Genomic DNA, 288,358 nt, shown 5'->3' with positions numbered 1-288,358 from the left:
CTCAAAGGATACACAACCTACAGAGATATATATACCCATACCAACATACCCGTGCACCCGCACACACATGAAAATATTGGACAAGAACACCCTATCAAATCTCTACCTCTTCCCTGTACCCTGTAAAAACCATATCCTTAAACTGCTTTTTAAACTGTGCCATGCTCGGACATTGCTTCATGAAACAGTGCTACTCATTGATTATTGACCTCTCTTCCTATCTTAGGTTTATCAACTCTTTCTTATATCTTCATGCTATGGCTCATCAGTTTTATCCCTCTGTAGTTGCTACAGCTCTTTACATAAACCCTCTTGAAAAACAGTACTGGTACACTTCTCCATTCCTCAGTCTCACTCTCTGAGATGAGTGTTAAGCATACCATACCAGCACTGACTCCCTATTTCTAACCTGTACTACCTGTTACCATACCCACATATATGATAAAAGTATTCTTACTATAATTTAATTATTAACCCCAAGTGGATCTTTCTTCCTAAGAGGTAAAACTCCCAACAGCATCAGTTACTATAAAGGAACACACACACACACACACACACACACACACACACACACACACACACACACACACACACACACACACACACACACACACACACAAACAGTTTGTAGGTTATTTTGCATGTTGAAAGGGAGCAAATAGCAAATTTACCTCACTTATATAAAGTGAGGTAAATAGAGACGAGTAAAAGATGGCCCAAGGACATCAAGGTTTCTGACTTTTAACCTGAACTTTACTGAGAATTTTACAACAGCATATCAAATCTAAAAACAAGTATTTGAACAGCTTTACACTGGGTTTCAGTCGATGTTTAGCTGTCAGCTGTTAGCTGTTATTGTTTGCTTTGATATTCGCAAAATACTGTTTTCAGCCACATCATGCAGCTGTTTCTAGTTAAAAGAGAAGAAAACTCTACACCTGCTATGCGCAACATGCAGACAAACACAGCAGTTATCTGTTAAATCAAGTCGTGCGTTTAACCCTGAAAGAAGCAGAATATTCTTTCTGCAAACAGTAAAATCTAAAAGAAGTTTGATTGTGAAAAAGATATGGGTGCCGTTTCTGTGTACACCCATCTGAGTGGATACATCTAATCTTTATTGCTTACTGCTATGCACACACACACGACATCACATTTATTATTAGACTTTTTTTAATACTGCCATTGGATTTGCCATCTCTCTCTCTGTCTCTGTGATTGAATGTGGTAATAATGCACATTCATGTATTTACTGCTTCAATCTGAGTTTGTCTCATGACTGGCATTCTGCATTCAATCAAAACATTGTCTGTTTAAGTATTATATAATAAAGACTAAATAAAACAAGTAATATTCAGAAGGAGAAATTCAGTGTTGATCCAATCCAGATTATGATATAATTTCCCCATGGTCTAAATGAGAGTCCTGTGAGACTACTTTGATGGACAGCCACACTGCTGGGTTGTTTATACTCCAATGAAATGCATCTCATTGTCAGTGAGCAGACCTGTCACAGTGCTCCACTCTGCTTTGCTCTGAATGCGAGGACATGTTCCAAAACACTATGAATATTCACAAGCATGGCATGGCCATTAATGGCAGGCCAGGACTCTGCTTTGCAGTCAGTGTTGCTGACAGTCAACGTCTCACTCCATCATCATTACAAATGTATCATTGCTTATCAGTTTAGCATTAAAGGAAAAGGTGTTTTTCTCAGTGACTAGCAGAAGATGACTGACTAAATAATAATGTATATATTTTTTTATATCTGTATTTTCATGTATTGTATAAAGGGTCTTTTGTGGTATGTAGGACACAAATGTTTGTAAAGCCCAGAAAGGCTTTTTGTGGCTGTGGGTGTGAATAGAGATGAAAGATAATGGGCTCAGTTTTCACTGAGTCTAGCCCTGCACCACAGCCACGGTGCCATAAAAAGCAAAGCAGCTTCATTATGTGACAGTATGTACAGCTACACCATCACATACGGGAGCATATTCCCCAATTTATTCTGTTTTACAAACACACATATGAAACGCATTTCATTTATTTGTCGTTCAGTGTGGGTGTTCTGCGCAGGCTTTGGCCTAACACAATAAACAGGGCAGTGAAGGGGGGCAAATTCAATTTCACCTCTCTCTTATACCGATACACCTATACACAGTGAAATGAGGACACACATACCAAAAAGAGGAAAGAAATAACCCTTCTTTTTATTACATTTCCCTTTGGGCTTGCATGTGCATGTGTAGACTCCCATACATGTAGAGACATGGTTACACACACACACACACACACACACACACACACACGCACACACTCTCAAAAGAAGTGCACTTTTTAGGCTGAGAACTAAGAATATGATGACTGATGCTGCTTTAGGGATGCAGCATAGATATCGTTTTCAAAAATGATAACAAAAACATTTTGAGGCTTTACCCACAGTGAAGCCCTGATAAATGAAATATTTTGCAGGATATGACACATGGCAGTGATGCAGTAAAGACTGGCTTTACAACAAGGATCACTGTCTTTACTTTTACATGACTAAGCCTTTTTACACCATAGTCACTTTGATTTTTTTCCCACCATAATAATATAATAGTAATATAAAGTATATTTTGGCAAAGTAGTCGGGGGAGCTTGTTGGTCAACAAAACATTTGATTTTAACACAAAAAATGTATTTTCTTTTCATGTCACTTTTAGAGATGACCTGGATCATTCTATCAACACAAAAATATGTAAAGCTTAAAATTAAGCATATAGTTAGTATAAAACATGTACATGCTATTTACATTCTAAAGTTTTGTGCATCAGGACATCATTAAAAAAATTCCTTCTAAAATTATTCAAAAACAACCTCATTTTTACCCAGTATCTTTATTTATTTAACAAAATACCCAATCAGTACATGACAAACTAAACACCGAACAAAACAAAGTGCACCCTTGTTGTTTTCATAGGCATTAAAAGGGTCAGTCGCAGCCAGGTGCTGCTAATCAAATGCACTTGTTGTGAGCAGTTGGGCTACAGTGTCCATCATTCTCCATCATTCTATAGTGAAAAAGATTATTTACAAGTGGAAAACACTCAAGGCATTTGTCAGGAGTGGACGTCTCATCAGATTTACCCCAAGGTCACCCATTCAGTGTTTTTAAAAAAAGAAAAAAGAAATCACCATCACCAATCTGTTTAAACAATGGAGTAAAATGCAAATAAAATACAGTAAAAGGATTCAGACAGGCAAGTCCTGCAGCAGCAGCTTTGCACAGAACAGATAAAAGAGAAATCATGAGCTTGCAGATATGCATTTCATTCCCGACAGATGATACAACCTCATATGTTAAGGAGGCAGAAGTGCCAAATGACCAACTGAAAGTGACAGTATTTGTGGATGGCAAGACAAACTGACACTTTACCTGATCCTGAGTGCTTCATTTCGAGCATTTAGCTTCCGGACACACTTTCCAAAGTTTACTAAACACACAAGAATGATTTAGGGCTAACTAAATTGGCTCATGAATCATGTTTTGCAGGCCGGAAACGAATTTACCGAGACCCAGGGATATCACTGGAAACTTTATGAGTAAATTATTATAAGAGACTTATTGTAGTTTTCTTGTCTGTAGTTAGGGTTAGACACAATCATTCACAATGTGTCAGATCGCCAAATTATAATTACATACTGCTGAATACACTACTTCCCTCTAGCACCCGAAGGAATATCTGCTGCTTTATCACTGCAAACACACACTGCAGTAATCAGAAATGCTTGGATAGTCAGGAAGAGTGGAACACTTATTCTCTGTCTATTTCTCTGTGTGTACACTAACTACGTTATTTAACGTTTGAAAGAGCAACTGCCCAGATGCTGAGACCCACAAAGCATCTCTGTCATTTATCCAATGTTAGACTGAGCCACTATGAAGCTGTATTCAGAGAATGAATGGGGTATAATGACAACATCCTTAAACAGCAACCATCATCTATAAATGGACTAATGGAGATTCTCAACATTTTGATAACTGTGGCAGAACTGGCGCATCATTCACATCAAGTGCTGTAATTTTTCCCCCTGGTATTTTCTCTGTCATTACCAAAGGCCCTCTCGACTATCGTGATGAGTGCAGTGAGAATAAGTTTCTCCTGGCACTCAGCTCCGTATTCCTAACTGGTCTTTTCACTTTAATATTCACCAAACATTTTGAATATACCATGAGACTTGTGCTGCAGCGCGACTGTTGTAATTGCAGAGATATAATGTTCCTCATAAGATTTATGAGCTATTAATCTGTTCATGCAGAACGATTCATGAGTCTCAGAGTTGGGAGACATATGATTAGAGTTAATCATTTGTCATGGCTGCTGCAGACATAAGGCTTTAAGCTACAGATATTTCATCCAAACTGCAGTGATGGTGGATCCCGCAAAACTCCCCAAAATCTCATTTTTCGGGCTATGTCAAATCTTCTAAGTGTTACAGCTGTATAATAGGTGCATGCTCATTGTACCACGTTTACTTGATATTTTACCCCTATTATATTTAATGAGGCCTTTGCACTTTAGTCAAATGAGGCCATTAGTACACTTTGGGCCACATTTACTAAGCAGGGCAAATTAGCGTGAGGCTAGGCACCAATGTGAGTGGAAAGTTCTGAGAACAGTCTACTAACAATGTGCAAATTTATGAACACACACACAGCCTCTTCACTTTGATAATAACCAATGGAATCTACCAAGAGCCCCACAAATTAGTGTACGGCTGCAGACAAGGAGAACTGAATAGGGGGGTGAGGAGTCTACTAGCAACACAGGCTTATTAGATGTTTTCTGATGAACAGAGTATAAGCATAGATTTGGTCTTTCTGTTAGGAATCAGCAGTGCAGTGAAGACCAAGGAAAAGCACAAAAGATAAAAAAAAAAGCCTTCTTTAAAATTGGAGGCATTAGCGGAGGAATTTAACAATTTCAAACTGTCTGAGCTACATAAAAGAGACGTCTGAAATACTGCTGGATGAGGTCTGTGCAGCAGGAGGGGCGCAGAGAAAATAAAAATGTCAGACCTCTCTGGTGCAGAGAGTGGAAGTAACATTTGAAGACCATATCACTGAATTTTGTCAGGTAGCCAATTTATTCTACTTATATCTATAGGCAGACTAATGTCAACAAGGGAAACACTGGGCACTGTCCATGGTCCTGAAATGTGAAGCTCCATGGGATGCTGAATATCTGTCTTTCTTGTTGGTTTATCTTCAAATTAAAGATAAAGTAATTTTTAATAGTAACATTCTTATTTTATTTCCAATAATTTATATGTTCAGATAAAAGCTTCTTGTGGCTTTTACTTTTTTCTGCCACATAGTGTCTGTATTGAGTGGTGCCTGCTCACAGGAGCCCTAGTTTATCAAGTACAAAGTAGATAACGTCTTGTTTTTTTTATTTATTTGGCACTAATTAATTGCTCAATAAGCCAAGCTGTAAATTGACTACTGCAAACATTAGCCAATCACCTTACATGATTCATTTAAATACCCTCCTCCACAAATGGTTCATTCTGAAAAGGAATCACCCGTCAATGCACATGCGATAAGCGCAGCAAAATAACTTTGTCCATTTTTAAATTTTCACTGGTCTTGACAAGAGGTGTTTTAGTGGCAAAAGAGGTGCAAAATATAAGTAAATCTGCTCCTTAATGCTGTAATACCACACACACAGCACTCATGACACCCCACTCACTTGAAAATATATTCTACTACACCCTGCTGAGTGGAATGAAATTACATTCAGTGGATGGAGGGAAGTCTGCAAGCTAGCTGAGGCAGATAATTTAACAAAGGAAGTGAAGCCTGCAAGCTAGTTTACACAGTCAATTTGAGTCTACCACTATATTCAGATGGCATATATTTCACAGCAGAGAGAAATGTATATCACATTGTTTGTTGTTGCCAAGCAGAGGGTAAATAAACAATTTCTGATCTTGTCAATCAGAGCAAAATGACTATATGATTAGTGGCAAATACTGTAGTCTGAGTAACTATTACAACAATGTCCAACTTAAAAGACCTTTCTGCTATTGTTATTATTTGGATAATGTTCAGAGTCATAGTCCAGCATTTTTGTGACCCATCTGGCCCATTCTCTTTGTTTACTCTGTGGGTCTATATCAGTATCACACCACAAAATCCTGGGCTCCCCGAAGACAAGTCACATAATTCCTACAGCTTTCTATGTTGGTGGGATTTGTCACCGGGCATTTGGGGAAATAACACATCTTGCTGTTTTCTTGGGAGGAGACTCTGCTTTTGCTACAGCCCTGTCGCCACACCACCCATTATTCTCTCTTATTCTGCTCTTTTTAAATATATATTTTTAAGCTTTTAAACTGAGCTAGTAAGTTATTCTTACACCAGATTCCATGCTGTAATGCATTTAGTGTTTCCTTGTGATGAAGTGAGAGCTTGGAAACCAAAAATCCTATTTTACTATCACGTAATAATCTATGTGTTTGCTGACTGATCTTTATGTACTCAACTGTCTGCAACACAAGCAATCAATTTAAGCTAACAATGCCATGCCCACTGTTCTGTTTGTCTGCTGCTGTCTGCTAGATTTTCATCAGTCCTATCTACACCACAGAGCCCACCTGTAGTTTCTCATTTCACTAGGAGGGAAGTTGATTATCTTCGCTCTCCCCCACCCTTTTTTTCTTTGGCTTGAGCTTGCATGGATTGCGTGCATGAATCTAGACCACAGACTAGATTCTAAGTATAATCTGACATGATTTGAAATTCAAAAGGCTCAGAGGAAATGCCTATGGGATTTTATTTTCATTTAAGGCTGTGGCATTGGAATATTGGGTTGACTGGGTTGTAACCATACTAACACTTATTCATGCTGTAAAAAACCAGAAAAACAAACAGGATCTCAAAACACATTTGCAAACTGGAGGAAAGAAAGAGCCATTATTGCTTTTGAATGTACTGCAGAGCATGCTGCTATAGCTATTATGTTAAAGAAGTAACTCAAACTTAGAAATTCAGCCTCCTGTATTGGAGTCCCAGAGCAGATCTAGTACATTCACAAAGAAAATATCGCGCCTGTGAAAATGTCAGTAGTTTGGTTGAGCTCTCCTCTGAGAGGCGATACAGCTGAAGAAGCTCTGTCTTTGACTTTGACCTGAGCTGACCAAAACAGAAACCTCTGCTGCTTTCATTCCTCCTTCTGTAAGTCAGGAAGAGGTTTTATCACACTCTGCTAAACCCCTTTATCTTACACTCTAATCCCCAACACACAGGGGCTTACATACACATAGACTGTGATGTTTTATATTATATTTTTCATTACACCCCCTTCAAGGAGGATTCTTTTCCCCCACTGGCCAGTTTAAATTTTGCTGTTTTTTTTTTTCAATCATGGACAATCATGCAAAATAGTTTTCTGTCTGCTTCCAACCTGTTTGAAAGCTGATGTGTTAATGGTGCTTCACTCAAGTACATTGTTGGTGATAGGTAGCAGCATTCATTACTTAGCATACACTGTACTATTTTACCAACATTTGGCCTTGTGTTTAGCATGTGCTTGTCTCTGTTTAATCAGTGTTTATTCAGCTGGAGTGTGTTGACGATCGTCCCCAGGCATTTACCAATTTACTCACAGATAAACTCTATATGGATCACAGTTACTGAAATGCACTAGCAATCAGATAGCAAAATTAAACAATTGCCTCGCGTTTAGAACTCTGTAATTTTTCCTTCTCGTCAGGTGTTGCACAGGAAAAAGTCAGGAAACAGACACAAACAAGTCAATAGGATCTGACATAATTCCACTTGCTGAGATGAAGACTGCTCATTTAGTTTGCAAAAGAACACACAAAGCAATCGATACTCCATCTCCTGCTTTATTTCCATTTTCCTCTAATGAGAAAAGAGAGATTCACTTTATCAGGATCACTCAATGCTGCAATGTCTTAAAATCAAGAGATTTGAATGCATTGAGTCTGCCTTGTTTGAATAGTATGAAAACTAATCTATGCATACCCAGTGTTTGGTTTGTGGTTAATACTGGGCTTAAGGAAGGGTTTGGATAGGAGATGAGATGAGAGGAGCTGAAAGGGAAGTCAGAACTGGAACACACTGTCAGAGACTGCATGCGATCTGCTGGGTAAAACTGAGATCTCCACTTAATTTTTGGGCCCAAAGCTTATAATTAGCATGAGATTTCAAAACAAGCTATGCTTTCATGCTGCAGCAGAACCTTCCAGACTGATCTCTAAAGCTGCTTTCCCTCATCACCATCACCAAAATGCTACACTTGATTATCTTTCAACAGTTGATCTTGCATCCCAAACCCAGAGAATTCCTGAGTGAATATAAATCTAATATGGCGCAGTTGTTTTAAATGCACAGGCAAAAAGGAAACGTCCTGTCAATATTCATGTCTTCAGCTTTTCCGCTGGCAGCTTGCTAACTACCCCTGACTGCGCAAGGTCGGTGTGAGTGCTGGTTCTCTCGTGGTTACAGTGCACTATAAAAACAATCGTGATATAAAAGTATTTTACAGTTTTGTACTGTTCTTCTAGAATATCATTAAATTTACATAAATTGACTGTGATTTTACATTTCAAATGTAAAATAACGTAAAATCACTGTAAATGTAATAAAACATAATTTTCTTGTTTTTTAAATGTATCTGTCTGTACATATGCATATTTACATTGTTAAAATACATTCACAAATGCATCATAGTTTCACAAATATTTGTCCGTTATTTGAAAGATTGAACTGTTAAATTCAAATGTAATGCTATAGAAAAATATATAAAATGATTTGTATAAACTTTTTTACATCAAATAATAATAATAGTTATTATTATCGGCATTTAGGGCGATCGTGGCTCAAGAGTTGGGAGTTCGTCTTGTAATCGGAAGGTTGCCGGTTCGAGCCCCGGCTTGGACAGTCTCGGTCGTTGTGTCCTTGGGCAAGACACTCCACCTACTGGTGATGGTCAGAGGGCCCGGTGGTGCCAGTGTCCGGCAGCCTCGCCTCTGTCAGTGCGCCCCAGGGTGGCTGTGGCTGCAATGTAGCTGCCATCACCAGTGTGTGAATGTGTGGATGACTGGATATGTAAAGTGCTTTGGGGTCCTTAGGGCCAAGTAAAGTGCTATACAAATACAGGCCATTTACCATTTAAACCAACTGTTAACTGTATATTTCTGTACATTTAAGTATTATTATTCATAGTGCTGCATTCATTGACCTTGTTTATAGGTAATTTTATTGTTTAATCACGTTAAATTGTTCCTAATTTAATGTTTAAAAGCACTTGAAAAAGGCAAAATCCCATGTAAAATTAGGGCAACAAACTGTAGTGTCATTACTGAAAATAACTGTATTTTTATGGGAAAGTTATTTTCTGTTATTTTCTGTTATTATTTTGGCGCCCCAGCTGCTGGAATATTACTGTTTTTTAGGATTTGTTTTTTACGGTGTGGGTTACCTTTGTGTAGACTGAATAGAACATCTGTGATCTAATAATATCCCTTCTATCATGCATATTTTATGTGTTTTCACAGCTATTTCTCAAATCTGCTTTGGTGAGTCATTTAGTCGTACATTTGGATGTCACCACATACCTTGGCAAATCAGGTTCCATTTCCTGCTCAAATTACTGCTCATGTTTAATTCACGTCCGATACATACATTCTAATTTGACCATATTAAATTATTTAACCAACAGATGATAAACGATGAGAGAAACATTCGTTCTGTGACTTAATCATACGAGAGAATTGAATGCAGAATGTAAACTGTACGTTTGGCCACAATAATACCTGTGACATATTCCTCACACACCAGTATAGTTGCCAAGAAAGTGATAAATGAAGGGTTGTCAGTTTAAGTGGTTTTTAATTTGTTTTTTTTTACATTTATGTTGTTTTTGTAACAAATCAGCTGAGTCATCAAACATCCTTTGCACCACAGCAGGCAAATAGCACAGATGGTTATGACTGTGCATGCAAACATCATCTTTAAAATTAGATATAGTAGGTATTTCATATTTGCTTACCTGCACGCTAGATTAACAAGAGCAAAAACAATAAACGTGGCATGATCACAGGAGGAGACTGCTTTTGTTTACTCTGTCTATCAGCTCAAATGTGTAATGTATTAGATTTAAAACTGAATAGTTGCTCCAGTAGAGTTAAATTTGCATTTGTTAGCATTCACTTGTGTTGCATTGCTTTTAAAGTACCTTGTATTCACCGCATCTCCAAAGACCTCGAGGCAACAGGGTTGCTCATTAGCAAGCTCTAACGAACTCTTTCCATTTGTAACAGTTGTAATTATTTCTAGGTGTAAGATGACTCTCTTTGGGACTGAAGCCTGATGACACCACCAGGCCTGCTGCAATAGGAGCATGCTGACAACTTGCCACACACAGATCTGATTACCTGCCACTGTGCATACAAATAAGTCAGGCAGAGTCACTGCCTCCCTCATCCATTAATAGTAGAAAGAGAGGTAACCTCGTGTTGTGCCTGTCAGTACATGGCACTCGGGTTCACAGGTATGACTAAAGCAGCTCTCATTCTCAGTCGCACTGGCAGGACAAGTGTAAAGCATCAGAATCTCACATCTCTGTGTGAGGACTTTAACACACATACGGTCTAATATCTACATATACTCCACTTAAATATGTCAGTGATGGCTGTCTGCCAGTAGCCTCTATAGCTATAATTGCACATGCAGAATTACTTGCCCCAAAGATGCCTCGAGGCTACAGTAAAGCAGTCCCCATGAATACGATAAATTCGTTAGCTAAAACTATTCTGCACATGTTTTGACCTAGAAAAGAAGGGTGGCATGCCTTACGGTTATTTTAAAGTCTTTTTAGTGGTTAACTGTTGGTTTTTTATTTATTAGAAAATTCTTTAATTATAAGGCACTGCATGGCCTTGCACCATTCACAGAGGCTTTTGGTTTATGAGTCAGGTAGGCCATTCAGAGCCTCCTGTTGTTGCCTCTCAAAGTGCAGCTAAAATATTTTGTAATGCTACTTTCAACTTTTTTGCTCAGAGCCACCAAAAGCCTTCAAGAGGACGAGAAAAGTTCAAGAATTTTATATTTTCAAAAGTTAACTAAAAAAATAATTTGATGGTTTTGTAGCATTACATATGTATTTATTTATTCATCTTTCCATTCTCTTTCATTTTATTAATAATCCATCCACCCATCCCATATCCATGTCTTGGATAGGGATGGGTACCGGTATCGGTTCTGATATAAATGGTAGTAACCAGACCGAAAAGCAGCACACATTTCGGTGCTTTATTTCGGTACACTTTGGATTCTAGCCAATCATTTTACCTTTGCAAGCATAGTAGGCGGGCCCAGGTACGTACGTTCTTTTAGAGCAGAGCTACAGATTAAAAATGCCCAAGGCGAAGCGGTCAAAAGTCTGGCTGTACTTCACAGCAAAAGATGCAAACTCAGCAGCCTGCAACAAGTGCTTTAAGGTGATACTGTGCAAAGGAGGTAACACCTCGAATCTGATGAAACACCTCTTATAGCATTTTGTTAAAAGCCAAGAAATGCGTCGTATTTGATAGCTTAATGTGAGACCTCACACCGAGCACATCTACTGCGGGTGTGGTGCCTGTTATCGGACCCGGAGTTAGCAACATCCCCCGAGAACCCGAAGAGGAGAGTCCTGGCCCCTAGCCCTGCCAGTGTAGCAGAAATGATGAGGATGATGATGCAGCAGCAGCCGTTCTTCTCTGCGTGAGTAGCTTAATGTTGTTACATGCGGCTGTCTTCTTGTTTGATGGCAGATACTCCCTTCACCCTGGCCAAAAAGGCTAAAATGACCAAAGAAAAAGTGGAAAACAGCTAAACATGAGAGGTTTTTGGACAAAGTTTGTGTTTTTTCCATTGTTTAAGCACTGCTTCCAGCCAAGAGTGATGCCATATATGCCCCATAGCTGCAGAAAAGGCTAACATTGTTATCTTTTTACAAAAAAACAGCTGAACATGAGAGGTTTTTGGACAAAGTGTGTGTTCTCCATTCTTTAAGCACCGGTTCGAGCACCGTTTAAGCACCGGCACCGTTTCAAAAGTACCGGTTTGGTACTGGTATCGGATAAAACCTAAACGATACCCATCCCTAGTCTTGGATAAGCAGTAGTTGTCTTTGATTATTTGATCTTCGATAGTTCTCGCATTCAGTCCTGCAGCTTTTGTTGTGCATCAGCCTGTTTTTGTGTTTCATTTACGTCTCTGTTTTTGTTGGACACTTGTAAAGCATTTTACAAGTGCTTGACTGATTCCATGGAGCAGGCTTAAACAATGCCATCAACACGTGGAAACACAACTGCTGAGTATCAGGGCATATCGAAGCCAGAACTATGTGATTAGGGGATATGAGTTATCTCCCAGTAATGCCACATTTATAGAGTGGCCCTCTGTAATTACGACTTCCTTTGCAAGTTTAGCTGCAGGGTGCAGTGTAAGGTTGCAAAATTTAACGAAACATAAAAGAAAGAAAAAACAGAAAAAAAGGTTTTGCTCACATGCTAAGACAGAAACATGCCAAACAGCCCCAGGCTGTTAGTTGACTTTGCTGACTGTATTGGCAGATGGTTTAGATTTTCTAACTCCCTGACCGATGAGCCAAGCCAGGGAAAATTGAATAGCTAATTGCTGAAGAGGGGAGTTTTGTGAAAAAGGTGTTTCTTTCTAAACATCCTCAGCAATGGTGGTTATTTGAGCCCTGATCTCCATATTGTCAGCCAAACTCTGATCCCAGCTGGCCTATATAGGCTAGAAGCAAACCCATCAAGTCTAGTTACTGACAGCTGGCCCTGTATTCGACAGCAATAGTCACAGTTTTAGGAAGAAATCAAACCGGTTTTAATGGAACTGGTACCTCAAAGCAGAAAGAGCCCAGCAGACTGTGCATTTCCAGCTGCTCAAACACCCCTCGAGACTCATGCTAAACACTAAGATCCTCTAAGCTACGCTCATGGGAATTCACAACATTGACATCACATCAAATAACGCCAGCCCTAAATATGCTGTCATTGCACACAATGAAGTGTGGGGCAGTGAAACAGAAGTAAGAACTTCCTGCAAGTAGTCTTATCCCATTGGTCCCAGTGAGGCAGATATTCTTCAACACTGACTGATTCCAACCTGGGAATACTTGATTATCAGGCATGTCTTTGTGCACGCTGTACAAATACATCCCAGTGCAGATGTTAAAGGCATGTGTGATGTAATCAGAGCAATTATACAGAAGAATGTATTTGATAAGGGTTTGTTTAATGGCGCTGGATTAATGACGCAAGTACAAAGTTAATTACTGTGTCAAACCTTAATGAGGGGAAATAACAACACTTTGCTTACCCATAGACAGACTGAATTTATTACAGAGTTATTCATTTACTAAGTTAAAATATAGGAAATTTCCTCTTTTATTCCAAGGTTTATTCAATCATTTTGAAGATTTTGAACAAATATTCTGTTGTTACATTAAACTTACAGCTAATGTGATCTCACAAGGAGGTAAAATGAGATTAGACTGCCAACTAGTGCTCTGGTCCCTTGGCTACCCAGAATGCCACCAGCAGTCTAAAGCAGGAGGGGATTGTGTTTTGGTCGCTTATGAATTTTCATTCACTCCTTTAACTCTCCAGTGCCGATCTCATATGATGATGTAACACATAACAGCAGAAAGTAAAGCACATGCAGTCTTATTGCTTTGAGTGAAATTGCACATTAAAGGAACACTTTTTAATCAGAGCATAGCATTTAGTCAGTTAGACTACTAGACTAAGTATCTGGTCAGTTAATTGGTAGAGAGTGTTAGTAATAGGTTTCAACTTCTTTGGTGTTAATTAAATTTACAAAAGGTGCACTAAGAGAAATGGCTTCACAGGTGAAGGCCACTGATATGTTTTTCCTCCTCATCTTTTCTGATGCTTTGTTCACTGGTTTTGCGCTTGGCTAGGGTCAGTGTCACTACTGGTAGCATCATGAGGCAATACCTGGACCCTGCAGAGGGCAAAGGTAGTCCAACTCCTCCAGGATGGCACATCAGTACATGCGATTGCCAGAAATATGTCCAGCAGGCCACCAGTGTGAATGTCTCTGACCAAATAATTTGAAACAGACTTCATGAGAGTGGTCTGAAGGTTCTCTAGCAGGCTCTGTGATTGCTGGAGCCCATTTGGCATTTGGCATAGAAAATCAGAACTGGCAGGTCCACCAGTGGTGTCCTGTGCTTTTTACAGATTAGCACATGTGACAGACATGAACTGCCTGGAGCATCATTCAGCTAGACCGATTTGGCGGTGGGTTATTGAAGGTCTGGGGAGGGATGACCCTATAGGGACGTAAAGTCCTCTTCTGCCTATGCAACGGCGCCATGACTGCCATTAGGTATCAGGATGAAATGATTGGACCTACTGTCAGACCCTACCCTGGTGCCATATGTCCTGGGTTCCCCCTGGTGCATAAATATGTCTGGTTTCATGTGGTGAGAGTATGCAGGCAGTTGCTGGCAGATGAAGGAATTGATACCACTGGTTGGCCTGCACACTCACGTGACTTGAATCCAATAAGAACAGCTCTGGGACAATTCATCCCTCGGTAGGTTTTTATTTTTCATTTCCATCAAACAATGCGGCATCATTTTGTTTCAAACACATTATGTCCATGTCAGTGTAGATCCAGCATTATTTCCCCATTAAAAGCGAATGCCTTTTCTATGTGTTCGGGGTTTTTTTTTATTTTTTGAACAGCATATAATCCCACATCACTTGCTGCAGAGGTGCTAGTAGCAGGCAGTTATATCAACTTCTGCATCCTAAAGAACTTTTTGTTACTGATGCATTTTTGTATATAACTACGCCTTTTTAAAAATACATTGTAGTTACAATATAACGTTATTTCCTCAGTTTAACAGTAATGTATCATAGTGCAGACACTAACCATCTGTTACCCTGTTGCTAAATGGCAGTTGATGAACAGTTGGTACTGACTGGAAGGAGGCCCATTTGTTAGCATGGACTCAGGGAACATGTGGAGAGTCAATGTAACATGTACCTGCAGTCGATCTCTGTGTAATGGAGTCATAATCATTGCTGCTCTGGCCATAAATCTCAATCAGACGACTCAGCCGCTATTGCATATTCTAACTAGTACAGTATGCATAAAGCTGGGTAGATAATGGCATAATGAATCACACAAAAGTGTAATAATGATGATGTGAATTATGATGACAGTAAAGGCTATGATGATGCTGATGATGATGATGACTGTGGTGGTTAGAGTACATGCTTATGGGATGAATCACACACTAACACATTGCAGACAGGGCCCAGCAGAGGCACACTTCCAGTACTTTTAACTGATTGATTACATTTGGTCTGCTTTTGGAGGTAAAAACTAATCAATGCACAGCCGAATGAATGAAAATGGCTCACCACAAAAATCATCGACGTGACCATTTTTCCCATATCCATTTCTAACAAAAAACAGCTGTGAGCTACATGCCAGTTGGTGTGTGTTCTTGTTTGTGTATGTGTTTAATGGGTTGTTGCAGTAATCAAAAGCAGCATATGGGCAGAATTGAAAGCACCGTTAGAAGAAAGTGGACTGGCTGGGAGCAGAGTAAGAATGATTAAGTGAGGGAGAGAGGGACACTTGCTGATTTTTCTTTAGTACTTTGAGGATATGGGCCATTTAATGGGAAATCATTAGTTTTAAAGGCAGTTTGTCAAAATAAGCACATATGAAAATTTAGAGGGGGACCAAAGTCAGCCAAAGAAGCAGATGAGCTGAAAGCCTGACGCAAACAGACTATTTTGATGTGCTGTGGGTGAAAAGGGCTTATGTTTTATGGAAGGCTGCAACAAGTTTGAGTCTAAAGCTAAAGCACACAGTTTGCCATCTGTGTTCATCTATTTTTGCTTTCACCACACTTTCTGATGCAAACAGCCATGTGAATATTTTCTCACTCTTTTGGTTTCAGTCTTTCTTCAGGTCTGCCTCGCCTTTGCCTGTGACCGTGGAAACGAAGGTGTAACTGTGACTGTAACTAACTGTAACTAGCTGGACGGCTTACTGTCACAGAAATAACAGCAATCAGCAATAATGTTGTAATCTAAAGCCTATTTGAAACCAATGGTACATTGATAATATAATTGTAATGATGATCGCTTTTGGTGTTGTTTTGATGTTTATTGTTTAAATTTAGATCATTGAGTTGAATCTTTGGTTTCTATGTTCTAACTGAAATTCAGAAAACACTTTGTTTACCTGAAGTGGAGTAAGTTTCAGGTTTGCTTGTATTTTATTTTCTGTTTTGAGTTCATTTGTGTTCAGTGTTATTTTAACCTCCTCTAGAGCATTGCAGTAGTCAACTCTACAAGAAATAAAGACACGAATAAGCGTCTTTAGATCTTGCTGTGGCACATAATCTCTCAGTTTAGCTATGTGAGATGCTGAAAAAGTGATTCAGTTACAGTCTTTATATGGGCAGTGAACCTGAGGTCACCGTCCATGACATTTTTCACATAGTGTGAGGGCTTTAATTGAATCTCCACTCCAACACTTTGGATATTAAGTCCACATGGACCTATTCTTCCACACTTTTTAATGAGCTGATGCAGTCATTTAGAAAACAGTTTTTAGCCTCGACTTGAATGTTACGGTCACTTCAGCCGATTCCCTGTGATACTTCACATCTAATTCAGTGTGACAAAGGTAACAACATGTTGTATGTTTTATAAAGTCACACCAATGTCACTTGTTAGCCAGTATAACCCATGTTTAAAAAAATCCTCTCACAAGCCAGTTCACTCTTTTGATTTATCCTGCAAGAGCAGCATGATAAGATGGGATGAAAGAGGCAGAGTAAGATTGATGAGATGCAAAAACATCAGTAATTGAATTCTAGATCACTCAGGTAAGTTTGCTTCTTTTTGTTTCATGCCACACATGCAGATACTTTACACGTACTGAAACATGGGGCTTTGGACAAAGAACGCTTTTTGGCTACACATGCAGCCGAGGACGAATTTGAATATCATGACCTGTTTTACTGACACCTGCCCTAAATTATGCTAATATCCAGGAAATAATGACAAGTGCTTCTGGGCTGAGAGTTATCAGTTCATTTCAGTATATCCAGTATATTCTTTTGCATGTCTGTTTCAGCCCAAGGCAACATACTGAAAATGTATAAATGCTTCCACATACATACCATTGTGAATTGTAGGTGAACTTTAAGTTAAATTCAGGCATTAATCCAATCAGGCAGCAGTATTTTCAGGACTTGAATGCATAAAGATTGGCAGTCTAATTGGAATCACTGTAAACGCTTATCATTTTCACACATTAATGAGTATTGCTATGGAGAATAATTGAATTAATCTATACTGCTCAGCTTATCATTCAGAACGTTATTCTTGGTTAGTTAAAGCTGAAGATTAAACTGAAATGAAGGTCACATGAGTCATCTAGTGTTATCAAGAGAATAAAAAGTTTCATATGATTGGTTATGAGTGTATTGACCCCTCTGACCCAAACGACTCTGACTGCCACTTCACTTCAGAGGCACGGTGCCTCCTACAAGATGAACAGCAGCTGGCAGCCCACATATACTTGTGTAAAAATATACAACATGCATGCAGGAACGCATCGAGTAGCAGCATGGGTCCCACCCTGTGGAGAGCATCCAGTTTTTATTGTATTCATTTCTCAATGTTATTTTGACCTACTGTAACATCAGAGCCTGAATGCACGGTCTGCTATTTCACCCTGTGTCTGAGTCCTTAAACATCCTTACCAGGCATCTGTTTATGTGAATGCTTCCTACATGAAGACAACAATGTAAATAGGTTTACATTCATCCACAGTTCATGACAGAACATACCGTATATTCATAATTTATTCCAACCTGGTAAATTCCCAATAAATGCGGCTATTGTGGCTTCGCATATGACACAAACTCTGCCTGTCTAATTTAGAGAGCTCTTGCAAAACAATGTATATGGTACAAGTGACGTGAACTTTTTACAGTTAGCCTCTTCTTTTGTTCTTAAATTCTTGTAAACACTTGGTCCTGTGCTTATATTTGCCCACAGGATAATAACCACCACAGTTAGATATTTAAGCATCTAGGAAAGTCTCTCTGTAAAAGTGTGGGGAACTTCAGTCCCATCGGCAAGACGCGTCTTTGTGAGCTCCCTTGGGCCCACTCCAGAAACTTGTGTATTCCACATCCTGCAGCATAATGTGATTTGTGTAAACTTTTCACCAGCTGACGAATATAAAATTAGACGTAAATTCCTGGCCTCAAAATAATAAGAAATAGGTTACTGCCAAGTAGCTGAGTTTCCATAGCAAATTCCATTGACTGCCATCAAACAGACCACAGACCAGCTATTGATACAACTGCACAAGAAGAGCAGAGTAAAAAGGGAAGAGCTGACAAACAACTAAGGTTTATAGATATATATAGTTTTGTTTTTTAACCCACTTTTTACAGTCTGATCTAGTACACAACCTTGAAATTTAATTTGCAAACAAAGATAATACAGAAAAATTGATGACTGATTGTACTTTGTACATTGAGGGAAAGAGAACATCTTAATTACTAACCTTTTAAAGTGAAACTTATTGATGCCAGACAGAACCAAAAACATTTTGGTAACACTTTATAATAAGTGCACACGATTAAGCATTAGTTAACATTTTTAATACTCTAAGGGAAGAAACCATCACTGTACTTTTGCATCTAACATCCCAAAATCCAATGTGGGCTGGTTTGAGGAAGGTCTTAATAGGAAGGAAAGTCGGTATTAAACTTGTCTTAACAGCCAACCTTCCAACACACAGTTGGTTAAGAACCTTAAAATCTGAACTTGGTTTAAAACAACAGTCATATATAACCAAACAATTAATCAACAGTCACTCTACCAGTGCTGGTGCCTGTTATCTTCTGCTCTGAATTACAGCAGAACAACTGTTCTGATTGCAAGTACAATCAGATTACAAAAAGAAAAGAGGGTTGGATTTCCTCTGCCCCTAGAAACGAAACACTAACATCTCGCCTCTATAAAAGAAACAAAACTATGTACAGATCTTTACACCAGCCATTCAAGATAGTAGAAGGTATAGATTCTGTTCCAAGCTCAGCTCTCTCACTGCAAACTGTCATGTTAAATATTTCATGTTGTTTGCCTGCACTGCTGGGAAAAATGTATCAGACTGAACCTGAAGTCAGATTCATCCCTGTCAAAATCACAATAACTTAACAAACCTGCTTCCTCTTGCACTCAAGTAAAACCCTTTACTGTGTCTGAAGGGGAAAAAAACCTTCAGCAGCTTTCAAGGACACTTTTATTGAAGTGCTACAGTAATTTCACTAGTGAGATTTAACACTATGTACCCTGCTTCCGTATATTCTCAGTGTATAGATTCCTTTTTATACTTCTATTCTTTTTTTTACATTTCTTTGCCTATAGGGACAGGCTGGCAGGAACCAGATGTAATAGTTTTTCTTGATGTTTGGTATCATCTCATTTGAATCTTGTTGCCATATGTTATTTGAAATCAGTCGGCTGCATTGGAAGCTATCTTGAATCTCTCATTGTTCACATAAAAAGCACAGCCGCAGTGAGTCACTTCCAGATTCTTTGAAAATGTGCCCCCTTATTTTCTAATTGTCATCCCTCTCACCCTAACAACAGGCTATCTGTTGTATGTTTGAATGCGACCACTCTGAACAGCTGCACGCTTCTGCATTCTGATGTAGTTAGACAACATGCCTTATGAACCTCTTCTTTTCTGGTATACGCATGCCCTTAGGCTGAACTGAGTTTCAGTCTTGTAAGACTTTTGTTTGGTCTCTTGGCGCCTTTCATGACAACTCTCTTTCTTCCAAAGAAGAAGAAGCCATTTTCTCCATGCTGTATTCCCAATTTCAGACCTCTTCCCCACAATCATTCTTTTTGGGTTAATTTTTTTCTCATGGCTGACAGTACTGGGCCAGCTGAGTGTGGAGAGACCTGGACAGGCTGCATTGTGACAAATAGTCCCGCTTTCCTAATATCCAGCTGTAGGTGACACCAGCTCTGGTCATACTTAATGGAAAACCTGTGTTTTGTCAGCAAGCTGACCCTCATGCCCCTGAAGGAGGATGAGCGCTCCTCACTGTGCTTTGAAGTCACACCCAGATGACATCAATAGTCTGCATGCAGAAGCCCCTTGGGCAATTGTCGGCATAACCTCCTGATTTGCATAAATTTTGTTATACTTCCTGTTCCACATTTGAAATGCTACCAAAATACCACTTAGCACATAACAGGAGAAAATAAATTTAGGTTATACTGGAGACTAATTCAATATTTGCCCAACTCGCTCAGAGTTTATTTAATGAGTCCTTTTATTCACAGCTACATATTAAACAGGCAAATCTTGGGCCAAGAAGCTCTGAATTTAAGTGTCTTTTGATGAGGTGCATCCCAGGAGCATGATTCAAAAGAGTCCTCAATCAAAGCTGCACTGGTTGATCTGGACCCCCAACACATTCATGTATGAGAGTTTCAGCTTTCTTTTTCTGAACTACAGAGCTGAACACACACCACACACAGACTACATTAGAGGGCCTTGCTGGAAATCCAGTTTTCAAAGTGAATCAGGTATTGTGACCCCTGCTGAAACTAGCTGGAACTGATTTCTGCTCCTTGATTCCTGTTTGTGCTTCTCAGCATACAGCTGATTAAAAGGAGCTACACACTCCCTGGACTGGCTGCCTTACTAAAGAGGGATCAAAGAGAAAAGACTGACAAATTGATTTTTGCTTTGAAACCATCACTTGCATTCTTGTATCTGTATTTGTAATCACCTATGCATGTTGTAAGCTATATGCCAACCTCTTGGTTGTGGACATGAGAAGGTTTAGGACACCGCTGACCTCTTATTCCATCCATGGGGACAGTATGGAGACAGTGAATGGTTACAGGAACCTCTATGTCCACACTGATAATAAACAGGACTTCATTAAAACACAGAAGCCCTTCACAAGAAGAGCCAAGTCCCTACTTTTTTTGCTACTGAGGTCTTTAAATATCTGCCAGATGAGGCTTGGAGTGTTTTATGAGTCTGTAGTGGCCGGTACCAACCTCTATGCTGTAGTGCGGTAGGGGACACTAGGGAACAGACTGAGGGTAGTGGGGACTAGTAAACTAAGAAGTTAACCGATCCACAAGGGCAGTAACATTGTAGATGTGGAGCTGGACTCTCTGACGAAGGTGTCCAAGTTATAACCAACCGGGACAATCCTTCACATCTCCCACATGATGTGTTGGGCAGTCGCAGGAAAAGACTCGTTCCACCACGATGCACCACAGAACTCCACAGGAAATCCTTCCTATGTGGCATCAAACTTGGCAATTCCTCCCAATGAAACCTGGGCTATTTTCACTCGCCATATCTTGTTATATTATACATAGTTTTGTTTAACACTGGAATGTTTATTTTAACATACTGCACTTAATTTAATGACATAATTTTTCAGGTGAAGTATGAAAATATTTCATATTTTTATAATCTTTCATATTTCTGTCTTAATTGAGCTTCTGCAACAAAACAATTTCCCCCCTGGGATTAATAAGGTACTCTGATTCTGATGCTGCAGAACAGTGATCTGTGATTTAGGCATCAGTGCTTACATCTGTTCTCATTTAGAAGTTTCCAGACTTTCAGTAGTTGTCATGGTTTTGCGGTGGCCTCCTCTCCCAAGTGGGCATGAGCGGTCCTCCGCCGGGCGGAGCTTTCTCAGTTTTTTCTCCTCACCTGGCATATCAGCTTCTCATCTGGAAGTTCTTTAAACAGCAGCTCAGGCCACAACTCTCTGCCAGACTGTTGGCAATCAGTGTGGCAGTCAGGCTGATCTAAGTCCCAGTCAGTTTAGCTAATATGTGTCTTGTTTGTTTCAGTTTCTTGAATTCACTTTCCTTTTGAACTGGTTTGCATTGTCCAAGCAGGAAACTGAGGAAACCTACCAGCCATACTCACCTGCCTGTCCATGCTTCACTGCTTCAGTTCCTCTGTGGAACCCTGGTCTGTACATTCCCATCCTGTCGCAGTCTTTTCCCAAGAAAACACAGTTCTAACCTCACAATAGCTCTGGTTTCCACGGGTCACTCTCTCCACACCAACAGGAAAGCCACCTGAACTGAGACTCCAAAAAACAAACAAACAAACAAACAAAATCCTGGCGATTTCCCCAGTTTCAAGTCTTTGCTGCTGACTGTGAAACTCTTGCGTCAATAAACTTTATAACACAATGGTTCATTCATCCTTTACAATTCACATTCCTTAATGCCCAAATTATTATATTTTATATCAATGCTTAGTACACAAGTACGGCTTCTGCAATACAATAAAGATGCTTCCCCATCTAAAAAGCTCATTACATTTTTGTAGGATTTTCTTTGATAGCCATGGCAAGACAAAAATCTGGACATCTTGAATTTGAAAATTTTAAAGTATCATCTGCTTGAAAAGGGGCAGCACAGGGAAAAAGAAACAAGTGATCCACATCAGTGTCATTTCATGACAAGCACACGTTTCGATGCGTTGCAGCGTGTCGTAAAGCTCCATTTGATCAGTGTGTGAAATGCTGGGATGTATTGTCGATAAACAATGGTTCGCTGTTCAAAGCAAACACAAAGGCTCACTCACAATGGGAACCCACAGATTAAGCCATTACAGGAGCAGTGCTGCTTGATGTACAGTATTGCTGACAAACCAAAATGAACACAGCCACTTGAATACAAACAAACTTTATAAACTGCACTGAAAACTTTAAACACAAGACAGAGAACTAACATTTTACCATTAAGGCCTTGTCAAAGGAAAAACTGAGTTATACTTCAAAGCTCTTTTACTCTGACCAGTCCCTGTAATTGCCACTTTATCTAAATGGATCTCTCGAGGACTTGGAAAATGCCAGTTAGCCCTACATTTAATTAGTTTTAACAATAATGCTGTAGGGAATCAAGTTTAATTAACTTGGATGAATTATTCCTATGATTAGAGTTAAATTATAGTTAACATCACCATATTATTTAGCTGTTATTATGCTGTTTACTGTATGTATAGGCTTTTCATGAAACGTGTTTATTGCTGTTGCTGTGAAGCTGATTGAAGTTGACATTTGGGTCTTATGCTGTAAATTCCTGTGGATTATCAAATGATTATGAGCAAAGACCACACGCAACACAACCTTAATTAGTAATCACACTGTATAATTGAAATAATCTACTTGTGTATGTGCTGCTATGGTAACACAGACAAGAGGCTGGTTCTGATCCAGATTTCTGAAAACCTGACATCGTTTACACTGTTGTTAAACTCATGAACAGCATCAAACTTCTTGCCCAACTGTTTTTTACTTCATAAGGAACTTCATGTAAAACTTCAGTTACAGAAATCTTAACTCTGTTCTTACTACAGAGTTAAGATTTCACATATAGGCATGCAGATGTGACGGAGCCCTAACTGTTCAGTTTGCAGTGGCATCACTGTAATGACTTGGCTTCTGATATGTCTGTAGAGCTCTGTGTGTGGCCCAGTTCATAGTCAATGTTATGATCCAATGTTGTCATTGTTTGTTTTATGTGTGATTCCTCCCACTAGAGGATGGCTGTGGGTTTTTTCCCCTTTTCTTTCTTAGGGGGTGGACCCCTGGGCATGCCTGCTGAGTAGTTGGGTGGAGTCTCTTCCTGTCCTGGGATTGGATAATTGGTTGATCTCCCCCAGTATTTAACCACCAGATGACAGCCACCTGGCCCCCCTCTCTCCTAGCCTCCACCATCCAATAAAGAGCCTGTGTTTTTGAATTGTGGTTTCGTAGAGTGTTTTTGCCCATTGATTTGCAAGTATAACCAAGTACAACCTTTTTGTGTGTGCGTTGAACCTTAATCTTGTAAATAGCTGTAAATAGATTTGTAAAGTAGCAATTGTGTATCTTTTTCACCTTGTATATATTGCTCACTGCAGCAGCCTAGTAGGCGTGAGAAGCCATTTTTGTTGATTAAGTTTTCTCCTGTTTTTTGTTTAGAAAGTTAGGTAAGTGAATTGTCTTTTGGTTGGTTTTCATTTGTGTAGGAAAGCATAGGGACCATTAGGGAGTTTTGTTTGTTAGTTTTGGCATTGCTCACTGCTGAAGCAAATAAATGGCTGCTTAGCACTTTAAAAGATACGACTGTTTGTGTTCTTTCTTGGGTGGCGCGTGAGTGGGGCCAGTTTCTTGTTGCGTTCAATGCACACCTAAGAACGTAACATCACATTATTCCAATGTCTTTTTTATGGGGGGAAAATGCTGGCTCTAGCCTTTGTGCTTTGTTTTTAAGGAGTTAGGTATTAAGTGTTTGAGAATTTCATGAAGAGCAAAGTTTTTCAAATATCCCTTTAAAAACTTCAGATCCACTTTTTTATACATCCCTGTTTTCATTAATCCATTTTCACTGTCTTCGCCTGCTCTTTGCAGCACATATTCCAGCTGCACTACACACATGTGCATAACAGCAACAAAACAGTGACAACGCTCACAGCCATTTACACACTCCATAACTCTTTAATTCAAAAATGCCACACAAAAGTGCAGTGGTTCGTGACCCTTTCTTGTGTTTCAAGCTGACCACTGATCAAGATTTTAAGGCATGAAAGCTAAATCTGTTTCATATATATTATATTTATATATCGACACAGATGTGAGCAGCAGTCAACAGAAGATTTTAATATAACAGTCACTGAAGGAGGTTATCCACCATGATGTCCTCACCGGCTACTTTTTTAGGCCCATCTGTTCAGCTGGGTTGTCTGCCAATAACATGGCAGAAACTCAATTCATTTAGGGATGTAGACAAGATCATGATATCCTGTTGAAGTTGAAACCGAGCATCAGAAAATTGGATAAGAAAGGTGATTTAAGAGAGTTTGAACATGGCATGGTTATTGGTGCCAGATGGTCTTGACTAAGTGTTTCAGAAGCTGCTGATCTACTCTCTTCAGTTTACAGGAAATGGTATAAAAATATAGAGAAACTATCCAGCAGGTGGCAATTCTCTGGGAGAAAATGCCTTCCAGAGATCAGAAGAAAATCACAAGACTATTTTGAGCTGTTAGGAAGGCTGCAGTAACTCAAATAACCACTTGTTACAACCATGCAGAATACACGCCACATTAATCACCTTAAGGAGATGGACTACACAGCAGAAGACCACAGCAGGTGACACTCCTGTTAGCTAAGAACAGGAAACTTGCACAGGCTCACCAAAAGTGGACAACAGAAGTGTGTTACCTGCTCTGATGATTCTTGATTCTGAGAAAGAAACGGGAGATTTTCATCATGGATGTGCAGCCAGCAAATCTGCACCAACTATGTGATGATTCATGTCAATGGACCAAAATACCTGAGGAGTGTTTCCAGCACCTTGGTGAAGCTTATGCATAAAGAATTAAGACAATTATAAACATTATTGTGTATGGAAGATGTTTCTTAGAGATAGTTTTGTGTCTGAATTTTTAGCCTTTTTATCATTATGTGAAACTGTTGTTTTTAACTTTTCAAAACATTATTTTCCATGTATTGGCATCTGGCTGTCAAGCTCCTCTTTCAGTTTGTGTTAATGACGTTGGACTTCTTCCAGTCTCCTTGTGCGAGCTTCCTCCCTCTTGTGACTACCTCTCATGTTCCCATGTCCTCATGTGACTCCAGTCATTTGCCTTACTGTGTTACTTTCTTTAAGAATAATGAACTTAAGAAAATAAAAAGGAAAAAAAAGCAACCACACTAAATAATAATCTACAGAAAAATTTACCTGGGAAACTAAATACGGACAGCATCGGTTGAGCCAGACTTTTAAACCCTGAGAGGAAATTAACACTTGCCATTTTAATATAATCCTTAAAATACCACTGACCTAATTTAAATGGACACACTTGTTGGAAACATTGAAGTTTTAAGCTCTTAATCTTTCCTAAATCCCCCCTTTATTACAGTAGTGTATCTATATACACTTTGCAGTGCTTTATCTATAATAATAAAGGACCTTGTCGTGATGTCTTAGAGTGTAAATGCCCCCCCCCCGTAATAGACAAAATCTATTACAGTGTAATTTTTGACCACAGCTTTGCCAGAAAGAAAGCTCTTGGCCTGACAAAGATGGAACCGCCGTCTCGGGAGGGCAAGAGACAGTACAAGGTCTCATCAAAGTGAGCCAAGTGTGGAAGAACCCAGGAGAACCAGGCAGGCAGGATCCTCTCCATAAAAAACGGTGAGAAGAGACGGAAGCAGTTTCTACATGATCAACTGCTGCAGTTTATGGGCCAGTGAAAGTGACATGTTAGGTGCAGGTCCAGTGAAGTGGTAAAACTTTTGACTCTTAGAGCTAAAGTGATAGAGATTCTCTTCCTGTAATGCTGCTGAAGTATATTCGTTGGCTTTTCCTGTTATGACAATTACTGCATCAGATTAGGCATTTATAGAGTCATACAATCTTACTGTTTTTCTGCATGACATGAAAGACTTGACTACACATTTCTCCTCGATCAATCACACCGGCTTTAATGATGCGCCTGATCTCATCTGGAAGGGGCTGCTAGCTAGTGATTTACAGGAGAAGAATGCGAACGTGCTGGCAACAAAACCAGAGTAGGTGACGCTGCTTTGCTTTTTCATGTTTACAGCTAAGTGATAGAAAAAGAAAAAACAGTACCATGACCATCTTAACTTAATTAAAATTGGATTTGCATTCAACAGGTCAAATATTATACATAGTGGGCTTGACTGCTGTAAGCTTTCAGTTGTAAACACCTTTTTTTCTTTTTTCTTACAAAAATGCTGTATAACATTTGGAAGCCAACTTTAGCTTTTGAAGGAAATAAACATATAAAAAATACTTGGAGCATGTCTAACATTGGTGTTCACTCTATATGCTTACCATAGCCATTGCTGTAGTGACATATTTAATGGAAATATATGACCATGGTACTGACAATTTTTTAGTTTGGGGCAAAAAAACCCTTTTCCATGACAGACGCGAGCAGAAACGTCCCAGACGCCCCTAATTTGACGCGTGCACATTCGCACCTCGACGCGTGTCCAACGCAAATTCATCGTGTGTCAAAATATGCAATTTTGACGCGCGTGAACCGGAAATGTGGGAGGAAGTTGTGCCGGACGGTATCTTTGCTAGATGGCAGCTGTCGAGCTAGCACTTGAAGAGAGAGTCTCCCTTCTCTATTTACTGTGGAGAGCAGAGCAGCGGCGTAAAAGACGCCCTCGCCGTACCTGGGTCCATCAGGTCCTCCAGACGCGTGAGCAGTTTGGTGAGTTTCACCATTTGCTCCAAGAGCTGCGCCTGGATGACGGCCGATTCCAGCGGTACCACCGTCTTTCACTCGGCCAGTTTGAGGACCTGCTTTCCCGCGTTGGTCCAAGCATCGCCCGCCTAGACACTGTCGCGTGTTCAGAATATTGAGGATGAGAAAAAAACAATGATGGTCCAGAAGAGTTTGGGTCAAACAATGATTTTAATGAACACACGCGTGGGGAGATGAATACTGCACACAATCAGCATCGATCTCCACCCAAAAATACACAAGCAGTTGTTTTTATAACATCAGGGTATTCTTACGCCCCCTCATGCGTCAAAGCAGATACATCACATGCATAAGTTTCAAAACCACAAACGTTCTGTTAACGACTTTTGACACCTTTGAAAAGAACATTCTCTCCGTCTCCACGCCAGGTGCTTCCTGTTGATCTTCTTACTCCCGCTTATCTCTGGAACATCAGACGCACGTCCTGCAACAAACTGTCACTTATGCAGGCACAAAATGCAGATACAAGCAAAATATGTCTGAACTCTTACCTAAAAATGAGTCTACCTACTGTGTGTGTGTGTCTTGACCTCACCTGCACTCTGTCTCACCTCTCACCTCGCCAACTAAAGCTCATAACCTCTTACCAGACAGAAGCCACTCTCATATGTGTAATAACCTAACTGAAACTATATATGTAATATATTGAATAAATGCTTTAATCAAATGCCACTACTCAAAGCTTAATAAAAAGGATATAAACAAATAAAAGATAATAATGAATAACATGGCATATGTGTCTTGTAAGCGTTTCGGCAATCCTTCCATAGCTCTAAGTCACTTGCACAATAGATCGTCTGGACCTAGCGCCGGACGAAGCTTCTGACCTTCAATTAACTGACTGAGCTTATATGGGATTATGATAACACCTGTAATACAAGTTTTAACGTAATGCCAACAGCTTCAATAAATGCTTTGATGAAATGATGATTAATGCAATGGTAATGATAATGGTTATGAATAGTAACAGTAAAATATTTCCCTGATCTCCACAACACCAACTACAGACGCTCAATCCCACCTGCAGAGCGCCTGTCCATCTGCCTGAGGTTAGTGAAAGTGTTTAATACGGTAGTCCTTTATTGATACCTGTGCTAACATGGATGTGCTATGCTATCAATGAATGCTGTCGGTGTTTACTGATAGCAAGCTGTGGTACGGAGACGACTGTGTATAATATTTCTAGTGATACTCGAAAGGTCTCATCAAGTCCCGATTTAATTCGATTTATGCCGTTATCAGTGTTTGAATGATAGCATGGCTGTGGTGTCATATCAGTGTATGCTCTCGGTGTTTGCTGATATCAAACTGTGGTATGAGGACCACTGTGGGTTAATCTTTGTAGTGATTCTCACTCCTTTTTATTTAGACCTGGTTTAATTCTGGTATAGTTGAATATTTGTATATAATCACCGCAGACTGTTTTAGATTATATCTAATATACATTATGTAATTATCCTTATAATTACAAAAGGTTTTATGTAAGATTTATGTTTTGTAATTTAAATCTGACATCACAAAAGTATTTTGGAATTTGAATAATGTATTTTGTAACTGCAGTATTTTGTCCAGGTTCCTTGCCACCGGGGACTCCTTCAGGACCATCGCATTCAGTTTTCGAGTTGGTGTGTCCACGGTGAGCCAGATCATCCCCCAGGTAGCGACGTCCATCTGGGACTGTCTAGTGGACGACTTCATGGCTGTGCCTTCAACTGAAGACTGGCGGTCCATCGCAGAGGGATTCCAGGAGCGCTGGAACTTCCCTCTCTCCCTCACAGTGGAGGTTGTATCTGCGCTCCATGGAGCTCCGTCCTGAAATTGCGGAGAAGTGTGTGAAGGCAACGTGTGTTCTCCAGTTTTCTGCGCTGTTTGGACAACAGAGGGGCACCTGCTGTGAGGGGTGTGGCACCTGCTGTGAGGGGTGTGGCACCTGCGGTGAGGGGTGTGGCACCTGCTGTGGTGGAGCCGTTGCAAGGCCTGGGTCGTGTAGCAGCAAACAAGTCCTCCAGAGAGGCCGTCCTGGTGAGGGAGAAGTTCATGGCCCACTTCTCGGCGGAGGGAGCCGTGTCTTGGCAACCAAAGGAGTAGCCTGTTTGAAGTCTGAGTGACTTCCCCACAACGGCTCTTTTAAGAGCCCCCCACAAACCTCTAAAGAGTGTTCCTGTCTTTTTTTAATTTTTCTTAATAAATGGAGCTCTACTCCAAAATAAACTAACCTCTTTTTACTCTCTTAAATAACTTGTCTTCACTATGTTCCTATATACAGTGTGATGCAAAAGTTTGGGCAACCTTATTAATAGTCATTATTTTCCTGTATGAATCGCTGTTACAGTAAAAAATGTCACTTGCATATATCATATAGGAGACAGTCAGAGCCGGCTCTTTTTAGTGAGCTGAGCCGAAAGAGCCGGTTCTCTAAAAAGAGACGGAAATCCCATCACTATTACATAATTGAAAACATATGTGTATTGTTTGTCCCTCATTAAGAGGCTTTTGGTTTAAAATATTTGACTGGTATTCCAAGGCATATATGAAACCTTTACAGCCTGAACCTGAACTTGTAATTTTTGGATGTTCTCCGACGTCAGAGCCACTTCCGGTTAAATTGCAGGGGCCACTGGAACTAGGCCTGATTGTTGCCAAGAGAATAATACTGAGGGAATGGAAGTCCCCCACTCCTCCTTCCTTTCAGTTGTGGGTAACAGACATGATGTTCATAATACATATGGAAAGGTTCAGTAAATACTCAAAAGACTCTTTTCTGACTGTCTGGAACCCCTTTTTGGAACAGTTTGCAAAAGCCAGACTGGGCTAAACTAGATTTGTAAGCTTTCATTAATTTCAGGTTTTTGTGTATGTGTATGTATATGTATGTGTATATACATACATACATACACATATATATATACATACATACATACATATATATATATATATATATATATATATATATATATATATAAAATTTAAATTTAAATTTAAATGATCAATAAAAGTTCTTTTGCCACCCAGAAAGAGAAATAAGAGTAATATTAAAACTAAGTAGCTGCCGTCATTGTTGGAAACTGGAATTGGCTGGGCCGCGCTCTGAATACTGCGATATGGTTTTTCAATTTTGTTGTCTGATTTTCGGGAGGGGCACTGAAATTCGGGATTCTCCCGGAAAAATCGGGAGGGTTGGCATGTATGGTTGTGGCAACATCACTAACCTCGTCAAACACCTCAGAGTAAATCATATCACAGAATATGACGAGCGTATGTTGAGACAAACTGAAGAGGAGGAGAGGGACAGGTGCTGCTAGGGCGAGACAGACGTCTCTCACGGAGTCCTTTAGTGCTGCAGGCAAGGTGTTCAAATAGCGCACAACTTCAGATTTTTTATTTCTATATGATGAACTCTGCATTATTAAGTGATAAGAACAAGTAATCTGATGTCCTGTAAACATTATGACGCTATAATTTGAGATACAATAAATAAAATAAGTTTTTGTACAAAGTATCGGATCAGTATCGTCGATACCACCCTGAATATTACTTGGTATCGGATCGGAAAGGAAATCAGTGGTATCGCACATCACTACTGACTAGTGATATATCTCTAAATGTTTGTTCTCATGTTGTTTTGAAATAATATATCTCGCTGTTAGTGCAGCTTACTACAACTTACTGCATGTCCATTTCACGCTTAGGAGCAGCAAAGCATGAAAGCTTTGCCTTGATACTGGGTTGAACAATATTCAGCAGAAGGCCTGATGAATTTAACTTAAACATTAAATGAATTTAAATAAGTTGCTTGCCTCAGTTTATAGAAGTCTTTCCGCTGAGCTTATCAAGTATTAAGCATTAAGTAAGGAAGTTAAACACGTTTATGCTTAGGACATGACGATGTAATCTTCAGTAATTATTTACGGTATAAATAAATTAAATGTTTGAATCTTGAAATACAAATGATGTGACTTTTATAGGTGTTTTATAGGTGCATAAACAATTCAAATTTTAGCATGACCTCTCTTGTCACTAGCAAAATATAGTAACAAACAAAAACAACTTAACAATAAAGACACAATGCATTGTGCAGTAATTTGCTATAGTTTGATCAAAGACAAACAGATTGTTTGGCGTTTGTTAGCAACACAGATAACTTAGCTACTAGCTTAGTGTATGACTTATTATTTGTTGAGAGTAATTAATTACTTCATCATACAGTATATATTGTTCATTTTGGGCTGGTAATCATCAGCCCAAATCAAATCAACAAGAGTCTGGATGAAATTGTAGTCTTGCAAAGACATGCAGTTTGTGGAGGTAGGTTAACTGATTAATCTAAATTGCCCATAGGTGTGAATGTGAGTGCGAATGGTTGTCTGTCTCTGTGTGTTAGCCCTGCGACAGACTGGCGACCTGTCCCGGGTGTACCCCGCCTCTCGCCCTATGACAGCTGGGATATGCTCCAGCGCCCCCCACGACCCTGAAAAGGAGAAGCGGAATGGATGGAAGGTTTGATACTAACAGAAATTATGACTTGGCAGTTTCTGATTATAGCTGCGCTGAGGAAAATCTTTCTAGTTTTGTATTCTGAAATGTATACGATCTGAGATGATGCTTCAACGGATTATACGTCTGACTGGGAAAAAGAATTCCTGGCAGCAAAAGCAAATGTAAATGTATGATATTTTCTTTATCAATGAGTGTTCACTTGATATGAAACAGAACATTGCCAAGGGACACCGAAGGAATTTCTGTGTCAAGTCATGAATATTTCATTTTGGTTAGCCATTTAGATTGAATATCTAATTAAATCTCTCTGTCCCTAGGGGAATATACACAATGGTTCTGCAATTAATTTGATACTTAAAGGCAATGTGCTGATAATCTAAGAATGCACCCACTGAAACAGTTTGTGATGCTCACCCTCAGTCTGGTATATTTACATTGCGGGACCAGTGGAGAGTTTATGCTTGAAAGAAAGCACTACAGCTATTGTCGACGCCTTGATAAAACATTCATGTGACAGCTGAGATGAATAAAACATACAGGAATGATCCATGGGTCAAGCAAAGGGTAAATGTGGGTGTAGCTGTGTGTCATAAGATGTAAATATTGTTAAAGCAGATACTTCTCGCTGCATCCCTCAGACAGAGATACTGCTTACAAGAAGAACAGCAGCCCTAGTTCTCTGTAGGAGAAACCAACCTGCACTGTCATTCTTTGTGATAAGAGTCATTCATTATGCATCCATTCAGCTTTGACTATGGCAGGCTTCAGTAAATGACATGGCCATTGCCTGGCACTAAAGAGCTAGAGGCTTAAAGGGAAGGGCAGACAGAAAGGTGGTGGAAGACGATGACGAGGTCAAAACTGGAAATAAAGAAAATGGAAATGAATTTTGAATATACAGTTTGTTATAAGAAGGCACCAGGCACAGCAGAGCACTCTTTAAATTAGTCATGTGTACGCTCAAGAGAAAAGCTAATATAGGGAGACATGACTAAAAGTTTTCCTGCTGCATTTATTTTGAAAGAAGTTTATAGAAGTCATAAATATTGCAACAATAAAAGGAAATCTAACTTCACCAGCATGCAGAATTCCCATAAGAAGTTTCAGACTTGGATCGGTAATTGGCTATACGCTGATCAGCCACAGCATGAAAACCACCTTCTTTATGTATGTAGGTGATTGTTATACTCAGTGTTGGGGAGTAATGGAATACATGTGCCGCCGTTACGTATTTAAAATACAAAATATGAGTAAGTGTATTCCGTTACAGTTACTGTTTAAAAAGGTGGTATTCAGAATACAGTTACTTTGTTGAAATGAATGGATTACACTGCGGTATTTTCCTGTTTCATATTGTGGCGGGTCAGGACTGTTTGGGTTTTGTTTGACAGCTATGTTCTGTTGTTCCAGGCGGCAGCGTTACAGTTGCCATGGTTACAGGGTGTCGCTCTCTCTGCGACTGTGTGTTTCCTGGGTGAGAGAGCGCCTTTTTGTTGTTGTTGTTGTGCTAAGCTAATAGGCAGAATGCTACAGGCATCGCCCTAAAGAATGCAGCCTCATGGGCAGTGTAGTCCGTGCTGCAGGGAGAATGGACTGCCATACCCGTTATGTGTCTGTGAGCGCAAGGAGGGAGAAAAAGGAAAAGTACGAGTTGTCATCAAGCAGAAACGGGAGCTGGAAGCATGTAAATATAATAATAACCACTGCAGCCAAACAGAGAGCCTGACGAGCCCAGCTGTAAGTAAGCTGTTAAGACTCGACTGTACGCTGTGTTCCTGTTTTCCTCTGAAACAATAAGCTCCGTTGCAGCAGCCTTTCAACGCCTCTCTCTGTCTCTTGCTAGCAAACTTGACCCAGACAACAAAGTAAAGCTAGTTTTCGGCTACGAGCCGCGGACCTTCAGTAATAGTAATAAATCACATTCATGTAGTTGTAAACAGCATGATAATATATTAAGTAATCCAAAGTATTCAGAATACGTTACTCTCATTGAGTAACACGGAATACGTTACAAAATACATTTTGGGGCATGTAATCTGTAATCTGTAGTGGAATACATTTTAAAAGTAACCTTCCCAACACTGGTTATACTGCCAAAGTAGCTCTGATCTTTCAGGGCAAAGACTGGATCTCCTTCATCCTTCATCCTTTGGGTGCTGTGGACAGGCTGGGAGGCAATACCGAGTAAAAAAACAATTTTCAAGTTTGAATTTAAAATTCAAAAAGGTTTTGTATGCTTCTGTGAATACTGTGGAATACTTACTTTGGTTAGTTTTGTTTATTCATAACAATGCTTCTGTAATCTTGCAGTATGTGCGTTTTTGATTTGATGGAACACATTCCCAATAACAAACAACCGTACTTCAACCTCAGTTTGTCCTAAAATACACACATAGCCTAAGTCCATACTGATTAGATTTTTACTAGTTGCCCTGAATGAATATATAAAAACCCCTGACCTGATTTTAATAATTTAAAGTTCTATTTAATTTGTTATTGACTTTTTTTGAAGAAAAAAATAAGGCAAAGATGGAGAGAGGATATGTTTCTGTTAATGACCAGATGTTAATCAGATGTTGCCATCACGACTTATTGTCATGACGTTATCAGCTGTGCTATGACATCTGCTATACTGGCATTTTAAATTAGTGATTAGAGAGCAATTTGTAGGCACAGAGGGCTGATAAAAACAATAACAACAACAGAACACATAACAGTGAAACGGGTTAGAAATATCCAATTTACACTAAAACAGCAAAAGAGGCACAGCTGAGCCGGATCCATGCACTCACATCCCGAGGGTGCAGCTCTGGTTTGAGTTGACTGTGAGTATACGGTTTACCTTGCTTAATGTGCTGCACTCTTTATCTGACACATTCTATTACTATACTGCTTAAAAGTGATAAAGAATAATGCACGATGTTGCTCTGCAAACTCACAATCATCACTTTGCTCTTAAGAGCAATAGTTTTATCGAATTACTGTCTTTAAACCTATCAGCTGAGTCCTTGCCCTACTATTGTACTCGGAGGACATCCACAAGTCTATTATAGCATTATTCCAGAGCATTCGGCCTCCTTGTTTATGAATCGTGACTAACGCTCAATAATCATGTGAAAAGGAGAACAGAGTGATCAATGTGGCTCAAGGTTGTGAAGGGAGCAAAGCTTCTCTCTCTTTTGCTCTCTGTTGCTTCTTTTACTCCTCCAGTTATCCTTTGTAAGTAAAGGCCACACAAGCATGAACACGAGTTTGGATGTTTTCAAGTGTGTACGATCTAAATGCAATAACAAACATAACTGTGAATCACAACTTTCTCAAGTTGACAAACCATGCTTCACGCTAACGAGCGAATCTGAATTGGATACCAAGGATTGCTGGAGAGGTGGCCATTTGTGGCGAGTCTGCAATGACACCCATCTCTCTATTATTGTAACTGGTGCACTGAAGTCAAAGGATACCTTGCACATATCTCTGAGACAGCCGCGACTTTGGCAAAATAGCAGTATTTGATGGCCGGGACGGTCCCAATTTTCTGGAGGTTCCCTCTCAGAGCAGCTGGAAGTGATTTTCTTGTGATTGTGTGTAATTTTCCCAGGAATGGTGCTGGAAAGGAAGACTGCATTTACTATAAGAGCTGTCAGAATAATGATAACTATCAGCACTGTCAAATGCATAAAAAGGTGAAAAAACAAGCTAGAGAAGGATTTCAACAGCATATATTTTGACACAGGAGAGTACAACTGGCATATATAAATGCTAAATAGTCTATGAATTAATGGCAGTTAATTCCCTGCAACTGACAGCAGATTAAAACATGTATGCCTGCGAAGGCTAGGCGTGCATGTTTAAAGACTGACACTTTTGGAAACACTGCTGACCCAGTTTTAGCTTTAAAACTCTGGGATTTTGTTTCAGTTTGGACAGGTAGGAACAAAAGCTTTTGCTAAACAATGACACAGACACACGTGTTCACTTCCTGATTGAGTCTTATCAGTCATGAAAATACAATCAAAACTTATGGTTCACTTTCAGAAGTAAATCACATCTTTCACATTGTCTTTGGTCCAATCAGAGAAATCTCTGGTCTTGTTTTTTGTTGTTGCTGTTCTTCCTTTGTGAGATTTTCTACAATAAAATTCCACTCAGTACTGTTTACACCATCACACACACGCCCACTGCATTTAAACCACTGAAGTATTTACAGAAGTATTAGTATAAACAGAGATTGTCTGCTCTGAAATAATTTTCATTTTAAAAATCAGTTTTCAGATAAAAGTACACAGTGTGATGTCACCTGAGCAGGTTCCTATTGTGTTTAGGCCTCACCGTACAGGCATTATAATGTCTCTGTCAGCCTCTTGCTGCATTGTGAGAATGATCATATTCTCAGATAGACTGCTGGACCACAGATAAGGTATTCAGTAGTAATTGCTTGCATTACCAAAGTCTATCAAAAAGTTAGAAGGGAAGGTATCGCTGTCTTAAAATAGACTTTGGTGGGAAGAAATACGTGTGAATGAATTCAGCTCACTCATTGAATGGGATCATGTGGTGATCAGAGGAAATGTTATAAGCTGCTTTGAGAAAGAACAAACTGAGAGAACTGTGCTCTGAGGAATGAAAGAAAGTGCTGTCTTTAAAAATGGGTATCATGAGAGTAATGTGTCTCCAAAGGTACACGGACTGGTAGAACGTGATGCAGCCCATGAATAAGGAATCAGGCCCAAATGTCCAGTGGGTAGCTGAATGCCAGGGGTTTCATTGGAATTTCTAATGCTGAGAGCCTTGGTGATTTCTAGGGATGGGTACCGGTATCCGGTGCCATTATGGCACCGGTTCTGACATAAACGGTAGTAACCAGACCGAAAAGCAGCTTTATTTCGGTGCTTTTTTCCCCTGAGATGTCACACACTTTGGATTCTAGCCAATCATTTTACCTTTCCAAGGATAGTAGGCGGGCCCAGGTACGTACGTTCTTTTAGAGCAGAGCTACAGATTAAAAACGCCCAAGGCGAAGCGGTCAAAGTCTGGCTGTACTTCACAGCAAAAGATGCAAACTCAGCAGCCTGCAACAAGTGCTTTAAGCTGATACTGTGCAAAGGAGGTAACACCTCGAATCTGATGAAACACCTGGCGACGCATAGCGTTTTTTAAAAGCCGAGAAATGCACCGTTTCAAAAGTACCGGTTTGGTACTGGTATCGGATAAAACCTAAACGATACCCATCCCTAGTGATTCCAAGGTTGCACTAGATGAACATACATGTGCATATCAGTGACCGTGACAGGCAAAGAATTTCCAAATATAACCCAAGTTCCAATGAAAATAAAAAACAGAATGCCCTGATTTGCAAATCTCGTAAATGAATATTTCATTCACATTAGAACATAGAAAACATATCAAATGTAAACTGAGAGAACATGACTGGAACATGACTAAAAAGAGCATTAACATTTATGCATCTGTTACAAAAGCATTGGTACATAGTAGAAAAGTCCATGCGCTGACTGACTTGTGCCTGCAGTCTAGACCTTTCGCCAAGTGTAAAATTTTAGCACTTCATGAAATGAAAAATTTATACAAGAAGACCCAGGACTGATGAGCTGGACGAATACTATGTTAAAGCCTGGAACAACATTCCTCCCTCAAAAGTCCAGCAGCTGGTTTCCTCAGTTCCCAGATGTTCATGGACTGTTTTTAAAAGAAGAGGGGATGGCACACGGTGGTAAACGTGACCCTGCCCTGACTTGTTTTTTACATTTATTGCTCCCATAAATTCAAAATGATGCATTTTTTCCTTAAAATGATGCATTTTCTCTATGTAAACATTTGATATGTTAATCTTCTAATGTTACCAAAATAAAAGTTTATGAGGTTTACAAATCCTTGCATTCTGTTTTTATTTCCATTTTACATAATGACCAAACTTTTTTTTGCAATTGGGGTCATACAAAGACCTAGATTTGATTTTTTCCAAGTGTTTATTAATCTCAAAGGACTGCTCTGTGCTGCAGATCTTCTGTTCTGAATCTGTCAGTGTGAAAAGCAAGCAGTTTAATGAGAATAAAATGTTTCTGTAAAGTACGTGCGTCAGTATAGGAATGAAGGTGTCAGGCTCTGATAAAGAAGCAATTTTAAAATAAACATGCATGAACCACTCATTTTATGGATGTCAGTTTAGCTCAGTGTGTGTGAAGGCAACCATATATCACATGGGCAGAGTGCAGTGGCCCAGGTTTGAGTCTGACCTGTGGTTCTTTGCTCTGTGTCTTTCCATTCTCGCTCTTTCCACACTTTCCTAGCTTTACTGCTCTACTATTCAATAAAGGCAAAGGTTCCCCAAAACAAGAAAGAAAGAAAGCAAATATTATATGCTATTGCATTAATATTTTCATTAAAAAAGTATCAAACTAGCATCACTTGGTCATCACTTGTGTAATCTGAGTTGGTCTTAAAGTCTGCTAAAGCTAGCCACTTATCATTTAGAGCTATAAGAACTACCTCCTGAAAGATGTACTTTTTTCAATTGAGGCATATGCTATTTTAGCAGATTATCTCCATATTCAGCTGTGTGACAGAATGAGGTCCCCATGTCAGTTTCTGACCCATTTTTCTCCCTACTTTGTCTTCTATCTGTCCAGACAATCTTAGTCATCTATCTGACAAAAGAAGGAGCTGATCTGGAACGTTGCTTTTGGAAACCAGATTTCTACATTTCATATCATCTGCAGCTGTGTTATTATTAACCTTAATGGTACACGATTTTTACTGTATATTATAAAGACAGAATGCTGTGGGAAAAAATGTATACACAGTTGAAAATGGTTGCAGCCATGGTGAGCACCCCCTTGATGACTTTCAGGAGGTCATTGTGCCAGGACTCAGCCCTGTAAGATTCTGGCCCAGTTTAACCCCTGCTGTGCACCATCCCACAGAGCTGCCCGGGCCTGAGCCCAAGGGAGGTTTGTCTCATTCATCATTAACTGCAGCTTAAGGTGAACGAAGACAGAAAGATGAAACACGGATGAGCAGCTGCAGGAGGGGGGAAATGACAGAAGAAGGCAAAACTGAAGATTAATGTGGGGCATGGAAAGCAGATCAAGCTGAGGCAGCATAATAATATGAAGGATAAAAACATCCTGGACTGGAAGAAGACTAGAAACAAATAACTGAATGGGGAATAAGGATGAGAGGGTGGAGGAGGAGAAAAGTAGAAATAATATAGATAATATGATGATAAGGTGGGGCCAGGTTTCACAATGAACACACCCGAAACTCTGGCTGATTGGGACCCACACCCAGTTTCACACCTTGGCTCAGGCGATTAGAGGATCATCAGGGGGTCCTTTTGTCCCTCTGTGGGGGGAAACTCCCACTAGGTTTATATCTGGGACTCTCCACCATTTGACCTTAGAACTGAAGAAGCTTCTCGGATGAGAGGTGAAACGTCTTCAAGTAACTTAAAGAAGTCCAGACGCTTTTCTTTGCAAGCTCCTTTGACTACGATGACCTGGATGACTGAGAACCTTCACAGACATAATATGATGTCAGTTTTTGCAGATGATGATGAGGAGGATGATGGTATATTTAATTCCTATTCAAACCAGTTCTTGAAGAGCGTAGTTTTATAGTTTTGTTCATATCAACAGGAGCTTATAATAATGAAGATCTCACTTTCAAGGCACATGTTGTCTAAATCTATTATTAAACCCAAGGGTTCTGAGTAAAGCACCCTACCATCATCTATCCTATTATGAGAGCCTCCAGCTATGTATTTTACTTTCCCTGAAACTAAGATTGTTGGGCATTTGTAGTTATATTCCAAATATTTAATGTGCAACAATCAAAGTCTAGAAATATTTTTTAGATTTTAATCAAAGTGAGCTGAAAACTCAAAATATCCAATGATTTACTTAAACATGATTTTGTGTCTTATGGGAGAAAAATGAATCTTGCCAAATCCCAAAATGTCTTAATGAAATATTTTTCATCTAAGTTAACTTGAACTGTTCTTGAAACAGTGCTTCAGTTCTTCTTGAAGGGACAAAGCTCATAGAAACTTGGGGATAAAATAGGTTTTCTGGTCCCTTAAAGTACCAAAAGGAATATTGGCAAAATCAACAATTTAAGGAAAATTTTAACAAAATTGTCTTTTGTCCACAACAAAATCTTTCTAAATGGTGGATGAATAAAAAAAATCTATTGTTATTCTTAGTCTAGCAATCTGCAGCAAATTGATGGGTTCATCTGACATGGAATAGCAAGCTGCCAGTAGCCAACAGCTGTGGTCTAACATGCTTGGTCATCCAGTGCTCAGCTGTAGCTGGTGTAGCTTAAACACTTCCTGCGCTTCCCTTCTCTGTGTCTGTCTCTGTTTCAGCACATCACAACAAACTGCAACAGATACAGAAAAACAGCCCTGTGGGTAAACAGCGGTTTCTGCTCAGATGGAGTTCCCATTATTGATTTCCAGTCAAACGGCAATTCAATGCATATACAGTGCATCATTTCTTCTGTCATGGCAGACCGTGTTATTTGTCACAGCACGGCTCAGTTCCATTACGTGTCCCAGTAAGCCAAGACAGTGAACCTGCATTCACAAAAGCAGCACATCATGTATGAGGAAAGCAGCTATCATTAATACATCTGCGCTTTTTCCTGTTGTGATAAGTCAAGACACCTGCTGTAAAAAAGATCTATTAATTCCATCTTTTCCAAAACACTTTTTGATGTGAGTTCCAGAATATAAGTGATCCAGTAAACTCAGCTGGATTCTAACCAGGTTCTAACTTGTAGCCCTGTTCATATACATCAAGGAACTACTGGCCATTAAGGTCACAGCTACAGACATATTTAGGTGTGAAAATGAGTAAGTGCTACCTGTCAAGAATCTTCTAATGACTTGTTAACTACCTAGACAGCTTCACTGCCTGCTTATTACAAAGATTCAATTTAATTCCTCCCTGCATCCTATGGTTTGTGCATCTGATTAGCTGAAGTGGGTAGATGGTGATAGATTGTTCATCCAATCACCCGCCAAGTATTTTTGAAAGTTCCTGCCCTTTTCCAAACTGTTTTTAGAGATGACTTTCCAGATGGCTCCGTGTAGCAAACCATCTGCTGCGTCAGGTTAGAATACAAGGCTGTCTCAGCTGATCACATTTTGCATTTTGACTGCCTCTCTGTGGATTTCCGTGCCCACATGCAAGAGCAGTGCTAGCCAATAGCAAATATATGATGTCATGCTCCTGGCTGGGTCTCTGCAACATTCTCATGTCTGTTGTGGTTCCTGCTTTGTGTTCTCTTTGTTAATGTGTCTGTGCGCCCAGTCTTGGCACTCTAAAAATCTGATTTGCAATCAGCCGGCACACCTGACTGCTACCCAACTGCTGTACTTTGAAGTTTGTCAGCCCCCAGCTACTCATCTACTCCTCACCAGCCACCACCCGTCGTGTCGGCCTATACGCATACCTTGGCCAACTTGCGCATTGTCTGTCTTGTGTCTTCGGTAAACTTTCTTGACTGAGTTATAATCCTGTTCTCCTGTGTTCCAGTACACCAGGCTCTCCGGCTCAGCTCTGCACCACTTAACCAGCTTCGCTCTCAGCCAACTTCAGTCTGCCGTGCTCTCTCTCAGCCAGCTCACATTGCGAATTCACCCTGCCTAGCTCACTCGCTCATGTCTCTGTTCTGTCTCTACCACAGTTAGTCTGCCACTCCCAGTTACTGTCTCCAGTCAGCCTGATCTTACTTATCATTCAGTCGCAAACTTGTAATAAACTCTGCACCTGGATCAAGTTGGCGTTTCAGCTTTTTATTTTGTCTGTCATGCTCTGGAAAGTGTTTTACACAAATCCTGTAAATTACGTACAGCAGGCAAAGGCAGATAGATCAAAACAGTAGAGGTGATAGCACTGCACAATGTGTGAGTTGTTCATGCAGGTGTTCAGTCTTCAACAGAATGCATTCAGTTTGAACATCACCCTGTTTCAAAGAAGAGGTGCAGATGTGTGTATGTGTGTGTGTTCTTGTCTGCCTCAATGCGGTGAAATAACAGTGCTGCATTGTTTGAGAGAACCTTGCCTTTGATGTTCGCAGAGGAGGAGTGTGTGTCTTCTGCGGTTAAAGTCAACTGGTTATTAATTAAGAGTGTTGTAGTGACTCGGACTGAGACGCTAATCACACTCTCCTCATTGACTTTGATGATTCTTTTTTTCACTGCAGCCGGACCCTGAATAGACAATCAGTGAAGCAGACAGGTTTAAGAGGAGCTGATGAAAACCAGATCAAATGTCTCCTTTGCTCTCAGTTTCCTCTAAGCAAACACGGGGCGAGGGTGTTGTGTTGATTTTTTTTTTTAGATTGGGAAGTGGATCAGGTGCATTTTGTAATTACTGTGTGACAGGGCGATAACGCGCGAGCAAACGCAGACAGACACACGCAGGCAAAGATACAGGCGCATAGACAAATACGAAAAACAACACGTGTGTGCTCTTACACAAACGCACAATAAATGTCTCCTGCAGGTTAAGACACAGCTGTTTCATGGTCTGTGGAGCATTTCTGTTGTCAGAATAAAAATACCAAAAATAGATCACGGCTTGCGTCAGGGATTTTGAGCATTTTTCTACAAAACGTCTTAATTTTTAGAGAAAGAGACAGAGATGGATCAGTATTCAGAGCACTCGTCATTACCATCATCAGTTTCCATTCAAGTAGTGAGCATCTCAGGCTCTGTGACACATCTTAATCATCGGAATAATGAACGGAGGATAGCCCCTTGCAAATTCAATCCCTGTTCTGACAGAGGTGATCAATAACTACAAATCGCGGCGTCTCGTTAGGCTCTTGCTACAGGGAAGCCGTCTTCATATAGCGTCTATTGAGCTTGCCGTCGTTCACGTCAACAACATTCATAGACAATCCTGTTACTTGACTTTTGAGGGAGCTAAACTGAAACAAGGGAAACACACTGATCAATGTGTTTACTGAAGGAAACTGTTTTTTGTCATTTTGGCTGTGGATTGTGTTATATGTTAAACGTAAATTCTGTGAAGACTAACAGTAGCTTCAGATCGTACTTTTAAACCTTGCGCTTCATCCTGCTTTGTTTCTCTGGAAACATTTTGGCTGTGTTGCTGCATTTTTGCTAAAGAGCTGATTCTTCTAGTAGCAGACTGTTCTTTAGGAGCGTTACCTTTCGTGTCCTTCCATCGAACAACTAGCATGGTGAAACACTAAATCAGCAAATGGCAAATATTCAAGGATGCTTCTTTGCTTGTCTGACTTTTCTTGATGCCTGTCTCGTTTATGGTAATCCAGCTTTAGAAGAGCTTCCTGGATGCACCACTCTCTTCTCTCCTCAGGTTTTGGACCAGAAGTGCATTTTCAGCAAGAAAACAAAGACAGCTCGGCAAACTAAACCATGTGCCACAGAGAAAATGAGATTTCATTATAAATTAATTCATCTGCCTTGAATACAGTCTCCTCACCTCTGGACTTTCAGTTACCAAGTCACTAGAGGGCAACTGGGTGAGGAGGGCTCGAAATATATAAGGGGCTTTTAAAAATCAATTTCATTTAATGAAAGGCTTTATCTAGAGTTGTAAGATTCATTTCACTTTTCAAATTGGATGTTTAATAAGTTTATAGAAAGTTTTGAATAATACAAAGGATCTAATCAATTATAGAGCAGATGTTAGCTGAGGCTGCCTGTCACTCAGAAAAACAAATGAATGAACTGAATCTCTAATAAGGTCATAGCTAATTGCTCACATGCTGATAAATAATAAAACTGGTCATTTTGCAATGAAGTAGCAGAGATGAATAGATGCCACAAAGAGATGCAATATCCATCCACATGGACTGGGCAAAAATTCTTATCTATAGTTGTGCGTGTTTTACATTTGTTCCATTATACTTTTTTGTATGTCGTTGTAGTTGTATGTCAAGACATAAGATTAAAAAATTGTTTTAAAAAATCCCTTCATATCAAAGTGATTTATATTTTTAAACTTTTTGGCTGCGCTCTAAGATCTAGCTTTCACTCAAAGTCAAGAAACTCTGGATTAATGTGTGAGGAATCAGAGTGGAGCTGGCCTCGACTGAAGGAAGCCTCCCTCTTTTAAATATCACGATAATCAGAACGATGAGGATGGCAAAAAGATAAAACAAAAAAAAAGCTGAGACAGGAGAAAAACGTTGGAGGGTGCTATATGTAATTTCTGATTTTTTAAAATAGTTTTTAACATTTATTTATTATTTTTATTCTTACTATTACTATTATTACTATTTTAGAAAAATGGTATAAAACATCTTTCCCAATGCAGATAAGCACTCACATATAATTGTTCACCTGATTCTCAAGGTTATTATTTCTAACGAAAAGTAAAATAAAAACTAAAGCTAGATGTTAAAAAAAACAACATTTTACTTAAGCAAAATAAGACTTTTGAGAAAAAAAAACCCTAACTAAAATACTTGTAGTCATTTTCCTAAATCTTGCCTCTGATGTATGCCCTCCGTACAATAAGAATAATTTAAAAAGACGAAAACAAATAAAAACTAAACATTTTCAAAATAAAATAAATAATAAAAACTAAAACTGAAATAAGAATTCAAAACAAAAAGTCAAAATGATATAAAAGTTTTAAAAAGTAAATACAAAATTATAATAACTTTGCTGATTAAGACAAATGTTGCTGGTGCTGTTTTTGCTCAGTATAACCATATCTTGGGTTTACACAGAATCTGTCATGTTTTGGCTGTGTGCAGGCAGGAATTGGACCCAAACGCAAACTCACTAGAAACGGGATCGAACGCCTACAAAACCTAAACTGAGAAGAATCTAACAAAACACACACAGGGAGACACAGGGAGCCACAGGGAGACACAGGGAGACACAGGGAGACACAGGGAGACACAGGGAGACACAGGGAGACACAGGGAGACACACACAGCATGAGGGAGATCGCGACACTGACACAGAGAAACACAGGGCTTAAATACACTGGGAAATAACGAGGGGAACGAGACACAGAAGGGGAGCACAGCTGGGAGAAATCGGACATAACGAGACCCAAGGGAAGCAAACTCAATACATTCACGTAGGACACAGACCTTCAAAGTAAAACAGGAAATGTAACATAGACGCAGACTTGACTAGGGGAGACAGAGCAACTAAGAAACACAGAACAACAACAAAGAGACACAGAGGGCAGCTACTAAATACTCAGAAAACTAAACAGAATACAAGAAAGCCAAACTAAGACGCTAGACTATAGAATAAACTGGGGCAACAAAGAGAACTAAGATCATAATACGAAAACTCAGAGACCCAAGAAACTCAAAACACTGGGTCACCGACCCGGGACCGTGACAGAATCATTCAAAAAAGGGTAAACATAGAGCGAGCAGCTCTGGGCTGAAATGCCTCGTTGATGTCAGAGGTCATGTCAATATGGATTCAATTCTCAGATGTTTCCAGCACCTTGTTGAATTAAGGCAGTTTTGAAGACAAAAGGGGTCCAACCCTGTATCAGTAAGGTGTACCTAATAAAATGGCAAGTGAGTATATTTATTTAAAGGTTGAACTGCACAAGAGCCCAAAATTGTTTGGTAGTGAATATGTGCTTGACATACTTTTCATACATACGTGTCATACTTGTAGTTCTCGAGGTAGAAAGTGACTCATCAGTGAGTTACGTTCAACCACTGGCCCTATTCGTGCTATCATCATCCAGTGACACTGGCCATTCTTTAACCGCTGGCTATTAATGATAAGATATTACACTTTGAGAAACCACCTGCCATGGTCCATTGGGAAACTCTTGCTTCATGCCACCAATTTCAAAGTTTTAGTTCAAGTAATAAACATCACCATCAGTCATGTTTGTTTTCCTCACCCCTGAAACTGATTTAAACATATTCGTCTTTTTATCTGTCCGTTGCAACCACTTCCCAGTTTTTGGCCGGCAATTATCTGTACTGAGATTAATGTATTCTATTCACACAGCACCTCTTTATTACCGATAATGAAATAAGGAGGGCTGAGATCGTACACTAGCATGGGCCAGGGGTAGTTTACTCTGTTCTCTTAATTAGGCCCCTCCAAATCCCCAACGCTCCTGTTGGCAAAGTTTGACACAACCTGCTCTAATTGCTAACATGCACAGATGTGATAAAGTATATTTGCTGTAGGATAAGGGGATTAGGGTGCACTCCATGCACAGATCAGAACCTTGGGGATGTGCAGGGAGAACAGCAGGAAATATTTATGTGTATGAGGAAGTTACTACAGAGAATGAGATGAACATGGTGCTTTAAGTAATTCAGCATCAATAGGATATTGAACCAGGTGTCTCTGATGAGATTGGTGAAATGCTCTTAGTGCCTCGAACAGTGAATTCATAAACAGAACTTCCGAATAACAGATTAGCAGAAACTAATTTAAAATAGATAGCTTCGTACTTCAATATCCCTCAATGCCCTTGGATGATGACTCCAACCTCTGATTAAACGTGGTATCAGGTCTAAGGATTGAAATAGTTTAACACCATGTCACTGCAACTGTCTGTAAGTGGTGCAGTATGTATGTTTTCAAATGCTTCTCCAAATCACCATGGCCAGAGAAAGAAGTCACATTTAAACTGAGCCAGTATTCATATTCCCACAGGCCTGTGGGAGAGCTGCAAATAGAACTACTCCCCAATGAACTAGAGTGACCTAGACACACCTGAGACAGCCTACAGCCAATCAACAGACAGGACACATGTCACACATGGCAGTAGAAGGCCAGACACAAAGAAAAATGGGTCATGCAACAAACCCTATCTATCTATCTATCTATCTATCTATCTATCTATCTATCTATCTATCTATCTATCTATCTATCTATCTATCTATCTATCTATCTATCTATCTATCTATCTATCTATCTATCTATCTATCTATCTATCTATCTTCTTTGTCAAGGAAATGACAAGAGTAAGAGACATTGACTTAACATGGTCACACGGGGCACGCTGGGATATGACTGATGGATTTTGACATTGACATTGTCCTATCCACCAAAGTGTAAAAATTACTCAGACTCCTTATACTAAAATAGAACAATTCTCCCTGACCAGTATTCCCACTTGAATTCTCCATATTGGCTGTAATGTGTTCATTAGTCCACATATCACTCATGGCAGCGTTTCTATGTAAAGAAAATAATGAGTAATGCATATTCAGAGGGAAACAAGCCATCTCAAAGCACTGCTTGAAAAAATAGAAACATACTGTGCTCATAAAATCCCACACACGTACAAAAGTCCCTGCCCATATAAATAAAGTAGGAGCCTTTGGCATAATGTAGACGTGCATGTTAGCAATTAGAGCATAATGTAGGTCCACATTATGCCAAATAGTCCTATGTTGCAAACATAGTGAAGAGAAATTTAAGCTTGCCTGCTTCAGTCCCGTTGGCCGGCGTTGCTGTGGATACTGCAGAAGCATCTCACCATTTAAAAGTGACAGTGTGATCGGTGCCAAGTCTCTCACCCACCATCACCTCAGACCATTACTCTGTCTGCTGCTTTCCTTAACAGTCATCAGTATCTCACCTCTACTACAAAAGGACAGCCAGCTCTCCCTGAGTTACATTTGATCTTGTCAAAGTCACTCCCCACATTCCCAAAGCTGGCGAGTAACCCCTGTGGCAGCAGACTGTCTTACACAGAAGTACTTTCATACTTGTCTGTGAAAGGTGTTAGAGGACTGCGTATCTTTGGTCCTATGAACCACCTTAAATGCATGACACAGGTGGTGGCATCAGTGCTATTATACTACTTTTGCTTGTTGCATATTTTTGTTGATATCTGTGGACTCAGGAGTGACAGTGGAAAGAGGAAAAACACAGATGCGACAGAAAATAAGAAGCTTCAGTCTTATTGATGTGAGACTTTGAAACAGCATGAAGTATACAGTAAAAGTGAAAAGCACTCAAAGGGAAAAACTGAAAATGGGATGTTCCCTTTGCCTGATAATAGTCATTTGCTTTCTATAGACTATAAAAGTCTATAAAAGAAAAGTGATTACAGTTTAGTCATATCAGCAGCCTCCAATAATGCTATTCTGCTTAAAAAATTAGCCTGCAAAAGTTGGGTTTTATTCTTCTTTAGTTGATGACTTTGTTAATAAGAAGCCAGGAGGCAGTGAATGTTCTACCAGACAGACTTGCCCTGATTAGTGCTGTACACCCTTATTAACCTTCAGTGATTACTCCTCATCATCACCATTAGGATGCAGTGGAGTTCCAGGTACTTAAGTAATCATCCAAGAAGATTCCCAACTCAATACAAATGAAAAAGAAACAACCACCCTTGAAAAGAGAATGGTTTAATTAGGCAAAACAGCAAGTTCTCATTTCGCAATGCACAGGGCTTAATGACTATTAGGATTGGCGAAAGCGTCAAAGACAGAATTAAAGGACTATGTCTTTGTCTGTCTGTGTGATGGATTTCTTCAGCCCAAAATCTGCAAAGTGATTTGTGTGGACCTTGGTATCTATGGTGTTTGATTGTGCATGTTGCAGATGCACAGGAGCCACTGGGATGGGAGGTGAACTCTATTAATCTTACTTAGAAGCATTAGAGATGAGTCACAAAGACTAGGGAAGGAGAAATGTCATTCTCCGTTCACCTTGGTCTCATAAGAACTTTTGTGTTACTGAAAAGAATGAGTCTGTGACTACCTGGAAACTGCAACAAGCATGGTAATAGCTATTTAGTGCCAAGTTATTTTGTTCCTTCCTAATAGAACAATAGAAACATGTTTAATAGATGGTTATTTGTATATTTATTATTTTCGGTGTTGTTAGTAACATTAAGGGACTAAATCTGTGCATTAACAATATACAGATTTAGTCCCTTAATGCTACTAACAACACCTTGTGTTGTTAGTGGTCTAATAGTAGCCTAATAGTAGCCTAATAACCTTGTGTTGGATAATGGTTTACTTCTTTTGTGCATGTGTGTGAGAGGGGACTAAGTAAGATTTGCAGTCAAGTACTTAACAAATGTTAACAGTGATGTCTACTGTTGAATGTTTCTCTGACTACCATTCTGTGTTAGTGACCAATTTGTAAGGCAGATTGTCTTTGCCATGTTACATACATGTAACACTGAATTTTGTGGCAACTTATATAATATTTGCAGACATATGGACAATGAGTCAAGTCATAATTTTGGTATCCATAGAGTTGCAAAGCTTAAATGGCAGTTTTACTTTATTAGTCCCATTAAAGCGTTTAGAAGACATTGCCCTCTGTATTTCATCCCAGCCCTTGTAAAGTAAAGCATGCCGTCATATGGATATGTGTGTTTGTATTTTGCAGTGAAAGCTGGACCCAGCATGTATGTCACAGACGCCTTGTTCAACACTGACGCTGACTGATGATGGGAAACTTGTGTCTGTTCTATGTGCAGTACAGGTGATCATAGGGCATTTGGTCCTAGCGGTATAATACTCTGTGGAAACCATGATCTTGAACTACATGTAATGTCATAAAGTAAAGAAAGAAGTATCTTCTTTCTCAAATATCAAAACTACTAGAGGTTAGTTCTTGTATTGTGACTCCTGGATGGTTTGGGTTTAATGTCATATAGTTATCCTGCTTTTAAAGTGCTTGCCAAACCCTGGATTTCATGAGATGTACTAAGAGATAAGATTGCCTTTCAAATGTTTTGTGCAGCCTCTTGCTCTCAAGTTTTGAAGTAAACTTTTTGATGTTTGTGTGCACTACCAAACGTCTGATGCTAAAGATTTTATTCTGCACTTAGGGATTTGTTACTGGGGTTGTTGCTGGGATGTTCTTCAAGGTGATGTAAAAGCCAATGGTGCTACGTAACTAAACAGTTACTATGAAATGATGATATAAAGTATTTCTCTCTTTTTGTCAGTCATCAGCTGCACCAGTGGTATGGACATTGCTCAGCAGGCTTGTGTGATTTGTAAAGGTTGAAACAAAATTCAGTACATGCTCCCCACACCTCCTGAGGAAACACCACGACGCCTTCACCATCTATCAGTCTCAACGTAGCTTCGGGGAATCTCATTCAGATCTTGGACATATTACAGGATTCCAAATCTAAATTCCAAGTTGGTGCACCTGCCACAAACTTGACAAGGTTTCTGTGGAGCACAGGAGAGCTTAGCTAGTCTGTTTAGTCTTTTGGCAGTGTGGTTTTGCCCCGGACTATACTGTAAAAAAATGTCTGTGAAGCTACAGCAAAGAACTGGCAGCTTGATTTGCATGAAACTGCTATTTCACAGTGTGCCACCATCAGTTACAACAACAGTTTCTCACTACACAAATATTGCAATACAAGATGTAATTTTTACAATATACCACAATTAATTGGAAATAATGAATTAATAATGAATTAAACTTTAGTCAATTATGTCAATTACTCTTAAACAATGAAAGTTTCTGTTAATGAATAGTAATAACTGTTGTTTCAACAGTGATACAATTTGTCTTATTTACATTATTATTGTCAAGTTTTATAAACATGAGCTACAACTTTAAAATAGCTGTTCAAATAAGTGACAACAAAAAATTATCCAAGGAGTCAGTTCATTATTATATGTCTTTAATTTAGTAATTAGAGATATATTGATAAACTGTTGACTCGTCCAGAGTGTACCCTGCTACCCTGCCTCTATGAAGTCCACAAAACACATATAGACTAACAGGCAAAATACCATTCGCCATCCAGTATCCCCAAGAGCTGATCTATGATCCACAGTGTCATTGTTCCTCCTGAATCTAAGGTTCGGCCAGCAGGAGAACTCTCCTCACCGGTATCCAAATACTGACCTTCTCACCGTGAAGTGTGATCACCCTGAAATTAGAATAAACTCTCTAGTCTTCCTTCTGAAAAAGAACAACTACCACCCGAGTCTGCCAATCCAGAAACTCTGTCCTTGACTTCAGAGAAACATTTTAGAGGCATATCAGCCAAGACAGGAGCAACCAAAGTCTTAAGAAAATTGGGGCGACTCTCGTCCACCCTGCCAGGAGTTGTTTATCTACCCGAGTGACTTCATCCCAGTGATGGGCAGGTCATCCCCTTTGTCTGTTTCCTCTACAGGAGGCAAGTCAGTGTGATATATCCTCAGCTGAAGTCAGCAGCACCCAATTACAGTGCACAGTGCGAAAAGCACCGCTTCCTCCTCCTGAGTCACCTGAGTTTGCCAGAATCATTTAAAGACCGATCAAAAGTCTTGCTCCATGGCCACAACCAGGTGACTGCTTCAGCTACTGCCAGAGCCCTACATGGGCTAAGGCCTGCTCACCAGATGATCTACCCTTCACTTTGCAGGTAATTTAAATAGCTGGTTTAAAATGCCTTCCCTAAACACGGGTTGTTCAATATAAGTGACATTTAAAATGAAAAAAACAAAATGAAATAAGGTGCCAAATCGTAAGTAATTTAAAAAGCCATATTTTGGGTTTTTTGGTATTATTTATGTTGTAATGCGTCTGAGACATACTTAGCTATAATGCTATACAGTCCTTAACATCTGCAACAGTCTGTGATGAAAGCATACTGATGACCTGAAAATTACATCATGCTACTGTGCTGCCGTTCTGTGGGGAGAGTCTGTGTTTCTGCTTGAGTTTCTGTGAAAGTCAGCATATGTCTAGAATATCAACAACCTTTTTACACCTCTGATTGCTCTGCCCTGAGGATTTGAGTGATGAAAGACAAAAGTAGGAGTCAGAGGTGAATTTCAGGGCTTTTCTGTCAGCATGCCCAACCGAGGCTGAAATGATTTTCCAGCCTGCTTGCCTATTGCATACTTAGTGCTCTTACATAACACAGACATGAGCCAAGTGGACTTAACTTAAAAAAAAGTTCAATTTTTGCATCTGCTCATTGTGTAAACCTGTCTTTGTGTAAACTACTTAATCTTTTGTGTATAAAAATATTAGTTTGCAAGCAGTGCATTTCTTTAGTCGTTTTTTGACTGTTTGATCTACTTTAATGCTTCACATGTCTGTTTCTAAGAGTCACAGTTTATTTCTACCTATTTCTAAGGGTCTACCTTAAGTGGCACACCGTGACTACAGTAATATGTGTGTATCCCCACTACTTTTGTGAGTAAAAAACTATAAAAGTGTCAAATTAAATAACTTACATTTAAATGGAAAATTTTCACAATAAGTTTGTATTTCATATTATAACATCAAGCATGAAGACAAAAGTTTTGCTTCAAAGCTGTCACACCTCCGCGTATCAAACATGAAGCCAAATAACAGAAAGCAGATTTCCTTATACATAGAGATTGTGCACAACTTTTTACTTGACATCCATAATATTTTCTTCAGCAAATGGAAAATTTCCCATCCCTCACCCAGGACTTTGTAATATTAATGAGCAACTGCAAATGATAGTAGACGAAAAGGTCTTTTATTGTGTTTTCCACAAGACTTCTGGGAGTTTGTGCCAGTAACATTGTGGTTGTTGTTAAAAATGGGTGAAACAGAGAGAAAATAACCCAGAGCCAGCATTGCCTCCAACTTCACAATTATATTGAAATAGAGTCGATTATAAAATATTCATGATTTTTGTTTGTTTGGTTTTGTACCTAAGAACATTATTTGGGATTAGGTTTAAAAAGATGCAGTGAATATATCATAGTATATTATAATATATTGTGTTATAGTAAATATACTAATATAAGAGTATAGTATTTACTATTATTATAGTAAATATATTTATTGCTAAAATCTCACCTGTAACTGTAAAATGCTTTAGACTACAAGCCACATTTAGCCAGTGGTTCACACTGTGCTTTATTTTCATACATGTTTAAGCACTCCATTCACCTTACAGTTAATAGTAACCACCTAAATTAACCCAACATGCATGTTTTTAGAAGAAGAAGTGGGAAGAAGCCAGAGTACCAGGAGAGACTCCATGAAGGAACAGGAATAACATGCAAACTGCACACAGGAAGATCCCAGCTGACCAGAAGATTCAATCCAGGAACCTTGTAGTTGTGAGGCAACATTGCTGCTCTATAAAACCTTAACACTGAAGCAAATCAAAAGTTCATTTGAAGTAGTAAATGGAGCATGCTCCATAGCAAAACTGTGCCCTGGTTTCAGTTTGGGCATAAGTAGACAAAATGTTGCATTTTACAGGTTTGGGGTGGTGGATGTGCTGTCTTAGTCCCTCTGTGTGCTGGACAGGGGCCAAGAGCACATCTATAACCTCCTTTGTGCCAATGACTGCCTTCCTGAACAGTAGACAGAGAGGTTGCCAAGTCAGTGTTTGGCAGACCAAGGATAAACTCCACCACAGTCGGAGACTTAATCCCCCAAGGAAGATTTCAGATACCTAATGGGGATTAGAGAAACTAAGAAGGCAGGTTGTGGGGAATTTATGAATAGTGAATAAGTGAGTTCAAGGAAGCCAGCAAACAAACAAATGCGCAACAAGGGAAATGTCAAAACAAAAACCTTGGAATTTACTCATGTGAAAAAGGTGCATACAAGGAAAATAGAGGTTGTGCATCTGAATATGCAGCTGTTGTTGTTGTTGTTTGTTTTTTTTGCTGAGTACTGTCTGAATGTGTGTGACAGCACAGCTCTGTCTCTGTCCCTGCCAGTCTGTGTGTGTGTGTGTGTGTGTGTGTGTGTGTGTGTGTGTGTGTGTGTGTGTGTGTGTGTGTGTGTGTGTGTGTGTGTGTGTGCGTTGCTATCACAGCCTTGAGGTGGCCATCAGCAGCCAGGAGTCAGAAGTATTATCAAGGTAACAGCAGTGAGCTGGGCAGAGGAAATCGTCACCTTTACCTTAGATTTTCTATCGAAACCCATCAGATCAGAGATGTTTGCCAAGTCTGTTGTGTGTGTGCGAAAGACCCATTAAGTACTGTCTTTCAATAGGGAGGTCATGATACCAGTCCACACGTGGACGGTTTATAGCAGACATAAAATGACATATGCCCTATGTCTGTATGGTTTATTAACTTATGCTGCTTATCCAGTGTGCAAATGATGCTTCTATGAAAGCTTCTATTCCTCAAAAAATTATTGTTGATTGTTTGTGTAGCCTAGATTCATAATCAATTACTTTCATATATTCTTAAAATGAGAAAGCTAAAAGCAAGCAAGCAAAAATGGGGGGAAATGGAAAAAAAACTCCCTTCCAGCAAATATTAAAGGTCAGTATCTATTAATAATTTAAACCATCTAAATCCATATATCTATCTCCAAGAAAGAAAACAATGTTATTTTCCAAAATGTCAAATCAATGTTTTACCAGTGATCTACTTAAGGGAAACAAAACTTTATGTAGTTACTCTTCATAACTTTTCCAAGGTCATCTAGGTGACTGGTCTGTTGTCTGGTTGGATAATAATTTCTCATAGACTGGGATGACTTTGGACTGATAGCATCCTTTCTTCTGCTACTAAACAAACCTGTTTACTCTTATAACCCACAAAGGTTTGCCACTAAAACACAGCTAGTTTGTTTGTTGAAGCCTTGCAGGGAAGAGAGGATTTAGAATTTTAATGCCCGTGTAGTGTCTTCAGATAATTACAGAGGGCAGTTGACCATGAAATTCAACCCACCTTGTTATTCAGTGACATTTGAATTATTGGAATCGCTCACAGACTCATTGGTTGAAAAGGCCAGCCTCCTGCAGCATGTGTGTTTAGCTGTTCGAGCACTGATGTGTGTGTGTCTGTGTGTGAGCCTGTGTGCATTTTCTTGAACTTGTCTTCTTCTGAGAGCTAGCTTGAGTTTAAGGAGTGGGGATACTTTTCACAAGGTGAGGTCATTTTGGCTGTTCTGTTGTTTTACCAAGGGGGCAGTTTACGGCCAGGGACTTAATTGAGCCAACAAAGGTGCTTCTAAAGATAGCTACACAAGGGCAGAAAGGCATAAAGAAGTGTGTGCTTGCGTGTGTGGGTGTGCAGCTGTACGTCTAAATATTAATCATCAGCGATTTATCATTTTCGAACAAGGGTCTATGGAACTCACAGGGTGACTTCATGGTAAATAATATGATGTAATGTATTTTTTTCATATTTTGCTTACATACTGTACATCCCTGACTGCAACAAGATACCAAGTGTTTTCCAATCTGTGTATGAGCTCTTGCCTCCACTAATATCCGAAGCCCTCTGTATCCAAACAATATTTCTGTTGACACAGTTGGGAATGCATATGCTCAGCAAAGCATTAACTAATGTAGGTACACATGCAATGACACACTGACTCTGAACATAAATAAACATAACATCGTTTTAGCATCAGTTTATGTGCTACAGCCTATTTACGTGGCTGACATGGTTTCTGAAATTATTAAAACGTCAAAGATTCTGACTCATATACATCAGTCAGAATAACAACAAACCCAGAAGAGAAGTCACTGCTATCTGCTTGAAGGAATAAGGCGCACAGAATATCCACTAACTAATGCAGTTTTGGTTCTCACTATTGTTTGCTGTCAACAGCAGGAGATACAGTGAGTTGTCCTGAGAAATAATCTTTGGTATATCCTGCACCTACTTGTTTTCAGGGCAGACATTGATTGCTCTGAGAGCTTTTCCACTGGAGCCCCTTTGTTTGTCTTTTCTTTCATGAGTAAAGTTACATGTAGAGATGATTGCCAGAGTCTGTAGACGCCCAGACCCACAGAAAAGAATGCAAACAGAAAAGGGCCGAGGTGTACGTCACAGTAGCTCAAAGCTTGTAGGTTTAAAATTGTAGCCAAATATTTACCTGTCCTTTTATTTTTTAGGTTTATGATTAATTTTATAAACATTGCCATCTTTGCTGACTTCAAAATATCTGCATTATTGCTGTGAAGTATTTTGTTGAGGTATGTTACTAGATGTGTGTGGGATCCAGTTGGGGTCTGGAGTAGAGGTCCTCTTGGGTCCACTTGGGTCAATAACTTTACAGGTTTATCGTATTCAAAAAGAAGAATAGGACAGGAGAAGGAATGTGCTGATGTTAAGGAATGTTATCTAACACTTCTGGATTAGTTCATATACGATAGAAATACAATACTGTGCAACAGTCTCAAGCTGCCCCTTAGTTATGCTGCAATAGACGTAGGCTGCCGGGGATTCCCATGATGCATTGAGTTTTTCCTTTCCAGTCACCTTTCTCACTCACTATGTGTTAACAGACCTCTCTGCATTGAATCGCATCTGTTATTAATCTCTGTCTCTCTTCCACAGCATGTCTTTATCCTTTCTTTCTTCTCTCACCCCAACCAATCGCAGCAGATGGCCCCGCCCCTCCCTGAGCCTGGTTCTGCTGGAGGTTTCTTCCTGTTAAAAGGGAGTTTTTCCTTCCCACTGTTGCCAAAGTGCTTGCTCATAGGGGGTCATATGATTGTTGGCTTTTTCTCTGTATCCATTATTGTAGGATCTACTGTACAATATAAAGGGCCTTGAGGCGACTGTTGTTGTGATTTGACGTTATATAAATAAAATTGAATTGAATTTCTTTTTATATTTCTTATTGGTTTGGAGGTCTTGCAAAGTTTTAACATTGGCTGTTTTGTGACTCGTTTTCAGTCCAGTCCTTGTACCTGAACACTTCCAGAACAATAGTTTTCTTGTTTGTTAAGCCTCTTAACACTTGACTATGAATCATCCTGGGACAAAAAGGCACCATGCTTTTAACCAGTGTTGTGTCTACACATAACAAACATATTTTTAATTGTGTCTTTAAGGTCTTTGGAAACAGAAGTTTACTAGAAACTCGGATTTTTCTCCATTTCTTAAGCTCAATCTATGAAAAATTCAAAAGACAGCAAAGTTTAATAGACATAAAATAGTATTTCTGCACCAACAAACGGTTTTGCTGATTCTTTTTAAAATATATAAAAAATAAATAAACTGGACAATTAGAGATCAAAATAAATACTTTTTTTGTTTTTAATGATCTACAGCAGATTGTAGACAGTATCTGAAAGTCAAGTCTTTAAGAAATAGGAAAGAAAATCCAGCAAAGAGCTGACACAGGACATGAGAGATGCATCTAGACCTTCAGTTGATCCATCGACTGTTCGCTGAAACCTCATCAGAAATGGTCTCAGTGCAAGGGTAGCTGTCACAAAGCCATTCTTTAGGAAGGGGAAAATGTGCAGAAGCTGAGGTATACAAAATTACACAATAACCTGACTGAAAATCAGTGGCAACAGGTCTTACAGAGTGATGGATTCAAATTTAAAAATTTAATATGTTCGGAAGAGGTCAGGAGAGGTACAACAGTGAGTGGCTAAAGTAAGGGTCTGTCATATTGTAGGGCTCCTTTTCAGCCAGCGATGTCGGGGATCTTGTCAGAACTGATGGATTATGAACACTGAAAGCCCCATCAGACTTTGATCCACCATACAATGCCAACTGCAAAGTATCTGGTTGGCAGTTGCTCCATTTTTCGCATGACAATGCAGCAAAAGCATACCTGGATGGAAAACTCTAAAATGAAAAACTATCATTCATGGATGAACCACAACCTGTGAGTTCAATATTACTGAAGCAGGACGGGATCACCTTGACAGAGAACAAAACCAAAGGCAGCCAACATCCAAAAAGGAGCTCTGAATGTCCCTCAACAAAAGAGAAAAGAAACACGAAGAACAGTGTTGAAGAATAAACACGATCAAACTCGTTTTTCTCACTTGCAAAATGTGAAGAAATGAAGGGTGACTCGAGACTTTTGCACAGTACTATATGTGACGTAATAAGGCAACTATTTACCAGCTGGTTTTCCACTTAAACGGTGACATCGTGTCGATGTTTCCAGCTTGTTTGTGCAAAAATAGTAATAGTCCACTGGTGCTTTAATTAAAGACAAAGTTGATCCATTGCGCTCTTTTCTGGCCTCCTGTGGATTCTTATATGCCTCTGCTGGGATGAATCCTGTGGATAACTCAGCTGATAGCGCTTGCCTTTAGTGCTGTGTGTGGGAATAACATTGGTTCAGCAGAGCACACGCATACTGTACAATAAGAACAGCATTCGTGTAAGGAGAAGAAAGCGGTCCGACGTTTATATATTTATTTTCTGTGCATGGTTCTAAATCCTGATCCAGCTTCCCTTAAATGCAGTTTTGGTTCACAATCCGCCCTGCGCAGAAAGAGAGAGAGGGAGAGCGAGAGAAAGAGCGCTCCTCCTCCTCCTTCGTTCCTCTTCCCAATACTCATCCCGAAAGCCAAGGTAATACGGTCCTCACGGCGGAGTCCTCTCATCATTTCTCCCCTCGCATAATGGAAACTGAATGAAAGCAGCTGTGGTACGTCCGTCACCGGTACTTTTCCGCTTCCCCCATCAGCTGTAGTGTGTGTCTCCTGTGGTTCTCCTCTTCGCTGAATAACTTCTTTCCTGGTATTTTTCTTTTCTTCTTCTTATTTATTTAATTTTTTTTCCAGACACGCTCTGAGAAATAACCAAAACCTACGACTTGCCATTAAACTGCCCTGGAAGAAGGTCGTGTTTGTGTGGATGGAGAATTTTGAGTCGGTGAGTTCTACATTAATCAACCACTACAGTCAGCATGAAGCTGCGAATACAAGCCTGCGATGTTTGCTTTCTCTCTCTCTCTTTCTTTTTTAGTTCTCGGGCAGTTCGGGAAATGATTAACATATTGCGTCTTCGGTTAGCCATGAAGACTGATTGGTTCATCAGCGCTATTGATACGGTGGTGAATTTGATCTGAGCGATCATGAAGTAGTTTGACTCATCTTGAGTAAAATAAAGATGCATCTACTGTTTTTTCTCTACTTGAAACTCAACAGGTCTCGACTATCCTGGATCACTTTTAAGGCGACCAAACCCACGGTTAAAAAAAATGGAGCAGTTTAGGCTGTTTTGCGATGTTATTTTTTGCCTGTTTTTAGTTTGTAACCTGTAAGATGCAGTAAACTGTCAACAGAAGGCTGCTGCTTAACCAGTACCTCTACAGACGGTGAGGAATTTAGCCTTGAGAAAGACCATGCTTATTGCAAGCCAGTAATCACATTAAAGCTCAGTATATGAAATAGAAATACATTTTGTACAAATGTATAAATGAGTGCGATGTTTAATTTTCATTTTATCAAGATATCTTTTGTTTCCTCTGCTTGCCTGCCTTGTTACAATTAGTTGTGCTGTTTATTTTGTATACATTGTTTTGTTATGTTCACATCTTTTTATTTCACTAGCTCACCATTTGTCCTTTTCCCTACATTCTTAAGATTCAAGTGTCTCATATTTTCTTCCTTTTTTTTCTGTTTTCTGATCTACTGATCTCACTCTCCTTGCCTGTGAGGATTAAAACAGCACCCATGTGCTACCTATCCTCATACACTCCCTCCCTTTCTTCTCTTTAGCTGGTAAATGAGCTGAAGTCAAGCTGGTTGTGAAGGTGCTCGACTTCTTCCCCCCTACGCCCCAAGCCGGACACAGCATGGCGGCGGGAGTAGCGGCATGGCTTCCCTTTGCCCGGGCAGCAGCCATAGGCTGGATGCCTGTGGCCAATTTGCCCATGCCAGTAGCACCTGCTGAAAAGAACAAGAGGCAGGATGAGCTCATCATTCTTAATGTGAGTGGACGCCGTTTCCAGACCTGGAGGAACACTCTGGACCGCTATCCAGACACACTGCTGGGCAGCTCAGAGAAGGAATTCTTCTACAATGAGGAGACCAAAGAATACTTCTTTGACCGGGACCCCGACGTGTTCCGTAGTGTGCTCAACTTCTACCGTACAGGCAAGCTCCATTATCCACGGTACGAGTGCATATCTTCCTATGATGAGGAGCTGGCTTTCTTTGGCATTGTCCCAGAGATCATCGGTGACTGCTGCTACGAAGAGTACAAGGACAGGAAGAGGGAGAATGCAGAGCGTTTGATGGATGACCAGGAGGACAACAAAGATGCCAAGCTGCCCAATATGACCTTCAGGGAGACTATGTGGCGGGCTTTTGAAAACCCTCACACTTCAACCATGGCCCTTGTCTTCTATTATGTCACTGGTTTCTTCATTGCTGTCTCTGTCATTACCAATGTGGTAGAGACGGTGCCCTGTGGCTCAGCGCCCAACCAGAAGGAAGTGCCATGCGGTGAGCGCTACACCGTGGCCTTTTTCTGCATGGACACGGCCTGTGTTATGATCTTCACCGTGGAGTACCTGATGCGCTTGTTTGCTGCACCCAGCCGCTACCGCTTCATGAGATCCGTCATGAGCATCATCGATGTGGTGGCCATCTTACCATACTACATTGGCCTGGTGATGACTGACAACGAGGACGTGAGCGGTGCTTTCGTGACACTCCGTGTTTTCCGCGTGTTCCGTATCTTCAAGTTCTCCCGTCACTCGCAGGGCCTTCGCATCCTGGGCTACACACTGAAGAGCTGTGCCTCGGAGCTGGGCTTCCTCCTCTTCTCCCTCACTATGGCCATAATTATCTTTGCTACCGTCATGTTCTACGCAGAGAAGGGTTCAAGCTCCAGCAAATTCACCAGCATCCCAGCCTCCTTCTGGTACACCATCGTTACTATGACAACGCTCGGGTAAGAGCAGAACAGACACCTCTTTTATCTGGTTGTGAGAGCTCTGTGTGTGTGTGTGTGTGTGTGTGTGTGTGTGTGTGTGTGTGTGTGTGTGTGTGTGTGTGTGTGTGTGTGTGTGTGTGTGTGAGGGCACACTCGTAAATGCAAGTACCCATGAATTTGCAAGTTTGTCTTCGTGTCTATTTGCACCTGTGTCAGTAAATGTTTGATTATCATTTGACTTGAAATGTCTGCTTGACTTTGTGGCCCAGAAATCTATAACTGCTTTCAAAGTCTGAGTCACCCTTTCCAAGATATCCTTTGCAAACTTTATGCACGATGATAAGAAACTACAGGGAAAGGACACTTTTCAGTAGACTTGTCCACTGTATTTTTACTGATGGTATTCTTCTGGGGAAAGAGCAGCCATCAAGATGTTCTCTCTCCATTATGGCTGTGCCATTGCTTGCCTTTTATACGTCACTGATAAGAGGGAGAGAGAGAAAGAGCAAGAGATGCAGAGAAATGGGGAAAGTTGAAAGCATCTTAGTGAGACAAAGTATTAGATGGGAAATATACCGACCTCTCCAACTTGCCCTGTGGTTAGCATCAATGCACTTTCAGAATTAAATGAAACAATGAGAGGCTTCCTCTTTGTAAGTTACTAGATGTAGGTCTCGAAGTGCTTTGTGGTTCAAAGACTCTGATGTAAAACATCCGAATGCTGTCTCGTTCTAAGAGTCAAACTAGTGTTCAGGTAACAGGCAGAGATATTGTTGGTATTAACAAGTAATTTTAAAAGTCATGCAGGTTTCCAGTGTTGGCTGAATGGCTAATTAACCTGCAGTACAGAGTTGTTGTTACTGTATACACTCAATCATGAATTAGTTTTGATTGATCGAGGTGAACATGCAGAGCACTAGGATGTATTTGTTGGTTTGTGTCACCGTGTATTTCCACCAGTCATTGTAATGGCAGTTAGAGGAACTACACATATATCGTTAATTTTACAGAGCACAAACGCACAGAGGCACACACACAGAGTTATGTGATGCAGCACTATTAGGCCTAATGGTAATGTGTTTTATGAGTGTCCCCTGTTGTGGATGTGTGAGTCAGACTGAGAGGCTGACAAATTGCAGCATCCTGCTAAATGTCAGAGTCATGGAGGCCATAAATGGCTCTGAGCTCATTGCTATAACACACTTGGCACCCTGTCATTGTGCCTTGCCATTCACAATCGGCCCAGAAGATCTGCTGTTGAGCAGATATTTGATTCTGAATCGGATATTTGGTCTACAGACAGACTGCATTCTAGAAAATAGAATTACATTTTATCATTATAAATTTTATTTCCTGACAAACTGTAGGACGTTGTTTGCTGTCACAACCTCTACCCTCGTGCAGTGAGTGCCTGTCGCTTTCTACATAATGCCAAAGTGTTCTCCTGTTGCTTTTGCTGTACAGCCACTCCCACACATACTCCCTTACACTGCAGCCCCAAAAGCTAGTGTCCAAGCCCCCTAATACGCAGTATGTGCAATGTCCAGTTGAGCCCGTGTGCAGGTAACCGTATGAAAAATTCACAGCGGGCAAGTGGGCATCAAGTCTCTTGCTTCCTACCCAACACTCTGTTGTGTGCTACATGTGTGAAGAGGCAACTTTGGACAACAACAAGCCCTGAATGTCCTGACGCAGTTTTGGAGTTCAAATGTGAAAACAACTTGGAAGTTATGTGTGTGTCTGTGTCTGTGTGTTTAGACTGGGGGTAGTTATTGAGCTTGGCCTCATCAATAAAACAGGGGCCAGAAGTGGGTGTCAGAGTGACTAATGATGTGGCCCACTGCATCTGCTGACTAATGTAAACCTGCCTGACATTCTAGTCTCTGCTCACAGTTTACGTCATAAAAACACACAGTCACAGACACCGATGTACACGAACCTTACACACAAAGAGAAAGATTTGTCTTTATCTATTTGACCATTTCTAAATGTATGCAAGAATGTTTTATGACAGTTTACTTTTTTCAGAGTATAATACAGATAGATCTACTCCACTTACTTCCACTTACTTGCATTGGAATCTATCGAAAAGTATCAACTGTCCGCTGAACAGCAATTTATACTCATCTAGCTTAATAAGATGAGCACCAGTTACCACAGACACTACTTTCCTTGACTTCTTGGCTTCCTGTCTCGGAGCCTCAGGGCTGAGACTTGTGCTCTTGAGTGTTTCCTTCTTTGTTCTCCGCCAAGATGCACTCACATCATCTTTACTCTCATCTTAAATTAAGTGAGCTTTAGCCCTTGTGTTTCTGCTGTGCCTCTTCTTGTCTTGTGCTTTTCCGTGTGCTTGTACATTTGTCAGATTGTCGCATGTCTCACTGCAACAAGGGTGCCCTCCCTGTGTCACTAAGTATATGCACCCTTTGACCGCTGTGGCTTTTTGATTGTTTTGTTTATCTGACAATAATCCGGCCTCAATCAGAATCCATAATCCTGCTTCAGCGATGTGCAATGAAATACCAGGTGAATAGTTTTCTGCTATTTTTGCTTGTGCATCTTTCTTCTTAGACAATGCAATTTCTTCAATAACAACCACATGCCAGAGGTGAAGAGAAATAGAGACCAAGCTGTGAAGAGTGGGCCAAAATTAGAAATGGAGAAAATACACAAGCATGCATCTATTTTTTTGTAGCTAACTGTTTTAACTGTATCAAAAGCAGACTGCAGAGAAGAAACTTGCAGGGGGCATACTTTTGTATGAACTACTTTTAGTACAAGCAAAGAACATATGATTTTCAACAGTAGACCTAAAAGGCCCCCTGTTCCTTTTGACCGACTGGACAAAAAGCGGTTTAACAACTCAAGTGAGTTAGCAAGCCACCAACTGCCATAGAGCTCTCATATCACTTTATAGCAGGGCTAAAAGGCTTAGCTCAAATCCTGCAAATGAGGCAGACAAGGATGCAAGCAAGCAGGCACACAGTGCTGAGGCTTTAGTTAAATCAGGGACATTTAGGCAATAGGACCTGTGAGGGATTTTGTTCTCTAGGTTGTTAATCAAATTGATTTTGACCTTAGGGTGGTTATAAAATTGAGCATTTGACATATTTGGTTGAACCTGTATTATAAACTGGAGGAGGCTGAGAGTGCGTTGGTGTGTTTGTGAGGGAAACGCTGCAAACCTCAGCTCATCATCGCTCGTCCATCCACACCAACAGAAACCATAGTGTCCTGGATAAGAATAAAGAAAGAAAACTGAACTTCATAATCTCAGTGTAATTTCTGACAGGACAGACAGGACCTGAGACTGATGTTTATTCTTGTCACCAAGTGCTTTAAAGGCTTGTACGGCTTGAATTTTAATCACAGTAAATTATGTATCGCAGTCGAACCTCTAATAAACGAATAATACAGACGAAGCTCACATGATTTCAAGCTAATGAAATCATGTGAATAAAGTGAAAAACTCATCAACTACTTAATAAAAGATTTTTTTTGTCTATCATTATGTTCTTTTATTTTAAATTAATATTTTAACCAATGAAAAAGAATGTATGAAAATCTGACAGTGAAGATGCTCGCTGATGTGTTGAGTCTCCCGAGCTTAACACAAACGTCTCACTCAGCTGTTAAACACTAGAGTAAAAACTGGCTTCCATGTTTCTTTCAAATTACAGCACATGAATGTAAGTGAAGTGAAAAATATTACTTCTCTGCAATGGCACCTGTCAAAAGGTGTGATGTGCAGTATTACGCAGCATTTGAACAGCTAGTTGATGGAAGCAGTCACAATGCATAGTGATAGGATTGGGTGTGATCACCACCAAAACAAAACTTTACCAAAGTGGTCCAGTGAAGGACAACTCATACACTGGTGATGAGGTGATGAACACCTAGTCCTCACAGGTGTATGTAGAGGCCCGTATGACCTGAGCGTAGCTGCAGAGGCTAATGTAGCTGCCGTTGAGGGAAAATTCCATGTTGACCTTCCATGAAGAATAGCACATATTATTATTGTTATTGGCACATATGCATAAGAACTACAATGTAGATCAAAATAAGAAGTTGGCATGGTCTAGTTACATGTACACCTGGTTAGAAGTTGTGCATGTTTTATCTGTGCAGTCAGTGTTACCAGGCTCTGATTTATGCACAATTTACTTTAGAGATAACAGCTACAGTACATGGACATAATAATCAGTGCAGATAAGTGAGTATTGATTTGGGTTTAATAGAGGAACGTGCCGTCCATTGTAAGTGTTACTAATTACCATTTGAGTGTATGACTGATGGGATTATGACTAAAAGCCAGCACCTAAATGTGAAGTCATTGACCTGTTGCCCTGAATTCATGAGAGCAGTCAAAGAATTAATTTGGTCATGAGATTAAGATCCAGATCTGATGGTAACCTCTTCTTTTCAGGGTCAAGATTATAACTGCGCTGACCTTCACAAGTCTGATATGAAGTTTGCATAGTTTGAATGAAGCTTGATGGGGACAGTTGTCATAACGATGACAACATGCAAACATTTAAACCTTAGTGAAACAGTGTATCCAGATACAGTTTTTGAATGCAGTCAAAAGAAAATTTACCTCTAAAATCACGTATTCACCAAAAATATCAACAGTTTTCATCTGAGGAAAAAAGGATACCCTTCATATTAGAAATTATTATTTGGGACAGACAGCTTCAGCTTGACCTGCAGTATTAGAAATGATGGTTCATAGTTGAGTCAGTGATATTGAGATGCTCAGTGGAGCAACCCCAAAGCATCCGTCACAATTGGTTTGGGGGTTTTCACCCAAACAGCTGTCTTTTGATCTGTTTCAAAGATGCCTGCTATGCTACGGCCAAACAGCCCTGTCTTTACGTCCCATGTCTATACATTATTCCAAGAGGCTTATATGCTCAATAATAATGTTAATTGAAATCCATAATATTTGGTTTGAACACAGGTTTGAACACTCCTACACTTTGAGCTCAACAGTTGCAAAAGCAACAGTGGAACATGTGTTTCTTTGGGACTTCTTTTAAACAATCTATCCTTGAGTTAAATTTGCTGCGTCCTGAAGAAATCTCAGTCGTTTAAAACCTATGGCACTTATATTTTATTTATCCTATAATAGAATCACTTAACAACAATTGAAATGAAAATGAAACTATAAATTCCTTGGAAGACATGTATTTTTTTTTCTGAAAGAGAGGTCTTTAGAGCCTGGCATAATGACACTAAAGATTTCAGCAGCAAACCTACTGATGTCAGGGGTTTACATAGGGCGGGCTCCACCTGTCAGTAACCTAAAGACTTTGTAATCATCTACGCATGTTAAAGTGTGATGAATGTCAGTCTGTACTTACTTTTTCACACATGACTCACGTGCTTTTGTATTGATTTATATTATAAAATGATCACACGATGGCATTGTACCACAAAATGTAAAAGAAATGTGAAGAGACCACTCAGCTTTTGTGTTAGATGGAATTATTCTTGTAAACACTTAGACGGTATTAAATCATACGCTGAACCAAAGCAGCTTGTTCTTCCTTCAGTATCTTTAGATACTACTTTATAAGATGAATTATTCATTTGATTCAGTGAGAGGGATTAATTGATTGCTTTTAAAAGGAAAAAGATATTGATAGAGATAATACACAGAGTTACTCTAGATGTTTACATTTACAGTGTTTGGAGCATTTTTCGGTACTTTGAAGTCACAGTCCAGACATCGGTTTCGGTCAAGGCAGACATCCACTTAACTAAGAACATGACAGCAGCCATGTTTCTTTATGGTTTAATTCTTGCCTTTATGTAGAAAAGGTATGATAAGTGCACTGTAAAATTCATGATAAGTGCAAAAGTGCTTGTTGCTGCATATTAATGACCAGCACTGCAGCAGCAATGACTGCTTTTTGGTACAGCAGGTAAAACAAAGGAGTGAGAAGGTAACCAGGGCACGTGCCCGTGCAGTCTCTGTGTAGATTTCCTGTAATGAAATATCAAACAAATATCAGGTATACATTTAAATATTCATACACCAAATGTAACAATAAACCAAACAAGACATCAGCACATACATGTGGCGTACGCAGCCAAGAGTTTCAGCTAATTTTCTTCACCCAAAACATTTTATTACAGACTGTAGATTCTGACAAGAGTGTGCACAATGCCATCAGTGAACATAAAGTCTTTGATTAAAGATGTTACTTTCTGTCTATATTCTTGAGGTTTTATGTGATCTCTAGGTTTTGCACATTCATTTCACGTTTGTGTTTTCCGTTTTTCTTTTTCATAGGAAACAGCTTATGAAGCCAGTAAGGAAAAGGCAGTTGGTAGGAATCCAGCCATGTTTGCACAGTTTACACAACTGTAAAAAGACTGGAACAAGATTTTGATATATCACCGTTTATCAACTGCTTATCAAAAACGATGGTATAATCACTCCTCCTTACTTACATGGTGGATGTCGCCCCTACTAAGATCATGTACATGTCTACATTCAAATGTTTACACTGTAATTGATGTGCTTTTGCCCCTTGAATGAAGGCTTATGTTCAGCATAGTTTGTTCTGTAACCGAGTATACCTTTATAAAGTAATTATGTGCTGCCACGTTTAGTTTTACATCTGCGCTGCTGAATTGTGGACTTATTGTAAAGGTAGAAAAATCAGAAGCAATTTTCCAGGGCTGTGGTTTCTAAGTAGGTTACACAGCAATCACGTGCAGAAGTTTCATGTTTCTGCTCATTGTAGTAATGTAACTTTCAACCGTCTCAATTATCAGCAGAGAGACGGTGTCCACAGTGGAGTACCAAAGCACAGAAAAAGAGACCACAGATGAAAATGATGAGTTTCACCCTGCGGGATCTTCATAATCACTGACTATAATGTCAAGTGACATTCCTCCTGTATAAATATTCAAATAGCTCAGGTTGAGTCATGAAAAAAAATCAATTACTTGCTTTTACCGTACAAACAGCAACAATAATAGGGGGGGGGGGGAAGGACCCCCCGGGATTAAATGCAGCATCTGCTGCTTAATACATAACAGTACCATGTGTAATGGGTAATATTTATGGGGGTGTTTTACCCCAGAGACTGAGCTCTTTTGGTGTGACAACATCAGTTTTTGAATGATGCCCAAAGTCTAAACCAAGCCAAGTTCCAACAAATAGGATATATATTTAATCAATAGTATGAGTCAAGAAACCATTAGTTTATAAAAGGAGTCACAGAATTTTAATATAGCATTATTCTTTAATTATAAAAACTGTTAATAATTATTTTATTTAACAGCATTATCTTATTTACAAAAAGGGGCTTTAACTGTTAGAGGATGAATATATTGCTCTTTAAAACACATTTTACATGTTTTGCCTCTGTTAAGAGGACTGTTGTGTAAAACAACAGTCTATAGCCATTCTGTGAACTTGAGCCAAATGCTAATGTTAGTGTGGCGACATGCAATAACCCAAAGAATGTTTAAATAATACTCTGTTAATGAGGCTATACATTTTATAAAGTGTAGGTCACTATTGTTATTTAGATTCATCTTCTAGAGGCCTTGAATGTGCAAATGTATTCTTAATACATTAAAATATAGAATAAGAGAGCCCAGCTGTCAAACATACATTGATATTGCCATACACACTAGCAAAATTGCAAGCTTGCTATCTATCTGAAGTTGCAACAGGAGCAAAAAATTTACTTTTTTGTTGGGAACAGTTGATCCAAAAACCTCAATAGAGCTCTAAAGGTAATCATAAACTTCATATAGGAATAAATAGGAACAGAGTAAACCGTTCAAAAAGAGCAATATACTGGTTAGTGGTGTGTGGGTACCTGCTGCTTGTATTGTGTGTCTGAGGTCACATAGGTCAATGCTATCCTGGAGTCTTAAAAAACTGGAAGTGATTCCTCTCAGCCTGCCTGGAGTCTTGCTCAGATTCTCCTTTCTTTTTGGCATCAATTTCACCCTCTTTTCATACAGAGGTCTGGATGGTTGCCCATTTTTTGAAAAGTGATATTGAGCACCAAGCCTTTCTAGCTTTTTCAGAAATCCATTTACCTGGCCACCTGTCAGCTAGGGGGTGGGGAATGTTGTGGCCAATGTGACTGTGAAGGGTAATTTACAGGGAGGGTCTTTTAGCAAGGTATTTTATGCATGTACTCTAGTTTGCTGCCGTCTTTCCATCCTCGGCGTGCCGTGCATGAAAATGCTTCGCTGTCATAGGACGCTGTGTCCTGACTAACTTAATCTCGACTAACTGGGCAAAAGTGATTGGAGTGATGCTCGTGGTGTCGAAGCAGGAAAACCGTACGTCACACGTGTGAACATTTAATTATAGGAACGGTCTCTCTCTCACTGTCTGTCACAGCTGATTGCCTTCAGCAATGGTCCTTCCAAACCTACAACACTTGTGCCCACTCCAATTCAATTACCAGCAGGCTCTCCATGAGGAGCCTGAAAATGAGTTGGTGATGATCAGTTTCCAGGGTGTTTAGCAGCATCCTGGACAGCTGATAGCTGCTGCCCACACCGAGCTCTGAGACTCTTCTTATCATTTCCTGAAACATTAAGACTTCTCTTTGTGATGAACGAGGGACTGGCTGATACATACAAACTGTCGGGTAGATTGTTTGCCTGTTCCTAACCCCGGCAGTAACACAGCTTTTGGTGACTCCTATGACTTTGGTCCTGACTAAAATAACTGTTGGATGGATTGCCATTCATGGTTTATGGTCCCTAGGCAATGAACTGAAGTCACTTTATTATCCTTCAACTTTTCATCTCATTAAATATCTTCCTAAGATCTCACATTTCATCAGGCTCAGTTGTAATAGTGGTTAGCATACTGACATCTTAATTCAGCTGTAGAAATTATGGGAAAAATAACACTTAGACCTTTTAATTCATACAAATTATACTTTGACCCATGTGACCCACTGAAAAATCATTCCTAATGCGTGTTTTGATAGCAATCGCCTCCCCCAGCAGGATACTCCATCCTGCTACAGCAAAATAGATAAATTAATTATTTTTTTAAAATAAGCTCCAAAATGACTTCAACAATGCAACAAAGAGCCCAAGGTGTTTATCCTGCTTCCTGACTTCCCATATCCCAATTCAATTAAGCATCCATGGGATGTGCCAGACTAAATCCCTGCCACACGACAAAGGACCTGAAGGATCTGCCATCGGTCTGCCCCAAAGGTCATGTGTACATGCCCTAACAGGTCCCAGCTGGCTTAGTGGCATGAGTGGGACCTGACAAATAAAAGGAAAATGGTATTGATGTGGTGGATAGATGTAAATACGCTCTTCTCCTTGGTTTCGCTGCACTGCATTAAACAGATTTAAGAAGACAGTCACTTGGCTAAGCATTGCTTCTGTTGTTTTATTGGCCCTGGATTTAGTTGGCTGTGAGCAAACACTGAATGTAAACAATTATGGATTAGACTGTATTGTGTCTGTTGGTCAGACGTACTTATTACTGAGTGGATAATAAGGGCTTAAATGATTGTGAGTGATAGTTCTCCATATATGTAGGCCAAGTTATAGAAATAAATCACTTCTCATTTCCCTGTAGAGATAATGATAAACGAGGTGTGAATACCTCTGAATAATCTTCCCAGATTTGTAGCCAGGCTTTTGAACAGGTAGACATCATTGTTCCAGTTTTTCCCTGGTTTTTTGTGCTCTCACTTTTGCACTGGCATATATGAATTTGCTCTCATACACACACTCCCATTTCTATGTCTTTCTGGGTTTACTGTAATTCATAAACTGTGTTCTGTGCTGATTATCCAGGGTGACAAAAGCAATTGTTCTGCTACACTAAATCTGTGGGGATTAATGCTCGTCTCTGGAGCCGTTCCCTCTGGTTTTGTGTGTGTGTGTCTCTGTGTGGGTTGTCTTCTTCTCTCTTCTTACTTTATTCGTTGCCATTTGATTTGGTGAGTTCATTTATTTAAAAAAAAAATAATAAAAAGGTAGCACTCAGTTAACAATTGAAAATTGTGTTTGACCTCTGCTGCGTGCTGCTGTTCTTATGTCAGTACATGGATGCAGGATGTGTCCTTCACAAAGCTATGAAACAACTTTTTCCCCCCATCCAGATGTCTTTGGGGGATTACACATGCTAAGGGATTAATCCTGCCATGTGCCATATGACAGCACCAAGCACTGAGAGGAGCACAAAAGTCAAGTCATGGACTAACGCCATTAATAGATTTCAGTAAGCCTTTTTTTGCCTTCAGAGGTTGACTAGTGGCTATATTAATTCAATTCCCAAACCCCTCTTGTAAGTAACCCATCCTCTACCTCTGCGCTCTGTGAGGAGCAAGGCCATGGTCTACTGGCGCTCAATAAGAAGTCTCCTCAAAGGATTTTGACTAGCCTCGTTTCACAGGAGACAATGTGCATTATGTTTTAATCTTATTAGCATTGAATTAACACCGCATCAATGACCTGCTCAAAACAGAGTGCATTTAAGTCCATCCAGCTTTCAGCTGTTATGCAAAACAGAATTAGAAGCACTTCTGAAGGAAAGAGAATCATCAAAGGCATTCGTTACCTCTGGACAACCTACCATGTTGAATGCATCATAAGGAAGCCGCTTTAGCTTTTAAGGGGAGATGGTCCGTAACCTTGGTATCGCACACAAGAACAATATACTTCAATCTTTCACATGTGGGACAATTGAACACGTGCGGTGTGTGCAAATTGATTTTGTTTCTGTGCAGAGGCTCGGTGGATAGGACATAACCTCTTTGTCCAGATGAAGTGTGCTGTGCAGAAGTGGTTCATTCTGGAAATGGGACATAGGAGAGGCCATCTGTATGCGTATTTGTTAAAAGCTACATGATGTCATAGCATAAAATCAATCCACTGATGAATCATTGAGAATCTAATCTGCAGAAGTGTCCATTTAGAAACTCGAAACTTAATTTATTTTGTTTTGTATACATCTGGGTATCTTTTTGAAATAATTTTGTAACATAAATCATTTTAGCAAAGATGTTATTTATCTTTATCTGTAAATGTAATTTTACAGGCGAATGCTAAAAAGCTCAGTTTCATACTTAATCTTAAATCTTATCAGGCTTTATTGTTCGGCTGTATTACTGCTTCCCCTTCTCTTTGCCTCTTCATAACACATCTCAAGTCTTTTACTCATCCTATTGCCGTGTCTGTCTCTCTCTGCCTCTCATATTTCATTTCTTTCCACCTACTAGGTAATATTGATATTGTGGAAACAAATTATAAGAAGTCTTCAGACCTCAATTTGTTTTTAAAAGTGGAATATTTCCTTATCGAGTTGTGCATTGCAGTGCCCCACAGTCCATGTGGAGCTTGCATATACTCTCCCTTATTTTCTGTCTCCCTCCCCCCCTCTTCAGCACACACACACTTTGAACCTGCATTGCTGCAGTGTACAAGCATCCAGTCAAACCAGGCTATATTACAATTAATTTGTCAGAGTTTTTGCTCTATGCTCAATAGCCTCGGGCATGTGCAGACACAGCAGGGGAATCATATCTCCCCAGCATGTTTATGAGGTGAAAGAGAAAACTATCCGCTGTTCATTATTAATATTACAAAAACCAAAGGGATGCTGGGAAGAGGGCTGAAGTATAAGGACAAATACAGCCCACTGGTTTGATCTTTGCTCCTGTACATCCAAACAGCTAGTGCACAAGATAATCACATTTCAGAGAGTATTCTTGATAATGAGTGGAAAAACACTTGCTGGAGTCTGTACTTCAATAAAGTTAATGCAGGAAATTTCCTCTGCTGCTCTGTTTGTTGGGAAAAAACAAAACTGTATATCTTTATGGAGGGTCTTAGTAATAACACAGCAGGGAAAGGACATATCCAGTGTATTTTAGTTTTTTCTGACACTCTGTATTACTCTGGGCAGACTTACGATTCAGTGGGATGAAAGGATAGAAGTCAGTCTGCCACCATTGAACTACGAAAAGATGGCAACAGAACTTGACTCGGTGTGGCTGTTGAAGAACTGCTGTGACCAACATGGGCCACAGAAAAATAATACATTAATATTACTATTACTTTTGCTAGCAAGTCCATAGGAATTAATATACAGGCTCAAAAAATGTGCTTGATGTAAGGGCTGCGTTATCGACCCACGAAAAACAAAAGAATGAATCAATTTTATGACCAACAGAATTTGTCACTATGTTTGATAAACTAAGCTGAGCAGCCAGTCTCAGCCTTCGTGCTGTGAAGCTGCGTTCACTTGTCTTTAACAAAATATCACAGTCAAAATTACCAACAAACCAATGTTTCATAGAAAGTGTTGCACTGCCTGCAGTCTTTGTGTATGTTCATGCACACAGACAGTTGACAAGCGCTATGATAGTTTACAGCTCTGCTAGGAATTTAAACATGAATTGATTACCAAAGCTGCGTATGGTGGAGCTGACACTCGCTGCGTTGTAACGACGCTGATCATCATTTTAATTTATTTTATTTTGTTTTTTAATGGCTGCCTCCAGCAGGATAACATGCCATGTCGTATGTCAAAGCTCAAATCATCTCAAACTGGTTTCTTGAACATCACGATGAATTCACTGCACTCACACGGCCTCCACAGTCACCCGATCTTAATCCCACAGAGCACCTTCGACATGTGGTGGAATGGGAGATTCACATTGTGGACAGGCAGTCAGCAATGATGCTATCATGTAAATATGAACCAAAATCTATGATGAATGCTTCCAACACCTTGTTGAATCTATGAAGAATTCTGGTAATTGGGAGGGTTGACCTGTAGAAAACTGGACCCTTATAAACTATCTGGCGAGTGCAGACCACCAGTTTGAAAATGAAATCTGTATAAATATGAACAGTTCAAACTCTGAGTTCTGGACATAGACGGCGAACACTTTGCAGTGGAGAGATTCCCTGAAGAACATGTATGAATTATACCCTCAGAGATAGTTTGTTTAATAAAAGTATGAATACATACTAAACTTGATTTAGATCAAAAAGCAATTTTCTTATTATTGAATACTCAATAAATGTCACTTTTTATTTTTTATTTATCAAGCTCTCTAAATGATAGCATTTGTTTGGCCCTGTGATATACAAGGATAATATAATAATCCCCAAAATTAATATTTTCACATTATTTCTAGTGATATTGCAAAGCCACAAGGGAAGTAACTGCAAAACATGTCAGCAGCTGTGCTGTCTATTAAACACAACCCATAGAAATGGACCAATGTTACTTTCAAAAACATTTTTTTGCACAAACTTTATCTATATGTGCTTAAAATTGCTCCCTAAAAGTTTTCCCACTGGCATCCAGAATGAAATAGGGTTGTATATGACTTTATGAAACTGTAACACTAATAACACTACATTTATGAATAGTAAAACTGGAAACATCCAAATAAACATGGAGTATTTACGCCTGCTGTTTCTGGAAGATATGCCTGTCGCTCTGCTGTGTTACAAATGAAAAATGTTCTCAAAGTGCTGTACAGAAATTTATTTGGCCACTAAATCAGCATCAAGTGGTTACAAAAATGTAAACTCTAGTGTCCATTAACTGCTCAAGATAATAAATCCTTTTATTTCCTGTTTATGCAACACTCTATATCTCTCTTTTATAACCTTCTATCCATTTAAAGTGATGGTCTACATGAGTAAAACCCCACTGCTGCCCTAAAGTATTTATCTATGCATTCCAAGTTCCTATCCACCCACCTAATCAGTTCCTAATGACTGGTGGATGGTGATGTTAGCTCCAGCCTAATGTGTGGATATAGATCAGACTTTGGTGATGGATGTCGTAGTCTGGGCCGTAATGAATGCTTCCAGACCAGGCAGACCAGGCTGGCAGCAGGTGGCTGTAAGTGGAGCAACAGCTTTCCAATAACTCCTCTTAACTGGGCACACTGTGTCCAGACAGTGCTCTGGACACACTCGCCTCTCCGCCTCCACCAGCGGCATTCTTTTCACACAAGATTAGACAAATTGGGTGCAAATAAGAGCCAAACACTTAAAAACAAAGTACTGAGTAAAAAGAGTAATATAGGGCTTGTGTGATTAATGTAATAAGAAACAATAGATATCACACCAGAAGCTTGGGGACTGTGTGTCTAGCTGTACTGTAGGGGAGCTGTGACTTTTAAACAGATGCAGATGAGGTTTGGGCTGCTATAATTAGCAGCGAGTTGGGTTGTGAATTTCAACTTTCACTTTCTTAAAAGCTGTATCTTTTCCACAGTCTTTGCAGATGATTTATCCACGATTACTCAGTGTTAGGCTCGTTTGTTTGTTTTTACCGTTGCTGTTCATTACTGGTGCTTCTGACACTGTGCCCACAAAAACTGCTTTCACCTGCTCCCTTATTCATGAGAGGTCACCACTGATTCGGCGTAACCTCAGAGGAATTTGTCTCCTACCAGGATTGAACCGGAGAGCTTTTGCTTATCAGGTGAATGTGTAATTCACTATGGAGCCACCTTCTGACTGATGTCCCCACAAAGACTGACGACATGAAGGTCTGAGAAACCAGTCATTGTTAACCACTTTGTTTTAAGGGAGCTTGGAATCTCTTTTAAAAGACATGCGTGTTATAAAAATGTGACGTGAGATACAAAATAATACATTTAAACTTTTACAGTTTCCGAGTGAAATATGAGAATGTAGCTTCATACTTTTGGAGCTTGATCCATTCAAAGAGCACTTCAACCTCATTCACAGAGCACCTGTGAAAAAGGGTGAAACTAATGTCACAGTGTCCTGTGACCTGACACTGTAAGTACTGTATTTAAATGCAGAGAGCAGAGGTGACTATACTATGGGCTCTCAGATTTCTAGGAGAGTAGACAATTTGTTCAATAGGCCCTTATAAATAAACACTGTGATAAAAGGAGACATGATTTGTTTTGGTACACAAATTCAATTTCTACCTTCAGTTTTCATTTCATCATGCTTCATTGGTCTTAAAAGTGAGTCTGGTAGCCAGTTTGCTAAGTACACAGAACAGGGAACAGCCCCTATTTTAAGACTTTAAACTGTCAGCAATACAGATTAGGAGCTGATAATAACCAGGACCATTATAAACCAAATGAGTGTTTTGTGGCTTTCACCTGTTTTTGTTTGTGACACAAATCTTATTTTCAGCTCGCTGTGAGTCCGCTGTTGTCATTAACAGTTGCTCTGGCTTAGCCTTCTGTGCAGTCACCGTAAGTGCACCTCGTCATGTATGCACATCACATGGAGCGGAGCTGACAAGAGACCCCTAAGTGCAATCAAAGTCTTAACAAGTGTTGAAGAATAGATGAGTGCAATAGGGAGAAGGAAAGAGAGAGGACAGTTGGGGAAAGCGGTTTTCAGATGTGTCAACTCACTTGACCCCAGTTTGCAGTTAAGTCAAAAACTAGTCCAAACATGCAAAGCTGTTGGCATCATACTTGTTAAATACCTCCAAAGTACTGACCCTTTGCTGTTAGCTTCCTCCTAAGCTAGCTTTCCACCAGCAGGTGCGCTGCTGCGGACAAAAGGTGTCGTAAACACGTCTACACGCTGTCGCCCAGTTTAGCCTTTAAGTCCAGATTTGACACATATCAAACCAAAATATTGCATCCTTAAATCTGAAAGGTATCAAAAAAATTAAATCTTTATTATACATATATGTACGTATGTACATATACATAGCTACAAATGCAAACATTATATATAAATTGTACATTTGAGTTTTTGTGGCAGATATCACTCTGTTCACGTATGCAATGAGTAAAGACTACAAATGGATCCCCGTGGCACACCTGTAGTAACATAAAAGACTGGAGTCTACTATCTAAGATCTAAGTTTACACAAGCATATTTGCACATTCACTGCTGTCTAATGCTCATACAACTGATCTAGCATTACATAGCTTATTAAAGCTCAGAGTTTTATTAACCACTCCAGTTTACTTTATAGGGAAAAAGGTTCCTAACTGATCACCAGAGTGCGAGAAACAACCAAACACTTGGAATTGGAAGGGGAACCAGCTTTGACAGCTTCACCTCACTTTGCTGTTTTATTTTTTAAAAAATGAGCTTGTGCTCACATGTTAACTCTGTAAGCTGCTCAGATTCTACAAAACATCCATGCATCCTCGCACTTGAACAGTGGGGGGCTGGAGGCGGGGTAGACCCTGGACAAGTTGCCAGTCCTTCACAGAACTCGCAGACAAACGACATGCTTCAAACCACATCAAAAAGTGCCATAAACAATTACAACCCAATGCACTCAAAGAAAAAAACTAGCCACAATTACGGAAGTGTAAATATTGGAGAGCATTGTGACATTTTTCTCAAGGTGCAAAAGTAGATCAGTGAGCTCACCACACACTGGGACAGTTGGAGGTGCCGACTGTGACTGCAGAATCTCATCAACACATTTCAATTTGTTTGGCAGCTTTTGCGTAAGATCGTGCTTTACAACTAGCTGCACAAGAGGATTTAAGGGGGGGACACTTCCTAAATCATAATGAAAGATGTCAGTCAGTGTCCTCCTCATTTGTACTAGTTAGACACATTACTGCAGACGCATTATACTACTAGTAAGCGAGCTCGGTCCTTACTGCAGTCAGACAGTAAGATTTGAATTTTATCGTAACGCTGACACTGCACACACAGAGAGATGATCAGGGAACAAAATATATTGTTTTAAGAAGGGGAGAGCAGTGATTGCCAAGTGTGTCTGTGTGTATATGTGTGTCTCTTCTTTCCCCGTGGAGAACCTCTTAGTTGTAAACTTGGCCTGTGCTCCAGAGTCCAGCTGTGAGGTCATTGATGTGTGTTCTATACAGACGCCATGCTGGGAAATGCTAACAGATTTGAGCCAGGCCCCATGGAAAAGCAGACACACCAAGACCCTGGCCAAATGTTATTAGAAATTCACAGATGGCCTCTTTTGAGGATTTATCATCTCAAATATATGTTTTTTCTGTATGTGTACCTATGTCTGTGCACGTGTGTATGCAGGGATTCATATGTAGGTTTATGGATTAAAACAATGATATTAGAAAAGCTCATTCAAAAGAGCTTTGTATCCTTTGCAGCTCTGCCTGTTTTAGGCTTTTGGAATAAAGCGTGTTTGAGTTTCAGACATCACGGTGTGCAGAGGCGTGTTGGCCTAACTAGTCAAATTGTTTGCATGCCATCACAGGCTATCAAATAGTCTGTGTTTCTCCTAAAATATCAGATGATGTTTGTGTTGCTTGATGGAAAAGCTCATTTTTCTCAATTTTATTTTATTTGCTAACGTCCAACACTTTGTTCACAATCAAATAAAGTAAAACGGCTTGTTAATCTTCTATTCCCCTTAACAGTGTTTGTCATTTCTTTTTGGACAGCAGCTATTGTGATTGGTGGTTGCTGCTATTTTTAGCTTCCTTTGTCATGAATGCTCCGCAGTCTTGTTGTGTTCCCTGCAGGTGTGGAGACTAAATAGAAGAAAACAAGGCTGTGGTGATTATATTAGAAGTCTGCAACTCAGCCAAAAAAGCCAACAAGACCTCAGGGTGCGATGAAGAACGAGGCTAATATTAATATGCATCCTCGGGTTCACACTTGAAATACAATTATTGCTATTTTTCACACACCAGCTGCATGGGATGACGCTGTTGATACCAGTCATTTTGTGACCACCTCGACCCAGAATTATGTCTCCGACTAGTAATTGATTACTATGGAATTAGCTGACTTCCTCTAAAGGCAACAGAAGATTAGCAAACAGTAAAGCCAAGCATGTTGGTACTTACCTCACACTGATGTGAGTGAGTGCAGAGTCTTTAGAGCGGCTCTTAAATATCATAGTGCTGCTGCTGCTACTTTAAATGTTAAATTTGCATGAGTGCATTAGTTACAGTGCAGACCGATACAGTACTATTTCCTGATCATATCTTATGTCTCTGCCAGTCGGACCTGTTTTGTTGTTTTTGCTTGACCTGTCCAGAGAATGATTCAGAAAGACGGAGACAGAAAGGGACGAGAAGCGGTATCCATTGGAGACTGATGCAATTACGATTAGACCAAAGTCAGAGGACGGTGCTATTCATCAGGCCATTTATGAGGGGATCATCAGATAAATGCTTTAGTAAGTGGAGGCCAGTCACAGCACGGGGTGATTGATGTGATAGCCATATAATCCAATAAGTGGCTGTGGTCCCTGGACTGCAACATTACAAAGATGTATAGCAAAACTAGAAATCACATTTGAAATTGTTTGGTAATCTGGCCACGGTAGATCTGACTCACTCTGAGTGTCCATTCTGTAAGCGCATTTATTGTGTTTAGTACGGTGCTTGAGAAATTGTCCGGATCGGTTACTGTTGGAATGGTTTGATGTTGCTAAACAATGGGGACTTATTGATCGATGTCCCTTAATCCATCTCTTTGATGTGCGTGTCTGTGTGTGTATATCCATGCATCTTTTCCCCCAAAGCCCAATCATTTTGGGATTAACAAGTTATCGAATGGCCTTATGAATATAATCCTGATTTGATTTCTTCATGATATCATTTTTTCTCCTGCTGCTGTTTCCTTAGTGCATTCAATTTAATATCAGCACATTCAATTTACTGGGTTTTATGGAGGCTTTCGGCACCTTTGCTTCCTGGCAGGGAAAGAAAATATTGGGGCCAACAGTTATCTTCAGTCACTCATCTGAAAAATAGACTGTAATTATTGTAGTTGCGCTATCTGCACCGAAATGTAATGTTACCACTGAAAGTTAGGACTTCGTACTTACCGTTCAATGTGAAAATACACTCGGTGCATCACAGTCTGCAGAAGTCTCTCTTGCTCTGGGGTTTGAACACCTATTGGCATATATCACACATGCAGGATAAAAATAGAAACCATCTACACTCCCATCATCAGCCTCCTCCTCCTCTCTAACACCACCTTCCCTCCCTCCTATTATCTCCTCTATCTCAACACATATCTCTCTCTCTCTCCTCTGTCTCCTCCCCACCCCATTCACATTCATGCAACACAACGCTCACACACCACTGTGCAGAATATGCTGTATATATGTTTAACAGTCTTGGTTGCGTGCATGCTAGTTCAGATGAGGTATCATCTTTCTTTTCTTTTCCTTTTTTTAGGTGTCATATTTTTAAACTTGTCATCTGCTGCTTGGCTGTTTGTGTTTCCGTGGTAACCCTAGGCTGTAAATGAGAATTATCTGTTGAGTGCATAATTATAGCGCACGCGCACATTCGGAGCAGCCGCAGCAGAGATTCCCACCTAAGAGGATCAGTGGTAGAGAGTTAAGAACCTCCATTTTCACAGTATTCTTGCTCCAAACGTGTGCACCTCCATCTGTTTCGTTATCGCCATTTCTTCGTCTCGATTTCTCGCTCATAACCGCAGCTATATGTTTAATTACAGAGATGATAAAATACCGTCGTGAGAGCGTCTTTCTCTCCATTACGCCCTCTTTTTCCCCCTCTGTCAAACTATTCTTCTTTCTGCACCGCGTGTGCGGTTAATACACTGACTCATTGTGCGTGCCCCCATCTACATCTACACCTGTTGTGGCTCTAATTGTATAGTGTGACTGTTAATCACGATCAGATTGTCTTCCACATGGCTGTATGCGACTGCGCCTTTGTGAAACTCAGGCAGGAACCAGCTGTTACCGTGAATAGCTCTTGGCTTTCACGAGGACCGTTTGCCAGCTTTTGGTTGAGGTTCGGGTTGGTGCATGTGTGAAATAAATTGAACATCTACTCCTTGGCCCATTAGTTCTGAGATTCCATTTCGTTTTCCTGGTATCTTTGTCTTGTGCCTCCTCTCTGTCTTTATAAAGAAGTGTACGCTCGTGTTTATGTGTGAATGCCTCCCTACAGGCTCCTTGCTGCTGATGATTGCACTGGCCATTTCCCTCGGAGGCTCTCCCTGGATGACAAATTCACACATCTGTTATCAGCCTCCTCTTTTCCACAAAATCAATAGTCCCTCCTCAGTTTTCTCTGTATGTAGGGGAGGGTGTTGCTGCACTGTCTTCTTTTCACCACTGTAAATGCCCACGGCTAACCACACACATGAAGAAAACCATGTCAAATTTAAGTGCGACCACGTAACAGTTGTTGAACACCAGGTACAAAAGCCACAAGTAGAGATGATACTAGTGGTTAATGTGAGACTGTAGCATGAGAAGAGCACCAGTAGAGCAGTGCCATTAAGTCTGCTTAGTTACACAACAGATTCTTTTTAAAGTTCAGCCAGCATGAGTTACTGAATGTGTCACGCCAAGTAAAATATACTGAGGAAAAACCTGTTTTGCCTTTTTATGACTTGTAGTTGTCAAGGACGTGTTACTGTGTTATTTCATCTTTCAAACTTGCATGATTTAGCACAGATAAATAAAGGAACAGGCAGAAGTACACAGGTTTATGTCTCTGTGTTATTATATTTGTGTGGAGCAAAGAAGGGAGAAGAGAAGGGGGGAATGTGTAGTCGGCTACTTAATTAGGTACACCTGTTCAACTGTTTGTTAGCTCAAGGATCTGATTAGCCTATCCCATGCCAGAAACTTTGACTGTGGCGTGGTTGTTGGCACCAGAGAGTCTGGTATGAGTATTTCAGAAACTGCTGGGACTTCCCCACACCACCATCTCAACGGTTTACAGAGAATGGTCTGAAAAAACAAAAAATCTCCAGTGAGCAGCAGTTGTGTGGGAGAAAATGTGTCATTAATGCCGCAGGTCAGGGAAAAATAACCAGAATTCTGATACGAAGGCAACAGTTTCTCCAGTAACTGTTTGTTGCAACCAAGGCATGGAGATGAACTTCTCTGAATGTCCAACACTTCACATTTTAAAGCAGAGCTATAGCTTCAAAAGAACAACACCAGGGGTCCCTCCTGTCAGCAAAGAAGAAGAAACTGAAGCTACAGTTTATATGGTCTCGCGAAAACTGGGCAACAGAAGACTGGAAAACGTTGATCTGGTGTGATGAGTCTTCATTTCTACCAAAACATTCAGATAGTTGGTTCAAAATTAGCCATAGACATCATGAAAGCATGAATGAATCCTACCTTGTATCAGTTATTCAGGCTGTGAAGGTGCAGGAGATGTTTCCTTAATCCACTTTGGGCCCCTTAATACCATTTACAACAAGGCTGATGTCCATCCCTCTATGATCACCATGTACCCATCTTCTGATCTATGCTTCCAGCAGGAAAACACATCATGTCTCAAAGGTCATATCATCTCAAAACGGTTTCTTGAATCTAACAAGGAAATCACTGTACTCATATTGCCTCCAAAGTCACAGGATCACAGTCTATTAGAAGACCTTTGGGATGTGATGGAACATGAGATTTACATCAGGGATGTGCAGCCAACAAATCTGCAACAACTGTGTGATGCTATCATGTCAATATATACCAAAAACTCTGAGGAATGTTTGTTGAATCTGTGCCGTGAAAACTGAGGCAGTTCTGAAAGCAAAAGAAGGTCCAAGGTACATGTCTGTGCATGTAAAGGATCGACAGCATGTTGACTGAGTAGCATTACTGCTGTGAGCAGCAGATAAGGAGGGCGAAACCTCTAACATGAAGAGAAAACTCATCTATCAGCACAGCGTCTTTACTGTACTGTTAACCTCTATTATTCATCAGCACAGACAACAGGAGCAGCTGATATATGTTCTGTTGTTGTGTCCAATAAGGTGTGCACGCCAAAGATGACCTTAAAAGATGAAGGATAGAGTACATGACATACATGTTATGGATCAACTTAATAATCAACTAACTAAAATCAGATCCTTCAGTAAAATAAGTCCTGTTGATGACTTTCCACAGAAGGAAAAAGTGTCTATTTGTGATGCATCTGTGTTGTTCATGCAGGTGTTTTGCATTCTGGGTTGTTACCAATGAAACCAGCTCCTTTCTTGTTTTACTTAGTTACCCAAGTCTCACAGCAGAACTAATTAATTTCACACCAATCATATTGAGGAAGACGGGGATAATGTCCCGAAGCTGGCTTGCTTAGTGTGAACATTAACATGATCACAACATGGAACCAAAGACTGATTACTTCTGTTTACTAATTTTCCGGCGGGTATGGTAACCTAAAGCCACATGGATCCCAGCAGTCCGTCACTGTAGTGTACAAAGCAATTACCCTCCGAGTCGATGATGAAAAGAATCTTATAATGTTCACAAATAATAACTATAACTTGGAGAAATCAGGGTGCATTATTCAAACATGCATGCCGTTCCAGATCAGGGGTGACAATTTTGGAACAGCAGTAGGTGCTCAGCAAAGAAAAAGACTGATGATAAGAGCTCTTAAACTGCACCCACCCAGCCACCCACATTTCATATTTTGCAAAGCATTTAGCTTTGTCTTCTTGTCCTTCCTCTCTTTCCTTTGGTCTCCGCCACATGTCCTCTCCATTCACCTGTGCTCAGTCCACCTGTTCTCTGTTTTCTGCCAGTTCATTCATTCTTCTTTCACAGCACATCGAGACCGGCTTGGGTAGCTTATCCTCCTCATTTCACGCCGGCTTTTTTTTCTCCTCACCTCACTTGCCACCCATTCTGCCATTTCTCCACTTCTCAAAGGGCGCTTGTGTTATTTACCAAAAATGCAATGAAGGTCGAAGGCCTCTCCATCAGGAAGAGAGTGCAAGAAAAGGCAAGGAGAAAGATGAGGGGGCATACGTGATCAGACAAGGCTGTATAATGACCTAGAGACAGGCTGTGTAATCAGTCTGTCTCTTTCCTTTCACCGTAGCACCAGGTAGCTTGTGGGGTCACGAGAACAGTGTTTGATTGGTACAAGGCTGACAAGGCACAGTCATTTTGAGGGCCAGCATTGGAAGAGGAGTCGCTGCAGGCAACCTGCTGACAGAATCTTCCAGATTGATGAGGGCTGACTTTCACCCCCTTGACCCCTTTTCTTTTGAGCCCTTGTCCCGATTAAGCAGGTGGGAGACGGAAAGAGCTATTTTTGGTATATGGGTTGTCTTCGTGTTGAAAAGACCCTGTAAATGAGGTGATCTGTATCAGTATGAAAAGTTTGTCACATATATCTCACGGTTTCAGAGAGAATCAGCTGAACAGAAATGCACCAGTTGTGGCCGAACAAACTGTATTGCAGGTCCTGCACAGGCATGTGCATTTGACTCAGTGAGTTACTCACAGGCTCTGGTGCTGCTTATTACTCATAAGTAGCAGACAGCTATATATATTGGGTGTTAGAGTATAGCTCTGTTTCGCTCTCTTCCCTCACTTGGCTTCATGATTCTTGGACATGAAAGATGCGGAGTGCTGTAGGTGGGAGAGTTGTGTAAGTGAGGAGGCACAGAAAGAGATGGTAGGTCAAGTAGCCCTGATTATGTAAAAAGAATCAGAGTGCTGGGAACACATGCTACTGTACCTTTTGGAAAGATTAGATTGTGGGAAGATCACACTGAATGGGATGCTCCCAGTCTGCTGATTAAACGAGACATGTCATATGCATTGACCTTTTAAAATAATAATAACAATAATTATGATTCTGGCCTGACTACCTCGTTCTCAACCTAATTCTTTCCTTTTCAAATGTCCTCCCACTCTGTACGTGAGCATACATGTGACCCATCTCTTCTCTCGGTTCTTGTCCTTTTAAAAGCTGCATCATTTAATTTTTCTTTTAAGATGAGTTCATGTGGGCAGCTGAGCCCTGAGGTGGAGGCTGTCTGAACATCAGCTCTGACAGAAGTTCATCCCTCGGGGACCACACTATGGACACACAGACAAGCTGTCTGACACAGATATAGAAATACACTGCAGTTCATCACCCTCTCTCACTTCATTTTACATCAGGATTCATAACTCCAGTTCACTCCTTTTTCTTGACTCTTAAACACTTTTCATCGTGGACATGTTCTGCATTTGCATTTTTATTTCCCCACCCATACCGAGGCTCCGTCTGTATGTCTAAATTTATAGACAAGTGTTTTCAAAATCGGGCCATTATCAGTATTTTGTTTGATTATCGGGTTACGCCTAGCGTGTTATGTGTCCTTGGTAAAACAGTGAAAGAGCAGACATGCAACTGCCACTTTTCATGACTATTTCCACATCTTTTTACTCATTGCTTCCCTGCGGCGTTCTGCCCTGCTGAGAGCACAGATATGGAGTATAAAGAAATGGAATTACCACACTCTTAAATCTATGCTTTTATTCCCCCTCCCTCCCCCACGTCAATGAACGCAAGACATCAGATCTGAGTGGGGAATTAGCCTATATAACGGAAATGGGATCCATATTTACAATAGCTGCCTGTATGTGCGTGTCAGTGTTGCTTGTGTGTATGTGTGGGCATGAGTCTTAGTCAGACTCTTGAGTGGGCAGCTGCAGGTGTTTGTGTGTGTATGTGTTAATAGGGGGCGGTAGGGGAAGCGTATAAGCCATCAGCTTGCACGCCTGTGGCTAACCCACCTTATTCATGTCTTTGATCCAGTGCTTAAAAGAGCACCCCAACGAAACCGAGCTGAGGGAAAATGGGAAAGTAAATAAATATAAAGAAGGATGATAAAGTCGCATGGAGGAAAACAGGATGTTTCAACTGGCTCGTTGACCCGTAAAGACGGGATTCTGATGGATAATTTTTTGATTGATTGTGAATTTCACAATCTGTCTCAAAAGGATAAGGGGAATGGACAAATGATGGAGAAGGGTTAAAGGTGTGAGGACGTGATGAAAGAAAGGATGTGCTGTGATTTCCCAGGAGAGGCCTGCAGAGACCGAGCAAGATGAATGAAGAAGAGATTGTGGATGGGGGAGACAGTAAAGGGGAAATGAGAAGACTTAATTAAATGCTTTTAGGTTGAAAAATATTATAACTGTATTTACCCAAGGGGCAACTTTCAGCATCTAATGGTAACCCATGAGCTCGACCCTGAACCGCATTCCCATATTCACACCTGTACCATAATAATTATCCTACTATCCATCATTCTTTAATCTATAAAGTGTCATAAAATACAACCCCATTTTAAAAAATGGTGATGCTGTGGAAAACATGAATAAAAACTGAGTGCAATCATGCAATGAATCTATAAAAAATCCATATTTTATTCACAACAGAACATAGAACATAGATTTGATGCCAGCAGCACTTCTCAAAATAGTTGGGACAGCGATGTCGATGTCTGTGTAGCATCCCCTCTTCATGTCTGTAAACATCTGGGAACTGAGGACCCAACTGCTAGACTTGTGGGAGAGGAATGTCCCATTCTTCTCTTGCTGCTCTTTGGTCTGTTTTTCTTTCATGTGCCAAATGTTTTCAGTTGGTCAAAGGTCTGGACTGCAAGCAGCCCAGCACAGCCCCCAGTCTCTTCTACTACAGAGTCATGCTATTGTAACAGATACAGTGTGCGGTTTGTCTTGCTGAAGGCCTTCACTAAAAACAGCATCATCTGGATGGGAGTTTATGTTGCACTAAATCTTGTATGACTTTCAGCACTGATGATGCCTTTCCAGATGTGCAAGTTACTTATATAGCCACAAATGCAGCCCCGTACCATCAGACATGCAGGTTTTTGAACTGCCTACTGATAACAAGCTGGACGGCCCCTCTCCTCTTTAGTCTGGAAGCTGCAGAGTCCATCTTTTCCAAAAAAATTTCAAATTTGGATTCAAATCTGACCACGACACAGTTTTCGCCTCAGTCCAATTTAAATGAGGCTTGACCCAGAGAGGATGGCAATCTGTCTGGATCATGAGAGCTTTAACCTGCATTTATTGATGGCATGGTGAACTGTGTCCACAGACAGTGATTTCTGGAAGTGGTCCTGAGCCAGTGCAATGATTTTCATGACAGAATTGTGCCTCTTTGTAATGTAGTGCCGTCTAAGAAAGATTACAAGCATCCAATAGTGATTTTCAGCCCTTGCACACAGTTTATTGAGACTTATTGAACTTTTTATGGACTACAGATTATGAGATATTCAATGTGTTCACAATTTTTCGTCAAGGAACTTTAACATTATACATTATAGTTGTTCTGCAAATTGTATACTCAGATACACCCGATTGCCCGTCTTTACTTCTGAGAAACTCTGCCTCTCGAAGATGCACTTTTTATACCCGAAACTGTTGCCAATAAACCCAACTAGCTGCAAAATATTATTCCAGCTGTTTTTAATAGAATCACTTATTTTCCTAGAATTTTGTTGCCACGTCCCAACTTTTTTAAGAACTTGTTGTTGCAATCAAATTTAAGATAATGTGATATTTTTCACGTATCAGTAAAATGTCTGAGTTTAAACATTTGATACTTTTTCTGTGCTGCAACACAAAAAATTTATTGACATTTTACATTGTGACCCAACTTTTTTGAAATTGGGATTGTGTATTCATGGTTTGACATTTTGTTAAATTACTTGTTTTTCTTGCTGAGAGTTAGTGGAGAAGATTAATGCAACTCTCAGATTCCATTAAGCTAAAGCCAGGAGACAGTTGGATTGAGCAACAAGGGAAATGGCTAGCCTGACTTTGCTAGCAGCTCTAAAGCTGACTGCACATTTGGTCTCAGTTGTTTGATGGCTGGGCATTGCAACTTAAAGGTTGTTTGCTCTGCTTACAGCCTTTCTGCTAAGCTAAAATAGCCGTTTTCTTTGCCTTTGCATTTAACATACAGCATGAGTGTGGCCTGCCAGTTAATGTTCTGATCTTTCTAATCTTTCTCTGCACCAATGTGGATTTATTTTAGAAGTATTATGCAGGAAAGATGCAAAGGCACCTTGATGCCGCACTCAAGATGAGTAACTGTGAGTCACCCTGTCATCTCTATTCTCTTGTCTTCAGATGCATGAATGGCATGCCTTGGGTTGAGAGTAGTAACTTGGCTAACAGCTGGAGCCTTAATGAAAGAACTGAGTTAGCCCCACAAGCACATTCGGTGAGGTCTTATTAACCTTGGAGCAACTGCAAAATAGCCTCATTCATCTGGCAGCAACCTCCAGCTGATCCAGACCTGCTTTGAACCATTAAACGTATCTTATTTGACGTCTTTATCTAAACCCATTTTTTTAAGACGCTGTCAAGTTCATGGCTAGAGCATCAAGTCTGCTGCTATATCAGCCCTTCATCTCAGTCTTTTTCCAGGAAAACATCATTGTTGTTGTTGTTGTTTTCTTTCTCTTTGTTTGTTTTTTTAGCTATATAGTTGTATTTTTGTACTAGCTATAGGCAAATAAGAAGGCTAAGCTCATGAGGCTCAAATCCATTAAAATATATATTTTGATCTATTTTAACCACATTTGTACAAATAGCAAAACAAAATCGGTACAACGGTTAATGTAATGTAGAGGGAGACATGAAAGCACTGTAAAAGCGAGGTCAAGAGGAAAAAGTGATGCAGATGGATGGATTTTGAATCTTGCTTCCAATTCTCTTCTCAGTGGAAAACAGTGAGGAGGTGTCCGAGCCTGCTTGATCTTAGATTAGATGACTGCGCTCTCACAGTGGGCTCCTTGGCATAACACAACACTCCACATATGCTTGCAAATCCATGCAACACACAGACATGTACACCCACACAATCCAAACACAATATGCCTAAAATACAGATGAACTTAGCTACAGATTGGCACCTTTATTTCAGTGTATTGTTGTTTTCAACAGTTATAGTGCCGAGGTGACAAGATTGTATTTACCAGTTATTAGTGTGGGGTCAGCTGCACGTTTGTTTGAATTGGAATCACTAATCATGAGTTGTTTATGGTTTTTAAGGGAGTAACTAATTAGTCATACAGAGACACATTTCAACACCAATCTCTCGAGTACTCCAGTGCGTGGTCTATTAGACTTACAGGAGCTGCTTAGCCACTGAAATCCATGCTATGAAGCTTACGATGTGCAATTTCTGTGCTGATGTTAATGTGGAGAGCAGGTTTGGAGCTCTGCAGCTTTTATGCACTGTGCACTTCAGTACTTTGTAAACCCTGCTTTGCAACTTTACATGGCCTGCACTTTGTGGCTGAGTTGCTTCGATTCCTTAATGCTTCCTCTTTGTAGTAATTCACTTACAGTTGATTGTGTAATATCTAGAAGAGAAGAAAGTTAATGAACTCAATTGTTGCAACTGTGGCATCCTGTTAGAGGTGTGACCATATAGTGTAATTACTATACTAGTTTTCTAATTGTGTTTCCAGAACTGAAAACTATTTTGAATAAAGAAAAAATCAATTTCACCAAGTGAGTGTCAGCCTCTGTGATCCTATTATAGTCTCAATATAAACAGAAGAGAACCTTTTGATTCATCAAAAACACCTGTTCAAATAACTGAAGACTGTTTAATACAGGAAGTGCTGAAAAATATTTCATGCAAAATGTGCACCACTCCCTTTACAGCATAGTACAAATTGCCTACAGCACATATAAAAAGAGAAATAGGGGTGCAGGAGTGGGAGTCCAGTGCAGAACTGAGCAAGAGGATATATCACAGTCCCTAGTTTAAAAAGAAGATAGCTCACAGGCCCTCAGCTGGCAAATTCAATGGTACCCACGAAACACCAGTCTTAATGTCAGCAAGGATGTTGACATTCTGGGCAGAGTTGTAACGAAAAAAGCCTGCAAATCTAAAACTGGCCAATAAAAGGAAATAATCAGGTGCAGACATCGAATAGAGGGAGCTCGGCAGATTGCTGCAAATTCACAAAATCTTTGACAGAAGCAGCATTTGAAGGACAAAATTCTTTATTTAAGCAAAATATGTATTTTTTTCTAACCCTATGAATATTTTGACTATATTTATGTTCACTCTGGAACTGATTTGATCAATAAAATGACATTTTGTGGGGGGAATAAAATTATTTTGAGCAGTATTCAATTCAATTTATTTTGGTTTACATAGAGCCAGACCGGAGAAACAGAAACCTCAAGGAAATTTATATTGCAAGGTAAAGACCTTGCAATATTAGGGAGAACACTCCAACAGATGGATGATCTCCTATGAACAAGCATTTGTCAAAAGTGTAAAGGAAGAACTCCCTTTTAAGTTAAATCCTAGTAATGATGTGTGCTGTGCTTCGTTTGCGGCTAGGTGTCCTGATTTCATGTTTAATCATCGAGATCACTGATAATTTGAGTCTTTGTTGTTCTGTACTCAGCGATTGGTACGTGTGGTCCTGGCGAGCTCCGCTGTGACAGATGGACAGCAGACTTGACACTGTCCTGGGAGGTGTGAACCACTGACTTTTAGCAGTGGGGTTCATGAAAGGGGAGGATTGGATCACCCCGGGAGGGACTCGGAGCAAAACAGGAAAGGCTAGACTCACGCTAAGACACATAATGAACACGGTTGAGGTGTCTGTCTCTAAGGATCAAGGGTGTAGGACGGGTAAGGAGAGGAGAGAAGAAGGAGGGAATGGAAAGGGAAAGAAGCAGGGAGGAGGTCGGGCAAGAGTAATGGAAAGAAAAAGTGGAAGTCAACATGCTTGCATGATGGCATCAACATAGATGCTGGGATGCAGGTGGGTGGCTTGCTTGGCTGTAGCATCAGGTCACGGCTCTGCTTTAATCTCGCTAGCTGGGCGATGTATGTCTTCTTGCCTTTTTGTGGCTCTCTCCTGTTAAATGTGGGCACCGATGTGAACAAAGAACAAAGTACAATGTAAAAACAAAAAGCACTGACTCAGTGGTGTGCATAACTCTTACCTTAGGTGACGCTTCATCACCATATTTTCTTTTGTAGAAAAAAAGCTGAGTACATAAGTTAGCCTGACACCACTCCAGATCCCTGTTGTTTACTGTTTACTTATTTGTAGCCTAAAGCAGAGATGGAAAGGTTGTGTAAGCCAGGACCTTTTCCTTCATCTCACAGTGCTTGTTTTCATTTTAATAACTGTTTACTTATGTCGCCTGTCAAACCTGATGTTAAATCCGCCAGATCTTTGTCTGATGGAAATATGAAACTGTTTGGATTGAGAGAGAGAGAGAGGAGGGGGGAGGGATAGAGTGAGAGAGAAGCCTTGCAAAGCGTTCACTGTCAAAGACTAATGTTGGGCCCAGTGATGTGGGCTAATATGTCAGTGCTAACAGATTGTGTGATAGGGTAAATAGGGCTTGTTGTGGTGGCTGGCTGGTCGTCTGCATCTTTCTTTCTCTCTTCACTCTCTTTGGTATTCATGGCCTGTGGAATAATGAATATGATGAATTATCCAGAATCTGTCGCCTGTGGTTTTGGGTCGTAGCACAGCAGCTGGACGGGGCCATCTCTCTCACTTGCTTTCTCTTGCACACACCGAAATGTTCTCATGCGAGCACACACATTAAACCCGACAGATTAACCCTCTATCCAGAGGCCTTTCAGACAATGCTTTTGACACATCGGGGATTTTTATCTCGTCTTATTGGTATTCAGCACTTTTGTTTATGCACATTTGTGCGTCTCTGCCTGGTTGCGTGTGTGCGGCTGTGTGCACACTTTCATACACTTAATGGCCTCTACTTTTGAGATTCGCTGCATAAAACCTTCTGTTTCCGCTTTTTATTTTTCATCGGTTGAAGATCTTTGGTTAAAGCGAGGAACATGAATGAACATTAAGCTTATTTATGAGGCTCTGCATGTCCCTGCCCTCCGCTGACAGAAGTGGCAGGGAGGAACAAGATCTGTGATGAACAACTGTCATTTTAAACAGAATACTTTCTATTTGAAATAGGATGTCACATTTTGGCTTCCAGGCTCTTTTGTACTATGCTGCTATTTGTATCGGGTCATTTTGTGACAAAGAATGTCTCATTCTTTCTTTCATTATGTTGTTCACAAAGTGTTTCAGCCCTGCAGAGAGAAGTCATTACTGTTCTTCAAAGAGAGAAAAGAAATAGGAGTATGTGAAGGAAAGTACTTTGTTTGCAGATAAGCTGACATTTCGTGAATTACAATATATATAACGCAGTGTTTTGTTGAGTGAGAGCTACATTATACGTCCTTAAATGTATGTTTTCATCCACTAAAAATTTAAATTTGTTTCTGTATTATTAGGATACCACTGTCATCATGAACTTGCCTCCTTTTTCCTAAATTAACATTAATTATGCAAATTCTTGGTCTTCAAAATATACTTCGTTTTGAAGAATAATCCGGCTTTTTCTTTTCGCAACGTTCACAATCTCATGCTTTGTAATGTTTAATGATCTTGAGATAACACTGCATAGATTAAAAATAGCAGAAGCCATCAGTGGACAGATCCAGTTAAGCAGATTCTAGGATCTCTTCTATGGAAATACGTCTTGGCCTCGGGCTTTAGATGGAGAGAAAGCTGCAAATAAGTGGTTCTCTGGGATGACACACAACAAGGGATTTTTAGTTAAGACTGATTTGCAGTTTTGGCTTGTGGGGAAATGTAGCATGCCTTAGCAGACTTCAGCAACCATGTTCCTCTCTAACAGTGTATGACATTGCCTGGGCAGGCTGGTTATTTGTTACGTGAAAGTGGGTATATGACTATATGTGCCCCCATTACCACCACCACGTTGCGTGAAGATGCACCACTTTGCAGCATGAGGTAGAATAAAACTTGTATCTTTTTTTCTGGAAGCTACTTTAAAATTAAACACAGCACACTACAAATAGGACAAGGATGGCTGCATTATATGGGTGGGGGGGTGGGGCACACCCTTCAACCATGTCAGTGGGTGTTGATGTTGTAAAGTTTGTCCACAAGAGGGCACTCTGCAAATTTTCCTGTTGACAAATTGTGTTTGGAGTCTCACAGAGCATAAAGTAATTGTATGATCTACTTGTTGTGAAAGTAAAGCAAGGCTTTTAAAGCGCATTGGTGTATTATATCAACAAAGGCTCATAACTACATATAATGAATATCAATGAATTCTGTTTATGTTCATATGTCTGAAAGAAAAAAAACCTCAGCAAAATGTCTCTTATTTTTAAATCACCAAATATCGATGTTCGTGTCAGAGTTAAAAATCCGGTATTGGTTGTGCTAATTATCCCATTTATACCACTGTGATTATGTAATGAGAGTTTTTCTTCTCATCATATAATCACAAAACGTCACATGTGAACGTCATATGTGAAAAAGCTGCAACATCAGCAATTCAAACAGTGAGTGGATGATGCGTGTCCTGTGTGACGTTGGTTTGTGCAAACACAAAAGAAGGTCAGCGTGGATGGAAGAGAGAGCCAGTGAGCAAATAGGCAGCAGTCCCATTAACGGACCCTCCCATCTTCAGCTATTGCTCTCCACGGTAGGAGACACTGAGAGGGGACACATAACAGCTGCAGGTTGTGGTCTCACAAGAGCGTTTGAACTCCAGGCAGAGGATGTTGGTCAGTATTTCCTTCATGTTGGTCACAAGCCTGACCAAATATTGAAGGTTACAAAGCTAAAGTAGACTCCTTTTTAGCTCGCTGAACGTACTGAAACATACGGTTGACTGTTGCGTCACCCCCGCTCTTGCATAAAGTTGCCTTGCTCTTCACAGTCTTGACCTGATGTTTTCTGCCGTGTCTCTTTATCTTGCACAGGCTGACCTCTCTCTGTTTGCACATGCACTCTATACTTGCTAATATACTATAAACAGATACACTCTCATACAAAAACACCATCCTACACTACCACTTCCCCCATGACAGCTTTTATCATATTACCATGCAGGGACTCTGTATTTCTCGTGTGTTATCAAACCCTTTGCGTCTCGTACAAACACAAGCATGTTTGTCATATCATATTAAAGAAATCTAACCACTTGGGTTCAGGACCTCTATTATAATTCTGCTTCAACTGAGATGCTAAATTGAATATTTGCTTGTTAACCCATGGGTCAAACAACAAAATCATTTCATTCACATACATACAAAAAAACCAGCATTGCTTATTGCGCACGCACAGACATTGATAAATTACTCTTGAGAAATATGAGTTGCTATGAGTTTTTCCTTTTTTTTTGTTCAGCTGATTTATTTTGCGGCTCTGAACAGATTGCCTGTATAATTGTGATTCAAAAGAAGTCACATCTCAGCACTTTTGATCCAGGGAACAGTCCTGTTTGGGTGGAAGTGTGTCATGTTGGACAGAGCGTTCGTAGAATCTGGATTTGCGATCTCCCGTCAACCCTGGGCAATTGATCATTCTGCGTCTGCCTCTAATGTGAGCATAGTTAAACAGGAGGTCTGATGCCGGCTGCATTTTTAATATTTGAGCCAATCAATAAAAAAGGCTGCCTTACTTAATAGCTTTGGCCCTCAGGGCTGTTTGGCCCTGTTTAGGTTACTTTCCGCTTTCCTGTGTAAACATAAATTAGCTGTAATTGAACAAACAGTCGCATTTGCACGGCTGAATGCGTGCTACTGCGTGCTGTATGCAGCCAGGCCTGACTCAGTGATCAACACTTTTCTCTCGCTCTCCCTGTCATCATCTCATACCTCTACCTCACTGATCTGCGTCGTTCTTTCATTAGAATTAATTACTCATTTTAATTAATTACCTGCCTGCTTTAACATAGTGGAATCACCCCCGTACAGTTGGTTTATGGAAGTGAAGGCAGTCATTATTAGCCTCTAGTCTCTTTATAGCATTTAGCCTGTCTTTCCTTAGAACTCATCTGAAGCATGTTGTTTCTATACACATTGTTAAAACTGTGTACGCTCTACTTCGTTTAAATAGTGTTTATCCACCCATTTTATTAACCATTTATTCCACTTTGGGTTCATGGGCCAATATTCACAGTCGTTCAGTCACACCTACAGCTAATTTAGAAAAAACCAACGTGTTTGTTTTTGGAGTGTTGGGGGAAGAAAGCGTACCTAGAGAACTCGTTTCACACTGAGAGCCACATCCTTTGATCTTAAGTGGGCTAGACGAGTGAAACTTTTAGCCAGTATAAAGACATTCATACAGTTGCCATATCTATTTAATAAATTCCAATTTGTTCATGTTAATGGAGAGTCCTCTTCACACAGCAAGGTTAATCCACAGGGTTCTGTGCTTGGACCAGTTCTGTGTACATTGAACATGCTTCCCTTAAACAGTATCATTAGAAGCCATAGATATATTTTTTTCACTGTTATGCAGATGATATCCAACTGTATCTATTTATGAAGCTAGAGAAGCCTGCAGTTTAACTAATTAGTCAAACTGCAGGAATGTCCTAAAGACATAAAGCTCTGGATGACCTCCAATCTTCTGTTTCTAAATTAAGATAAAACTGAGGTTATTGTTAGTGTGTGTGTGTGTGTGTGTGTGTGTGTGTGTGTGTGTGTGTGTGTGTGTGTGTGTGTGTGTGTGTGTGTGTGTGTGTGTGTGTGGCCCTGACAGCTAATTATGTCGGTTAATATAGTGCATCTATTTTTGCCAAAAAGTGATTACCCTTTGTAAATCCTGTTCACTGAAGTCTGTTCACATAGATAAGAAAAGCCATTACATGTAACAAACACGTAGAAATATTGGAAAGTATCAATTGGTGTCACTTTTTGGCATAACACCGGTGCACAGCAACCTTTCATTCCAGTCCATCAGCCCAAAAGTGCATCGGCCCACCAGGAAAATGCCCAGGATGCCAGATTACCAGTCCAGCCCTGCTGTGAGGAATCTCGAAGAAGTTTTTGACCAGGCTACGTCCTTCAATGCGCATATCAAACAAATATGTTGGACTGCTTTCTTCCATTTGTACAATATCTCTAAAATTAGAAACATCCTGAGTGATGCTGAAAAACTAGTTCATGCATTCATTACTTCTAGACTGGACTGCTCTAATTCATTAATATCAGGATGTCCTAAAAACTCTCTGAAAATCTTTCAGTTGATCTAAAATGCTGCAGCAAGAGTCCTGACAGGGACTAGTCAGAAGGCCAGAGCATATTTTGCCCAAACTGGGTTCTCTTCATTGGCTCCCTGTTAAATCCAGAATCAAATTTGGAATACTTCCCACCATCATCATCTTAATAACCTTATAGTATCGTATTACCCCAATAGAGCACTTTCAGACTGCTGGTTTAGTTGTGGTTCATAGAGTATTTAAAAGTAGAATGGGAGGCAGAGCCTTCAGATTTCAGGCCCCTCTTCTGTGGAACCAGCTCCCAGTTTAGATTAGAAGACAGACACTATCTCTACTTTTGAGATTATGCTTAAAACTTTCCTTTTTGCTAAAGCATATAGTTAGGGCTGGACCAGGTGACCCTGAGGTCCTCCCTTAGTTATGCTGCAATAGGGTTAGGCTGCCGGGGATTCCCTTGATGCACTCAGTTGTCAATTGTTTGTCCATTAACTACTTTGCTGTAGTATAAATGGCTGAGCAGGAGGTCTTTCTCAACAGGAAAAGCCGTAAAACATAAAAAATACAGTTAAAAATAAAATTTTAAAAATTTAATGCCTTCCTTCATATATTCCAAAGTCATCCAGCCGGGTTGATTCTGGTGCCCAGGCCTTATGTTTGACACCTTCCACCTAGAGAGAACCTACACAGACTCGAGGGGAACATGCAAACTTTACATGGAAAGGGCCCATCCACCCATCGGATTCAAACCTAGGACCTTTCTGCAGGGAGGTGACAGTGCTTTCCCTGGATGGTTTTACTGAATTTTTGTGATGAGGCTTCTTGTTTATTTAACAGGCTTATATTTACTTCTTCATTTTAAGAAAGATAATTGTGCTACTCTCATTGCTTAAAAGCACAGAAACTTAATAGCACCTTATTAAAATTCCTGAGAGGAATCCTGCTCAAGTGAGACGCTCACTCCAGGAGGCCAAATCCTATTTTTATTCTTCCAAACTAATTCTTGTACTCCTGCTGTGTGTTGGTGACTCCTTATTATGTGTGTCTCTCACTGTATGTGTCCTTCTAAGTGCCCACTGTTGTCGGTACTACGCAGGGTCGGCCCTGCCCAGGTGTGTGCATGGTGTAATTATCAGAGAGCAGGGAGCTTGTATCCATTCATTTTTAATGCGCAATGAGGCTGAGTTGCCTCCATTAATAGAGAATTAGACCGTCCATCAGCCACCGTGGCACATAAAAGCCTTGTTCTCTGCATTTGGGGTGCAGACTGTACTGTGCGAGTCAGTTAATGATGCGACATGGCCCCCTGTCTGTGCTGACAATAACTCAAAGAGCTGGAGATGGACAGAATGAAGCAAGGAGGGAGGGAGAGCAAGGGTAGGAGGGACAACACTAGGGAGCCCTTCAGCACTCACAACAGTGTCAGTGTGAGGCAATGAGGCTTAACTGCAAGTGCTGGGGTTTCAGTGGGATTCATTAGCATGAGACTGCAAAGTAAAACTTTTAAGTGTTATGGTAAAACATCTTTGTATTCATCTCTGTGTGTTTGACCATGTGTTTAAGGAAAATGTAGTGTCTTTTAAATTCATTTTACTGCTTTGGCCTTTGTTTTCAACTGGGTGTGACAACAGCTTTTTACCCAGGGAATTGATGCAGCCTGCAGTTGCTGATATTAAAACATTAAATGGCCATAAGCAGTCACACAGGTTGGAAATGAACCCCACTGTGGTTACTTTGCAGGTTGCACTTGAGGTAAACATGAATAATAACTGTAAATTTTCTTTTGTGTTACAAAAAGTAAATAGCAGAAACTTCTCTGTTGATGTTGCTCACCCACTTGAGTTCCTGTGTGTAATTTTTGTTTTAGCAATTCCATCTCAAATCAGCCGGTTTTGAGAATTTTTCCCACTTAATCATCTTCAATTTGGGTAAAAACCATGATCCAAAGTTTGGATATATATACAATGAACATATTTAAGTTCATATTTTAACTAGACAGTACAGTTTTGATGTATCTGTTCCAAATTACGGATTCTGATTCCTTTAGATGGTAAGAAAAGTCAGTGAAAATTTCAGGCTTTTATCTTTAATAGTCTTTGAGATATTCATGTTCAGATATTGCCTCAGATTTCAGTGTGTCGAAAAAAATGGTCTGAAATGAGCCAATGGACCATTTTTCAAAAAACGATATTTTCAGAACTATTTGATATAAGAAGATAAAATTTCACAGCAATCATTGTAAATGTTGAGATTTTCTGCCGTATAACTTTTATGCAAATCGAGCAGAAGGCTTGGTTGATATGACACAAAACGACACAGTAGAGAGCTGCTCAAGTGTTAAACTTCTCAACTCTGAGAACTGTTGCTGCTCCATAACTAACATTTCAGGGAAATTAATGTTTTAAGCTTTTAGTTTAAGTGCAAAAACCTTGAGATGGCCACTTTATTCTCTCTTGTTTTACAGACTGAATAATTAATCAGTTCAAAGAGGAAATAATTTGTAGATTCATTAGTTATAAAAAAAAATAGCTGCAGCCCTAAATAGCACCATGTTCTTGTTTGTCACAGGTAATGTTGACGGGAGAAATGCTCACAGCTGTTATTACATATTAAGGTGGTTTGTGTGTGTTCGTGTCGGCCAGTCGACTACCTGGACTGTCTGGCACAACGCCCTGTTTAAGCTCTGCTCGCTCTTGAACACGATATTAAAGAGGAGAGGCAATTTATTACCACAATATTAAATCATGTCCCTTTGTATAGTAATGAAAAATGAATAGTTTTTTCTCAGAAGCTAAGGAGATCGTAGCCTAACAGCCATAACACACACGCACTCACACATAAGTACACACACATACACGGTCCATTTCCTGAGAGACTGAACCGAGTGCTGCAGCTTGACCATCATTCATTTGGGAAATCGCATCAGCCGAGTGATTCGTCAGGCTTCCTTTTTTGTAACCGCGATAACTTAACCTGCATCGAGCCAACCACTGGGCGTTCTCGGTGATCGGCATCGTGAGCGTGATGAGGCTTACGCCAAATCTTCAGCCGAGCTCTGTGTTGCTGCTGTCTGCGATGGGTAATGAGGAACCATTGAACCCTCAACTCAATTTCGAGTGCATGACAATGACAAAGAGGGTATGTTGCATTGGCGGGAGGGCCAAAAGCTGCGTAACACCTCGGCAATATCTGATACTCACTACAATGGAACAGCAGGCGGTGTGCTTGCTGTCCTGCTGCTGCCTGATGTAATGTATGCCACATCACTCTTCCTGTCACAGAATAAAACAGGATTTATCATGAGCCTTGCAAAGCAGTAGCATGTGACTATTAGTCTGGCATTAGGGTATTGGTAGTGCCCTCATCTGTAATGTATTTAATTTGATCCAAATTTCTACCTGAGACCCTGTGTTGGAGAAACTGCCCCTGTCTGTGTGCTTGTTGATGCGGGGAAGTAGGGATGTAACAGCAGCCGTGTTCTTCCTGAACTGTTTGGTATGTAACATTTGGATTAATTCGAGACAGCCAAACAAGTTCTCCCAGAGGACTGTTTATATCCAGGTACTTCTGTTCCCGGAAGCGTGAGTTCCACCCAGACTGGTTTGGCAGTGCACCAGTGGCTGCCCGTCAGCATAGTTAACAGCATTTACCAGGAACTAGCCACCCCCCTGCACCCTTCCTTTGTAGCTTTATAGACTGAACTCCTCATTTTCATTTTTTATTTTGAAAGCATAAATTCTTTCGCCCAAAGGCCCTTATTTATCCTGATCTTACTGTGGACTTAGATGTAGTCAGTAACTTTGTCCTCTATTAGAGTCTCTCTCTTTTTTTGGTAATTCATACAGTTGACCTACAATACTGCCCTCCATCACTGTTGATATGTGGCTTCTGTGTAATTTTTCTTTTATTGTTTATAGATTTGAACTTGTTGTGTCTATACTATCTGCGGTAGCTGCCTATCAGAGACCTCTGTATTTCCAGGGTGATGCCCTTAAAGAATAAATACATGTTGTACTCGGTATTGCCCCTAAAGGCTCAGGAAAATATTTCATATAATTAGCATAACTATGGTGCCATGGTGGTTTCTCACAGGGTACAGGTCAGTCAACAGCATGGCCAACATGTGAAGCTTCCGCAAAATGTAAATAAACATGTTTGTTTTTTTGAACATATGACTGTGTCCTGGGTTTTGACAAAAGAGATAAAGCAGCCAGGGCTGAAATTAACCGGGCGAGTGCTGTAACCTTACACACTACCTGTACATGTTAACTGAATTCACTGTAACTGTTAATTCTGTGTACCATCCTGTCGTAAGTGCAGTGACACACAGAATTGTTGGAATGAAATCATCCTCTGTGCCTGTGCGTCATTGTCACAAAAGTCTCTGTGGGATCTCCATTCCTGCGCTCTTAGCATACACCCTAATTACAGGCAGCTGAGACCAATGAGGACATCCACAACATGCTGACGCACTTAGATCCAATACACACAAACATACTCCCAGGCCGCACTTATGCACACGTTATGTAATCCATTTTTTTTTAGTGTTGTTTTTTTTACAGGACATTGCAGTTTATGCACAGTTTATTCAGGTAGTTGTGTCTGTGACCCTCTTTGTCCGAAAAACGTGTTTTAAAAATGAATAAATCCAACTTGGATTGCTGTTTACCTTTTGCCCTTGAGCGTTTTTCTCTGGAGTATTTCTTTTCAAAGAGGATTTGGGGCTTAAATATGCACCAGTGTTTTCAAAATGTATTTTTAGGTATGCTGCTGTCACTGGGTTGCTTTTTACCATGTTTGTCACGCATGTGGGCATAATGACAGATGTGTCATGCCTGATGTTGTGTCTTTAGGCAGTCACACAGACATAGCACACTTGACGGGCAGATCAATAACAGCTCTTAAAAGACTTCTACACAGAAACAAATCATTAGTTGAAATCATTCATGGCAGAATCAGCACCAAGTGAGTCAACACCATTGAACCTGAGTACTAATGTGCATAGCATTATGCTACAGGATATGAGTGCATGAATGTTTGGTGGAGCTGATGGAGATTTTTAAGCTCTGTAGGGCACGAGGGAGCATATCTGCATATCTGCCCAGACATCATTTCACAGTCTTAGGTTACATTCTGGTTGCATCTGTTTGTTTGTTTGTTTTTTCTATAAGTGATGTTTGTGAGAATGGCGACTCGTAATGATGTTCTCGTTTTCAGACTTCTCTCTGCAAATTAGCTGCGTTACTCTGACCCAGAAAGTCTCTCAGCCCAAAGTTGCTACAAATGCCAAGAAACATGCGTGGATGTGGGTGACTCTGTGTGAGCGTTTGTGCATGTCCGCTCCACTGACTTACATTAGAGCCCGGCCTTTCTGAGTGCCCACTTTTGCAGGCACCGAGAGTGATCTGGCCTGGCTAATACAGTAGAGCAGTGGCTACCTGGAGGCCACAAATGATGACAACAGCGCTGCCTCTTGTAGCCTGGCATAGCGTTTTTTTAAAGAACTTGCTTTATTATTCTCTGCCTGGAATGTGTTTATTTGCTGAGTTGCCCAGAGAGATCGAGAAAAGGAGAAATGTGGTCATAAATAAATGGCTGTACCAGGACATATATGGTATCAACTTAAATAGCACAGCATGGTTTGGGATTTTTTTTGTTTAGTTTTTTTTATCACTGTGATAATTTTCCCTTTTGTACAGTCAGGCAGAAAAATGTTGTCTCCCACCATTTAGTCAAGAGTCCTGCTGTGTTCTGTCTCTGCTTCAGCAACATAGATTCTGTTTTTTAAAGAATGAAGCTCATAAAATGGAAGGTTTTTAGGTTTCAAATCTTTACCTCTTCCCTCATGTGAAATATTGCAGGTCGTTCTCACTCCCGAGGCGTAACTCCTGCGGCGTTCCTGAGGAACGCGAAAGGAGACCGTCGGCGTTCTTATGGTACGCGGCGGGTTATGGCTGAAATCCAGTGCAACGCTCCTGCGGTAATAGACGCTCCAGCCCTGTATTCCAGCCCTAAACCTAACCTTATCCCTAGCCCTAACCATAACCGTTTTCCTGATCTTAACCAGGACTTTAATGATGTTAAATAGCGTGTTTCTAAGCAGAAAAAGAGCGAACATGTGTAGATTGAGTCCATACGGTTGTCATATTTCCTCATTTTTCCGAGGTCGTCATTTAGGAACGTGGTGGGTAGCCGAAAACGTAATATGCTGACGATTTGTCACCTAGCGTAAAATGTTACGCTTTGGGAACGTGTTGAATATAGATGGGTTACGCTGGAGATGCCGCGTTTGTGGACATATATTACAGAAAAAAAGATAGTAATGACTGTGCAGTATTGTGCAAAGAGCTAAAAGTAAAGCATGGTGTTTCCCAGAACTGCCACTCAACGTAAAGTCCAACAAGCACAGAAAAAGTAACAGTAAATTACAGCATCAGTATAAGTAAACTTGCACACAGACATGTGTCATGTATACTGGAGAACCTGCACCAGTTCTTTTGTAGATTTAAATAGTTTCAGCTGTTTTTGTGTCTTCATGAAATCTGAGACAGACTTGATGATGAGGATCAGGGCTCTGTGTGTGCAAGACTCCTGGCTGTTGTTGTTGCTGAAGGTAGCTCAGCTGTCTGGTTGCATGTTTTGTGTTCTCACGCAGCAGAGTGACTTTGAAACAGATCCTCCCTCGTAGTACTTCATGGCAGATAAAAACATAAACATCTTGGCTGCCTGCTTGTCATGCAGTGTACTGTATATATGTGTGTTTCCTTGCAGACTTTTGTGCTTTCTGGGTTAATGACTTATTGATCCTTAAGGTGCAAATGCATTGACCCCAACCTGGGTTAAGTATTGATTTCCTTCAGGGGATCTGCAATGAAATTAGTGGGTTTCAACTGTCCATACCACAAGGTAGAAACAATCTGCTATTAACATGTTGTTCCAGAAGCTGTTGACCACCGAGACCCAACCTTCCCTAAGACCAGCTCTAGAAGAATAATGAGGTCAAATATCTGTCAGGGGTTATTCTGCTTGTTATGGCGGTTAGAATTCTTTCATTTAGCCCCAAGCTCAGAGGTTAATGGAATATAGTAAACCACATTTGTCTTTCCTTATATGTAAACCTGAATGTTTATCTCATTAAATTAACACAGAGTATTAAAAACAGTAAGGTCAAATGTCTAAAAGTTGGGACGAGTGGTAAATGAATTAAAATGGCTTCAGAAGTCTACGTTCTGGGACTAAATTTAGGGAAAAAACCCACATCAGACCTCAAAAGGTGATTGCTCGCACACAAATGCACAATGATATGAATATATGCACAGATATAGTTCATGCTGCAGGGTAATCGTGAGAGAAGTTTTTCTTATTCACCTGCCGTAGACCATTTCATCTATCATAGGTCTCACTCTGATGCACACCAGTACACGTGAGTCACACGAGGGCACACCGAGTCTCTCTCAGCTGTGCATATGCATGTGCACAGAACAAAAAAATCCCAGCTGCTCAATAAAGCTATTTTTGTTTGTCCATTTTGATTACAAATCTTGTTTTACAAATGGTCCAATAAGCGTGTACGCAAACATGCCCAGTCCAAACGCAGGACGAGCAACAAACACACAGGCACGCAGACGTACATAAATTCTCCCATTCAGCTGAGCCATTTCTGAAACCTGGGCTAATATTTGTATGGATTATTGGCCTTTGTGCTTATCGGCTGCACCATATTGCTGGACTAAAACCTTATTACCAGCCTATTGAAAGAGAAAAAAGCACACATTGTCGCACAGTCACAATCCAGATTCAGAAAGACACGCAAACATTTGTCCAGCATACAACAAAAGCACACATTTTGAAGCTGAAATATGCTGTTGCACGGTGGAAAGAAGAAAAAGTTTGAGGCAGGTTCTGCCTCATTCGCTCTGAGAGCTGCTGTAATAATTGCTTGTTTTTTTCCCCCTTTAGAGAAAATAAACAAATTCTGCTAAATTGCTTCTGATTATAGATGGAGTCAAACATACTTTATCTTTTCACTAATTTGGATGTGTAATGTAATTATATGAAATGTATTTAAAAATAATGGCAATTTCAGCTTCACAGATGCTTATTTGGCATGCCTTTGCTTCCTGTCCTCCGTTTGCCTTCTTGCTTTCCTTTTTCGCTGTGATCTCATCTGGTCACTGCTGCTCCTCCTTCTCTATTGATCAGATGTCCTCTGCCCAGTTGCGTGCCTGCCCGTGTGCTCAGGTTTGACTTCACTCCCTTACCTCTTCGTGTTTTATCATTTGCGTGCATGCAAAGGTGGGGGCGATGGTTGAGTACAAGTATTAAAGGAAGGAGGAGAGAGATGTAGAAGTCTTACCGCTGGGCTTCAGTGAGTAATGACTGGTCTTATTGCTGGCAAATCAGGTAGGCTTTCCTCAGACAGAGATGAACAGCCTCTGCGCCCCCTCCTTAACTTCAGCAGCGTTCTCCTGTCTGCTCAGCCCTCTTTGTGTTTTCTCCTCTTTGTTTTTGACAGTGGAATACCGATGACATATCCCACACTTGCTTCCCCCTTTCTTTAGAGCTACCTCCTCATCATTCATATATTGCTGTTTCCTTGCCAGTCCCTTATGGCTCTGCAAATAGAGTTCCCATAGCAACTTTTTAGAGAATGAAGACTTTAATGATAACACGAGGGCAGGCAAAATTACAATTTCAATTAAATAACGATGAAGCAGCCTTAACTCCCAAATTAAGTGTTTCGTTTTTACTCTTATGGAACCCCAAAAAATTCTACCTGTAAACTATATAATAGACCTGTCACCACATCTCCAGCAGAGTTTGTGTTCCAGTGTCAACAAAGTGACAGATATGTTTCTCAGTGGAGGAGATTGGTGCTCGGTGTCAGAGTGAGCTATTAGTAGCTGGGTATTGACATCATACCAGGTGCCAAGTCTGTCTGTGTGTTCATTCCTCTTCCTGGCAGCTAATGAAAAACCTGTTTTTGATATGTCACTTTCACTCCCTGCTGGTACATATATAGCAGGGATTATACAGAGACATGACTGAGGAGTGTGTGTGTGTGTGTGTGTGTGTGTGTGTGTGTGTGAGTGATTGTGTAAGAGAGACACAAGAGAATTGACAAGTGGAAGAGGAAAGAGGAGCGACTCAACAAGAAGACAAGAAAGAGCAGGAGGAGGAGGAAAGCACATCTAGCAGAAAACACAGAAAGACATTGGTTAGGTCTCCATGTTCAAATGTCAGGCCCCAGGTTATTTATAGCCACTCTAATTAAACCATGCACAGTGCCTCTCCTGCTGTCTCTCTTTCTGTTTCTCCCTCTAATTCTCCGGTGACCCTCTTTTGCACCCTTTGTTCCCGCCATATTTTCAACTCATTTCCCCCTGTCTTGAGTTTCTACAACACTATCATCTATAGACCAGTTACTGGCGTGGAAATCTTTTAAATCCCGTTTGATTGTGATCCTGCTTTTTTATGCGAGTCTGATGATAAACATAGACACACTCAATCTGCTGAGATTAAACTCTGTCTCGCCCTGTCAGCCTGTTGACAGCAACACGCGCAAAACACACACTCGCACACGTATCATTTCAGCACTTGATTGTCAGCTGGCCTACTCTTGGGAAATGGTTACCATGACAACTCCAGATGTAGCATCTGAGGGTCTTGTTGTTGTATTTTGAGTTGCATGCGTCATTCCCTTGTGATACTCTACCCCTCTGTCCAACAAAGCACAGCCACACAGAGGGGCCTTAACCCAGATTATCCATTAATGCCTAATTATACATCCATTACGTCTTCCCTTGAAGACATCACTTTTCACAGGATGTTATAGTCCCCCTTGTGTCTCTCAGGGCCATTCTCTGCTTTTATGAAAGGAGTATCAATCCAGGCATATGAATTATTCACAAAACTTTTTTTAAAAATGTCCTTATTTCTTTTCATATGTCATGTTATATTGTTGATATGCATTTTCCATAAAGAGCTGTGCATTTGTACACCACAAGAGTCTGATAATAATTTAGCTGCTACTGCATTAATCTGCAGATGGCACGTGAAAGATCAGCGTAGCGACCGTGTCTTTTGAAGCCTCAGCTTTATTTTTAGCGCTGGCCATGTTGGCTTTCAGGTGCCAGAAGAGAATGCATGAGACGGAATCAGCTAATGCTCAGTAAACAGGCTACGGTAAAGTTTCATTGTACAGACACTGACCACTAATTAGTGATGCATGAAATACAAATGAAATGCTACAGTTTTATTCCCGTGACATTACACTGTGATAAAATGCTCTAAAAGACCCCACAACCCAAAATGGAGAGGTCCAGTTCAGTGACTAAGATGAGTCGAGGTAAAGGCTACAGTAGCACACAGCTAGCAGTCTAGCTGGCACTTACTCATGCTTCAACGTGGCCTCAATTTACAGTAAACTGGGGGGGCGGGGGGGGTAAATTCACTCCCTGTGCTGTTGATGCAAATTAAGAACTGTCATTTGAGACCAAAACCACATTTTCCTCCCAGCTGTATACTGGATAATGTCTGAAGTTGGAAATATCAGGATATGAGTAAATGGGGTTTAACTCCCCTTTTGAGGCAGTCTTAAGTGGCCATTCACCGAACTGCCGATTTGCACTTGTATGTTGGCTTCATTTTTGAGCCCAGTGGGTTTCTGCTTAAATTAAATTCATTAACGGGCCAGAGACCTTTGATCTGTCAAAATCTGGCCCACTTCCTGCTGTCATCACTAACCTTCTGCCCTTTCTAAAGTAGAACCGCCAATACATAATTTGGGGGGTTAAATATGCACTCTGTGTTGTTGTGCCAAACCTTTTTGTCTACCAAATGTTTCATTCTAAGTCACAGCCCCACCATCAGAATGGAAAATAAAAAATAGGTTAATGGCTGTAAATCAGGCTTTAGTCTAGGGTTAGTGCATAAAGACGAGTTTGATGTTTCGGGACTGAGTGACTTATCCTGAGTTGATTCTCCATCTGAATCTACATGAAAGTGTGGAGCAGCACTGGCTTTTACTTTGAAACAGTTTTGCAACACATATAGTATCTTACACATTTCCATTACGATGCAGAGCTCCACCTAGAGCTGATTAATGCTGCTGTTGTCTCCAGCACTGAAGTGTCTGATTTATCTAAACGTGTTTATTACCCTGCTGTCCACCTTGTCGGCTATCTATTAGGCCATGTTTGCTCTTTGTGGTAACACTACTACATGCTTGTGGGCAAGACACACTTCTGCAATGCTAAATATTCATACTGCTCTCTGTTTGTGTAGGTGGGTGTCTTTGAATGCACTTGTGTGCACGTGCATGTGGCTGTTGCTATTTATATGCTTCCTCATCCATATATGGTTCATCTTTTCCACATCGATAAACAGCAAAAGCTATGCCGAAAAAAGAGAGGCCGACTGTGAGGTCTTGCGCTATTAGAGTACAAACGTCCTTGTACGTTTGTGTGTGTGTGAGTGTGTGTGCGCTCCACGATGAGCCTTCCAGTCTGAGTGCCATATGCCAGTCTATGTGTCTCCTGTGTCCAGCATGTGAGATCTTGCCTCCTCAGACCAATTAGAACACTGTTGCAGTGACACTTGCACATCAGGCGGGGGAATTGTATATCAGATGCTCCTTGTTTCTGTTGTCCTCTCATCTCTGAGTACCTCAGCTGTCTTGTTTACAATAAAATCTCTGGAGTAGCTTTCCACTCATGCTTTCTGTGTGCCTTCCTACCACATTACAATAACTAGTGTGGAAATAAAATGTTCTCTAATGGAACCGCTGGCAAATACTGCAATTAGCCCTATCCAGAGGGAGTAGTAGGTCTCTGTGCATCCCCAATAGCACCCGAGTGGAGGCAGGAAATAGCATGACTCCATTTCTATTATCACTTAGCTTTGCATACAACACACTCAGTTACTGCTCTCTGTAAACTGATTTTTTGTCCAACACTAACTACTCATCATGCATAGGGCTCATTAGCAGGGCTCAGAGCCAGCTAGTGCCATACTCACTCCTAGGCAAAAAAATGCATTTCTGCGTCACACCATCACAGTCATCAGCAAATTCATCTAAGAGCTTGCTCACGGTCGCTAGGGCTGGAGGCTGTTTCATATTCACAGTCACAGTCAATCAAAGGATCAGTAAGTCAGTAATTATAAATGAGTCTGGACACTTTCACACCCACTAGCAGGTATTAGCCATGAGCATGCAGAGCACGTCTGCTACATTAATGGGCACTATTTGGCAATGCCACACTGTGCCAGCTGTGGCTTTTTAGAAGAGGTTAAGGGAGGGGTGGGTGGGAGATGTGAGAAGTGAGAAGAAGTAAATGTGAAAAGACATTACTTTTCTGCTGAGTGGTAACATGTTCTGAATTCATCCAAAATAGTTGCCTACTGGAAGGTGGGATTATGTTTATATATGAACATGCATACACACAAATACATATGCTTTGCACTGCATTAATGCAACATTTTTGCAGCCTCTGACTCTGATACTATAAAAATTATATATATATTATACTGATGCAGCACACTTTCTGTGGCTTTTGGGGGAATTCTGTTTACATACATGTATAGAAACACTGACCAGATACATGTCATCAGTGCCCTTTACCCTGTCTTGCTTTTAGCTGTATTTTGCTGTCTTTCTTGATCTCTGTCTTTCTCTCAACTTAAATATTATCAACAAGACAGACTGATCTCTTTTCTCTCCTCTTTTTTGGCAGCTTCATGTCTATTTTCTCTATTGAACAAATAACCTTTTCTTTAAAGCCAAAAAACAAAGCGCTTAGGAATGGCTTATGCAAGAATCCACAGAGGACACAGGAAAGGCAGAAGACTGATATAGCATGTCTCGGTACTTAGGGTTCATCAACTGGCATATAGGAAGGAGAAAGGTAAGGTAAGAAACCTCTAAAGTGACAGAGTGAGACACGGTGAATGGGCATCCGTCTATCCTGATAAAGACAATGAGATTCATGGAAACTCAACAGCTCTATTAGTTTCTCGAATAGGAAAGGCTGGCAGAGGAGATGGGGTGGTGACTCAAGTGAGACACCATAATCCCTATGTGGCTCTGAATACAGTATGGCAGGGCACCAGATGACACTTTAATGACAGTTACATCTTTTTTATGGTGACGTACAGTCACTTTACCTTTCAAAGTGCAAGGAGTTATTTGAGTTAAATGAAGCATGTAAAACAACCTACTTGAAATGTTAAACATGAAATATTTGGGTGAAAACCCACGCGGCGATGACTGAAGCCTCTTTGTATGGAGTGTTTATGTTCTTCTGGGTGTCCTGTCGGTAATAAGTGCCTAACCTCTGCACCAAGTGGGCAGTTATTCTCTCATTCTGCCACCACTGAGAAGCACGACGAAGTCATTTATTTCCTGTGTGATGTGTTTTCACGTTATAAATCATCATCCACTGCCCTGCCAATTGCCCACAATACTGGCTGTAGATTTAGCTGATCCCCCGAGAGCCAGAGACCAACCATAAGTGGATTTATGGTTTTTTTTCAGAAGTATATTAATTTAAATGTAGAAGATAAATTCACCGTAACCCAGCACTCTTCATCTTTCCAGTTGTTTTGTTTTTATTGTGTTTTTTCTTTTGATTTTTTTATGTTTTGACTTAATAATTTATTTGTGACCATACAGATAAACACTATTACACAGAAATAAGGAAATACAACAGATGTGATAGAGGCGGGGCATTTAGCTGTCAGTTTGCAATTCCCGTCTCCAGATCTGCAGCCTTCCTGCCTATGAAAAAAAAATAGTGGATAATATGTTTGTTTGTTTTTTTATTTGGGGAATATACAGGCAAACCTTCGTGTTGATAGCTTAAAACCAGATTTTAACACAATAGTGTAAAAGCAGGTATTCCTGTGCACTGAGCTGTTTTTTTTTTGTCTGTCTTCTCACCACCACAGCTAAACATTGATTTATTGAACTGCATTTCATACATAATGACCTCAGGGAAATGAATTTTGGCTTAGGGAGCCTAAAATACTTTACCTTAGAAGTGTTTTCTTTTTTTTCCCAAGGCTTTAACGCATTTTGGTTTTATTGCTCAGTCTCTGTGATTAGTTTATGTTTTTACTTCGTTACACTCATTTAGTCTGTTTTCTCCTAATTTGTCAGATCAGCTTTTTCAATGTTGCATTAAAATAGAAAATGAAAAAAGAAAAAGCAAAGCCTCTACCTGGCATGAGAATGCGTAAGAGAGGAGAAGCGAGAGAAAAATAGAGGTGAGAGAAGAAGTATTCACGTTATACTGGCTTATGTAATCTCCAGTTGAGCGCTTTTGTTTGTGTTAGTTTTGCATGCATGCGGCACCATGGATCAAACAGACATACAGAGTCTAATTGGAAAGGAATTTTGTGAGTGTTTCTGTGTGTGCTGACTCGTGCAAGGTTGTGTGTGGAGGAACTTATTTCCCACTTTATCTCTCTCTCTTTCTCACCCCTTTACTTTTTCTTCTTTGCTGTTGAAATCCATTAAATGGCTTTACTGGCATTACCATATATAGATGTACTGTTGCCAGAGAATGGTATGAATACTGACATTAATTTACTTTCATTTTCTTCCTCTGTTGCATAATTCATGACTGTATTTGTCACTGTACAACACAAGGGCTGATTTCTTTATGCCGGTATCATGGTGTAGATCTTAATAATGAAATTTGTTCTTTCACAACATTGAGCATGCTGAACAGGTGCTCTATAGTACTGAAGTAAATATGTTTGCTTTCCTAAATACTGTTAACCCAGATGTTCAGACTCATAGTGATACAAGCAATGAAGGCATGAATATAATTATGCGATACAGCCAGTGTTGTAGAGACTGAGTTCCTAACTATCCACTGTAAATACTGGCCTTAATTGGGTTTCTCATTATTGTTTTGTTTTGTTTTTTGTTCTTATTGTTTTTGGCGAAATTGACTTTATTCAAAGTTAAGCACAGTACTACTTTATTTTATGATGTGTGTCAAAACAAAGGAAGAAAATTAGGTCCCAAATGGAATAAATGTGGGTTCCAGAAAAAGAAAAAAACATTAACTTTTAAAGGTTTTGTTGCTGGTTTCACGTTATACTAAACTTTGTGTCGCAGCCATCTCAGTAGCATGGCTCCAGCTGCTACTGAAGCTCTCTTTTTAGTCGATTCAATTTTCAATTCGGTTCTGTTCAACAAGAATTCCCATCAAGGCGCTTGAGTCAGGAGGACTTATAGACTGCCAGTGCAAACATTCATCTTCCCCATAGATTTAATTCAAATGGGGATTCCCCGACTTTTCTTCTGTCTCTACACTGTTCCAAAAATAGTAATGTCAAAGTATCTTACTGTATATTTTACAGTTTTGTACTGTCTTTCTAGAATATCATTATATTTACATAAGTAGATTTTACATGTCAAAGGTAAAATAACATAACATCACTGTACATATAGTAAAACACAATTTACTTGTTTTTTAAATATATTTTTTTGTACATATGCATATTTAGATTGTAACAATACATTCACAAATGTATCCTAATTTCACAAATATTTTTCTGTTATGTGAGAGAATGATCTGTTAAATTCAAATGTAATACTATGGGAAAATATATAAAATGATCGAAAATTAATGAGAATAATCAATAATTAAAGGAGTATTTGAATTATAATTTTGCTGAAAATTTCATGTCATCTAGGTCTGATTCAATAATTCAGAGGTAACAAGTGAAAATATAATTAATAGGAATAAAAACTAAAAAAAACATTTAAACATTGCACGGCCACGCTGTGCTAATTATATATTTTAAAAAATAAATGTAGAGGTAGGAATTGCAATTAATATAAATCTCAAAGTATTCACAACATTCCTGAACAGAAATAGCTCTCTGCACCTGGGGTGAGGGTGTGGCCATGAAAACAATGTGACATGCCATTGGATGTTGGGACACATAATAAGCATCAGCCAATGAATGTGAACTAACAACCACAAGGTCGCGGGTATGGCTGCACTGTAGGAAAACATCCTAATATAAAAGTATTTTACTGCATTTTACAGTTTTGTTCTGTTCTTCTAGAATATCATTAAAGTTACGTAAATAGACTGATTTCACATTTCAAATGTAAATTAACGTTAAATCACTGTAATTCAATAAAAATAAATTTCATGATTATTAAATGTATCTGTCTGTACATATGCATATTTAGATTGTTAAAATACATTCACAAATGTATCATGATTTCACAAATATCTGTCCGTTATTTGAAAGATTGAACTGTTGAATTCAAATGTAATGCTATGGAAAAGTATATAACATGATCCCTGTAAGCTTGTGTTACATCACATAAGTATTATTATCATTGCTATTTAGGGCGATCGTGGCTCAAGAGTTGGCAGTTTGCCTTATGATCAGAAGGTTGCCGGTTCGAGCCCCGGCTCGGACACGCTCGGTATTGTGTCCGTGGTCAAGACTCTTCGCCTACTGGTGATGGCCAGAGGGGCCGATGGTGCGATATGGCAGCCTCGCCTCTGTCAGTCTGCCCCAGGGCATGCAATCCATTATTATTTAAACCAACTGTTAACTGTGTATTTCTGTACATTAAAGTATTATTATTCATATTGCCACATTCATTGACCTTGTTTATAGGTAATTTCATTGTTTAATCACATTAACATGTTCCTAATTTAATATTTAAAAGCACTTGAAAAAGGCAGAATCCCATGTGAAATTAGCGCAACAAACTGTATTGTCATTACTGGAAATAACTGTATTTTCATGAGAAAGTTATTTTCAGATATTTTACGGTCGTATTTTGGCGCCCAGCTGCCGGAATATTACTGTTTTTTTAAGATGTTTTTTGTAACAGTGTAGAATAATGTCAATAATTGTGATTTCACATGAAATTTCAAGACATATTGGCAGGTGACAAATCTAAATAAAAAACTCTTGACCCCTGCCTCGAGGGGGGCTGTTGGCTCCGTTAAGCTGTCAAGGCTTTAGGACCCCATTTACCCCTGTAGAGGGTTTAGGGCACATTGATGCACGATTACTCTGATCACCTTTATTCTGTGGTGAAACATTCTTATCCGAATAGGAGTGGTCTCTTCCAAGATGACAATTCACCCATGCCCTGGGCCTCGAGGGGTCACTTAAGCCCAGGGAAAATGTAAATCATATCTATTATCACCAGATCTCAAGAACAACTGATTGCCTGTAGGAGATTTTGCCTGCAGGAGATTACCTACGGCACACCTAGGTAATCAAAATACCAGATTAAGGAATATCTTTTAGAATAAAAGCTTTCAAACAATCCCAAGGCACTCCGATGCTGCTCTGGTGACAAACCTTACTAACACACTTTTTGGTGGGTTTTGGTTGACACTTTCTTGAACCCATTAACCCAGCGGTCCCCAACCCCCGGGCCTCGGACCGGTACCGGTCCGTGAGTCGTTTGGTACCGGGCCGCGAGAGTTGAGGCTCAGGTGTGAAATGTATAGTTTTCAGGGTTTTTATCGGTTTTCAGCGTTATTTTGTTATCGTTTTTATCGTTTACTCGGTTTTCCTGGGTCTTTTCACGTGTGTTATGAATAAATCTTCTTTTTTTCGGTACCGGTACTAGTTTTATTTTGTTGTATTTATCCGCGACACTTTAAAGGCCGGTCCGTGAAAATAATGTCGGGCATAAACCGGTCCGTGGCGCAAAAAAGGTTGGAGACCGCTGCATTAACCTGTAAACTGCTATGATCAAACTCCTATTAGACTAATTACATTTTGTATTTAGTGTCCATTAGAAAAGCATTCTTTTATAGTAAACTAAATGTTGAATATAGTAGGAATTAACACTGGATTCGGATGTGAATATCAGTGCATTTGGACATTTCATATAAAACATTAGTTGCTATAGTAACTCTAAAATCCTCACATTTTCTTTGATATAAGGGTTCTTTCTGGCAAAATGCAATCACTATGAAAAAGAGGCATCTTTGCCCAAAACAAAAAAAAAGAAATCACCTTGGAGATGTGGCACTATATGCTCATTCACCTATATTGCTCAAATCATGGCAGCATAAGTATATACACCTGCATGTACTTCTTAAGAAGCCTAGGGTGCACTTCACTGATCCCTTCCATCATTACTTAATGTAGCATGAAAACATACAGAGAATTTTGCAAGAAGAGAGTAAAAGTGACTGCTGCTCAGAGCCACACAGACAAAAAGAGCTGGGCAGCAATGTGGGACACCGAGCAGAGAGAGCAGTGTGTGGCCGCAGGGTCTTGCCCCACACTGGGCGGATAAAGGCATGGTTGTAGTGGTCTCAAGAGGAGAGATGGATGCATTATTAAAGAATTTGACAGCAGTATGGGCTCTGATTTAGAACCCCTGACTAAAGAGCATGACAAATAGCTTGGCAGATCTCTAATTCAGTACAGTTCACATAGTTTATTAGTGTTGCACAACTTTTAAAAGTGAAACTTCAGACTTTAAGAGAGGACTGTCAGTGAAGGAGTAACACCAGTCAATGTTGGTGTTATGTTACAGCTAACTGTAATCTACCACACGAAAGCTTTATCCAGTTTCTACCCAACACAGACTATGGATTCATGGTGGTTAAATTAAGCGTCCACAAATGCTTTAGGTTACAGTGATACTCAAGACAACTGTCTGCTTTCAGCTTTGCAGCAGTTTGGAAAAGGCTTTTTGTGAAGTAAATTAAATTTGAAGGATTTATTAGGTGAATTTATACCATCTTGAGCTTAGCTGAACATTCATGAGCTGAAACGAATTGTCCTTATTTCCCAGCGTAGTCTCACTGACACTTGCCACAGGAGATGAATTCTCAATTATGTAATTGCTGGCTTGATAAGTAATGAGCGAGAAAGAATTGTGATTATAAATTCATTTTGAGTGTATTTTTGAAGCCAAAATGGCAATCACTTAGCACCTCTTGCTGTTTAAATGTTCCCATTTTTGTCTCTGATTGTATCGAAATTACTTTTTTTTTTTTTTACTTTATAGTCCAACCAATTAATGACAAGAATTTCTGGATTACTGGTTAATGAAAATATAATTTGTTTCTGCCATACTTACCATCATCCGCTAACTGTGGTATGGAAAGGTTTTGTACTTCCACCTGCTTTGTGTAGGCAATCTTTATGTATTCTTGTGTGCATCTGTAGATAAATCCTGTTATCTGATTGAAGACGTGCCACTAGGGGCACACGCTTTGTGAGCGTTGTGGGTTAACTGTCTGAAGACTAAAAGGCTAAAAATAGCTCAAAGCTCTGAGGTGCGGCTCCACAGGACCTGAAAGAGGTCAGTGTGTTTGCTTCTCTCCTAGTGTGAACATCATGTGTCTGCAAGTCTGTGTTATGGCCTCTCCTCTGCACCTGTTTGTACTGCTGTGCGTGCTCAGCATCCTTCCATGTGTTTGCATTTGTACAATCTATTTGTAATACAGACTGTATGTTTGACCTTGCACTCTGCCTGAATCATCTCTCCCTTGCAGCCTCTCTAATGAGAGAGTAACTCTCATTAGGAACAATCTAAGAGAACAGACAAAGTAAGGTTACTTGGATATTGTAATTGTAACCCTCCTAGCCAAGAGCTTAGGAAGGAACTGTAAATCATCACCAGAGTGTTTTCACAAGGTGAGTTTAAAAGGAATAGTTGATAACAGGTGTTCTATTTAGGGAAAGAAAAAAGTGAGTGAGAGCTATAAACCATCAAGCAAGAACGAGAGCGGGAAGGAAAGAGAGGCATCAGAAACTGGAAGCGCAGGAATTCTCTTTGTTCCTACTTCAAAGGCCACTCATAGTCATCCAGAGCGTTTCAGTCATGGCTCATTTGGGATATCATGCATGAATATAAAAGCATGACTTTGCTCTGTGAACATAAGGTCTTGTATAGAACCTGGGTTGTGACAGAGCATGTAAATAAGCAATACAGTTGTTCATAATGAATTCTGATGAAGTATGAAACGGAGACGTCAGTGACAACATGAGATGCCTGCACTCATCTATTTCTACAGTACTGTGCTCTCCTGAGTCAGCCCTTCATATTTTGCTTAGAAAATCTAAATTATGTGCAGTGATTTATTGAGACGTGCTAACATTCACGGAAATACCTGTAAGGCAGAAACAGAGTTTGCACAATTTTAATGAACTTGACAGTCAATATTTAGTAGTAGCACCTTTATTCTTCAACACAACTCTCTTAGGTAAGCTTTCTTGCCTTTCTTTCTTAAGAAGCCTTCAGGAATAGTTCTCTAGATCTTCTTTGGATGTCTTTTGATCGTTACTGTAATTAACTTCAATAATGTTGGGGTCCGGGCTCTGGGGAGGCCAATCCATGGCTAGTAGTTATCCACTGTGTGTTTGCTATCTTATGCTTTTATTACATTGTATCTCTTTGGGATCATTGCATTTCTGGACAAAATGAAGCCAGTGCCAGCTAGATGCTTTCCAGATGGCATTGCATCGTGAATCAAAAGCTTGGTGGTACTTTTCTGCGATCATAATTTCACCAACTTTGAAATATCCCCAACACTGCTGGCTGAAATGTAGCTCCAAACTATGACAGATCCTCCACTGTGTTTTAAATATGGCTATGGTAAATGGTAAATGGCCTGTATATTTGTATAGCGCTTTTCTAGTCCCTAAGGACCCCAAAGCGCTTCACACATTCAGTCATCCACCCATTCACACACACATCCACACACTGGTGATGGCAGCTACATTGTAGCCACAGCCACCCTGGGGCGCACTGACAGAGGCGAGGCTGCCGGACACTGGCGCCACCGGGCCCTCTGACCACCACCAGTAGGCAACGGGTAAAGTGTCTTGCCCAAGGACACAACGACCGAGACTGTCAGAGCCGGGGCTCGCACCGGCAACCTTCCGATTACAAGACGAACTCCCAACTCTTGAGCCACGATCTATAGACACTGTTGGACTCTCCTGACCTCCTTCTTACTTACTGATCATAATTTCAATCAAAAATTTCAATGTCAATCTACCAAACTTTGAAAGACCTTCAGAAAACCTCAAAAACTATTGTTCAAGAGGACATTAAAATGTGAAGATTGGGCTCACTGAAACTACATACATTATAAAGAAATCAGCAAAATGACTCAAAACTTTTGCAAAGTACTGTAAGCTGTCTGGCAAATTCATGATGCATTTTGTGTGTGTGTGTGTGTGTGTGTGTGTAGCAGTGGCTACAGGTACTAGTGCAACACGATGTAGTTTCAAAGCAGACCTCCTGGGAACAGAGCTGTCTCCACTGGTGTTTTCATTTCTAGGTCCCCACAGGTAGAATCCCTGAAGTTCACCTGTTATCTCACTGCCTGCAGGGCCCAGAGCTTTTCATTGACATCTCAGAGTACCATTCTTTGGCTTGGCTTCTCCTCTCAGTAATGCGTTACAGACATGGAATCTATAATAAATACTTAGTCATCTTTAGGGTGATGAATGGCCTTTTGACTTCCACAAAGATCCAAAATGTTTTCTGAAAAGTTTATAGAAAAGTTCTGTCTCGACTGTTCAAACATGTCTGGACTCCTTACAGATAGAAGCGCTCATGTTATATCGGGCATCTGGCACACGGTAACAGACAATGCAGCAAGTTTATTTATGAGGCAGGAGATTGTTTACTGCAAGAGCCCCTGAGCTCCCTTTGCTATCTCGTCTTTGGCATAGAGACTTCTCTAATTGCACCGTCAGATTAATATACAGCCATCTAAACTCAAGCACTGCAAATATCTGGATGAGTTCTGCAGATTCATTTTCATTCTATGCTTAATTTACATGCTATGTTGTCCTCGAGATGTTATGTTTTGTGTGACTTTTCTGGCAATCTAACTGCTTTTCGTTTTGGAGCTATATGTGATGGAAAACGTCACCGGGCTATATGCTGAGAGTTTGCAAGAGGAAATTGAAGGGAAAAAATACTCTAAGTCCTTTTTAAATAAACACGTACAGCTGGCAGAGAGTTCCAGATTGCTTTGCGAGTCTTAAAGGAGCTTAACTCATACACACTTGAGCACTTGTACAGTCAAGCAGTCAAACACAGCTGTCTGCCATCAGAGCTAAAACTTCTTGAAATGCTTGGATTAGAGCCACATTAAGATTGTGTTTTAATGTGAAAATGATCTGCGACTAAGTTAGTGTTTCAGAAATTATATCATTATATCTTCACTGACAGCCGTGTAAAAGTAAATCACATGACCGTTTGTGTGCGTAGGTCATCGTAAACCTGAAGCAGAGCGTTAGTTATTTCGAAAGAAAACCAAAGAACAAATTAAATGCAGAAACCTTAGAGCTGTGGTGATGGAAGAGGGGTACGCACATAAGAAGGATGATCACAAAAGGCACTTGAGATTGGCTTTAATGTTTCGGTTTAATTAAGGTAACCGATTGGACTCAGACAGGAAGCAAACGTGGGCATCGGCATCATAGTTTCCAAAGTTCTCTTACTGCAAAACCAGACTCAAACACAACCCCACAGTCTGAAAGTAAAACTGGGTCAGCAGAGTTTTCATCTTAGGGGTCCTTAAATGCTGCAGTAGTGTGGATGCAAAAAGACACAGATGTAGTACAGCGTTACACAGTATAAAACAAAAAGTGTGGATCTACCCTGTGATTTCTCTTTATGGTTAAAGCATGAAGGATCAGACCTCAGATATGATCTAGAGCATGAGTTAAAGAGGAGGGCACTGAAATGAGAGGCTTTGTGAGCCTTAGCCTTTAGGAGCTGTGGGACATCAGCACCAGATCACTCCTATTTGATGGTACGGCACAATCCTGAGCCCTCGTTCTCAGTGGGATAAGATGAATCTGAGTCTCCCTTCAAAGGCATTTTTTTCCTTTTTTGGGGTGGATTTCTATTTCTGTCTTGCCTTTTTGAATTTGTCTCCCTGTCTCCTACTGCTTGTTCTGCTCAATTACCATTGTCTGTATGTAATATGTATAAAATACAGAACACGTAGACAGTTGTGCCTGAGTGCAAAAACACTTACTTTATGCACATTTCATGAGGAATTCATGTTCTTCCATAGTAGCTTTGGGAAGCATACGGAAGTTTAGATACAAGGAAAGAGATGAAGGCCTCCGGCAGTGAGCTTAACCGCTCTCTCGTCGGTAGGTAAAACAGCCGAGATGAATTATTTGAATCATGTCACCTTTCCCATGAAACATCACATGCTACAAGTTGTGCTGCAAGGTTAATGCCATACAAGTTCATCATATCAGATGCAGTGCAAGCATACAATCATATGTGGAAAGAATAAATAAGGAGACAAATTAGTCTAAAACCTTTTGGGTTTTTTTAGTTTAATTAATCTGGTAAGAGATATCTAACTTATCTAAACATATCTAAACATGGACACCGAATTAGTTTCAGTGGCTTTGAAATCTCAGCATCAGCTTTAACGACAACAGAAATTAGCTGGCAACTAAAAGCACAATTTGAGATGAAATGGGGGGAAAAACGCTGGATGAGCTATTTACTGCTAATCACTGCAATACAGTTAGTCTAATCTGATGTGATTTACATAATAAACGGCAAATTACAATATTTACAGATTTTTATTCTGTATTATGATTGCTCATAATTACTTCACTGTTGCTACATAAAAGAAAATTGTGGGTTTTTTCTTTAGTGAAACGAGTGAGTGCTGTCACGGTAATCTTAATGAAATAATGATCATTTTTCAAATATTCGTGTGTATTTGCTCACACGGCTACGTGCAAAGTACTCATGTAGTACTCTCAGGTGACCTCATCCTTATTAAGATGCATGCTTTAGCTCACACAGGCATATGCGCGCACGCACGCACCACTTCAAGGAGAATAATAAAACAATATACACTTGTATTTTTGGAGACATTGCTCATCTAAGCACAGTGACATGCTTTATCCCCTGCCTTCTATTCATATGCCCATAAATGAAAACTGTTCTAGCACTTACTGGTAATGAAGATGTCTCCACGTAGCAGTTTTTATACCCGGAGACAAACGCTATTGTGATAACAAAGAGCATTCATTCTTCACTGTGTTTGCATCTTTCTGCTGCATCCATCCCGCATCTCTTTCTTTTGATGTAATTGTGGTTCCTCCCTCTTAATTTCCTGCTTTTGTGCGTTTGTGTTCACTCCGCCGCAAGCCTACATAAGCCCTACATACACCTCCCATCAGCCCCTTGAGCTCCACATGAAACACCACTCGAGTGCCTGCTGCTTTGGAGTCCAAGCAGCAGCAGGCTGACAGTCAGCAAAGCCTTACAAGGCTATTCTCAGCTGCTGCTGTTGTTACTGCTGATGACCCACCAGACCTGTTCTGTGGTATACTGATGTGGTTCGATATGCAGCGTGGGCCGTGTAGGAGTCACAACACTTGTTTAAACACTCACTCGCTCTGGCTCACTGGAACTCACCCTGCATGCTGAATTTAGCTCTCCAGCTGAGCTCTGTCTTACTGCCTTCACACTGCGTAACTGCTCTCTTTCTTGCTGCATTGCATTTTTCAGCTTTGCTTGCATTCAGTCTTGCTCTGTCACTGCGCTTTGTCTTCTGTTTTTTGAACATTATGCCTCACTTTCTCCTGAGACGTTATTTGTTCCGTGCTCTGTCCAAGACAAAAGGATAACCTCCCCGTTATCTTTTTGTCTTGGTTAGCGTATCAAGAGAATTTTATGCTAGGGTCTCTCAAAAAATCTTTAGTTTTTTTGTGTGTTTTTATTTTTAACTAGTTATACTTGTTTTTTGCTTGTTTGAAAAAAAGCAAAACTGTCTCTTCTTAAAAAGCCCCCATGGGAGCAAAAATTATTTAGTTTATGTGTCTTCTTAGTCTACAAATAGCTTTACTGAGATGGGCATCGCCACCACAGCCCCAAGGCAGTCGTTGCCTAAAACCACGCTTGAGGGGGATACAGGTTGAAGGCAGAACAAATTAAATGAGCCGGGAATCATTGGAGCCCCAAGGGCACCACATTTTGCCCCAATTAATTGTGTTTGTCAGAGCATGAAAGTCCAAGGTCCCCTCTCTGGCAGTAAGATGAGAGGACAGAAAGGTCTGGTAAGGCTCGTTCTCTAGTGCAGTTCCAGACATCTTATTTCTGTCTTTCCCTTCGTGAGGTGTCCCGGCAGCTGGTGACGCTCTAGGTACTCACAGCTTTGGGGACCGGTGAGTTAAAGCAAGTTTAGGTTTTCATCACTTGCCGTTTTAGCAGTTAATTTAAAACAAAGTTTACCGCTCCTGGTAAGTTGATTACATTTCAGCCAATTACGGGTGTTTTGGAACAAGGCTTGGATGCTGTGCAATGGAATGCAGCTTTTGGCTGCGAGGGACCTAAGGCGCTCTGGGTTATTGTGAATGTAATTGTGTGGAACTAAACAATGGAGCAGCATCTACACAGACAGCCTGTGATTAGCCCAGTGCAGCCCTCACAGATGTGTTGTTGAGCCTGTTTGTGCTTTTATGCCTAGTTGGAGGGTTTAATTCTCAAGTTGACATGGTCATTAGATTGCAAGCACAGGGGGGAAAGTCGTTAGGTTTTATGCTCCTTTTGTAGTTTGTTGGCTGAATGACAGTGTAGTGTAGAGGTAGCTGCCATGTCTTGCCTTGGGTTAATGTTTTGAATAGAATGAAGTGTAACATCTAATTTGGCTCTTGTAAAGGTCAGAGCACCCACTTTGACTTGGGAGTAAATGTGCAGTTGGCCATCTCTGCTGGGAGCCCTTGATGCTTTTTGGGGGGGGGGAGCCCATCAGAGTAAAAACCAAGCTGATGGGGGTGAAATATCCGTTCTGACAGCTTTAACGGGAGTTCTCTTTTAGAGATGAGATGTGAGAGAAAGCAAGTGTTTATCTTGTGTGTTCTGAATATATGAATGCTAATTGCAGATCAAAGGCAACTTTCTTACCCCCAGACATGCAGCAAAGAGGCAAACTTTAGCTTGTTTATTTGGCCAAAGGCTGTTTCTGTGCTCCAGGCCCACACACATTGCATTGCCACGTCTTACAGTACATGCACACCAGCACACAGAGTCTTGTGTTTACTCATCAGTAAATCGTTTGCGAACTGCAATTGGAAGAGTTAGACCAGGGGTCGGCAACCCTGGGCACGCGTGCCACAGTTGGCACGCGAAGGGTTAACTGATGGCACGGCCATAGCTGGACTGGCCATCGGGCATACTGGGCATTTGCTCGGTGGCCCGATGATTATTATTTGTTTGTTTGCTTTTTGTAACGGTATAAACAATGAGAGGTGGTGGATTGGCCAGATGCTGGCCGGTGTGTAAAAATAACTCAGTTGTTTGGTGGTGGCATCGCGGAGCTTCCACGGATTCAGTAAAATTAACAAGTGGTGGAGGCCAGCAGGTGGATGAGAGAGATCGGAGGCAGGACGAGGAGAGACCCGAGGCGGCTGCCGGTCCGAGTGTCAGGTGAACTGAACTTCAGGTACGAAGTTATGACCTGCAGTCTTCTGGGTCAGATATGAACCAAGTTTAGGTGGAGTTTATTTTCGTTATGCTGACTTTTTACAGTCAGTTACAATAACTCGTACTGCGTGAGCTAGCATGACGGAGTTTCTGGGTGGGTGCTTTGATGTTACTGATGTTGAACTTTATTTAATTCATAAGGTTAGTTAGTAGAGTTGCCAACCGTCCCGTTAAAAGACGGAATCCTCCCGCATTCAGAGAAATTATTGCGCGTTTCGTGTTGAGCTGAGAGGGGACGCAGTTTGTCCCGGACTTCAGCTACAATGGAAAAGACACAAAGGTGGATTTATTCTGTGTCTTTGCTGCACAGCTGCCTCTTCTTCTCTCACCCCCCCTCTCCTGTTGCTACTTCAATCATGAAACTGATCAATGATCAGCTGATCGGCTTTTCTCTCTTGTTTATCACTTTGCGCCGGAAAGAGGAAACCAGCGGATGTCGCGCTAAACAACAGCAGCACTTTTAAGCTTGATCAGCTGTTGTTAGAATTTATTTAATATTAATTTCTAGTATCAGCTGATGTTTGCTGGAGCCACAGCTGTAAAGCTGCTGGTCATGATGTCGGTTTGGTTATGTGGTGAGAGGGAAACATGAAGATGAAACCAGGAGATGTCCTTACTGAATCATCAGAGCTGTGATGGAGAAACAGGTTTACCTTTAAGTTAACATGAATGAGTTGAAGGGAAGTTATGAACTGTTTCTGAGAGACAAATAACACCAGGATGCTTTTCTAAGTAGCTGACAGCTGGTAACTGTGCAGGGGCGGGTCTAGCAAAGTTTTGCCAGGGGGGCAGGTAGAGCATTAACAGGGAGGGGGGGCACAAATACTTTCTTATTTTCATTTAAAATGTCTGGCTGTTATTAAATAATTATCTGAAGCTTATGTATAGAAATCATACATATACCAACAAGACTGTACATCACTGTCACCACAGTGTTTGTTTTCATTCAAAGGCTTTATGGCTTTAATACCTGGGGGGCCGGTCTCTAGTCAAAATGCCCGGGCCGATTTTTTGTCCCAGTCCAGCCCTGGGCACGACACGCAGTGAGTTAATCTGAGAAGGTGCATCAAAAAATAAATGGCCGTGCCAGCGGTGCACATCGCAAATCAGCTCGCATAGACACATTAGTTGTGCCGCTTCTTAATGACGGTATCTTAGCTAACAACCCCAACTACCAGATTCAACTTGTAATTGGCTAAAAATAACTTAGCCTACCGGTGAGAGGGACGTTGTTAGCTTTCCACATTCTGACACTTCAAATGCTTCAGGAGCTGTCCGCTCAGCATCAGCACCACATAAATACACGGATACATCCGTAGACTCGAGACAGAATGCATTTTTGGGACTTTCAGGTGTTTGGACCAATGTTTTATTTTCTGATCAAACCAGAAATCTTTAATGAGCAGCTGGATTTGTCTCGCATTAACTGGCTGAATTAATGCCAGTTAATGCAACATCGAAGCAGCTGGAATCCACAGCTGTGCGTGTTCATGGAGCTGCATGTTCACCTGCTGGACATCACTACCCGACAAGTTTAACTGTCTTCAGAACATTGCAGAGGCCTTATTGACAGTATTTGGCTCTACATCATCATCATCATCATCAACTTTATTTATAAAGCACTTTAAAACAACCACAGCTGACACAAAGTGCTGTACATTGGAACTATAAAATAAAATTACATGAGATATAAATAAAAAACAAATAAAAGAAGAGTGAAATCATTAATTAAATAACTACTTCAATTAAAAGAGAAAACTAAGTCTCACTGAGGTTAAAAGCCAAGGAGTAAAAGTGGGTTTTAAGACGTGATTTAAAACTTCTGATGATTTAAAAATGTCTGTGTGAGCAGATTTTCTCTCACATGAGTCCTCAGGCAGCCGTCTGAATGCTGGACACTCGGAGACCTGTGACTCTGAGTGGGAGACCAGAGATCATATTAACATGTGTGTCTCTGTATTAACAAACATGCCATATTGGCCCAGTTTATTTTTCTTATCATTGTTGTGAGGAGACCATAAATAGCATTTGTATGTGTTGTACAGTTCATTTGCTGTTATGGATAAAAAGTCTTTTTTTTGTTTCAAAATAGCTGATAACTGTTCGCTGACAGCTGCCAACATCTGCGAACAAATATAATTCTAGAAAGTGGTTCTATATAGTGAGTAACTGTTAATATAGAGCGTTATTAAATTTATTGCTAATGCAACGATATGGCACGCTGACCTCTGAGGAGATTTTAAATGGCACTCGCCATCAGAAAGGTTGCCTACCCCTGAGTTAGACCATCATTCAGTCTGTAGCGCTCCACATAAATTAATGGAATAACATCCCACATCTCAGTGGTGTATTGTAAAATAGCCATGACACCCAAGCCTGCTTTATGATCGTAACATTAACATAACATTAACCTAGTCTATACAGACATGTTTTTTCTAATCTTAGGTCCTAGGAAATATGAAATACAGTAGAAACGGGTAGTTTTGCATTTAGAAACCCCAAACAAAAGACAGTTTGACAGGTATAAAATAGTATTTCTGAACCAACAAGGTGATTCCTAAAAAGCTATTAGACAAGAAACTTGGCATATCGCTGCATGGTGTGCAGTGTGTTCTTAATAATTTGGGGAAACTTGACAAGTAGAGGATGAAAGAAAAAGTGACAGGCTAAAAAAAACTATCTGCAGCTGATAAACAGTATCTAAAAGTCATGTTCTCAAAAAAATGGAAAAAAAAACAGGTAAGACTCGACATGAGACCAGAGAGATGCATCTGGTCCTTCAGTTGATCCATCTGCTGTTCACTGGAGTCTCATCAGAAATGGTCTCATTTCTGGAAGGCTGGCTGTGAAGATTTCTTACCATTCTTAAGGAAGGGAAACATGGAGGGAAAAGTCTGAGGAATGGACTGGACTAAAAATCAGTGTCAACAGGTCTTATCCAAACCTGTAACTACTGGTATACCTCTAGCCATAAACCTAAACCTTACCAAATAACACAAAAAAACTATGCAAATAATTTTTTCTCATTTTCTAGGAACTAGAAGTTGCTTAAATATTCTGTAATTTATACAAAGACTATTATTACACATCAAAATCCCAGTTTTGCCTCAGGATATCAAATATCCTATCCTATTCTGTCTACATCTGTAAAATACAGTCAAGGCTCTATTATTTTGGGGGCAGCCAACATCTAAAGAAGAGCTTTTGAATGTCATTCAACATGCCTAACGAACTATTTCTAAAAGTACTCAAAGAAAGCTTGCCTAAGACTGTTGAAGAAGGTGGTCTCCAACAAGGTGGTCATACCAAGTATTGAAGCTTGTTAGAACTGTACAGCTGCAGAACTCGGTTTCTATCTTTTTTGCTGCACCAATTTCCAATTTTCCCAGTAAAATACGAAGAAACAAGGGCTGGATCAAGGCTTTTGCGTATAAGCAAGTGAGAAGCGGGAAATCTTTATGCTTGTATTAAATTATAAGACATGCTAAAATGGAAATGAAATAATAGTCACGTACATTTACGCTGATACAGCTTCATTCTCCTGTCTTGCAGACTTTGCAGAAGCTTTCCCTAAAGGCTTACCACGCAGAACAGAATGTCCACCTGCACTTTTTCCAAAACCCTGTTAAGTGTTTGTTTTGAAGCTGGTAACTCAATTAACAGATTGTACTGTAAATCTTTACAAACAACAGGGAAATGTGTTTCGCAAGTCATTTTGCAATTTTTGGTCATTTTCTTGATGAAGATGATACGATTTGTGTCATTTTCTACATTTTAAGTTGCAACCTCTCCTCAGAGAAAGTTGATGAGTAGAAATAATAGTTTTCTCTATGAAGGGCCTACTTTCCCTGCTATTTCTCAAGGAAATCTGTCCTAAACTGTTTTTACTTGCTCAAGAGAGTGCACTTAAACTGGATTTTAAATGAATATTTTGCTCTCTGTTGACACCAGTTAGTTAGCAGAACGTTCAGTAAGTGGAAAGTGAGAAATAATTCATTTGATCAGGGTCCCCTTAGGTTAGATGAAAATCTCTTTAGAACGTCTCTCTTAAGGTTAAACAGGATGGCCCTTAGCAATCACTTTCAGGCACTGGAGCAGTGCGCGCACACACACACACACACACACACACACAGTGTGTAGCAGAGTAGAGTTTATGTGTAGCTACTGAAAAGCCCCTGTTGCACTCTGCTCTCTGAGCACAAAGACACAAGCGTACAGCAGCAGTTGATTTAGATTGTTTTCCACCACCTTATAGTTTTTTGTCCTCAGACAGACATGTTTCTAAAGGCAGTCGGCAGTGATGCGTAGCTGGGTCTTTGGATTTGGCTGAAGGTATATTTTATGCCTGCACTCGTGTGTGTGCAGTCAGGTCTTAGAGTTGTATATTTCTTCCTCGGCGGTGCTGAAATGTTTTGACAGTGCGACTGGCCTCAACATACACAGCTCAGTGGAAGGAATGTCAGGCTGTGAAAGACTAACTGTACTGTAGAACTGTGTGCGCACGCCTGCGACTGCTTGAATCTGCAAATAATGTATATGCAAGAGGCAAGTGTGTGTCTCTGCGTGGGGGTTTCTTTTCTGTGTGTGCATCCTTCTCTAACACTGCGCGTATGCTGAGATAGAAGAACCAAATGAGGTCTTAGTATTAATGTGCTGTTTTCTCTCTCCATGCAAGCGTTGATGAGGGATTTTGGAAGAATGCAAAAACAGAGGATTTGTGTCTTTATAGCAAAGGTGGCCATAGTCTAATCTTTTTTCTTTTTTTCTTTTTTGGTGTTATCGTGAATACTGTTGTCTCTACAATAGATATACACAGGTAGCGAATTTAGAAAGGGGGAAAGATGCAAGCATCCTAAAGCTGGTCAAGAGCAGAATGGGCTGGTAAGTGAGAGTCAAAGATTGCCTGGTACAGCAGCTGCTTGGTTGCATAGACGGAAATGATGGGAGCAGGGGGCTAGAACAGCCAGCTGGACAGAGCAGAGAGCAGGGCAGGGCATGCGGTGGAGAGGACCAGGCATGCCGGCTGTCAGGCAATCTGCACAAGCAACAGAGTCAGGTGTGTTACAACATTCTTCTGGGAGGACTCGAGTTGGCACGAAGGAAGTCAGATATGGCTGAGGAAATGAAAAGAAGCCGGCTGTGTGTACACATGTGTCTGTCAGCAACTGTTATGTCTACATAGTTATCTCAAGTGTGAGAGCATATGCTTCAATCCCCCTAATAACAGTCTTTCTGTAACACATGGGCGATTTCTCCTTTTTGCTCTTCAACCCCAGTGCTCACTTCTACCGTATATCACATGCACGAAAGCTACCCACATAAAACGTTCTAGATGACAAAGCGTTTCACAAAAAATGTAACCTGTCCACAGTGAAGTGTCAGATCCTATAAAGTGATATACTGTACAAGAACACACTAGACTGTGTCTGGCTTTCCAAGTGTGTGTGTTTGGACATAGGCCAAACAGGGATCGCAGCCAAAGAAGGAAGAGTTTAATACAGAGCACGTCTTAAAGGGAGGGTGAGGGAGCAGCTCATCTGCCCACAGAGAGTGGCAGAGGTTAATGCAATCCCTTTAAGTGGACATAGAGCCGGTTAAGAGGCAATCAAGTGAGCAAGAGACTAAATAAATCATCTATTGATGCTCACTTTGATCATAGCGTTGCTTTCTTTAATCCATAATAAACTGACAAACATTTCACCTAAGATTTTCTCTTCCTGAATAGTGTTTTAATATTTATACGAGTTTTGATGTTCATGCGTGCAATTTGTGTCTACAGCTTGTCTTTCCCTTTTCTAAGCCTTGCAGATGGAATTGTTATTCACGCTGTGATTCAAAGTCTCCTAACATCCATATCTTTGCTGATGAGTCTAGTGAGTCTGAACAGCAGCACAGTATGCTTTTTTAAGGTGTTATTGACTAATGCTTTTGGCTCCTATTAGGAATAAGAAAACCGTGAAAAGTTCATTTAATCTCATAACTGCGTTGCTTTGATGCTTTGTCTTTTTGTTTTGGTTTTTTGTTCGTTTTTTGTGTAAATGTGGTCGGTTGTATTCACGTGTTTTTGCATATATAGAAGTAAGTCAGGGGAGGACGGCTGCATGCCAAACAACATGATAGATTGACTGTGTACAGCATTAGAGATCACTGTCTGATGGATTAGAATTAGTGGCATTAGCAGTGATGGGTGATGGAAATTATTTGTGATGCCTGGATTCACCCATCTTCCATCCTTCCCAGCTGATCCTATTAGTACATGGAAGCTTTAAATCATCCCGATGTTCTTGTTAGTGTAAGTGTGCGTAATAAACACACGTTTGTGTGCGTAATAAACACACGTTTGCGTGCATAAGAGTGCTGTTAGCCACATGTCTAGCATATTTACGCATATGTATGAGTAGGTAAAACATACCACAAACCCTGATCTGAAAGCTTATTTCTGTCAAAGACAGCATGTTTCTTCGCTCCTCCGTTCATCACCATGGTTACTAATTGGCTTATGGTGTATGTTAACAAGCTGTCCCTTTCATATTTGCCCGTTGCTTTTTTTCTGTGCTCTGGTTTATTCCCCAGCAGCCCAGCAGAGTCACTTTTTTCCATCCCACTCATCCTTTGAAGGTTATTCTTATGTTTGACCTTGAGGAAAAGCTGACCTTTCTGAAATTAAAATTTAATAGTGCTTGCATGTAGCCTGCCCCCCTTTCTGCACTTCCACCCACCCACTGCTCCCCCTCTCCCTCTCTCTCTCACACACATACATACTCCATCAGTCAAGACACAATCTGAACAGAATCAATACATGAAATGTAAGAGTAGCTCAGCTCAAACACCCTCTCCTCTCGGTGCCACACTACATCAGGGGATCTCGCCTGATGGTCTGCTTACTGTTTTGGCAGGTGCTAGATCAACAGCCTTTTACTTGTCTTTATGTGGCGTTTTAAACTATGACTTAATACTCCTGTCTTTAAAGGTGCAATATATATTTTAAAACAGTTAAATCATCGACTAAACTTATAAAAAAGACTGTTTTAATTTATTATGTCACATATGTTGATATATTTGGTCTACAGATCATTCTGGTGCCACATTGGAGTGGTTTACTACGTAGAGCTGCCACCCAGGCAAAAGAAAAATAGAAGTATATCACGTTATAATGTGAAAAGCATATTGTTCTAACAATATACTTGTCATGTTTGTACAACATACTATCACGTTTGTACAATATAAATATTATATTGTACGAACGTGATAATTATGTATATTGTAATAACACGTTTCCCTAATAAGAAAAAGATTGTCAGTTTTATGTGGCGAGGTTGTGTCAGGAAGGACATCTGGTGGAAAAAATCTGACAACTCAAAAATGCGGAGTTATTACTTTGGTAGTCCTGTGAATTAGTCAGCAGCCGAAGGTATTTAGTATGAGGTTAGGCAGCAGCCTGTCTAACCGTGTAATACCACTCTGCATCTCAAGAGGCAGTAGTGAGCATGCTATGTATTGCAGCATTTTGTAATGTTACTTCATTGTGGAGCAAAAGTGAGATTACCTTGTTTAAGGGGCAAGGATAGCTCAGTAGATAGAGTGGTAGAGTGGTGGCCCCATGATCTGAAGGCCTGGGGTTTGATTCCCCTGAACAGCTACCCTGAGGTACACTTGAGCAAGGTACCGTCCTTACGCACTGCTCCCAGGGCGCCCAATGGCTGCCCACTGCTTCACTGAGTGAATGGGTTAAATGCAGAGAGGAATTTCCCCACGGGGATCAATAAAGTATACACTTAATATTGTTAACTTTCTACTTGTTCATTGGCAGCAACGACTGATCTGTGAAAGCATTTCATAACACCTGGAGGAAGTGAAAAGCAAGTTTTTATACACTGTTTGGAACATTTTCTCCCGATCTGTTCACAGTGCCATGAAGCCCCCGCCGATTATCATCCCAAATAGAGGAACCAGGCTCAGTTCAGGCTTTTCCTCTAAGTTTTCTTTGTTTCTTTGGAAACAACCTGTTTCTGTAGACAAGCATGACGTCAGATGAGTCATCCGCAAACAGTTACCTTTTGTGCTTTCCTAAGCTATATTGTTAGCTAGATAGTTACACATACTGTCAATGTGCTCTACTTAACTGCTTTCCAATTTCTTACTTAATCTTTTGTGTCTCCAAAGCATGTCCGTTTCTCATTTTCCCTGCTTGCCTCTCTTTATTTCTCTCTGCCAGAACCAGAAGAACAAAGACCGATCGTTTTAATTTGATGCACTGAATCTTCTATATTTTGTAATAGTAGTTTTGTTTGCTTTCATTTTGCATGATATTTGGATGCTAAAAAAAACCCCACACATACATACATGCTTCTTTTAGTAATTTTGGACAACTGGTGAAAACAGAGACAAAGCCTGCATGGACAGAAAATCTGTCTCACAACAAAATGAACGAGAGCTGGCAACTCTGGATGTTACCTGAAACATTAGGTAAAGGCTTATCTACTTGGCTAATGTTACCTATTACGCATCTGGTTACCTTACCGTCTAAAAATAAATAAATAAAAATGGAAAAACTAGGCTGTTCCATAGCAGTGGCATCAACCCCACTGCTGAGCCTAATGCTGATGAAGGTCAAGCTCAACTCGATCTGATATAATGTATTTAAATAATTCTTTTGGAAGTTTTCCTGATAATGTAAGTTTGTAATAATATGATGTAATAAGTTAATTGGTACTGTCAATGGGTTTCTTTTGCCTCCAGAATGGCTCCTCATCAGTACAGCCCATAACTGTAACTCTAATGGACCATTTTGAACTAATCCAACTATAAATGTAAAAAAAGAAACAGTTAATCATTTTTAGTTCAATTTTAATTTTATACAGTTATCTGCTGAGTTCTTTGCCATGTAGAGTGAATCGTGAGCGAATAGCTGCTTCTCTTCTGACAGAGTTTTAGTTAAGTGTGCTGCGTGCTGTATCCACAGTTGCTGTTAAACAGATACTGCAACACAAACCCAGTCTTCTTTACATGTCACGATACATGACCAGTGTAGTCTCCCATCAAAACCTAACCTAGCAACCTGACACAGCACCCACACCCACCTGACTCCGTGCTTCTGTTTCTCCTGACCTACACGGCCAAAGATCAAATAGCTGTGCACGATTGCACATTAGCCTACATCTCTATTCTGATTCGAAAATACCGTTTTCTCTTGACGTAGAACGGTAGAGTTTCCGTGTGGGATGTACCCTGCCTGGGTATACGCTTACAGAAAGAGCTGGGATGTAACTTGGCCCAACAGTAAAGGGCCAGCATTTCAGTTCAAATTTAGCAGGGGAGGGAAAATGCCAGGGATGAATTAGTGATGTGTTGGAAAGCTCCAGAGGAGTGGAGAATGGGGACTAGTAGATAAATAATGCCTACCATAGTACAGTAAACATTGCGTGAGTGGGTGCACAGATGGGTGGATGCACCGTAGGTGTGGAAGCACAGTGTGTGCTGTGCTGTATGGTGCATACTTGTAAAAGCGTACAGCATATATTTACAGTGACATTCGACAGCTTATTTCTTGCACCCACACAGCCAAACAAAAACACCTACATGTGCACTTCCCCCACCTGTCTGTGCTGCTTGTTCCTGTTGTGAGTCATCTGCCCAGTTGGAGCATACACACGTACAGGCAAACGCACTTACTCACATACACACAGGTGACAAATTCCAATAAAGCTCAGAGCAGTTTTCCAGTATGTGTGCACAGACTGTCTGACATTTGGTCTGTGCCCTGGGGGTTTCAGCACATCCATTCCACCCCAGCAAAGAGGCCTGTCACTGGACCCTCATCTCTCCTGCAGGTAGCATCCCTGGAGCTCACCTGTTATCTCTCTGCCTCCTGTGCCTGAAGCTTTCCCCAGACTGCCCAGGGTGCCCCCTCTGTTGAATTACACACACACAAGCACACATGCCAGTCTCGCCAGGCAGTGAAATAGGACAGGAGGCTGGGCTGGAGACACCTCTCCTGAGTCTAAGTGATGCCCTAGTTTCTCCTGCAGCCTACTTTTCTCCACTAGCACTCACATCCAGAGAGCTACCTTCACCATAAACACAGACGCATCCTGACATGCTGACTGTTGTTAACTTATGCCAAACTTGATTTAGGTCATCATTGCTATTTATATAGTCTTTGATTCTCGAGTTTAAAATATTTTAGAACATTTTCTTTCGATTTCACTGGTTTCTATCATGCTTCCTTTTCCTGGAAGGACTTGTCAAGTTGTGACACGTTGTTATCATAGACACTCTGACCGGACAGCACATTGACCAGCCTAAAGCAGATTTAGAGGCACCAGCCAGCTCTAGTTAGGTGCATTGACTGCCTCTCAGTCAGGCTTGGTCATAGATCCGTACAGTCGATGCTTCCGTCGTGTTGGACACTGATGAGAAGAGCCATGTTGGCCATGTTCACAGTCAATAAGTCAGGCAGCGTAAAACAGTATGTGATAAGCTTTGCCTGCAGCTAGCCGATATTCTTGGCCACAGATAAACAATCTGACAGAAGCATCTTTGATTCAAAGAGGCATGAGCAGCAAATTGTGTGTATCAATTGCCGCTCTCCCCTGAATTCGCATTCAGTGATGGAGTGAGCTCGCCTTTGCTGGATATTCTTCAGTCGCGTGTAGTAAAGAAAAGTGTATTTTTACTGTATTTTCAACTCTACAAAGTTTATTTAAAAGGTTTAGAGTACATAGAGAAGAGTGCCTCTGAAGTTGCAGCTCTCAAAAACTAGTCAAGTATGAATTACACTTAAATCAAATGGGTTGAATGCTCACCACTGATAATTTAGATTAGTGCTAAATGCTAACAGCGCTGGCCCTGCTACCACAAATGGGTTTTGGTGCCGCTAATGGGTAATGTAGCCACGCTCAAATGTAACCTGCCGCTGATGTTAATGTAACCCTTTTAACCGCAGTGACATGGCACTCTGTATGCTGCTCAGCATCGCAGCACTCACGAGGTCCCCATGACAACAGGCAACATCAAAGAACTGAGGATAAGGGCTGGCTGCGTTACTGAAATGGATGACAGTTGAGGAATAAATGTGTTTCTAGGGTGAATAAATGACTGAGCTCTAAAATAAGACCAATATTTAGACAATATAGAGAGGTAAATTAATAATAAATAGGAGGACACAGCCAGTGAGCCTGTGTGGACTGTTTACTTCATCCCACCCCCCTTGAGCTGTTTAAATTGATTGGCCAGACACCAAATGAATCCAAAAAACATCTCCATAGCATATTACAAGTTGTGTTGCCTGAAAATGGATTCACCTGTTCAGTCACATGGAAGCAGAGACATAAACAGTAAAGCAGAGTTTAATTAATTCCCATCTCCTTTTGAGGAAAAAGTTCAATGGTTCAATACTCGAGTCACGTCAATCGTTCTAGACCTGCTGCACCCACCAGGGCCTTTGAGATGGCTTCTTACATTGACTTTGTTGGCACATGTGGCTACCTATTGATGTGCTGACATTGAATTAGGCCGCAAAAACTTTGCAGTAGCCTTCTGGTAGAGAGACCTGAGCCAGAGAAATTTAAAAAATAATTGCATCACCATTGAGTTTTATGTTGTTGCATTACAGTCACGTGCAGTACAAGAAATGAAAAACAGCAACACCCACTGACAGTAACTGCTATAGGCAACTGCACACACAAACGCTCACAGAAGCACACAAAAATGCTTTACGAGCACACAACCAAGCCCACAAGTACACATTCACACTCGACAGCAGGAAATGGTCTGACCAAGTTAAACAAATGAAATCACTGTGACCTGAATGAGAGGCAGAGTAGATCTGACATCCAGAAATGTACTATTCTCTCTCCCTCTTTCCATCAATTTATCTCTCGTCCCTCCGTCTCGTTCGGTCTTTGTCTCTGTTGGGGTCACCCTCAAATCCCTCCCTTTCTTTTTGTTTCCTCCTCACTGATGTCTCTTTTTTCACATTTGCATTTCGCTACACACCCTTTCCCTTAATGTGTTTTTTTTTCCATCTCTTTGATCTCAGTGTGAAATCTGTGCGGGAACCAGCCGTTCGGTCACCTTGCTGTAATGATGACAGACTTAACTGCAGTGTGGAGATGACCCCTGAACTCTCAGGCTGTGGCCCTTTCTCTTTGTCCCCTCTCACCTCCAGCCTTATCTCGCCACACAGTGTTGCGTCTTTTCATCTTTGAAAATCAATACCAGCAGTTGTTAAAGTAAAGGAAGGGCTCAAATCAACTAGGAGCAAGTGTTGATCATTAAAAAAGAATTAGATATGATTGAATATCATTAGATACATAACGACTGGAGTATATCGATTACACTATGAAATGGCAACCTTTTCTAGTTTTGACATGTTATGGTAATGTCAACCTGCAAACCTGCAGATCTCATTGCCTGGTTTCATGTCAAACATAAGACCAGGCATATGATAATAAAATTAAGATGACAACATTGTTGCGACTAGAAAAGAAATTGGTTGTTGCCTGGTGAATTTCTTTACTGTCAGACTGATTGTAGTTGCTGTGACCTGCTGGTTGGACCGAGGTTGAACATGCTCCACTCTCAAACTTTGGATGACCAAACACATTGTTGAAAGCTTGCAAATAACTGCGATGATAATAATAATAATAATAATAATAATAATAATAATAATAATAATAATAATAATAATAATAGCTCAATTATAAACACAGAGAGATTGGCAGCATTTTGCCAATGAGCAGAACTCGTCTACGTGTTATCTTTTTGCATTAGGGAACTCAGCCCAGTTGGTTGCCAGCTGGTTGTAGTCTGGTTATATTCTCGTGTAAAAGCAAGGCTGCTGAGTGCTTATGTCATTTTAGAGGTAAATTCCCATTCTGTAGCAACTAAGTCACTATTTGTGCAGGAATTTCTGTTTCACATCTCTGAGGTTCCGGCTGGAGTCTGAATGTTAGTCATTAATATTGATTTTTGTGTATGCTGATAGCAACAGATTTACATATAATTGCCAACTTGACCCTTCAAAATGATAACTGTCTGATAAGAGACAGACTCTATCTTATAGACGTGTGTCTTGACAGACCAAAGTTGCTTTGTAGATGGCAGCTGACTGTTAGAGGGCGCATAACTGGTACCTATATCTTTGAAGCAGCTGTTTCAAAGCCAGCAAGATCACAAGTCAGTTGCAAACAGTCAGAATAACTGTGGTCATGCGAATGCTTCCAATCACTGTTTTCTCTTGTGTGACTGTGGTATAAAGTAGTAAGTTGGGTTTTTGGGGTTTTTTTTCAAATTGCCATTTTTCATGAGTGTGAGCACACAACTTACAAATGTAAAAGTGACAGTACTTTGGTATCTGTCTGTTAACACAAATGAACAGATACACTAAAAATGTTAAAAATAATCCTCAGACTGTGTAGTGAGTGATTTTTGGCTAGCAGACATGATGAAGAGGTCAAGTTCAGTGACTTGAGATTAGCGGCAGTGAAGCCTAGCAAACAGTTGTCAGCTACAGCTGCCTGTGTCACGGCACCTGTCAATCAAACCCCTCACTCCAGTATAGACATGGATATGTTTTTGTTTTGTTTTGTTTTGTTTTGTTTTGTTTTGTTTTGTTTTGTTTTGTTTTGTTTTGTTCAAATCAAAATGAACCCCAGCGGAGTGGTTATGACATTTATAGAAGCCAAAACTGTTTTTGTGCTAGGGATCTCAGTCATGCTAGTGGCTACTGCAGATGCAGTAATTTCACAAGGGTAACAGATACATAGCTTTGGACTAATTGCTAACACTGGCATCCAAACATGGTTACAGTAACAATGTTGACATCCTGATTTTGAACTCATAAACCATCTTGGAGTTTTATATTACTGTATTTTGAATTTAACATCCAGTATAGCTGAAACTATTATGGATGTACGCTCACCAGTAGAGTTGGGAATTGATAAGAATTTAGTCAATCCGATTCCATTGCCGATATCACTCATCTATTTGATTCCTTATCGAAATTAATTACATGCTGCATGGTCAAATGTTTGTGAATGTTAATATTATTTCCCCCTCTCTGTTGTGTAAACTTAAGTAACTGAAAATAATGCAGTACATTACTTAATTACACCCAGGAGAAAGACATTTCTTATGCTACTTGTTACGTTACTTTCATGTTACTGTGTAAAATGATCTGAAACACTAGTTTCAGCTAGTTTAGCATTAGCATTCTGTGCTTGCAAAGAGCCAAAGTTGTGTTAACAGTATGATGCAGTTGTTCCTGTCCTGGAGCAGTCTCCACTTTATGATAAAAGGGGGTCTAACCCGGTAGACACACGGTCAGATGCAATACTCAGGCAGTGGCACTGAAATAATGGTCAGCTGGTACAAAGAGGTTCAAAGTTTGCTTAGGAAATATCCACCACACGCAGCCTGAACAGCTGATACAAGGAAGGATGTTCCTGTTCTTTACCAAATGTTGAAGCTACCACAAATTCATCAGACGAGGCAACATTTCTCCATTCTTCTATTGTCAAATTTTGGTGAGCCTGTACTAATGGTAGCTTGAGTTTCCCGTTCCAAATTGTGGCCTTCGGCTGCTGTAGCTCATCTGCTCCAGGGTTCAACATGCTGTGAATTCAGGGATAGTCTTCTAGATACTCTGGTTGTAACATGTGGTTATTTGAGTTACTGTTGTTTTTCTATCAACTTAAAGGAGTTCAGTCTCCTCTGAATTCTTGCATCAACAAGGTATTTTCTCTCAGCATGCTGCTGCTCTCTGGATATTTTCTCTTTTTCTGACCGTTCTCTGTAAACCCCAGCGATAGCGTCTAAATCGGCAATTTCTGAAACAATCAAACCAGCTCATCTGGCACTAACAACCATGCCATGTTGAAAGTCACTTAAATCACCTTTCTTCACCATTTTAATGCTCGATTTGAACTTCAGCAGGCTGTCTTTACCAGGTCTTCATGGTAGTCGAACAGATGTACCTAATAAAATGGCTGATGAATGTGTATTGTTGGGATTTGAAAGTTGTCATATAACTCTTTTCTGAATTTCATCCTTTTAATGTTGCACAGTAGGACACATAAAACACTGATGTTGTGGAGGCTGCCGTGTGCCCACCCTGTGAGCTTAAACACAAAGTAAAAGATGCGTCATGTTTTCACCTAAACTCTATTTTGTTGCTGTCTTGCATTCAGAGGGAAAAAATCAGTCTCAGCGTTCAAATATTCCTCCAGAGAGTCATGTTTCAACCAAGCTTCATTTGTTCGTGTTTGAAGCTTAATTGAACCACATATCAAGGTAATTGCGCCCAAGTTCCTCAGCCTCTCTTCTCCTTACCTCCACCACACTGACACACTGTTCAGTGTATCCAGGCTCACAGAAATAGATGGGCTTCTCTTTCAATTATCAGCAGACATTACTATTTTTTTATCTATACAACCACTCATATCAGGCCCTCCAGGGCTTTGAAGCATTTTAATGCTTGTAGATATGCCCATTATCATGACTGTGTACATAACCGACTGTACACACTAAGAATTAGCATATCACTTATAGATATGGAAGCACTACACAAACGTGTTAATGGAAGAACTATTTTTTTGTGAATTTGGCAGTATGCAGGCAGTCAGTAGTGCAAGCTTTGGGACTGTTTCTATCTCAGATGTAATTCATATTTAAATGTTGTTATGCTTCTTCTCTTCTGGTAATTGTGTTTGCACTTCCTGGTTACTCTTGAAAGTGGATTCACTGAAGCGTTATGTTGATAGCTGTCTGGTAATCGCTAATTACAAAGACGGGCACATACACAGACTCTCACACTCGTTCATACACACAAGCTCACACATAAATGAGCTGAGCTTGTAACAGGGTCCCTGGCTATTATTCACTGATGTCCTGGCAAATATGTGTACTCACACTGCGTAATGGTACTCTTCTGAAGCATCTGTATCAATATATGTAGATTTCTGAAGTGATACTTAAAAGCTTCGAATGGACTTGGTATTCAGCATCGTAAAAATTAATTTAAGAGCATATTTTTATAGTACTGTGTAACACAGATGCTAATGTTATAACAACCTGTTACACACTAAAAATACCTTATTTTAAACTTTAACTTTGTACCAACACAGCACAGCATAAATATATTCTGCATCTTTCAACACCTGATGATTACAAGTACGCTGTTTCCTGAAGTCTTCACTAAGACCAAAACATGCAGGCTGTTGATGTAATTTTGGACATCAATCATTTAGAAATTGACTGCTGTGTGGCAGGTAGCATAGTTTTTATTTTCTGCCTTGTGGCTAGCAGGGATGTCCCCGGGTACTTATAGCACCTTTCATTGCCAAAATTCTGCAATGCAGTGTTAAAGTGTCAAATACTAATCTATACTAAAAACTATTATTGGATTAATGCTTATTTACAGTTACAATTAGTGTTTGTATTAAAGTATTAATACAAACACTGCTGGCTTTGTCTCCTCTAGCTTGCGCATAGCTTGATGCTGCAGACAGGCAGGCCACACAGCCCCTCCCCTCACTAGCAGCTCAACACTTCTGCAATAGCACAACAAATTTGCAGAGTGTCTGTCTCTATGAAAAGGTTAGTAACGCTCCTGTTTTAACAACACACTGAAGTATTAAACAGTTATCATAAACATTAGTGTTAGCTGTTTAACTATTACAGTTTTTCTCAAATGTTAAAACACAAAAGCCAATCCTGTAACCCAAATGACCAGTAGTCTAAACACATTTACTAAATGTAGCCACCATATTCCAGTACCATAAACACATGTCACATGAAGACACAATTCACAAAACACAACCCTCTGTACTCATAAATCTAAACACATTTTTCCTTGCTAAAACACATGTTGCAAAACAACTCTGCTCATATTCTCAAATGAAAGCCCATGTGATGCAAAATGCTTGCCACAGTCACCAATCTTTGAACACAGGGAACACACCTGGCGTCAGTCACTACACACGGAACATGGAAAAGCGTACAGGTGTTCAGAACGGTCAATCAGGTAGCACAGTATTGTCCAGAAGTAATGTAGGCCACTAAGCAACACAGTATGTCCACTAACTGTACTGTGGACATGGATGTATACGTACTTGCACATACTCGTAACGTTGTTCTATGTGTCGCGCAGAGTTGCGCTCAAAGGGAACCCTGTAGACCTGTTTCATCCTCATCTGTTGGCGCCGGAGAACTCGGTCTATTGTGGACACGCTGACAGCATCAATGTTCTCAAAGTTTACATTATCTGCAATGACTTTGTCTCTGATCTCTCGGAGTCTAATGCAGTTGTTCTCACGGACCATATCTGCAATGAGGGTTTCTTGTGCCGCTGTGAATATGGCAACCCTCCCACCTCTATGTGGCATCCTTTCAGCTCTAAAGAAAGAAACATGTGTTGTCAATTGACTGATTTATATGTAAAACTACATGTAAAGTAACAGACCACTTTCACAGGCCTGTAAAACTGTAGTGTGACAAAGAAAGCAATAGCGTACTATACCTGTTGTGTTGTCTAAATGCCTTGATAATGGTGGCCACGGTGAACCTACTCAGGTTTGGATGTACTCTTCGTCCCGCTTCAGCCATTGTCATGCCATGGCCAATGACATGATCAATTACTGTTGCTCGCATATCATCTGTTATGATGGTGCGAGGTTGTCTTCTTCTCCCACCTGGACCTTCTCCTCTCTCTTGTTGGCCTCCTTCTCTTCCTCCTCTACTCCGAACTCCTCTTCTTCTTAGGCCTTCACCTCTTCCTCCTCTGATCTCAACCCCTCTTCCTCTTTGGCCTGCAGCTCTTCTCCTTCCGCACGCTCGAATGCCTTCATCCATTGTGATTGTTTGGCATCTTCACCAAACTATGCTTTTATAGGTGGGGTCACATCATTAGCAACAGGTGTCTTCAATTTTGAGTCGTTGTGTGTAGTGACTGACGCCAGGTGTGTTCCCTGTGTTCAAAGATTGGTGACTGTGGCAAGTATTTTGCATCACATGGGCTTTCATTTGAGAATATGAGCAGAGTTGTTTTGCAACATGTGTTTTAGCAAGGAAAAATGTGTTTAGATTTATGAGTACAGAGGGTTGTGTTTTGTGAATTGTGTCTTCATGTGACATGTGTTTATGGTACTGGAATATGGTGGCTACATTTAGTAAATGTGTTTAGACTACTGGTCATTTGGGTTACAGGATTGGCTTTTGTGTTTTAACATTTGAGAAAAACTGTAATGCAGTTGGACGCGATGGCCAGACCCCATGAGTACCTCTTCCTGGATGAGGCTGGCTTCAACCTCCAGAAACTAAGGCGAAGAGGCCGTAACATCATTGGCCAAAGAGCCATCACTGAGGTTCCTGGCCAACGGGGGGGTAATATTACTCTTTGTGCAGCTATGGGTACGGAGGGGCTTGTCCACCGGCATGCTGTCCTTGGGTCTTACAACACCCAACGTCTCCTCACCTTCCTAGAGGAGCTAAAAGACATCCTCCTGGACCGTCAACAACACCATCCTAGGCTAGCACATCACATGTATGTGATCATTTGGGACAACGTCCGCTTCCACAAAACACACCAAATCAGAGAGTGGTTCACCACCAACAGTGACCACTTTTTAAACGTCTGTCTGCCACCCTACTCCCCTTTCCTGAACCCTATAGAGGAGTTCTTCTCATCATGGAGATGGAAGGTGTATGACAGACAGCCATACACAAGAGAGAACCTCGTACGGGCAATGGAGCTGGCCTGTGCTGACATCCCAGTGGAGGCCTTCCAGGGATGGATTCGCCATTCCAGGGCGTTTTTCCCGCGGTGCCTAGCAAGGGACAATATAGCCTGTGATGTGGATGAGGTGATGTGGCCCAATGCAGCTCGGCGACATGATGCCGCACAGTGACTGTGTGTAATACTGTAAAAAGACCGTGTAGACAATAAAAAAGACTTCACACCCTGATCATGTTTCCGAGAGTACTGTTGTGTGCGATAGATTCTGTTTTTGCATTGAGTTGTGTTACAGTAGTGTACGTACATGCAGGATGTTTTTATAGATTTATAGTCTTCATGTGAAACTCACAAATCTAAATGCCTAATCCTCTGCAGGGTTCTATGACGATCCGTTACTGTACAGTTTATAAAAATATGCATTGGCAGTTATGAACCAAAGAACCTTCTCACAAATTGAGCATTGTGTTTTCAATTGTTTTGCTGTAGTGTGTAATGCTGTGTATAGTGTTTACAGTTTTGACAGCTTCGAGCTGCTCTCTTGGTGTGGGAGTTTGAGTTTTGCAGTGGGAAGGTGTGGTTGTGTTTATGTAGCTTTAGAGAAGGGTGTTGTGTTTGGACATTGGGGGACCTGGTGGTAACGTTTGTGACATGTGTTTTAGCATTTGAGAAAAACTGTAACAACTACCTGAGAGCTGCATTAGCCATGTGTTAAAATATTATTCAGATATTGAAAAGCAGGTATGGCAAATTAGTAAAATGACCAAGTGTATAGTATCAAAATCTTTGTCTCCCCCCCCCCCATGGTATCAACAATAATATGGTATCGGTGTCATGCTTGAAATTATAGAATCGTGACAGAAGTTTGTTTTGGGGGGAAAACCTCATCTGATGCTGTTGGAAAGAGGGGGTTGTACTTTGTCTTGCTTAAACATTGTTCTGGTTTCATGGTACAGATAGTACACTCTATCATGACAGATGTTGTGCAAATGATAGACAAAGTGCTATGTCAAAGTTAGCAAACAACAGAAAACAGGCTAGGAACTTTTTAAAAGTTTAACATTTAATATTGAACTAATAACATCGGAATATTCTCATTTTGCTGCAGTAAAAATAAATGAAAGAAAACAAACCACAAAGCTGTGAGATGTGATGGAGGGAGGAACTGCTGCACCGTGTCAAAGTTGGTCTGTTCCGAGTCATAATGTAGCAAACTGGGTGTGTGTTACAGAGAAAGCGATCCCTCAGGGTGATTCAGTGTACGATTGGTTGTGAAGTGAGTGATGATAATGACCTCTCCTCTGCGTGCAGTGCAGTGAGAGTAATTCCTTTCACTTTGTCAATTTATCTGTGTGTTTCTTTACCGCCTTTCCTTCTCATCTCTTGGCAAATTTAAATGAGGAAGTAACCTATATCCCTACCTCACAGTGAGGCATATAGAAACTGGATTTTTCTATAAGCTCCCAAATGTAGTGTCTTATGTGTGGGTGAGAAAGAGAACACTGATCATTATGATGTAGTATTTATATAAGAAATATACGCTATTCTTAAGATATATAACTTTTAGGATGTAATCCACCTAATAAAGCAATCATTTGATAGCTTCATCTTATCATTTTGCAGTAGTTTGTTTCAAAAAATCTGTTGAACACAGTTTTTTCTTTTTCTTTTTTTCTTTTCTTTTTTTTTGATAAACATAGTACGTGCCAAAATGTGAGGACCTAAATACCAGGCATGGAGACAGATGAAGATAAAGTTTAAGACGTGAACCTTTAATTTGGCTGAGTAGGGAGTCCAAGGACAGGATTATGCTCAGTCAATGAAGTGAGCAAAGTAAAAGAGGCAGTAACAAAAGATAAAATATTGGACTGAAAATGATGACATGTTTAGTGCAGATGGCACTGGCTGCCCTCCATGTCAGTCACTGGGGGTCCATCAGATGAAATTATACAGCATGGGACCAATTAAAGTTGGAGCTGAAACTCTGTCTCGAGATGATGTTATATTTGCATAATAAATACAAATCTACAATGCACAGATTTGTTACATCCGTGCAAACCTAAACTCATTTCCTACATAATTTATATTAAATAGTACTTATCAAGAAGGGAATCGCAGTTAATGTACTAACAATTTGAATCTATAATAACCATAAGGCAGCCATCAGGAGCTCTTCCAGCCTTTCCAAGAATCATGTTTCGCCGTAGCTTAAAACAAGGTCATTGCTGCAATTAACTTGCCATTCAAAGAGCAGTTATTCACAAAATACCTTTGTTTCCACTGAACCTAAGCTTCAGGCATTTGTATGTTATCTATTCATTTATTTCCCTAGAATATAATTCGAGTTTTAAAGCTGCATTTTATAAGTAGTGTACTCTTCCCAGGATCGTGAAGCTGCCCTTTACAAACAAAACATCACCATCCTTAGAAAGAACATCTATTTTTAACCTCCTCATCTTTCTCAATAAGCACGTTTGTGAAGCAGTCATTCCTGGATAAATCTTAGTCAGCCCCCACAAATCAGAATCACAGCTGGTTTTCATGCCTGTGATGATATGTTATAGAGGAGAGGTGAAATTATTATAGCTAAAGTGAATCTGATTAATCCATGTTGGTACGTCTTTTGAGGCCTATTTAACGAAGCATGCAGTACAATGCAAAAGTCTTGATCCACCCATCTTTTCTTCATATGATGAGATAAAAATGGGAACTAGGTGAAGCAATTTATTGAAACGTGCAAGCATAAAAAGAATTACATTGCATACAGCACAACAGAGCTGACCAAATCCAACATGCTTCAATTCAATTCAATTCAATTTTATTTATATAGCGCCAAATCACAACAAAAGTCGCCTCAAGGCGCTTCATAGATACAGAGAAAAACCCAACAATCATATGACCCCCTATGAGCAAGCACTTTGGCGACAGCAGGAAGGAAAAACTCCCTTTTAACAGGAAGAAACCTCCGGCAGAACCAGGCTCAGGGAGGGGCGGGGCCATCTGCTGCGACCGGTTGGGGTGAGAGAAGGAAGACAGGATAAAAGACATGCTGTGGAAGAGTTGAAAGTAAATATTTGGTATGATCGTCTTTATTCTTCAACATAGTCGGAACTTATGATTTCTTTAGTGCTCAGGAATAGTTCTCCAGGCTTCTTGAAGGACATCCAAAGCTCTTCTTTGGGTGCTGGCTGCCTTTGTTATGTTCTCTGTCAGGAGAACCGAGAGTTGAGATCTTTTTGTTGTTGTTGTTTTGTATCCAGGTGTGCTTTTACTGCATTGGCAGTATGTTTGGGACCATTGCCATGCTGACAAATGAAACTGTTGTCAATCAGGTGCTTTTCCGATTGTGATGACGCATCAAAATCTGACGTTACTTTTGTCTGTTCATAATTCCATCAATTTTGATAAGATCCCCAACATCACTGGCTAAAATAGAGCCCCCAAGCAATGCCCGAGCCTCCACCGTGTTTCACAGATGGCTGCAGACACTCTCTGTTGTGCCACTCTCCTGAGCTCCAAAGATTTCGAATATATCATAGTATAAGACCTGTTGCCACTGATTTTCAGTCCACTCGTGTAATTTGGCATACTTCAGCCTTTTGTCCTTGTTTGCCTCCCTTGAAATGTCTTTTGACAGCCACCCTTTCACTAATGACGCTTCAGTGAACAGTTGATGGACGCACTGAAGGGCCAGATGTATCTCTCAGGTCTTTGTTCGAGGATTTTTGTAAAGGACATCTGTTGCTGTCCGTCTGCTGCCCTTTGATGCACTTGTTGAGTGATGCATAGATCAGTGTTAAGTGAAAAAAAGAAAAAAAATCCCTCTGAAAATGTTCAGGTACGAGGACTGGACTGAAAATGAGTGAAGAAGCAGCCAAAGTCCAAGAAAAAACTGAAAGAACTTCAGAAAGCCTGGAGGACTATTTTTCAAGTCGGCTTTTAAAATAAAAGTCTCACTCCTTGGCAGCAAAATGTAAAGAAATGAGGCATGGCTCGAGAGTTATCCACAGTGCCCTATCCAACCTCATGTCTACCAACACTGACTTTATATCTTTCATGATCTTTCTGTTGACTCGCTCGTGTCTTAGCTGTACTCTCATCCTCTTCTATATCCTCTACCTGTGTTGTTCCTCCCCCTCCTTATTTCTTGCTTTCCTGCAGTGACATTTGTGGGGGTGATTATTGATGGTTGTCCCATCCCTGAAGAGCCGTGTGTCATCAGAGTTACTTCCATCTGAGTGACTGGCCATGAAGTGTCAGAGGAGTGGACAGATGGATGGATGGTTGAGGGTTAGAGACCTAGAGAAACAATCTTTCACTCTGTTGAACCCAAAAGTGCTAAGCTTCATTGGCCTGTGACAGGTTTCCCAATAAAAATTGAAGTCTACTACCCCTGCAGATATTTTTACGAGGCATTATCGTTTCTGGCCACTGTAGTAATACAGGCGTTTTTCATAGTGAAGCTTGTCTATAAATGTGAATTGTTAAATTTGATGAAATAACTCTCCTTCCCACACATTCTTTATAGATGCAGTGAACATAATGAATGATATAATGACTGAATATATTATTAGAAGTAGAACAGCATTTTGATCATATTGTGTGCCACACATTTGGATTTAAGGGAGGAAAGACGTAAACTGTAAAGGAATGTGTAATAGTTCACTTTTATCACTTATCAAGGTTTTGTGAAGTCATATTTTTTAATATATCCTTTATTTAATGAAGCAAAGGAATACTAAGATATTTAAGAATATTTAATTTTATTTAATAATATAATCTAATTCTTGATTAATCATTTTGTCTTTTAAAAGCAGTGGGACATGGTCACGATTTTTCTTTGATGTGTGCAAATATGACAAATAATAAAGAGGGAAAAGTCTGGCAATAGACTAACTAGATAGTAACTAGATAGTGGTAGTTATTATTGCTAGGCAATAACTTAAAGAAACTAAAACAATTAAACAGTTAACAAATGTTCGGAGTGTGAAACACTTTATAACTCTGTTTTGAAGCATCCTATACAAATAAAGTTTTTATTATTATTTTTACTATTACCCCACCTCTCCACCTATGTCAGCTGGGACATACTTCAGCCCCTGCAACCTTGAATTAGATAAGCAGTTAACAAAACAGACAGATGGATGATAACAACATCATTTCTTTATGTAGTCATGCTTTTTCATTGTTGCACAATAACCAATGATGAGGTGTCAAGCAAAATGTTTATTTGCTGTATTCCTTAATCTCCTGTTGAACCCATTCAAGAACACTGTCCGTTTTACGGTTATGTTTCTCTTTTTGCTGTATGTGTGCGGGCTTACTCAAACCCGTACACACACATAGGCAATGAATGCACAGCTTCCTGTAGGTGAATTCTGCACTTCAGGAGGTAAATGCACCACAGTCCCTTGTGGTGCATTTACCTACTTAGGCAGGATTACTTAGACTATACGCATACAATTAGAGAGGAGTGTGTCTTTAAGTGGAAGCCCATCTCTCACTGCTTCGTATTTCAGTCTCCCTCTATCTTTCTCTTTGTCTCACTTCCCCCTTTTTTTCAATAGACTCTTCCTGTAATAAAAACAGAAATAGGAACGTGCAGCTTGTTTGTAAAAGCATTTTATGGACCACAAATTAAAAACAAGTTTCGTTGTAAATATTTATTTTATCTCAGCTGAGTCCACTCACTAAGTTAATCTTAGCTTATGGTGCATGTAGTTTACACATACAATAAAAATCCTGTTTTACAAAGCACATGTTCATATAAATTTTCATAAACAGTGATTATTTAATGTTATTTCTTACTTTCAGAAATGGTTGAGTTCATCAGGTATTTAAAGGCTGTGAGCTGTGGCTCGCTGACCTGACGTGACACGGACTGCCATCATCACAAATCTTTGTGTCTGTCACTCCTCAGACCATCTCTGATAATCCATCCATCACACATAACTTCACAAGAGCACTCAGTTCCACTCAATAAGCTCCCGTCCGACCCTTATAGGCTTTAATAATCCAGAGAGAGCTGGTCCTCTTATCAGAGGACGTGACTATTCAGACCAAGAACTGACCTTCCCGTCTGACCTAGATGCTTCATGTGCATGCATGTGCACTCTGTGATTATTTGTGCATACAGAAAGCCCATCATTCTGTGTGTTTGTGCACATGTGGGACTGTGGTATGAGCCAGAGAGGAAGGCAGGGGAGCTGATGGAGAGACCAGACAGTCTTCTCGCTGCACAGCATCTGCTGAGAAAATATCACTTCCTCTCACTGTTTATCCATCTCTTTTCTTTTCTGAGAGAAATTTACCTCCACCTCACGCGCCAACTTTAGCATCATCTTTCTCAGTCAGAAATGACCCCGGCCTTCAAAGGAGAAGAATTTGCATTTAGCTTATTGCAAGCACACGCGAGCATGTGTGTTCTCTCATAGCACTTATTAAAGCTCTTTCTTTAATGTGTGCAAACCCAGCTTTTTCTTTCTGTTGCATATATAATAGCTGATGGTGGTATCATCAGAGACAGACCAGCTTGACTAAATGGGAGCAGCAAATTGACTGTAGTATTAGGAGTGAGGGGCCTCTATCAGGAAATCTAATAGGATCCCATTAAAGAAAGCTTGCAGATGAATATGATTAGGTTTTCTTTCCTTCTAATGGGAACATCTTCTGAAGAGGGGAGGAGATGAAATGTTGTGCAGTGATAGGGCCTTTGTACCACTGATAGGATTGTTATTGCCTAATTTGGGTAGAAAGGCCATTAAAGTTCTTGGAAGGGACGATAAATGTTCTCTGTAAGTATACTCTCAGTTATGGCTGTGGACCATCGCTGTGTGTGGGCAGTGCTTTACTTTGTAGATGAAAAAGCATCCCTTAACTTAAATGGCTTCATATCAGGCTTGTTTTGCCGAAATCTGTGACTAATGAGTATGAGGTTTCATCTTGAATTTCATCTCCCTCGCCGAAATAAACCGAATGGCTTTTCTGTGTGTGTGTTTATGGTTAATGTGCGCATATGTATTGCCGCTGTGCTTTTCTTACTCGGACCAACAGACTGCGACAGAAGTGTTTCATTAGATTATAAAATGACTATCATAAGCACAACATTTTAAGCAGATTATTGTTCATTGTAGAAAAGCCTCCTGTGCACTCTTTGCAAGTCCTCAAATAACAACCAGCGCCTTTGTGTGTGATCTCTCAAAGTGGACTGCTGTAATGAGAGTTATTTGGCTATATTTGGTAGATTATCTGTCTTGGGAGTGCTTTAAAGGTATTGACAGGGTTCTTCTCTTTACTCTTTGCTGCATCTCTACACAGACTGTCTTATTTTAGTAAGCGGATGAAAACGTGTGTATGTATATGACTAATAGCAGTAACAAGTTGACTGACTAGGGTCTATAGGGTCCCATAACACATCAACTGCATCAGCACCATGTGCTGTTAGTATCTGTGTAAATGTATCTGGTAATAGTAATCGAAGTGAAAAATGATTCAAATACACTGTGTGTATTTATCTGTAGCAGAAGCAGTGCCCTTACAACAGTGTAAAAGGACTCCACTTAATACTCCAAGTAATGATTAGATGTAACATAACAAGTAGTACATTAACTGGCCACTTTATTTGTTAAGCATTCCTGGGTATGGCCCCATGCTTTTAAAACGGCATTAATCCTTCATGGCATATTATCAACGATGACTCCTCGTAAAACAGATGTTGGAGATTTGTTAGCTGCACATCCATTATGTGAATCTCCTGTTCCTCCACATCCCAAAGGTGCTCTATTGGACTGAGATGTTCTCAATGTGGAGGTAATTTGAGTACTGTAAACTGTAAAACCATGAGCTTTGTAACCTGGCGAGTTATCCTCCTGGAAGCATCCATCAGAAGATCAGTACATTGTGGTCATAAAGGTTGGGCAATTCTCGGGAAGGCTGTTATATTTGAATGATGCTCAGTAAGTACTAAGGAGCCCAAAGTGTGCCAAGAAACTATCCTTCATACCATTACACCAGCAGTCTGAACCACTGATACTAGGCAGGTTGAATCTAAACCTTTATGTAGTTTACACAAAATTTTAACTCTAACATCTAAATGACACAGCAGCAATAAATGTGGTGTTCTCGTTCAAGATTTGATATGGTCTGCATTCAGAGATGCTCTTCTGTGTGACTTAGTTGGAACAAGTGATTGTGGCCTTTCTATCCCTGCCGTGCAGGAGCGAGCTGAGGTTTGATTTCCCAATGGGCAGGTAAGCTTTTGATACTTAGATTTTCATTGGGAGTGACCAGGATGGACAGGACTGGAAATAACACAGCTCAGGTTGAGTTTGGAGACAAAGAGAGAGACAAAGAGAGGCAAGGAAGATTTGAAAATGGACATGGTTTAGAAAGAAGAAGCGATAGTGCATATACTGGTCAAAGGATGTTGGATATGGAGCTTACAGGTAGCAGGAAAAGAGAAAGACCACAGAGGAGATTCATGGATGTAGTGAAGGACTTACAGAGGGTTGGTGTGACAGAGGAGGATGCTAGGGATTGGGTAAGATGGAGTCAGATGACTCGCTGTGGAAACAGCCACAAGAAGAAGAGCAGTTGCCTTCCTATCAGCTCAAAGCAGTCTGGCTATTTTCCTCAGGCATCAACAAGGGATTTTTGCCCAGAGAACTGCTGCTCAGTGGATATTTTGTCTTTTTGGACTATACTCTGTAAACCCCAGAGATGGAGGTGCAGGAAAATCCCAGCAGATCTGCAGTTTCTGTAATACTCAGACCAACCCATTTGGCTCCAACAGCCATGACAAGTTCAAAGTCACCTAAAATCACCCTCCTTCCCTATCTTCTGATCCTGGCTTTGATCTGAAGTCAGAGCAGGTTGTCTGGACCACATCTACACGCCTGAATCCATTGAGTTGCTTCCACGTGATTGGTTGATTAGAAACTGACATTAATGGGCAACTGAACAGATGTGTTCAGACTAACGTACTTATAGTGTAATTTAGTTTGACCAGTGTGTGTGTGTGTGTGTGTGTGTGTGTGTGTGTGTGTGTGTGTGGACACCTGTGTTATTTTCAAATGTTAGCCTGTTGCTCTGGAGCAGGGGTGTCAAACTCAAATACACAGTGGGCCATTTAAGAAGAATCTCTTCTTATGGACTCAAACAAGTTTTGCTGAAAAACTGAATATGGGACAAGCAAAGCTTAATACTAAACAATATATATATTAGCTGTATAATACCAGCAGGCCAGCTCTGATAATAATTTGGTAAGGCTTCGCAGGCCAAATGTAATTAGGCTGTGGGCCAAATTTGACACCTGAGTTTGACACCTATGCTCTAGAGCAAACTTGTCTTTAACAAGTACTGGTAGGTGGTGTAGTGACCATATACACACACCGTATTTATGCATCAGTTTTGTGTAAGTACTGTACATTAGTGTGATTACTGCACAGGAATAGCTTGACTTGCCATTTCATCTTCATCTGTGCTTTACCACAAATGCCATGCTCTTGACTATAAAGAAAAACAAATAAATAAAGGTTAAATATAAAGAAAAAGTCTTTTCAAAGTTTTATGTGTAGGCTTAGCTGGATCAGGTCTAATGAATTCAGTCAAACTTGTTGTTTAGCTGGAAAACAAGAACAAATTACTTGCTCTTTTTACTCATGAATAAGAAATGAACACCATTAAAAATAAAGGTTGCTTTCCCAGCTTAAGTTGTGTTTTCTTTAGCTTTTGAATTTATTCTCTTCTATCTATTTTTTTCATCCTTTCATTCTTTATTCTTACAGCATGGCTTCTTCACTGGGAAAAAAAGGGGGAGATTTAATATAGTTATTGTAGTGTTGTCTCTCTTTGAACTGAAGATGAAATTGCTTTTGACTTGCAAATATTTCAGACTGAATTGGGCTAAATGACTTTTGGGAAATGTCCCCAGCATACAGTGTCCTCCTCTTTCTCCTCTCTAAAGGTTAATAGTGTCTGCTCTCAGTGAATGAGTCAGTGGACTTTACTGTGCCGTTCAGTGACAGACGAGGTTTGGTGGGAGCGTCTCTTTTTCTCCCTTCGGGTGGAATAGAGTCAGCAGGCCAAGTCTTGTTCTGGTGGGCATTGATACATGCAGCATAGAGAAGCCTTTAAAGAAGATGAAAGCAGTGGAAGAATGAATAGCCGGCAAATTAAAATAAATTGAACATGAAATACAGTAGCATGTGCTTCTGTGGGATTTGAATGAATGACCTCAAGTCGGCTGTGCTTGACTAGAAAGTTGAGCTACTGCAGACAGATTTTATTAAATGCAATAGGTGTTTTACTAAATGAATTATCTCTTTCTCCTTGTCACTTTCCGCAGGTACGGAGACATGGTTCCTAAGACGATCGCGGGGAAGATCTTTGGTTCAATCTGCTCTCTGAGCGGGGTGCTGGTAATTGCCCTGCCTGTTCCTGTCATCGTGTCCAACTTTAGCCGCATCTATCACCAGAACCAGAGAGCAGACAAGCGGCGGGCGCAGAAGGTACAGGTGAACACAGTTTTATTCCTCTTCAGCGGGGTCCCAGAGGGTTGGATCTCCAGACCTCCAGCCCACAGGGGAGCTCTGACATCTCTCTCACCCCTCAGAGGAGGGGAGGACTCCACAGGGTTCAGGTCATCCCTTTAAGATTAACGTGTTTGTATAATCTACATTGACTGACAGTATTTTCACATTAGCAGTAGTATGCGGTGCCCACTGCTCCCAGTGAGTATTGTCAAACTTTAATAGTCTGTCTGATATGCAAACTGAAATTCTCTATTTCTCCATTAACTTAATAAATAGATTCACTTTGGGGGGATTCTTTCCTCCAGAGTATTTATATCTTCACTCGTCTTTTTGTGCAACATTAAGTAGATATTCTCATGCTCCTGCAGGTCAGTGACCTCCTTACACTGGATAAAATTACCCTTCCCTAAATCTCATACAAGGCATTTCAGTCCTGTGAAGCTTTTTTCCCCCACAGCTGCATTTATTTACCTTTATGAACATCCCGTATTTGATTTAAACTCTAATGTCATTTTCCACATGGCAGTTTGGCCTTTGCTGTATATCATGATAAATTATGAAAGAGGAGGGGTTATACTTTCTCAGTTTTGATAGCCCTAGGAGTAAGTTTGTCTGGTAAAGAGCAGGCCAAATTGTTTTATGAGTCATTTCATTTTTAGAGTCACAGCACAACTTCTTTTCTGTGTTGCCTCTTGGATGTTTGTAGCTGTTTTTCCTGGAGCGAGGAGTTCAGCCACCCAGTCGCACGCATCCTCTGGGGGATCCTGTCTGTCCCTCTCTCTTCGATTCCTCTCCACAAGTGTTTTTTCTTCTTCTTTTAAATAAATGTAGCAAGTCTCTGACTTTCATAATTGATCTGTGGACAGGCTGAGGTTGTTGAGTGTATTTAATATGGTAGCCATATGTAGGCCAATTTCACAAGCCACCTAGGGTCAGAAAACAGTTTTGGAACATCTGGTATAATATCCCTCATTAACTCAGAGGTCTCGAACAGCCACTGCAAAATTTTCCCTCAGGACAGCCGCAGTGCTGCTGAGTGAAAACGTGCGAGACTGGCCAAGCAAACGTGACTGTAATAATCTCGACTTTACAAATTTCGCAGCGATCACATCGACAGCAAAGTTAGGCTCTGGCTCCAAACGTTACTTTGCAAACTCTTTCGACAGGCATCACGGTGATGTAAGCTGTTGTGACATGTGAAATGCTGCAAGAATCAGAATAGGACATTGTCTGGATTTTTCTTTTCTTACATGAAGCACGCTGAGAGATAGGATGTGTCAGCCAGGTTTGGATTAGACTGCCTGAGCAGAGCATGAGAGTGACAAGAGACACAGGGCGACCGCTCGCTCCTGGTCAATTACTGCGCTATTCTCACATCAGCTCAAATCAGCACAATGGGACATTACATGGAGTTTATGTTAGGGGACTAGAAGGTTAAGGACTGTTTAGCATCCGATCTGACAACACTGGCCTTTTGCATTCTCACATGTACTTTAACAGGTAGTGCATAGAAAGGATCGTGGCTGGAGTCCAAACAAAGGGGCAAATGTGTGAAAACGTTTAGAGATTTTTGCCTGCTCCTTTATTCAGAAGGATTCGTCACCGTGGCAGGTTTGCCAGATTTCTATGCCAGATGCAATTCCTGACATAATTCCAAAGGGATTAATTTCTCCGCCTGGGAAAAGAATCAATTAAATCAAACTTTTAAATCTGTTTACATTTTAAGGTTTTTGTAATAATGGTCATTGTAACAAATGATAAGATTGACTTTGATGTTGCCTTGTTTAAACTCTGGGTTATTCACTTGGCTGTATCATTAATAACACATTTATTATGGCAGTATTAACAGATCGATTATATAAACACCAGACAAAAATGATTTTCCATCTCTAACGCCAAACTTCTGCATTAGTATGAGCTTTATTAGCATAAATAAAGGCTCTGGGTGCAACATACAATATAAAACTTTCATAAAGTATTATTGTTATTATGATTAGTGACACCAGAGTGAAAATTAAACATCTTACGGTTGGTGAATCCTGCTCCCATTGTGAAACAAATCTGATCAAATCACAAAAATTCGGTCCTAAAGACAAAGATTATTTGACTTTTTGTGCATTTGAATTATCAATATTATAGTAATTTGAGGGTGAAAAAGCAAGATTTTCAGAGGTTTTAAAGCCACGTTAATGAGTTTTTTTCATTGCCCCCTGGATATCCATGGCCTGCATTAATTTTATGTTCACCCAGGAAGAGCTCTTATTATTATGTAAAATATCAGTTCCCTCAAGCCAAAGTAGTCCTTTAAATCCACAAGCTAAATGTTATCATTACTCAAATCTCATCCAAAAACCCAATCCTAAATCCTAAGATAGCCTGTCAAAGAAGTGAATATCAGCATTTTCCCCTCTTTGCATAATTTTCTCTTTCAGTCCGTCCTTGTGAGATTTCACCCTTGTAAGTATAGCAATAAAAAACACTCAAAAACAGATTTATAGGAACTTAAATGGTAGATGGTTTAAAGATCCTGTCTAGCCCGGTCTTTAGACCTTTATAAAATCGTGATGTGTCTGTGAGCGAAACTGGGTAGCAGCATCGGCTGGCTCACAAACAAAACTGGGCCAGTAATCATAGTCTGCGGGCAAACCTGACCATTTCTATTCTCGTGAGATAGATAGTGGTTTATTTGGAGCTGGCAAACATACAGTGCACACACTGACACATATTTTCAGAGTCCATTCCTTTCTCTCATCACTGCCATTCACACCTCTCCAACTAAGGCTTTTCCCCTAACACCCTTCACTTGTTTGTTAGACCTTTTCACTCATCTCTACTCCCCTGCCTCCATCCATTACCACTAACCCCTCCCTGTCCCCCTTTTTCTCTCACCCTCTCTGTGATTAATGCAATCCATCTCAGCACACATTCTCTAAATCTGTTTAAAGTTCTGCAACTGTGGGCTGCCCACCACCCAGTCTTAACTAGCTGTAACCTTGTCTGCTGAGCAAGCCTCCGTGGTGACATGACCGCAGGTGCAAGGATGAAAAGAGACAAAGAGAGGATGGAAGGATGGCTGAAAAGTCAGAAAATTAGCCAGAAAAGCAGTTTGAGAGGATGAAATGTATAGGTGAGGAAAAGAGAAAAGCAGAGGAGCAGTGAGGAGGAAGGCCAGAGGGAAGGGGTGAGCAGGGGAAGCAGAGGGAGCATAGGCAGAGGGTAGAGCTGGAGGCAGTGTTTGTCCCGATGCTGTGTTCTTTCCTGAAATAGCTATTACCCAGATGAGATGCTTGCTGGAAGGAAGGTGTATGTCTGTTTGCATATATGCACATCCACATCTGTATGCATATACGTGCATGTCTGGGTGCAAAAGCCATATTTCATGTCAGGCGTTAATCTGAGTGACCTTAGCTGTTCTCTGAGCTGCATTGTGGTGCAGTGTCCCGAACATCACCCAGTACAAGACCCCCATAGTACCCACCAACAAACCACTGTAGCATGACAGTGCTGTTCTCATTAACTAGTACTAAATGACTCCTTCAGGCACTTGAATATCTCTTTGGCTTGCCTGCCGTGAGGTCAGCGATTTGCTCAAGCACCCCTACATCCCACAGACAGCTTTTCTCCTTTTTATAACAGCATGACTAAAAAGTCTTATCAGTGCTTTCATAATGATATTGCACCTGGATGCTTTAATCCTCAAGAGAGTTATTACTATGGTAAAATCAAGGTCTAAGTGCCAAAGATGATGATAGATTTGCAAATGTGATATTTTTTTTGAGCATTTAGGAGATGCAGTCTGCACCATCCCTGCCTTTAATTAGCACATGGGATTAAGTGTTGCTCAGCATTTAAGCTTTTGTTCTCAAAATCAATGGAGTATCTCCTGAATTACATATTGTGCAAGCTTTAGTGGGAGATGTTGTTGAGATGATTTCACGTTCCCAAATAGTCTTTAAATAAGGCCGCCTTTCCTGCCTGCCTTGTTAAACATTCCATAGTGCCCATGCCGATCTTCACACCAGATTCAAGAATTTCAAGCATCAGATAAAATTTCATATAAAACATATTTCCAAGGCCATAAATCCTAATGTTGTGCTTTGGGTTTTTCACTGCACCCCTGTGAAGATGACATTTGTTGTTTAAAGTTGCACGTCTTTGCTGTCATTGGTTGCATCACTTTAAGGCCTATATAGGCTGTAATAGATTTTGTGGTTCTCTAACAGGTCTTTTGACAGCAGTAAGGTCCACATTGCAATTGCCCAGAGCTCAGCTGTGCTTTAATATCAATGTATTGTACTCACTTCCAGCTGAATATAATTGTTCTCGGACTCTATCAGCATGCCTGTAGCTTAGGAGCTACAGCAGGTCATCTACTAATTGGGAGGCTGGTCGTTCAATCCCATCGCATGCCAAAGTCTCCTGGGCAAAATACTAACCCCAAGTTGATGCTTCATTGCAGCATCAGAGTATGAATGTGTGTTAATCTAAGTTAGGTGTGCTTGTATGAATGTGTGACTGAGACATGTAGAATAAAGCTCTTTACGAGGGTAACTTTGCTACAAACACCATGATTAAAATTTTAAAATCATCTTTATTTGTTTTATACTGGAACTTGGTTCAGCCTGGAAACTAGCCTTTTTAGCCTGTCTCGCAGTAAGTCCATTTCAGCTGACTGTCTTTTGACTTACTGCCCCTCACAGGGAAACTAGGAATGTAGAGTAGTCCAAGGCATGAGCTTTTGTTTTTAGCCTGCTCTCAAAAGGTATGTACATGTATATACACTGACCTAATTATTTGAAACTTTGACCTGTTGTGTTTAATATGAGCATCAATCTCTGTAACTGTATACATGACTAGCTAGATCATAAGTGAAGGAAAGGTGTTTCCAGTTTAAGTTAAGCGCTTAAATGATAAGAGATGACACACCGATGACAGCATTGTTGGCAACCTGGTGATAAGCTGTAGCAACTCAGGATTTTACTGACCTTTTTAAGAACTGCTACTGACATGTTTCCTGCACATTAGATTGCCATCGAGCCATCTGTCACTTAATAAAGGTGTTATCCTCAGCAGATGATGAATAATTCTCATTGTATAGACGACTCTGTCACTGCTTTTCACAAGTCTGATTTCTAATGTCCAACTAGAGCCATTAATTACTTATGCATGCTATATCCTTTAACAGCCCGTTACTGCCATCTATGTAATATGTAGTGTTCTTTACTGCAAATGACATATGACCTTCTCTGTCATTTAACCAACCATTTAGCAAGTGTTACTGGTCATTTACTATAGCAAAATGTCATTTCCTCCACATTTATTATCAGCAAATGGTTATGTTTCACAGAAAATCTGTTCTTCCTCAGATCATTTCTTAGAATAAGGCTGTGTTTAACTGAGAGTAAAATAGGATGGCCATTTGAGATGAGCTTTTACAGTACTTACACGACAAAGAGAGAGCAGATGGGGGAACAGGGAGGAGGAGGAATTATTAAGGAGAGGAAGTGCGTTTTCCAGCATCTGCTGTCCTCTTCGTATCTTTCTCTGCCTTCGCCCCCCCCCCCACCACCACCACATCTAGGTGCTTTTTGCTCTTGTCATACCCCCCTGTTCGCATCCATCTTCATTCGAGTCTAATTGTTAGCTGTTCTGGGCTCCCATTACAATTAGCCATCCATCTGGGTGGTGGCAGAGAGACAGCCCCTGATCTATCTTACCGCACAAAGCAAAGATGCATGAGGATGCCACTAGTTGCTGTATGTGGCGAGAGGAAGCACACAGCTGCACAGCTGAGACACAGACATTAGCTTGTCTATTCTGCCTCCCTCTAGTCTCCAGTGTCACCGTTTCTGTTCTGCATCAGTTTTCAGTCGTCTCCTAACGGGATCAAAAAACAGAGTCTGGTCTGCAGTGGTTGCATTAGTTCTTCTCTGGGATTATTTGCATGAAGGTATTAGTATCCTTAGGTAGGACAAATTACAATTTCAGATATAACATGCCTGAAAGAGGGGAAGGTTTAAATGAAGAAACATAAAGGGCAAGTGACACAGAATGGAAAAAGGACAAAGGAATTAAACTAGCTTAACTTTCAAATGTACCCTTGGTATTCTCCTAGATTCCCCTGTGGCTCTGTGAATATAATCTCCCTACTTCCTGTCAAATGTACTTGAAGCCATTTTATACCTACATACTACAAGTTACTATAAAAGCTACTGCAAAGCTACTATACTCAAAAGACCAAATTAAATGTATAGAAACTCAGTAGAATGAAGCCTTGTGTGATTATTTCAAGCAGTTCATGAGGATTAGTGGCATTAACAATTGTTTTGTTCATAATATTTTAAAAAAAATGCTTTCATATGCTCAGGGGGTTGGGAAGCGCATCTGTAACCAGAAGGTCGCCGGTTCGATCCCCGGGCTCTCTGTCCTGGTCGTTGTGTCCTTGGGCAAGACACTTCACCTACCGCTTACAGGTGTTGGCCAGAGGGGCCGATGGCGCGATATGGCAGCTTCTGTCAGTCTGCCCCAGGGCAGCTGTGGCTACACCTGTAGCTGCCTCCACCAGTGTGTGAATGTGAGAGTGAATGAATAGTGGCATTGTAAAGCGCTTTGGGTGCCTTGAAAAGCGCTATATAAATGCAATCCATTATTATTATCCATTATTCATATGTAAATGAGATTCCCAATGTTTATTTCTCCAGTATTATCCCTGTTTCTGTGACATTTCAGGGTTTTTTCTGTGTTTTATCACTTTGGCTGCAAAGTAGTTCAAGTTGAACCAGCTGTCTTCAAACTTAGTGGGTATTAAAATTGCTACGTTGCAGTTTATGAGTATTAAACTGGCTTCAGGCTAACATGGCAGAAACAAAACAAACCGTCCCACTCACTCACTCCCTCCTGCTGGCTCCCGCTCCCTGTAGTCTAAATCATCTCACTATTGTTTTTAGCCCGCACTCAGAAGGTTGGAGTCGAAAGGTGGAGATGACTTCTGGCTGAGAGTGTTTTGCCCTTCTAGACAATCAATAAAGTCGTCTGCACGTTGCAAGAAGACAGACCAATGCTGATGGGAGACTTCACCGAGGAGGTCAAGAGTGCTGTTGTGAATTATGTCCTTAATAAAAAAAAAGAAAACATCAGCATCACAGCAGCCTGTAGAGTGGAGCCGTACCTTTCTTTATAAAGAGGCGGTAATCCGGGTTTAGCAAAGGTATTTTGCCTCTGAGTAGTGTTAGTCTGGGGTTAAGCTGTCTTTGCTACAGATATCTGGGGGCTAGAGTTATCACAGGCCTTGATTTCCTTGGAATCAATCTCCCAATTGTCCGGAGTGTCCTGTCTCTGCCGAGTCCCTAATGGATTTTCTAACAGTCAAGGTTTTTTTTCTAAATTTCACATCTATTCGCTCTCTGGCTCTCTTGCTGTGTTTGTCTCTGCTGCTTTTCCTCTTTGCGTATGTGTTATCATACAGCAACATACCTCAGAGGAAGTAAAGGACTTCTTTCCTTGTGGCAGGAATGTCAGCATGTATAAAGGCAACTCTTCAGATGAGTGGCAGCTGCAAAACAGAATAAGAGTCTTACACAGTTATTTTGATATATATATATATATATATATATATATATATATATATATACGTGTGTGTGTGTGTGTGTGTGTGCTTCCTCATCAGATGGTCTCCCTTTTCACTTGCATGGTTCCAAGGCTGGCCTGAGGCAGAACCTAATCTGGTCTCATAGCTCGATTGCTCCACTTTTCACTTAGCCAGTTACTATACAGGCAGTCTAGCAAGGCTGTAACTCACAAGGTGCCATGAATTTTTTAACTTTCACATTCAAGTAAAAGATGAACTTCTGAAAAAACGTACTGGCACTGCTCAGTGGAGCGTTTCACGGGCCCTGAGTGGATATGCAGCGTTTTTTAATCATTTGAGGATATGCCAGGTTAGATACGTCAGCTGGCAACAAATTGTGTAAAATGGAGTGTTTTGCTGGCTTGCATCCTATAACTATAATCTTTAAAGTGTGATTGATCCTAAATTAGGGCAACGTGGCAGAAAGGAGGAAAACAAAGAGTAAAAAAGGATGCTTGGATCAGTTTATTGGCCTCTGGGTGTGTGAAAACATCTGGACTCTTTCAGTCAGCAGTATTGAGCATCACTATTCTGGCAAGTGTTAAAATATGTTGGATTTCTGAAAGCTACTGTTTTCCCTGGGTTGATGCATTTAAAATTAAAGTGGAATTAAATTGCATTTTGTCTACTACAGCGAACGTATCTGCTCTGTAAATCGCATGAGAAGTTTATAGCTTATACTTTTTTGGTTTCACAACAGCACCCACTGTCTGTGCATTAATCCCTCTGAATGCTACATATTTACTATCTGCAAAGATGGATAACCTGTTTCCATACAGTCGAATCAAATTGTTTGGTCTTAAACCATATTTGCATAGAGCAAAAGGGTTTCTCGTATAGAGATGGTTATATAGCAGCCTGCTACGGTTGTTGAATAAAAGCCTTAGTTTTCCTGCTAAGGCCTGCGTGACTGACAGACAATAACACACAACCTGTACCGTAGCTTCCTAAACATTGTTCTAAACAAACATGCACCTAGAAAGATTTTCCTTCTAGGGTCATTTTGCAGGTTCGGGACTAGGTAGCATGTCAGTTACTGCACATTAACCACCACGTATGTGTATCTGCATCTGTTTAGACAGAGGTTTGGTCCTTGCTTTTACTACCAATGCTAACAATTGTCCCTCTGTGGCTTGTAAACTGTGTCTCTAGGCTGGTCACTCCTACAGACATTGACATGGCCCTCCAGCTAACAATGACGAAAATAAAAAGAAATTTCAGGAACCATGCAGCCATTAGAAATGGGCAGAGTCGTGTCTTGGAATTAGCATCTTAGGCCACAGAGCTAAACTTCTAGCACTTCCTGCAGGTTTATGGATAATTCTTCAAACAAGGGCTCTAAAATTCCAGTAACCTCTTCATGAGACAGACTGCATGAGTTCAGACCCTCCTGAGACCATTATTTATTTACCAATGGTGCATGTTATAATGGTAATCAGGGACCTATCATTCAATTGTAACAGCAGACAGTCATGTTTTGCATTGAAAGCTGTTGTTTGTGTGAACCTGTGTTCCAAAGTATTTTCACTGTCAGTGAAATTCATGTTTAAAAACAGAGTTTATTCTCTTTCATTTCACTAAACATTGTAGTGTATTTATGGTGTGAATGTCTATGTTTCTGTGCAAAGCTGATACCTTTGGCTATTTAATACTCGACGTTGCAGTATGCTGGTGTTAACGAGGACGCTCTATCCATTGCCTTTTTTGCACTCTGTGTTCTCAGTGGTGCTTCAACAGCAATTCAGTCTCAATCTGTTGTGCCCTGACTCTACCTGAAAGCACAGATGAGCCTAAACACAAGTGCCCAGGTCCCAGAGGCCCTGGGAATCTATCAGGGGCCTGAAAAAGCAGATTCAATCTAGCTGGACAAGCTCTCAACATCCCCTCTATTAGCCCTGCAGCGCCTGGCAACCACTGCCACAATATCAGGCCTTCGGTTTGCATGGTCACCCTAGAGAGACGATACCACTGGCAAAGTAAAATACCTGAACATAAAGAAGGGTTATTCTAAAGGCCCGTGGGAATGCTGTGCCAGCACAAATGTACAGAGAGGGCACAAAGAGAGGGAGGAAAACTTGTCAAGGAGAGCCGGAAGAAGGATTAGAGAGAGAAAGATAATCATGAAGGAGAACAGGAGAAAATAAACAGTTTAAAAGGAGTTGTGCTATAGATGCCAACGTGCAGGTTGGTTGCTTTGCATGTGTGTGTTCACGTGCACTCCCACATGTTTATTACCCTTGCCTCGTTTTAGATTGCCAAATCACAGCATGAGCTTTCTGCAGGTCAAAAATACATTACTGTGTTTTAAATGAAACTAAAGTCTGGGGATGAGCTTAAATTACCATTCATTAGCATCCTCTTACCGAGCCAGGTATTCCTGCTGGTGCTCCACAGTATAAGGTTTGCATGTATATGTATGGAAATTCACCTATGAAGACGAGACGTGCATGCATAAGCGCACAGCGATAAGCAAACATACATCCGCATACTTGATTAATCCCCCAGCGGTGCATAAGCCCCCACCCCGCCCCGACAACACGAGCTCTTCACTTAAACAGCTCGCATTATCCTTCGAAGAATTTCTCTTCGATGAATCCATCATTTTGCTTTAAAATGCAGGAAAGGAATACAACCGAAAGCATGCTCTTTGTAGCTACACCGAGTTTTAAACCCAACTCCTGGCTTTTATGTGAAAATGGAAGCCCTTAGAGGAGTGAGTGACTCACATTACACTGTTCAGTAAAAGCAGTTGTTCTGGTAACTGAGAGATTTACTGACACTCATATTTTCTCATACCCCTGGATACACAAGCTGAAGTGCACTTGGACATGTTTGCACACAAACACACACAGAGACACAGTACATCAAAAATCATTATGTTGGATTTCTCCTCTGTGTCAAAACTGTGCAAGAACTCCCTGCAAGCACCACAGTATATCTGTTCCTCCGTGTATTGCATCTCTTCTTGTTGTTGTTTTCGTCTCAAGCTGACTGTCTAACGCAAGTTATTTGACAACTTGGGTGGAAAAAAGCGTGAAAGAGACAGTGGACTTTGCACTAACTATGATGCATGAGTCGGGTAACTGAAGACGCATTTAAGCCGACACCTAATACAGTGGCTCAGGAGTAAAGATGCGGCGCGCTATGGGAATGGACACTTTCTTGGTTTGTTTGCCTTTTTTAATGCAAAACTGCTAACACAGCGGCACAAGAACAGCCCGATAAATTGAATTCTCCACTTTAAATACAGAATGACACTTAGCTGCTTAATTCATCCAGGATTTACCTGCTCCGCTCCAGGCTCCCACCATAACTGACTTTCAATCCAAGGAATGTGTAATCGTGTAGTCACTATAAATCATTCATAAGTATCACTGGAGATCAGAGTGAATTCATCACAGGAGATGAGAGTGCATGTTTTAGTAGAGCATGATTTGATCTATAACTAAAATATCAAGCATGCAAAAGTGCTGAAGCTCAACCGAGATGGGTGACAGGATGATGCCATTCAGAGACTTGTTATGATATAGACACTCGCCAACATCTGGTTACTCTTCTTTCTCTCTCTGTTTTTGTAGAAAGCCCGTTTGGCCAGGATACGAATATCCAAGACAGGAAGCTCCAATGCCTTCCTCCACAGCAAGCGTAATGGCCTGTTTAATGAAGCTCTAGAGCTCACGGTAAGACTCGCCTTTAAAGCACAGACACCTCGCTGTTGCATTGTGGTCTGACACGCCTGCATTTGTTGTGTTGTGTTTTGTTTTTAACTGACAAGACAAAAAGCCTGACCTCTGCGGTAACTAAGTCATGAGATACAAGCCTTCCTTGTCTGTTTTTTAATTACGCCAGCATCCCATCAGAGCAGCTATCTGTGGTCTCATTCTATAAGCGGCACTTCTAATGCGAGCATCTCTGAGCCCAGCTGCCCAGCTGAGGAACAAGCTTCGGGCAATGCAGCAGGAAAAGTAAACACAACTCAAGGATGTTCCATGCCTCACAAAAATGTTGCGGTTCATAAGCACTACAGTGGCCCGAGGCTGACACAGAACAAAAACAAGTGCTTCTTCCACCCGCTCGCTCACTTTCTGTGTCTCTGTTGCTTTGTCTCTCTTCAGTGGCAGTGGTGGAAATCGGGATGGTACCAGCAGCGCACAAGCTGTAGCAGAAATAACGCAACTAATTTACATTCATGCCTGAATAGAAGAGGGGTGACTGCGATGCTATCTGCAGTCATGTATGTCACTCTTACACAGTGCTGTGAAGAAGGATTTGCACCCCCCTCCTGATTCCTTATTTTTTTGCATACTTGTCCCACTTGATTGTGTTTCAGATCATCAAATACATTTTAATATTACACAAAGATAACACCAGTAAATATAAAATGCAAGGAAAAAAGTCATCTGTATTTGCCTCCTAAACCCAATAGCTGGTTGTTATTGTCTCTTTCTTAGTGTTGGATCATGAACTCTGACCTTAACTGAGGCAAGTCTGCAGTTCTTTATATGCTCTTCTGGGTTCTTTGTGACCTCCTGGATGAACCATTAATGTGCTCTGGGAATCATTTTGGTAGACCACTCCTGGGAAAGTTCACCAGTGTTCCACATTCTCTCCATTTATGGATAATGGCTCTCATCGTGGTTCACTGAAGTCCTAAAGCCTTAGAAATGGCTTTACAACCCTTTCCAGACTGATAGATGTCAATGACTTTGTTTCTCATCTCTTCTTTAGTTAGTTGTATGAACTAAGGAAAAATATTTTAGCCTACTTCACTTCCTCAGATAGATTTGTATTTTAAGTGGTTTCTCAATTCAACCTGTCTGACAGTAATCAGGTGTCACAGATTATTAGGCAGAGGACTCACTCGCAGGACTCTGAAGTTCAGAGAGAAGGTGGGGGTTTATTTACAGTGTGGCACCAAGTGAGAATATCTACATGTATACAGTGAGACAGATAACACGGGGCTCCAGGGGTGCAGGGGGGTCCGAGGGGAAGGTCCAAGGCGGGGTACACACGCTCCTCTTCAACTCACTCCGAATGTCCACTCCAGCTCACGCTCACTCACACACATCCACAGAAATCCAGACGGCAGGGAATCTAGAAGGCCTGTGCACAGAAAAAACCAACGTTAGGAGGAAACTCTAGGTGATCACAAGGAATAGGCTACACTGACACTAGGTAATGTGACGATGCAGCGAGGAAGCAGCCTCTCTTGCCATCTTAAGTCGTCTGCCAGGATCAGTGCGAATGAGCCACAGGTGTGTGTTCAGGGCGGGTTCAGAGGCGGGGAATCAAGGTCCAGTTCCGCCCTGGTGGGACAGGCGACGACAAAAAGCACACACACCACGACCTCTCCAGATCTGGAGAACCATGACATCAGGCCTGGCTGTGGCTAGTGAAATTGAAGCTTTCCAAAAATTGTGGTTAATCACAGTTAATTCATGATTTAACAAGAAGTGGCAATTGCTTTTTCACACAGGGCCAGGTAAGTTCAAGTTTCCAATAACAAATGAAAATATCCTTTAAAAACTGCATTTTGTATTTACTCGCGTTACCTTTCTCTAATATTATCATTTGTTTGACGATCTGAAACATGGAAGTGTAATAAATATAAATAAGGAACCAGTAAGTGGGCAAATAGCTTTTAGCAGCACTGCACATGAGTACATATGGCCCTGAATACAGCTTGCCTGCACATTTAACACTGATGGATAAATCTGCTTTACTGAAGGTTTCCTAACACTTTTCTTAAACAGAAACCAGAGCTCTGAGACGATATTTTGATATTTTTTTATGACTTGATTGCCTGTAACATTTTTCCTGCCTCATTAGACTGTCGTGTCCAGTTTCAAAATTTACGAAAAAAAGAAAAAATAATGAGTTAAGAAGATTATTGTTCGGGGTGGTTTTCTTACCACCTTACTACTAAACCAATCGTCAGAGGGAAAAAATAAGTAACTGAAAAAAGTAATTGACTTGTCTGTTAAATAACACTGCAAGAAAACAGATAAATGAAGCTTTCATTAGGTTTTAAATATTTTCTTGTATTGTCTCACATGCCAGAATGGATTTTGAAAAGGCACCAATTAAAGTGCTAATAGACTGCTTATGCCTAAAGTCAGCAAAGCTAAAGATCTGTGCCAGCTCAATAATTTTAATTGCTGTCAAACATGGGTTTAATTGTACTGAGGCTATTGACCAACAGTACATACAGTACCATGCCGAGCAAAACATTGTGTTTTGTCACCCAGCGGGTCAAGCTGTTTCCACTCTACAGTATGGTGGCCACCTGGGTGGTGAGCCATAGCCGCCTCCAGACAGACTGCTGATATGGGCTTTGAGTCGCATGTATAGAGAAGGGCAGAAATAGCTCGACCTAAACACCTGTGTTTTACTGCTGTGTTAGGTACAGATAAGCAGCGCGAGCACAGGTGCGCGGTGTCACCAGCGCAAGAAAGTACCCTCTCAGCACAGAAACCTCTGCTTACACCGCCAGCCAGCCGCTTAACAAACAGAAAATTGCTTCTACAAATCTTCCAAACATGGCGTTTCACTTGCCTCTCGGCGGTGCTGTGGAGCATGCAGGATCAGGGCAATACTTTTTTGGGGGCTTTGTTTTTTTATAAACAGCTGAATTACAGATTCTGCTAGGAAGAAAACTGATGCAACGTATTGAAAGTCTGCATGCGAAACACCGCCGTAATTCTGACAAGTACAATCAGAGCATTCGGCAACATACTGAAGAGAACGTTTTCCCAGGCGCAAGCTGAGGCTATTATGCAGAATAGTTTTGCCAATAAAATAAATAAATCTGTGTTTTCTGGGTAGTGGCTCTCCATACAGCATGGATAAATAGATAGCTGAATTCAAAATCCTTATATATACAGAAAAACTCCAAATGCTACCTTAAGTTGTACATGAAGAAAACAAACAGAACATTTGAACATTTATTCTCACTGTAACTAAAGAACACATGAGCAAGCATGAACTGCTAAGCTTATCTTGCTCTCTTTACTTTGTTAAGAGATCTGCGAGTTTCCCCGAGACTCGAAAGACCGCTTATTCTCTGACTCACCTCCAAACTGCAGCACTAGAAATAGCACCTACTCGCAGACAAGTAAACACAGAAATAAGGGATATGAAAAACAAGTCATTATGAGTCGCCTGTTGCAAGGCTTCGTAACAGCACCAAAGGAGGGGAAATGTCACAATGGAAATTTTTATATCAGTTGTATATACTGTATATCTATTAGCATCGAGTTGCGCTAGAAGTCTCCATTCCAGCACAGATCAATGCGCCGGCTCAGCTGATGTTAAAAATGCCTCTCTGGGTCTGAATAGTAATGTTCCACTGATTGGCATGACTGGAACCCTGACAGCAGCCTGTTCTGAGTACTGAACTATAAACACTAGTAAACTCTGTGTGTGTGTTCTCCCTTTGTCTTCTTCTCAAGCAACTTCCATACAAGATGAACCTTTCGGATCAGGTACTGAGGCAGCCGTTGGTCGTACACCTCCCACAGCTGATTATTGTCTCTCTGCAAGGAAGCATAGCATAACATTTATTTTTGTATTTGTGTGTGTGTGTGTGTTTCAGGGTTCCACTGAGGATGAGAAACGCTTAAGCAAATCTACCTCTCTTTTAGAGAGCCAGCATCACCACCTGCTGCACTGCTTGGAGAAAACCACAGTGAGTGTTCTCATACTCGAGCTCTTTGTCATAATAATATCTTAGTTCCTCTTTCACAGAGCTGAGGAGGCTCTGTCTGTATACAACTCAAAATTGTGCCGTCATCTATAGATTTCTTTGTATCTGGGGCTCATTAGGTGAAAAAAAACTGACAGCTTGGCGTAATGTGTAGATCGACAGTATTTTTATGTCCAAGTACTGCTAACCAAAGCGTGATATCCAGTGCTTGGTGTTGCACTTATGATACACCCTCGACATGCCTGTATGTCCGTATAGATGCGCTCTCTGTTTCACAAGCATGACTCACACACAAGCTGTCACTATTTAAATGCATTTGTCTGCACTTAAGTCCAGTGTAGATGTCTTCACCTGTGTTTTGCTCAGATGCGAACTGCAACCCGCTAATAGGTCTGTATGTTCACAGCCTCCGAGTGACCCCTTTCATGTGAAAGTAGTATACATTGTTCATATGATGATGGAAAAATGATTCACAGCTAGCCTGTGAGGCTATAAAGGGCCTTCAGAGGACATTGGCTTATATTAATTTCCTGGAGACTCTAATTTTAACCAAACCTGCCATTCGTCTTACCCTTACTGCTACTCTGACCCTAACCTAAGCCTAAACTTAAGATATAATAATTTATGTTACAGGGATCTGTTTTTTTATGGTTATATGTGGTCATATCAGATTTATGTCCCCATGACATGAGTAATACTTGGCACACACACACAGCATGGACACACATAAAAAATAATCACACTTTCTGGGAAGAGTTATTGATCTAGGCAACGAAGCAGAAAATGTCAGGATATATGAAGCCATGTACATAAATATAAATGCTGTAAATTTCACATGATTTTTTTATGACACCCTGTCTCGCCGTCTCCCTCCCTGTCTTGTGTCTTTGTAGAACCACGAGTTTGTGGACGAGCAGTATTACCAGCAGAGCTACCTGGAAGGCGGGCTGCAGAATTACCCGTCCCGAAGCCCCTCCCTTTCCAGTCAAGACGGTGTGACGGGGACGTGCTGCACCCGGCGAACCAAGAAGCACCACACCCCTTTACCGAACGCCAGTGCCCCAGCACACATGCAGCCTTTAACGCACACTCACACGCACCCACAAGGCTTGCAGGAGCTCAGCACCATCCACATCCAGCCTCTCAGCACCAGGTGAGATCAGGGTAACAAAAAGCCAAAGCAGTTCCATCTCATACACTTGGACAGCTCAAGTGAAACTCTTGAGATTAAGATGTCTTTTGAGATGTGCTCATTTTACCCCGGCTAAGAGAGCAACTTGAGTGTTTTGTCCTAATTGGAGTATTTGCCTGTTACACAGAAAACAAAGAGTATTATAAGTATCCTCTTGAAATAGCTTCTCCTGTGCTCTGACAAGGTGTTGTATAGACACGCAAGGCTGGAAGTTGATTTTCAGTACTTCTGGTGTTTGTTTGGTCAAAGTGGTGATATTGCCTTTGTTGGGCTGTTCTGTGTGCAGCCTTTTGTTTTGTTTTTTGGTCGTTTTTTTGTGATGTTTTTAACTATTTTAATTAGTTTAACTTTTTGTCCTTCTGTCTTGTTATAGTTTGGCTTTAGTTTGAGGATTTTTCTTTTTACTTTGGGGAATTATAACCAAATAACACCATTTAGTGGTTCCATTTTTATAGATTTTGAAGGTTTTGTTAACTTTGAAAGGGCTCTAAGCTATCACCCCACTGAAAGTTGCCATCGAAGAGGAGAGAGGAGGATTTCTCACTCTGTCCTCGGCACTAATCTTCACAAAAAGGAATATTTCTCTATGGATCGTCCTAATCCTTGCTTGTCTTTCTTAAATTTTCCTTCAGCCGCTCCAGTCTGAACATGCGCGTAGATGAGCCAGCCCCTCTGAACTGCCAGAGCAGCCAGATCACCACAGCAATCATCAGCATTCCCACGCCCCCAGTGACGACTCCGGAGGGTGATGCTCATCTGCCGGCAGGCCCCACCCACCAAAATGTTGTGAAGGTGTCCGCACTGTGAAGACTAGAGTGCAGGCGCGTCACACAGAAAGACAGATTTAAAAGGAAAAAAAACTCATCGAGACAGACGGAGGGACGGAGGAGGACAGAACGATGGAGGAGAGAAAGCGTTCAGAGTCCTGGTCTGGCCTTGGTTGAGCCTGCCCTCTGCTGGTCATGTACTGTAACGACATGGACTCCCCGTGTGGACGGAGGATGGCTTTTAGATACAGTGTCGTCATGTTGTGGTTGGCGTACGTGTTCGTGCGAGTGAAAGAGTGAGAAACACCTGTAGGGAGTCGTTTTAGATAAGCGGGTGAGTGAGTGAGTGTCTCCCAAGTGTCAGTGGTGAGCTCCCCGAGTAAGTCATGTGTCACTGTGCACAAAGCACCTTTTCTTATGATTTACACTTCAGTTTGACGTTTTTAGCTGGAGATGTAAGGAAACCTCAAAGGGAAACAAAGAAATAACAATAATAAGACGTAATCAACCCACCGCCTCATCGTCCCCCTTTGTTTTCTGAAGTTGTAATCTCTCCATAGATAAATATGACTCCAATCCTTTTCAGCTCCAATATTATTCCAATTTGAGTAAAATTCCAAAAAAGATCCTGATGGTTTTCATATTTTCATATTTGTGAATGGGTGCGTGTGAATTAATTTTTTATTTTTGGGGGCTAGATAGAGGAATTGTGATCTTTTGGATAGAAGGTGCGTGTGAGCGTGTGTGTGTTTGTTCCTCAGTCGATTGAAAACTTGTGTTTCAGTTCTTCTGAAAGTCTCTATGGTTCAGTATGTGGTATATTTGACTAGCTGCCACTCTGAAGGGTTCAGCACACACATTTCTGTCCAAAGTTCTCAGCTACAAGGCTTTTACACGACATGTGCCTGTTCTGCTGGAGTTTAAAGATATTTATTCGTTTTTTTCTAGCTTTCTGAATTTCTCCACGTTCCCCGTTCATTCCCTCCTTTCGGCTCTTCCAGCCTGACGGACCTCAAATATCTCGATTTCCCTGATGTAGAAACCAAAAAGTCTATTTTTAATTCAAAACCATCACAATTAAAAGCACAAGGCGTTCGCTGAGAATTTCCGACACAAATCTGTCCTGAGCCTGGGATCTTTGTGAATATTGTTAATAGAATATTTTGTAATATTTGACCATTGTTTGGCAGAACCAGTGAAGCTGTCCTCTCGTTCTCTCTCTTTGCCTCACTCTGTCTTTCTCTCTGCTCTCTCTACATTTCTCTCGCTCTCGTTGTTGTCCCGTTGTATCCCTTCCTCCTGTGTGAACAACAGTATGCTTTCAGTAGTCTTTCTAGCCGTCGACGTTTTTTCTCCCCCAAACTCAGCGGGCATTTTTTTTGAAGTTGTTGAGTATATGTACTCTATGTGGTTAGGAAACTTGGTGTTTGTACCTTTTGTCCTCCTTGGTGTTTCAGATGATTTATTTACTTTATCTTCTGGAAAAATTAAAGCAGGGAAGTCTGTTGTAACGGTGACCGCAGAGACACGAGGACACTGGATGAGCATCTACAGATGTCTGTCACCAAAAAAAAAAAAGTGTTGTTCTGTCTGTTCCCTTGAAGACCGATATGTATTATTTCTCATCTAATCCCATCAAAGTTGACCTTTGTAACTCTGGATTATGACTTTTTAAAAAAATCTTGAATGTCATTTTTGGGTTCAGCAACCCCAAAGAGAAGTCTGTCTTCATGTGGATTTTCACCAAAAGAGGAAAGAGCAGACCAACCACCCGCTTTGCTCCGTGTAGATAAAACGAAACGGTGATAAAGAGCACAAGGAGCGAGCCAGCGCTTCACCAGTGTAAGCCAAGATCTTATTTCAAAGGCAGTATTTGAAATCGTCTACAGCCTCATTTACAGAACCTTGGGGATGCCGTATAAAATATAAATTACGCAAAAGGCAATGATTTCCAAAGAATTTAAATTGTATTTTTAACTGAAACTAGTACAAAGACAACACACTTTTATGACAATTTTAATTTGATGCCACCCACACATTTCATTAAAGTAAGAGGACAGCGGTGCTGCATACACTCTCTCTTTCTCCAAAATTGTAAATGCATATGAGAAATATTCATTTATGAAGTTTTGTTTTTCCATCCTTTTCTTTGTTCATGATATGAGCTTCTCGTTTGAGCCTCCTTTGTCTTATACTTCCTTTCATAAGTGTGAAAGATCCAGACTGCAGGCAAGTCATTTTAATACCTGCCAGACCGCCTGATGAAGTTCAAACCGAGCATCAGAATGGGGAAGAAATGCCATTTAAGTGATTTTGAATGTGCCATGGGTGTTGGTGACAGGCAGGATGGTCTGAGTATTTCAGAAACTGCTGATCTCCTGGGATTTTTCCACACATCCCAGAAAAAAGAGAAAATATGATGACCAATAACCACTCGTTCTGTCAGCTAAAAACAGGAAACGCAGGCTTTGAAACACAGGGGCTCACCAAAACTGGAGTTCAGGCTGGTGGTGGTGGTGTAGTGGTATGGAGAGTATTTTCTCAGCACCTTGTGTTCGAACAGCCCAGCCTACCTGAGTGTTGTTGCTGACCGTGTCCATCTTCTGATAGCTGCCTTTAGCCACATCACAAAGCTCAAACTGTCTCAAGCTGGTTCCTCGAACATGACCGTGAGTTCACTGTACTCAAATGATCTCCACAGTCATCAAATCTCAATCCAGTAAAATCCTTTGAGCTGTGTGCTGCTGATGTGCAGCCGACTGCCAGATGCATGATGTCAATGTGGACCAAACTGTGTGCAGCTGTCAGAGGTGATTTTAAGCCCATCAAGTTGTAGTTGTTGTTTTTAAAGTGACCATTTTATATTGTTTTTATGGTCCTCGTTAAAAGAGCTCACTAGCTTTTTGTGACTCTTTTAAATGTATTTTGTAACATCAATCATGAAATCGTCAAAAGATTTTTTTTTTGTGATTCAGAGGTAGAATGGTGGTGTGGTGGTTCGCACGGTTACCTCACAGGAAGAGGGTCCTGAGTCCACCATGAGGCCAGGGTTTTTCTGTGTGGAGTTTGCATGTTCTCCCTGTGTTTGTTTGGGTTCTCTCTGGGTACTCTGGCTTGATCCAAATGTCCAAAAACGTGGGGTTAGTTTTATTGGAAACTCTAAATTGCACATAGGCATGAATGGTTGTCTGTGTTAGCCTTGCAACGTGTCCAGGGTGTACCCTGCCTCTCGCCCTAAGACAGCTGGGATAGGCTCCAGCAACCCTGAAAAAGGATAAGCAGGAATGGGTGATGAAATCATCAAAATGTTGTTTTTGTTATTTAGAAATATATTCTTCTTCTTGTTGTCCTAACGTCCTTGGGCATAGTGAACTCTGGCACATCTTTACTCTGAAACACTCTTCGAACTCGTGACACATTCAAACTAAACTAATTAGTTGTGTTTTGTTGCCTGATCCCCAAATTCCTTCATTTCAAAACCTCTCGTGTTGCCTTTGTATTACTTTCAATTAAATATAGATATTAAACGAAGAACAAGGAATTGCATTGTATTTGATAATTTGCACAGCATCCTGACGTTGTTGGAAATTGAGTTGTAATAAAGTGTTTGCTCACATGTAGCTGATGATGACTTTGCTGTAGACGTAGACTGTTTAAAACTACTGCCAAATAGCAGCAAATATTACAAACCTTTTAAAAAATATATACATCTAAGCATCTTAAGATGAAGACATCTGAAAAGCTTAAGCAGTTTAACATATACATTTGTACGAAGCCTTAGAAAACATATCATAAGCCATCAGGTGGAGATATATATAACATACTGGTACAATACCAGTGCATCAGGTCCCTTGATTCTGTGCTTTAGTTCTGATCTTGAGGATAGCATCAACCCCCCAAAAAGCTGAACCTATTCTGCCAAGTTGGAACAGGATGTGTTTTATCTCTGATATTCCTAGCAGTGACTTAGTGCTGTCGCTGGTAGTTTAGTACTGTACACAAGAACAACCGCATAGAGGCAGTATTAGTGTTTAGTTAAACTGTGTGCAAAATTTACATGGGGTTAAAAAAACATAAAAGCACAGACAGAGCTTTTTTTCAGTGTTCTTTAAAAAGTGGGGTTAGAGACAGTGTCTTTATATTTACAGCATAAAGTCTGACATTTAGAATCTGTTAAATCTAGAACGAGGGTATGACAGGTGTCGGCAGAAGCGAGGCTCCCTGCGTTTTTTTTGATTTATTAAAATTTTTTGCTAAAGACGGCGGTTCATTTCCTGCTTCCCTGTTTCAGAACAGGTTGTTTTGTGTCAGCTGCTCTTACAAAATGACAGTTTGAAATATATGTAAACATATATTCTGCTCAAGGTGTCAAAAGATTTCATTTTTCTTTTACAAACAACTAAAACAGGTCTGTTGTTGTGTTCGTCTCTCTTTCTCTGTTATGTATTCTCCTTTGATTGTCCTTTTTTTCTGGGCTCAGTTTTCTTCTTACTCTTTGCTTTGCCCTCCTATGCCACCTGTCGTTGTTGAGACTACTGCTGTGCGTAACTTGTCAGGTGTTGGATATTATTTATGACCTTGTCTTGTGTCCCAACTGTGAAACGCCTGATAAAACATCTATATCTGCCACTAATACATAATCTCTGGGCTCCCTTCTTCACCCACCTTTAAATCACTGCTTTCAGGTGTGTACATTTTTACCATAGATTCGGCGTCTCTTCCAATAGTGCAGTCCTTTTGACCCAAGTGTTCATGTCAAAATATTAAACCTTAAGTCTCGCAATTTTGGTGGGGAACATCCTGGGATGAACAGGAAGATCGTGTTCTGAAACAAAAGAGGTAGGTAACAGAGGAGGAAATGAGGAGCCTGCACACGGGTCAGCACCATAACTTTCCAGCTCCAGCATGGTGTTGTTAGAAAAACAGAAAGTGCAAAGAAATTAAATGTTGTGCTCAATTGTTTCCTTTTCTTTGGTAAAACTGAAGCAGTCGCTCTTCTGCATTTTTCTCGATAAATTGACTACTTGATATAACGTCAATTAGCAAACCTGTGATAAACGCTTAAGCTCATCTTTTGTTGGGACTGCTGCTTTCTGTTTGGCTGTGGTTAAGCTGTGAAGACGCTGTGTTTGAACTATATGGAAAGGTCTTCTAATATTTACAGTGCATTTGAAGGTGAAATCAGCTAACCTTTACATAGTAACCTACTTAATCTGGGAGTCCATTGAGTTCAGTTTTACTTTATTTATGCATCACCAAATCACAACAACAGTCACCTTAAGGCTCTCAACAGGAGTGGGCAGTTTATTTTAATAAGGGCCTATGTCAGGAACTGGGACTGGTGTGGAGGGCCAGACTAATAAATTAATTTTATCCCTTTATAAGCTCATTCGCACAACCCTCCACAACAGTCCCAGTTGATGACAGTTTCCAGTTCCCTATGAGCAGTATGGCAACTGTGGGAAGGAAAAAGTCCATTTTAACAGGTAGAAACCTCCAGTAGAACCAGGCCCAGGAAAAGGCAGCAATCTGCTGCAACCGGTTGTGGGTGAGTGGAAAGAGACAAGGGCTACATCCACACTAATGTGTTTTCTCTCCGTTTTGGCCTCCCGACCACACTGAGACGGCGTTTTCGCTCAAGGAAAACGCACACATTTGAAAACGGTGCTTTCGCGTCGCAGTGTGGACAGCGAAAATTTAGACTTTTTCAAAACGATGACACATTTTAGTCATGTGATGCAGTCAAGTGACCAATTAAACTAAGACAGCGGAGGGCGTTATACAGCAGTTGTTTTGTTTGCTCTCAATTCTGACAGCCCTATCAGTCTGTACATGCTTCAGAGAGCTTTTCTTCATAATCTTTAACTCACTTTTGCACCTTTGTACTTTTGTGTTACCCGCAGCAACAACTCCACCTCATTATTAGTCCATTTAAAAAACCCGGTGCTTTCCTTTTGCCGCGACGTTTCAACGAGCCAGAAAGTAAATGAACGGCAGAAATAAATGAGGCAGGTCGAATCGTATTGCGCTTCACGCATGCGTAGTACTGGAACGTAAGCGTTTTTGGCTATTTCAATGTGGATGCACAACTCTGTGAAAACAACTGAAAACGATGGTGTGGACGCGGAGCGTATTCAGACGAAAACAACATTTTCAAATCTATCCGGGCTAGCGTGGACGTAGCCAAGAGCAGAGGGTGACTGGACAAAAGACTCACTATGCCAGAGTTTAATAATTAAATGCCCATAAAAAATTAGATTTTCAAGCTACTATTTCACACCAAAGAGCCAAGAAGGAAAATGAGAAAGCAAAGGTATGACAGGTTACACAAGAACCACACACACACAGTGGAACACCATCAGTCATGGATTGGCCTCCTCACAGCCCGGACCTCAACATTACTGACCTGGTGTGGGATTATCTTAACAGAGAACAAAGCGAAGGACAGCCAGCAACCAAAGAAGAGTTTTGAATGTCCTTCAAGAAGCCTGGAGAACTTTTCCTGAAGAGTACTCAAAGAAATTACAAGAAGGCTTGCTTAAGAGAGTTCATTCTGTGTTGAAAAATAAAGGTGGTCACACCAAATATTAACTTTCCAGCTTCAAAATGTGTTTTATGCCTTACATGCTGCATTTGCATTTATATTTCCATCCACCACTGCACATATTTCCAGTTTTTCTAGCAAGATGTAAAGAAATGAGGGATGGCTCAAGACTCTCTACAAGTCACACAAACCAGGCACCGTGGCAACAGTAATTACAGCCAGCAGTGGTGCCGACAAACAAAATGTAATCGTCATGAGGACCCGTTTAAATAAACAGAATAAAGCAGCTGCACATGCACACTTACTCACTCCGACAGCGTTTGGAAGATTAAATCATCTTCCACTATGAAGAACACACATGCTAGATTAAGATGATTACAGTTAAAGATGATTGGGACCTGGGTGGGTCTAACATGCTTTTACTCCAGGGACTAAAGATCATCTTTGAAATGGTTTTTAATGTAGTCAAGAACTACCAGGTAATCCTCTTCAAATCCATTTTAGAGCAGAATACTGCAGTAAGTCCAAGAGGGCATACCGTCAGGAGAGAAGGCACAGAGGCCAACACAGTACTGCACTTGAAGATTTATTTTTTACATCACAACTTGACTGGGAAAAAACAAAATATGTGTAATGTATTAGAAAAGTATTTATGACACCAACATGTTATGGGAAAGAAAATAGTGCAACGTATACTAGCCAAAGTGCAAATATGAATCGAGTGGCAAGTAATAGAGGCAAGTAGGCAAGTAGTAAAGACACTTTATTTTTGGAAAACAGGATGATTTAAAAAAAAAAAAAAAGCCTGTTCACAGCATCCACAACTCATTTCTTCATCAGTTCTTCCATGTAGACGGCATTCATACGATAAGCTGCCATCCAGTTGTAGGCTACATTATAGTAGCTTTGGTAGCCTTGCTCTTGAAACGGGGACATGGAGGCGTAGTAATCATTCCAGGCGCTGTAGCAGGCTCTCCAGTAAGTTTCAGCACACCACTCGTCCTCTTTGTCAGTGCAATCTCCGTCTTCTTTCTTCTCCCTCTTCCGGTCCCTTTTCATCTTTTCTTTCTGTTTTTCAGTCTCTTTTTTCATCTTTTTTGATTCTTCTCGGCGTGCTGGGGCCGGAGCTGTCTGATTGGTTCGCCTGCTTGATTTAATGCTCAATGCAGATTCCCGGCTATCGCGAGGAGGCACAGCTCTCCCACGTGTTGTACACAGTGTCTGGTCAGAGTTTCTGAGTGGAGGAGGAGTACAAGCCTTGGGTTTGGTGGGGCTTGCTTGTTGTGTGGGTGGAGAAGGTGGATGTGTCATTGCAATCTGAGGCTTAGTGACAGCTCTGTTCTCAGCTCCTGTGGTCTCATTTGAACTTTCCAGTGTCGCATCATCTTCCATGTCAGATTCAGAACTGGAAGAACCAGAGACGGACCTTGGAGGTGAAAAGTTAGATTTAAGCCATTCGACATTTCGTGTAAATATTTGCGCTCCATCATCATCAAGTGTAAGATACTCCTTATGCCCATTCTGATCGCTGGGTTCACCATCCTCTCTGCCTCTGAAATCTCTGATGATCTCCACCGATCTCCCCGGACCTGTAGTGATGAAGTCCTGGAAGTCCCGCTCGGCCTCTTCAAAGGTCACAAACTTTGACCTGCAGTTCTTAAATGAGCTGAGAGGAGGGATCTTCGGCAGACTGTCTTGGAGCTCTTTTCGAGTCTGTGTCACCTGAGCAGGCAGAGTGTCCTCTGTGGAAGATATCTTTCTAGCATCCTCTTCACAGACCGCCTCTCGCCTGGGCGTTGGATGCTTCTTCTCTGGCTTTCTTTGACTGCCGGGCTCCACAGCTCGATCCTCAATGCGATCAGACACAGAGACGTCAGGCTTTGCACGTCTTTTCTTCTCTGCTCTGGGAAACAGCCGGGATACCGGGTCTGGAGTGGACGCTTCAGTGCAGACATCCCAGTCGCACGGCTCATCCATCAACCTGGGCTCTATCGTGGCTAAAATGACAGCAGACAGATGAGACCGGAATGACTTTTACCGATTAATATTGAATCAAAAGTAGACATGAAGAGAAAAGTTGTGCGTGCTGCATGTAAAAGCCCCACAGAGACGTGAACAGGGACTCACATGGCAGCACAGACAAACTAAGGCCACACTTCTGAGCGATGGCCATCATCTTGTTCTCCTCCTCGCCATGGCAACAGTAGGTCACAGCCAGTCCCTGAGTCCCTACAAGCAAAATGTAATCTGGATGAGGACCCACTTAAATAACAGGAAGGGATAAAGATGAATGCAAGAGTCGCGTATAATGGGATGGCAGCTGCACACAAACACACGTGCACTTAGAGAGAGCGTGCAGAAGCTAAGATTGAATAACCTCAATTCTGGGGGAAAAAAGTTAAATGCAATTAAATGCAAATGACTGGGAACGTTCTGCCTTTGGTGGTTGGGTCAAAAATGCTATTGATTCAGAGAGAAAAGAATTTGCTAAATTATTTATAATGGAGTTTGGAAAAAAAACATCAGTCTAGGTCAAAGACATATGCCACCAGAAGAAAAAGCTACTGCAACATTTTTTTATTTTATTTTAGGACAATGTTGACAATGTGCCGGTGAATGGCCACTCAAATTGAAAGCAGCATAGCCAACCTTTTCATCAATTTGTAAACTAAGTAATATTTTTCCCGGAGCTATTCTAGTCTGGGTTTCGCATCAAGCTAATTGCACATCTATAGAATAGTGTTTCTTCCAAAATGTGAGATGGAGGGAGAATCAATTCTACAAAAAAATAAAAAAAAAGATGCAATTTCTCTTCAAACATATTTTCCTGCTGCGGTGCCATTAGCCACCTGTGCTGCCTGACTTGGTGATGTGACAAGGTGAAAATGCTGAATGTCAAACAGTGCTTGCTCTCGCTGCCTCTAAAGCAGCGCTGCACACTAACCAAAACGTCCAGCTCGACCAATTCTGTGCATGTAAGTTTCCCAATCCTGCGGCACATCCAGGTTTATCACCAAGTTGACCTTCTCTGCATCTATACCTCTTGAAGTCTGAAATAGTGAAACACAAAGATTACTCATAACGTTATTAGGCCAACAGAAAAATGATTTCGAAAAATTCACGTAGACGTGTGGACAGATGGAAGGTTTTTGCATCTCACCAGGTCAGTGGAGATGAGCACCCTGCACTGGTACTGCTTCAGTTTTGACATTGCCTCCAGTCTCTGGTCCTGACTCAGACCACCTGCAGAGGCCAGACACGACACCTCATTAAATCTGATAACGTCAACTGAAAGTCGCTGGCATGGAAGCATTAAAAATACACACATTCACAACACTGTATGAAGGTCATTTTAAATACGTGCACTGAAACGTTGCCAGGCAACACTGCAAATCATAAACCACCTGGCCAAAGAAACAAAGTCACACATACAAGATAGTCAAGAAACAAACGAATGAATTCCAATGTCTAAAATTGAAAAGCAGCTGGTATACCAGTACAGAAATGCCTCAAATCAATTACCTGATTTTTCACAGTATTACCATTTTTATTGACTCATCCTAACATTACTATACATTACATAAAGCAGTCTTACCAGAGATGCAAACAGCAGGCAGACCTTTGGAGGACAGGATGTCTGCCAGGTGCTGAGCCCTGTGGTAGCAATTCATCGCATTAGCATTTAGGAAAGCTTTTTTAAATATAATTAATCCCCAGATCTAATGCACTCTATATAAAACAAGTATAAAAAAATATACTTTTTCCTGGCATTAAATGCAATCACATACCGTGTGTGTAGGTTTGAAAACACCAGCGCTTGGTTGAAGGGGATTTTACTAAACAGCTCTAGCAAGTGCTGCACCTTCTCCTCAAAAACCTTGTGAGGTAACGGATGGGACTGAACCAGCTTGTAATACTGCTTCAGACCTGACAGGGGGCGACACAAGGACGACATACGTGCTGTCATTAATTCAACCTGACCTAACAACTTTGGTCCTTCGAGCAGGACGTGCTCTGTCAGTGATGTGTGTGAATTAAAAGGCTCGTGTTCTGAGCTACAGATAAATCCATTTTCTGACATTCACTCAAAATAAGCACAGAGCTTAAAATAGGATCCTGTGGAAGAGAAGAGTGTTTTTAACTTAGCCTTATTACTGTCAATCATATCACATCCCCCAAGAATTTTCTGTCAGGAAATAATCCCATCAAACATGTCAGTTTTCAGACTTGGTTATCCATGTAGTCTTATTATGCAGAGTCTCTGTTGCTATGACTGCAATTTAAATACATTAAAAAATGTCAAGAGAGGCCAAAACTCAGGAATCTTTCTCTTTTCCATCTATTAAAGTGGGTCTTACCTTTCAGGCCCATATCACTTGGATTTAGCCGTACAAAGGTGGGCTCTCTCATGTAGCGGGTGAGGTGCTGAGCAAGGGATTCTGGGTAGGTGGCGGAGAGTGCGAGCATCTGTTTGTTCACAGGCAGCGAGGAGAAGATCCAGCTAAAGAGGACCAGGATGACGGGTGAACTTTGGGTTATGTTGGTTTGTAAATGTGGTTACGAGACGATATATAAACGGCTTCAGTCTAAATGTACTGCTTGCTCACTACAGCGGCCTGCTGCTCATTTAATAGGAGTATAATCACAGAAATTGTATCCTCATACTTTATCTGTTCCTGGAAGCTGCCCTCCTCCAGCAGCTTGTCTGCCTCGTCCAGAACAAACAGTCTGATGCTGGCCGTTGACAACATGCCCAACTCGATAAGCTGCTTGATGCGACCTGAGCACACAACCGGAACACTGTTACCGAACAAAAACAACAGCGGCGTGGCAATTACGTGACGTGGCACTGCCGACTACTATCCCGGGTTCCTACCAGGTGAGCCCACGGCTACATGACACTTCTTCAGGTGGATTTTGTCCTGACTCACAGGCCTGCCGCCAATGAAAACATGGCACTCCAGGCCCTCCATGGCACAGCCTATGGCCATGACCACCGAGTGGATCTGCACTGCTATCTCACGTGTCGGAGCCAGCACAAGAACCTGCAGGAGGGAAAAGTGTCCAAAATGAAAAAAACAAAAAGGCTTATACTCGATTGGGAGAAGATTAAGGATGAACAGTAAGACCCCAGAGCTAATAAGATTACATTTGTTCTACAAGACCAGGTGTACCTCGTCTTTATCAATCATTCTTCCCTTTCATTCATGCATTTGACACTAAGCAGCTTAAATTCAGCAGAAGGCCATCTGCTGGTCATGAAATGATTAAATAATAAAACTTCCCCTTTCCCTCTTCTGATGATGTTTCACTTTAACCGTCCGAGAGCAAACGTAGGTCATATCCTCATAATCAAATATTACACTGACCTGGGTTGAAGGATTCTCCAGGACCAGAGAGTCCAGGGCGATGGTGCAGAACACGCATGTCTTTCCTGTCCCAGACTTGGCCTGCACAATCAAATCTAAAAGAAGAGACTCAGTGAGCGATGCACAACAGGGCTGGCAAATGACAGTTTTGGCGTCAGCAGTTAATTACCATGACTGGGTGAAGTACTGCTGCCTAATCCTCAGCATCAAATCAATTGTCTCCTACCATGGTTTAAATGAACAAGTGTTTACATCAAGTACAATGAAATTAAGCACATTCTGCATCACCGCTGCAGCCGAGAGCTTTTTCAACACACGGGCAACCTCCAAGTGGAAAGCAACTATTCTGAATTTGTACCTCGTAAAGGCTGTAAAATGTTTAAAAGCAATAAACGCTTTTGATCCCCAAGAGTGATTTAGCATCATGATGAACAGTTGTGGTGTCTATGATAGTCAAAAGAAGGACTAAAGTACTTAAACTGTTTTCTCTGCAAACGATTTAAAAAAATGACCACTTTTCAACTAATGTAGTTGTTTCGAGCTTTTCAAAATAAAATACTTTTAAATATCCTTTAAAACTAAAAGATTTGTTCTCATTTGACCACGGCTTTGAGGCAAGTTCACAACAAAAGTCAGTGTACAGTCTGAGTGTAGTACAGCTACAGTAGATGGAAACTTGATTTTTCTAACAATAAATTTCTGTGATTATTGAACAAAACAAAAGCAATATTACTAAAAATAGTAATAATGTTTTGCCACTATTTCCAATACCATGAAAGCTATGAGGATTAAAAAGGAGTCCATCCGATGAGCATTTTTAACCCAATCTAAGCTGCTCTACTGTTTCGTAATTCAACTAGATTTGGACTCATCAGATATCATAATCAGAATCCTTTATTATTCCCTAAAGAATTGTGTGGTTACAGTTGCTCCAAGACAATAACAACGGTTACAGAGCGAACTAAAAGTTCACAAAATAGAAGAAACTCTCTAATATAGTTCAGTTATAAATATCCAGAATATTACACAGATGAAATACATATTACTGAAATAGATAGAAGCTGAAAACGTGTAATTTGATATTGTATGAAGAATTTTTATAAGGAACTACATTAAAATGTAATGCATGATTGAATTATTCAGAGTAAAAAAAAATATTTGGAGTACAGCTGAAGTCGCGGGGCCATATTAAGCCCTTTTCTAAACTAATAATATAGCAGACCTCTGCAGTTAGGTCGATAAATATTCGGACACAAAGTTTTTATTCTTTTTCCCTGTGTACACCTCACAGTGGATTTCATGAAGATGTGACTTTCAGCTTGATTCAAGGGGTTCAACAGAAGTATTGCGTTAAGTGTTCGAGAATCAGAGGCGCCATCTGTCAAAGAGGGCGGAGTTAATGTTACAAACTATGACTGTGAAATCGCAGGGATGCATGGCTGCCTGTGAATCTGGACCTCGAGTGTTTATTGACGATGTGAATGCTGGTAGCAGGAGCAGGGTGTACCTTGAAGTGTAAAGGGGAATTCAGATTCCTCCAAGTGCTGCAAAACTGATGGAGCACTGCATCACAATGCAAACGGAAAATGACTCAGAGCATACAGCAGAAGCAACCTGAGAGTTTCAGAGGGCAAAGAAAGTGGGAATTCTTCCTAAACCAACTGTTTAGGGTCTGGGGTCTTACTGCTCATCCTTTTGTCAAACCTCTGAATTAAAGCTGAACGTTTTCCCTTCAAATACATTTTGACAATTTGATTTAAAATTCACAAAAAAAAGCATCAGTGTCCAAATACTAACAGACCTAACTCTAACACACCCAGCTATTGTACCAACAGATTTTTAGATCAGATACGCGATGGTTTGTCTCTACTGCCATGATATCAAGTGTAATAACCTTTTTACATTATGTTCTGTTAATAAGTCCAAACCTCAGTTTTGCACTAGTGGCCAAAAAGTCAGGGAAGTATTTTATTAATTCACCTCAGGGACAGTTATGAGTTGTCCTACATGAAGGAAAGCTAAAGTCTTTCTGAGGAACACCTTGTACAGAGATGCTGCTGGTAGCTCGTGGGAGGAAGTCAAATTAGATAAACTACCTTTTATCTTTTAGCTCTCATGTGCTTCTATGTCCAGATAATATTACCTCCCGACAAAGGTGTTCGTGTCTGGATAAAACAGAAATAGGCAGGCAGATTGGTGCTGTATCGAAGTAACGTGCCGACTTTACTGGACCAGTGAGATGAAGAGTTAGCTGAGCCCAGAAGCAAAGATTTGGATTTACCAGTCAAGCGTGAAGCAAGTCTGGGTTCAGCGTTTCACCCAAAGACACTTCACATGTAGCCTGGAGGAGCTGGGAATCGAACCGCCAACCTCCCAGTTAGTAGATGCGCTACCTGATTAGCCACAGCCAAGTTTTATGTCCTAGATTAATAATCTGCATAAATTTGCCCATAAGTGTGTTTTTTGATTGCAGTAATAATAATGATAACAATAATTTTTCATTTCATATTTATGAGGAGATGCATTGGATAAGCGGACGATAATGAATGGATAGATGGATTTATGAGGCATAATATGTCACATCACATTAATCATGTGCGTCTAAATATTTACGACCAATATGCTTTGCAACAAAAAATTAAAATGAAAATACTTTAAAAAGTTGTAAAAAAAAAAATAAAAATAAAAAAATGTTTAACTGTAGTGCCAATCATGTATCTGAGCAGACATGCAAATTATAACTGATGGTTAACAGACAGATTCTGATCCCTGATGTATGTAAATGCACTAATGTAAGTTAGTGGTTTTATTTCACGTGCATACATCAGGTATTTTGTTGCTCTTTTTATAAAATCAATTATAAGTTTTATACACTGAAAACTTTGATATTCCTGCCCCCAGCACACACACATGTGGACCCTCCCGCAGTTTTGTTTTGCACCCACCGAGTCCGCAGCGGCCGAGCGGGATCGCCTTGAGCTGGATCGGAGACGGCTTCTGAAATCCCGCGGCGGACAGTCCGTCCAACACGGGCTGAGACAGCAGCAAGGAGCCGAAGTCGATCCCCTCCGACAGAATCACGTCTTCGGTCCGTTTTCGCGCTTCGATATCGTGAGCTGCTTTCCTCACGGAGGTAGCCATGTTTGCTGTGCCGTTTACTGCCGGTGACCCGGGTAAAAAGCAGAGCCACAGCTGCGCTTTAGCCCCCTCTAGCGATGCGGAGGAGAATTAATTTCTCTGCACAATCATCTGGGTGTGATTGGTCGATTACACACTTTTTGGCAATAAATCTTATATGGTTGGAAACCCTGTTTATTTCCCCCTTAGTGGTGCTAAATTTTTAAGGAAAATGCATTTGTGGGCTGAGCAGCAGAGTTGACTGTGTGGGCTGTGCCCATGAAAAACTTCTCTCCCAATGCCAAAGAAAATATTCTGCTATTGAATCTTGTTTGGTGCAGTGTATGGGATTGAGTTTTTGAAGCAGCAGAGCAGAGGCATATTAGCAATTTAATGGTTTATTCATTTGGTAGCATGTGGAAGAACCATCTGAGAACCATACCTCCTCCTCATGCTGGTCACCAGCTTGGTCACGTACTGCTGTGGGATGGTATCCCATTCTTTAAGCAGCATTTGTTGCAAGTCAGCCAATGTGTCAGTGTTGGTGACTCTGGCACGAACAGCACACCCAAGCTGACACCAGAAGTGTTCAATGGGGTTGATGTCAGGACTGCAGGCACACTATTCTATCATGCCCACTCTTGAATTCTGAAGATAGTCTCTGATAAACCTCATTCTGTGAGGCCGAGCATTATCATCTTGGAGGATAGAGTTCGGTCTCAGACAATGGAAATAATGAATTGGCATTGGTTGGAGAATTACATGTTGAGATCTCTTTGCATTAACAGTACAGGAGTATTCATTTATGGCAAAAGGTCAATAACCCAAAAGTTCTTATTGATGGCCTTTAACAGATCAGTGCAGGAAACTGTCTTTTGATGAGGTTACAGCCAATGTTAGTTAGTGTCTTAACTCTTAAAAAGGATGAATTATTCATTGAGGTTTTTCAGCATACCAAGAAATTGCAAATGTAATCACATATAGTTTTGGGGAGCAATATATTAGTGATTAGTAAAGTGCTTTTCTCTAAATGGATCCATAGATCTGTTGGGCAGAAAATGTATCTTCAAGGTGAATTTCATTCAACAAATCACAATGTAATTTTTTTCTGTTATTGCACCTTTTCTTTTTTAGCTTTATGGATTCATTCATTCATTCATTCGGAGTTGTGTAGGTATTAAGGATGATTATAAACAGAGACACTGACACTGAGCTCATTCTCAAATAAGCCACTCTTTGTGTCATTAAGTAACTCAATCAGGCTAACATCTCATTAGTTTTTAACAAGAGAACATAAAAAGGCAAAGATAGGTATCCATAAATTACCAGTTTATTCCATTATTGGCTACAAAATGTGTGACAAACCAGCGGGAATTCTGTAGACATATCGGTCGATCCTGTATGAACGTTTTGCATCATTACTCACGAGCAGCTGTAAATTGAGCAATCATGGAAAGTGCAGTCTTAGAGGCTATCAGACAGAATTATTCTCTCCACAATCCGGCTCGGCGGATTTTGTTTTCTGAGAATTGCAAATCATCTGCGGCCTCCTCTCCTCTTACTGGGCTTATTTAGAGGGCCTCGCTTCCCTCTCAGAATATCAAGCACGCAGTATCTGTTGAACAGTTTTGTAGTTGTTCTTATTGCTACATTATTTATCAAATGATTAAAAAAATACTAAACACATACCTGAACCTGCTCTTTCTTTGCCTTGCTGACAATGTGGCCATTTTAGAGTTAGATGTGTTGGATCTGACACTTTTTTGTTTGTTTTTTACCAGGCATCACTGAGGTTTTTCACACTGTGACCAGATTCTTCTCCTGATCTTCACAGAGCAAAATGGAGAGTGCTGCCTTCCACAGAAACTCTTCATCATCTAACAGCTCAGCCAACACGGAGCTCTTGTCTCGGACTGGTTACACAATTCTGGCCGTTATCATGGGTGTGTTCTCTGCGGCAGGGATCATCCTCAATGTCGTGGTGATTGTGGTGATGGTGAAGCACAGACAGCTGAGGCAGCCACTCAGCTATGCCCTGGTTAACCTAGCTGTTTGTGACCTGGGCTGTGCTGTGTTTGGAGGCCTGCCCACCACAGTAACCAGCGCCATGGGATACTTCAACCTAGGACGTGTGGGCTGTGTGTTAGAAGCCTTTGCTGTTTCCTTTTTCGGTGAGTTTACTTTTTCTTTTTCCTCACATAAATAAAAGAAGAAATACCTTAATGTATTCTAGTACAAGTAAAAGTACCTCAAGTAAAACCACCTGAAGGGAATTTTGTTATTTTATGTAAGATTTGCAAAACTGCATCTGAATAAACAATCACAAAAACACAAGACTTCTGGAACAGTGTCCTTTGGACAGATAAGACTATATTTGACATGTCTGCATATATATTGCACAGTGGTGAAAACCAAATACAGCATATCGGCACAAACACTTCATACCAGCTGTTAATCACAGTGGTGAAGAGGTGATGATTTGTGTTTGTTTTGCAGCTGTATACCAAAGCATTGTTGAGACAAACGCCAGTCTGACAGCTAAAGCTTGGCCACAATGTGGTCATGCCACAGTTAAATGATCCCAAGCACAGCAGCAAATCTACAACAGAATGGCTGAAAAAGAAACGAGTCGAGGTGCTGTAGTGACCTGGTCAAAGTCCAGACCTTGCTTAGTATTTCAAATGCACACAGTCTGTGGAAACTTTCATTTTCTCATGACTGCTTTTGAACTTTTTGAGCTTAAAAAAAGTTACTTAAAATGAATTATTTAAGATATTTTGAAGGGAAGCTTTTGTTTTTAGTTACATTATGTACTGTATTTCATGTATTTATGTAAAATCTAATGTGGAAACTAAAATTTAAAACTATAGTTATTGTCATTGAATTAAGATTAGCATTTCTTCCTTGAAATGTAGCACTCAGGTATAGGACAGGTGTCTCAATAGTGCGCACAAATGCAACACTTAGAAAGCAAAAGTCATAAATTATTCTGTCTTTTCTTGCAGGTATAGCAAGTCTGTGCACAGTAGCAGTCATTTCTGTTGAACGCTACGTAGTGGTGTGTTATCCCATGGGTGCGGTCCTCTTCCAGACCAGGTACAGCAGTGACCATCAAGATCTCACTTGGGAATGTTCTTTGCTGTACCAAGCATGTCAGACACCATCTCTGTTGTCCTTAGGCATGCAGTTGCTGGAGTGGTACTGTCCTGGGTGTGGTCATTTGTGTGGAGCACTCCACCTCTGTTCGGGTGGGGAACTTTTGAGTTGGAGGGTGTCAAAACCTCCTGTGCTCCTAAATGGCATAGCCGTGATGTTGGGGACATGTCCTACATGATAATATTCTTCTTCCTTTGCTTTGCCTTGCCCTTTTCTGTCGTCATGGTTTCTTACTCGCGGCTTTTATGGACTCTCCGCCAGGTGAGCAACAAAGGCTGCGCACACCATATATTTTTGTTGATTGTACTGAAAACATAAAGGAGTCCTCTGCGCTTGAATTTTTCTCCTAGGTGACCAAGCTGCAGGTATCTGAAACAGGAAGCACAAGTCATGTAGAGGTGCAGGTGGCACGCATGATAGTAGTGATGGTGCTGGCCTTCCTAGTCACCTGGCTGCCATATGCTGCGCTTGCACTTGCTGTCATGATAGACTCCAGTCTATATGTTGACCCTGTCATCGCTACCATTCCTGTGTACTTTGCAAAAAGCAGCACTGTCTACAACCCCATCATATACATTTTCATGAACAGACAGGTAAGCTGGTTTGAAGTACACTTAAATTCACACATACAAACAAAGAAAAAGAGGAATTCAGGCTCATGCTGTATGTTCATGACCAACCATGATCGTGTGTTTCCAGTTTCGAGGCTACACTGTTGCTGCGGTTCTGTGTGGATGGGACCCCTGGTCCTCTGAGCCGCAAACATCTGAGAACGAGACCACAGTTCCGTTTTTCATCAAGACCCCCAAGAAAATTGTGCCTAAAAAATCTTTGGAATAGAAATGTGTAGAAATTATTATAGTCTCACTGTTCTCATTATCAACCTCTGCAATGAAGTGCAAGATGGTTTTCACAAATGTAAACAAAATATCAGAGAGCAAAAATGATGCAATGAGCAAGAAGGTTGCACAAATCTTATGTATTAAGGCATAAAAAGTAACAGTAATAAAAGCAGTAATAATAATAATAAAAAAAAGATTTCCCTGTTCAGGCAGGCTTCTTTCCTGTTGTCATAACCTTTAATGTATTCAGACAACAGCACAACATCTTTCTTGTCCTCTGTCATTGATATTGTAGATGCTGTCATTGCTTTTTATCTCTTTTAAAGAATAAAAATACAGTTACATTAATCAAGAATAGAGATTAGAATAGAGATCGCACAACTCACAGTTTGTTTACAGACATTATTTAAAAGATAAAAAGATAAAACCTCACATATGTGAGCAAAATAGCCTCTGTTTACCTCAGTCTGTCAGTCAGGACCTGAATTATCTCTCCTGGCTGAAACACTGGCACACTTTTTGGATACGCCTCTTTTGCTTTCAGATGTGGTTTGATTTTTTTGTGGCATAGATTCAACATAGAGGAAACATTTCTCAGAGATTTTGGTCCACATTGACGTGATAATATCACACAGTTAATGCAGATTTGACAGCATAATGCGAATTTCCCATTAGACCTCATCTTAAAGTTTCTCTGTTAGATTGAAACCGTCTGAGTACAGTCAACTTGTCATGATCAAGAAACCAGTTTGATATGATCTGAGCTTTGTGACATGGTGTGAGCAGTCATCAGAAGATGAATACACTCAGATGTGCCAAGAAAATATCCCCCACGCAGTTACACTGCCACTATGCACATCAGCTGTTGATACAAGGCAGGATGACTCAAGGTTTGCATGTTGTTTCTGACCCTGACACCTGAATGCTGCAGACGAAATCGAGACACATCAAACCAGACAAAGTTTTTCCAGTCAATTTTGGTGAACATGTGCAAACTGTAGCACCTGGTGTGGTTTTCCGCTGCTGTAGCCAATCTGCTTCAACGTTCAATGTGTTTTGTGCATTCAGAGACGCTCTTCAGCATGCCTTGGTATCTGAGTTACTGTTGCTTGTTCTTAGCTGGCAGAACAATCAGTCGTTTAGGTTACTGTTGCCAGTTTGAAGCGACCTGTCCATTCTCCTCCTACATCTGGAATCAACAAGGTATTTTCTCCCAGAGAACTGCTGCTCACTCTCTTTTTTTGGACCACTCTCTGTCGACCCTAGAGATGGTTATGTACACAAATATCAGCAGCTTGTGAATTACTCTGACTAGCCCATCTGGTGCTTCATGCTACAATCAGAGTCACTTAAATCATTCTTCCCCCATTCTCATGCTCGGTTTAGCTTCAACAGGTCGTCTTGATCATGTCTACATGAATAATTGCATTGAGCCGCCGCTATGTGATTGGCTGATTAGATAGCTGCATTAACTAACAGTTAAATAGGTGTAGCTAACAAAGTGGACCTTAATTTTCACAATGAAGAAATACAGGCAAAAGCTAAACTAGAAATTTATGTTATACAGCAAACTGCTAAAACCCTGTGAAAGTAATAGTAAAGAACACTTGATAGTAACGTATATTCAAAAGATTTAAGACAAGAAAAAAGTAATTACATGATTTTTAATTTTTTATTAGGTATACACATCCTCTTTGCTTCTTAAGGTCTGTCCTTCTATATAACCTTTATGGCTTTCATTGATTGAAAAACATAAAATAAAATCAATCAAAATAATCAGTGTCTTGTACTCATTTTGCAACATGATACTTCATTTCAGCCTTTTGGATCCAGCATGTAAAACAGAAAACAACTAAACCTGTGATAAGTTATGTCACAGTTTGATCATTCACAGTCTCTCACGCCTTCCTAAATAAACACAAATGCAATCATACCCATCCTAGTACCATGGCTTTATTGATTACAGAAATATTGCTATGACTGAAGAAAAGCACCCCCCCCCCAAAAAAAAGCCAGAATGTTAATAGCTGTATCAAACCTGTACACTTTTGTATATACAGAGTGGGGGACTGTCTATGTACATGCTACATACTGTCACACTCTGGGAAAATAAGTAGTCCTTCTGACAGTTACTGACATTGATCATTTTCTGAATCAGTTTTATAAAAAATTAAGAAAGATGCAGAAACGACCCTGTCAGTGCCCGAGGTACAGGAAAATCCAAACTAAAGTCACAGGCCATCTCACAGATACAGTACATGTTAACATGTCAGCATATTTGGGTGTGTGAAACAGTTGTGTGCTTGAACACCTGGTGCTTGGAGGACTTACTTTGGTCCTATTTTTCTTTTTTTGTTGTTGTTTTATGGCAGCCTGTAATAATAACAGCATGAAACAACAGTGTGTCTGAGCGCTTCAAGTCCTGTTAAATATTCAGCCCAGTTAGACGGGCTACATGACAGTTTCTGCTGTATTATACACGTATTGGATAAGTCAGATTTGTCATTCAAACTATCTAGTCCTAGTGCTGCCTGCACATCACACTTCTGTCTTCGTGTACGGTCTCCAGATGGTAAGGTGGTGTTTGGTGTAGAGATCACGCGATAAGGTCATAATGTCTCATGCAAAATTTAAAGGAGGTATTCCTTCTTCAGCAGCAGCTATTTCATATACCAATTAAAACCACTGGTGTTCAATACAGAAACATGCTTAGAGAGATGGCAAGAATAGACATGGGTAAGTTAGTCTCTTAACATCAACATCTGGGTCAAATAAACAGAGAACGAGTGACAGAAATCGACAGGTTGATGCTGATAAATTGTACCTTGCATACAATTTAAGCCAGCTTTGCAAAGGGTTTCAGGCCACTTCTATCAGGGATGAAACATACAAGACCATCTGTACCTAACACAGCATCCACAAAACAACACAAGGAATAAGTCCTGAGCTCAAGGAATGTGCAACACGTCCCCAGCCAGTCACCTACTGTAAAGACTGAGAACAGCATCCTGGAATTATCTTTGCTTCTGACAAGTAACACATATGATCATATATACAACTTAAAAAAAATACATAGAGTTGGGATGGAAAAAGTGGGGATGTTGGATGATCCACTCATGATCTAAAGAGGTAAAATTGGGTGCAAATACGAGGTGTGATCAAAATGTTCTGAGAACCTGTGCATAAAAATCAAACGTCTTACCAGAATAAAATCTACCAACACAGGTCATGGTATGTGCAATCAGCTTCCATCGCAGCTCTTATTTTTTGATCGCTCCACTGAAGTCTCGTTCTGACCACACAGTGTGCACTCTGAGATTGCACCATGGACTAAAAACTTCTAATAGAAAATATAAACTTCTGTTTCAAACTGACACGGATTTTGTGCGAAGGATCAACCCTGATGATGAGACCCGGGTCTTCAGCTTTTACCAAGGAGTGTTCTGAAGGCAGCGTGTCAAAGGAGTGAGACTGGGAGTTTCCTATTGTAATGTTCTACTGTAACGTCCTGAGGAGCCTGATGGGGAATCCATCTGAACTGCAGTGCATACCAGTGTACCATCACGTCTTGGCTAACCAGCACGATCGCCATGGATGAAGGGTCGTCGCTTTAAGGAGATCCGGCATGAATCATGGAGGCACAGGTATGGGGCTAACAGAACTGGACTTCCAGTGAGACAGCTTCCTGTGCACCTCTGCACTGCGCTCAAAGCGGTCCAACGCGAGATTGGCCAGCTTTGGGTTTTTATGGACATGTCCTCAGGACTTTTTGATCACATCTTGTAGAAGAGCTCAACATTAATACCTGCACATCAGACAACAAATCCGGACAACTTCTGAGTCAAGGCAAAAGAGGAGGGAGGTGTCTAATGAGGAGCAGGTTAGGATTTGTACACTTTTACCTCTCTTTCCTTCAACGATATCTTCCTCGTGTATAGAAACAGGAGCATCTTGTAGCGTAGTGTTCTTTACAGCATATAAGAACGTGACAAATATAATTTATGTCTACTACTGGTATGTGGATTGCTGAGTGTTTTTAACTGCAGTAATGATTTGTGCAATATATCTGTCCATGGGTGGTGAAACTTTTTTTTTGTTGTTTTTTGGTTTATCTGTTTGGGTCTTCTTCATTTCAACATCACTGGTGTGTACTTAACGTCCTACTCTGCTTCAGTGACTGATGAGGTATCATAATGACAGCCACCCGGACCTCTAATGAACAATAAGGTGCAAAAATCTACCTCTGTAAACTCCAAAGATCTACACACTTTCAAGTGAGCGCCAGCATGTGAGTGTGTTTTTAAGAGAAAAGAGAAAGACGGACAATGACAGAAAAGCAGAGACTGGTTGCATTTAAGGGTTATGTAATAAAGGGCTGAGAGATCAGGCGAGGGTTTAGAGTTGAGGTGCAATATTTAGAGTTTGGATTCAGGCTGAGGTGTGGCATGAAAAAGCTTCTAGTTCTACAGCTCAGTCTCTTTATATACAGCAATAGTCTGAAAGAAAAAACCATGAAAGAGAAAGTCGGGGTTCCACCTTTCTCTTTCTTTTCTTTTCATTCAAGTCCGTTCGAGACTCCTTCGTCCTCAAACAGCAAGGTCTGTTTTAAAACCAGCTCACATCCTGAACACTGCCCCATACTGGGCAGCAGTAGTAGCAGCAGCAAGGAGATTCATATACTCTCCGACTTTTCTTCCAGCATCACACACATTTTTTTTTCTCTTTTTTATGTTTGGGTTTGAGCTGAGTCTTTATTTTTAAGAATGAAATCTTCAGCCTTAGTTTTGTGTGGGTTTGTTGTCATTTTGCAGTGTGTGTGTGTCTGTGTGTGTCTTTTTTTTCCTGTCAGTATGTATTTATGTGGCAGGGTGCGTGTGTGTCACTCCTTCAGTGTGTAGGCGGCAGGGTCAGTGGATGTATGTCTGACAGACAAGCTCCACGTGTCACTGTCCTCCTCATCTCATCGCCGGCACTAAAACAGCACACTCTGCCTCCTGCTCTTCCCTTGGGCTGAGAGAGAGACAGAAGAAGACAGGGGAGAGAGAGAGGGAAAGATGTGAAAAACAAACAATCAAACAAACATTTGGATGTGATTTGGACACTCAAACATTGTAAATTTCACTCCATGCCAGCGACACAATAAATTCAGTTGGGTCCAGAAACACTGGACACACTTTCATGAACGCTGCAGCAGTTTGTTTCAGTGTGATTAATCACACGACTTAAACTTAACCAACTACTCAATCAGTCTAGAAAACATCACGAAACAGTGAACAGTATCTGTGTTACACCTTTCAATCACTAGTTGATAAACATTAATATTTCACTAGATTGCAAACCTACAAATCATCCAGTCATTTTCTCTGCATTGACCACTCGACTGACAAGTTTTCTAGGGGCTTGATGTGCATCCTGTTAGGTTCAGTGAAGGTGTATGTGTGCTGGAAATGCCTGGCTCAATGTGACAAACCCATCTTCACTGACCTTGCTTTGTGTACATAGTAGAGATGGCACGATACCACTTTTTTATGTCCGATACCGATACTGATATCATAAATTTGGATATCTGCCGATACCGATATGAATCCGATATAGTGTGTTTTTTAATCTATAAAACTGTTTTTTTAATATCTTGCTGCATTTTGTATAAGTTCATACTCAAGTTTAAATAAACAACAACACTAAAGCTATTCTGTTATACCTGTATGTAAAAAAATACACTGCACCCAAAATATTTCATAGTTCAGCAACACTGATCAATCTAATAAACTTAAACCTACTCAATCCTTCCTATTCTGCTATTTTAAAGAGTACTTAGCAGAAATATTAAGCAACCTAACTAATAGGGATGCAAACTCCCAGCAAAAAAAAAAAAAAAAAAATAGGGAACCACCCCCCACCTCATGATGCTTAATCGACGTAATCAACTTTAATTTGATGCAGTGTGAAAAATAAATTGCACAGAAATAAATTACTTTTCAAGAATAATTAAATAGATTCAACATCTTTCTTCAACAGAATTGCAGACTGCACAGATGGTTCCCAAAGGAAAAAGTACTATAGCTTACTGGGGTATATTAGACTTAACTGTTACTATATACAGTAATGGACTTCTATATATTTTACATAAGATTAAAACTTTGGGTGTAAGATTCAGATAATTATTTATTAAAAGCTCGACATTTTAAATGAGAATAAGAAAGAAAAGTATGTCTTTGTGCCCCCTTTTCCCTGTTCATGCCCTATCGGCCCCCCTGGCTAAACTTTGCTAGATCCGCCCCTGCACAGTTACCAGCCGTCAGCTGCATAGAAAAAGATCCTGGTGTAGAAAGTAATATTAAATAAATTCTAACAACAGCTTATCAAGGTTAAACGTGCTGCTGTTGTTCAGCCGCTGGTTTCCTCTTTCTGGCGCGAGGTGGGCCAAAAACAAAGAAGAGAGACGGAGTCACGACAGAAAAGCCGATCAGCTGATCATTAATCAGTTTCACGATTGAAGTAGCAGCAAGAAGACGCAGTCGCTCCATATATCGGTTGTTAAGCTTAACGTGGGAATGTTTTACAAACATTCAGAGATGAACTTACACACTTGCTTTACTTCTCTCTGGGATCACTTCCTCGGAGATGAAATGCTGGTTTGGTAGCAAGCTACAAATACACACAGCCGCTCCATCATGTGAGCACACTGCTGCAACGTGCTACGGTTATGAGCAGAGTTACACCGTGTCGCAAGTTTTGTGAGGTGCTTTTTTAATATTCAATGGATCGGATTACATTTTTTATTTCTCTCCGATATCCGATCCAGTAATTTACGTCAGTATCGGACCGATACCGATACGTGATATCGGATCGGTCCATCTCTAGTACATAGGGCACATAGTTGCTGCTAATGACACTTCTCTACTGGAAATTTGAAGAAATATAATAAATTAAAAAAGAAACAGTTTGCGTAATGCTGCTTAAGCTAAATCATACTTACCAAAAGTATAACACACAGCACAGTAAAACACTCAAATCCATGCTAATTTAAAAAGACTTTTGCACACAAAAGTCAAACAAACCCACAGCACAAAACCCTCACTTACAGACGCTACATCTCTCGCTGCAGAAATCTAAACAGGACTGGAACAAAACAAAAAAATCTAATGACCCCCTGTTCTCAGATCACATTCTTTGCTCTTATGAACAAACTGCTGCCCCTTTGATTCCCTCAAATGAATATTAGGAGTGGCTTGCTCTGAGAAAAAAAAGAGGATTAGTGAAGTGAAATCTGAAGAATGCTTGTGGGAACAGGGCTTGAATGTGAAGAGGAACAAACAAAACACAGACATGAAGAAACAGCTAATAAATAATATGTTGTTTTAGTTGACAGGGTGCAGGGAGGGAAGATAGATATAATTAAATGCAATTCAGGAATGGTCTTATATAAAGTGGTGTTTGCAGCAAAGGAGCGGTGCTGACAGAGAAGAAGAAGAAAGGCCCGGTGGCAGCCAAACAAAAAAAAGAAAGAGAGCGAGCGAGATTACTGAAAAGAAGGCAGACACATGAAAGAGACTGTATTTACCAGAACAGTAGGGCCACTCAGCCAGTGGAAGTAGAGGAGAGATTGTGACTCTGAGCCCTGGGATTGGCTGCCTCTCTCTGGAAGTACTGCGAGGGTGCGGAGCCTAGCTTATTGGCCATCGCTTTTTTGGGTTAGGGAGAAGGGGGGGAAGGTTGGGAATATTGAGGTGTTACGGAAGAGTTGGAGTAGGGTACACAAGGGAGATTAGAGAAAGGATTAAGGAAAAGATGAGCAGTGCAGAAGAAGAGAGCATGGGCACCAAAGAGAAGGGACAGTTTATCAGAACATGACAGCGAGGCAACAAAAGCAGAAAAACAAAGATACACACACACAGACTGTGATAAGGACAGAAACTGTGAAACAAATCAAAGCAAATGTCGAAGGCACTTCAGGTATGCAGAGTAAAGTATAGAGACTCAGACAAAGGCAACTCTCCCCAGCTGCATTTCAGCAGCCATGTATACAAGGTTTGGTGGACTAGTTTGTTTGTATGTGACGGGACTTCAGTAAAGCTAAACATACTCTAAAATGGATCTAAGGCCACATTAGCGTTTCTGTACTGCTGTACTTGAAGCTGACTTAAATGCTAACGCTAGCATGGCAACCAGATCACAGTGATGTGAAGTCTTTAATGTCAGTCACAGATAAAACTAGATTGTGCTATTTGCTTCCACTATTCGTGAATTTAATATTGCTTCTGAGTGAATGGCGTTGTGCGATGTTAATACTGGAACTGGGGGATCTGTGTGTGGTGAAGGCTGAACCTGGTAATAGACCACACAGTGGCATGAGAAACGACAAAAAGCAAACACTTAGAGAAAGAGCGAGAAGAGGAGGAAGACAGGGAGCAAGTCCTATCCTGTATCATACTTTTATCGAGGATTCCTGATTTCTCTCATTTCATCCCTTCCTTCTTTTCTTTTTTAAATCTTGAGCACTTACATGACTCTGGGTAGACTGAGGATCTCTTTCCGGGATCTTTCTGGAGTTGAATCCCTTTTACAGAGAAGATGGATGCAGCTAAAAAAGAAAAACAAAAGAAAAACAAGTAACAAAGGTTAGGTGGGACAGTGTTTGTGCAATTAATGGGGATATTCAAGTCAAATGCATGTACTTACTGTCAGCCAGAGTCTGAACCTGTTCTCCAAGACATTTGAAATAAGAGTGTTTGAGAGCATCCTCAGCCAATATCCGCTTCTTTGCTTCAAACTAGGGACACATAAAGACAAAATCATTATGGTGTACATGATCTGTAAACAGCAGATAATTGTAATTAATTATGTTCTTTACCTGTAAGAGTTTTGAGAGCAAGTCATGACCTTCATTGTCTATCCTGTGTGACAGAAAGCAGAGAAAAAAATTAAGAGCGGATGGAAAGAACCGAGAGGAGTGGCAGTGAGATCAAAAGCTGCGCAGGAATCTGGTGTTCCCACTGTTTCCAAATGGTCATTACGTTTTCCTCCAGAAAATCAATCTTAATCTGCACATGCAGGCCTCCACTAGATCTTTATACCTGGGTGCGTGGTTCACAAGGGGTTCTGCGTGGTAGCGGGGAAAATTGTATGTCTTAAACTCTTCACTGGTGGTGATACCAGGCCAAGTCTCTTCTGTGGGAGTGCCTGGAGAAGACAAAGAGCATAATTCAATATACACATGCACACAGTGTACACGCACACATAAAAGCAAATGCTCATCCACATTCCATTGGTGTCTCACCAAGGATGCGGAATATGAGATGAAGCTCATCCTCCACAGTTGATCCAGGGAAGAGAGGTCTGCCTGTGATCATTTCATAGAAGATGCAGCCCACACCCCTGGAAGAAAGACAATAAAGTAGTACAAAATTATAGTGTTTTAGTCATCTATTATGCAGATTCAGGCTGCCAGGGGATGTAAAACTATAAACGAGTTGCAAAGTAGAGGTGGGAATCACCATACATCCCACGATACGATATTATCACAATACTTAACGCACGATACGATATTATTGCAATTTTTTCAAATATTTTGCAATATTCAGATTCTGTACATAAAGGTAAACTTTATCAATATTCATTTTATCTAATATCAAAGTCTCACACTCAGTCTTTCTCTCATTTCAGTCAGTTTTATTGTTGACAAACTGAACGGTTTGTATTACAGTCTAGTCCAACTTAACTGAATGCAACCATCTGGTACAATTATAGCTATTCTGAACTATGCAATTTATGAAAACTGTGCAGCTCCTTCAGCAACTGAAGAATTTGAAAGTAAATTAAAACAAAATATAATTTTACATTAAATAAAAAAGTTTTAAACTTAATTCAAATAAAACATGTCTTAAATTAAAATTAGTAAACTGTCATGTTTATTGCTGCCAAAAAAAAGTTAAACACATTTGGACAGTGAAGGAATGTCAGGATTCTTGCTCAGAAAAAGGATCAACATGCTCTGAAGTCAGAGCACAAAAACTTTTTTTGTAACAAAATATCGATTTCTGCTGTCCCTGTATCGATACATTATTAGCAAACAAAATATCACGATACTACACAGTATCGATTTTTTCCCCCACCCCTATTGCAAAGAGGTTGTTTTTATCTAATGCATAAAGCAAAAGATTTTTAAAAATCTAACTTTCTCCAATTCTATACATAAATATGAAAAAAGAACCTTTTTAACCAAATTCTACAATCTTTGTGTCATAACATCCATACAAAGCATTTAAATGCTGATGAAAGACAAAAGAAACAACTCTACTCTGAAATATGCTGGTACCTCAGAAGTGACAGCTGCACAAACAATGAAAATGGGCAGTATTGATAAATGTGTCCACTCACCACATGTCAATGGGTGTAGAGTACTCAGTGGAGCCCAGCAGCACATCTGGTGGTCGGTACCATAATGTCACAACTTCATTTGAGTAGGTCTTCGTAGGTACCGACTTAGCTCGAGCCAAACCTGATTTTAAATAGTGAGACTAGTTCATAAAAATCCAGTTTTGTAATGTGGGCCACCACCTGTGAACCTGTGAGAAGATGTCTTATCCAAACTCTGTAACAGCTTTTCAACTTTGCAGTGTCGTAGGTGATGAACTTTAAAGTTTTGTGTTCTATGACATAGATCAATTTTTTAACCTTACATATTTACTGTTTGTTTTTATAAAGTACAAAGCTTGCTATGCACAAAGATGGGCCTTTAAAATGCATAAAAATGCATTAAATATAATGAATACATACATTAAGGAGAACAGAAAATCAAAATACAGAAAGGCAGAATAGTATCAGGCACAAATAAGATACACAATACCTGAAAAAAGATCATGCATAAAGCTAGCTTCCATATGAAGTGACATGGAATTAATGAAATATCATGTTACAACTTTTACCAAAGGAGGGGAGTGTTGGGTAATTACTCCAAACTATGTTGTTTTGAGTAGCATGACCTTTAGGAGTTGCTAGTGGGACTCGTACTTGTTTGGGTTAGGGTGTATATAAAAGGCTACTGGGTTCTAAAAACACACACACACTTATCTCACTCTCTGATGGATCCATGTTGCGTAAAAATACTTAAACGTGTGGACTGGAGGAGGAGTGATCCATCCTCCTCCAGTCCACATGTTTAAGTATCCTTGGCCACATGTTTTTTGAGCCTATCTTTGCTTGTGAGAACCTTAGAAAACTAAGCAATAAAGGAACTTTCAGCATATTATACAAAACTATCTGCCCTTTAAGTTAATGACAAAGGTGACATACCAAAGTCTGCCAGTTTGAGCTCTCCTTTTTCATTGATGAGCAGGTTCTGGGGTTTCAGGTCTCTATGGAGGACCTTCCTCCTGTGGCAGTACGCCAGACCTCTTAAAAGCTGAAATAAGAAGATCTGATGTGGAGAGAAGAGGATGTAAACAACACAATCAGCCACCAGACACATTTTCCATTTTTCAATACTGACCGCTTGTAATACTCTAGATTACCTTAACATTGTGAACGCTCATGATGCTCCCACAGTCGTCCATATATTGCTTCAGGTCTTTTTCCTGATGAGAAAGAAAGAAAGTGCTTATCTGTAGTTTCTGGTTTCATGTAACTCACACATTAAAAACAAAGTGACACTCACCAGATACTCAAACACGAGTGTTAGGCACTTGTCAGTGTGGATAATGTCATGGAGAGTGACAATATTGGCGTGCTTCAAGTCTTTCAGTAGAGACACTGGAGGAGAAGACAGATTAGACACTGTCAGTCAAACAGAGACAAGTTGTGAGACGTAACACGGCTCATACTTCAGTCACAGCCCGCGGCGCTACAAGACACTTTGTCAAGTTTTTGTCTGTATGTACAAGTGTGCCATGTTGACGTTGGAGGTGTGTGCTTCCAAATCACAACTGTTGTTCAGTACCTTCTCGGATAGCGGTGCAGGGCGCGCCCTCCTCGTGCTCTAGGCGGATCTCTTTCAGGGCGACCAAGTTATCTGTTAACTTACTTCGCCCCTTAAATACTGTCGCATAGGTCCCCTGCAGAGATGTAAACAAAAACAGTAAATGAATGAGTAAAATACAGTGGATGAACACTTTGTTTGCATTGTGTTGCTTCTGCTGGTGGCTCTTTATTGACCTCACCTCTCCTAGTTTGTCCAGTTTGATGTAGGTTTCAAGTTTCCCAAAGCCGATCTCAGACTGTGGAGGACAGAGAGAAGGCGTTTGAGGAGGCTGGCAATGACAGGTCAAATCTTGCTTTTGCACAGCCTGATCGAATACTGCATCATACTTAATTTAACTGTCAGCCTCACTACTTTTGAAATCTCTCCGACAATTGCAGGTTTCTGAGTCACCAGGCCTTTTTTTTATCCTGTAATGTGTACAAATTACAGGGCTGCTTGAGCAATTTTTAGGATTATTCTGTATTTTTGAGTGTGATTCATCTTGAACAACAGTCTGCAGACATAATATTTTCAAAAGGAAAAGGACAAAAATATCAACATTTATCTAGAAACCTGCATCTCTTCAAAGGCTCTTTAACTGTCATTACTGGTAAGGTGTGACGTAATTTACAGATGCACATATACTTTTTGGCCACAAGGTGTCAGTGTAGCAAAGATAATCAAATATGCAACTACGTTTTTATATCTAAACATTTTTATAGACTATAAAGATGTGGAAGGTAAACACTGCAGAGTGATAACTGAAATAAACCTGAGCTCAGTTACACATGATTAGCTGTATAATGTATGTGGCTCCTGGGGTTTGAAGTCATGAATTATGGATGGATGTCGCTATATAAAGCTGTGATGCCCACAGGTCTGTCAGGGTTTATCCCTGTCACTTGTTTCTCACTTTTCCTCAATAATTTGTCTAAATGTGTGGCGTTTCCTTTACATTCATTATAATGAACACACACAACCCTCTTAATTTAGTCTGTCCCATCGTGACAATCGTACAAAGTCCCAGGCCAATGCATGTACGCGTGTGCGAGGGAGGGGGAGGGTCTCCGGTGACCAAGTTAGCTGTTGAAGCATGTGATGTCTTTAAAGGCATGCCTAGAAAAAACACATCTGAATAAGCTCGGATACAAGATGGCATGCTTACACACTGAGACAAGTCAGTGTGGACATGGGTAAGCAGGCGTTTAAATGTGCAGAAGTTGTTAATTAACTGACACATTCTTATTTGTGTATTTAAATCAGTGCTTTTATTTGTTACAGGTCAATTTCACCCCTCAAACTCACAAAAAAGATGAAAGAAAAACATCAATCAGAGTAGATATATGAGCTTTTATGTAAAGCAGGGGCGTGTACTTTATAATACATACACTTAGACACACTTTATGCTTAAACGTAAATCTAACACAAAAAAAACACCCACACACAAAGACGTTATTGCCACCTCCCCCAGAGCTAACCCCTATAATAACAATCATTTAATAAATCTTGCCTCGTGAAGGAGTGCGTGCACACAGAAAGGCGCACCTCTCTGCTACCGGTGTGCAGCAGCGCTCTCCGACTGCCTTACCATGTTTTTCATAAGTGTGAGCTTGTGCGCCTGCGTATGCTTTTGATGGCAATAGGTTCATTTCATTCCCAACGCTCTAGCGAGCTTACTCAGCAGAACTAGGTCAGGCCAAGTTTTAGTGACAAAACTGAAGTAAGATAAAACCAAACAATATGTGAGTGTAAGTGTCTTGTCTCAGGCTGCAGGGCAACACAGGCTGATGAACTCATAGTACAAAAAAATGCAGGATGTGAAATGTCTGCAAGAAGATATTTATTGACAAAGAAATCAAACGAATTATCCATATTTCATTTGTAATTACAGTTTCTTTATGTGCTACCTAGAAGAAAGCTTAAGTTTGAGAGCGAGGGTGGATTTATAGTATTCAGTGGGAAAGCTAAAATGATAGCCTTCTGAGAAGAGACGAGGTGGCAGGAAATGAGAGGTGGGAAGAAAGACGAGGCCATTCATTAACACGAAGCTTCCTCAGAACTATAATCAATCGGCCAATAAACCAACTTGCACTGTCACCATGTTCATGTAAACCTGCCAACAGCAACAAAAAAGAAAACCGAAGGACTGCACAATACTTAGCAGTCCTTTTGGCTTTCATCAGTTGACAGTTGCATCATATGTGACTTACAATGAAAACATAACATAAGCAAAGAGAGAGGGACATAATAATAGGCATTGAAGTTTTTTTTAGCTCAGTGTTCTGTTGCTGTAAGGTTGAACGGGTTCGTGGAAAGAAGTGAGTGCTGCATAATATGATTAAGTGTTGTGCTTCGAGATAAAATGACATCTCGCTCCTCAGTGCCATGGAACACGGAGTTTCACTGGACTCCTGTGAATAATTGATTACCAATGTGCAACAGCCATGAGCGAAAACTGATACCGACTTCACTTGCATTACACTGGCAACAATTCGACGCTCAAAACACGTGATTTCAGAGTCTGCGATGGAATACCGGAAACATGATCTACATTACCGTAACATATGACAAGCGCACAGGCAGCCCCAAGGCTATTACATCAGTTTTCTCAGAAACATTTTTTCCCAAACATAACAGGATAACTGGTATTGCTTGTTGCAACAGGAAATACCACAAAGGAATTTTTTAAGCAATTTGGGAGGTGTTTGTTTGCCTGTCTGTGGACAAATTTTGACTTGATAGCATCACAACTCCACAGTAAAAATAAAGGCTGAGAACCAAGAAAGGTGTGGTAAAATCCACAAGCACTCAGGACTCATGTCATACCATTGAGTACCCATGGGTCATCGCAGCCAATGGGATTCCTTCACTAGATAATCTCTAGTTAAACTTAAATCTCTTGTGAAACCATTTATTTTAAACATCTTTAGCTCCTTTTAAATGTACTTAAACTATTTCAGGAGCAGATGAGCAGTGAATGAGGAATTTCTGCAGGCTAATTCATTTCATAGCACAAATTCAAAGCAATTAAATACCGTACATACTGTGCAAACCATGTTCAGACTACTGCACGGTCAAAAACACACTTTTGCATGGATGCATTACCCTATATAAAGGAACGACCAGGACTAATAGAACAAAAACAGTCTGGCTGTGATGCATCTTCTGAATACACGGGCTGCAAGCTCGGCAGAGTGCTCAGGATCAATCAAAACCTTGTTTTCCTGGTATAAAACCTAAATCCAGCTACAGAGTGGCACTAATGTTTCCATTTGTCTTTACTTACATTTGCTTAGCATTTTTCAGTTATCCATGCCCTTTTTAAACCTGACACCTTATCATTCAAGCCCTTTTAGTCCTCTCTTTTCATCTCCTTTTGTACATTTCCCTTTCTCTTCCGTGCTCTCTAGCTCATCCCAAGGTGTCCTGGGGTGTAATCCCAGTCAGGAGAGGAGCTGCAGCAGATGAGACTGACACTTCTGCTGAATTATTGATTGATCTATTACATCACACACATACAACAACTCCAACAATACACAGCTCCACACAGCTGGGCAAACCCAAGAAAACGCACACTATACATCTAATATATATGACTATCCTCTTCTTCTGCTCCACCCTTACACCATATACTTCCCCTCAGAGACTCTTTGCTTTCAAGTCTGTGAGCCTCCTGCAGAAAAGCTACGTCATTAAGTTGCTTCAAGCAGAGAGACTGAGGCGGGCAAATGGACCTGTTTGATAATAACAGCAAAAACGGTTGATGGAGGATGAGTCCTTCATATTTTCCCAAAGAATATCAGGCTTTCAGTAATCTTGTTTAATGTAATGCATTGACTAAGTACACTGAATTCCCTTTAAAACTAAGCAAGCATGTGGGTGGAGTGAAACAAAGGGCACCGCACAGTAATGTATAATAGGAAACTTGAAAGTTGGAGCGATGGCAGAAACAAAACAGTAATTTGGAAAAAAAGTGTGACCAAAATAAAAACCAAGTGACAGAGCAGGGGTACTTCAACAATTAAAGGACATGCTGCATATTCATGAATACAAGCCTATTTCTTTCCCGAACAACCCCTCCTCTCACTGCCAGACCCCAATTCATACCCATAATGCTCTTGGCCTGTATGCATAATTCAGAATCTATCATTCATGCCCCTACTGAGGCATTGTAAGCACTATAGCATACCCCAGTGTGTGTTTAAAGTGAGTCTATGTTTGTGTCGTTGCTCTGTGTGTGCGTTTTAGACAATAATGGCCCTGGTCAAGCATTTAAGTAGTGTACAATGGCATTGAAAGCTTACATTACTTTTGTTTCTACACAAAGCAGCATGAAAAAGGGCAAGCACACACCCAGATAAAATGACAAAGTGACATCAGAGACTAGCTTCAACTGCTTTGCACACATATATATAGATGCAAATGTGCACACAGATAAATTAATTACTGACCAATGATGCGCGTCGTAGCCTGCGGCTCATGGGTTTGTCAAAGGGCGGGCTGTTCATGGCAAACTTCTCCAAGTAGCCCTCTGGTAGCCTGATATCAGCTGGGAGAGACAAACGTTTGTTTATGTCCTAAAAGAGAAGAACAAATAAACAAAAGGAGACATGAAGAAACTGAAACATGATTTTCAATATTAAAAACCAATTATACTATAAAGACATTAGTCCTGAAATATTCAGGATATTCAGTACCTTTTAAATGTGGTTTGGTATGATATGTCACAAAAAAAGATGTACAAATGCGCATTAAATAAATCTCGTTCCCTCATCATTTATCAGCTTGTTATTACTTCACCTTAATTAATCATTATGATCTGGTATCAAATCAAAGCTTTTTTTCTTTTTAAATATTATTGGTTGCTTGTCTACTCACAAGCAGCTTGCTCCATCTGTCTCTCCTGGCTGCGAGTTTGTCAAATGAGAGCAGACCTTTGGTTAACAGGTGCCATCTGCTGCTGTGAATGACTGATGAATGATGATGTGGATAACACCTATGCTCGCTATGGCTGAATAAGACGCCAGTGCAAGACCACCACATGATCAGGTTAAATTCCAGCTAGTTACTGGCTAGTTTTGGCTACATTTTCATAATGCACTATTAGCATTGAGTTTGCATGTTTTCCCCATGTCTGCTTGGGTTCTCTCCGGGTACTCCGGCTTCCTCCCACAGACCAAAGACATGCCAGTAGTGGGGTCTAAATTGAAGATAGGTGTGAATGTAAATGCAAATGAGTGTCTGTCTTCAAGATGAATGACAACTGGGATAGGCTCCAGGCTGATCTGCATTTCTTTCAAAATAAAAGCACGCTTGATATTTTTATCTTTTACTTTTTTTGCTAATTAATTCATGTTGTAGTTCTTTTTGACTTCAATTGCTAAGTGCAGCCTCTCCCTCTGGAAGTGTTTAGCTTTAGACGATCACATTTTAGACACAATTTTAGGAATTAAACATCATCATATATTTGAGTCAGTGTTATTAACAGCTTCTAGCCACTGGAAGAACTTTCACCTTCCAGTCTTTGCTGGAATGCAAATTTCTGTGACATGATCACCGGCAAGGTGCCAATCACACATTGTTTCCATGGCAGCAGTAGTTAGGTGACCCAGTCAAAACACCCCTCAAGTGTGTGTCCTCAGTGTGAATATGTAGTGATACGTTTGTTTACATGTAACCGTGCAATAGGAGGATATTAAAATGTGTATATGCCTGAAGATGAGAGGTAGAGGGACTGTATGCCTTTAATAGTTTTATCTGAGCTGACTGGCTGACATCACAACATGCATGTCACATGAAAAAAGTATATATAAACTATATGGATGGCGACAATTGACGAATCCTAAAGCAACGCTCTGCATGTTTTAGCAGTATATGTGAGACAATGTAAATGTGAGCCACAGTCGCTTGCACAGAAATGTCTCCTAGCTGTAGTTAGCACATTTGCAAGCTCAACTTAAAATTGGAATCATAAAAGAGACGAATACGTGTAAGCACTACAACACCATATATAGTGTTAGAAATACAAATACAAATGACTGCAAATTTCATCAAGCAAAACATTTGATATTTTATGCAATTTATAATGAAAGTGACACCTCGTGATCACAACAAAAGTCTTTCACACAAAATTCACTGTCCACACTGTCTTTCAAAGGCGTAACAATAGACAAAAGTTCACAAACACAGCCACTCCTGCCCTCTTATTCACTGGTAGAGACTGAATAAAGATCTAAATACAAAACAAAACATGTGTGCCCCCGTACTCACAATGCAGAACAGCTCTAGTAGCTCCCTCATTGTCCTCCTTAAATGTGTTTTTCTATGCACTCACACACATGCGCTTTCAACGATGCATGTCTCTAACCTGATACATGACTGCACACACTGAGAGAGAGAGAGAGAAATAGAGTGAGAGAGGGCTGGCACTGTGGTAGAGTGCCATCCACATACTTAGGAAAAGGAGTGGGGGGGAAAGGGTTGGAGGAGGGGGATGCAGGAGCAGAGGAAAAGAGGAATAGACAGATTCCTGAGGGGAGAAAGGCAGATGGGGGGAAGGGGTGAATGGAGGGGGTGGCACAGAGAAAACATTGTTTTTTTGTTCTCTCCTGCCATCATTGTGTCCTCCATCTCTTCTTTACTTTCTCTCTTATCATCTCCTGAGCCCTATTCCCTTGGATCTCCCTTTGTCATTGCAATAATTACACCGACATCCGTAATTACTCTCACCCCAACATTTTCCTCTCCCACACTGCCAATCCATCTCCTTCTCTCTCTCTCTCTCTCTCTCTCTCTCGTAAACATGGTCTAAATTAGTCCCATCCACTGCTCACAGCAGTGAGAGGCTCTGTATCTAGAGGCATTTCCCGTAATACTGCTGTGCTCAACACTCTGCAGCTCCTTCAAACGGACACACGCAGCCTGACCGAGACATGACGGCACTCAGAAATTCAGCAGCAAACAGCAACACTATCTGTCAGATAGCACAGGTGCACTCGCATATACACACAAGTTAGTGAAAATAAAAAGAGCCTGTTATATTTTTCTCTCATGAATGTACAGTTGCAATAATAGATGTTCAAAATTTAAAATATTGAGGTCACTGTATACATACAGTATACAAATACTTAACACACATACAATATGTATATATATGTATATATATATATATATATATATATATATATATTTTTTTTTTTTTAGGGGTGCAACGATACACAAAATTCACGGTTCGGTTCGATACTTTGGTGTCACGGTTTGATATTTTTTCGATACAAAAAAATGTTCATGCTTTTTTAATTTGTCATTTATTAAAATTATAAATATATATTTTAACTCAAAGGTACAGTTTTTAAATTTACTGTTGCTGAAACAACAAAGGGATAAAATAATAAATCTATCTGATCGAGAAATCACTCATCTTTGGAAAAGAGAGTTTATTACAGAGAAATGGCTCTTTCCAAAATAAAAGCTATACTATACGCTTCTTCTGGGCTATATTCTCAGCAGCATATTAAACATATCAGGTCCCCATAAGGAGAATCCTGTGCTAACGGCTGTCTAAATGACTCGGGTAAAGTTTGTAGCATGCATGCTTGTTGTGTTTGTCTGCTTCCAATTGTCTTTGCACTAGGATGATGTCGGCGTAAATGTGCAGTCATATTCGTTGTGTTCCCACTAGTGCTGTCAGCGTTAATCTGAAATTACGTTAACGGCACAACACGGCAAATCTCCATTAACGAGCTACCGCGGATCGCCCGTGCGTGGGGCTGGACGGTGTCAACACGTTAACACGTTAACAAACAAACTGCGCTAACGCAGTAGTTCCCACCCATGTAATTGAGCATTGCGTGGCACATCCAACATACTGTTTTACTTTAGTCCATGACGCGCTTACCTTCAGGGTCATACGTCACATGAAAACCAAAATAGTTCCAAACGCCAGATCTGAATTAGGGTGGGGGAGGTTCAATTTGCCATGTTGCAACGAGCTTAGCTTCTGTCTTGCTAGCTTGCGCTGCGCTCAGTGGATCTGCGCTCGACAGTGCAGCCTAGGCGGAGTAGTCGAACGCAGATCCACTGAGCGCTCAACACAGACAACATCGTCAGAAGAAAAGTTGATAAAATAAATTAAAAATTTTGTATCGTTCGATACATATGAGTACCGAACCGAAAGCACTGTATCGAACGGTTCAATATCGAGTATCGTTGCACCCCTAATATACATATATATATATATATATATATATATATATATATATATATATATATATATATATATATATACACATATATATACATATATAGATATAGTAATTACGGATGTGTGTGTGTGTGTGTGTGTGTGTGTTATTTCCTATGAATCAAAGGCTCTAAATACACTTGTATGATTTGTATGATAGTAAGTGAGATGTAAGTGATGCGGTCATTTTGGACACAGAGGAAAGATCTGCTGTTCAAAACTGTTTGCAAGGGGCAGCCAATCAGGAGAAAGGAGTTATGTTAACAGGAGTGGAAAGGGAGCTAAGACAACAGCTCTTCCAAGTAAAATAATACTTATTTTGAACAAGTCTAAGGTTAAAAATATGGGGTGAATAAGAGATCCCTTTAAATGTACCACATAAATGCCACGTGTTCACTATTCACTTTATACAGTCTATCATATAATACACTGTGTATAGTGTATACTAACTGAGAGACAGCTACCACTGAGAAGTGTACATGCAAGGAAATAAGACAAAGGAATGGTCTTATTTCTAAGGTCTAAGTGTAAAGTAACAAAAAATAAGAAATGTCCTCTTCCTATTTATTTAGGTTTTACATACAGCACAGACAGAAAATTGTTCTCTTTCTTTGCCTAATTTCTAACTTGGGATTTCTTTTTATGTATTTTCTTGTCATTTATCAACCAAAAAAAAGTACCAGTATATCAGCAACAGGCCAATCCTGATATTTGGGCCTGTCCAATTTATCATTTTAGTTCTAAAATCAGCCACAAGGTATGGTTTCCTACATAAAATCTACTTAATATTGTGAGGTGAATAGTGAAGGAGTGAATGATTTCAGACAGTCTTTGGCATCACTACTGAATTTCAATTAATAATGTTGAGTGCAGGTGCATTTTCCCTCTTGTTCAAAGAGTACAGTACGCCTGGGCTAAAGGTATGTGTGTGTTTGTGTGTGGGCGTGTCCCAGATCATCATACCTCATTAGAGATGCGCCGATGGTGATTGTTCCTCATACGGACCCTCACTGGACTCTGAACCTCATCAGAGGACGTCCCGGATGCTTGGTCACTCTCCCCATCTGAACCCATCTTCACATTTTCATGGACAATGCCTGTGAAACACAAACGTGCAAAGACTTGAGACTTTTTTCAGGGATTTATGTCTTAGAAAAAGACAGTAAAACAGGGAGAGAGAGGAGATGCGACATGCCTTTGGTACAAGGGCGGCATGTCCTACCCACTAGGCTAAAGGGGTGTCCCTTGACATAAATACCTAAGCGCAGGTTTTTAGATTGTGTTTAATGACACCATATTTCATTTCACTACTCTCTCTATGGGGTCAGAAGAAAACAAAACATCTGTCTTAAATTTCACGCACCCATTATGTGAATGACACAGTAGGACCCCAACCCCCAAATGATGAATCATACCACCAGCCACACAGGGGTGTAAAACAAGTGTATAAAATGGTATTGGTAAGATGAGTAAGTACGAGATCAATATTAGCCTGCGTGCAATAGGAGCTGCCATCTCTGCGTGCCAACCCCCCACCACCACCACACACCTTCATGTGCCCCAGAATCCATCTGATTAATGAGTCACGGTGCAGCAGACAGGACTGTCTACTTCAGTGATGTGTGAGTTTGTGAGTAAATGTGGGGGAAGGGTGGAGGGCTCTCTCTCTTTGTCTGGGTCATGTACAGCACACACAGTACGCGTGTGTGTGGGGGGGGGGGTCTCCCTGGTGTTTGTTTTGGTGAAGAGAACTTTTTTCATGAAACTGAAGTAGGCTGAGTGCAGTTAAAAGCTCACACCTTACAATCATGTACCGTTTACCCATAAAACATCAGCTCCCAACAGCAGAGGACAGACAGATCGAGGGAAGATTAGGAGATAGTGGGGTGGATGGTTTTGGTTGGAAGAGCTGGTGAAGTGGAAAGAAAAATGAGTCCCCAGAGTGACTGCAACACCTCAGTTGTGGGATTTAACAACTGAGGGCCGGTTAGGTAAAGCTATTTATTACAGTGTGCTGTCTGTCAGCTGTGAAACATCTGAGGCTTATTCTAGGCTCTTCTTCATGTAATTAGGATTTGAAACGGGCTGGTCTCTGGACCAAAACATATTTGAAAAGATGGAATACATAGAAAAAAGCACAGATAAGTACTTCTAAAACTGGTTTAAATTGGTCTGTATTCAGTCTTTATCTAATTAATAAGAGGGCATAGCGTTAAAAATAATCCTCTGACTCTGTAGTTTCCCATTAACCTAAAAGCTGAATGATACCTATAGTGTGAAATTATACCTTCTGTAAGTCAATTACACAGTGATTCTTGCTCTCGAGAGTTTAAATTTAATTTTCAGGTTCTATAAAAGTTCTAAAGGCTTGTTAACCTGACCTCCTACAGTGATGAGGTGGTGGAACAGAGACAAACAGCCATAATGTTGCATGACCTAGACACAATATCTAGACAGCTATTGCTGAAATGTAGGCATCTAGTGGGCCTCCAAGTCTGATGTATAGTGCGCAGCCTCAAAGACAGGCACAAGGATACAGGGAATGGATATACCTTTGTAAGAAAATGTCTTTTGTCGCATCAGGAATCAGGAATTAACCCTCACAACCAAGATGGTGAAACATTACACTGAAGGTAACTGACACCACAGGCTGGAGAAACTGATCCGGGATATCTACTGACAGATACACGCACAACCACACGCTCATGATGAGTAAGCATCACTCATCATGAGTATCACATGTCTTTCTCACTTTCTGAGAGGTCCCGATCTTGTGTGTTTATGTAAACAGTCAAGCAGATGTGGGTAGATGAAACAGGATGATCTGACCAGGGAAGTAAAATTCCAATATCACACCATTATGTTACATTCTTCACACTTTCTGTCCTAAACATTCCTCTTAGTCACATTTCTTTCAGTCTTCTGCAGTTTCTTTCTCTTCTTTTCCCATAGACGCCTAAGAGCAGACAGTAAATGTCACAAGCTACCACTGCCTCCCCACATGGAGCCAAGCTGGCCTAGTTAGGGTTGCTGACTCCCTGCTAGTTTGTCTAGAGGAGGGAGTGGGCTACTTTTAGGAGTATCCTTACTTCACTCTGCTCTGCAAATACTACTTAGTTGAAAATCCATCTCCAGCACATGATAGCAACACGTCAAAAATAAAGAAAAATCCAGGGGAAAGAATATCAAAAGAAGTAAAGGAAGACTTCATGGAATAGCAAAAATATTGGGATTTTTTCACATAAGCCCTCACTCGGCAAAGCCACACATTGAATTCAGTACATTGCTCAAGGGGGGAACAGGCAGTATTCGTAGCCACCGTCCACATCCACATTACCCAATAATAATAATACCACAGGCTTAGGCTTTGAACTGAATCCTTTCACTTCTCTTTCATGCTCTCAGGCGAAGAGTTCTCAAACTCCTTTTAAAGCACAGGACATCGTGCTTTTTGAATTTGTCCTGAGCAGCACGAACAAAGATACTGCAGTCATTGTGCTGACAAGTAAATGAATAAAAATTCAAAAGAAGAACTTGTCGAACTCTTCACTTCTCTAAGGAGCTCATAGAATCCCTGTAGATAAGCATGTTGCTTGGGGCCAACATGTTGCAAGTTAAGCAGGCACGCAAAGCAAATCATATTTTCACAGTAATAGGTTAAAGATGTTCAAACATGTATGATGAACAGATTCTACTTGCATAAATCTGTGTCTAAGTATAAAGTAAAAACCTGGAACATGCTTGATCGAGCTACTAACATTAATGTCCTACAAAGTCAAATAAAAGTATACAGACAGCATGTATTGATGTTTGCCACAAAAATGTGCCTTCTACCTAAATCCAAACTCTATATTGTAACAACAATCTGATCAGTGGATAAAGTCAGGATGTAGATGAACTTCTTGAAGAAGATGACAGTGATGAGACTCACCAATGCGGTTTCCTGGAGGCCGGCATGAGTCGAGCACTCGAAGCATACGGAAAGGTGACAGCCTCAGTGGGGTGTCTCTCTCCACCATTCTTACCCCCTCTCCCGTTCTAACCTCCCCCGTTTTAAGGTCTCCGACTCTGGGAACACGGGCAGAGCATCCTTGCAGATTGTCTGCCATATCCATTGCTCCAGTGGGTTTAAAGCACTAACATTTGAAGGTGCATTTAATAATGCAAATAAACATTTCATTAAAAAAATCCACTTCAGTTAAGTCCTGGAGCCCAATCAAACAGTGTGGGTGGCACCCAGGTTTGAGTAGCAGTAGCTGATTAAGGATCCAAGCTTCCTGGGAAAAATCCAATCCTTAGGCTACCTCTGTACTGCCAGAAGAGCCCCATGCAGTAAAGAACAGGTCTGACATTATAGGAATTGTGCAGACTGCACACGCACACTAATCAAAATCCAACAACTCCCTCGGCTGCTACTCCGTTTTAACACACTCTCCCTCTTCCTGTGTGTTTTTCTTAGCAGACGTTCCTTCTCTCCTCCCTCTCCTTTCTTGCTTTTTTCCTCTCTGCAGTCGCTCTCTGCGTGCTGACTAAGGAAGGTCAAACACTGTGCAGGTATGCAAAATGCTGCAGAGACGGTCCAACACGTGCAAGCTAGAAACTGTTACAATCTGCCATCTCAGAATAACAGGTGTTCTGTCATCATCTGCCTTCGTCCGGACACAAGCCCGCAAACAAGGACTGTGTGCAAGGACTCACAACGCACTTAACTTGCAGCTCCTAGCAAGGAAAACACAGCCAGACCTTCCCTTTGCTTCTGTCCTTTGTGACTTCTTCATTTGCGTTCTTTTTTCTTCTTTTTGCTGATGTTTTTCTGCGTCTGTGGCAGATCTCTTCTCTTTGTCCTCCTTCAACTGTTATTCAACACAGCACTCTATTCAGGCTGTTGTGCTGCTCTCCTTCTTTCCACTCCCTCTCCCGTTTAGTCCCTCCTTGCCTCTGGCGCCGCTATCAGTGTTGTCAGTGCTCCTGCTCCCTCCCTTCACCTTGCTATTACTCCCCTCCCTCTCACATGATAGAAATCTCCATCTCTCTCCCCCCTCCATCTGTCTTTATCTCTCCCTCCCTATTTCTTGCTATCACTGTCTGGGTCCAGAGATGGTGTTGAATATCAGTGCAGTCATCCTCTTTTTCTATTCACGAGCCGATGACATTTTCTGCCTGATCGGCCTCTTTCTTGCACTCCATCTTGTTCACCACCTCTTTCTCATGCTCCCCACCCTCCCTCCTCTAGTGTAGAAAAATGAAATCCCGAGGCTTCAGAGTGATGCCCATGGCATTCTCTCCGCTCTCCCCTTTCTGCCTCAGTCCCTTCTATATTGACATGAAACACAGGACACAGCAAGCACGCGCTCTTTCCTGCACATCCCACTGCACACAGAGTAACTGTTACAAATACAACTCACATGATGCTGACTATTGGCTAATGGCTATTAGACACACCTGGAGAGCAAACAGAAAATTGCATCTATACAAACTAACAGCAAGTTCAAAATAATATTAAGAAACAGAACTAAAAGCATTAGGAGCTGATTAAGTAATTTTTTTCTTCAAGCTGAGGGATCATTGGGTTGATATTTGTTACATTTATGTGCTACGATCAAAAGGTCTACCCCGTAGAAATCGTTTAGTGCAAAGGCTGTTTTTAGATGAATCCCTGAGAATCCCATTTACGTAGCACTTGTAGCTCTGCGATACATGCTGGATCTCCTCCTTAAACCTGATTTTCATTTTGCTGAAGTTTGTTTAAGTTGCAAGAATGTCCTCTCGACCAAAACACCACGTCCTGTCCTGGCACATGACAGCATGCTGGGACGCAACATACTTCTGGTCATTACGGCTGAATATCCTCTTTCAAAAGATGCTGTTATAGTACAAGTCCCCAATGACCTCTCATACAAGGGACAGATTCATGTTGCACAACCTTGTTGAACAGCAGCATGCTCGTAATCAGACCTGACTTGGGATATGAAATTTACCACTTCAAATGAAAATTGCTCAAAATGTCCAGAGACAATGTTCCTATTTCAAGCAATACTTGAAATATAATTAACTCTCTGAAGAGCACAGTACCGATATGTCCTAAATTGGTATAGGATACAATTTGCTCAGTATCTTTGCGCATAAACCTAACCCTACAGCCTCTCACGTGTTAGGTGGGATTCATAGCAGAGAACGAGACCTGTTAACAATTACGAATAAAAACAGTTGTATATGCTGTCTCTGATTCAAATTATTGCTAGAGGCAACAGTCGGTGGATATTGGTAGGACTTAATCTTCCAGTTCCTACCAAATTCTAAAACCTTGCTTACACCCATGACACCTAACATTAGAAAAGTGTTTAGAGAACATAACTGCATCCAAAATGTCAACATAATAAGGTGTTAAATGACATCGTTTTGTATAATATTCTCAAGGATTCACACTTCAAAAGCCTATTTTTGACTACTGCAAAATAAAACCCTACCTCTCCCTCAAGGCCAGTGATAGGCTTGTCTTCTAAGCCTTAGCTAACCAAACACACTCCTGTGGAGAGCCTCACACACCCTACATGTCAATAATGATGGACTTAAAAAGACTTAAACAAACTTTGTAATTGTTTTTGACTCTGTAAACATCTTGGGATCTTTGAGATACCGTATTCTTAACACGCTCTGAAAGCATTTTTTAATCTGGATAGGTTACCTTATTCAAAGTGACTTATTTGGGATCATTAAGTACAGAGTAATGGTCATCTACAGAAAATTAACAGACAGGTATCGATGCACTGTGATGAGCTGCTCAAAACATCAAGAACAAAAGCTCTCAACCCTCCAGCCATCACTGTTTCCCCGCCTTATTAGATTCACAAGTGCAGCTTGTATACATGGAAGATTTCTGTTTTGCTTTGCAGCCACCTCCACAAAGCGTTTTACTTCCCTCAGGGTCTCTGTTACTGTCATTTTATTTGTCCACCTTGTCTTAAACTACATTTTCTTGACTACATTTAAGCTTCTGCATTGTTTTCACCTCCTTTTTAAATCATAAATATTACGATGTGCCTCCAGACAAATAAAACAGTAAAAATCAAAGTGCATACAACATCCCTCAGGAACAGGCATACATAGAGACGCACACTCTCAAGGCTGCAGGGTGGGAGAATTTAGACTGCAGTAATTACCTCTAAACCTTTTATCTTCATCTAAGGAATCTCATTATTCAATTACTAAGACCAAAGAGCCTACTGTAAGCTACCAGCTCTGTTTATGCTGGCCGGCTACATCTCAACCCCACACCCTACCCCCACTCCATATATGCAGCTCTGAAAAATACATGCATTCATTAGTAACATCTTCCTTCGCTCAGCCATAAGCTTCTCAAACAGCAAGTCACCCTAACACACATAAAAAGCTTATGAGACCGACTACATAAAAGGAGTCCACTCCATTGTTCTTCCTAAAACCAATCCGGGAGTGAGCAAATGGATGGCTGAGCGTGTATGCAGTGAGGCAGAGGACTACAGCAATTAATACAGCATTAATGCATTACATTAAATCCCTGGCACAGACAACGCGGTCTCTCGTGGTACGGGTGGAGATAAGGGTGGTCTTAACAAGGTGCCAGCTTTTATCTTTTGCACCATTCTGGTCTTATTTGGAGGTTAAATACAGTATTTTGATGTGTGCAGAGGGAAAGAGACAAATACAAAGGGGGGGAAAGGAACAAGAGGAGACTTCTTTGACAGTACTGAAAAACAGCAGCCTGAGACAGGTTTTGAGAAAAGCAGGCAGCTTTTAGCACAGCCCTTTTGCAGTAAAAACAGACGGGAGGACCAGCTAATCCCCAACCGTGTAACTACAATTAGAGTGAGCGAGAGACAGAGAGAGAGCGTGACAGAGAGAGGAAGACAAAAAGATGAGGTAGTGGTGAGAAGCAACACTGAAACTGCATTGCTCATCTTTCCTGACTGCAAGTACAGTGTGCTGGGAGTGGGTGTTGGCCCAGATAGCAACAGATATCACAAACCTGCAATACCTTTTGGACTCCTGGCCAAACACATATAACCCCACAGCCCATTTACACAAATTAAAAGTGTATTAAATTAAACTGATACAACGCAAGTTGGACAAACACAGAGGGAAAAAGTGAAAGGGTGGGCAATCTCTTTAGCGCAGCAGGAACAAGAGATTGCATCATCATGTCACTCTATTAAAGGCTGCAACGTGCTGTGACTGCTGAGCGGCACACAGTGAGTCAGCGAGACCAACTAGTGGGAAACACACACACAGACACGCACAGACACACACACACACACACACACAGTACCTCTTAACATTTTAAACTATACCTTATCAAGACCTAAATAATAGAGTAGCCTTCTTTCTAGGCTGAGTCAAGTCTATGTCCTTTTAGGAGCTTTTGTACACTCAGTGGCACCCGTGGATTTCCTACAATGAAGTCACTGCCAGATCAACAACTTGTGGGCTCAAGAAGGTAAGATGGTAGACAAACCAATGCATAGTTTTTCTACCAGAAAACACTGATAGCTTTTATTAAATATGTAAAATATCCCTGAATCTCATAATGAAATGAAACATTTGGTTTGTTTCTATTTTAAAAAAGCACTGTTATCTTAACAATATCGTCAATGTCGACATATAAGCTTTAAAAATATAGTATCAGTATATTCAAATTGGGAAATAAGCAGCATTATTATTATACAAGTAAGGCACCATGCAATAGTACATAATCAACCCTCCCCTATGTTGCAGTATCTGTTTTTTCATTAGGATTGTTTTAGTTTTATTCAAGCATTGTCTAATTATCATATTCCCAGCTCACAGGATTACAACAAACCATAAGCTGCTGTTATAAGTCTAGTTCCCTTCATCTAAAGCTCAGTGAATGCAAGGAGTCTCGTTGCGGTCTATCTCCATCTCGCAGGGTATTCACAACACAAGTCTGATGTGACTCCTGAAGGAGCTGATGTGAAAAACCCTACCATTCCTCCTCACGCTTTTATCATTTCTACCTCTCATTCTCTCATAAATCACAGTTTGCTCATTCGAAACCCATCTCCGGCGTGATCATCCTCATCTTTTCTTTCCATCCATCCCAGACTTTCTTTTCTTCGGTACGTTCTGCCCTACTGCTCCTGATATAAGCCGTTCTGCCACAGTGGGAAATGAGATTACTGGGATCTATATAGCCACAGACCACATTACATAATGTAGAGAGAAGGAAAAAGTAATTGCATGTGAGTGCTGTGAGCATGTGTTGTATGTGCGTGTTTGTAAATGTTGGATTAAGGTCATTAGAGTTTTATCCCTCCACCCTCATAGTAAGTGTTGCCAGGATAGAAAAGTTGTTTCGGTAAACACTGTTTTACACACACACACACACACACATACACACACACACACACACACTCACACACACGCGCGCACACACACAGACACACGCGCGCGCGCGCACACTCACACACACTCACACACACACACACACGCCTCGCCTATAGAAAGCAAAACTGACACGCTTCAGTACGTGATTTTCAAACCAGGGGTGGCAGTATTACTCTGGCCTGATGTTTTGTGCAGGTCAAGGTTTATATATTATACAGCTGCAACAAGAATCCTAGTGGATCATCTGTATTGCTAAATATGACCTCAGCATTAACTACATTTTTGCAAAAGTAGATAAAGTTAATCAATTTTACAAACCCAAATGCACAACTGAATGTTATAATGTTTCTAATGAAGTCGTGGTAAAAAGGTGCATATACTTCTGCTGGCTTCCAGGGCAGCTGTCTGGTTGGTTTGCTCTTCGTGTCATTTGTGTTTTATTTGCTTTCTGTTTTCTAAATCTTTAAAGCAGTCGATATTTAAGCATGAACACGGTGTCCCTTATTACTTCCTAGTTCTCTTTCACAAAGTTCTATATTGTTCACACTCAGATGCATCTTGTACACAAAGCACATGCTCACAACACTCACATGCAAAAAAGGATCAAACACACAGAAAACACATGACTGAATGACACTGAAAACAATGAGCAAACTGACTTGTCAAAGCAGCAATGTTCACTGTGGTTATCTGATCATTTGACACAGGTGCATCATTGAACATGAACTTATGATGTAACTGTAAAAGCCAGTTTGTATAATAAGTACTTTATACAGTGCTATGCAAAAGTATTTAGCCACCCCTCATTTCTTTATATTTTGCTAGGAAAACGGGAAACACATGCAAACGTAAGTGAAGATACATTATGTAAGGCAGAACAGAGTGTGTACAGTTCTTATGAGTTTTAATGTGAACCCCTTTTCCCAAGTTTTCTTGTTTCTTTAAGTCTTCACAAACAGTTAGTATGTTGTGCACGTGCATGTGTGTGCGATTCAGATGCTTTCGAGATGGTATTGCATCTGTGAATCAAAATCTGATGGTACTCTTCTGTGTCCATAAATCTATGAGTTTAGTCATCCCAGCTACCAAAGAGCAAGGGGCAGGGTACACCTCGGACAGGTTGACAATCTGATGCAGGCTCATTTTCCAGTTTCCTAAATTCTTTTAAGGACACACTGCACACCATGCTGAAATATGCCAGGTTTAGGGTAAATAGCTCTTTGTTAGTGCAAAAAACTATTTCATCCCTGTCAAACTGTGATATTTGTTATTTTTTTATAGATTCAACTACAGAAATGTGAATATTTTTTGTGACAGGCTACTAATAACAAAGCTTACTATCAATTTAAAACTGGAACTTTGCTAAGATTTCTGTTATCTGTAGATACGATAATGGTTCATCCTTGAGTTTGGTGCATTTTTTCCTTGAAAAGGCAGGTATAGTGTTAGTGTTAAATAGCTCAACAGACAAAAAAGGGGAAAAAAAGAAACAAGGAAACCGTTCCTCTGAACATGGTCAAGGACTGGGTTATAAACGAATGAAAAAGCAACCAATGCGCAAAGAAAATTTTAAAAACCTCCAAAAAGCCTGGAGAGCTAGCGCTCATGATCACTTCAAAATTACAAGACAGTCACGCTCCTTGGAATCAAAATATAAGAAAATGAACGGCACTCTGTACAGCAATGTCAGCAATTCAATTAAATGCCTGTAGTGGCATACAGAGCAGCATAAAATATGAATAATCATGAATATTCAGCACCTTTTGTATGTTTCTTTGTTTACTTACAGGTTTCCGTGTGTGTGTGTGTGTGTGTGTGTGTGTGTGTGTGTGTGTGTACCCAGAGATCCAGTCCTGTGCAGGCTCAGGAAGGCTCTGTCTCGTTCTAGCCCCCCACCTGGCTCTCTGCGCAGGGCGGTGCGGCCCAGATGACCAGCATATTGACGCAGGAAGGAGGGAGCGCTATGGGAGGCGGGAGGGTGTACAGAGCACACCACCATGGGCTCTGAGATTCAAAATGTAGACAGACAGCCAAGGAGAAAGAGAGTCCCACAGTGGATGCAAAAGAGAACAGAAAACTCAGAAGGGAAAGAGGTTGATCAAAGAAAAGAGAAAGGGGTTCAGGCGAGAGGAAGGAAACAGTGAAATAGAGAAAAAGATGACAGGAATTGTAAAATGGAATGAGAGAAGAAGAGAAAAAAGATGACACAAAGTCACACACAGACAGGCACAGAAAGGTAGCAGAACATGTAGGAACAGTACAATATGTAGTAGTAATAGATAAAAGGCTGGAAATGCACACAGCTCCTGTAATCATGCTGTAATCATTCTGTAATTATGTGAGGAGCCGCTGTAGCACGGAAACAGAAATGAAAATAGAAAGTGTACGAGGCATAAGGCATGCATCGTGGAAAATCTGTTGAGTCATAGAACTCACAGTGAAGTAGCAGCAGAAAGAAATGCAGACATGCACACATAAAACTTGCAGACACACTGTAGGAGACAGGTCACCAAGCTATGGGAGTAATAATAATCATTGATGTAAGGGCTACAAGAGATTTTTGGTTGCCTGCATTAGGAAAATGAACACCTAGAGGTCAAAAACTCCTTCCTTGAGTTTTCCAAAGCAAAGCACCTAAACTAAGGACGTTTACATGCAGCATACATGTACTGTCAGCTTTCTTTCACACAGATTAATGTGTAATTATTGAATTCTGTTAGTAGAGTGTGGGTGGAGGCCCACACGACACATCTCCTAGCTTTGAAATAATTCTCTTCAAATTTCACTCAAATCACCAAGCAAAGGTAAATTCACCAGCCGAGTTTCTTTTTTCTCCGTTTTACTTAAGCAAAACAAGCTAACTGGTCCAGTAATACACTGACAGAAAGGAACTGCAGTGAACACGAGCCTTGACATTGCCTCTCATTAGCAAGAAAAATGTGAGAAGTATTTTCTACCACTCTTTTGTACAGTTTGACTTATATAGAGAGAGATGTCTGTGCACCCAGGGGGAGAAGGGGAGGATACAGCAAGGGAAAAGGACAGAAGGAGATAGTAATGTAGAGCAGTTGGTTAAAGTTTAATGTCTCTCCTCATCACTAGCTCCATTCCACTCCTTCTCTCACTTGCTAGCTGGACTCTTTGGAAATGACATCGCTTTAGCTATCAAAAACAAAAGCAAGGGATGTAAAAATAGAATGAAAAGGAGAAAGAAGCCAGTAAGCAAAAACGAATGGGGTAGAGCTATAGATGTTGCAGCCCAGGAGCTGTAGTGACAGCAACAAGCAAGCATCATCGCTCCTTGCCAAGCGGCCAACAGAACACAGCTATATTTGAACACTTAAGCTTTGTTGTTTTGTTTGACACAAAAACCATCTGCCAAAGCTGAGACAACCTCCTTTCTCCCTATGTTCTGACAAACACATACAAAGATAGTGCCTGGGTGCGAGGTCTCTGATTCTTCCCAAGTGGGACCTGCAGTCACGGACGATGCCCAGCAGATGGCACCCAGAGTGTCTTAGGATGACACTGTTTTTCAGACTTTCTTCTAGAAGCAAAGACATTTCCTTTCTCTTATGTGAAAACATGAAGAAACAAACAGTGTGTCTGAGTTCTGACAGATTTGGGAATTCCCACACATTCCCAGCGTACACTGCCATTCAGTCTTGATGACTGAGTGGTTAACTGAATTGTTAGGTTAATTGTGATGAAGATTGTGGTAAAGATGATGATGGTTAACATGGATGGCTTCAGTGGGTTATAGAAGCAGATGAAGCTACCATGAATATGCTTCTGTTTAGCATTTGCATGTCTGTATGACTTTATGAGAGTAGTGTACATGAAAAAAAGTGACAAACACACATTTAAACAGGCACATACAGTTTATGAGATATTTGCATTAAGAAATGTATTATCTCTGAGAGGGCATCAGTGTAAATGAATGACGTAAAGTGAGGAAAAGTGAAAGATCTGCTCCCTTAATTCTGTATGACCTTCATCCATCATAAAGGACCTTTGCTTTAACCCTCTCCACCTACACCATCATTTAGTTATTGCTTGGTCTTCTTGTACTGAATAAAAGCTCTAAATGAAGTCGTAATGTCTTGAAATGTTGCAAAACAAGAGCAGGTGTCCTTTAATAACTGCAGTTGCATGAAAAGAAAATCTGCATAACAGATGCTGGAGTCAGACTCTGTGCAACTCCTACAAGGGTTATGGAGATGACACATCTATTCTTTATCATAAGGACAGTATAAACTGTTTGTCTGTTTTTTCTACTATACACTGTGTTACTGTAATTCCAGTATATATGTAGGTGCACACAGTGTAGTGTAGTTGAGCATCACAAACATAATACATTTCAGTAACAAAAATTTTAACTTTGGCTGTTAATTTAACTGCAGGTCTCTGTGCACATACTGTATGTCTGAGTGCCAATGCTTGCTAAGGTGTTTGCATGTACATGTGTGAGGGCACTCGTTCACATCTCTCACCATTGTCCCTAGCTGTGGATGCCTCATCCAAGGCCATCTGTTCTGCAAGTTCGGACAGAGAGTCATCAACAGGCCGAGCGCTGCGTAGAGACATGGACAGCCTCCGCTTGATGATCTTCATCCTGTCCATCTTCTCAGTCACACCACTGGGGCCCTCAGGCCTGAGGGGGAAGAAAAGCACCACCTTCATTATAATTATATAATCAAAAGCACTACCTGCAACATGTTCAGAGCTGTCATTATCACCATCGGCAACCACCACATCCATGCTACCCTGTTATTCTATCACTGTGCAGGTAAACTATTGCAGTGCAACCCGTGCACATTTTCTGCATTTCGTTAAGCTCCCAGAGATTCTGTTTGCTCATACAGCCTGTGTCCTCATTGTTATGTATCCCAAGAGCAAACATTGCAGAATAAAAGACAAAGAAGGAGATGAAGAAAACCCACGGAGGGGTAGAAAAAGAGAGAAAAAGACATGTACAAACAAAAAAAGTACAGAAAATAAAACCAAACTGCTGACAATGCAACTTCCCAGAGGTTTCAGACCAGAGCAGCTTTCCCAGATGAGCTGTGATTGACAAGCATTTCACTGGGTGGTCCATAAACTCCATGCAATGAATTAATTGCGTATGAACTGCAGTCTAAAGTATTATCATACGACGCATCGACACATCTACAGCAAATCCTTCAATATTCCATTTTAACCTGCTGTTCATATGATAACTAAACTGATGGAAAGTTAGTTGTAAATAAGGTACAGTGTCTATGCATCTGCAGGACACAAGTATCCCATCCTTAAAATAAATGTGGACAAAGGGACATAGCGTTTTTACAGCAACTTGCTCTATGTATTCAGTGGTACACCCACACTGTGTGTATTTGTGCTTGTATACCTCTTTGTAAACCTCAGTGAGCTTTCAAATATATATATATTGTTTAGGGCGCCTCTCAGTAGACATTTCTATTTCATGAGTGTATTTACAGTAAATGTGCCTTTCCATGTGTGCAGTTCTGTGTATGGAAGTCAGTTTGTTATGTCTTCTACTCTCTGCCTTAATGGCCTGAAGGTAGGCACAGCTATGGCAGAGTATTCCTGTCTCCCTTCCACTTCCTGCTCCTTCTATCAAACCCATAAGGGCTTGTGAGCTGGCACGCAGAAGTGCGCAGACACACACTCACACACACACACACAGCGACATGGGCAAATACACATTGCACCCACTGCCTTTCTCTTTGTGTCCAACTTTGGAGGCCTCTACAAAAGCCATTCATCCTTTCAGGCTCTACGTTTTTCAGGCCTATTAGAGACAACTAGTGCTCAGAGGGAATTCAAACATTAGCGCTGGGGACAACTGGCCTTTTTTCACCAGAAGATGTGCTTAGGACAATATCTATTGCTCACAACATTGCCTCTGCCAGTTTACATGAGATTAGTTAGATGTCGTTTACACCTTAGCTGCAAGCTTTTCTTTGAAGATAAAAAAAAAAGCCAAAGAAGGGAAAAAACAGAGAAAAAGGGAAGTAACTTGTTTATTTTGTATCATGCGCTACATGGATTATCAGTATGCAATGAATCCCCCCCCCCCAAAATCCTCATTTGCATGCTTTCCCAGACTTCATTAGAGAAGGTGGCTGCTTGGACAAGAAGAATGGGTTCTCCTCACGTAACCTTGGAGTGACTATCCATAGATTTTCAGGAATAAATGAGTCATATTAGGGGGAAACACTTGAGATATAATTTTCTGCCTATTACCCAGATAAATAAATGCCAGTGTTATCATTAAGACAGACAGATATTGCTGGTATCCAGGCAAGCACACACACACACATAGACACAGGCACACAGGCACACAACAATAACCAATTCCCCAGTCTTCCTCTTATCTGGGTTGCATTAGCATGGACAGTAACACAAATCTCAGCATCCAGTGGGTCATACAGAGAAGCACTTCTGGGTATCTCTGTATGTATAGCAAGTTAAGATTTCCAGTTTTATCATAGAACAAAATAAGGGTCTCTAATAGACTGTTATACAAAATAAACACATAGCATTCATTATAAATATTTCATTTTATGGAAATATAGCTTACTTAATCCTCCTTAAATTGTAAAATTTGTTATTTTTAAAGATGTTTTTTCAGGAAATTCAAGACAGACAGATTTTTTTCCACTTAATGAGCTTTGTTTAATAAAACTATGAAGCTAAGGCTATACCACATTTTATTCTTAATGACAATATAAGATGTGTTCAGATGTTCCGGAGCGTTTAAGTGCAACAGTGATGGTCAAGAATCAAATTGACTGTGCACTCAATTTTGAGTCTTGTGTGATGCAGATGGAGCTGCGAGTGTGACGACGTTGGCAGAGCCCCATCAGTGAATGAGATAGGACATGTGGCTCCAGGCTGCAGCGTGTGCAGACGGACACCTGGCAAACCACAAATAACTCTGCTATGCATAACTCCCACTTAATGAAGGGACGCACTCCAGATGACAAAGGCTACACTCATTCTCTAGGACATTCAAAAGCATAACAAGCACTGGTGTTTTAGCTCTGAAAGCAATACAGAGCATAAACTCATATGCATTAAGAAGGGCTGTGTAATAAAACAACACAAGAGATCAAAGGTCAACAGAGTAATTGATATAAAGTAGGAAAAAGATAAAACCTCTGACTTTCTACCACACTGTGCATATGTGTTTTCACATGCATGTGTGGGGTGGTTGCATGGATATTGTAGCCTGGAGGTGAGGTGAACTAAAAGACTCCTGAGGAGGAAAGAAGAGGAACAGTCTGATTTATTCAAGACACACCATTTGGGTTGCTAGGTTACAGGCCCAGACTGGAACCGCAGTTTCTGTCTATGAGGTAAAGAGAAAAGGAAAAGCGAGAGAGAAAGAGGCAAAAAAAAAAGAAGCTGATAATTCAAAATTCGCATCTCTCAGTACTGACACCCAAACATGCCAGTGTCAGCTTCAGAAACTTCCTGCCAAACTTCTTGGGATGAGAGCATAACGGAGCGTCATTCATCCAACTTGGCTCTAGGATTATGCCAATTATGACTTCTTCAGAGGAAAAGTAATGAATGGACCACGGGGCCGATGCCTGCACAATGAATGTGTAATATACACACAAGCTGTCCGATGCATTCATAAAACACACATGCACACACACACACACAGAGTATTTCAGCTGTTTGTGTGACCATGGTCTCCATTTTCTTCAGCCATATTGTCTTACATCCAGCACCTATTTTTCTTTTTCTTTTCGTCAGAAATAAACAAGCATTACTCTGAAATTCAATGACACATGAATCATACGCATGCATGCACATGCAATGTGGCAGAGTGAAACAGGCACTCAGTGCCACTCCAATGCCACAACATTGCTTTTGCACAGCAGCCTGGGGATGCATGAGTAACGCACAAATCTGCCCAACTACAGAATCCGACACACATCCACCCAGACAATGGTCCCTTCTCATTATAAACCCAAGGGCTTCTTGTCTGCATCCCATCACTAAATCTGAATCTCCAGAGACAGATTAAGAGAATAATATATGGAAAGAAGTTGAATGAACAAGCACAACAAAATAACAAATAAAACATATTGGAAAAGACTGAGCAAAAGATCTAGAATGTCATTATGTGCCATGAGAGGAGAAGAAAGTGTGACTGTATGATTGTTGGCAGATCTGGCTCATGAGGATCAGAGAAAGTACAGAAAGATTAGTACATGTTCATTTCAGCCTTTGCAGTGTGACTGTTATCATTATCATGATATTAATACAAAGGGACTTTAGAATATATAACTTTTAATCTTACTTATCTCTTCAGACATAACAATATTATGATAACATCATGGTACAATAACATAGATGCAGGCCTATACACAGAAGTAGATCCGAAAAGCTCATTTGGGAACATTGGGAGAACACTACATTACAATACTGTCATCTATGGAAAGTTGGCACAGTTTAACTACTGAATAACTTTCCATCCAAAACGTTATCATTATGTAACAACAACAACAACAACAACAACAACAACAACAATAATAATAATAATAATAAAAAGAATACACTGTTCTGAATACAAACTACCTTATTCGATTATAAAAATGAACAACATTCAAGAAAATTCTTCCTACTGTGTAACGAAGTGATTTCCTGGCAATACATCCCCACTTTGAAATAAAGAGCTCTTTGCCAAAGAAAAAGGAAGAGTAGAAGGGTCAGGAACTCGTGACTACAAATTAAAATACAAGATCATCACGGATTATTACTGTTCGTGGATTATTAGTGTCATTTTATTTTATTCGGGGTGCATTGCAAGGGCAAAAGAAGTAACGGATGCGCGCAGTGTTCAATCTGGACATCCCACTTTGAGATGTCCATAAATTATTTAGCGCACAGTGATACTCCCAGCACACTTTAAGGAAATAATGTGGAGCCCTGCGTTCGCCAGTGACGTTAATTGTTCAGCGTGTGCGCTGTGGGTTTATGGCGAACATCCACGAGGTTATCGACAGCACTGCAGGACCGCAGCACATTCTCTCTGGACTGTCACATATACGGGCGAGATATCCCGTACAGTCTCGACGTGACTGCGGGCAGGGCGCACACAAGTGAACAGCACAAAGCAGTCCCCACACAGCACCACGTACAGCAAACACACCAAACATACACGGTGGCGCTCCGGCTCGGGCCTGGCTGGGAGATTCCTCCACCTTCCAGGCCTTTTACACTTTCGGCCAGTTCCTCTCTCCCCGTGTTTTCCTGACGCGAGTATCCGGTAGGAGGAGAATCCAGCAGGGCAAAGAAAGTTAAAGATCCGCCAAGCAAGCTCAGAAACTCAAAGGAAAGGGGGGCTGGGGTCATCTTTGACGCTATCCTGACCTTTAAGTTTCTATTTGAACGGCTTAGGGCGCCGAAATGGTTCCAGACTTTAGGCTCTATTGCCCAAGGGACTTAAATTTGGATTGGACTTTGGTGCCCGTGTCGCCATTTATCGGCTTTATCTGCTACTGCGATTCAGTTTTCTGCAGTGATCTGTCTACAGCAGTTCCACACAGACGCGCAATCTGACCCCGGTCACGCCAACTTATAAACGGCATCTTTGTTTAACGACTCGAAAAATAAGCCTACCTGGAACGTCAGGTGATAGGACACCCGTGGTTGGGTATCGATGCTGGTTATTATAACACAGCCAGAACGACGACACGACCGAATATAAACAAACAAACGGGAAAAAGCCCCGCTGCCACTGACCTGCTAGTGTTTCTGCTGCAGGAGACTATTGTTCCACTTCTGTATGGTAATCCAGGCAGCGCGTTGGGATGAAGCCACTGCGACAAGTTCCTCCAACTACTTTGCTGCAAAAAAAATACACCAGATCGCCTCCAATCCTTCAAATAATTTGCATCGGAGCGCCGTACGGTGTGTCGCAGTGTCCGGTCGCTTGGATGACTACATAGCTGGTCCGCTGTATTTCATTTTTCGCGTTAACTTTCGCTCACAAACTGCACCGTCCCGTCCGGTGATGATCAGCCATGTCGCTGCTGCTGCTGCTGTGTAGATCCCAAGTGGAAGCAGTGGCGTGATCCCGGAAAACAACGCTAGGGGTGTGCGTGTGTGAGATACACTGTGAACGTGTGCGTATCGGAGCCTTTCAACATCCACCCCCAAAACCACCAACTCTTAACAGTGTCTTTCTCAGGAAAAAGGGGGAGGTCAGATAGATTAATTCGGGCTAGCACCGTCACCGGGGAAATTAGCTTTCATTATCCAAACCCCATTCCCATCTAAATATGCGCCTCAGAGAAAATTCCTAGTGAATAATGCATAGATATTATGGAAATTCAGCAGAATGATCCACCCCTGCATAGCTGGCATCCACATCAAGGAAAATACTGCTAACTTTCGCTTGCCAGCATCAAACAAACACTCCCGAAGATCCGTAATCGCGAAGGCTAAATTAAGACTGATTTTATTCGGCAGGGATTTTTTATTTTTTGGTTTTTTGGTTTGTTTGTTATTTGTGCGGGTGTGGATGAGTTTAATTACACTCCTTAAAAGCCCCGTTACATGCAGTAATGACCTTATTAACATTATCAGCTTTATTCTCCTTGTAATGTGGCTACTTTAGAACATACTTGAACAGCTTCGCATGTTTTTGAAGACAATCATTAAAAAAACAATACGTTATTACAGGTGATCCCTTTGTTTTTAGAGGGGATCACCTGGATTCCCCACCAATTGCGTGGGAAATCATAGATGACACAGCAAACAGTTGATGGGGATAACTCTGCCTGCTGAACTTCATCGCCACCACGTGGCTAAAGCAAGAAGCAGAAGCCTGCATTCACGTATAAGACAAATTCATTCAATTGAGCAAATTCCGCAGGGACTGTTTAAAGTAGTCCCTGTACACTTAGCACGCATAGAAGGAGAAAAACATTGTGTCTGGCTTCTAAAGCTGCACCAGAACATTGCCTAAACTCTGTGCAACTTATTGCAACAAAATAAGCAACTACAGCTAAGCATATAGTTTGAAATAAAATTAAATAATAAACACATTTGAGTATGAATGTAGGAAGCATTAAAAAAACGAAAGTACACAAATCATAATAACAATCAAGTAAAATAATTCCAGATATGCCATAGAAATCTTTTCTTATTAACATCAACAAAGACACATGAAATGCTCCCTGTACATTTCCAAACCATACACACTCTATCCATTAAATTCATCTGCCATAAGAAAATGCCACAAACAAATATATCTATAGAGCAGACGTAAATGGCTGTTACATATTTTACACTTTATAATAAATATGTTCTCACATAACAACCATCTTCCTTTTATTTTCCAGCTGCTCCCTTTAGGGGTCCCCACAACATATCATCTGCCTCCTTCTCACTCTATCACTAGCATCCTAGTCTGTCACACTAACCCTCTGCATGCCCTCTTTCACTGCATCCACAAAGGTCTTCCTCTTCCTCCTGCCTGGCAGCTCCATCTTCAACATTCTTTGCCCAACAAATCCACTCTCCCTCCTCTAGACATATCCAAACCATCTCAGGCTCACCACTCTTAAATAAACTTAACAAATTTTACAGCATAATACAATAAATGTCTGCATTGCTTATCAAATTACAAAACACTCTTGAGCAGACAGAAGAGTACAATCTCATTAGCCCCACATCATCATATGACGATTTTTTTTTTATTAAACAGAAATGATAGCTATGCATTCAAAAAACAGTGTATAATAAGTGACTAAATGCATAATATTATTATTCGAAGACAAATCACAGCTTGTGTTAGAGAATGAATATATATTCATAATTAAATATAAGCTGTGATTATTGATTTTGTTACCTAAAGTGTAATATAGTTAATTAAAAGATGGCCTGAGACTGCATTTATTTTATGACTAATCAGTAAAAGTTTCCAGAATCAAAATATCTCAGGTGCTGCTTTTGATTTTGTTTGCATCTGTCTCTCTAATCTCCCCTCTTTGCAGACTACTTATGCTGGCCTCAGAGACATTATAGAATAGATGCGTAATACTCAAAAATCGATGGAATTAAATCTATGAATTTCATATAACCAAAAATGTTAGAAGCAAAATGGGAGGAATGATTATTAAAATACTGTTTGGGGAAAAAGTTATAAAACTTTTTAAGCAGTTTTTGACTTTGAATAATGCATCCGGTTATTAATATAATTGTAGTTATGTTCCAGTAATAATTAAAATTAAAGCAAAGTTAGATAATGCTTTAAAATAACTGTCCAACAAATGTGGTTGTTGTTTAGCAAGACACACTTTACCAGGAGTTTGACACAAATAACCTGAAGAGTAAATTTTAGCTTACTTCAGATACACTTTAGAGGGAACACTACACTTTGTTTTCTCCCAGAATGCTTATTTGACTACTACATATTAACATTTTACAGCTTTTAGGGTAATAAAACGTAAACGGGGCAGTATTAAACTTAACAAAATTACTGCAGTCACTCTTTAACCTCCTAGGACCTGCCGTCCACATATGTGGACATCACATTTTGGGTTATTTAGACCAAAATACTCAATTTTGCTCTACATGGGCCTGATATCCACTTACGAGGACATTATACTGCTACTGTTCTATCAAAATTTTAAATGAATATCCTCATTTGTGGCTCTAATTTTTCTTAAAAACAAAAATAAGGTAAAAAAAAAAAAAAAATCTGGTAATTCTTTGTTTTTACATTCATCGGGCCCCAATATGCCCAAATATCAAAGAGAAATTAAAAATGCATGTCGTGGAAGAGTTCGGGTCTTAGGAGGCTAAGAGTTGTTGCACCAGGCAGTTCCTCTCTAAACCTCTCAGACGGTCAACTGCGTGGAGCCTGAAGAAGTAAAATCACGGGGACCAAAGTAGTTCAGCAAAGCTTAGAGAAAAGTCGAAAATCATTTAAAACGAATAATTAAATACAAGCTCTTTTTGTTCGGCTGTGCGCCATTAGAGGCCGCTATGGATTTACCAAGACTTCCGAAACGACGACCTGTTCCATCGTGACTCTTTGGCTTGTCCGTCCTGTTGTTAGGCAGGTTGTCAGGGGCAGCGCATCTGTTAGCTAAAGGGGGATTAGGTTTATGTCAGTTAATGATGAACTATATATTAAACAAAGTACACGGCTGTGGGCATACCTGCTTTTTTGCGCGAAGCTGTCTGACTTCTTTAACTGAAAGCGGCAGAGACGACAAGGTTTATTTTTCTCGAAACGGTCAGAGGTTTTCCACCGAGTTTGCTACATAGGTAGCTAGCTAGTTGAGGTTTACTAACGTCGAGCCATCTGACAAACCAAACCTTTTGACTTTTGCAATAACTTTACCCAATAATTATCCATATTTATATCCAGCTTTCAGTTGGTGCAATAATAATTGTAATAACAACATGGAAGCTGCTCAGGAATATCTAAAAGAGCAGAACGAATTTGACGACAATGACGAACCTTCATCTTTACCTTACAATTCCCCGTTTCGCTCCACTCGTCTACACATCCAGAGGAGTAATGTCTGCTCTCGGGCTTATTTCGTCGTGGTCATGGTCTTCTTTCATGTTTACATCCTAAATGTTATCGCCCTGCTGCTCTACGTGCACTACAACAACGGGCCTGGGGATCTTGTGAGTGGAGACGGAGGGTCCTCAGCTGCTGACAGCGATAATGGGAAGAGTCTACCCCATCCTGCCCCGTCCTCCAGAGAGCTGCATGTGGAGGACTACAGTCAAAGCTTCAGTCTCCCTCGCATTGAGGGAATACGGGTAAGAAACGGGGACAGTATCGGTATGATAGTTTGACATTTCGACTCAAAGGTTATTGCTCCCATATACATTACTTCCTGTAAAGTTAAGTCAGCATTTCTTTCTAGTTAAAACAGTTTCAACTACATTTGACCAACCTGAAGTATTTAAACATGTAAAGTAATTGGTGTGGCATGGAAGTGCTATAGCAAAAACCATTGTATGTGTTGGCCATTGTATACTTGGCCAATGAAGCTGATTCTGATTATGTGTTTTGTGCGTCTGCAGGTTGGACATGTTCAGAGGGTGTCTCTTGTCCCAGAAAAAACACATGAAATGAAGACGCTTAGTCTGAAACCATTGCTGTTTGGTAAGCCTTGCAAATAAAGACCAGGTATAAAGAAACTTAAAAAAAACTCTGTAAATTTTCTATTTAACATCTTTTATTTCTTTGAACTACTCTGCCTGACTGGCACTGTGCTGATATTGATTGAGCACTGTAGTTGTGACCATCTTACTGTCTGGTAACTTTTCCTCAACCAATAGTTTGGATATGATTTGGAAAAAAGCCCAACAAAACAACAAATGAAACAAGAAAAGGTTTATTTACAGGCTTATGATTTAATTCTAAACATTATCCCCTAACCACAGCTGTTTAGTGCTTGTTTCAGTTCAAGTCAGCTATTCGACTTTTTCTACCTAAACATATAATCCTAGTTTCTGCATCGGTATTGTTTCCACTTGCGTGCAGCTGCTATCAGGTTCTTGTCTTGTTTCTGCCAGGCGAACGCTTTGTTGACCACCAGGCGCTCCCCGTGCACTGTTCCTGTCACAAGAAATGTGCCGCCTCGTGGGTGTTGGCGTGTCATGTTCCTCACGCAGGTGGCATCTCTCTCCAGCCACAACTCGATGCGCGAGCACAGCTGACCACCTAGCAAGGGTCCCTGCTTCAGGACGTCCAGTTTACCAGCCAGTGAGAACAGAGATAGACTGACTGGGCTGTATTTGAGCCTTGTCAGTCGTAGTTTCACGACTGGGAAGATGGCAGATAAGCACAAGTCCTTAGTCACATTTACTGTTTATCAAACCTTACATGTGTGTGATAATTATAAAATCAAAAAATATTTATTGAAACTCACCAAAATCACTCCTACAAAAAGTCTCAAGTAAATCATTTGATGAGGAGGCCTCTTCCAGCTCACAGTCCCGACAGCTCGCCTGTGGTGCTGAAATAGTTAAACCACTAATTGAATCACTTGTTGAGTAAAGTCAGCGTCAGCAGGTGTGTCTGCGTAGCCAGTTTCTCACCTCTACGCCCTGCTGTGTCAGCGGTGGTGTTAGTGATGGACGAGATACACATGAGATGGTCCGCGGGATACTGGTCGCACCGCAGAATTTCGGGCCATGGGTAGCCATAGCAACTCATGATCGGTGCACAGCTGTCCTGTACGGATTCACACAAGCTCCTGCAGGGTGAGATAAATCTGATGAAGAAGAGATGGAGAGGGAAGATGGGCAGCAATTAGTAGATGATGGGTTGAAATCAATACCACAGTGCTGGACAAGACAACACTTGATTAAAAGAGATTTGGTCCTTGTTTTTTTGTTCTTCACACCTACACTGCACACAGACTGCTAATGTGATAAAGAGGAGATTTAGGGTTTTTCTGCTGGCCTGGATTCTCTGTGAAATCAGGGCTTTCCCGCTGAGACTGCTGCACAGTTTGCATAGTTGTCAAAAGCGTTATCCCTTGATGACTGTGCTCCTAAACAACATTTTCATTAACCTAGCATTTTGGAATTTTTTTTCTGTTAATAAGTCTGTAGCTACTTGTGGTTATCTTGTGCTTTCAGCAATTATGACTCCTCCAGGATTACACTATCCACTCCATTTCTAAACAAAAACATGGGATATAACGGTTCCTATAAAAAGTCAGATTAATATGAAAAAAATTCTAGTACAAAAGATATATAAAAACTTACCTGTCAAGGCAGATGGGAGCAAAGAGAGAGCAGAGGAAGATGCGGGCATCAGGGTGGCACTCTCTGGCAAGGAGTGGCAACCAGCTGGCGCTCTGCTGTACAGCCTCAGCAGGAGTCTCGTGGCCCAGCAGGTTGGGCATCCTCATGGTGTTATAGCCAATATTTTGGCACAGGGCCATGCCTGATGGGATAGAGACACAGCGAGAGGAGCTGCTGGGTTCCCATAGTTCGTCTTCGCTGATAGAAAGTGTGGACTTGAAGTTACTAATACCAGGCTCTCCTAGAACTTCGCTATCCCCTCCTGGAAAAAGTCTTGGTTTAGAAACACTGGTATCTCCAAATCCAGTTTCACTGTTGTCCACAATACTTGCCCTGTGCCCCTTGTTCTTTACCCCAGATCCAACCTTACCCTCTGTCCTCACTCGTTCCTCCATCCCTGTACTTACTCTCCCGGGACTCACCGCTAACAGATTAATAGGCCCAGCAAGCAGAAGGATGAATAGCAGGGAGGATGAATGGGAGGACATTCTGGATATTTAATGAGGACAAAGCTCTTCTGCTCAGAAGGCAAAAAGTAGAAGAAATCCTCAAGTGTCTCTTTTGAGTAATTGATGATCGCTGTGTGAAAGTGATGGAGAGGATGGCCAAATAGGTGTATTTATAGTGGGTGGTGAGCAGATCTGCACAGGAAGGGGGTAAGGGGTGGTGTAGAGAACAGTTAGAAAAAGGAGAAGAGTGCATATTAAAAGAGAAACATGGATGCACTTACATGGATCAGCAGATATAAATGTGTATTATAGAGCCAGGTTAATCATTTGGCATTTGCATACATTAAGGCAGATGCAGACCCTGATAGTAGTGAAACTCGTCACTTCTTTCCAACCCACATTTTCAGTCAACCCACACTTAACTACCTTGTTTCCCTCTGTTGTCTTTGTTTATGCATCTTTTTTTTTTTTTTATAAATACTTCTTTCTCATTAGAAACCTATATTGTTCTTAATAGTAAAGGGATTGTTACTGCCCACAGGAGGGGGTACCTTTCCACAAAGAAATGTTCAAGAGAAGTTCATCAGATATTATCCTGAAACGAGAGAACATCTGAGACCCATGTGCAGATAGTAAAGTGCATGCTTTTGCATTGTGTATAAACATTTGCGCAGGATGCAAATAAAATTGGCGTTGTCCTGCTGTGCAGCCGTGGCCTGATTCCTGTTCAGACAAGCAGGTCACTTCCTTTCCGGGGGAGAAAGAGAGACAGCGGTGGGAGGGAGAAGAGGAAGGCTCAGTCCCCCTTCATTCATATCAGTTGTCACAATTAATGAGGCTTGACTGGACTCGGGGTTAACCAAGGGAGCAGTGTAAAAGGCACGGGTGACAAACAAGGCCCCTACTGTACAAGCGCCAGACCTGCCGGAAGCCTTTTATTAAATGACTGAAGGCATGGATGAATTATAGGAAATCACGTTTGTAATGTTTGCCTTTATATTGTATCTAATTCAAGAATACTTCGTTTTTTGTCGGTGTAACATATTTTTGGGGAAACACAGGTAGACCTGCTGAAAGAAATATTTAGGAGCCAAAGAGGAGAATTAGGAACCTCCTTTTGTTGTTGAAAAACATTCATTTTAAAAACTGTAAGGCAGTTTGTCATTAAAGTTGGCATCACCCTAATGTAGAATGAACTCACACATCATTAGAGACATAAGATTCAAAGAGTCAAAATAAAAGGTATAAAATAATATAAAAAATGAACTTAAAAAAGAGGAATATGTATGATTTATTCTAATTGTCTATATGGAATTGAGGACTCAGGAGAAGCTTACATTATTCTCATTCTGTAAGCTGGGAAATTTTAGATTTCCCATAAAGTTTGTAATGGACAGTCACATGGCTTTGTGTATTAGATAATGTGAAATAAATTGGTATTTCATGCAGCACGGAGTCACATGTGCCAAAGGCTCCAATGGATCATAACATCTGCTACTACTGTCTTTATGTTCCTGTCAGAGATCCCTGGCTTCCTGTCTGAGGAGGAGTGCCGTGTGGTGGTGCAGCTGGCTCAGCTCAAGGGCTTAATGGACAGCCAGGCAACAGCATCCAGCCAGGAACAAGAGGAGTCAAACCAGCCACTGCTTTCACTCAGCACAGAAGAGGTCTTCAGCCTATTGGACCTGAACCAAGATGGGCTGCTTCAGAAGCAGGAGGTGATGAGAGAGAGAAACATTATGCATCTGCAGTTGCAGGAGGAAAATTGATTTCCAGAAAAAGTCATTTTCTATGTAATGTAAAATTAGATGAACTGTCAGAACATGTTTTGCTTTCTGCTGAGATCAGAAAAACACTCTGGTCTTTCCTCTAGATTGTGAGTCATTCACATTCTCAAGATGGAACTTGGTTGAGTCCCGACAATCTACGGCAGATACTGACCGGTCTGGAATCCTGCCCAACAGGTCCGTGCTCATGTAGTTCAAGCATGCATCTCTAAATTTCTTCTGTCCTGAGTGACTCTATTTAGAAAAGCATAATTGGATAAAGATGTAACTAAAATTAATTTGGAAGATACTGTTTATAACCTAATCGATTCCTGTTTATCCCACCATGTTGTACCTTTGTTATTTGAATTTTTTTTTTTTCAATTCTGATTGGGCTTTTCGAAACCTGTGTCCCTAAAATACTTAATGTCAAAACATGCTATTCTTTTTTTAGCTAGTCGCAATTGGTCTCCATCTGCTTTCAGCAAACTTGTTACATACTCAGTAAATAAGTGCAGGTCAAATTCAAGTGTGTAAATACTAGGCTAGTCTCCTTCAGTTGTGTGTGAGTGCTTCTGCTGTGTACTGGTAAGAATAGAGTTAACTGCTCACTGGTGGCTGTGATTGCGTGCGAGTCTGTGAGTGGCAAGGCAGGAAGAAGAGTGACACCCTTTTGACCTGATAGCATTGTGCCAGGCGTTCTACACGTCCCAGTCCGGATGTGCCTCGTCCCATCTCATTAAAAACCAATTATTCTCCAACCCCTTTTCTTAATTTTCCCCCGGATACCCTGTATCCCCCCATCTCCCTCCTCCACACTTTTTGGTTTACCAACCCACCCCCCTTCCCTGGCCATCTCTCCTCTGGCACCCTGGAGCTATTGTTGTGGCTGGGACACTGTCTCCCAGGGGAACTGATGGGGACCAGACAATCATTTTTGCTGAGAGTAAAAGCATATTTTTACAGATAGAGGCAAAAGGAATTGAAGAAAAGAAAGAATGGAGGCTGTTATAGTTTACTGTTTCCTCTAGTAGAATTCAAACATAAATCATACTGAAACTGAAATCATGACACTGCTTAACTGAAAGACTGGTTTCTTCTTACTTATGTGTATGTCTGGCAGGGATGCTGACATTGGGGGATTTTAGGCATGTTTATGATGTATCCCAGCATCCAGGACAAGAGAAAAGTGGGAAGCTTCATAGTCACTTCAAACAAAGGAGCAAGCATACCTGGCTTTTCCAAGGCCCAGGATCTCACCATGTGCTGCGCACACTCAGGAACAGGTCACTATCCCCACACACACGCGCTTTATTGTGGCGTTATTCATTCACACTCCTGTATCTGAAGTCTTGCGATGTGTTATTGTTTTTTAAATTTTTCTTTTACTTTTACACAGAGTAACCAGTCTGACACGTCTGCCCTCTGCATTAGTTGAATTGAGCGAACCACTGCAGGTCATTCGCTATGAACATGGAGACTTTAGTAATTCACACTATGACAGCAGCCCTTCCAACTCAGAGACAACTTGTGCGCATACACGATTGGCAGGAAACACATCTGCTCTCACCGAGGTCCCTTGCCGGTATGCATCTCTTCTGTTGTAATATAATGTAACTTTTTTTTTTAGAAAGTACTTTTAAAATTCACTTTTATTAACAGGTTGTTGTCAGACACTTTAATTGTATTTGTGTAACAGAACAATGTCCCCTTTCATAGGGGGGAAACCCTTTTTTGCCCCATTTTTTGCATCTCTATTTATTGCTTCCTTTCTTATTTTATTCCAGGTATCTTACAGTTTTATTCTACCTCACCTCTGTAGAAGAAGGTGGTGAATCCACCTTTCCTGTGGCAGACAATCGCACCTATGAGGAGCAGGTGAGTGTCCCTTCATATTGTACCTTACTTTTTCCACTGTGTTTAAAACCTACATATGATAATTCAGAGAGATGATGAGCCATGGAAAGAAATCTGACACTTACTAGACTTATTAGACAAAAGCTGTTTACAGTTTTTTTTTCTCATGTCCTAGGCACTTGTCCAAGATGGAGTTGATTTAACAGACACCCAGGAGACGTGTAGCAGAGGGAATCTGAGAATTAAACCTACTGCTGGGACAGTTCTCCTGTGGTACAACCATCTCTCTGATGGTAGAGGTAAGAATAGAAGATTTTAGCTATATTTATTGCACACACAAAGCCAGTAAGCAGTCCAGTATGCTAATTTTGTCTGTCTGCTATTTAATAGTTTTATTTCAGTCTTATTGAATTGTGACAAAATAATCTCTGTACATCTGAATGAGTGGCAGGAAAATCCTTTGTAAAGGTTTAAATTAACTAGGTTTAAAGGTTCAGCAATGAAAACATCTCGATAACTTAACAACATATTGTATGATTAAAAAAAGTCATGGTAAAAGGAAAATGTGTCCTCTTTCAATTCTAAGGTTTTCCATATCAGTCCACAATCTTCAGTCAGGTAACTGCAACCTCAGATGAACATGATCATTTTACACAGTCATTATTTTTTAAAAGCACTAAGCCAAACAGCAGAGTCAGTGTATGAAAAACATATACCCCATGGTTAAATGGTTGTATAACCATCTTTAGAAGCAGTCACTTGAGGTCAGTGTTTTCTGTACGAGTCTGTGACTTTATCTGTCTCTATGGAAGATATTTTGGCTCGTGCTTCTTTACAGCTTTGCTTCATTTAGTTGAGGTTTGCAGTTATCCATTCATGCACAGCCCTCTTGAGTTTCTGCCACAACATCTCAGTCAGGTTGAGGTCTGTTCTTTAACTGGGCCATAGCAGCACCTTTACTCATTTCTTTTTCAACCACTCTGTTGTTGATTTGCTGCGGTGGTTGGGATCATTGGCCCTAATTTACTAACAGTGCTTATGAACAAACAGAAAAATCTGTGATTGATCAATAGTTTCGTACCTGAATTTGTTCTTTATGAACAAATTTAGAAGTCCTTCTGGCCATGTGTATGAACAAATCACAGCCTGGCTGCCTTGCCAATTAAAAAAATCTTTGGACTGAATACTACTACTAAAAATAATGATAAAAATTATTGCTTTTCAGTTAATATTTACGGTGTTAAAACTACCGTAAGTAATCAGAATACTCAAAATTGTTAGGGAATCTTTTTCTTTCTTTTTTATTGCATGAAGTTTCTAACATGTAGCCAGTAGATTAGGCTATATGGACCTTGGCCTCCACCTGTTTTTCTTTTTTTCGTGTCGTGTTGTTCATATCACTTTTGATCCCAAAGTTTGTTTGTTTTTGTTTTTTTACTTGAACCACAGTGTCTGTCTCAGGGCAAATCATATTCAGCACTCCTGTTATTTCAGCCTGAGTGTCATCTATTTATTTGAACAATTGTCACTCCTGTGGAAATACTTCAGAAACCTGTTCCTTTTCTGGTTTCCTCCTTGAACTTCAGACACTATTATAGAATGACTTTCTCCTTATTTTTAGTCTACAAATGCAGGCTTCTCTCCTGCCATATCATCGTCTCCACTTTCTCTGCGTCACCTGGAGGGAAATGTGTTTCCTTATATAGAAAAATTGGGGCAGGGCAGTATGCAAATGGTTTGGAAACTCCACAAGCCTGTGCCCACTATGGTACGTGCGTTTCATAAATTTATTTATTTATTTAACACTTGGTCAACAGTTTCCACAGTTAGTTCTTTCAAACAAACCAACTACACTTTCTGTCAGTAAAGCACTGCAACCACGTGTGAAAAGGAGCAGGCAGAAGAATATATTCGTATTAAACCCCGCCCCCTATCTACAATCCAACTTATATTGCAAGTGGGCACCAAAAGTCAAGGAACAAACTAACATTAACACTTATTTCTAGTCCTAACTCAAACCAAACAACACATTTACAATCAGAATATACCACTCCACATAGTAACAAGGAGAAAAGATAAGTAAATAAAATAAATGAAAAAAAAATAATGGATCCTTATTCAATTGACTCCAATTTCATTCACATTCTTCATATTGAGTTATCGTTTTATACTGTCACGGTGGTGGAACGGACTCAGGCGCAGACTGAGGTAGCACGGTTCAACAACACTTTATTAATCACTCCGGTGCGCTATGTACACGTGAAGGGGGGGGGGAAACACCAGGGTCCCGGGGGTCAATAGGGGGGAAACGCACGTCTTCACACTTGCTCCGCTCCTTGTCCAAACACTCCTCACACGAGCAACCCACTCACACTCACGGGGTCCAGGAATCAAAACGGGCGGGTCCAGATAAACCTATAAACATAGACGAGGGTAAGTCGGCGGCAAGCACGGGAACAACTAATTCACAATGAAGCCAGGCAATACTGACGAGGGTCACTCAATATTCCAGCGACGAATAGCTCAGAGCCCCAGCCTTAAGAAGAGCCAGAGATCAACTGCAATTCACTCAAGATCAGCTGCAGGTGCGTGGGCCAAGGGCGGGAGCCCAATCAGAGCTCCGCCCAGGCAGACAGGTAGGAGAGAGAGAGAGAGAGAGAAAAACAACAAACACTTGTGGGCACACTGGGCTGGCCGGGGAGGCACAGGGACCATGACATATACATGTAACACTTTTTAAAACAATGTAAATTTATACAACTCTTTAAATTATAATGAAGAGAGTTCCACAGTTGTGTACCCCTAACCGTTGGACTCATTCATCTTTGTGTTGTCCTAGCTAGCTGATGCTTAAAATAAAATTTCCCCCCGAACACGTTAAAAATACTCTTTGTAACTTAGAAGGCAAAATATTACTTTTAGCCTTAAACATAATTAATAGTGTCCGTAGTTTCACTAAATCTCTTAATTTTAATAATTTTGGTTTTATAAATAATTTATTTGTATGTTCTCTATATTTAACGTTATGAATCATTCGTATCACTTTCTTCTGTAATAAGTTTAGAGGTTTTATAGTATTCTCATATGTATTCCCCCAAACTTCGACACAGTAACTAAAGTATGGAAAAAACAATGAGAAATATAAAATGCGCATTGCTCCCACTTAAAGTCATGATGACTTTAAGTGGGAACTCATTTTTTGTGCAGGGTAGGAACGATTACACAGATATATTAGTAAACGAGGCCCATAATCCTTTTACACGACCCAGTTTTGGATGAGCTTTAGCTGTCAGATAGAACAGCTCAAATTTGACTCTAGAATACTTTGACATGCAAAGGAGTTCAAGGTTAACTCAATAGTGACTGCAATTGTCCCCAGGCTATAAAACAAGCCCGGATTATTATCCCTCCACCACCATGCTTGACAGGTGGCATGAAGGATTTGTGCTGATAAGCTGTATTTAAATTTCTCCAAACGTTCCAGTAGTTTTCTGGTCTGTTCAGATATAACATAGAGGATCTCTCTTAAAAAACACTTCCAAACAAGCCACACTTATTCAATCTTTTTCTAATTGTACTGTCATGAACATTAGCATTTTACATGGTAGCTGAGGTCTGTAGAGTCTGAGATGTAGTTCATGGGGATTTTTGCAGTTTTTCTAATTACTGTGGAGTCTGACCTAAGGGTGAAATTGCTTTGATATCTGTTCCTGGGAAGACTGTTTCAAATGTTTTCCACTTGTGAATAATATTTTTTTAACTGCAGAACGATGGACTTTAAATTGTCCTGGAAATGGCTTCATAAGTCTTCCTGTCATTGCTGATGTCTTTCTTCTTTGGCATTTTGTTAACACACAGCTGAATTCTCCAGACCAGCAAACTGCCAAAACTTCTGCTTTTATAGAGTTTCTCACACTCGCTGATGAACGGTTAATCAACTGAATTTGTTTAGCAGCAATGGGCTGCTGCTGCTGCTACTTATCATCTTAATTCCTATAGAAGTAGTAAGTGCACTGCGTCTCATTTTGGCTTAACATTTATTAAAAATAACAAATAAATAATGACACAGTGTAATGTGTCATTGTTCACCTGAAGTTGTATTTACTTCATTTAATGACCTTTTAATGCCTTGATATGTGAAACCTTAGAATTGAAAGAGGGTGTACTTTATTTTTAACCTGATTATATTTAACTTGTGGTAAATGGTCAGCACAGTGCAGCAAACATCAAATCTGTAAATCATTCAGTTGTACGTCTAAATGTTTGTCACACTTGTTGTTGGTATTTTTCAAGACTCCAGTAACTGCTAAAACTTTTTTTTCTTCTTAAACGCTGCTTCTGTCCTGGCTTCCACAGGTTGGATGGGTGAGTTAGATGAGTATTCCCTTCACGGCGACTGTCCAGTCAGACGTGGAGTGAAGTGGGTGGCCAACAGCTGGATAAATGTGGACCCAGATTACCAGCAACAAGCCCGCTACCAGAGAGTAGTTGCTCAAAGGCATCAAGCTAAATCAGGCATGGATTATCAGTCTCTCTCACACAGCGACCTCCACCAGGATCTATAGCTGGCTGTTTTTATTGAGAAAAGTCATTCTAATTTTAAAACTAGGTCAGTTTTGCGTCATTGCAGCCAGTGAGTTCTGACAGATGTTTTTTTTGTTTGTTTATTTTAACATTGCCAGATGTTGTAGTCAGATTAAAAATTGCACAAAACAGCACCACATATCTCTGTCTTGCACGTTTAGTGACTTTTACTAGGGAGCTTAATTTGCAGTTATGGAGGCATATTTATATAGCACAATTAACAAGTACAAATAAATGTAACAGAGGCAATGCCGCTCTTTATGAAAATCAAGCCTTACAAATGTAGAGTAATAAATTATATATGGGGTCCATGTGTGAACAGGAAAAGATGCAGTTTTGTTTAAGAGAGAAGTCTGCTTACCTCCCTTCCTTTTAGGTTTACTACGCTGCTCCTCCTCTTGCAGGTCTATGTCATTTATTGTTATGGAATTCAAGCCTTTTGTTACAAGCCATATTCATCACAGTATACATAAGTGAATGTGTTACCGAGGGAAATTCCTGTGAACTCTTGTATGTCTGTTTTGTTCATCAGTTTTCCTTACAGTGAAAATGAGCTTTCGTCATGATGTGTCATTTAATAAGGTGATTGCAGGAATCTTGTACACTGTATAGAATGATCACTCAGTCCAGGCCAGTCCTTCAGGAGTAATTTAAATTAGATTTTCTAGTATTTCAACTTGTGTGTTTTTATTCTCACAACTCAAAGCGTGTTTAATTGTCTGAGACTATTTATTTCAGTGTTATTTATTGTCACCGTCTGGTGATTTAAGTTAAATGAATGCATATTTATAAAAGTTTGGTGTTGCGGTGGATCTGTGTTTTATTGTATTTGATATGTCATTAAATACAGTATACAAAACAGTGGTACAAAAATATTAGTGGTGTTGTGTAACCGCTCACATCATGTTATATAAAGAATCACCACTAGATGTCGCCAACATCATGTACAGTTATTTCTGTGACTTGAATATGAGGTAGTTGTGATATACACGGGGAACTTGTCGGCAATAGTCCCTTTGGATGACCAACTGATGACGTCAGCGCATATGCGTTACTGACGTTGGGTGATGGAGGTTTCACGTTGTAGGCAGACAGGTGCTGTACGTGTCTCAGAAACCTCCAATCGAAACTAACTGAAAACCAACAAGCCTCTTGTTAAAACAGCAGCAATCTTCAGTCTTCATTCAAAGTTGTCATGCATTAAAATTTTTGCTCGCATGAATTAAAGCTCATATTTATAAATGTGAAAAATAAATTAAAAACAAATCTCTGAATCTATATTTATCTTTGGGGTGTATTGAGATTTGTATCTTGGTAAGCAGATCCGTAACTACGCAGAAATACCTCTGACAGTGACAGTGAACGATAATCTGCAGACGATTACATAAAACTGAATTTCTAGAGAAATCTAAATGCGTAGGCTACCTCTGAGTGTGCATACACCTGAGAATTCTAGCGTTTTGACTGGCGTGCTGTAAACACGCACAGCTCGGCTGGATCTCGGAACCACCTAAAACATTTTGACGTTTGTTTGTTTGTTTGTTTGTTTTTCTACACTGTCGTGGCGGATCTCCAAATGCTTGTGGAGACGCATCTACGGATATGGGTTCTGTTGCCCTGACTCCGGACTCACAGGCTCGCGCTGCCGGGCTGACATACCGTAGTAATGCTGTGCTGCTGATGCTGTGCACACTGCACTGGGCTGTCCTCAGCCAATCACGTCAGCTGACGGCGGGAGGAGGCGGGGGAAGCGTCGGTCACAGCTAACGGACCGCGGAGCAGGTCACATTCTTCGTCCGTCGAATTGCGGCATACCGTTCGGGATAATGGACTTGTAACTGGGCGATTTAAACACAAAAATCATTACCCTAAGGCGCAGTATAATTTTCATTTAGCTCTTATCCATGAGATTCTTCAGGCTTACCTTCAAGTGCTTCGTGGACTGCTTTTGAATCTCCTCCTGTCAACGGCTGAACTGACCGCGGCGCTTTGTGAAATTTTCCATCTCTTGGCTGAGCTGAGGGGTTCCAACGTGAAGAAATTGAAAAAAAAAACTGAGATTTTTTTTCAAGAAGGAGAAATAACAAACTCAGAAGATCAAAAAAGAAAAAAAAGAGACAACTGGAGCACTGAACAGTGTGGTTGCATCTCCCTGTCTGCCTCTCTGAGCCCGCCGGGTGCCTTCTTTGGCCAGGCATTTAAAAACTTCAGCTGCCTCTGGCTAAATAAAAACAGCCAGCTTGCGCTTTTAAAAAATATAAATATATATATATATATATATATATATATATATACACATACATATATCTATCTATCTATATATATATATATATATATATATATATACATTTTTTTTGTGCCGCCACTCAGCAGTATGTCACCTGAGTTGGAAGAGAACAGCCAAGGTGAGTATGACGTACGACCTCCACCGCTTAAAAATGACTTCTTAGGTAGGGTACCATATGAGTCAGCCACTAGCTAAAAACATAAACACAAGTAGGTGAATTAAAGCATCCCTGCTTCTGCCACAGTTTTAACATTATTGGATAACGATAAAAGCTTCCACACACCAGCTGCGCTTAACCTGCTTCAAATCTATTATTTTACTGCATCATGCTTGTACAGAAAGGAAATATAAATAAACATGGGACCAGAAGCCGGTCATTTAAGGGTATTTGAGTCTCTAAGGCTACATCTCTAAGCCAGTGTAGCCTTAGAGATGTTCACTGGTGGTGAATACAGAAGACCCTCATGTCAGGGTATAGTCATTCAGCGTTCAGCTTATGAATTTAATGTGCCTCAAGGATATGATGCAAAATACTTAGATCTGTGGTGAAGACAGACAGTGTATATCTGTGTTGCCCGCCAGGTGCCTTCTTGGCCAGGCATTTTAAAAACTTCAGCTGTCTCTGCATTATGTCCTTGAGGCATGGCCATTTTATTTAAGGGCAGATTTTTTCTTGACTGGAAGCTGTTCCTCACACAGATGATTCATCAACCACAGGTATCCTCTTTTAAGGTTGCTCTGTAGATGCTCACATCCCTTACCTTCCCCACTCTTTTCTCATCCTCTGTTCACACGCCCCCTCAAAACTGCTCTGATCTGGATTCAGCTGCCTTTGAATCCAGCAAAGAGCGGCTCACTCTAATATTGTGGAAAGACACTAAGTGCCACGTTGCATTTGTGTTTGAGTGGTGCATGAGAAAGAAGAAAAGCTTTGTAAGTAGCAGGGGAGCTTGAGCTGTGCCTTGAGGCGGCTTTATGCTGTGTTGTACCGCAGCACGCTAATCAGTCTGTCTGTGAGACAGAGAGAATGAACATCGGGGGAGGGTGCAGTGATGACAGTATAACTGCAACTGGATGTGGGCAGTTTGCAAAAACAAATCTCATGTATGTGTATATTAAGATGTATTACGCTCCTGTTACCGCTGGGGGGGAAAGTACGTAATAACTGGCCAAGCTTGCATTGACTATTTTAATGAATGGAAAGCGTGCAGCCTCTCTTTCTCTCTATTCAGCACGAGTGTGGCCTAAGAGACCGGAGCTTGTCTGTCCCCAGTGCTGATGTGTGATGTAAAGATCTGAAACTGTATACTTGCCAGATGATGTGTTGTAATATTTTATGCTGTTGTTATATTAATGCCATTTAGTCATTTCCATATCTTTGTGCTTGTTTTTGAATCAACCCTGTTCTTCTGTCCAGGTGAAATCAGTGTTCCCCAGCTGGACGCAGGGATACTGTCTGAGGAGGAGGGCAGTGCATCAGCTCGCCCTCTGGTGCCTGTGCCTGGGGTGGGCTCAGGGTGCGATGACGGCGGAGGGGGTGGCCCAACGCAGACCCAGGACGATACTGCGGCTGGAAATGGGTCTGTAACAGTACCAGCAGCGGAGAGAGAAACCTGGACCAGACAAATGGACTTCATCATGTCCTGTGTGGGTTTTGCTGTTGGCTTGGGCAACGTGTGGCGGTTCCCTTACCTGTGCTACAAAAATGGAGGAGGTGAGCTCCCAGAGCACTGTGTAAATGTACTCCGAGTAAAACGTTAAGTGTGTATGACTGAGCAGCAGCATGGTGGCTCTGTGTTTAGCACTGCTGCAGAGGGCAAGAAGGTTACAGGTGCAAACCTGCTGGTTGGCTTTCCGTATGCATTATCTTCCTAGCACAGATGAGAGACACGCATGTTTGGCTAAGTAGCGATTCTAAATTGGTAGTAGATGTCTCTGTTGGACTGGCACCCTTTATCCTCCAACTGTCGTCTGGTGGGGTAGGTTCCAGCCATAGCATAAAATGGATAAATGACTGGTATTAAAAGCTAATGAAAAAAAGCTACCACTAAGAAAAAAGCTTCCACAAGAGAAAGTTAGGGTCTAGTTTGAATACATTGAAGCTCTTTTCTTTTAATGCATTCTTCATGGATGCATTATTTAAAATAACCAATTTAGGAGCTCCTTCACTTCACACTACTGGTGCCATCTGCAAAGATTATACCAAAATTATACCATGATAATTGCCCTTGTATAGCAAACAAAAGGTGGCTCAGCTATCAGCCCTGAGGGTCACAATGCTGGTTAAAAAGTCCACCATTTAGCCACGAAACCACCATGAGACTAAGTCCTTACTGACCTCTTTATAATTATTAAAATACTATGAATACAATATTCAGCAACAAGAAATTCAACAATTTCCATGGTGATATGAATAAAGTATTTATCCATCTGTGTATCTATTTATAAAATATTATTTAATGCAAAAAAGATTGCGAGTTACAATTAGCTTGGTATCAAAATGAAACGTATATTTAAAAAAGAGATTCTGGGGAAAACAACGTTTCTAAGTAATCCTTTAAAGTATGATTCTCTAACTGAACGATCATTCAGCAGTGAAAATAAACTCAGATAGGCAGAAGGACAACCGTGAAAGTCAATGCGATGAGATAAAGTTAGACAAAGCAGGGCCTGCGTGGCTGTGAACACGTAGCTCAAAAGCCATGCCCCATCATGTGATATCACCATATTTATTATAGCTGCCTGTTGCTTCATAGGCAGACTTGGGCCAAGCTGCACTACGATCTTCCTCTTCCTTATGTTGGCATATGATGTTATTTGAGCTGTTCCAAGTCCTCCTTTCATCTGTGCCAACTTTGTTCCCTCGTTACCTGACCTGACTGCAGCTTTTGGCCTAGACTTTTTCCTTATCTCTCTTATCTCTGCCCTACCCACTTTTCATTTTATTATGAGGTGTTTAGTTGAAGTAAAACTAAATGAGAGACTGTGTGTCTTAGTCCAGCCCTTTTTGTCTCCCATCTATGTGTCTTGTGACGAGTGGCTCTGATACCCACCTTCTGGTATCATATAACAATAGCCTGCCTCACACAGTCCACCCCCCTGTGTTCCTGCCCAGCACTCATGAGACAAACAAAGGTGCTCTTTCCCACCCGCCTGCTGATAAGGAGGCATATGGATATGTCACACAATAACCGTCCTGTGACTGCGCCTCGTCCTTTCCCTCCGCGTCAGCGCAGTAACATCCGCTACAGTACTTCACTTTCCACCTTTGACCAACCCAGGGTACACCTTGTAACTCAACAAAAAGTATCAGATAAGAGCTGAGGCTTTAAGTGAGCACTGCTTGTTGGTGAAACACGCTCCTCTGGAGACAATAGCAGGTGAATACACTGTGAAAGCACAAAATTATTGCCCAGACAATCTTATCGTTTTATTTGTAACCCGGCTGTTAGGCCTGATGTGTCCGGTTTAGCTATGATTAGAGAGGATTTACTTAAGCCTATTAAGGATGCAGTTGCGTGATGATTTGGCCAATTTGTTTGGGTATGTCACCACAAGAATTTTCTCCACTCATTCCATTCAGTCGTCCTATCGCATCTTTCTCCCCTTCTCTCTCTTTTCCTCTTTCTGCATCTCTCTCAGTCTCCCACCCCTTTCTCTCTTAGACTCTCGCTCACGAATGTTTCCTTATATGGCTACAGCCCTCTCCTCTCAGAGAATCACATAAAGAAAAATGAAGCGGATGAGAGAGAAATTGTAAAGCATTTGCACAGCGAACCAGGTCAATGCCTTTGTGTGTCATTTTTGTTATTTGTTGAACCTCTGACACGTTGATGTCCCAATTTTTCTGCCAGCCTCTCCGGTAATCTGTCCATCTTTCCCTCCTTTCTTCTTGGCCTCTTTCTGCTCTGCGTCATAGCTGGTCATGTGACTCCACTCCCATCTGCACGCTGTGGTGGCATAACCGAGTTATGTTTATTACTATTCCACCCAAATCATTGCAGGTAGATACAGGGAAGTAAATTCCTTGTGCTGCCTTTTTTGCACCTTTTTGCTATGTTTTCTTCTTCCTCATCAGAGCAGGCTACAGTGTGAGAATTCAAAATGAAGTTATTTATAGAAAACACTTGCTCTGAGCCAGCTGCTGCTGATCAAAACAAAACAAGTCCTAGATGTCTCGATCAGGACTAATAATTCCCATCTGAGTCCACTGTCGTCTCACATTCCCATTTTTCTGTCTCCTCACCTTGCAGTTTTTGAGTTCAAGGACAAACTAGTGCAGTTGCCTCTGCACGCGGGAGACATTGTCTCCCACACTGACTTTCAGCGCAGCTTTTATCTGTGGCCTTGTCTGTCCTCCTCCCTGACTTCCCCCCCGTGTTCTGTGTTGCTTCTTCCTCCTTTTAACCGTTTCTTCTTGAGCTGAACGTTTAATTACTATGAGCCTTGTTGGTGTGTGTGCACTTTGCATTCTTAAAGACATTAAATATGACTTTCATGTCACGTTTTCTGCCTGTTTCATTGTCACACGTATTCAAAGAGCCTGAACTTGTTAATTCTGCAACTGAAATTAGAATAAATTTTAATATGAATTAGTTGAATTTAATGTTAATGATATAATTAGTTGAAGATTTGAAGATATTAATGAATAGCATTTAATTGTCTCTAAATATGCTTCCTAGCATAACGTCTGTGGGAGTGTGGGTTTCCTAATTTTCTTTTTCAAAGTCAGTCCATAGTCTATTTACATTTTTAAACATGAAAAAATTAAGTAATGTATTTCTCCAAAGTTACTCATAGTTGTTTAATTTAGCACACGAGGCATTCATTGTGTTTTTTAAACAATATTAATATTACAATAGTACAGTATTGAACACTGTTTCTACCTGCCTGTGATGAATATGAGTGCCGTGTGTTGCAGGGGTTTTCCTGATCCCTTACTTGTTGATTGTGTTCATCGGGGGCATCCCAGTTTTCTTCCTGGAGATTGCCCTGGGACAGTTCATGAAGCAGGGAGGGGTCTCTGCCTGGAACATCGCACCCCTCTTTAAAGGTACGCGCAACACATTTATCTGAAAAGCTATAAATCTAGCCACCATTTTTTGATTTAGAGCTCACCTCTCCTCCTCCATTAGGTCTGGGCTTGGCCTCAATGGTGATCGTGTTCTTCTGTAACACCTACTATATCATGATCCTGGTGTGGGGCCTCTACTTTCTCTTTCACTCTTTCACTAACCCACTGCCCTGGGCCACCTGCGGACACCCCTGGAACACCCCCAACTGTACACAGGACTTTCGACGCACCTGCCACAACCGCAGTACTGCCCAGCCTGCTCTACCATCGTCTGCCGCCACCAACTCCAGCCTCTTCTCCTCCGCATCCCCGCTGAACCTCTCCTCAGCCCAGCTCCTCCTCAATGGCAGCTGCATGGATGCTGAGGGCCTGCGTTCTCCTGTCATTGAGTTTTGGGAGTATGTCATCCCTTGATTAAGCAGGCTTTCTGCAGTTTTTAAGTACATTTTTAAGGCTGTGCACACAGGTTTTTTTTACCAGTTGCAAAATGCATCTTATTTTAAGTTTTGCTGGCATTTATATGCCATTTGCAGGATGTATAAGGAAATATAGTTTCACTTGCAATCCAGCTGTGCACTTTATATTTGAACATTATTTACCTCATAGCTTTAAATGTCTTTGTTGTGTTTGGAAACAATGTTTTTCACATCTTTTGTTCTTTCTTCTAGACGTAAAGTGCTTCGTCTGTCTGGAGGGCTGCACGAGCCCGGTGATATAAGCTATGAGATGGTGCTGTGTCTTATAGCCACCTGGATCATTGTTTACTTCTGTATGTGGAAAGGAGTTAAATCTACTGGCAAGGTAAAGTATTTTCTGCCTGTGCAATACAAAATACATAATGTTACAGGGCTGAGTGCAGATTAATATTTATATCCGTTAGTGTGCTGCACATAAAAGGCTGTCAGGGATCATGGAGTGCAGTCTAATGTTCGAACGGCTTCATGGAAAGATTTAAATAATTGCAGCATTTTTGCCCTTTGACCCCAAATCAGCTTTAGTGTAATGTGGGGATCAGTGTCTAGACTGAAACACAAATTACTCTAAATATATGCATACTTTTGTTCTTTTAAAAGTTAGTCATATTCTGTATATCTTTTCACTCAGGCTGCAATCCCTAAATCTTTATTATGTAACACTCCGCATACAGACTGCTCAGCCTTCCGTTTTGTATTTGGCAAAAAAATGCCCATTCCTCATTCTTTTGAATCTCCTTATGCTGTAGCATATTGAGATGTGTGTGTTTGCATACTTGTGTCTCCAGAGTAGCCAAAGCTCATAGAAAGAGGGGAAAAATAATGAAAGCCACTGAGCCAGCCAGCTATAAGCCGATTAGTAACTTTCCACCATGTTTGAAAGCTGGAAAGGGGCTTTTCTGTCCATGTTCTCCCCTAGATCAAGGCAAATATGTGCTTTCTCACTGCTTTGCTCTCACCATACTGAAGCTTGGACTTGATTTTTCTATAAGGTAGCAAGGTAGCAAGCTGTGACTTTCTCTGTATAATGTGACAAAGACTGCATTCTGAAAAGGACTGCCAAAACCCCCTGCTATTGCAGGAGGTTTACAAAATATCTGGCTTTCCATTTACAGGCTACCTTTTCTCCAAAGTAATATGACAGGCCTCATTACACATCTACTACAGGAAGGACCTAATGGGCTTCTCCTTATGACACGAGTATTTGCAAAGCAGGTAATTGTTTAATCAAAGTGATAAAAACATGCTTAGGCCCAGCTAGATAAGCTGATGAACCATGTTGATAAGCATTAAGCATTTCCAGCTAACCTGTTCATTTAATATGAGGGGCCCAACTGTTTAGTTTTCTCCTTTCACTTAATGCAAGTTACTGCACAGTCTTCAAACTTCCTCCCCACCCCAAGTATGTCCCAGAAATGTTCCTAAAAGTATTTAGAGGTGTGCTTAACAGGTCTTGTTTTTATCTCTCTGCAGGTTGTGTACTTCACAGCTCTCTTCCCTTACCTGGTTCTGGTTGTTCTTCTTGCCCATGGGGTCACTCTGCCTGGAGCATTGGATGGCATTGTTTATTACCTGAAACCAGACTGGTCCAAACTGGGAGAAGCACAGGTTTAACTTTTGCATAAGCTTTTCTTTGGATAAGAACTGTTCAAATGACATCTAAGAAATGTAAGTCAAAAAAAATTTGGGGGAAAATTACTCACACGTGTCTTTTCTATAATAGGTGTGGATAGATGCCGGCACTCAGATTTTTTTCTCCTATGCCATCGGACTAGGTGCCCTGACTGCGCTGGGTAGCTACAATCGCTTCCATAACAACTGTTACCAGTGAGTTTATACACAACATAGAATCAGACACTGCTGTCACTGAAAGGGGGCCAAAATCAGCACAAAGTCATAGCCTGAATCTGCATTCTGCTTCATGTGACTGTGGACTTCAGTACTAAAATAAACCAGAAAAAAATGTATTTCCACTACAAATAGGCTTTCTTTCACTATACACCCAATGACAGGGAGAAGCGCAACCTCAGTCTGACCTTGCTAATGATCACATGAAGACCCAAACAGATCTGAAACATTCCCTCACTTGCACTTTGAATGCTTTATTGTAAGATCTGCTCTTCTCTGAACGCCACTGTGACTATTAGACTAAAACACTGTGCATTAGAAGTCTGATCGAAGATTCAGAGTCATAAATAGTCGTAAATATATAAGAGATCTATTTTATCTTCAAGCAAACATCCCTTTATGCATTTCCAACAAATGTAGAATATCAAGTATGCACTCAATGAAAACTCTCACATGGCTTCAATGAAAGTTTTCATTGGTTTGTAAGCTTGCATATGTTTAGCCAGAAGAGACAGATACGTAAACCTATTAAGAGCCTTTTGAGGTATTTGGCTACACAGTAGTAACAAGGATTTTATTTTGATAAATCTCAAGCACTTACTTATTTAGAGGGCCCTTAACAGCATGGGCCACATTTTTTTCCTCTCTTGACCACAAGTGAAAGTTGAAAAATGAGTTCACATGAGACCTTTTCAGCCCTGTTTCTTACACACATTAAAGTAGGCCCAGAAATAGATGGCAAGATTTCTATAAGCTATTCTTAGAGTTGAGCATGTAGTATATTTTGCATCTGGGTTACAGATTTCTCGCTTTAAAAGTAAAGCAAACATAGCTTGATTAATGATCTTTTTAGGGATCAAACTATCAGCATCTCCACCTGTTGGTTCACCACTTATATGCCCCAAAGTGCACACACTGCCATAAGAGAATCTTTTACTGACTCAGGTGTGAATTGTTTAGAATATAGCAGTCAAAGGTCACAATCATTGTGACCTCGCAAAACATATTCCTGGCCATAATGCAATAATTCCTCTGCTGATTCATATAAACACTGATATAAACACAGCCTAAGAATGCTAGCTGTGCACAAAAACAGCCAAGTAGTGATGCAAGCAAGAATAACTGGATATTTCCATATATATCATTTAATATTTATAATCATTTGACATATCTCTTCAAGCTATGACAGAAAAATGCCGTTTTATCGAGCAGTTTCTGGTGCCTAAGTTGCAAAGAAACAGCACACTGTTTTGCACCAAAGTCCTGGTCCAACCAACCTTTTGGCTATGAGGGCAAAAACCTCACACATGCAAGGGGGTGAGAACCGGCCAGTGAAATTTGCCCCTGTAGTGATGCTGGCTTTATAAACCACTTATTGAGCTTTTTTCAAAAGTTTAATCATTTATAAGCGTGCTACAGGTATAGATACAGGTATGTATTTTTTTTGCCTCGCTAGCCAACACAGGAATTTCAAAAACGGACACAGAGTGAAGTCTTCAAGGGAAAAATTCATATGAAATAAAGAAATAACAGATATAAATGACAGACAAAATACAGTTTTTTTGAAAGTCCATCTATAAGTTGTGGAATATTAGGAAATGTAAATAAAAGTTTTAGACATTTATCGTAGATAAAGTTAACATCACTTTTTAATAACCAAGAGATGAACAGTTCTAGTATTTTATAAAAAATAAGTAGTTTATTAGAGTGAGTGATTGGATCCTCTGAATATACTTACACAGTGTTTACACATAAATAGTAAGCTAAAAAATAAAAGTAAATTTAGGCGTAGTTTTAGATAGATGGTAGCAGCTCTGTTATGTTGAGTATAACTTTTTAAATTCAGCATTTAACAGCCATGTTTCCTGGTGTGTGATGACAGTTACAGCCTCAAAGAGCGGCTCCATAACTTTAAGTTGTTTGAACAGTTTGGGTCTTATTACGGACTGCTTTCTTAAAACAAACTGTCATTCTGACTTGTTTTGATTGTTTACATCCACACACATGCTTTTGTGCGCTGCCTCAGATTCGTACAGATAGTGCTGACTGAATGGACTGAATTGCTGTTGAATGCATTTGTGTAACAGTGTTATAATAATCATCACAATGCAACTGCTGTTTGTACATTCTTCATATCAGTCAGCATTCTTGGTTAGACTTGTCAGAATAAACAAAGGAATCCTGCTCACCATGTAGGCAGATAACAGAGACGTTGTTGACGTAATACTCATTCGAATCTCCTAACATCACTGATATGCATCATAGATATCGGATATATTGCATATATGGAACACGTAGTCACCGTAGTTTTCCTTTCATTCTGTATCATCCGTGACCTTGAGACAGGCTTCTTTGCTCTCTATTCTCCACCTGACAACTGCAAAGACAACATCTGCTTTTAGAGAAATTGCTATTGATCCCCAGTTTAGCTTCCCGGCCCATCTCTACTCTCTATGCCAGTGTTTGTCTTGAGTCTCTGACACAGGCCTTATGTTACAGTACAATATAATACATCCTTCTATCTCATTTCATTTATTTTATGTGATAGTTTCCTTGTTTTTTTTCTTCTTCTCTGTATTTCTGTGTAGGGATGCATTTGTGCTCGCTCTCATCAACAGTGGAACCAGTTTCTTTGCCGGCTTTGTGGTATTCTCTGTGCTGGGTTTCATGGCTACAGAACAAGGAGTGGACATCAGCAAAGTAGCCGAGAGCGGTAAGAATACACCTTCCCCCTGAAACGCTGTGTAATTTGTATTAAGTAATAAGCATCACCAGTGAGAGCCACATGTCCACAATGATGGCTCTGTTTCTTAATGTGCAGGTCCAGGCCTGGCCTTTATAGCCTATCCCAAGGCTGTGACTCTGATGCCTCTGGCACCGCTCTGGGCAGCACTTTTCTTCTTCATGTTACTCATACTGGGGCTGGACAGTCAGGTACTAATGACTGACTTTCCTTTATATCATAATTTTGGAGAAAGAACTCATCTTACACAAGATATATACAAATTTTACTTGAATCTTACGTGCTTTTATTTTTTGGTGTCAATCTAATTCCTTCTCTTTTTCTATCATTCTTCCAGTCACTAAAGAGAGACAGAAACAGCCTGAAAACCAGTTTTAGGATTGCATTTCTCAGCTGCCTGTTTGTTGTGTGTCTGTTTGAGCCACTGCCTACATCCATTGTTTTACAGCCCAGGGATTTGTCAATGAGCTTCTGTGTGATTCACACAGAGAGCGTCTGTCTGCTCTCCATTCATTTACTCTCACTTTCAATTCTCTCCCTTTTCTTTCCCTTCTTTTTTTTAACTGGCATAGCCTATGAATATCCTGCCATCTCTGTTAAATAATGTAAAAATAGCTTCGCAGCTGTTATCTGCTCCACTCTTTATGGTTGCTGTAATATGTTTCGAAGAGATACGCATAAGCATTCTTTAACAGGGAGACGGCTCATGATAAAATGCTCACTTGCAAACTTTTAAGTGTCACTTCACTGCATCTGATGTACAATGATTGTCTGAAAGAGGAGTTTATAGAGTAGTTGGTGGGATGACACAGCGTCCACCTCTGTACTGGAAACAAGAACTAGCTCATTTCTGCACCTTTATGGATATTTTTGTGTGATATTTAATGTGTCTGTGATATCAGACAAAAATACTAACACACACAGAGTCGAAGAATTCTCATTCACTTTTGTTCCTCTACGTTCCCTCTTTTTCATTTCCAGTTTGTCGGGGTTGAGGGTTTGATAACGGGAATCATGGACATGCTGCCCCCAAAATCTGCCCTGGGCTCACTTCGGCGAGAGGTAGTAGCTGCCATCTGCTGCATCATCTGCTTCCTCATTGACATGTCCATGGTTACTGAGGTAAAGTCAAATTTTTTGGTTGTTAAATGTCATTTAGTTGTATTCTTCAGAATTAGGTATTTTTCTAGTTAGCTATTTGTAGATTACTACAGAGTACCTTTTTTGTATTATTCTAATTAGGTTGATTTAATTTCTTACCAGCCTTGTAGTAAAGATAAGTGTCCTTTATGGAGCTTCTCAAGATTTGCATCATAACCTCCTTTTACTAATAATAAAATGTGCTTGTTGGAACTTGTAATTGGAACTGTAAACCACTCTTAGAAACCAACTGCTCACATATTGGCCCTTTTAGCCTTGTACCACTGCTGTGCTCCTAAATTTGTTAGAGTGAATGCATTCTGTCATTCAGACGTAGCTTTCACTTTAGATTTGTGGAAAGATTAACGGAAGGAACTGCATGTCTGAAATGGGTTATGAATTATTAAAGGATGGTTCTGATGGTCTTCTGCTCTCACCGTTTCTATCAGGGAGGGATGTATGTCTTCCAGCTGTTTGACTACTACTCTGCCAGTGGCATCACATTGTTGTGGCAGGCCTTCTGGGAGTGTGTGGTGGTTGCATGGGTGTATGGTGAGACAGCGCTGCACAAACACAGCACAAATTATACAAACTGCACTGTCCAGGGCATTCTCACAACATCCTTACATTACCCTGTCAGGCGCAGACCGTTTCATGGACGATGTGGCTCGTATGATCGGCTATCAACCCCTACCCTATATGAAGTGGTGTTGGTCCTACATCACACCTTTTGTCTGTGTGGTACGTGCTACTTCATTTTTTTTAAGTAAACTGTATCTGCAAGTGGAAAACTAGTAATATCTTGGCATTCATATAGGGAGTGTTCCTGTTCCACGTGGTTAACTACAAGCCCCTGACCTACAACACAGTGTACACATACCCCATCTGGGGTGAAGCACTTGGCTGGGCGCTGGCCCTATCCTCTATGCTCTGTATCCCTGTCACTGTTCTCTACAAACTACTGCGCTGCAAAGGATCTTTGCGGGAGGTCAGTGTTCATGGGTGCTGGCATGTCTGTTCACTTACATTCTCCTGTTTCTGTTTACTTTTGATCAGTAGGAATGCGTCTCCTTGGATGTTGCCATCACTCGTCTATGAGTTATTTGTTCAACTGATTTCCTCATTAATCATTAAAGAGGGCTTATTGCAGAAAACTAAATTGTCCGTCCCGTCCCAAAAAACCCATCTCATTGTGTTTTTACTCTGTAGCGCTGGCAGCACCTAACCACACCAGTTTGGGGCAGACATCACCTGGAGTACCTGGCCCCTGAGAGTGAGGCCAAACTGCTGCCCCCTGCAGGAACCAAGGGGACGCTGCTCTTTGAGAGTGTCATCTGATGAGTTGAGCTCCACAGAACAAAAGGGCCATGGTCATCTTTGACAGCAGCAGACACGTACATACGCGAACAAACTTATAGATTAATTACACACCCTTCCGCTTTAAAACTGTAAGAAAGACCTGGACAATGGACCAAAGATTAGATTGGAGAAAAACAACCATGTATTCATCACATGCTGATATACCCTCTGCTCTGTTTTCTGACTCTACCTCGCTGGCTTGCCCCTCTCTTTCTGTCCCACTCCTGCGTTTGTGCTGTTCTGTCCTGTATTGCTTTGTCTGTGTGATGTAGTTTGTAGTTTGCAATATCTTCCCTTTCCACGCCTTCCTGTCCACGTTTTAACAGCCTCACTCAACCCAAGCAGTCATGCCATCTTCAATGAGCATAAACTTAAGAGTCTGATGAATTGTTTTAAAATTAAAGACCTCATATCTGCTGCTGATAATGCCACGGTCTGAATGCTTATGTGTGTAGATGCACGTATGCCTGTGCCCTTGTGTTTATAACCCTATGTCCCGTGCGTGTGTGCGTGTCTGTATGAACAGGTGTTGCGTTAGACCGTGGGCCACGGTCCATGGCGATGGTATTTTCCATTTATATGTAACATTGCCTTCGGCCATTGTTTCCTGCCAACTGTTCTCTGTGAATTAACTGTACAAAAAAACCAACTTCCATTTGTTAAAAACTAAAATTATCATGACAAGCAATGCACCACCAATTCCAGCTATGTATTATAAACTAACTTAAGTATCCAGTGTATTGTACGGTCTGTGAATCAGTGTTAATATTTGGAGGGGATGATGATTATTATTTCCACATGAAGAGAAGGAGAGAAACCTCTGGGTGAGCTGTTTAAAGAGCAGGAGGCTGGGATGACAGAGAATTGCTGTGACGCCTGATGAGATGCAATAAATGGCCAGATAAAGATGGATGTAATGTGTTTTTTATGGGTCTTTATTCACATACTCATTCATTTTTATTCAAATAAGATATGTACAGAAAGTACAGAAAAACAAAAACAAACTCCATAGATGTTCAACAACTGCATGTTTTCAACATTTTAACCTTTGTGTTGTCCTGGGGACATTTTGTCCCTGTGGACCACAGGTGTATGGAAATCGGGACGATTGTTTAGTATGTAAAAGATGGATGAAGCCACTGTGATGTCATCCAGTGGTCTTTGGACTGTTTGTTTTATGGAGATAAATGTTTAATCTCAGTTTGCTGCTCCGTTTGGTCCCATTTCATTAACCCTCATAATGTCCTCCCGATTTCCATACACCTGTGGTCCTCAGGGACCACCGTTAGTTAACATCCAGGTAGTTAAAAAAATAGCTTAGACCTTTATCAGTGTTCCTGCAGGCTCATCATTTATTTTGTTAGCATCTCATTAATTAAGAGTCATAAACATGTCTATTATACAGTTTACACATAAATACACATTGTACGCTGTCTAAACATTTGTGCACTATCAAATACAGTTCCTACATTTTTGAAAGCTAAAAAGTAAAAGATGAGGGAAAAAAGCAGGCAGTTATCAGCACACAGACAGCAAATCATATTCTCGTTTAGCTTCTAAACAGGTGCACCGTTTAGCTTCTGATAGGAGCAATAGCAGATGACACGCAATCCCAAAAATAGAAGGGAGTTCAAGATGTCAGAGCAACCACACATGTAAATAATGACTGTAAATAGACACGCATTTTGTTACTCTAAAATGTAACAGCTATTTCACAATGCATGCCATTCAGCTCATTACTGCGGGCTTTGGGAAGGGGTACTGTAAGAATTAAGGCTTTTGGGGGGGGGCACAGCTAAACAGTAACACTGTTTAGATTTTATTGATTATGCGTTGGAGACTTTTGGCTTTTGTTGTCTTTAAAAAATATCAACTGGTAGATGCACGCCTCTCACATATGAGTGTCCCTCTGGGGTCAACCTTTCTTTCTAACACTCTCTGCTCTCTCACACTGGCTATAAATACAGACTCCTATTAGTCCACTGTTACATTCTCCCACTAAAGCCCCGCCCCTTCCCTGTCCCTTGCATGCACCACAGTGTGAGAGAGCTGCAGTGACGTTTTGCTGTATATCTCATTAGAGGATATCATAAAAAGCCTGTTGCCACAGCAACCGCTCCCTATGTTTCCATAGCAACCGGGCGCCATGTCAAGGTGGTTCATTCTCCCTTTACTGAAAGGGGAGGAGACGATGGTGAGTGATGAAACAGAAAGCAGCCTGAAAAGAGGAGGAGGAAGAGGGCTAAATTTGAGTGAATCTGACCCCTGCTGGTCACATCTGGGTGTTGTGGGACACATCCTGAAAGAAATTGGAAGATCCAGAGCTTAATGTGTGAAAATATCTCAAAGAATGTATTTCTTCAATGGCAAGTGATAAATAAACAGAGAAGTCAAAAGTGTGATAAGTATTGATGGTGACCCACAAGCACAATATAAGCGTTCCACCGTTTCTTGAGAATATAAAGCACTGCATCGTGGACGGTGATAAACAGCCGGCTCTTTGGGATGGACGCTGAGAAGAAATCCGCTGCTTCCAGCTGTTCCACGACACAAGCTGTTTTACCACACATAAATGGAGAGAAATATGCATGACAATGAGAGAGCATATTGTAGTCATCTAAATAAATATTCATGTGTCATTGTCATCTGACTGGGCGTAGCAGGGCTCCACCGAGGCTATGACCTTGTCGCATTCATTATGTAAAGCTTCAGTGCCTTAATTCAGCATTAAGGAGAACCCTCTGTCTGTTTTTGTCTGATGTGTCCTTTACCTTGGCAGCCTGCTAAGTAGATGTCCAAATCAACTTCTCCAAAGTCCCTGAAAATCTGGGAGAAAAGGACAAATCTCACGTTGGTTCTCTCTTTGTCATCCGTTAGAAAAATGATAACATTTCAGCAGGCACACACATACATTTTTCAGTGTCTTCACAGTGACTGTGTCCACAAAGCTGGTTGTGGAAATGTCCAAGATGATGCTGTGCGTGCCCGATTCGCAGGCCTGTTTTTTCTCTTCATCGCCGTGCCGAGAAAACTCTGTGATGTGGTCAGAACCTGTGCCTGAGTCTGAATCTGACATGGTTATGTCAGGTTCATAAGCCAAGTTCACTTGGCCTTTATGAAGGCCATCTGTAGCTGTTTCTGTCATGCTAAAGGCCACACTATTCCCGTTTCTCTCTCCTTTTGTTCTTTCAGAGACATTTTCTATGTTCATCTGGGACTCCTTTAAAGAGAATGTGCAACTTAGTGACTAAAGATTCTGACTTACTGATATATTTTGGAAGAATTAGCAAAACCTTAATTTCAGATCTCATACTTGTTTCTTTGCCTCCTTCTTGGCTTTCTTTTTCTCTTTCTCTTGTTTACGCTTCTGCTTTGCATCTCGTTTCTTCTTTGCTGATAGCAGCTTCCCAATCTCGATTCCAGTCTGCAACAAGAGCCAAGCATCACATTAAAACAGAAAGAGGAGAGAAAGTGAGAAGAGTGAGAGAGATAGTGAAAGCAATTGAGGATGCTGTAGAAAGCAGAGGCAGATTTCACACATACGCACACACAGAGCACAGATTATTGAACACGCAACCACATACCTTCTCCTGCAGGACCTCCAAGAACATCTCGGCATTTGTGTAGTAGATAGTTGCAGATGAACGGAAGATTTTAATTCCAGGAATCTCTTTTGCCTGCATGAAATCACACATTAGAAGGTTTAAGAAACTCACACCCTGCTCTTATCTCATTTGCAGTTTCTGCTTTCCTCAGATGTTGTTTGACTAAACGGAGCTCCTCTACCACTTAATGATTGTAAGTAGATGTAGCCTTACTCACAGTGCCCCACTACCAGGGTAAATCAAAACAAATTAGCATCTAGAGAAGGTAGTTGCATGCTTGCCACCTTACTGCAATCGGTGTAAATGGAAAGGGAACAACCTAATTTAGTTAAAACTAAAAGTCTGCAATTCTGTGAAGCTGTGATTACAGCTCCAGGAGGAAGACATTTAGGAAAAAAATCTGAATGTTTAAACAAACATGCCAAGGTTTACTCTTGTTTTTTTGTCTAGGAAACCCTTTAATACAGAAGTGCTTAACAAACATGTTTGACCACCTGTCATAAAAACAAGAAAATGAAAATATTTTAAAATTTGGCAAAAGCTTGTTTGACACTAAAAGTTAACCAAGCACACATTCAAAACTAACATGTCAAAGGATGCAACTAAGTAGCTGCAATTTGGCATATTAATAAAAAAATAATGCGCTGGACTATTTTTGCTGCTTTTTTGGTTAAACAGTCAATTTGAAAAATCATGGATAACAACAATAATTATATTTAAGCATTAAAAATATGTTTTTGATTGTACAGCTTGGATTACAGAAACGTAACGAAAGATTCTAGCCCCACTATTACTTTAAGGCATAAACACTGAGTGGTGGTCCAACAAACTTGTTGAGCACTCTGTTTCACACGTTCATGCGTCAGTCTAGTGGTGTCTTTCATTTCAACTAGTAGCCTTTCAGTCGCTTCCTTAAAGTTGATATTAGTTTAACTAGTGGAGAAGTGGAGAATTCTAAAACTCAGATTTTTAAAAATCTACCACTATACGCATGGTTAATTTCCTCAAGTAATATATTTATTGTTGTTATTAGAATTTGGGCCAGCTTAAACTTTATTTTATATTTAATTTACCTCCTTGTAGGTGTCTGTGTCCAGATAAAGTTCAGTGCCTGGTAAGTTGCCCAAGATTGAGTAACGTGGTCTGAAAGGCATTAAAAATGTCAAAATTACACCAACAATTTCCCTGCATCTCATTTAAGTACCTCATCGTGATTGCATAGACATTACTAATTAATAATTAGAGTTGTGTAGTTACAGTTGTGTTCTGAAGATGAAAGTAAGCATGGAAAACGCAACGGAGACAGCCAGGCCCAGGTCCAAGTTGAGCACGATGGTGCTTATGAATGTTACAAGCCACACCAGCTAGAGGGCGGTATGAACACGAAGCGTTAACAAGGTCCACGGTGCCACAAAGGTCACACAGTATTCAGCTGAGCAGAGTGCCTGCTAAAGAGGATTAAGTCTTACCAAGTCAACCTTGTTGGTCTTCCACAGCAAAGAGACATCCATAAACTGCTTAAACATTCCTTTCAAGTTCACAAACACGATTGTGGATAAGACGGCCTGAGGAGCAAACACAGACACTAATGAAATCACGCATACCCATAACCTCACCGGCTCTGAAACTGCCAGGAGGGATGGCGATCATTAGCAAGAAATGGCTCAGGAAGGAGAGTGTTACCTTGGGGAGATCTTCAAAGAGAGGACCTATTTTCAAAACTGTGATCAGCACAATGATGGAGGAAATCACCCCCGCAACCTTCCAAACACACACACACACACACACACAATAAATGGTCTCAAGATGACCAGAAAAATCAGGTGTAATTTGTTGTAAATGTCTGTGCAAATGATTCAGCCAGTCCAGAAGTTTTCCTTCTTACCCTTCAATGTAAGATCATCATGAAGGCAGATGACCCTCAATCCATGACCTGAGGGTCTCTAATGACTTACCTGCCACACGTCTGTGTGTGTTAACAGTTTAAATGGATGTGTTTAAAATCTTATGTTTGTCACATCAAATACTGATTTTTTTCCTGTATATTTGAAGATTAATTTATAAAAAACTGTTCTTCCTTATCCTTTTTTCTTATTTTAGTGCCTGAATCGTTTGCACAGTTGCAGTTTGTGCTGTTCGATCACAGAAGTAGTTGTTTTTACTTGTGTCTTTCCCCCTGTGCTCTCCTGGACAAGACTCCGTGACAACGAGGAAGTTACAGAGTAACAATGAAAAAATCCACCAATAGTGTTACTGAGACCCAACGCGACGAGCTCCTGGAAAGACAAAAGGCAGACAAGAGGCAACACTTTGGTTAATGGTATTGATGTGACTTCAGGTCAGCACAACTTTTGGGTCAATGACATCAGTGCACTCCTTATTAATTTTTTTGACCAGGCCAGCACGTCACTGCCACGCTGAGAGATGTGGTCGCAGTAGTTAAGATTCCTGATTGCAAAAAAGCGTGTTGGGCGTTAATTTTTTAGCAGTCTCGCCCTTAGAGCATTTGACTGTTCACACATTGCCTCTGATCCCAGTTAAATAGCTCTGCACGTGTCAAAGTGTGCAAACAACACAATGATTTTTAATCAGTGATGGGAATAATGGCGTTACAAGTAACGGCGTTACTTTTTTCAGTAACGAGTAATCTAACTAATTACTATTCCTATTGTTACAACGCTGTTACAGTTACTAACAAGAAAAATAGTCCGTTACTATTTTTCAACAAACAGACGGTTGAAGCTGTGTTCAGCTTACCGCATCTTATATCAGTTGCATGGAAGTAGCTGACTACGTAAGTAATGTGGACGCTACAGCTTTAAGCAGCTGCGCGCTCCCGCGGACGGTAATCACGATCACTGTCTAGCACAGGGGTCTGCAACCTTTAACACCCAAAGAGCCATTTGGACGCGGGTTCCACGCAAAAGAAAACACTTTTTGACATCTAAAATGAAGATAATACTGTGTATACTGTTTTTTACCTTTATGCTTTGTGTGAACAACTAAGGTGTGTTCCTTATGAAATCCATGAAGTGCTACAGAGAAAATTACATTTTATTTATGTAATTAACACATTTTGAACTCTTAAAGAAATATAACAAAAGGAAAGACGCTGAACTAAAATGATCCAGCAAACAAAAACTGTTGTGAGCCGCCACCCTTATATCGCCTTTGGGATTTTGGAGCCTTGAACTGACTTTTAAAAAATAATTGGAAAAAAAGCTCTATGCTGCTAAAAGATGAAAAATAGATATTTGCAAAATTCTGCCTAAATATGTATTTTACCTGGTTAATGTGTGTGGCGGGGCGTGGTCTGCAGCGCCGTTGCAGGGGAGGAGGACGCACCTGAGCACCCGCAGTCACGCCTCGCCGCCTTTACGTCTGCGCTCTCTCTGCTGTTGTGTTGGTGTGTGTTGGGCTGTGAGCTGCAAAGCTACAGCCAGCTGTATGCGTACAACAACCGTGTGTGAAAAGTGGTCAATAAAGAGATGCTGAAAAGCGTGTTCATGGAAACATCGTCGGGTCTGCCGTGATATGTTTACAATGGGACTTCTGCTCCTGAACCTCTGCGCACAGCGTCTGCAGATCGGGGCTGTACGAAGTCACTTTCATCTTTACAGGACTGTAAGCTGTCATCTGTGAGGCGTGAGCGGTGTTTGTTTTTAGCATAGTTCACGGTGGAGAACAGCTGCTGACATAATGTGGATCCGAAGAGCCATATTTGGGCTACCTGGGGTTAAAAGTCTCGATAAATGCACGGCGTTTCGGCGGGTATACCGGCTTCCGCCAGTGTAACGCTTATTTTGAGCGATGAAAAAATAATAGAATATAATTTTATTTTTATATTTCAATATCACAATAATCTTCCAATTTAGAACTACAAGTTAAAAAAGAACTAACATAAATAAAATACACTTCAGCTAAATACTTCTAATTTATTTTCCCAAACCACGCGGAGCCGCACTATAAGGACTAAAGAGCCGCATGCGGCTCCGGAGCCGCATGTTGCCGACCCCTGGTCTAGCACGACACCTGGAGCTCAGGGGGCAAAACAATGGCATGAGTGCTGCTGTTTGACTGAGGAAGAAAAAAGTAGTTGTGGTAAGCCTTACATGACCACTTAAAGACAAAGCAACAAAGTGATATATACCAGTTTATAAATTGTGTTGATAGGCCACGTAATGATTAACAATATATATGCCTGTTTTTTCCTCAATAGTTTCGTCACGTTTACTGTCTAAGGACAGCCTATGACACCCCCCCAAAAGAAAAAAAGAAAAAAAATTAAAAAGGGGAAGTTTTAGGAGAGAGAGAGAGAGAAAGAAAGAAAGACAGCAGAAAAAGAGAGAGAGCGAGTTTTGAGATGTGAGAGATTTGTGACGTTTAGCGTGTTTGGAGTGTGTAATTAATGTGCTGTCTTGTGTAGTTAGTGTGTAGTGTTGTGGATAGTTTTGTGTTGTGTGTCAGAACAATGAGGCGACTGCTGTCTCCAGGTAGAAACAGGAGTGATACACCTGCTGCTGTCAGACCTGCAGGTATCAGGCTGTGATGTTCTCCTTTATAGTGAACAGAAATTATGTATTTGGAGAGGCACAAATAATTTGTGGCATCTTATTGAAGAACAGCTGATTGTTCTGTAAATAGTTTGAAATGGTTATTTAAAAAAAGGGTAAAAGGTAAATGGATGCAAATAACTTGTGCATATGATTTTAAAATTGACAATTTGTACTTGCATTTAAAGTTATGAAATATGATTCATTAACCCTCATAATGTCCTCCCGATTTCCATACACCTGTGGTCCTCAGGGGTCAAAAATGTCCCCATCTCATTTGACTGTTTTTTAAAGTATAAAGTATAAATTGTCAATCAATTCAGTGTTACACCTGAGTTTTACTTAAGACCAACACATTAACACAAAATTTACCCTACATTATACATTTTAGGGCCACCAGGCCTTGTTTACATAAAGTACACTCTGTTTTTGAGCGAAAATAAAACAAGACAATAAAATATTTAAATGTTCAGATTATTTTGACTATCTGACTAACTACAGAGTCCTGTATGTTGAACTTTAGTGAGAAAGTTAAAGCATAATACACTGTGTATAATGCTTTCAGTGCTCGAGTAGAAAAGCAACTGAAGGAGTATGCGACCTGGCATATGTGCTTGGACCGTGGTAGATTGTCTTTCTCTGTGGCACATGAGAGAGTCATGCATCGTCTGTCACTGGGAAGGATAGAAGACCAGATCAGTGTTTCCTCACATTACTGCAAATATTCCTCTGTCTCAGCTGACTCCTCTTTCTTGCTTGATTCTTTGTCTTCATCATAATTGAAATGGAAGATGTGTAGTCCTCTGACACATCTTCTATTTCAGTTTCACATTCTGAAAATTCAAGAAACTTCAAGAAGCCCAGTCACTTTCTTTCCAAGCTCCTCAGACTACCATGTCCTGGATGCCTGAGAACCTACTTGAACATAGTTCAGATTCTTCATCACTTTTCTTCACATCATAGCCTTCTTCCACTTCTGCAGGTGGGTGATGTGCTTTTTCAGAGAAAGGGTAGCATGTGATCTAAATATTGACAATATTTTCTTTATCTTCTAACCCTCGATCTTCCTGATCATTGATTCTTCCTCCTCATTATACTAGAGGACAATGTGCTTTGTTCTACTGCTCATTGCTTTGCACAACATGGTAAAAAAAAAGTATGCTCACAAGCCTCCAGTGCAATGGAGGCCTGTGAGCATACTTTCTGTGTATGTATTATTGTAGGGTCTACCTTACAATATGAAGCACCTTGATGCGACTGTTGTTGTGATTTGGTGCTGTATAAATAAAATTTCATTGAATATAGAGCACCTGCCTCCTCATTGTGCTGCCTGTTGTTGTTGTTGTTGTGGTTGTTATGACCATTGCTTGACCCCACACATCAGTGATCCAAGATCAAAGATGTTTGAAAGCAGTATGGTGTGAAAATATGGCCCTTTGCAACACTTTGCAAAACCCCATAAATAAATCAAATTACATAAAACTTATTCCGATCATGCATAGCATAGTAATGAATAGCTTCTGTTATTTTCAGACCATTTGATGAATAAAAACACATTTTTGATAGCAAAAGATTTCTTTAGAGAACAAAAATAACCCAAGGACAACACAAGGGTTAAACATGTTTGTGGTTGTTACAGTAAAAAATCTAACTTTTTCTACTCTGATTTTATGTTTTGTTTTTTTGTCTGATTTTAGATCAATTGTGTTAATACAGTCTGTCAAAATGAAAACATAACTGTAAATTCAGACACGTGAGGTTGTGCTGAAAAGAATGATACCAAACAAGGCAAAGTAAATAGTTTTTAAAGGTGAAATGTGGAGGAAACATCAAAAGTAGTTAAAAATGGCCAATTATACCCTGAACCCCAGAGGGTTAAACATTTTTTTAAAGTAACGCAATAGTTACTTTTCAAGTAATTAATTACTTTTAGAATATTGTAACTCAGTTACTAACTCAGTTACTTTTTTGAAGAAGCAACTAGTAACTATAAATCGTTACTTTTTAAAAGTAACTTGCCCAACACTGTTTTTAATACACCTCTATGTTTGTTTTGGCATTTAAAAAACAAAACATCCAGGTTCTTTTTTTTTTGCATGCATCTAATTTAACCAAACATTAATCATTTCTCTAATGAACTGATTACAAAACCTGATTTACCAGCAAATTATAAACAGTGCAGTTCAGTTCCAGGACACGAGTTTGCATGGGGAATTATTAATCAGGTTACAAAGAACAAGCAAAAAATCTAAAGTGATGCTTCTGTACTGCTTGTAACTCATTTAATTTCTTCTTGTTTCACACAATGTATCTTTTTATTTTAACATTGAATCACGTAACTGACTGATTCAATTATAGTCTGTTATTATTATTTGGCTAATTCAGACACCTGTGACACTTTAAATAACTCTGGAGGGTACTGAAGAAATAAGAGAAAGCCATTTCCCAAAATTGCACTTGTTAGGATGCCTGGATTGTTGACCCAGGGTTTTTGAGTTTATTATATTATTTATAATTTCTAGTCTTTGGTTTCTTTGTTAGAGTTCTGTCTTTTGGTTTATGTCTCTGTGTTATCCTTAGTTGCTGTCTCCCCTGTCGGCTATATCCCCGTGTCCAGTCAGTGTCTGTGTCTGCCCTGGTCCCACGTCTCTGTTCCCTCTGTAGTGCCTGTCTGTGAGTCTGTGTCTGTAAGTTCAGTCTGTGTTATGTTTCCTGTTTTACTTTGAAAGTCCGTGTCTCATGTAAATGCGTCTGGTTGTGCTTCCTTTGTCTCGTTAGGCCTGATTTGCCCCAGCTGTGTTTCCCTCCTGTTACTCATTCCCTGATTGCTCCCTCTATGTATTTAAGCCCTGTGTTTTCATCAGTCCTGGTCGCGATCTACCCTCTTCTTGCTGTGTGGTCTGTCTGTCTGTCTGTCTGTCTGTCTGTCTGTCTGTCTGTCTGTCTGTCTGTCTGTCTGTCTGTCTGTCTGTCTGTCTGTCTGTCTGTCTGTCTGTCTGTCTGTGTAAGTTTATTTTGGATTTTCAGTTTTGTTACTGTTTGAGTTCAGCATTAAAGCTGTATTTAAGTTCACCTTAAAGTCTCCGAGTGTCTGCACTTTGGGTCCACCATTCCTGCCAAAAGTCGTTTGACATCTGGGGCCAAATCCAGCACAGTTTGATCCTAAATGGGCCAAACTAATAAAACTCCCCTTTCTGCCAGTGTAGCAGATACAGAAATTGCAGGAACTTTTCCTTTATTTAATTGGTTATTTGTTTCTTAACTACTTTGATGTAGTATGAATAGCCATGGGGAAGTTGGTAAAAAAAAAAAATGAAAATACATTTAAAAGACATTTACATTTTAAAATTTATGCCCTGCATTATATTTGGTAAAGCTGTCCAGCGGGTCAAATCTGAGTCTTTGACAGGCTGAATCTGGCCCCTGGGCCTTATGTTTGACACTACTTTTCTAAAGCGTTAGCTCAAGTAAATTTATTTCAATGAGCTAAGCACCTGAAGCAAAATGAACAGAAGCCTATGCAGCTGGGCCAAAGCTTGATCAGTGACAACCTGAGTGATTGTTTCCACTAATGTGGCAGGAATAGCAGACTACAGAGTAAAGTCTAATTTTAGGCCAAAGTTTTACTCCTCCTTGTTATGAGAGAGTCAGAGGACTGTTTGTGCAGGCCACTGTGCGTGTATGCTTTCCTCACCTGGTTGCTGTCCACCTTGTAGCCATATTTGAGGCCAAATGTTTTGCTCAGAGAAATGTTGATGGCAAAGCCCACAATGGCCACAGCAAAAGCATCTCCTATAACGCCTGAGAAGAAAGTGGTATCTGGAGCACGAGGGGCCTTGAGCCTGGAGCAGAAGAAAAACGTGAGCTGTTTTATTAGCGACACACACATGAATCTGTTTAATAATTTAGAAACACGTCAAATTAAATTTTATGAATCCCTCTTTAAAGACCAGTAGCTGTTGTATACATGTATGACATTAATCTCCTATTATGGCTGGTGTTTACCCCACGCTGTTTTATGGCTTCCGTGGGGAAACCTGGATTTTCCCATAACAGGAGCCTTCAGGAGACACGCTGTTACACACACACTTCTTTGCAGATTGTGTGACAGTCTTATCAACAAATTCTGGATTTCTGGCAGAAATGAAAAGGGAGGAAATTTTGTGCCCTGGGTTTACCTCACCAAGTCCAGCACTTTATTTCCACACAAAGATGAGCTTACCCACTGGGAATTTCTCCAACCACGTCAATGTTGTATTTACTAGGAAGTTCACAGAAATGTGTAATGATTGTTGCTGCTATGACCTGTTGATTAAAAAAAACAATGTCACTCCAGTATCATTAGTTCTTTTTATATTTCTTTCTTGCAAACAGCCCCTTTCGTGTGCAACTATAGCGTTCCCTGGGTCTAGTGTGATCATTGCGGTCAAGACGCCCCCTGCTGGGTGCATAAATCAATACACCTGCTGTTTTACTGGCAGAGAAAGGATGAAAGAAAAACTAAAAGGAAGACTTACAACTACGAGCTCTATTGGAATAGGCAACGGCAGCTTCTGTCGGTAGCAGTCATTGATTTCTTTGACCACAATGAGAACACCGAGTGCCACCAGGCTGACCACCAGCTCTGGCACCTGAGTTTGCGGCAGCAGGCTGCAAATGTCCAACACAGTCTGTGAAAAGAAGAAAAACAAGTAAGGCAATACAAACAATGATAGTACAAGAGGACTGGAAATTTGGCTAGTACTTAAATACAGCAGAAATCTCCAGCAGTAAGGAATACATGCCATCAAAATGCAGCTTCCACTTAAACCCAGCCATCTTTGTGTGTTTGTGTCTGAAGCAAGTTAATTTAAAGCAAACTTGTGCCTATCTTCTGTTTTGTTTTGCACTTAGCATGTGTGTATTCTCTTAAACTGCTTGATCTGACTTCTTCAAAGTGTGTTTCCAAGTTCAATATTGTCTCATTACAGCAGGTAAAATTACAACTTCATCTAATCTGATATGTGTGTAATAACATCTAGCACAGGGGTGTCAAACTCAAATACACAGTGGGCCAAAATTCAAAACTGGAACAAAGTCGCGGGCTAACATTAATATTTATTGAAAAAAAAAAATCTTCCTCCAGATATGAGAATGAATCTTTTCTTATGGACTCAAACAAGTTTTGCTGAAAAACTGAATATGGAACAAGCAAAGTTTAATACTAAACAATATATATATTAGCTGTATAATACCAGTAGGCCAGCTCTAATAGCAATTTGGTATGGCTTCGCGGGCCAAATGTAATTAGGCTGCGGGCCAAATTTGGCCCGCGGGCCAGAGTTTGACACCTATGATCTAGCATGTAAGCTCCTGTAATTCCCTGCATAGCTCCAGTGAGATTAGCTTCAGCTACTGGAACCGTACTGGTGACTGTAATTGGACTGGTATATTTCATGAAGCTCTTTTCTGGCATTACTGGCCAAGCAAAACTTTTACTCTAAAAGCCATGTTCTTATAGTATTTTATATCATGTACTTTGTTGCACTCAAGGACACACACACACAAACTTTGTATTTATTTACAAAGGTAATAGGAATAACTCATCCATTTATGTAGGTGCAGGCATCATAAAACTGTTGTAAGTAGTCCAGTGCAGTCATTAAATAAAAGTTAATGATATAAATTTTTAACTTTGCAAAATTAATTTTTTAAATGTTTAATCGTAAAGGTCAAAGTAGCACAAAAAGTAAATAAATAATGACAGCAATTTAAAATGTTAGTGTACTTAAGTGTGAATTGGATAGATAATGATTAACACACTCACATAAATGAGGGAGAGGGGGCCAGTGAAGCGAGACGGTGTGATTCCAAACAGGTACTTGAGCTGGGAGACACACACGTGGCATGCCGATCCTGTGGTGTAGCCACGAATGAGGGGCTCAGAGAGGTAGGTGACCACGAAGCCAAACCTCACCACACCCAACAGAATCTTAGGATGAAAAATGACAAAGTCAGTGAAGGAAAGGAGGTGAAATATGCCCTGAAAGGTTTGCTCATCACTTCACTAAAAGCTGTACGTCTGACACACAAAATAGACACACACCTGAAAGATTCCTGTCAAGACTGTGAGGGAACATGCCACCTGTACTCTGTAAGCATCGCGTTTATCGATGTCCACAGTTTCCGTCCCATTTGTGCCATTCACAATAAAGTTACTGTCAGGTGCCAGCCTTTCTGTCACACTCCCGACCATGATGCTGATCACAGCAAATGTACCTGAGCATACAAAATGCAGCCATGTGGACACACAGATATTCATAGAGACATGGAAGAATCAGATTAGCAATGCTCCAAAAGGTTGATTCTGTTCATCTGGACGTAGCGTTTTCAGTGGGAGAAACGTTTCGACACTCATCCGAGTGACTTCTTCAGTCTCAGCTGACTGCAGGCTTCAATCTTATAAACAGTAAATTTGCATAATGACTGAAATCAGCCCACTGAAGGAACAATGGGCTGGGAGGTCAGTTCCTTAATCTTAATTATGCAAATTCTCATGACCATTGATCAAAACCCACTGATCAAAACCCACTGATCAATGGCCATGAGTACCATTCACAGAGAGTTGGGGAATGGCTGCAATCACAGCATTGTTAGATGGTGAAAGATGTACCCTTAGGCCCCTCCTCGATTCAGAGTTGTACTTTCCCTTTTCACGTAAATGGCCTCCTTGACTCCGCCCTCAAACCAGCGTTCCTCCCTGTCCAGGATGTTACATCCTCATCCTTGAAAGAGTGTCCACTGGCCTGTAGGTATAAACAGACTGCAGAGTCCTGGCCTGACGAGGTAGCTCTTCTGTGTTGTGCCATCCTCTTAGAGGATCGGCTGGAGCTTTCTTTAGGAGCCTTTCCAGCTTTGGCAAAAGTCCAGCTGGGATAACCACATTTACTCAGGGCCTTCTTGATGTGCTGTTCTTCTGCCTCCCTGGCCGCTGTGTCAGTGGGGATGGTGTTCGCTCTGTGTTGTAGCGTCCTGATGACGCCCAGTTTGTGCTCCAGTGGGTGATGAGAGTCAAACCTTAGATACTGATCCGTATGTGTAGGTTTACAGTACACGTCAGCTTTTAGATGTCCCTCATTACTGATGGAAATCTCACAGTCTAAGAAGGCCAACCTGCCACTTTTCATATCCTCCCTGGTGAATTTGATGTGTCGGTCCACCGAGTTAATGTGATCCGTGAATTGTGGTACATCTTGAGATTTGATTTTCACCCAGGTGTCATCCACATATCTGAACCAATGGCTTGGTGGTGTGCCAAGGTAGGATAGCAAAGCCCTCTTTTCCACTTCTTCCACGTACAAATTGGCCAGATTGGGGAAACCTGCAGTCAGCTGAGACTGAAGAAGTCACTTGGATGAGTGACGAAACGTTTCTGTCATGGTCCCCGCACCTCGCCAGCTGACGACAGTCAGACACTTTGTTTTGTTCGTTCTCCCTCTGTCACCTCTGCTCTCTCTTTCTCTCTCGCTCTCTCCCGCTCTCTCTTTCTCCTGCCGGGGCGGAGCCCACGCATCTGGGGATGATCAGCACACCTGCCGCCAATTACGAATTAGAGCACTACTTAAGATGGTGGACCTGCTCAACTCGTCGCTGGATCGTTGAGCCATCAGCGTCAGTCGTCCTGCAGTTTGCAAAAGTTTAAGTCGTGAGTACGTCTGAACCTGGAGACTAACGATTTATCTGTATGTGTGTAGATTCCCCCTGGACCCGTTCCCTGTGCACTGTGACTGAGCGTGAGCCAGAGTGGTGGTGGAGAGAAGAGGAGCTGTTTGTGAAAGCTGTGTGAAAACCTTCCCTTCCTGGACTCCTGCCCCTTTCACTCCCGGACCCTGGAATCCCGCCCCGCAGGAAACACTCGCGGTGGCCACGGCAAGCCCCCCATCGGCAGCCACTCCATCTTCTGACGGTCCTCTGCCTTCGCCTGAACCCTTTACGGGTGAGTTGGACAAATGCTCTGGTTTTCTGGCCCAATGCTCATTGATTTTCCGCGAACAGTGGCGCTTTCATAACAATGACGGGGCGAAGATTGCATTCTTTGTACAGATGCTGAGGGATCGTGCTTTGAAATGGGCCCAGGTGGTACTAAACTCTGACCCTGGGATTTCTTTTGAGGATTTTGTGGCTAAATTTAAGACTATGTTTAACAGAGGCTCTGGAGCTGAGGCTGCTGCGCTCCGCCTCAACTTTAAGCAAGGTAAGCAGAGTATGGCAGACTATTCAATTGACTTTTGGATTTTGGCACTTTTCGGATGCGCTCAGGAGCACACTGTTAAATAATATTCGTGAGGACCTGAAAGATGAGCTGATTATGCGGGACCTTCTCACGGCTTTTGATGAACTAATGTCTTTGTGCATTAAGGTGGATGAGCGGCTACGGGCTCACCGACAAGCACGGAACTCCAGCTCCCAAGAAGCCGTGGGGCAACGAGGTGTGGATACCTCGGCCGAATATCGGTCCTCCCGGACACCAGAGGGCGCCAACGGAGAGGTACAGCCCATGCAAATCGGCAGCTCCCATCTTACAGCCGCGGAGCGCCAACGACGCATCACGGCCGGTGAGTGCCTGTACTGCGGTAGCAAGGGACACATGATCGCCTCCTGCCCGTCACGAGCAAAAGGCCGCGCCCGCCAGTGTAGGAGTATTGGTGGGCGGTTTAAATCATGACAAATCTCCTCCACATCTAGCCCTGCCGGCTAAACTTCTAGTCCACTCCGAGTGTCATTCACTTTCTGTGCTCATTGATTCGGGAGCTGAACAAAGCTTCATCGACTCCGAGCTAGCGAGACAACTCTGTGTAACTGTGGAGCCACTGCCTCACGCCTTACGCATCACGGCCTTGTCTGGGCAGCGCCTCCCCGACATCACACACATCACTGAACCACTCACCCTCACACTGTCTGGCAATCATTCGGAGGAGATTAGTTTTTTTGTTTTTCATTCCACCCAAACGCCATTAGTTCTCGGGCATCCTTGGCTTCAGCAACACAATCCCACGATTAATTGGCAGAAAGGAGGAATCACGGGCTGGGGAGAGGAGTGTCATATGACCTGCCTTAAGGCTGCCTCACCTCCGAGCACATCAGTTACCGGCCCAGAGCCTCCGCGGGCTTCCGACTTAGCCAATGTGCCATCTGTGTACCATGACCTCACAGAGGTGTTTCGGAAGGATCGGGCCCAGTCGCTGCCACCCCATCGGCCCTACGACTGTGCCATAGACCTGCTGCCAGGAGCTCCGTTACCCACCAGTCGCCTCTATAGCCTCTCGCTGCCGGAACGGGAAGGGTGAGCCGCGGTCAAGCCAGCCGCGGTCAAGCCAGCCGCTTCTTCTCCGCCGCATAAATTTCCTTGCGCTTTTACACCAGTCTTTACGGTAGCGCCTTTTCGCTTTATATCCCGATTGAAAGCCTAGACCCGCGCACACGTGCACGCGCGCGAACAGTCACACAATTATATGTCAATGCTGGCTGTGTGCCTTTCAAAGTGACACTAAATAACAGAACTCAGGCACATCAGGGAATAATCCAAAAGGCGGTTTTATTAAACAAAAACAACATACAAAATATCCCTAACCCATACTACATAACCTAAAAAGAAACATAGTGGAAACAAAGGGACACTTAGAAGCACAAGAAAACAATACTATACTGAAAGGGCAAGAGACACAGCCCAAACATAATCCACAACTAAAACGCCAAAAGAACAAGTTATCCCACATAGCAGACGGGTCTTGCCTGGATCTGGTGTCAAGCTGGCACTGCTGGCTGACTTCTGCCATGGTAAGTGGTATGTCATCCAGATATGGGCCAGGCCTGGCGTAGATGGCACTGTTTATGTGATGGCATGCCACATCTGGCCTGATTGTGGTTTGCTGTATGTGGCCCAGGCTCATAGAAAACAGGTCTGGCCCAGATCCGGCATCAAGCTGGCACTTCTGACTGACTGGTGTCATGGCAGGGTGTATGTCAACCAGATGTGGGTAAGGTCTGGCAATGAAGGCAATATTTATCTTTATATTTTCCTATTTTAGTTAGAAGATCCAAATGCCATGTTGCAATACTATACTGCTATGGTGGCCAACGTTTCAAATGCAAGTTTGTCAAGTTTGTGAGTGTACACTTTATCCAAAACCTAGTGAGGGTTTACTCATGTTTATCACTGGGTGGCTGTAGCTCAGGAGGTAGAGCAGGTCACCTACTGATCGGAAGGTTAGTGGTTTGATCCCTGGCTCCTCCAGTCTGCGTGTCAAGAGTGTGAATGTAGTTAGGAAACACTCAGTTTAGAGAAAGTGTGTGATTGGGTGAATATGACATGTTGTATAGAGCACGTTGAGTAATATGGGAGAGTAAAAAAGCGCTATATAAGAATCAGTCCATTCACTGTCTAAACAGAGTTTCGTCATGTTACTTTTGCACTATTATGTTCTGGTACATGTTGTTATTTCATGGCTTGATTAAGGTACACATTAGGCTGACATCTGGGGCCAGAGCTGAAACTGTTCTGGGCCAGCAGTGTGTCTGCAACTGGCCTTGTGCTGGCCCATGTGTGGGCCACCTCTGGTAAACCAGATCTGGGCCACCAAAGGGCCGTCATTCTTTGCGGTACGCAGGCCATGTGTAAGCACATTGTGTGGGACAGATCCGGGCCATACCAATTTTGCTATGTGGGAGGAATTATGTAAAAATAGAAACATCATAAAAATGAACATAAAGTAAAATGTACTGAAAAGACCATCGGTATGGCTATCATTATTTGCTTGGAAAGTCTAAAGTTCCATGGCTTTGAACAGCCAGAGAACACAATGCCCAGCTTAGAGTGACTAAAAGTAACTTCTTTTAACATTCTGTCATTCTGCTTCTATATCAAAAATCCACTAAAAATAATCCACTTAATATTCCAAAATTAAAATCTGGATTTCAAAGCGAGTCAGTGAAGACAAGCAAATATGGCTGAAATATGCTGTCTCTTTATAGTCCCTGTCATGACTCTCTCAGCAGCACTTTTGATCCATCAATATTAAACAATTATTGATGCAGCGGATTGAGATGAAACCTGGCCCAGGGGTACAGTAGGTGTCCCAGAGGAGGGATGGGTTGAAAGCTGGACATCAACTATTCAGGATGATTTTTAATGAATTTTTGAAATTGACATAATTCTATTGTATTGACTGTATTGAATTGAATACAAGTTTCCTTCAATTTCTGAGGAATATTACAGTAGATCTGTATGAAACTTGGCACAGAGGTACAGGAGGTGTCCCAGAGGAAGAATGTGTTGAAAGTTGGACATCAACTATTCAGGATGATTTTTAATGAATTTAGGAAATTGACATAATTGTAGTGTATTGGCTGTATTGAATTGAATATAAATGTCCTTTAATTTCTGAGGAATATTACAGTAAATCTGTATGAAACTTTGCACATAGGTACAGTAGGTGTCCCAGAGGAGGGATGTGTTGAAAGTTGGACATCAACTATTCAGGATGATTTTTAATGAATTTTTGAAATTGACATAATTCTATTGTATTGACTGTATTGCACTGAATACAAGTTTCCTTCGATTTCTGAGGAATTTTACAGTAAATCTGGATGAAACTTGGCACAGAGGTACAGTAGGTGTCCCATTCGAAGCTTCCTTGGGATATCAGCCTTCCCTATTTCCTGCTGTGGAAGGTGAGCACTCTGTACCCTCCGTCCAGGCTCATCTACGCAGGTGTCGACGGGTTTGGCGGGCCACTACGCACAAAGGAGAACAACAAACGCATCGCAGACCGGTACCGGACCCCAGCACCCGAATACTCTGCCGGTCAGAAGGTGTGGCTCTCTACCCGCTTTGTTCCCGTCAGGACCGAATCCAAAAAACTTACACCCAATTTCCTCGGTCCTTTTGAGATCTCGGCCCTAGTCAACCCTGTCTCTGTGAAGCTGAAGCTCCCTCACAATATGAAAATCCATGATGTCTTCCATGTTTCACAAATCAAACCGTGGTCTGCGCCTGAGTCTGCCTCACTACCCATGACAGTTTCTCCCACTGAAAACGCTACGTCCAGATGAACAGAATCAACTTTTGGAGATTTACTTACCTGGATGATTGAGAATGCATCAAGACAGATTAGCAATGATGTTAAAGCTTTTTTGAATTAGGAAAACAGACATTTTCCACATCACTTACCTATAGAAATGTGTCTCGATGTACCGAAGATGAAGTAGACCAGCACTGGGAAGAGGGAGGTGTAAAGGCCATACACTGGTCGCAGGGAAGCCAGAAGAGCATATGCCATGCCTTTTTAAAGAAGACAGAACGCATATGTGTCAGCTTAAAGTCCTTCAGACACATTTTGGTTGCTTAAAAGATTGATAGAAACACCCTTTTTCTGTTTACTGATTAGAGTGGGATGGGAGAATTGATATCAGCCTGTGTCCTAATTATTGTCTTCGGATTTGGATAAAGTTAAGGTAGCTGCTTCTATTACAAACATTTGTACTGAATTTGTGTGGCTAAAGAGTGAGCTCCCTCAAGTGCACAAATTCCCACATACAAACCCTGCGGCAGATGCATGATGCCGACACTGCAGCCAGAAATCAGGTCTCCTAAGGCATTTTCTCTGATGGAGTAACGAGGCAACCAGCTGAGAACAGGGACCCAGGTTAGAAGTATGTGTTTCAGCCTGGGCACCGAACATCTGCAACAGTCATTCCAGAAAGACACAATTTAAGTGCTGATATCGACTTTGTAGTTTGTAGTTTTAAGCTTAAATAAATAAAGAATATCTATGTACCTTTTTATATCTATTAGTCTGCTGAAGAGGGATATATACAAAAAGACTGACAATGTAACTTGTGAACTGTACCACCTGTTACATCTTTTATCAGCTGGGGCTGTAAAAGATTAAGTCATCACTGTGGCTTAGGGTAGAAATGTGATAAGCTTCCATGGAGTAATAACTAAGTATTAATAATTAATAAATAAATAAAATAATTAATTGCCTTTGTCCTGCATGAATATTTGCCTTCTTTGTCCCAAAGAAATATGTAAGGTAACAAAGTAAGTCTCGACCTCCTCTGCCATGTTGACGTGTTAACAGTTATGAATTCATGTAATTGAACTGTCAATAATTGCTTTTGTGATTCATCAGTATCACTTTTATGGTCAGATATGATGTGCTGTATCACAAGTTGTTTTAAAGGTTAACCAGGGAAAATTTTCAAAAATGCTGAACTTTGCTTTGAGATAACAAAACAGTTAACCAACCAGACAAGTCAAACCTCTATCTAAACATGCAAACTCATTCTTAGCTCTTTAGCTCACTTCATTAATATCTTTTAAATGTTGAGTTGTTAAGTTCTAACCCTAACCCTTTTTCTTTGTGATAACTTCCCATGTCTTTTTAAAAAAATTACCTCAGGGGCTCTTTCACCTGATCACGCAGTGTCAGTTTAGTGGACCAGGTCTCTTTTTGAGCCACTTCATCCAGGCATAACTCATCCAGAACCTCCCTCTTCACAAAATACTCAACGGATTGCAAGTCCTTCTCCTCCATGTCCTTGTCTACTTGTGCAAATGTCCGAGACCTCTGTAAAGATGGGTTTGTTTTGAGGGTCCTCTTGAGTGGTACGGACAGTTACAGGTGTCACCACTGTGTGAAGAGAGCGAACCCCCCTCAGTGTTCTGTAATAATGCGTCTGTGGGAGTGACTGTTCCTTTTCCATCCTGGTAAGAGAAGATCCACCTCCCCGCATGTCCCTGACTGCACACTTGCACACACCTGATGTAATGTGTGTCTGTGTGAACATGCATGTGTGTTGGCCTATGGCAAATAATTTGCTAAAAGTAACTTAAAAGGATGAATTGCAGAAACTGCAGAAAACTGCAACTGAAAAACAGAACATGTGTTGTATAATGTAACAAATGTGCATTAATACAGAGGTTTTTTTTAAGCACTTACTCAGTTTTATTTTAATTTTAGTTTCCTCTGTAAAGTGTATTTCCTCAGTGAGGGACAATAAGGGATATTTCTATTCTATTCTATTCTGAACCATTCTCTCATAATCTGGTTTTAAATAATCTATAAACACTTTATAGAATAGAATAACCTTTTATTGTCATTGTACATTTAAAAATGTTTACTATCTTTATTGTTTATCTATTATCTTTATTGCTGTTGAGCTTCAGTAAAAAGATAAAATAACATCATTTTCATTGTCAGCAGAAAATCCATGCCAGATATTTCTTACGGTGTCTGATATGTTTCTTTGAACCTGGCAGACTAGTAAAAACAGGCAACACCCTCGTGGTCTAAATGTCACCAGCTAATCTTATGTATCCCAGCTGCCTGTTTACATATAAGGTAACTTTGTTACACATGCCATGTTTGAAAAATCAAAGAACAACATAGAAAGGTTTTATTTTTGTTAGAGATATTGAAAAGTCATCTGGGGGGGATGTCAAACCCTAAAAATTTGTGTCTGTGCACATGATCTGTGTATGTCTGTCAGTACGGCCACTTAAATATAAAGAATTCTGGCCATTTAGCCTTGAACCATTTGGCCTTATAAAACAAACTCATCAATCACACCGCTGGCATCTATGCAATGTTTAAAGTTGAGCTGGTTAACATTTAAAGGTTTTTGTCAAAGTGACTTCAACTATTGATTGGGCTCTTCATACCTTGAACAGAAAAAGATAGATAACATAGTCAGTGATATAGCTGGGAGGGAATCATTGAACTAAATGAAGGATTTATATTTTGCCCACACTGAAAAAGGTATTTATATTTTAAAAAGCAGCATAGTCTTTGTTACTTTTGGCAAATAAGTTAATATTTACAAGAGAATTGTATCAATCTTTATCAATCCTTTTTTTAAATTTTTTTTTTTTTTTTTTTTTTTTTTTTTGCATCTAGGACGACATGTCAATGAACTGTACTTGGCAGGACACATAACTTTAGTCAGACATTGTTTATGATTTTGTGTTCTAACTGGTTCACATTTTAAATGCTGTCCTAAGACATTTATGTTTTTATGATGTTGTAAATGAGGATGACAGTGTCAGGGCTAATGAACGGTATGGACTCAGGCGCGGAGCTCTGGGTTGAAGCAGACAGTGCGTTTATTTACAGTGCTTGAAATATAGTCTTTAAACAGCGAGATATCCAACAATGTCCTTTCTCTCAATTCCCAAAAGTGGTGAAGGTGAGTTTCCCCGTGAGGTCGGTGTGCACTCCTTCCGTGTGAATTCCTTCTCCCGAAAACACCAGTGAATCCTTTCCTCCACTCCTCCGTCCCGTACTTCTCCACCTGAGAGACGAGCAAACAGGGTTAGCCCAGCTTTTGTTCTGTTTTTGGTTCATTTTAGTCATGGATAAAGTGTAGCAGTTTGTCCCTCTGCTTCTCTGACTTTTTTTTCTGTTCTAAACATTAAAAGAAAAAGTTTCGTTTCTGCACATGCCAGTTTGAATTTTTTTCATGCTTGCATGAAACTATACATTTATTTTGTCATTTAAGCCTCTTCATGTTTTTGTGTGATCAAGTGACAGCTGACAAAGCAATCATTATAAGCAGATTGCTCCAAGGAGGGCATTATAATTATGAGCTTCATACATATATCAAAGAGTATAATTTAAGTGATAGATAAAAATATTCATAAAATGAACCCATTGTTTTCTTATGATTGATGTGGCACTTACTCTGTAGGTTTTTCAAATACTGGATCTCACCACACATCCCTCTGTTTGTATTAACGCTTGTTAACATGTAAACACTCTAACTGCAGGGATGGAAAGGTGAAGCCTTGTGTGTTATCACTTAACACATATATATACATTTTTGTGTTGACTTTTAAGGTTCTGCATGAAAAAGCTCTAGCATACATCAGTCAACTTTTACATGCATACTACTGCAGGTCGCAGAGGTCATGTGATCAGGGTCTGCTGGCTGTGCATCATACTAGGTTGAGAGCTAAAGGAGATGGAGCGTTTACAACAGTGGCCACCAGACTCGGGAACTCTCGCCCACTGAGCCTGAGATCTGCAGACTCAGGATTTCTTTTAAAAAGCAGCTCAGAAGTCATTCTTTTAAACCAGTTTTTTGTTTTTATGTTTTTAACATTATGTTGTGAAGCACTTTGTGATATTTATCTTAAAAGGTGCTCTGAAAATGATTTCTTTTTTTCACTCGCTTGTAAAGGGTTTCAGATTGTTTTGTCACCAAAAAAGCTTTTCTCCCTGACTGAGTTAGAAGTAAAAAGGTTAAATATAAATGGAAATGCCTAAAGAGCAACCGACCAAGCAACCAACAAAATGGATTCCACTTTTTCAAAACTGCTTTTGCATTCTGCATTTGGAAAAATAGTAAAGACAGAAAAGGAAATACAGAAAAGTGCAGCAAAGAAAATTCATATCAAGCTGTTTAGTCAAAGGAGCTTGCAAAGAAAAGCGTCTGGACTTCTTTAAGTTACTTGAAGACGTTTCAACTCTCATCCGAGAAGCTTCTTCAGTTCTAAGGTCAAATGGTGGGGAGTCCCAGATTTAAACCTAGTGGGAGAATCCCTACGAATCCCTACGAAGCCTTAAAGCGAGACCCCACAAGCAGCTACAAAAAGAAAGTTATAGCTCGCCTTCAAGACTTTGAAAAGGACAAAATCATTGACCGCCTTACATATCACCGCCTTTACCCAGGGGATGCCATACCCTGCATTTACGGACTTCCTAAAATCCACAAGGGTCCCACTCAGACCAATAGTCAGTAGCATAAACTCAGCCACTTATAACATTGCAAAACACCTTGCTACCATCCTTGCTCCTCTCGTGGGGAACACCCCACACCACATCAAGAACTCCACTGACTTCACTGACAAGGTCCAGAAACTTCCCCTGGATCCAGATGAAACCATGGTGTCCTTTGATGTAGTCTCTCTCTTCACTTGCATACCCACCACGGAGGCCGTGGAGACGGTCAGAAAACGACTACAAGAAGACAGCCCCTTGGAGGACAGGACCAACTTCACACCCGATCAGATTTGCACACTGTTAGACCTCTGCCTTACCACAACATACTTCAAATACAACGAAGGCTTCTACAGACAAAAACATGGCTGTGCCATGGGCTCCCCCGTGTCACCTATTGTAGCCAACCTTTACATGGAGGAAGTGGAAAGGAAGTGTTACGGATTCAAATATTGGGGATGGATACAAGAGGAAAAACCACAATAACAACACTGGTCCGGCCGGGTTGAGTCAAACGATGATTTTAATGATCACACGCGTGGGAGATGGACACCGTACGCAGAGAGCATCAGATCTCAAAATGGTGGAGCATTGATCAAACTCTTATAGCTTCTAGTGGCCCCCACCTAATCATAAAAGCCTAAACATTCACATTCTTTCTCTCACACAGTGCCTAAGCTACAACCTTGGCTCCCTGTTTATCTGCTCCCGCTGAGATGGGGGCAGAAAACTCCAGTATGTTCTGTTCTCTTCTAATCAGACAAATAAGGCGATGACTTTCTGCAAACACTATTTCTCATAACTCAGCAGTATAATGCATCATAAAACAATATCATTCATTCACAATAAACCAGCAGTCTAATGTAATGCAACTCAGCTTAACAAATGCAATAGTTATCACCTTCTTCTAATTCAGGAGAATAATGCAAACTAAAACTACATAATAATTCACCATCTTTAATTAAGGGTTTAACATGGCATAAAATAATATTATAATCTGACAGAAGGCTCTTGGCTCTTTCAAAGGAAGAATACCCACTGGTACAGATATGTAGATGACACCTGGGTCAACATCAAGACACAAGAAGTGGAATCCTTCACTGCGCACATTAACGCTGTGGATAAAAACATCAAGTTCACCAGGGAAGACACAAAGGATAACTGTTTGCCTTTCCTGGACTGCACTGTGCACATTGAAGAGAATGGTAACCTCAACATTGAAGTTTACCGGAAGCCCACACACACGGACCAGTACCTCTTCTTTGACTCCCATCACCCTCTGGAACACAAACTTGGAGTAATTAGGACCCTACACCACCGGGCAGAACATGTTCCCTCTAAGCCTGAAGGGAAAAAGAAGGAACACATGCATGTAAAGGAAGCACTCAAAACGTGCGGCTATCCTAATTGGGCATTTATAAAGTCAGCAAAGAGGCACAGAAAAGAAGATCAGACACCAGCGAGGGAGGATAATAAGGACAGACGCAACAACATTGTCATCCCCTATGTAGCCGGTGTATCAGAAAAACTCAGGAGAGTTTTCTCCAAGCATGACATCCCGGTGCATTTCAGAGCCAGCAACACGCTCAGACAAAAACTGGTTCACCCGAAAGACAAAACTCCAAAACACAGACTTAACAATGTGGTGTATGCTGTACAGTGCAGCGAGGAATGCCCAGACCTCTACATTGGAGAGACCAAACAGCCACTTCACAAGCGCATGGCACAACATAGAAGAGCCACCTCCACAGGACAAGACTCAGCTGTCCATCTGCATCTAAAGGTCAAAGGACACTCTTTCGAGGACGCCAATGTTCACATTTTGGACAGAGAGGACAGATGGTTTGAAAGAGGAGTGAAAGAAGCATCTATGTCCACTGTGAGCGACCATCTTTGAACAGAGGTGGTGGTTTACGACACCAACTGTCTGCCATCTATAATCCAGTTTTGAGTTCCCTCCCCAGACGCCTTAACGCCCACTCACATCCTGGGCCATCTGACCTCAGGAATTCACATGATAAGGTGGGGCCAGGTTTCACAATGAACTCACCCGAAACTCTGGCTGATTGGGACCCACACCCAGTTTCACACCTTGGCTCAGGCGATTAGAGGATCATCAGGGGGTCCTTTTGTCCCTCTGTGGGGGGAAACTCCCACTGGGTTTAAATCTGGGACTCTCCACCATTTGACCTTAGAACTGAAGAAGCTTCTCGGATGAGAGGTGAAACATCTTCAAGCAACTTAAAGAAGTCCAGACGCTTTTCTTTGCAAGCTCCTTTGACTACGATGACCTGGATGACTGAGAACCTTCACAGACATCAAGCTGTTTAAGCTACTTATAGTTTCTGTCAGAAAACTATAGACAAACTGTAGTTGTTGATTCAGTGATTTGTGTCTGAAAGTATGTCTCTGTTCTGGCATCTCCTAACCATAACCATGAAAATGCAAAAAGCCATGTTAGCGCTTTCAGTTTACCGTCTCACCACACTCACATTTGCTTATCTTTTTTTAAGGACAGTGTATGCAAATGGTCCTCATCTTTGGCTCAAAGTCACGCTTCAATCAGCTTGTGAACATCTATGGTCCCAAAACCTGAGGGATGACAAATCTTACTCTGCAGCAATATCTTGAAATATGCAAACCACAGTGACTGTAAGTTTCTCTTCTTTAAGGTCATGCTAAGGCATTGTTCTTAAATGGTAAAATGATTTAAGAGCTCTCCAGACCCATATCTTTGCAGGGAGTGTGAAAAATGTGTGCAATATTCTGTGGCCTACTCTTGTTTATGTTAATACTATTGGTCAACAACAGTGCTATACATGCAGCACATGTAGTGTTACATGTTTTCCATATGATCTTGTGCCTTAGTAGCTGAGAAAGCAGATCTAAAATATACAAAGAACTTCCGTATAGGGGAGTAAAATTAAGTTTTAAACACAGATATATTTTATTTTACACTTTTCCCTCTTTATTGTGAACTCCACTCTGGCACTCTGTTCATCTGGACGTAGCGTTTTCAGTGGGAGAAACGTTATGTCACTCATTCATGTGACTTCTTCAGTCTCAGTCTCCACTCCGGCTTCTTTTCTCAGTGAAGCCAACTTTTTAAACATTTAGCCTGTGACCTACAAATAATGTCATCCCTGCCAGGTGAGATGGTATAAATTTCTCTGTAGCCTCAACCTTTTGTTTTTGCACAGCTAAAGACCTATGCAAACAGACACCAAAGCGGTGCCATAAGTCCTGCATGAAACAGCCAGTTTGGAAAGATAACGGCTGAGTGTGCTCAGTGTGGCCTGGGCTGAGCCCACTTGTGTAATCTGTGTAAGTTTAGTAAATTTAGGAAGATGTCACTTTTAAGTTGTCTTTTTTTTTTTTTTTTTAAGAAATGTCTTATATTTTAGCCTTTCCCATTTTTTCCTGACTGCCTTTTTCCTTTCTGTTGACATTTTTGTGGAAACATTTCAGGGAGAATGAAAAAATAACTAATATAATATATTAAGTTTAAGGGTTTGTTCAAAACAATAACTGCCCTGTTGCATATAATAATTCAACATTTTTTAAGCAGCTCTGCAGACACTTTTGCTTTATCAATGCACACACATTCATCATCATAAACTGCGGACTTTCCGAAGTAAATCTGTGGACAAAGGTCCTGTTGGAAAACTGGGATAGGGGCTGGCCATGTGACAACAGTTTCAGGATGCAACATCTGCAAGGAGGCACGTTTCAGAGATGTTAATGTACAGACGACCGGAGTATGTGTCACTGATTAATCTACACTTCCTGTAATCTGCGAGGATCACGCTTCTTGTATCTACTGTTGTGTATTGCAGTATGCTTGACTGTCTGTTAAAACAGTTGTGAATAATTAGCCAAAGTGTGACCTTTACGACCCGCCCAGGAAGCAGACACACCTCCTGAAAAATCTGAATATGTGAAAAAGTTTGTATAATTGCCATTATGTACTTTTTGTGTGTCAAGGCCTTTTTGGGGTTTATTTTCAGCAATCATTTGCTTCAGTAGATGTTTGAACAAAGTTGCTGCATGCCTCATGCCAATGTGCAACATTTGTCTAATCCAGTTCTAGCCATTGTTATCTTTGATGTGTTTGTACATGAGTGTTTAGACGAGCATTCACGCGAGCTTGCATACAAGACACATGAGAAAATGAAGACAGTACTAGTCGATATTTTGAACATTCTCTCATTCTGTGATTTTTCTCTGTGTTTACTGTTTTTTTTCTCCCTGTGGTGACATCAACACATGTGAAAATGTACAATCACCAAATAAAAGTAAGCATTTTGTACATAGTACAAACATTTCTGACTTTTGATATTTGTGAACAACAGTCAGTTTTACCCAAACTAGGATCAACTTTCCTGCTTTTCTGTTCGTTACTTTACTTCCTTTTCCCCCCACGTGTCACGGCACAAAACAGATTCAAACTGAGACTCAGTGACTTTTATTTACAATAACGTAATGGAATAACAGTGTTGAAACTAAACCTAACGCAATGCTAAAGTGAGGAAACAAACTATTAGCTAACAAGCTAGATGACTTTTTTTTACAGTGAACGGGAACTGCGAGACACAATGATATTCAAAAACTACAATGAATGTAAACTATAAATAACTGCGACACACCATGAAACATGAACCAAGGGAAAGCTATGAATAACCAGTGGCATACTATGATATACAAACTATGAAGGTGGGTGAGACACTATGTATATGAGCTTTAGGGGATTTTAAACTAGAATATCCCAGAACATGAACTGTGGCAGACAGGGCACAGCAAGGGGAGTGGTGGTGCGAGAGTCGAGGACGGAGAGGCACTGAAACAGATGGGAAGAGTCAGGCTGGTTCTTGTAGGAACAACAGAATAAATCCAATCTGATTTGTCTGAACAGTCTTACTTGATTGCAGGTGGATTAATGAGAGAGAGGAGGAGGCCTGGGTGAGTCAGTAGTAGTGATCCGTGATTCCAAAACAGCAAGAGCAGGGAGGCAGGCAGACTGAGAGTTTAGCGGCTGTTGAAGAGTGACTGGAGATTAGCGTTCAGGTGAGTGAAGCTATTGTAGGATTGCAAGGTGAGTCAGGAAACAACTGAGAAGACAAGAACACAGAGGTGAGTACTAGAGCAACAGGTGTCACAAGACTCACAGACATGAGGCCAAGAACCAGCGTGGGTTAGCACACAATGTGGCAAAGGCTGGTTGTGAACGCTGATCTTAAATACAGCCGACTCAATCAGTCACAGGTGGTGATCCTGGGAGGAGCGATGGTTGCTCCGAGAGCAACCACTGTGGAAAAATACTGTGACTCACCCAGACCATGACACCATGTTGTCATTCTCAATACCAACATTATTACTCTAGTCCATCATCAATCATCCAGGCCTCAGGTGACGGTGTCCTGCAGGTTTTAGATGTGCCCGCCATCTATCACAGCTGATTCAAATGCCTAAATTACCTCCTCAACATGTCTTGAAGTTCTCGGTAGCCCCGGTAATAAACTAATGATTTAATTCAGGTGTGTTGACACCAGGTGATAACTAGAACCTGCAGGACACTGGCCCTTAAAGCCTGGAGTTGGACACCCCTGGTTTAAAACCCATGCTCTCCGTCATTCTCCCTTTTAGACTCCAACCTCTTCCCCATCTCCACCTCAGTCTCAGTCTTCATTTTCACCACTACCCACGTCTAGACTTTGGGGGAGGGGGGTCCTCTCCTAAATCTTATCACCGCTTGGGTTTCTGTTCTGTCATGATGGGTAATTGGAGTCAAATCGCCAAATTTATTAATTTCTCTATCTCAGTAAATCACGTTCAATTCTTCCAAAGGATCTGTCCTTATTAAAGTAACACTTGTCAATTGATGTTGTTTCACTTTAGATAAAGTAAATAGCAAGTGTGACCAAAAACACCTCAAAAAGCATTTATCAGCAAAGAAAAAGAGCAAAAGTCTGTGGACTGTAAAACATTTATACAACAGCAGCATTTCAGAATAGTTTTTTGTTTGCTTGTTTGTTTGTTTTATAGATTTTTGATTTTTGTAATAAAAATGCTTTGATAATAAAGCTTACATGGATGATACCGATTTCTTTTAGTTCAAGAAAAGGTTATAATTTAAATTATTTTGGAAAGCACCCTTGAAAACCAGTTTCTGTTTCTTATCTGGACTTGTTGTTGATATGTTATTGTGATGTTTTTCAACAGTGATTTGATTATACCTTCTAGAAAATGTCCACTCTTTCTTTTTTTTGACAGACTTTCAGGAAAAACAGAACCTGTGGATTGAAATGTTGCCTTTGTATAAATGTTTAAATAGTTTTTTTTGTGTTTTTTTTGTTTTTGTTTTGTTTTTACTAGAGAGCCAAATGTGCTCAGACCTTTTTTCCCATTTTTTTTTATTTTTCTAGTATCTGTCACTACTATGAACTTAGGGCCCAACAACATTTAAAGCACCAAAATGGTGTAGGTACCATCTGTAACCAGAGAAGCTGCTCCAGCTTTTTTTTTTTTTTTTTTTTTTTTTTTTAAAAGTCCTCCTTTAAGTGACAGAAACGTCAAATTATAGACTTCCCAACTGAAACTTCTGGGAATATTGTTGGAAATGGAGAAAATAACTTACCATTTCACTTTTTAAAAAAAAATTATTACTTATTTCATAATTTTAACAAATGATTTTTTTTGCAATGGCAGAAAAATCAATAGAACTTTTTGAAAACAGTTGACTCACAGTCTTGTGGACATCCAAAGCCTCAACAATCACCTGCATTAAAGCCTCATCAGTGAGTTTCCCAAACTAACAAATAGTTAGTTTTATATTCTCCTTAGTTTTAATTTCTTTGTTTTAATTTCTTTCAAAGTCTAGTTTTTATTTTTATTTTATAAAAAAAAAATCACATAACTTTAGATTTTAATTTAAGTTTAGTTAACTATCTTCAAACATACCTGTTCACGTCATGTTAATTATTCATGTGGTCTCTTAATGAAATTGCACATTTTTCCTTAAAATAATTCTAAAGAGAAATCTGCACATTTTAAAGTAATTAGAGTGAAACGCTGCATGAATGAGTTTAAG

The 288,358-nt window shown here is 40.7% G+C and overlaps 8 protein-coding genes across 15 annotated transcripts; 4 read left to right on the top strand and 4 right to left on the bottom strand.

The window, feature by feature from the left end:
* Positions 1-57,971: 57,971 nt before the first annotated feature.
* Positions 57,972-173,423, top strand: kcnd3 (potassium voltage-gated channel, Shal-related subfamily, member 3). Of its 3 annotated transcripts, none has more exons than XM_084917034.1 (9): positions 57,972-58,274; positions 58,411-58,501; positions 59,350-60,529; positions 150,876-151,044; positions 162,268-162,369; positions 166,141-166,173; positions 166,284-166,376; positions 167,288-167,547; positions 168,219-173,423. In XM_084917034.1, exons 3-9 carry the CDS (start codon positions 59,427-59,429, stop codon positions 168,391-168,393), a joined length of 1,935 nt encoding a protein of 644 aa, XP_084773160.1. In that variant the 5' UTR covers positions 57,972-58,274; positions 58,411-58,501; positions 59,350-59,426; the 3' UTR covers positions 168,394-173,423. The 3 variants fall into 3 exon arrangements, with proteins under 3 accessions (XP_084773160.1, XP_084773161.1, XP_084773162.1); XM_084917035.1 differs by having other exon boundaries at positions 57,972-58,289; XM_084917036.1 differs by lacking the exon at positions 166,141-166,173.
* A 2,220-nt stretch (positions 173,424-175,643) lies between these two features.
* Positions 175,644-183,444, bottom strand: ddx20 (DEAD (Asp-Glu-Ala-Asp) box polypeptide 20). The gene is made up of 11 exons (XM_084917033.1): positions 183,212-183,444; positions 180,267-180,361; positions 179,774-179,942; positions 179,563-179,677; positions 179,256-179,398; positions 178,686-178,824; positions 178,493-178,551; positions 178,058-178,140; positions 177,842-177,947; positions 177,025-177,126; positions 175,644-176,894 (listed from the first exon to the last, which is right to left on the bottom strand). The coding sequence occupies exons 1-11, from the start codon at positions 183,405-183,407 to the stop codon at positions 175,723-175,725; spliced, it is 2,379 nt and encodes a 792-aa protein (XP_084773159.1). The 5' UTR covers positions 183,408-183,444; the 3' UTR covers positions 175,644-175,722.
* Positions 183,445-185,223: 1,779 nt separating this feature from the next.
* Positions 185,224-187,380, top strand: parapinopsina (parapinopsin a). Its single transcript, XM_084917208.1, has 5 exons — positions 185,224-185,554; positions 186,389-186,479; positions 186,563-186,800; positions 186,890-187,132; positions 187,239-187,380. The coding sequence occupies exons 1-5, from the start codon at positions 185,224-185,226 to the stop codon at positions 187,377-187,379; spliced, it is 1,044 nt and encodes a 347-aa protein (XP_084773334.1). The 3' UTR covers position 187,380.
* A 1,659-nt stretch (positions 187,381-189,039) lies between these two features.
* LOC146363664 (cyclin-dependent kinase 17-like) lies at positions 189,040-230,007 on the bottom strand. 6 transcript variants are annotated; one of them, XM_084917200.1, is made up of 18 exons: positions 229,991-230,007; positions 221,457-221,617; positions 218,803-218,967; positions 208,546-208,679; positions 203,792-203,917; positions 199,540-199,596; positions 199,320-199,434; positions 199,038-199,132; positions 198,895-198,957; positions 198,677-198,800; positions 197,762-197,882; positions 196,662-196,759; positions 196,459-196,564; positions 196,236-196,278; positions 196,064-196,154; positions 195,888-195,965; positions 194,946-195,066; positions 189,040-192,391 (listed from the first exon to the last, which is right to left on the bottom strand). In XM_084917200.1, the coding sequence occupies exons 2-17, from the start codon at positions 221,584-221,586 to the stop codon at positions 194,963-194,965; spliced, it is 1,650 nt and encodes a 549-aa protein (XP_084773326.1). In that variant the 5' UTR covers positions 221,587-221,617; positions 229,991-230,007; the 3' UTR covers positions 189,040-192,391; positions 194,946-194,962. The 6 variants fall into 6 exon arrangements, with proteins under 6 accessions (XP_084773326.1, XP_084773325.1, XP_084773327.1 ...); XM_084917199.1 differs by lacking the exon at positions 229,991-230,007 and adding an exon at positions 226,729-227,207; XM_084917201.1 differs by lacking the exons at positions 194,946-195,066; positions 229,991-230,007 and adding an exon at positions 226,729-227,205.
* Positions 230,008-230,023: 16 nt separating this feature from the next.
* Positions 230,024-242,304, top strand: LOC146363662 (transmembrane prolyl 4-hydroxylase-like). Its single transcript, XM_084917206.1, has 9 exons — positions 230,024-230,772; positions 231,040-231,121; positions 234,744-234,940; positions 235,096-235,186; positions 236,112-236,274; positions 236,388-236,573; positions 236,776-236,866; positions 237,021-237,144; positions 241,202-242,304. The coding sequence occupies exons 1-9, from the start codon at positions 230,404-230,406 to the stop codon at positions 241,408-241,410; spliced, it is 1,512 nt and encodes a 503-aa protein (XP_084773332.1). The 5' UTR covers positions 230,024-230,403; the 3' UTR covers positions 241,411-242,304.
* LOC146363663 (secreted frizzled-related protein 5) lies at positions 231,369-234,498 on the bottom strand. The gene is made up of 4 exons (XM_084917207.1): positions 232,735-234,498; positions 232,060-232,235; positions 231,891-231,977; positions 231,369-231,784 (listed from the first exon to the last, which is right to left on the bottom strand). The coding sequence occupies exons 1-4, from the start codon at positions 233,259-233,261 to the stop codon at positions 231,465-231,467; spliced, it is 1,110 nt and encodes a 369-aa protein (XP_084773333.1). The 5' UTR covers positions 233,262-234,498; the 3' UTR covers positions 231,369-231,464.
* Positions 242,305-243,668: 1,364 nt separating the features above from the next.
* Positions 243,669-257,265, top strand: LOC146363661 (sodium- and chloride-dependent creatine transporter 1). Its single transcript, XM_084917198.1, has 14 exons — positions 243,669-243,834; positions 245,134-245,430; positions 248,638-248,769; positions 248,852-249,188; positions 249,459-249,591; positions 250,737-250,871; positions 250,987-251,090; positions 253,700-253,824; positions 253,933-254,045; positions 254,836-254,976; positions 255,444-255,546; positions 255,635-255,735; positions 255,812-255,982; positions 256,204-257,265. Exons 1-14 carry the CDS (start codon positions 243,804-243,806, stop codon positions 256,330-256,332), a joined length of 2,052 nt encoding a protein of 683 aa, XP_084773324.1. The 5' UTR covers positions 243,669-243,803; the 3' UTR covers positions 256,333-257,265.
* Positions 257,266-257,290: 25 nt separating this feature from the next.
* slc26a6l2 (solute carrier family 26 member 6, like 2) lies at positions 257,291-278,088 on the bottom strand. The gene is made up of 18 exons (XM_084916631.1): positions 277,949-278,088; positions 277,091-277,230; positions 276,720-276,830; positions 270,597-270,769; positions 270,318-270,482; positions 269,029-269,181; positions 268,734-268,816; positions 268,206-268,353; positions 262,121-262,234; positions 261,642-261,719; positions 261,428-261,523; positions 261,216-261,322; positions 261,032-261,101; positions 259,938-260,030; positions 259,667-259,777; positions 259,265-259,573; positions 259,125-259,179; positions 257,291-258,907 (listed from the first exon to the last, which is right to left on the bottom strand). Exons 1-18 carry the CDS (start codon positions 278,086-278,088, stop codon positions 258,744-258,746), a joined length of 2,310 nt encoding a protein of 769 aa, XP_084772757.1. The 3' UTR covers positions 257,291-258,743.
* Between the last annotated feature and the right edge of the window lie 10,270 nt (positions 278,089-288,358).

The sequence above is a fragment of the Perissodus microlepis genome, chromosome 20, assembly GCF_051167445.1.
Source record: "Perissodus microlepis isolate ML-2025 ecotype Zambia chromosome 20, ASM5116744v1, whole genome shotgun sequence".
NCBI classification, from domain to species: domain Eukaryota; kingdom Metazoa; phylum Chordata; class Actinopteri; order Cichliformes; family Cichlidae; genus Perissodus; species Perissodus microlepis.
Note: the sequence above shows the minus strand (reverse complement) of the source record. Positions and strands in the feature narration are given on the sequence as shown.

Excerpts from the sequence above, each read along its gene's own strand:
- kcnd3 (XM_084917034.1), top strand. The coding sequence starts at position 59,427 with ATGGCGGCGGGAGTAGCGGCATGGCTTCCCTTTGCCCGGGCAGCAGCC. Across the intron at positions 60,530-150,875 it reads GTTACTATGACAACGCTCGG|GTACGGAGACATGGTTCCTA; the intron begins GTAAGAGCAGAA and ends CACTTTCCGCAG. Across the intron at positions 166,174-166,283 it reads AGATGAACCTTTCGGATCAG|GGTTCCACTGAGGATGAGAA; the intron begins GTACTGAGGCAG and ends TGTGTGTTTCAG.
- ddx20 (XM_084917033.1), bottom strand. The coding sequence starts at position 183,407 with ATGGCTACCTCCGTGAGGAAAGCAGCTCACGATATCGAAGCGCGAAAA. Across the intron at positions 178,552-178,685 it reads TTTTCAAACCTACACACACG|GGCTCAGCACCTGGCAGACA; the intron begins GTATGTGATTGC and ends TTGCTACCACAG. Across the intron at positions 178,141-178,492 it reads GCCTGCTGTTTGCATCTCTG|GTGGTCTGAGTCAGGACCAG; the intron begins GTAAGACTGCTT and ends TGGCCTCTGCAG.
- parapinopsina (XM_084917208.1), top strand. The coding sequence starts at position 185,224 with ATGGAGAGTGCTGCCTTCCACAGAAACTCTTCATCATCTAACAGCTCA. Across the intron at positions 185,555-186,388 it reads CTTTGCTGTTTCCTTTTTCG|GTATAGCAAGTCTGTGCACA; the intron begins GTGAGTTTACTT and ends CTTTTCTTGCAG. Across the intron at positions 186,801-186,889 it reads TTTTATGGACTCTCCGCCAG|GTGACCAAGCTGCAGGTATC; the intron begins GTGAGCAACAAA and ends TTTTTCTCCTAG.
- LOC146363664 (XM_084917200.1), bottom strand. The coding sequence starts at position 221,586 with ATGGACAGGATGAAGATCATCAAGCGGAGGCTGTCCATGTCTCTACGC. Across the intron at positions 218,968-221,456 it reads ATCCACAGCTAGGGACAATG|AGCCCATGGTGGTGTGCTCT; the intron begins GTGAGAGATGTG and ends TTTGAATCTCAG. Across the intron at positions 203,918-208,545 it reads ATCGGCGCATCTCTAATGAG|GACATAAACAAACGTTTGTC; the intron begins GTATGATGATCT and ends CTTCTCTTTTAG.
- LOC146363662 (XM_084917206.1), top strand. The coding sequence starts at position 230,404 with ATGGAAGCTGCTCAGGAATATCTAAAAGAGCAGAACGAATTTGACGAC. Across the intron at positions 236,867-237,020 it reads ATCGCACCTATGAGGAGCAG|GCACTTGTCCAAGATGGAGT; the intron begins GTGAGTGTCCCT and ends CTCATGTCCTAG. Across the intron at positions 237,145-241,201 it reads CCATCTCTCTGATGGTAGAG|GTTGGATGGGTGAGTTAGAT; the intron begins GTAAGAATAGAA and ends TGGCTTCCACAG.
- LOC146363663 (XM_084917207.1), bottom strand. The coding sequence starts at position 233,261 with ATGTCCTCCCATTCATCCTCCCTGCTATTCATCCTTCTGCTTGCTGGG. Across the intron at positions 231,978-232,059 it reads TGACACAGCAGGGCGTAGAG|CACCACAGGCGAGCTGTCGG; the intron begins GTGAGAAACTGG and ends TAACTATTTCAG. Across the intron at positions 231,785-231,890 it reads TTTTTGTAGGAGTGATTTTG|TCGTGAAACTACGACTGACA; the intron begins GTGAGTTTCAAT and ends CCATCTTCCCAG.
- LOC146363661 (XM_084917198.1), top strand. The coding sequence starts at position 243,804 with ATGTCACCTGAGTTGGAAGAGAACAGCCAAG. Across the intron at positions 254,977-255,443 it reads ACATGTCCATGGTTACTGAG|GGAGGGATGTATGTCTTCCA; the intron begins GTAAAGTCAAAT and ends CGTTTCTATCAG. Across the intron at positions 255,547-255,634 it reads GGTGGTTGCATGGGTGTATG|GCGCAGACCGTTTCATGGAC; the intron begins GTGAGACAGCGC and ends TTACCCTGTCAG.
- slc26a6l2 (XM_084916631.1), bottom strand. The coding sequence starts at position 278,088 with ATGGAGGAGAAGGACTTGCAATCCGTTGAGTATTTTGTGAAGAGGGAG. Across the intron at positions 276,831-277,090 it reads CATCATGCATCTGCCGCAGG|GCATGGCATATGCTCTTCTG; the intron begins GTTTGTATGTGG and ends TTCTTTAAAAAG. Across the intron at positions 270,770-276,719 it reads ATCGAGACACATTTCTATAG|GTACATTTGCTGTGATCAGC; the intron begins GTAAGTGATGTG and ends TTGTATGCTCAG.